Here is a 288,358-nt window from a genome sequence, read left to right as displayed (position 1 = left end):
TTGGTAGGTGTATTTAGCTATCGGGGTCCTTAAATCTCTTCCAACGCTGTGATGTTCTAAGGTTTATCAGCTCTTCGGTCAACTCTGTTCCCTAGTACCTTTGAGTGTCGTATCTTTATAATATTCTATCATTTACATCGTTTCACTTTACCCATCCTTTATATTCCATTTTTTACACCGTTTCGCCTTACCCAACCCCAGAAATCGAGGTCTTTCTCCATGCGCGAGTCCCTGAGTCAGTCGCATATTTGACGGCAGAGTGTCGTGTCTTGGATTCGATCCTCCATCCGGGGCTGGGCAACCATCTTCTATTAACCTTAAAGAGAGAGCAGAGTAGGGTGCACAGAAAAAACTCTCCCGCCGATCCCACATTTTAAATAAAGCATGCAATACCCGCTCATAGTTTCGAAAACCTTTATTTGCACAATCGGTCAGCATGTTGATAGGACAGTGTGATCGGGGTTGGCCAGATACGGCAATGGCTAAAGTGCGTACAGTAGAGGGGGGGGGCTATCTTGTAGGATTAAAAACATGTTAAAAAAAGGTTCATTCATTCATTCGCAGTGAACTAAAAACGTCTATCGAATAGTTGAGGGACCAAGGGGCATTCATTTCATAATTGGAAACACAGTTGGACTAGTTGTAATCAAATTCCTATAGGTATACCATGGGTGTGTGTTATAAGCGAGGTTACATGATAATATCATAATGAATTGTACATTGAAAAAAACAGTTTTCACGGGGCCCTTCTACATGTTCATCGAGTGAACCCTCCCTCTTTTTCGTCAAGTGTACAAAGGATCATATATATTTTTCAGAACATCGAGTCTTTTTAGCTAAAAAAACACCACGAGGTGTTCGTGAGTTCCTATTGATACCGGCGCCATTTTGGGCGGGCCGGGTTAGTCCGGAAGTAGCGTCAGGGAAAAAATGTCTCCTACAACCGGCAGTTGGACCAGAGTCCTTTTCGGCAGTACGAGAATTCATGCTAACAGAAGGAGTGGCTATGTCATGCTTATTTCGTTAGCGGTCAAGGCAGTTGTTCCTCACCGGAAGCCTGCAGGGGCCGAGGGCTCCTGGGACTTTTGTAGAATCTTCAAGGCTGTGGGGGTGCTGTCGGAGGTGGGGGCTCGTGCCCCGGTGGGCAAGCGCCCGAGTTACGTTGCTGTTCACAGTTACTCTAGCGGCCGAGACCCGCCTTCCAGGGGGCCCAGACGCCATTTTGAGGCCTGCAGCAGCCGCCCTTCATCGAGTCTGCAAGAGTGGAGGAGACCTTTTGGAGTGAACCCATGTCCAGTGCTGCGGAAGTATGGCCACCTGCGGTGCATGTTCGGTGCTGTGCGGGTATTGGCGCAGCCATTGCATGTTCGGTGCTGCGCAAGTATCGGCACCGTTGCATGTTCGGTGCTGCGCAAGTATCGGCACCGTTGCATGTTCGGTGCTGCGCAAGTACTGGGGCGCCACCATGGTATGTTCGGTGCTACGCAGGTATTGGCACCACCGCCTGGCTGGAGGAGTTCGGCGCTGGGCCGGGGGCTGGGAAACCTCCTATCCGTGGAGGTGGGAGAGGCTCGTCCGCGTCGCCTCTCCCTCCCAGCCCGACCTGGACTAATTTTAGCGGAGGTATGTACAAGACATCCCCCCTCCAGAGTTGTCGCAGCCATTATTCAAGAAAGAAGTGGCGCCTGGCGTGTTGCTGCCGCCATTACGGAGGAGGAAAGGAAAAAGTGTCCCGTCCTTCTCTGGGCCGGGCTTCCGGTGGATGTCGGCCGGACGCCCCTTGCTCTGGCCCCATGAACGGGTTCCTTGGCTCATCGGCTGCAGCCGGATCCAGTTGGCCCCAGTCCCCGGCCATTGGTGGCCGGACCGGGAAGACATGTGGCGGGACTATCTGCAACTCTCACGTGCCACCGTGGCCGGACTGGGGGAGAGAGAGAGAGGGGGGTCGAGGACATAGACATTCCCCCCCCTACAACTCTCCGGTGTAGTCAAGGTGATCCCCTGGCTGGGTCCCGCTGGCCCTTGTCTCTCCTCCGGCTCCATCCTATGTTACGATTTCCTGGCCGACTGTTGGCAGCAGGACCCGCCTTATATGGGTTGCTGCCGGCTGGGCGTAGCCGTAACCCTGCCCTACTTTGGAAGGTTCCAGAATGGGGGGGGGCGAATGTTCTGCTGACTTTCATTTTCTAGTTTACCATTCTTGTTTCAAACGTTTCCTGTTGTTAGGGCATTGATAGGTGTTATTATTACATACTGTTATTTGTTTCTTGTTCGTTATGTTAAATAAAAGTTCAAGTTCATCAGTGGCCTACGGATTTCGTTTTCCCATTCCTTTCTTTCCAGGTTGTTCCATGGTAAAGCTTCTGTTAACAGAAGTTTAAGTACCACGGTAACACAGGCAGAGGGATGACGCAGATTCATGCATCACGTACACACAAACTCAGACGGGGAGACAGTACAAATATTATATAAAAAGACCCAAGACAAACATAAAACAGTTATTGGCCATAATTATCTTATTTCTATATGCTGCGCATACTTTTTGTTAGAGCAATGGGGCAGGCTTTAGTTATATGCCTATAAGGATGCGGAAGAAAGGAGGTAGTAGGTTTTCAGACATTGGCAATATTCCTAGTCCTCTCGGCGAAGGATACTTGTGTAACCCTTACCTCGAAATACCCTAAACTTTTCCCTACTTGGCTAAACGTAAGGTTGCTTGATCATGTGTGTACGTTATTCTTTCGGGTTTCTTCGGGGTTTGTCGTCTGTCAATTTAGAGCTAGACTGGGTTTTCCCGTCTTATCGTTGTTTTGATCTATGAGGACTCGAACATGTCGCTGAAATCGGCCTGGCGAAATCTGTGCCATCGGGCATAATCGAACGTGGTGGTTCTATCTGGCCTGTCCAAGTCAGTCTGATTCATCTTTGTCTCGCGCCTTTTCCCTTTCTGCCGGCCTGTTATTCCTGTCGGTCCTCTGCTCCTACTCACGTTCAGTAGAGTCGGGCATTGGGCTTTCCAGTGCCTGGCATATCTACAAAAAGCACATTGGTTTTGCCCTAAGTCTGGCCGTCCTGTGCGTAGTGTCGGGGGATTACTTTCGGGACGTTGTGTCCTGGGGTCGTCCTGTCGATATGTTTCTTTACCTGCTCTGTCCTCGTCTCTATTCTTTCGTTGCATTGCTTCTTTGCGCCACATACCGAGGCAGTCGAGCATAATAGGCGTTGTCTTATTATCACGAAGGGCTATTTCTAACGTTTCTATTTTATCAAGATCGAAGGATCCTATCAGTGGCCACTGTTTCTCTTGACTTTCTTTGGTATACCTGTGCCACAGTTTACTATAGGCTATGGTAACTAATCCATAGTTTATGAACATGTCTTTATTAGGGGTGCCTTCCAGCGGAGCTAGATGATCCACCTCTAATAAACGGTCCGGGCTGAACCAGCTATCGACCAGTGGGGAGAAGACAGACATGACAGCTCACAACGAGGGACAAAAAGTCAGCACTGCCTATCTTATCACTGTGTGCAAAGACTAGACAGAATATTTCTATTCTACGTTGTTTGCAGGCAGTGCAATACCTCATGAACCAATATCAAAACAATAAATAAACGACCAGTGGGGAGAATAAGTAGGTCCGCAAAGGTCTGCGTCCTCTACCCTTTCACTATCTGCAAAGGGGAACCTGTTCTTTCCTGTTTGTAGACAGAGAATCTCCAGAAAACAATCTGCGAACAGTAGTTCGAGGTCAAAAAACCATTAATCAGTGTGGGAGGGGGAAATCTCCCGAAAATAATTTGTGAACAAATGAACGATCAGTGGGGGAGAAAGATAGGCACGCTGGCTGCGTTACTTATCCTTCACTGTTTGCAAAGAGAAAGAGCCTACTGTTTCTTCGTGTGCAGACAGTGAATCTCCAAATAGGTCAACAAAGAGTAATACTAGTATTTTCTGAACAATTCAACAATTATTTCGTGTTTCGTCGTGTCTACACGACCTTACCCGGACCGTATGGACAGTTTCTTGTCTTCCGAATCCAGCGCCCGATCGTCCTCTTTTCTTTGTGTTCCTCGCAGCACTCCTGATGGTTCCCAGTCAGGACCGTAGATCACTCGGGAGAGGTCTGTTCGGAACCAGCGAAGTTCGGATGATCGGCTGCCAGACGAGGGTCTATTGGGCAAGAGCTCTCCCGATCGTTGCAGTCGTTCGCTCTGTCGTCAGGACCTCTCCCACTGGATCCACGAGTCGCTGATGGGCCCCACGCTTGGGACGCCAATTGTTAAATCTAATGTCAGGGGACAATCGATATTTGCCCGGCGGTATCGCCTCTTTAACCCACGAAATATTAATCAATGAAGAGGCAGGCGTTGGAGACGGGAAGGCAGGAAACAAGGTTTATTCTCTCCGGAGGAGAACACATCAGTTCAGACAGCAGGTATCGTCATGAGGTGCTCTAACCGCATCTCTGAGGCCTGGCCTCTTATACACAGCTTTATTGCTTTATTACATACAACACATTCTTGACAATGCTTTGATGTACGGAAGGATATCCTCCGAATCTCCCCCTCAGGCCCGTTCCCACACACATTTACAGTTGAAGTCCTCACCCCGGTCACAACAGATGATGATTATCGCGCAGCGGGACATTCCGCCGATTCACGGAATGTGGGGGGTTTGATCGGATCTCATAGGGAGGGGGCTTTGATCAACTCGAGGGTCCTTCAATGAGGGAAGCTTTCTACTGTACGGGGAGGGGCAAGGAACAGTATCGGCAGAGCTAGGTGTCGGCCTGGGAACGAGGAAGACAAACGGGCACACAGGAAAAGGGGATTTGTATCAAAGAGGGCCTGGGACCATGAAAGGAAGGAAGGGAGGTGTCGCGCTGGGGACAGGATGGAGTTCTGAGGCAGAGCTGCGCTGAAGAGGGGTTTATGACCCAAGGCATGTGCGAGCGGGGGTTGTCAGAGTGAGGGCTTTGTGAGGGAGGAGGGCTATGCTGGGGGCCAGTGGCATGCAAAAGGGTTGTTCTGATCGAGGCACCTAAAATGGCGGGTGCGCACGACAAAAAGTGTGGCATCAGGGGAAAAAGGCAAGATGGCGCAGATAATGTTTACCAGACCGTACTAATTTTCCACAGGGTAAGCTTATCTTTTTTGTGCAATGCAAGTAGGTTACTGCCGCAGGGGAAATGATCATAGAAAGAGGACTGTTCATGGTCCGAAGCCTCTCGTCTTGGTTATAAGCTTAGAGAAATGTTTAGGGAAAAGTTCTATGTTGTGTGACAAATGCGTGTGCTTACAAGGCGTAAACATCAGCCCTTGACCTAATTCTTGATTCAATTTTTTATTTATCTACATATGATATAAAATTTCATGTAATGTTGCTCTCCTTTAATTCGCCACTAGCACCTCTAGAGTATCATGTGAAAACACAATGTATTTAAATTGTATATACAACTCTATACCATGATGAATTTCTAGCCACCCCATAAATATTTTCTTTGTTCCAGGTGAAAACAATCACGAACCACAGTGGGTAAGCCTCTTGAACCCGCTCAATACTAACACAAATCGTGCAAGTATTTTTAATACTTTATGTTATATGTTGTCCTGACGAAAGCTCCATAGACCCTTCGGGCCAATAGAGCTGAAACATGTCGACTTTTTTGTGAATAAAAGTGATATGCTTGAGACTCTTTAACTCGGTCCACTGAGCATACCCATCTTACCTTTTAATTAGTTGTCCAACAACTAAATAAAGTACGGATGTTGTCTGGAAACTACTTTTAATTTCGAGAAAAACCTGCCTGTGGGGTTACATTTGGAGATCTCTGGAGACTGCCACGTTACATCAGAGATTGCCTCGGGTGAGGCTGGCATGGTGAACGTTGTTGAACCCTATGATAAATGCCACAACGCTAGTGTGGGGCGGAGAACAGAGATAAACCGCTTTTCGAAGACACAGCGTTTATGAGGGTTTTTCAACAGATCTCCTGGCAAACGTGGTTACAAGTGTCCTATCTACCTCTGATTAACTATAGATGACCTGGGGAACTGATAGGACAATCATTCCTCCTCTCTTCCTTTGATAATTAAGATATAAGCAGCGCACAGCTGCGGGAGTACCGTTTGACTACAGATTTGTAGCCAAGATACTCACGAAATACTCACCATGGAGGATACGAGTGGCTTGAGTTATACAGAGAGCGATATAAATGAAATACTAGCCGCACAACCGCTATTACAGAATCCAGACCTGGTCCAAGCACTGGCACAGACCGATGACTGGGAGAGTCTCACAGAAAAGAAACGGGAACAGATAAGGACAGCCATCCATGGCATTATTATGACGGAATACCTACGATCAAAAACAGCACCGAGAGGCCTTTGGGTCAATAATGCACCGAGAATCTTCCTCCACGATCTAGCCTTTAGAAGAGATTGGTCTGCTATTTCGTGGACATGTACACTCGACTACCTGGTACTGATTGTTAAAACTGCCAGGAGATTGTCTGAAGCCCTCCTGATACAGATACAAGCCTGTGAAGTCGATCTGAAAAAAGGCATACAACCATCAGTATACAAAAAAAGATTGGAGGAGATAAATAAAGAAATAACAGAAGCACAAGATTTTCTAATGCAGAATAAATTACAAAAGCTTGGCAAGGACATAAAAAAGTTTAGCCAGGAGAAAATGCATCCTTACAGCAAAGAAGTATATAAGACATCCAATCCAAGCTCAGACACTGAATCCGATGGATGGAACTCATCAGAAGGGTCAGAGACCGGTTTCGAAAATTCTGGACCAAGAAGAGGCAAAGGTAGTTACCGATCCCGATCACAAAGAAGATGAAATAGATGGCCTAGACAACAATCCATGGGCCATCCAATGCCATTTTTTCAGCCCTACATACAACCTTACCCAGGGTGGATGAATCCCTACAACCAGGGAGCACAACAAATGCATAATATGATGGGCATGCCGATGCAAGGGATGGAGAACCAAAACCAGGATCCTTTTTTATTGAGAGGCCAGCACCAAAGAGGAAGAAGGAGAAACATCATGTGGCAAGACCAACAAATGAATGTCCAAACCCGGTGTATGACAACAGAGAAACCAGGTACGAGCAAGACGAGTCGTTAATAGTGAATCTGAGTGACATTAAATTGTCCGAAGAACAAGAACGGGTACCTTACAAAGGACTGGGCTATGTGCCTACACCTACTCTGGACACTTTCAAATTGAAGTGCGAATTATCTGAATTTTGTCGAACACTCAAATTAAAAGCCCACTTTTCAGGTTCAACACAAGTGGTCAATAAAGGTGACACTAACTTAAAGAAGAAATCGACATTCACTTCTCCACAAAGTATGGTCCCAATTGAAATCCAAGCATTTGAACAGGCCATATTTAAGGGCATTGATGAAATCCAGAGAGATGTTAAAAAACCAGTTCAGAATCTCACAAAGAAAGAACGCGAAGCGTTGGAACAACTTCAGACAAATGATGAAATAATAATCAAGCCCGCGGACAAGGGTGGAGGAGTAGTAATTCTTGGAAAAGAAGGATACAGAGACCAATGCTTGATACTTCTTGCAGACGAAAAATTCTATACCAGAATCATGTCAGATCCGACATCTAGATTACAAACCACAATAGCTATGATGGTTTATGAAGCGGAGGTGAATGCATGGATAACAAAAAAGGAAGCCGAATTTTTAATAACATCTGATCCTAAAATTCCCTTCTTTTACTCCTTGCCAAAAACTCACAAAAACAAACTCCCTCCCCCCGGACGCCCGATCGTATCGGGTATAGGGTCCGTACTGGAACCCCTTTCAAAGTTCGCTGATCAATTTCTACAACCACTAGTCCAAAAGACTCCGGCATATCTAAAAGATACACGAAACTTACTGAACCAAATAAAAGACATGCCTTTTGATCCTACCACAATGATGCTAGTCGGATTGGATGTTGAATCCTTGTATACAAGTCTCCCACAAAAAGAAACATTGGATATGCTGGAAGATGTCCTATTCATGGAGGACTGGCAATTCAATACACCTAGACATTTTGTCCTCGAGTGTTGCCGGTTAGCATTAACAGAAAATTACTTCGAATTTGATGGTCAACTATTCTTACAAAGCCATGGTACATCGATGGGGAGTGCCTTTGCCCCTTCGGTAGCTGGGCTTTACGTGAGCAACTTTGAAACCACGCATGTCCTCACGACAGCAAACCCTTTTGCTTCCAGTATATTATACTGGAAGCGTTATATTGATGACATTTTGTTGATATGGCGGAACGATCAAGATGTCAAACTATTCATCGAGTGGTTGAATACCAGAGATCAGTGGCTCAGATTTACGTACACAGTGGATAATGACAGTATCGATTTCTTGGACCTCACTATCTATATCAAAGACGGGAAAATAGAGACCAAAACTTTCCAAAAACCCACTGCTAAGAACAGCTTGTTATCTTACAAGAGTTACCATCCCCAACCATTGAGAGATAACCTGCCGTATAGTCAGTTTCTTAGACTTTAACGAAACTGTAGTCGTGAGACTGACTACAAAAAACAATCAAAGGAACTCAGTGACAGACTTCTGAAGCAAGAATATAAACCGTCCACGATATCAAAATGCCGAAAAAGGGCGAAACACCAATCCAGAGAATGTCTCCTGGCAACTTACCAAAAAGCTCCAGAAGAAGATCTTATGACATGTGTCACCACATTTGGTCCAGCAACCTATCAAGTGAACAAACTGATCAATAAGAACTGGCATATACTAAATACGGGCAAATACAATTGGCCAAAACCTCGATTTGCCGATTGACGTACAAAAAAACCTCCGAGATCTGCTGGTACACACCCGTCCTCGACAGAAAACTGTATTGAGACAAATCAGAGACCCACATATGACACCCGTAATAGGACATTACCCATGCGGAACGTGCTTGGCCTGTAAATCTACCACCACCACAAAGACTTTGCAATTGACCCCAACCTTCATGTGGTTTCAAAAACAACATACAAACTGCAATTCACCAAATGTGATTTACATGGTAACATGTCCCTGCGAAAAGAAGTACATCGGGATGACCTGCAGGAAGGTCAAATTACGAATTGGAGAACATAAAAGTAACATTCGACTCCAAAAGAACACGACTAAACTCTGTTCCCATTACATAGAGGTGGGGCACAACACCGAGGATTTAGAGTGGACAGTCATTGAAAGATTACCAGAAGGGACTCCCAACGCAGAAAAGATCCTCTATGATAAAGAACAACGTTGGGTAGACCGCTTAAAGACGAACAAATATGGCCTTAATGATGACATATCATGGCACCATTTTGTCCTTTAATTAATTTTGTCAAGAACATTGTTTATATCTAAAGAAGTGGCCTGGACCTTCAATTACCAGTAACTAGTGAATTATCTGAGACAATTTTCCTTTGTTGTTTTTAACTACCTGAATTGTGATCACATTCCTAGTATGTACACATAGAGACAAGCAATAGATTGACGCTAATTCACACCTGTTATCTCTACATATATAGGGAAGGTATAACTCATTCTTTCTGACTCACTACTATGGTTTGCTAAAATCTCCACAGCCGCATGTAAATATAGATTATTATACATGATCTATATCCATGATACAAAATTTGTCACACAACATAGAACTTTTCCCTAAACATTTCTCTAAGCTTATAACCAAGACGAGAGGCTTCGGACCATGAACAGTCCTCTTTCTATGATCATTTCCCCTGCCGCAGTAACCTACTTGCATTGCACAAAAAAAATAAGCTTACCCCACATGTTATCTTTTGAGTAATATTGGGGAGGCACTATACACGCTATCCTTATGAGCAATATGGGGGAGCCGTAACGCAATTTCCTAACCTACTTATATAGGGATTGCCAATTTTTTGACAAATGAATACAAGACTTGGATAATTATACACGAATAGTGTACATGGCATATAATTCGTCCCACTATAGAATATATCCATCCAAGTTGAAAATCATGACAAGAGGCCTCGGACTGCGCTCAGTCCTCTTTCTATGACTACCCCCTCCGCTGCAGAAAACCCCGTAGAAAGCATGGTTTCCGCGTCCAGAGCGCAGAGTCGGCACAAGAGCGGAACCTGCTTCCTACGCGGGTGAGGACGGAGTGAGAAGTTTGTTTCCTGACCTGAGTGCAGATTAACTGTGCGGTAATGTAACCCGGTTCTTCCTTTTCTCTTTGAATCCAGTGGGGACTAAATAGTCCATACCCTCTGAAGGGAATGACCGATACCGCTTTTTAGGTAAGAACCTTTTTTACAAATCTACAAGTGCGGGATCATGAAAACACACCTGATTTGACTTAACGCAGTGCTTGGTAATTTTCCTTAGGTTCACGGAGTATTCACCTACAGTCTCAGGTAATTGATTGAGCTAAATTTAGAAAATAACTTCTCTGACATGTTCGGATAACACTTTAACTTGCAACTCTGCCGCTAGGTGATAGAAGGACATTGTCGACATTAAATGCGTGTGTGAACACGAGTGATACTATCGAAAGATATGACTGATTAGCAATATAAGAGAATGTGCCTAACATACTACTGCGCTCACTGGCTCCCCCATTTTTACATCACAATCCAGGGTTGAGAGCATGATTGCCTTCCTTACACTTGCTATTTTGCTTACAAGGCGTAAACATCAGCCCTTGACATAATTCTTGATTCAATTTTTAATTAATCTACATATGATATAAAATTTCATGTAATGTTGCTCTCCTTTAATTCACCACTAGCACCTCTAGAGTATCATGTGAAAACACAATGTATGTAAATTGTATATACAACTCTATACCATGATGAATTTCTAGCCACCCCATAAATATTTTCTTTGTTCAGGTGAAAACAATCACGAACCACAGTGGGTAAGACTCTTGAACCCGCTCAATACTAACACAAATCGTGCAAGTATTTTTAATACTTTATGTTATATGTTGTCCTGACGAAAGCTCCATAGACCCTTCGGGGCCAAGAGAGCTGAAACATGTCGACTTTTTTGTGAATAAAAGTGATATGCTTGAGACTTTGTAACTCGGTCCACTGAGCATACCCATCTTACCTTTTAATTAGTTGTCCAACAACTAAATAGAGTACGGATGTTGTCTGGAAACTACTTTTAATTTCGAGAAAAATCTGCCTGTGGGGTTACATTTGGAGATCTCTGGAGACTGCCACGTTACATCAGAGATTGCCTCGGGTGAGGCTGGCATGGTGCACGTTGTTGAACCCTATGATAAATGCCACAGCGCTAGTGTGGGGCGGAGAACAGAGATAAACCGCTTTGTAAAGACACAGCGTTTATGAGGGTTTTTCAACAGATCTCCTTGCAAACGTGGTTACAAGTGTCCTATCTACCTCTGATTAACTATAGATGACCTGGGGAACTGATAGGACAATCATTCCTCCTCCCTTCCTTTGATAATTAATAACGTGTTGGTACATAGCCATTCAGATCCTGCTCAGTGTGTTCATGCGCTTGCAGCTGCTGCTGCTGGACAATGTCCCATCTCATACTTAAATGCCCCATACAGGACTATGCTGGCGCTGGGCAGTAGGGTGCAGTGGCATGCAGGTGCTGCCAGCATGGTACATGCACATACCTGTGCCAAGGGGGACACGTGTTTATTGGTGCTGTGTAGGTAGTTATGACTTTACATTTTGACTGCACTGATGGTGGTACCACCTACACAGATATGGAGCATCCAGGTACAAGACTTCATGGTGCAAGAGCATGATGGTGCTGTGCGTTACGGGTATATATGTGCTGGGGGCAGGGGGTCACTTGGCACAATGTGTGCTCACACCCGGAGGGCTCCCAGGCAATTGTGCAAAAAATATATTCACACTGGGAGGGCTCAGGGGCAGTTCTGCAGCACAGGGCTCAGAAACACAGGTCTCCCAGGCTGTTTAGCTGCGCCACCCTCTGGTTCCTCACAGCACCCTCTGGTTCACACCTGCCACCATTTGGTTCTTCACACCGCCCTCTGGTTCACCAGTGCCACCCTCTGGTTCACCAGTGCCACCCTCTGGTTCACCACTGCCACCCTCTGGTTCACCACTGTCACCCTCAAGCTCACCACCCATGCAGATAAATTCCTCAACACTGCCAGACACCTCCACTTCCAGATCCACACCGACCCCAACACCACCCTCAGAGGTACACTCATCTCCAGCCCCCCCGGACCACATTGTCAATTCAGCAAATCCCTCGCCTTCCTCGCCTGCAACCATGCACTCACCTCCACAGACTACATCCTCCTCGTGGAGCTGACATTCCAGCTCAGGAACAAGAACAACACCAACTCCAGAACACTGTCTGCCACACTGGCCAACCTCAGCCTTAGCCAACTCGTCAATCCACTCACGCCGCTGGTCACACACTGGACACCACCTTCTACACAGGCACCCACGTTGCTTTAGTACACACCACCTGTTTCCACAGGACTGTACCCTGCTGCATCCATTTCCCCTTTAATGTACAGTCCACAGACCACCGCACACAACGGGTAACTCACCACTGCTGGAGGAGAGTGACTGTAGACCAGCTAAACACCACCCATACCCACAGGCCACACAACAACTCCACTAACTCCAACGCTGCAGGCCGCCACCTCAGGCAGTGTATGTCCAACTGTGACAACACACTTGTGCCACTCAAGGAACCCTGTAAAACCCACACCAGAAGGCCAGCCACCACGTTCACCAATGTGCTGGTGCGCATCCAGAGTTGGATGCCCGAAACTGGAGTGGATATTGCTCACCATATGCACTCCAGACAACCACGCAGACCACAAGGATGCCATACACATACATCACCACCTCTTGTGATTGGCCAAGGGGTGCTCCTTCAAAGCCCAACTGGATGACAACGCACACGGGAGCAAGGGGCTCTTCTGCCTTGTAAGGGAACTCTCCAACTCCAGCGCCAACATCAACAACATGACTCCCTCAGTAGAACTGTGCAACTCACTAGCCATCTTCTTCCACTGCTAGCTCGCTGATATCCATGACAGCTTCAACATGACACCCACACAAACTATGCCAGGGCCCACCTTCCCTGTGTACACCAGCAGCGCATGCCATCTGACCTCCTGGTCCAATGTCAACAACAACGAAATACACAAGGTTATGTACTCCATCCACTCACGTATATAACATGGCAGATGCTGCTATCTGAACCGACTACAGAACAGCAACATTTCCATGGAGCTTGGAACACAACAAAATCTACACCCTCCTCAAGTAGCCAAAGCCAGGCCACAAGGACCTCAAGTGCTTCCAGCATATCTCCCTGCTCCTGTTTCCAGGGCGGATCACTGGGAATTGCTCAACATGCAACTGGCCCACCACCTGGTAGACAACAACATCCTGTACCCATCCCAGGCCTGAATCATACAAGTCCACAGCACCCTGCCAGAAATCATTTCCGCCACTGACGACATCATGAGCCAACTGTGTAACAGCAAAACTTCTGCCCTCATCCTCCTGGTGATGTGTCCCTATGCCAGCATGCCCATGTCTCTCCAGGAGGACTTGGTGTACAGCACATGAGGGTATGCAATGTAATGACTTGCATGGTACATGAGTGCCACTGTGCCCATCCACCCACTTCTACCTGTCTTTGTTTGCCACTCACCCTGGTGTTGTTGTGTGACTTCCAGCAGTATCCTGGCCTGCGACTCCTACAACAGTCTCCTCACTGATTACGTTGGCCACCTGCTCCTCCAGCTCATCCAGCTCCTTCTGTGGAGCTGGTCCACCGCCTCCCGTTGCACTTGCGGCCTTTCGGTTCGCTTCCGGTTTCTTTTTAGTTTTGCTCTTCGTATCGTGCCACCGCTTCTTGCACTTGTCCACTGTCCTCTTTCGCTCCCCCATGGCATTGACCTTAGTCATGATGTCCTGCCATATTTCCCTTTTCCTCGCCATGGTGACGGTGGAACTCACAAAGAGTTCCTGCTGGTGTCGCGTCACCTCTTCAACCAGTACCTGGTTCTCCTCTGGAGTGAACTTTGGGTTCCTCTTCCGCTTGGCCTTTCCCTGGGTCTCAGCCTGGCCTTCCTGGGTGTTGTTTCTGCCCTCTGCACTAGTCCCTGGCTGCTCACCATAATTTTCAGTATTGTCCATAGTTAGCTACAATTTTCGGTTTAGCGGGCATTTTTTCGTCCCGCTAATGCGTTATATGGTAGCCTTGGGCCTATTGGTTTAGCAATAATCATCGCTGATAGGCCCAACGTGCTTTTTTTCACGTTAGGGTGCGACGGGTTAGCGTCGTCACGCTACTTGTATCGCATGCTTTTATCGCATTTCTGGAGAAATATCGCCGCCTAGCGGAGTATTGGTAATACCTTGCTATGACGGCGATATTTCCAGGCGATGTTAGGCGATAAAATTTATCCCGCTAAAAATCGATTGCGATATTTTTCGCATGTTATTGGTAATATGCCCCAAAATATCACCAAATATTAGCGAATTGCCTTCTACCGCTCCTGCCTGCCATTGTTTGGCTGTATCAATCTGGATATTCATGCCCGGTCGATCGACTGGGCTCAACATTCGCACACTGTTTGCATTCATGCACACCTTAGATCCTCAGTTAGAGGCAATTGCAGGGCTTTTAGATGTCACCAAGGTGTTTGATTAGCTGAAATGGTTGTTCCTCTTTTGCCTCCTTCGTCTTCAGCATGTGTCCTGCGACTGATCAAATTGCTATATTCCTCACCTATGGCATGCCTGCACATTAATGTAGAAACCTCTGCCTTGTTCCGTATCACCAGAGGCACCAGGCAAGGGCATCCCCTCTCATCTATTCTATTTGCAATAACTATGGAACCTCTGACCTTGTGGCTATGCCAACATCATGCTGATTGAGGCCTCTACATTACGACCAGGGGAATTTGGGTATCTATGTACAAAAGCTACATCACCTTTTACGTCCTAGTCTTCCAATCCAATCTTTCTTCTATTATTCGGGATTCAATTCACTTTGGTGGCTTCTCCAAAATTGGTCAAGTTCACCCTCCTCTTTCCCCTCACTTCAGCCACATGTCCTTTTGGCCTTGATTTCCCAATCTAATGGGCATACGGCTTGGAAGGGATGTTGACGAGCTGTGGCAGGTGAACTATGGAAGAGCCATGGCATGGCTCGTTGAACGCAGTACCGCAAGGACGAGATTGCCCCTGTCTATGGGGTGCAGGTTAGCTATTATCAATATGGTTGTTCTCCCTAAGTTCCTCTACCTCTTTCTAAACATCCCAATCCTGCTCACTTCACATTTTTAAATGCCTTTGCTCGAGCTTAGTATCCCTGACCTGGACTGGCAAGCAGCACTGAGTGGTTTATGAAACTCTCATGTTGCCATTTCAGCAGGGTGGCCTTCACGCCCCAGATATGCACCTATACGCCTACTGCATGCAGGCCCAATAAATCCATTTTTGGCTTATCCTACCCCACTTTAGCCACACACTGCTGTGGCCATGCCCCTTGAACATAGCACTCTACCAAACATGCAGGCCTATTGTCATTGTCTCCTGTGCTGGATGTGCCTGGGATGGACTGTGGAGATGAGCCCACATATCCTGCCTATATGCCCCTAGCATGCTATTAGCTAAAAATCCTATCCTTCCCATGCTGACTGATGAGGGGGCCTGTTGGCATGCTCGCTGATTGGGACACCTCATGGTTGGTGATCTTTAACCAGCCAATAATTTTCAGGTGCCAACTCAAGCGTCTGGTCGCCTGCACTTGAAATGCTATTATATCACCAGTTGCGCTCTACATGCCGGGCTCCACCCAATGCCTTCCTGATGGCCCCTCCTGCACTCCATGCTCTGGACCATTTGATCATCAGCCATTCCTTCGCAACCTCATAACCCGTCTCTACACCGCGATGCAGGAAAAAGCACCTGTATGCAGCCCTGGGGCCGGTACTGCCTGGGAGGAGGATACAGACCCCCGATCACTAATGTCCAGTTACTCTGGATTGGACTCACAGAGGATGCACAATGCTAGCAATGCATTGCCCCACAGTCTTCATTCTTACACCATACATTGGACTGCCTTGAGGTGGCATTCTTCTGGTCCAAAGTGTACACTGAAACTGCCCAGATCACCGGACATGTCCCACAGTAGATGCTATCGGTGGCCGTCCTAGGGTACGTTGAAGTGGTTCTGCTGGAGTCTCGATGCCTCACTGCGATGCTGCTTCTACTGTCTAAGAGACAGGAGGCCATTCACTGGGGACAGCAGCCTGGGCCTAAGATAGCGGACTGGCTGCGGGATGCCATGTACTGTCATGAACAGTTGTCTAATTACTTGGACCTTATGCCGAGACGCTGTCAGCCTAAATACATCTGAGCCCCGCTTGCTTTGTATCTGCGGATGCGTGATTCGTGTGGGGAGGCAGAGGTGTGGGGGACCCCACCGACTCTAGGTGGAGGACTTCACTTGTGAAGACAATCTCCCAACATCGGCTGTGTATTTGGGAGGCCCCCTTTCTGCATGTTTTACGATTTTGATTTTTTTATATGCCCTGCTCTGGTTGTCTTGTGTACTATGGGCTTCATTGTAAATGCTGTATTGCGTCCATCTCATGCTGCTGCACTCTCCGTATGGTATGCTTACCTCCCCAGTACCCATCTCCATTTCCCCCTCTCCTTTTGTTTGTAGTTTTAAATCATCTAAATAAAAGTTTAAAAAAATGGTATTCCTCATGGAACATTATTTTAATTCCCTACCTCCATTTATTTCCATGTGAGGGTGCTGCAGTTCCTGTGAGTAGCCATGTGTGGTGCTTGACCTACCTCAAGGCTGGGCTGGAATACACTTACACCTGTTTTGAACTTTTTGGGCTGCTCACTGCAGCACAATGTCGCTATTGCTGCACTCAATCTAAGGCCTTATCTATCAATCAATCAATCAATCAGAGGTTTGTAAAGCTCGCTACTCACCCGTGAGGGTCTCAAGGCACGGGGGGAAGCAGGTTCGGGTCAGTCGAAGAGCCAGGTCTTGAGGTCCTTCCTGAACTTGTGGAGCATTTGGGAGCGTCTGATGTTGGCCGGTAGCTCGTTCCAGGTCTTGGCAGCGATGTAGGAGAAAGTTCTCCTGCCGGTTCTGTTTCTACGGATGCGGGGTACCTCTGCCAGGGTGAGGTCGGTGGAGCGGAGGTTCCTCTTGGGTACATAGAAGCATACTCTGTCATTGAGGTATTTGGGGCCGATGTTGTTGAGGGATTTTTAGGCATGGGTGAGGAGTTTAAAGGTGACCCTCTTCTCGACGGGAGACAGTGGAGGCTTCGCAGGTGTTTGGTCATATGCTCGTGGCGCGGAGTTCCTAGGACGAGTCTGGTAGCTGCGTTCTGGATGGTTTGGAGTTTGCGTGGAAGAGTTTTGTTTATTCCGGCATAGAGGGCATTGCCGTAGTCTATTCTGCTGGTTATTAGTGCGTGGGTGACGGTCTTTCTGCAGTCGGGGTATCCATTTGAAGGTCGTACGGAGGATTTGGAGGCAGTTGAAACTGGTGGATGTGACAGCGTTGATATGGCGGTTCATGGATAGGGAGAAGTCAAGGATTATGCCGAGGTTCCGGGCATGGTCTGTCGGGGCGGGTGGGCTCCCGAGGGCAGGAGGCCACCAGGTGTTGTCCATGCTGAGGTGCAGGGTCCAAGGATGAGGACCTCGGTCTTCTCAGAGTTGAGCTTTAGGCAGCTATCCTTCATCCAGGGTGCTACGTTTCTCATTCCTTCCTAGAGGCAGAGTCTGGTATCTTCTGGGTTCTTGGTGAGGGAGAGTATGAGCTGGGTGTAGTCGGCGTAGGATACGATGCTGAGCCCATGCTGTCTGTACAAACTATAGATGATGCCTCATCCATTTCAAATTCTTCTACACTAATGTCCAGTTACTCTGAATTGGACTCACAGAGGATGTACAATGCTTGCAATGCACTGCCCCATAGTCTTCATTCTTACACTATGCATTGGACTGCCTTGAGGTGGCACTCTTCTGTTCCAATGTGTACGCTGAAACTGCCCAGATCACCAGACATGTCCCACAGTGGATGCTATTGGTGGCCCTCCTAGGGTACGTTGAAGGGGTTCCGCCGGAGTCTCGATGCCTCACTGCGACGCTGCTTCTACTGGCTAAGAGACAGGAGGCCATTCATTCACTGGGGAAAGTGGTCTGGGCTTAAGATAGCGGACTGGTTGTGGGATGCAATGTACTGTCATGAACAGTTGTCTAATTACTTGGACCTTATGCCGAGACGATGTCAGCCTAAATACATCTGAGACCCGCTTGCTTTGTATCTGCGGATGCGGGATTCGAGTGGGGAGTCAGAGGTGTGGGGGACCCCACTGACTCTAGGTGGAGGACCTCACTTTTGAAGACCTTCTCCCAACATCGGCTGTGTATTTGGGGGGCCCCCTTTCTGCATGTTTTACGATTTAGATTTTTTGATATGCCCTGCTGTGGTTGTCTTGTGTACTATGGGCTTCATTGTAAATGCTGTATTGTGCCCATCTCATGCTGCTGCACTCTCCATATGGTATGCTTCCCTCCCCAGTACCCATCTCCATTTCCCCCTCTCCTTTTGTTTGTAGTTTTAATATATCTAAATAAAAGTTTAAAAAAATGGTATTCCTCATGGAACATTATTTTAATTCCCTACCTCCATTTATTTCCATGTGAGGGTGCTGCAGTTCCTGTGAGTAGCCATGTGTGGTGCTTGACCTACTTCAAGGCTGGGCTGGAATACACTTACACCTGTTTTGACACGTTTTGGGCTGCAGTCACTTCGAAAAGTAGTTTGCAAATTGCAATGCTCGTACTCTTTTTGGATCTGTTATTGTATTAGCTGACCCCCACTAAACCCTTTCTTGAGTTTTCCTAACACCCACCCCCATTTAGTTGTAATATTCTGCATATTCCCCAAAAAAACCCATTGTCCCTCACAAAATTTCTACAAACCCACCTGGGGGCAGGTTTTTTTAAAAAAAAGCAAGCGCAGGAGACCACAGTAGTTAAAGAAAATAATTTGCAGCAGACCCCCCTGGGAATGAAAAAAAACAAAACAGTTTTTGGGGCCTCAGGTGAGACCCCACTACCAAGGCCAGGGGGTGAAGGTATTCATATTCAGCCCTGTGTCTTTTTGTGCTTTTTCAGGACTTGGAATTGAGTCCTGAATCCTAAAATTACTGCCACTGCTTCCTGGTTGAGATGATGGCAACCAAAAAGATCCATGGAGGATTAGAATCCCTAGATATGCATACATCTGTTTTCTTTAATAGCTAGAAAACTAATACAGAGTCACACCAAATTACAAAAAGAGCTCTTTCTGGACCAAGGGCCAGATGTATCAAAGGGTTTTGCCCATTCTGTGTCTATGGGAAAATGTGTTCATACATAAGGCCCCTAGTTCTAGCTTTCTGCCAGTTCTGCTATTTGGGCTGTAGTCGTGTCTAAAGTGCATGAGGAAATCGTGTCTTGAGACCCCTCCATTTTTTAGGCCCTCACTTTATGAATAATCCCAAAACTGATCAGACACCAGCTTCAGTAACTGAAGTAGCAAGTTATTAACAAAGCATAAACGCTGTTCCTATGGCTAGTAGTTCATCAGTGGGTAGTTATAGATAGGTCTGCATTTCCAAATGAAGATAATAGTTTGGTTTGGTAATAACTTTGGAGATAATTGACGAATTTTCGCAAAACTTTTCAAAAATCTGTTCATGCACCTCCATCCTTCCTGCAAAGCTTCAGGGTGGTCCAATCAGCAAGGGCTGAGAAAAAAGGGGGATCCCAAAATCAAAGTTCCCCATGCATTTTCCAAAACTTTCTGAGGATGTAATACCGAAAAAACTGATGAATTGAATTGCACCAAATTTGGCAGTAAGTTAGATTTTGATTCAAAAAGCATGCTTTTGTGAATTGGCGTAATCTGATCAGTAGTTTCTGAGAAATGAAGGTACGAATATATTTGTATATCTGGAACATTGGGTTTAAGGGATGCCCACAAGAGTCCTGTAAGCTCAACTTCAAACAATAGAGCATTCTGATTAGCCTAGGGGCTTTTTTCCCTTGGAGTTAGCTCTCTGATTGGTGGCCACAACATGAAAGAAAATGTTGCTGCAGCCATTACAGGACTCGAGGGCTTGATTTCCTGTCATGGGATTGTTCCTAAATAAACATATAAGGGGAAGGATAAGAATACCTTACCCCTCTAGTCCAGAGGGTCCCCCCCGGGCAAAATAAAATAAAACAGTTTTTGTGCTACAATCTCCATCAAGAGTAACAACCCGGGAAAATCCTCAAAACAGCCCAGCAGGTACACCCAAGAACTCAGAACATTGAAATGAGATGGGGTGAGAGCAAGGACTCCTGACAGGGTAGCCTTCAAGTCCTCCCTCTATGACTACCACAGCGTGCTTGGGGAATCAAAGAAGACAGACTCGCTACACACATCAAAACCAGTGCCAACAACACCAGGGTACTTTTCAACATTGTTAAGGGATTCTCCTACAAGGCAGCCAGCGAAAACATCACACTCTCACAAGAGCTGTGTGACAACCTCGCCGACTTCTTCCATGACAGGATCCCAACCAAATACAGAGACTTTGAACCCCAACGTACACCTACGGACTTCCTCGACAGATGTGCCACCACCACAACAATTGACACGAACCAAAGACTGACCACCTGGAACCTCCTCTCCTCCCAGGACACCACCTCTCCCATGAAATCCACCCAGGAGCTCCCACAGACCCATTTTGGCACCACATCTAAAATTTCAGAAGCCAATGGATCGGCATGAAGTTACCACCCTGTTCAACAACTCTATCACCACTGCAACATTTTCCTGTGCCTGGAAACCTGCCAAAGTCAGACAACTAGTCATAAACCCTCCGCTGACCTAAGTAAACTCAATACCTACTGGCCAATCTCCCTGTTCCCATTCCCAGCGAAGGTACCGGAAAAGAACATCAACAAGCAACTCATGACACACTTGAGTAGAACCAGCTACTTGACGTCTACGAATCCGGCTTCCGCAGAAATCTCAGCACTGAGACTGCCCTGATCGCTGCCACCGATGACATGAGAACCCTGCTTAACTAAGGAGAAATATTAGCTCTGATCCTCCTCTGCAGCTTCAACACCGTATCCCACCACACGCTGTTCAAAAGTTTCCACAACATCAGAATCCAAGGGGAGATGATCCCAAGGGGACGTGATCAGATGGATCACCTCCTTCCTTACCAGAAAAACCCAGGGGATTCACCTCCCACCTTTTACCTGCCCATCCAAGGCTCATCCCTCAGCCCCATACTCTTCAATGCACATATGACTCCACTGACCATCATCATCAGACCCCACAGTCTCAAAATAATTTCCTACGCAGACGACACCCAACTCATCGTCTCACTAATCGATGACCCCACCACCAACGGGACCAACTTCCAAAGATGCATGACAAGCATTGCTTACTGGATGAAGAAAAACTGCCTGCAGCTGAGCACGAACAAGACTAAAGTACTGATATCCGGCAATAACAGCAACACATGGAACAACTCCTAATCGCATTCAGACCTCGGACCCACAACCACTCCCTCCGATAAGGCCACGAACCTTGTAATCATCATTAACAAGCTCACCTTGAAGTCACAGATCAACACCATCTCCTCCATCTGCTTCCTCACTCTGCGCATGCTATGTAAGATCTTCAAGTGGCTACCCCTCCACACAATATGCACCGTGACTCAGACCCTCATCACCGGCTGATTAGACTTTGGCTATGCTCTCTACGTTGGAATGGCAGCACAACTCCTACAGAGACTTTAAACCATAAAGAACGCCACAGCCAGACTCGTCTTCAACCTTCCCTGATGAACCTACATTAAACCCCACCACAGCAACTTCACTGGCTCCTCATACAGGAGAGATGCCAATTCAAGCTGATATCCCACACACACAAGGCTCTACACAACGAAGACCCACCTACATTAACTGCCGCCTAAACTTCCACCAACCAAAAAGAAGACTGTGCTCTGCCTTCCTTTCACTTGCCCACACTTCCCTCATCTACTGAAGCAGAAAAGGAGGACGCTCCTTCTCCCACATTGCAGTAAACACATGGAACAGCCTCCTCAAATATTTCCAGACCCTCACCTCTCATCCGGAATTCCTGGCTGTTCGAATGGGCCTCCTGGACATGCAAGCACCTGGATAACCTATTGCGTGATTAGCTGTGCTTAACAAAACCTGTTTGATTGATTGATTGATTGACAATCTCAGAAGACTCCTGTTGGACTCCTGTGGAATACCAGCAAAAAAAAGATGCTGTTTCTTTTTTATTAGTGTTTTCCCTGGAGTTTGGCGTCATTATTTTTAAATACTTGGGGAGTGGGCAAAAGTGGGTCCCCCTCCCTGAGCCACTCTTTGCCCCTCTCGTCCATTCCAGCTGGTCCTCCCATGCGGCTCCAACCCCTGAAGTGCGGGTGTCTGGGGTGGGCACCAGAGCACCAACTTAATTAAAAATATGCAGGCTCTCTCTGGCTCACATGATGCGTGCCGGGTGGGGAGTCGGCTGAGGTCATGTGGCCCTGGGGCTCCTCCCATGTCCATTAAATAAACAATTTGAAAAAAGTATCAATTAAATATTTAATTTTCAATGAAAATTTAACATCTAAATTAAATGAACTATGATTTAATTAAATTCAGACCCTATTCCTCTACAAACACAATACCCCTGATACTACATTAGAAATTACTGATCACTAATTATTATTTTTTTAAATTACACTTTTAAAACTACAAACTATATTAAAAAATAATAACTTTTACTTACAATAGTAGCAGTTACAATTAATATACTGACTAAAATATATTATTAAAAGATATGTATTACATGTATTTTAAAGTAAACAATAATAAATGCAACAATATTCTTAAAAATAATAGCATATACACACCGAAAAACAATATTCTTACCATAGATTATTGACAGTAAAAATATTTTTGATACAATATTCATGTCACACAATATTTGTATTAAGATATTTTAGTCATTCACCAGTCATCACATGCCCCAGTCTGTCCATTACAGCTGAGGCTGTTTTTTATCAGGTGTTTCAGTCCACACTGACTTTTTGGGGACAACCATGGATACACAGCCCAGAGGAAAATATCAGGTTTGTTACCAGAGGGTAGCGAGACTTTGGCCGTCCCAAAAAATATACCAGTGATCCTCACATATTTCAAGCCTTTTTTTAGCACAAATGTATCCACATTTTTTTCCCGCCCCTATTGCTTTTCAACAGAAAAGACAAAGGTTACTTTTGTACTGCCCTATTTATGAGAGATGCTATGTTATGGGCAATTTCTTTTACATTTTGAACCAGAGTCCCTGCTTAGAAAATTACAATTTATTTCTCCAAACATTTAGAGCTAGTTTAAGTAACTGATAACCTAGTGAGCGACATAGCTCATTTCCAACAATTAGTCCTAAAGCTTCATGGATGGATAAGGTAGTTGCTGATGCTTTTTTAACTAGGGATTTACCAGGGAATAAAAGTAGATATTAAACAAACCATATCATTGGTTAAAAATAGGCCCACAAACCCAACTGTTTTAGTCGATCTTACATTGCAGATCGATGCACAACAGGGAAGCTGCCGAGGGGAAAGGCACAACACAGTTTATAGTCCATCACTTCAGTTTCCAACTGAGAAGGGATCTGTAGAAGATCCTAAAAAAGTATCTATGCCCATCGGGAATTTTTGAGAACTCGTATCAAAGTGTGAGAAGGATGGGAAACAACAGGAAGGTTTCTGCTTGCGCTGTGGCCCACTTGGTAAGTGCACCCAAAACTGCCCGCGCTGCAGGAAGCAAGATGACTTGATCCTGAAAGACAGAACGGTACTGAGCATATCCTCTTTGGAAAGATATGTCACCAGGAACCCACATTTTTCCAGCCCCTGTTTTGGACAATTAAACAAGGTCTGATTGCTTTGTTAGCTCCATTCCTTGGCATCTTGAATCTATAAGGAACAGATATTGCAATGAAAATACTTATTACATTAAAGGCAGCCAAAAACTATTTTGAATGGAACTAAGCTTAGCTCCAGGAAAGTAGAGGATGAAACCAAAATGCACCTGGATTCACTATGATCCTAGTAATAACCCGGCTTTAAATCCATACCATGTTCTAAAATGGTTCTTAGGCACTCTTCTCTGTGGCACGTATACTGCTAATGAGTAGTGCAGGCTTCAAAGTCTCAGCATTTAGTGTGTCTTTCGCTACAGGCAAGCTTACCTTGAATTTGCAAATGTATTAGTTGTTAAAGAAGCAGACACTATTTCTCCACACAGAGATTATGATTGCACCAATGATTTAGTCTCTGGGGAAAATATAGTGCATGGTTGCATTTAGCCATTGACTGACAAGGAGGATGAGGTGTTGAGGAATATCTGAAAGAGAATGTGCTTCATTTTCATTCTACCTTTGCAGCTGGAGCCCCTATCTGTTTTATCCCCAACCATGGAGGTGATTATAGCCCTTGCATATATCATAGAGAGCTCACTTCCATTACTGCCTGAAAATGGTATACATAATAGTTAATCTATGTTCTCTTAGCTCAATTAAGACAGCAAAGCATTTTACCAAAACCTGATGTCAAAGGTACCTGCAACTTGGTATGCATATGAGAAGGAGAGGAATATAAGTCTACCTCTATTATCTGGTATGGACATTTTGAATATTTTGTAATGGCATTGAGGCTAAACAATATCCCTGCAGCATTCCAACACCAATGTAATCTTCAGAGACATGTATGTTATTGTTTATTTAGATGACATCCTGTTTTTTTTCTAACAACAATGAAATACTTTGGATTTACCTTCAGGAAGTCATTTAACATTTCCAGAAATGTTGTCTTTATGCAAAACCTGAACAGTTTGTATTTGAAACATCTGGAGGTAAATGTAAATGTAAATGTGTTTCGATTTATATAGCGCACTAATCACCCAGGGGTCTCAAGGCGCTTGCTTAGGGAACCCGTCCTGGTATTCCCCTGTGAGATACCCCGGCAGGGTATTCAACAAGGTGAAAGCCAGGCATCCCGCCGCGAGGGGCCGTAGTGGAGATTAAGCAAGCTATTGCCCAGAGTCGCAGAGTGTGACCCCGTGAGTTGAGTAGGCACCGGAGCGAGAATTGTCGAGTCCGTGGAATTTTTGAGCCCGAGACCCGCCGAGGCAGGGAATCGAACCCTGGTCCACGGCTGATCTCAGCTTCCGGGTCTGCCGCCTCTAACCACTGAGCCAGGCTTCTCCACAAGAGGTGTTTCTGTGGCTTGTTTTCTCTGAGAAGGGAGTCAGTGTGGACCCCAGCAAAATGAAGACAGTACAAGAATGGCATTATAAAATAATGTAAAAGAAAACCAAACACTTTCAGAATTACTAGAAATTCATATCTAACTTTTCTGATATCACACTTACCCAAAAAGGAATCTCCTATATTTGTGGAAATCCCTATATTTGTGCAGCCTTATATCCTCTTGCCGTTTTCTGCTGATCCTTCAATACTGCTGAACTGGATTATGCCTTCTATGATAGAGAGTTACTTGTTATAAAGGAAGATTTTGCACACTCAAAGCAATACATGGAAGGATAATTACACCCAGTTCTAGCATGAACAGATCATAAAAATCTCTAGTTTCTCAAATCAATGGAATGTGCAAATTCACAGCATGCCAAAAGTCCTTTGTTCTAATCTCAGTTTCAATATAACATTGCATACCGTCTTGGAAATTGACCTGAGAATGCTGATGCACTTTCACAGCAAACGGATGAGACAGAGGTCAAACAAATGCCTTCCTTGATTTTAGCCATAATCAAGTTTCTAGAAGAGAAGAAGAAAAGTGGCTGAGCAATAGCTATTCAACTATGCCTCTCAGAAGAATTGAAGAAGGGTTTGTGTTGCATTTCAAGATAACTTGTGATGCATCAAATTTGTCTGCAGTTACCTATTCAAAAACGTTAATGTCAGAGTGTTCAGTGTTGCCATGACTCACTAATTGCCAGGCACCCTGGGTACAGAAAAAACTTGAGTTGTTGAAATTACTCTTCTTTTGTTCAGCCTGGAGACAATTTACAAGCAGGCGAATATCAAAATCCTCTAGGAACAGTTGCAGTCCCTTTCCACACATTGCACATTGCACATCTGTCCACAGTTACCCTCCTCAAATAAATGGACAACCTCAGCAGTTAAAACAGTCACTTGAACAGTATTTAAGATGTTTGTTAATGCCAAGCCCAAGTGATTGGGTGCAGTGGTTATCTTTAGCTGAATTTGCAAAAGGTAATTTGTATACAGTGCAATGTATGGTTTCCCATTTAATTTTGTCAAGGTCTGTTTCTCAGGCTATGTATCTATCCCTAGTACAGAAATGTATCTATTCTAAGCTAACAATGCACGTGAATACCTGCAAGAAAGCCATGTTAGCAGAAACTGGAATACAGGGTATTATAAAAATGCAGCATGGTGAAATACAGACCTAAACTAAAAAGTCAAGTTAACCATTAAACTTTGTGGTGCACAGTTAATATGCATGTGCACAATTTAACATAAACAAATATAAATTATTTAAAATATTTAGTCATATTGCATAAAACATATTGTAAATAATCAAGGGGCATATTATCGAGAGCTGGCGTTAACATTATCGCCGCTTTTTCGTAGGTTTTCGGCCGATAAGCTGCAAAAATATTATTGCTTTATTAACAAGGAAACGCTTGTGTGTGTTTCCTTGCCTTAGCGCCTGTTGTCAGCATGCATCGCATCGCATCGTTAATGAGATGCCAAGGAGGCGTGCCTGACAAAACTCCATGGGAAAATATCGCCAACCCAGCTTCGCGATATTATCAACGAGGGGTAACGCTAGTTGAAATCGTGTTAACTATGCCTTAACGCAGGAATTTAACGTCTGTTAAATACCTGACTAAGGCATACCTAAGATTTGGGTGGATTATGCTGATACGACCACAGGGTTGTATCAGCAAGGTTATCGCCTTTTTCCATGGAACATCGCTGGAAAACCAGCCTTACTGCATACATTAAATATGGATTTTGGTTATAATTGCAACAGTCTTCTACACATTCAACAATGGTTATTATCGAATTTACAGCAATTATATTTTATACAGTCAATAAAGCACACTTTTAGAAAAGTCGGGTTTCTTCATCAGTGTAAGCACATTATTTATTAAACAAGGATGGCTTTTACATTAATCAGGGCGGTACAAAAGGGGGTGGTGATGGACGGAGCATCTGAACCAATCAAACACTCACACCCAGTCAACAGATCTGGGTTTAGTCCATCACCGTTCTTTAGCCCACTCTACCACCCCAGTTCAGACATGGCCATATGCAATTCAGTCTGACCCTGTGCCTCATGGGAACAGTCCAGCCCGAACTGCCAAGCCATGCCTTCCCTGGACCGGAAACAAGCTTCCTAAGACCGGTTTCTGGCATTTCAGCCGTCTTCAGCCAGGCTTGCTTGAATCCAGTGGCAAAGTGAGCAAGGGACTCATGTCTGAGCATACCCTGCCAACCTATGGCGAACAAAGTGGTACAAAAGGGGGTGGTGATGGACTGAGCATCTAAACCAATCAAACACTCACACCCAGTCTACAGATCTGATCAGCATAGTTAAACATATACTTATGAGTAAATTCTCTAATTCTAAAATAAATGCACTCTAATAGTAATGTTGCACGTAACTTTTTCATCAATCATTAAATCGAGTATGAAACCTGTGCTAGGTGCACGTTCATGTCGCATCTCTGTGGACACTTTCTATCATATTTTTGTGACGTGTAAAGAGTGGGCAGCTTTTCTCTGCACCAATAGCAAAGAAATCACACATAACTAAGTGGTTCCTTCCTGTGAATATCTATTAAGAAGCGATATGTTTGTATTTTTTTAACAACACTATTGTGAACACAATGCTTTCGATATTTTGTACTTACCTTTATAAGGATAGAAAATCGATATTTTTGGAAAAAATATTTTGTGATCATGTTTCTTTTACACAATATTGTTGATTCCGAAATTATGTTAGTGATCCTTCCACCCCCCATATAACCTTGTCACTACTTTACCTTCTTTGTCACTAGATCTGCTGAGTCTTCAGTTCTTCCTTGTTAATGTTGAGTATACACTCCAATAATCCAAAGTGAAATGGTATTTGGGTTCATTTTAATTTCTTAACGACGGTAACTAACTTTAACACTGATAGGCATGAGGATCCCAAAACTGAAAAAAAGAAGCAATCACTGGTAGTTAAAAGACTGATGGTAACTCAGAACTAAGGTTTATGAAGTCAGGACTAAACGTTGTGCGCTCGTCTAACAGAAGGACACAATTACATTATCCCATGAATGTATGGCCTCATTACTAATTAGTCTGTCGTGTGATTGATCGTATAGCTTAGTATCTTGTATACGCCACACAAATAGTCAGATAGAACATCAAGTATTTTTCGGCCTCTGTCAGATTACATTTCAATTAAAGGGACCTTGGGGCATATTACCAACAACTAGCGATAATTATCGCTAGGTTGGCTTAGCTGCAATAATTTTATCGCCGTGTAGCGCCTTGATATTATCAAGGTTTATCTCCTAAGCGATAAAAATCGGCCGAAATGCATGAATATCGCTGAAAAGTCAGCGATATTCATGCATTACTGAGCAAATGCTCTTAGCCATGTTATCCACCACCCATTGGATAACATGGCTAAGAACTGCTCAGGGCAGGAGTTAGCTTTTGGAGATATTCGCGCTTAGCGCGAATATCTCCGAAAGTTAGTAATAGGAGATCGCGATGTTAGCGACTGTTTCCAGTCGCTAACATCTTGGCACGCCCACTTTGCATGTCATTAGTGATAAATTTCTCTGATACGCAAAGCGGGGCCCAAGATGGTTGCTATCTCCTACTAGCTGTCGCTAACTGGTGTTAGCGACAGCTAGGTAATAGGGAGATCATTTTATCTCCGCTTTCTTGGCTTTTAAAGCCAAAGAAGCGGAGATAAATCCCTTAATAATATGCCCCCTTATTCAGAATTCTGTTATCGGTAATTTCATGAGACAAACAATGTATCCCTTTTACATAGACATAATTAACAGTACAAGATCCATAGGATACAGATAAGGATTTCTGCAAGAAAAACATAAAGAAAATACATAAAAAAATAGTTCGAGCACACTGTAATTCATTTTGTTGCTCTCCAGGATTGCATGAAATTGTGAGCAGATGTTCTATTGCTCTGTGCTATATTTAGCCTTTTTGCAAGTGCCTCATTAACGCACGGTGTTTACCCAGTGAATGTTGGAATATATACATCCGTTTCAGCTTCCTAAAATGTTTATCGTCATGTGCTCCCAGCTGTTTAGCCACTGAGGATGAATAGCCCAAACATCAAGCATGTTGGTACGCAACACACAGTGGTGTAAATTCCCTTTCACTTATATGAAGGTTAACCAAACTCCTGGGGCCTCATTTATGAAAAGTGACGCATCGCTGCGTGAAAACAGCGATGCGTCACTTTTCATTGCGCACTCCATGCGTCATGATTGATGCGTCATATTTATAATATGACGCATCATGTCGCAAGGAGTTACAGATACATCAGTATTTCTGACGTATCTGTAGGCGCAAAAGTGACGCATTGCTGGAGTGTATCACAAAAGTGACGCAACTCCAGCAATGTGTCCTTTCACATGGGGCAAGCCCCATTTGAAAGGGCCTGCGTCAGTCTTACGCCTGATGTGAGGCAGGCGTAAGATTTTGGTGCATTTGAGTCCTAGAAGTGGCGCAGTGAAATCTTATAGATTTCACTGCGTCACTTCCATGACCCTTTCTTGCATCAAAACGCAACCCCTGCATACATTATACCTGGCGCAGGTATAATGTAGCGCAGGGGTTTACAAAGTGACGCATCTACCTAGATGCGTCACTTTGTAAATATGGTGCAACAAGGCACATTTTTTACGCTGCTGGTGCGTCACAAAAAGTGACGCACCGGCGGCGTAAAAGTGACGCACGGCCTCATAAATGAGGCCCCAGCGGCGTAAAAATGACGCACAGCCTCATAAATGAGGCCCCTGATTTCCATTTCCGCAACCAATACTGTTTCCTCTTCCTTAAACTATCTTTTTGATATCAGTAAAACAACTAAAATTGATGCTGTGTTCCTGAAGAGTGATCCAGAAATTAAACTCTACACATGCATTGCCGACTTTGTGGTTTTATTAATCAGTTATGCAGCACCAGAGTCGACTCGAACTGCGAACCAAAAGCAGCTCTGGCAAAAATGTTCACACCAGCTCCAACTAAAATGTTCAAACCATCTATGCACTTTGATATTCCTTTCCCACTCTTCCTCACTCCCTTTTTCTGTTTCTCTCTCTCCTCTTTGGCCGGTTGTGCCTTGCCCAAAGCACCGTGGGAGCTGCACATCGAGGCAGCAACCGTTGACCATCATAAACCGGCCTCCAATGTCAACAGCCCCGGCCCCCTGGGGAAATGCCGAACTGAATAAATGGCCAACCCGGCCCTGAACAGTACAGTGTATATTCTGCAGCTCTCAATGTCAAATCAGCTCTAAACTTCAAAGCTCTCTTCCTAGAACCGAGACAAGTGCAAAGCGCTTCTCATACGTATAGCTGAGCCAGAGCACCATCACGTGGCAGCAGTTACAGAACACCCATGCTGTGCTTAACCTACCTAGAGCAGTTGGCGTGCAATGTGCTGTCATTAAGTCATTAAGACAAAGTGTCACAGTTGTTAATTTCCTGCTGTATTTTTGTTGGTACTGTCGGCATTGCTTAGTACCTTCCTTATGAGCACATGCGAATACCACGCTCTCTCATTAAGCCGAAATCCGGCGTATGCCTCCTCCAGCTGCATTTCTGATGAGCATATTCTCCCAGCATGGCTGCGGGAGGCTGCTCGCAACAGATGCTATGATACAGGCAGGGAACGTGAATCACATTGTAGGTAACGGTCTCTGTTTATAGGACGGGGTTTCTAGACCTTCATCTGCTTCGCAAAGTTTTCAGCTCATTTTCTGTAGTTTTCGTTTTCCAGACATTTTCATTTTTAGTCATGTGTTTGAATTCAGTGTCAAGCTATTCTCATGCTCTTCTTTGTACGTTGCTCGTAGAAATAGTTCATACTATGGCTTGCAATTGCATGAAGGACCATGTGTAGTCCTGATGCAGTCTCATATGGAACTATCCGATGTAGGTAGCCCTTTACCGGTCGGTAACAGGCCAAAATCGGTAAAATCGGCCGTTACCGACCGGTATTGAGAAAAAGAGATGTAGGTGCCAAAAATATACCGAATCGGTAAATATGAATCGGGAAAATACCGAATCTGTATTTACCAAATACATATTTACCGAATCGGTATTTACCGATACCTTATTTACCGACTCCTTATTCACAGAATCAGTAAATAAGAAATCGGAAAAAAAGCCCATCGAGATGTAGGAAAGGCCAAAAATACCGAATTCAATGAAATTCGGTATTTAAGCGTCGGTATTTACCATGGACTGAAAGCAGGTGGTAACCATGTGCAGCCTATAAAAATGGGCCCAAAATGCAACAGTGTCGCAAAAATGGCGGCACTTTATGTGATTGCGAGGAGGCAAAGGCTACAGGCTGCAGGTCTGAGGGTATGGCAAAGGGAGGAGCAGGTATACAGGCAGAGGATCGCACTGTTCCAATTGACTGAGCCTGAGATACTCCAGAGGTACAGGTTGCACCCCAGGACCATCATGGACCTCATAAGGGACCTCCAGCCATACCTGGATCACCCAACACCCAGGGCCCACGCCATCCCACCCCATGTCCAGGTGCTGTGTAGCTTACACCTGCGGCCTCTGGGAGCTACCAGAGTGTGATAGCCGCAGTAGGAGGTGTATCCCAGAGCTGTCTGTCCCGTTTTTTCAGGAAGTTCCTGGATGCCATGACGCAGAGAATGGGACATTACATCCGGTTCCCTGACACACCTGCGGAACTTTCAAAAACAAGAACAGATTTATATGGACTGGCACACTTCCCGCATGTGATAGGCTGCATAGATGGCACCCACATTCCCCTATGCCCACCTGCAGCCACCGAACACATATACAGAAACCGTAAGTCTACGCACTCCATCAATGTGCAGGTGATATGCAATGCAGGCAACATCATCACCGACATAGTGGCCAAATTTCCTGGGAGCACGCACGACTCCTACATATTCCAGAACAGCGGAATATACACACGGCTAGTTGCTGGAGATTTTGGAGATGGATATCTGCTAGGTAAATACGTGTAACACACCCTGTAATGAATGGCAGCTGAATGTGCAATGTGATTGTAACTCATGTACCTCTCATTCCCTCCCAGGTGATAGTGCATATGCCCTGCATTCCTTTGTGCTCACACCGTACCTCAACCCAACCAACAGAGCCTAAAGGCGATACAATGTGGCACACAGGTCTACTCGCAACGTAGTGGAGCGAACATTTGGACTCCTCAAGAGCAGGTTCCGCTGCCTCCACAAGAGTGGAAGTGCTCGACAGTACACCCCCATCCTGTGTTGCAAGATAATTGTGACCTGTGCCATTTTGCACAATCTTGCTACTAAGGAAGGCACAGAGGTGGAGTTGACACATCACAAGGACATCGATGAGGACCAAGAACATGCAGAGCCCCAGGCAACAGGACCAGCAGCACTAGATGGTAGATTGAGACGGACAGAAATTACACGTCGATATTTCTAGGTAATGTATGACACATAGACAGGTGTAGTGTTTGACAAGTGTAGTTTAATCTTCACTACATCATCATTGTAACACGGAAAAGGCTTTGTTACTCAAAGTCAATGGCTGCTCCTGCTCAGTTGCCGTCACTGTGCGCAGTTCAGTAAATCAGCACCATAGGTCAGTGCTTTCGTCCACGCACCACATTGCGCGATAGTTGTTCCTGGCTTTCAGATCCCCTGCTGGGGCCTGCCTCTGCATGGCTGCGCCTGCCACTCCTGCGCACCTCCGGGACTGGTGTGCTAGAGCCACTCCTGCTGCTTGACCCCTCTGTCTCCTCCACACCCGTGTCACCAGCATTGCCAGTGTTGGTGTTGAGCATCTGCTCCATCGCAGACGACACTCTCCCCATGCCCCATGTCAAGTCTGTGCAGCAGTGCACTACTGCATCCTGCATGGAAATAGAGCGTCTGCAGAGTAGTGAGGTACTTGTTGCAAATCTATTCATTGCCTTAGTTTGTTGGCGCATGTACTGTCGATCCCTGGCATGCTGCAGATGATCCCTGTCCAGCTTATCTGACAGTACTCCCATGTATGTGGAGATGTCTGTAATCCCCTTTGCAATTTGATCCAGACTTGATGCAATGTGGCCTATGCCCTTGTCCATGTTGGACATTTTACTGTTCATGCAGCGGACCTGCCTATGCATGGCTAACAGTGCTTTGGCCTGCTGGCGCTGTACCTTCACCATTGTGCCCTCCAGGCCACAGAAGATGCTCTCCCCTTTCTGCCCCTCCCCACCCTCACGTGCCCTCCTGCTAAGCACACTGGTGCGCGCAGCGCCTGCTGCTATCGGTGGTCTTGCCCTGTCAGCCACAGGTGCATTCTTGTGGGGGATGTCATCCTCATCCTCTGATTCAGAGGTTTGCAGGATCCTCTGAGGGTGCTCCTCATGCCTACTTTCCCATCCCGGCATGGACACCCTGGACATTGCAATGGGTGTGTTTGTCAGTGGAAAGTGGGACAGGTGTGTGGGTCGGTCTGGTGATGAGGCTGCCTGGGTGTTGTCGTTGCCTCCTTCTACCGCGCTGTGACCAGATTGTCTCTTCTCTTTCTCCCCTCTCTTATGTGCTGGTGCCCTCTCCTCCCTTGGTGGTGCTGAACTGAGTGAGGACTCTCCTGTGGAATGAAATTGACATAGGGTCAATGTTGTTGTTCATCTGTGTGTAGTTCCTAAATAAATAGTCTACACATCTTTGCCCAGTGCACATAGTGTGTTTGGTGATGTGTGTGGCATGCCTTGCAGAGTCATGTGGTGGATGCTTTGCATCTATGTATTCATGACTACGTCTCCCATGATGCATTGCTAACACCGAGTATGAGTTGTAATGCAGTATGATGAATCTACACAGTGGGGTACGGGGTCAGGTTGATGGGTGTGGATAAGGGTACATGCCTCTTACCTTGTTTTTTTGTAGCTTTTGCTGTGCTGTCCATGTCTCCTATCCCATGGATGCATTCTGGCTGCGTGGTGGTTTCCACTAGCTACTCAATCGGTGTCAGCTTAGGGGCTTTGCTCCTGCCACCTCCAGTCTCACCAGCATCCTTTTTCTGGGCCGCAATCTTCTTTTTTGTCACGATGCGCAGGTCATACCACCGCTTTTTTATGTCCTCAATATCCCAGTGGGTCACACCAATGGCATTCACTTTGCCCTGTATGGTAATCCAAATGTTCCTCTTCACACTCTCTGCAACATGCACAGACTGCCTCCCGAAAATTTGGCTGTAGTGGCTTACAATTTCCTCTACAGCCACCTGTAGTTCCTCTGGGCTGAACTTGATCTTCCTTTTTCTCTCCCCACCATCCTTTTGGCCTTCAGTTGACTCCATCCTGTAGCACTGCCTGTCTGCTCCTCTCACCTCTGCTGAAATGTTTGTTCTGTTGGCTTTGCACCTGCATGGGTGTGGCCACTCCCAGGTACTGGGGTGGGGTGCTTCAATCTGATTGGTTGGATTCTCAGGGCCTTGGATGTGGGGTGTGGAGGGGGTCCCTGATTGGTTGGCAGGCTCACATGGCTGTTTTCAAACTCCCGATTCGGTAAATACCGATTCGGTAATTACCGAATCGGTAAATTCCGATTCGGATTTTTCCGATTCTGTAAATCCCATTCATTCCTATGGGCCAGGAGGCCCATAGGAATGCTTGGGTTTCACCGACTCGGAATTTACCGACTCCGATTTTTCCGATTCGGTAATTACCGAATTGGGTTACCGAGTCATTCCGAATCGGTAACTTTTACCGAATTTTTACCTACATTCCATTTACTGATTCTGAAATACCGATTCGGTATGAGTCGGTATTTATGAATCAGTAAATGGAATTTACCTACATCTGGCCCTAAATGTCTTAGACTAAGAATCCAAGAGAAGATGAAAGGAGCCCTGCGAGGAATGAAGGTGCGTAAATTCTGCCAAAAGTAGTGGTGGAATTATATGAGGCTTGAAGATCCATCACCAACTGATCAAAGGCCTAGTGTTGCATAATGGCGGCCAATCAGTAATTAAGAATATTTTATAATCCATAACTATTTTAAGTAAAGATATTTCTTGACAATAGTCATGTACAAAATCAATTTTCAGAATACCTTCAATGTAAAGGCTGATTGCGCACTTTCTTTCATATCCATATCACACCTCAACTTTCTGGTCATTCCCCCGTTTCAGAAGAAGAGGCGAGGGGTGCTACGTTCTCTATACTAGCCCCTCGATTCTGGAACTCCCTTCCATTTGATATCAGATCAATGGCCAATTACTCCATGTTTAAACAACTCCTGACTTATGGTTTTTTACTCAAGCATATAAATTAGTTTATGAGCTGCAAGTTATATTCTTCAATCAGCGCAAAGAAACCCGTTGGTGAATGTGCACTTTATTTATATTTTTAACATAACATCCAAGTATGGAATGGTCACCACACCACTGTTTTAAGAAGAAACACTCAATTTAAACCGAATTTCACAGCTTTATTCTTCTTCTTGGAACACCTCAAGGGTTGCAAAGATTTTCTTCCAAAAAGGAGTTTTCCCAAGCATTGTTGATATGCGCTTTTTTGGACCATTCAGAATACTTCAGTAATCCATGAGATCTCAGATGCCTATGAAACGAGTTACATGTGCAATAATCTGGAGCTATTCTGCATAATGCACATTGTTGGACTTAAGGAACATGCAGATATTGTACAATCAGGAGACTGTGTTGCTGAGGTGTGTAGATGAAGGGCTTTGGTGCTCCATTTTCTATTAAAGTGTAATATTAACCTGTGTACATTAGCTAAAATGTAAAACGAAAAATGTGCAGATGGCTCACATCAGCACCAGAAAAAACGTCACTCAGACCTTCATCACCATCCATCTGGTCTAGAGCAATGCACTCTACTCTAGAATCACTACCAAATCCTGAACAGACTCCAGAGGATTCAGAACTCAGTTGCCATATTCATCCTCGACCTCCCCAAACGGACCGACATACTTCCCTCTTCAGAAACCTCCACTGGCTCACCATCCAGAAAAGATGGCAATTTCAAAATGCTGACATACGCCTACAAGGCCCTCCTGGACCAAGGATCAGCACACATCAACCACCTTCTGCACTTTCACCAACCCCCAGACACCTACACTCCACCTCCCTCGCCTTGGCACAGACTCCCTGCATCTGCCAAAGTCACAGTGGAGGACAATCCTTCTCTTACCTGTCTGCCAAGTCCTGGAACAACCTTCCCCTCCACCTCCGCACGTCATTCTATCTCCCAGAATTAAGAAAGAGACCCAAAACCTGGCTTTTCAACTGATCCCAGCAAGAACCTAATGTCTGGAAACCCTTTCAGGGGATTCAAAACACTACACAAATCCGAGTTGGTTGATTACAAGAGTTAAAATAACTGGCTTTGCTACATGAGCTTTTCTCCTGAGAGGATGGACCCCATTTGAGATGTACAAAAATCATCGGCGCCGATTCACAGAACTAATCTGAGACAAAATCCTAAATTTACAACTTTTGGTACTCACAGAAGACACTTACTTCTTTTGGTATTCACAGAATGCACTTACGACTAGTAACTTTACGTCCACAATCAGGCCGGAATTTGCGCACTAGCTGGAATTTACGCATCTGGAGTGGGAATTCCACATTTGTGCCGGGATTTCCGCTTCTGGGACGGAATTTACGATTTTGAGCCAGAATTTCTGAATCTGGGCCAGAATACTCATTTGGACCTGATTATCATTTCAAGTGCCTTCCATCCCCCACCATGCTCCAGCTGATGTCAATCAAAACTAACTGGAAGACCAGCACCACAAACCATAAAAAAGCAGCACACATGCAAGGGACACGTTTGGCCACAGAGAGTTTCTGGTGTCATTCGCTGTTCATCTCTACAGGAAAATGTTACAAATGAGGAGGAGGAAGAACTTTACTACTGAGGAGACCACCATGATTGTGGTGTTCATTATGAGGCACCACAAACGCCTATATGGTCTCCCACCTTACTGCACCAGTGGCACACAGAAGGAAGCTCTATGGCAGCAATTAGCCACTGCTGTCACAGAATTGGGGGAGGAGAGGCGCACAGTCCAGGACATCAAGAAGAAGTGGAAGGATGAAAACAGGAGGGTGAAGGAGAAGTACTCCAGGATCAAGTTGAACAGGATTCTCCCTGCCTCACACTCTAGACCCCGCCTCTGTCTCACCCCACTAGAGGAGGATATCCTTACTACAATCCACCCCCACATGCTCTATGGGCTGCCTTTGAGTGATGTCCGCAACGGGGTATCAGGCAAATGGGATAACAAGAATAAGTTATATGAAAAGATTGTCTGTGTTGCACTGCCATAGTGAGTAAGGAAGCTGTCCAAAGTTTATATAAAAATATAGTCAGTCAGAGGCTCATGTGTTTCCCTCTGTATGTTGCACCACAAGTCCCAGAATCCTTTGTATTAGAAATGGCAAATCCCTTTCCTACTATTTAAAACATGGGCCCAGTACTGCTGCCGAATATACCTAACACTCTTAAGTAGCAATTGACAAAGTGCCCCTTCCACTTATCCAAACCAATCTGGTTCAGTCAACAACGTAATGGGCCGGGGGGTTGCAGTGCAGAAATCAACTGACAACATAATAGGGAAAATAAATACAAATTAGCCAGAAAGTCACTCACCTTGTACCTGCCAAAATCAAAAAGCAGAAGGTGAGATAATTTTTATTTTAAATCATTTCATTTCCATATTCCGTTGTCTATTTCCCACCCTGCCACGCCATTACATCCCTAAAGCCTCACTGCTGCTACGTGCACCGGCCTTGGCAGTACTTCACAATACTGTTAGCATGCAGAAGATATGAGGAAATGTCTGACAAGTTCCACATGTACATTTTCGATTTGGTGACTTTTCTTTCTTCTCACCTATTGACACATTCAGCCAGAGTCCAGACAACCACAATAGCAGAGGTCCCTGCATCTTCTGGGAGGAAACAACACCACCCAGAGCAAGGCATACCATGCTCACAACTGGTAAGTCAAACTGGTCAGGAGATGGTCAAAATGCATACATAGTAAGCAGACAACAGAGGGACATATAGGGCCTGAATCTCAAAGGTAACTGGAGAGGAAAAACTAGCTTTACAACTATTGGAATTCTGAAAGGACATTTACCTTCAGCAAATGACATTTGTGAATAGCGAAAGACAAAATATAATATATCTAGGCTCATCATACCTTTGTGATTTGTGAACATTACATGTATTCCACCAACAGTTCCAGAACTGTGAACTCAATTCTGGAATGGAGTGCCACCACAAGTCAAAAAGGAGTTCCCACTATATTGTAATTAATTGTGTAGATTAAATCAAGAAATCCAATGCTAACAAATATGACAATGATGAACAAGAAGTGAGATACAATTGTCAGGAGTATTGAGAATGCATTCACTGTCCAACTTAGAATGTTTTTTCTATACATCGAATTGTCCAATATACCAAGCTGGTCATATATGTTATCATTGGATGCAGGGTTTTTGGCCTGTAACAAAACACAATAGTGGACCTTACTTCAGGATTTGCAGTCGTGTCAATTTGATAGACGTTGCTTCTAGGCAGTGGGGCCATTATAAGTTAAATGTGGGATCACTCATGATAATTAGTGCTACACACTTCTGCAACGGTAGTGCCCACAACTGCTTGTGCTTATCCTTTGTGCCTGAAATTGAGTGAATCACGTGGCAGCAGAAATGTAAAGTTGCAAACACACTTATCATTGTAGGTCCAATTATGTCCTCCCAGATTCCAACACCCACATTTACTTCTGCTACAAGGTTGGCTGTGACATCTGGTCAGGGACCACACACCGGGCAGGTGCGGGACCCTGGTAAGTAAACAGTAGAATAATTAGCTGAATGCTCATAAAATGTACCTTTAATCTCTCCACTGTATGTTGTATGTATTGTACAACACTGTTGTCCTGCATCACAATATTCTCACATATGGCATTTAACGACATACTAGATCAGACCATGGTGGCTACTGAAAGGATGACACAAAATGTATGCCAAGTGAGTGCAGAATGGACATAAAATAGTACATTGTGTCATATGAAGTGTCCTACACACTACTGGATTGCAATTCAATGATATGAAAACATTCTTGCAAAATATCAATAGTAGAAACATATTGAAATTAGTGTGAATGAGGCTCGCACTGATGCCAGTTGTTTTTTTTAGATGGGTGTATGGGCTGCTAAGGTACATCTTCCGCACGCAATAGACACGAGTGAATTTCGTATTGGATGAACCTTTGAAAAATATGGAGTGCATACCACCCTTATTCATGTTCACATCTTCAGGAAGGGCAATTTTCAAATCATTTGCCTGAACAGCACAATGCAAATCCAGTGCAGGCGGCAACCATCAAAGCTTCTCAACTTACCCACAATGTGGGATCCTAGTCAAATGTTGCATTATGCTTGCCTCCTCTTCTACTGTATTCACATATATATAAGTGAGTGCTTGACATATGAGGTTAGGATGTCTGCTGTACAAGACACCATCCATTGTCAGCTAAGCACTACCATGTGGTTGGAAATGGAGTATGCAAACATAGGATAAAAGTCAAAGTATGGACATGACAAATGTGTGATCTCTCATTCCAAAATGAGCTTTCTGACTTCATGGGTAGAGAAGCACAAATGAGCCACATTCTGTACCTGACTATTGCACACCTCACACATGAACTCTGCAATGCAATGTTTGAACTGTTGTTCAAATGTGAAACTGGTCAGCCTGGTCATGTACAATCCTTTTGATTTGTGCACAGACATTATACTCATGAAACATGTTAGTCTGAATGGTGAAGGTGTAATCAATGTACTACAGAGAAGTCCTGATCATTTATCCCCTTCCTTGAAATATCAGTAACCTTCTCATGCAAGTTTGTCCTTTGATGTGTCATCTCATTGATGTCAGTGCTGTGTGGGGTCAACAGCTGGCAAATGCTGCATGTGAGCAGGGGCCCACATGTAAAGTCCATGAGGTAAACATGCTGCACATTGGCCATGAATATCCGGTCAATGGTAATAGAAAATGACATGCACTTGTTAGCTCATAGCTACCATCTGGTGTACTGAAATATGGACATGTATGTCTCATCACAGCTGCAGACAAGATGACACCAGTGCAGCATACAACACCATCCCGGGGAGTGCATGACATCCTGGCTGCAGCAGTGATACCCTCTTGTACCTGTCCATCAGGTAATTGTGGCGTGAAGTGTGTCCCTATCCTAGATTACTAAACCATGACAAACATCAAAATCCCCTTCTGCATAGAATCTGCAGTCTTTGTTTACAAAGTTACATACATATTATAGGTGTCACATGTGCCTGTTTGTAAATTAGTAATGCAAACCATTGAGAAAGGTGTCACTTCCCTCTCCAGCTGCTGGATCGGGAACCGCTTCATCAACTACATTTAGGAGGAACCAGGTTCAGCAGTTGACATCAGGGGGATAGCAAAGGGACAGAAAGCTGTGGCTGGTGAGTTTGCTTGTGCAATGTACATCTCCGTCTAACACCTAAGTGCTATGGTGTGAGCTGTCATTTCTAGGGGTACTCAAACCAGGTCACATGTACGTCATGTGTTGATGCAAAGTACAATTAAACCAACCCGTGTGTTGCACTTCAACTAATGCTAGATCATTTACTAATATGGTTGCAACCTCTATGGTCCAAGGGATGATGACGATGAGGAGGACAGACCTTCCACCAGTGTTGGGCAATCAGAGGGGAAAATCCAATGCTCCTCCAGACAGTTATGTCGGCTTCCAGGACTACGCAAGAGGAGGAGGAGAGGGAAGTACCTGCGGATGAAGGATTGGAAGATGATGGTGACTATATGTCCATCCTCTCCGGGGATGACGATTCATGGACAGAAATCTTACCACATTGCTTAATTCTTGCAAGGCACCACACCCTCCGTCCAGCAAAGTGCCTCAGCCAACTCCAAAATGTAAGATTGCCTGTCCCCAGCATAGAGCTAACCAGCCACTGCTCACACGCACCCCAACACAGACATCCCTCCCTCATAGCCCTCACATCCAGGACAGTCATGGTGGTTACCCTACATGCTCCTCCCTACACAGTGTATCCCAGGCATCCTCTCCATCATCTGGGGGAAGTACAAACCCTGTTGTGGTGCCGGTATCCACTGGGCACCATTCCCCTGTCCATAGGCTTCTACCTGCCACCCCCCTGCTGTTGGACCTCCTGGTCTCATCCGTGGCCGACCCCTGCAGAGAGGGCCTGCACCTGGCTATGGTGGCCAGTGGGAGCAGGACTTCATCCAATAGCAGTCAGATGTGAGGCAGGACATTCCTGCTATTGGGGCTACCCTGTCAGACATGTTTGAGTCCCTACAGGACATGCTCCAATTCCCTCAGGTGATGGACAGACTGACCAATGTTTTGGATAGGATGGATAGACCTTGGCAAGACATGTCCAAGAATATCAGAGACATGATATCCATCCAAAGGGAAGAGAGTGCAAGACACCATGCCTTGGCCATGAAGATGATGGAGTGCATGCCTAAAGTGATCCAAAGTCTCCCTTCATGGTCAACGCAGGGAGGATAGCCATCAAATCTGCCTGCAGCACATTATACCCACACACCTGTACCTCCAACTGCACAGGACCACAGCAAGGGTACACACCCACAACTGTGCCCTAAACAGGCACTCCCACAACACGCACAACCACCACCACCCCCTGAAAAGGTAGTCCCACCACATGTACAACTACCACCAACCCCATAACAGGCACTTTCTCCACAATCACAACCACCACCACCCCCTGAACAGGTACTCCCACCACGTTCACAGCCACCACCAGCTCCAGAACAGGCAATCCCACCACGTGCACAACCACCACCACCCATGCACAGGCACTCCCACAACGTGCACAACCATCCCCCCCCGAACAAGCCCTCCCACAACATGCACAACCACCACCACCCCCTGAACAGGCACTCCCACTACGTCCTCAACCACCACCTCCCCCTCAACAGGCACTCTCACCACCTGCACAAATAGCCCTTTTTTCACGCACAAACACCAACTATACATATACCATCTGCCCCTGCACATGAACTTCACCTGCACAAGCACATGCACATGCACAACACCCACCTACACACAGGAGACAAGTCAGACATGATCCCTCACAGCAATCATCAACTCCGAAATTGCGAAGTCCCAAGCACGATCACCATTGACAATATGCCAAAAACGAATTGACCACTATGAATATGTGTAAATAAAAGTAATTATCTTCACAAGTCAAGATTCCGTTGCATATCATGTCCTGATAGGCAAATGTATACCAATTTTTGTAACCTAGAGATGGTCGGATGTATGTGTGTGTGTGACACATTTTTCAAGTGTAGCCCCAACATTGCAGCAAGCCATAATGTGCAAAGCAGATAACTCACAAAATACATGTCCATATTTTGTACAAGCCATTCACAATGAAGTCAAACACGTTAAGGAAAGTTGGATTCAAAAATATATTTTAAGTAAATAGAAGGGTTTGTTTTGAAAAACAACAACAGTCCGTTTGTAAGGGAGAAAGGAAAACAAATGATGATCTTAATACAGAAGGAGAAGGGAACTTGGATTGGGGTGAGGCAAAAAAAATATAACACATCAGGGAACGTCAGGGGGGCCAGTGTATTTACAAGGGGAAAAGTGAATAATTTTCCACAAAGAAAAGTATGTCCAACAGGTCAAGTGTCCTTCTGGTCATCCTCTAATACCACAATGTCCAGATCCTCTGAGTCCGATGAGGGCACATGGCTGGCCGGTGCAGGAACAGACACCACGCGGGGTACGGCGGAAACAGTGTGGGACAATGGACAGGGGGAGACATTGACGGTGGTATGGGAAGGAGGTTGGGAAACAAAAGACGACATGGTTGCTGCCAGGGAATTGACACTGGCAGTGATGGTGGACAGAGCTCCGACAATTTCCTATCACATCATGCGTATCTCTAGACACCTATGCAGCATGATGCAAGAGGACATGCCTGGCTGACCCTCACATACCCACATCAATTGCTCTGGGACAGCCACAGACAGAACAACACATGGAGGAGTTTGGGTGGAACATGAGTGGTGGGGTGCCTCAGGTTCAGAGCTAATGTTGGGGTTGACCTGGCAGCTATGACAAGGGGGACAGGTTGCCGGGGATGTAGCTGGAAGCCCCGATGGAATGGGTGCCTCTAGACGTAGGGAGGGGGTGATGGCAATAGTGGCCAGCCCCGGAGACACTGCAACAGTACTTACATGTGAATTGTCCAGGGGAGAGTAGCTCTCCTCCCCCCCTGGCCAGAGATGGCCAGTTCTTCCCCCCACCACTTCAATGTCCACAGCCTCCACCCAGTACGTGGCACCAGGGTTGTCTTCCTGATCAGTCCGGGTGGGCGCAATCCCCGTGCCTCCCGATGTTGAGGGTCCCACCTCATCATCCTCTTTCTCACTGCTGGAAAGAGGTCGTAGCCGCCGTTCCACCGAAAATCTCCTGCTCTGACCCTGGTCCTGCTATTGTTCCATTTGGCCTGCTGTGTCCACTGAAATGTATCAATCAATAAATCAATCAATCAGTTAATTTGTAAAGCGCGCTACTTATCTGCAAGGGTTTCAAGGTGCTGGGGGGGGGGGTAATGATGCTACTGGTCGAAAAGCCAGGTCTTGAGTTGTCTCCTGAATATCAGTAGGTCTTTGATTTGTCGTAGGTAGAGGGGGAGGGTGTTCCATGTCTTGGCGGCACGGTGGGAGAAGGATCTGCCTCTGGAGGTGGTTCTACGGATGCGAGGGGCCGTTGCCAGGGCGTGGTCAGCGGAGCGGAGTATCCTGTTGGGTACGTAGAAGGAGAGTCGGCTGTTGAGGTAGGCTGGGCCGGTTTTGTGGAGTGCCTTGTGTGCGTGGATCAGGAGTTTGAAGGAGATCCTTCTGTCGACGGGAAGCCAGTGTAGGTTCCTCAGGTGGGGAGTGATGTGGTCATGGTGCAGGACGTCGAGGATTAGGCGTGCAGAGGCATTCTGGATTCTTTGTAGTCTGCTGATGAGCTTGGACGAGGCTCCGGCGTAGAGGGCGTTTCCGTAGTCGAGTCTGCTACTGACTAGGGCCTGGGTGTATTGTTTGTACACATCAGGACAAGACACATACCTAGATGAGCCAAGGTCAGACTTTCTTTTTCTTTGATCACACTATACAGATGTCAGTGTTTATGAGCTTACATCACGTGTATGCTCACTGTCATCTCCTGATTTGAGTCTGACATGGACATCTCACAAGATTATTCGTGGCTTAAACAACTGTATTGGCCAACCCTCAACTTTGGCATTCTTGTGACATTTGGGGCCATATGTATCATACAAATTCGCATTCACAAAGGCCGGCCTTTGCGAATGCGAATTTGCTAAGTGGGATGTATGAATGAAAATCCGGTGCACAGTAAGGAATCGCAAAATTTGCGATTCCTTATTTTGCAATTGCATTTAAGGAATCACAAATTTTGCAATTCCTTAAATGCAATGTATGAAGCTAAAAAAATTGCAAATTGTCCCTAAGGAATTCGCAAATTACCACCAACTTCAAGTTGGTGGTAATTTGCGAATTTCTTGAAAAATGCCAATTTTTGCATTTTTCAAAGTGCCATGTGACGCACATACATGCCCTCAGGGCATGTATGTGCACCACATGTTCACCCATGCTTATTTCAGGGTTGCAACAGGGTGTCCAAGGACACCCCTGCACCCTTGAAATTATTCTCAATTTGCGATTAGCAAATTGCGAAACGCAAATTGATAATACATTCCCATTCCTTCCTATGGGCCTCCTGGCCCATAGAAAGGAATGGGAAAGTATTCCTTAATTGCGAATTCGCAATTTGCGAATTCGCAATTAAGGAATATCAAGAAATTGCTAAAAAAATTGCGATTTTCTTGATACATACAAATTTGTGATTCTGAAATAGCGATTTCTTAAAAATCGCTATTACAGAATCGCAAATTGGTACCTTGATACATATGGCCCTTGGTTCTGTCACTGCTACATGGGCAGGTTCCAAATCCAGTCTACAAAAGGAGATCATAAAGAGTTCAGATGTTATTGAAAAGGGCCTGTGATATGGAGTCTCAGCACATTTATGTCTGCACAAATGTTATCAGCTGTGTAGCATTGTAAGGGACAAAACACATGCCAATTGTGGGTCACACATCCACATAGGGTCTGGGCTACTTGGTTTGCTACGTTGTGAGTCTAGCCTTTTGATATTCCCTCACAAAAGCTGACAATCCAGTGCTACATATTGGCTTCAGTCACTGATAAGGTTGTTCTGTGCACCAGTGAACAGTAATTGGTTATTGTTACAGCTACCTGTACAGGAAAAATGGCATACAAGCCACTGAGGGTAAGAAGTGTGTCAGTGGATACACTTGGCAAAATTGGACATACTTAAGAGTGAGGCAAGGATCTCATAGTCTGTCTTGACTCCATGGCACATGATGATCCGTCTCAATCAGAACCCAAACTCAACAAATGTAATGCAAGTCACAGCATCCAATACCCAATGGCCTCTCATACACACACTGGACTGTGGCTGTACCATTTCTCATCCAATGCACACATCAGTTATGATTCCCTTGTTTCACTGTTAGTGGTGCTGGCAGTGCAAATTTCAGAACAAATGCACGTGTGGCTCAATTTCCCAGTTGAAATTAAGAAACTACAACTCCCAGAATGCACTCTGCCCTGTACAGTCCATATGCCAGAGTGGGCCTTTTGCTTCATGATGACTGCAGCATAGACACAGAATAGGTGAATGGAGGCTTGGGACACACAATGGTATAGCTCTGTATTCACTCACATCATACTTCAGACACATATTGCATATAATGCACTTCCCAGGTCTCTGCTGCTCAAGCTCCTACAACTGAGCATGGAGGGTCGGCCAAGCTGCACGCAGGACCCTCCTGTACAGTGGGGAGAGGCGAGGATGCTGCATATGGTGCTGGGAAGATTGGCTCACTAACTCCTCAGCCTAGTGCCGGGCACAGCGTTTTAGGTCCTCCTATCACTTGCGGCAACCCCTCACATTGCTGGTGTGAACAGCCATTGCACTGCACCGCTCACCAATGTCGGCCCATAGCCTGGCCTGGGCTGCAATGCTCGGCTGGTACTCTGGCCCCCCATATAGCTGAGGAAATTTGGACAGCTTCCCCTCAGCCAAGATGTCTAATTCACTTTCAGTGAAAGGGGGTGCTTTCTCCTCATAACCCTCAGCCATTTTTGGGGAAATAAATTTGAAAAGAGCAGCAGGATGGCAGAGGATCTGATCTGTGAGAGAGGATGACTCAGAATGAACAGAAAATGGCTGTCAACAACTTCCTGTGGTGTATTTCCTGTCTCCCACTTCCTGTATAAAATGTTGTGTTCCGGTTCATTTCGGGAGATAATGGCCTGAAAATGTAATTTTCAGTTCCGAAGCGTCAGGTCCGCATGCGCGGCGCACGCTTCGGAACCGGGAACTAAGTTTTTGGGCCATAACCCCCGAAATTGAACCGGAATTCATTATTTCATACAGGAAGTAGGAGACAGGAAATACATCACAAGAAGTAGTTGACAAACATTTTGTATTCATTCTGATCCATCCAAAATCACAAAATCAAATCTACTGCCAACATGCTGTTCTGTAGCGGAAAAACCTGAAATGACAGTGCAAGAAAGAATCATAGACATGTAACAAAAGAGGGAACAGACCATTTAATGACATTTTGGTTCAGACAAGTGGTGGGCTGACACAACATCAAACCTCAGTTAAGTTTTCTCCTACTTTACATTATGGGTCATGTAGTCCATATTTAGTGCTCAACACATGAGTTGTTTGTTGTATTACAGAAATGTGGGGGGTAGCAGGGCTGTGTAACACAGACATATTGTGCCAGATTCACCCATAACATCGTCACTCATGTTGTGGGCCCATCATCTGTGGAGGAGTCAAATCTATTGAGGGCAAAGGCTCTGAGAATGCACTGGTTATGCCCTTACAAAGTAGTCTCAGGATGGAAATTTTGGACAGAGCCGTAATTATCCAACTTTTATCATTGACAACAGACTGCAAACCACATTTTGTCCATGAGACAACAGGTTGCTCATGTGAAAAACGTATCAACCAACTTATCACGAACTTGCATACCCTGACCTTGGTTATGTGCAATGGCCTGGTTTCCCAGATTCAGAGCTAGCCGAGGTACAAGAGGTATGTGTAAGCCATGCGTTAAAGCTATGTTGTGCAAAACGCAACAGGCTAATATGATCATGCACACGACTTCAGGAGAGTACATCAGCCCACCCCCTGTACGGTCACGACATCTGAATAGCGACTTTAACAGCCCAAAAGTGCTCTCTATGATGGCCCGAGTCCGTATGTGTGCCCTATTGTACCTATGCTGAGGTACAGTGTTTGCACGTCTGTAAGGGGTGAGGAGTTGTGGGGAGAGTGCATACCCAGTGTCGCCTGAGATGGGAAGAAAGGGCAATTGGTTACATTTCCATCTTTGATTTACACAGGACATGATCTATACTTTGGTACATGCAGTGTCTGTTGAGACCCTGTATGTTGCGTCATAATTCTTATTGTACAATAGTTGGTAATGTAAGGTGGCATTCAGACATTTGAATTGCACTGATCCCTAATTTTTAGTGCTTGGTACTTACCCAGTAGCCACATTTTGCCAAATTCTCCCACAGCCATCCACCGGGCAAGAGGTGACATGCTGAATATGAAGCTGTCTGGGAACACTGCATGCACATCAATGAATCTCCCACTGGCATCACAGACAGCTTGCACATTGATGGAATGCCATTGGTGTCTGTTGCAGAAGATGTGTCCAATGCAGTGGGGTGGCTGGAGGGCCACATGGGTACAATCAATTGCACTCAGCACACGTGGGAAGAGAGCAATGAGATAGAAATCGCGAGCTGCCCTTTGTCTCACGGCCAATGTATGGGGCATTCGTGTGTGGCGGTGGGCTCGTGCAGTGAAGCATCTCAGTACCTGATGCAAGCACCACGATTCGCTTGCCTGGGAAATGCCCACATGGTCACTGGAGACCTTTTAGAATGACCCAGTGGCAAAGAAATGGAGAGCAGAAAGGATCTTGAGATAGGCTGGAATGGCATGGGAGCTGAAGGTCAAAGAGTCAAGTTCCTGCTCCAAATCGCATACCATCTCCAAGATGACTTCTGGAGGGAAAGGTATCTGGCCCTGACATCTTGGCTGGACATCCCAAGTAGGTTGATCCTTTGTCTAAAGATCCTCTCTACTCTCCTCCTCCTCCTCAAGTCTTCTTGCCACATGGCAAGGGGCAGAGCAACTAACACATTCAGCAACATTTTGAAAGGGTTTGTGTGTTGTCTGCTCTGCATTCATACATGCAGCAGGGCTTGGGATAGGCTGTAGTGTGCCAGCTGATTCATGGTGGGGGATGGTAGGCAATTGGACAGGTGTTTACCCTTGAGCAAAATGATCAACAGCCAGAGTGCGGGTATTCCGGGCCGGAATCGGAAATTCCGGCCAGGAATCAGAAATTCCAGCCTGGAAGCGGAAAACCCAGCATAAATGCAGAATTCCCGCTCCGGGTGCGGAAATTCCGGAGCGATTGCAGACGTAAAGTTAGTAGTCGTAAGTGCATTCTATAAATAACAAAAGTAGTAAGTGCCTTCTGTGAATACCAAAAGTAGTAAGTTTAGGATTTTGTCTCAGATTAGTTCTGTGAATCGGCCCCATAGACTTTAGCCTGATAGCTGGGAGTTGTTGGAGTATGACCCTATTAGAACCCATTATATTAAAAATATATCTGTAGATCATCAGTAAATACCTATAAATGTGTGTAAATTTCCTGGATAGTTTATGTTTAGAAAAAGTAAATGTCATATTTAAATTTATAAAAGTAGACAGTCTATCAGACAGCCATTGTAATGAAATGGGGGACTTTATCCACATTTTATGACGATTAAAAATCCAAGTATGAGAAGAAATGCTCTTGATTAATTGTCGTAAATTCTTTAAAAACACAGCTCACTTCATAGACAGGAATGCTACGTTTCAATAAAAGACTAAAAAAGGCTCATTACAGATGTAAACGGTTCCTTGTCCGTTTGCCAATGTTTATAACAATCTGTAAATGCAGCATCTGAAAATGTACACAATGTTCTTAGGTATATTCACATCTCAGACAAGCTGTACAATCCACGCACTATAGAAGAGAACATTTTCCATGGTAGTACAGCAAATGTAGACACTGAGCAGAACCGGTAGTTCCACATGCACTAAATTATGCAAATACACATATGATATATGTTGAAATGTAGAATTGTACAATTGTCCTTTTACATAGATACAAATTCAAGCAAAAGCCAAAACTCTCCTCAACTGCTGACCTCACCCATCTTTACTCAAAGAAACAAAAGCACGAAGACTGGCTCATCTGTGTGGGCAACAACCCAGCAGACTATGGTACTTACCCAATAGGAGATGGAGCTCCGGCCCACTTATTTAATAGGGGCCATCTCCCTAAGCGGGGTAGCAACGCATGTGTGACAACAGGCAGTATAGATTTCTGAGAAGATTTTAATGATGATATCTATATTTGATGTTGTGCAGAACCAAAACGGGGTAGGAAACAACTGATTAACCATTTGCTAAGAAAACACATTTGAATTCCTTTGATTTTTTGGGCTTAGCAAAGGGTCAAATGCCTCCCTAAACATGAACTTGGACCCAATTTAGGGCCTGATTCTAAAAGGTAAACGTGTACTTTTTTGTAAGTTTACGATTGTTTGCTATTCACAAAGGGATTTACGAGTAGTACCTTTACCAGTGTGGAGTCGCTGCAGACTAGTAAAGATGCTATTCGTAAATCCCTTTGTGAATAGCAAAGAATCGTAAACTTACAGAAAAGTGTAAGTTTACCTTTGTGAATCAGGCCTACAGTTATTTACTGGCTAAAGTGTCTGTGGAATTAAAAAGGGCAGCTAGGGTAAACATACCATAAACAAGGATGGTGAAAAGCAAGAAAAAATAGGTGATGAGATAGAAACTGAAGTAAACACACCAAACTGATTAACTTTAAGAAAGTTAAAATGCTTGCTGCAGGAACCTATCAAAGAAGTCCCAATCTGTGGTAAATAAATAAATAATACCTCTCTTTTTGACTACACATATATCATAACAGATAGCTCAATAAATAAGAGTCAAGATTCGAGGTAGTAGGAGTTTTTGCAGGTTTAATACAGCATAAGGACAGGAACAGGACAACCTGCATAGGAATAGGATGACAGGGCCCAGCAGCTGCTGGGGCTGGATCTGGGATGAGCGCGCTGACTTTTAATAACAATACATGAGCATATATACATAACGCAAACACATAGCATTACATTGCAGTAGGCGTAGCAGTGGGTGGAGCAGAAGGAGTGACGCGTAGCAGTCGCGAAAGATAAGGGCGAAAAGAGGTGTAACGGGGCGTATACATAGACATGTGATGCAAACGTAACAGAATATGTCATGAATGGGGCGGAAACATTGGAGGGGGCTACCTAAGGAGCCGGGACCTCTAACCTGATGGTGCGCGCAAACTAGCAATGACGTATCACTAGGAGAAGCTGGGGGCTACGAACTCTGTGCTAGGAGCAGAGACTGAAGTCTGGAGAGTCAGAGCGACATGTACCTAAACAGTATCTAGTATCTGATGTTTAGAGAACATGTTGATATAAACTAGAAGTTAGGAGAGGAAAGGCTAACTTGATTCTAAGACTGGACCATGCATTATTCTACATGTAGTGCGTGATGAAGAATATTAAATGACCATTGAATGCAGTATTTCTCTAACGTGGAGACGTGAAGGCTAGACAATGACGGAAACTATTGATGCGATTCAGTAGTTTAGGAATGCAGAGGAGGAGGACTGAACTGATAACTGGAACTATAACATACTTTTGGCAGACTCAGAGGCTGAGCCAGGCTGGGCCGGGCACTGCGAGGTAGGAAGTAAGTGAAGGGTCGAGGATACAGGTGGGGGCTGTATCGCTCCTCAGCGAGGCTGCAGGAGACAGGAGCTGAATCTGGTGTCCAGGCCCTTTTGAGGCCTAGAAACGGGGACTTTATAATGAAATAACGTGCACACTGGGAAACGTGGCAACGTAACTTTACATAGGCCTGATTTACGTAGTATTCACGAGAACTGGGAACTGGCATACTAGAGGTGGACACAACTGTAATTGCGTCATTAATCGAACATGGGGAATGCATATGCATATTTAATCATGCACACATAACATATGATGGATGACACGTAGGGACACAGAACATGGCAAAATTTACTTTTCCACATTCCCTCCTTGTCACTACGTTTCCATCAGGAAACATCAATATTCATGATACCATCTATCATTTCATACAGTATCATTTGCTCGTCTCGAATTATCCTGGAACGGGATTTAGAACGGGGCTTGGGACTAGGAATACAAGAGGTAGCACAAATGCCGCAAATCGCAGGGCCACATTGTATACAGAGGCAGCAGCTAAATATGATCGCTACTGCAATACCTAGAAAGGACAATATTTTCCATCCCCATGCGGAAATTATATTCCAGAACCAACCGGACCATGTCCAGGTGCCTGGATCTTGGTGTATCAGATGGGCAATTTTATGGAGTCTGGTTATAGCTGAATAAACAGACGGCGCGTTATTTGGAATGAAAATGCAGCAACTAGATCCGATGACTCTACAGGCCCCGCCCCTATCGGCCAGTATGACGTCAAGGACGAGACGATTCTGCAAAACGACAAATCTCATAGCAGATTGCTCTTCGGTTAAGTTACCTAGAGCAGAGGCAGTCTCATTTACTACAGCTTCAAGGGTTCTGGTTAATCTACGGATTAACTTACTATTCTGGACAGGGCCTATAAAGAAGAAGAAACCTTTATTGAAATCGGTATATTGTTCTAGAGTAGTTTCAGTATAATCGACAATTGGGGACTCCCTTCTATGTCTAACGTGTACTAGATGTGTGTTTCTATGATAATCAGGTGGGGCTAGGAAAACAGGTGGCAGTAGGAAGGCAATGTAACAGGTTCCCTCCCAATCGAGGGGCAGACGAACATATGCAGTTTGACCACAAATAAAATAAGAATGACGTGAAGCTTTGAAGATAGATTTCCCACTGTCACTATACTTGACAATAGTAGTACAATCACTATGTCCTACATGTACAGAACCATGATTACGGACACATAATTCGCCTTTGACTGGTAGTACTGAAATAACAGGTAAGTCTGGAGTGGTATCAGATTGAACATTCAGGACCATGAAATTCGACGAATAATTACCTAAATTATACACTTCATTTTCTAGATCTAAACCTGTTCGGTGGGGAAGACCTTGTTTGTCTGGAAAACATGTACTGTTAAGAAAAGACATATCTGTTGAGGATGACGTTAACGTGGACCATGCTCCACACGAACCATTATGTGAGAATGGATAAGGAAAAAGTGGCAGAACTCCCTTCGGTGTCTGGAAAGGGGGGAGTCGACCACACACCCAACAATTAGTGGCATTGCTGGTCTGGTGTGAGTAATGTAACATGCGGATGAATGAGTTATTTCGCATGGCGAGGCGGTAAGAGAGTTCATGAGGAGGCAGATCACTAAACGTGTGCTCTACTGTAGCATTAGCAGACTTATTTACATGAAGAACTGGGAAATACAAGAAAAATGCATAACTGGTGCAGGAAATCATAATGCTGAGAAATAATATGAAACATAGAAAAACAATACATCGGATTGAGTTTTGACTAACTCTCTCACTATGGGGGTCTATTTTATACATGTCAGAAACAGTCTAACCGTTTCACCTAGGGGAGGACTTAGACAATCAAACTGGCTGACTTATTTTCTAGACCGGAGTTTTAGCTTGTACTCCTGTTGCGGAGTTTTCTCTAACAGGGGAGGGGTTGTAGCAATGTCTTTTGCGGGACAGTCCTTGAGAACAATATGTTGGCAATCCTTCAAATCCTGGGAAATGTTCTTTAAGACGGGTTTCAGTCCATTAAAAAGTTTAATATGAGAAAGGTGCACCCAGCCTTTGCGTCCTTCCAACTTCACGGCTGTACGGGTGGTGAGGAGGACCTGTCGGGGCTCTTTCCAACGAGGCTCCAGCGGACTTGATCTGTCAAAGTTGCGGACCATCACCATGGATCCTGGAACGATTTCATGCGGTGCCACCTCGGTATTGTCTGGAAATGCGGCAGCAACCTGTGAACGACATGAGTTGAGGGCAGACATCAAGGAAGCTAGGTAATCTGTCAGCATATTACTTGAAACATCGGTAATACTTCGGGGTCTAGGAGTACCCCACATATTAGGGGGGCGGCCGAAAATGACCTCATACGGGGACAGACCTGATCTGGAATGTGCGACCATACGCATATAAAATAAAGCAACTGGCAGAGCTATCAGCCAGTCCACACCTTTTTCTTTACACACTTTTGCAATACGGATTTTTAGAGTCTGATTATGTCTCTCTACGAGACCGGCTGCTTCAGGGTGGCGTACACAATGGAACTTCCACTGGTACCCTAACAACAGGGAAACATGCTTCATGAGTTCAGATGAGAATGGCTGGCCGTTATCAGAATATACGACTCTAGGGAGTCCATAACGGGGGAAAAACTCACGAACCAACTGTTTGGCAGTGGTCGCGGCTGTGTAATCTGGGACTGGATATGCTTCTGTCCACCTGGACAGAGCGCATACAACTACAAGGACATACTTGAAACCTCGACATCGCTCCATCTGAATATAATCCATCTGGAGGACTTCGAAAGGGTGGTCAGGGGGCTGGAATCCACCTTGTTCCACCGGGACACTTTTACCTGGATTAAACTGACAACATATCATACAGGTACGGACTTTCTGCTTGGCTGCAGCTCGTAAATGCTTGTTGAACCAAATGTTCTGGATACTGTCTAACATAGCTTTTTCTCCTAAATGTGCTGGACTATGTGCGGTATTAATAATGACTTGAACCATAGAGTCGGGGAGAAACCATGTGGCTCTACCCTTCGTTAACCATCCTTGATCTGTCTGGACCCCTCCTTGTTCGGACCATTTCTTGATTTCTTCAGGAGTAGCATGTAACTGGATATCTATGACATCTTGTGTAGGGTCCTTAACTGTCATACATGTAGTCGGATCTGGAGTATGTGTCTGTGTCGGATTAACTTGAATGTCTGGAGTCTGTGCTGCAAGCTTGGCTGTGCGATCTGCTAGATCATTACCTTGGGAAATAATGTCAGTAACTTTCGTATGTGCTTTGCACTTCATGATAGCGATAGATGTCGGCAAGTGTATGGCATCTAACAGAGCTTGAATGAGGAGACCATGCTGAATCTTGGTTCCATGAGAAGTCATGAAACCTCTCTCCTGCCAGAGCACTCCGAAGTCGTGTACAACTCCAAATGCGTAACGTGAATCTGTGTAAACATTAACTTTCAAGTTCTTGGCGTGTATGCAGGCTTGTGTCAGAGCAACTAGCTCTGCTGCTTGAGCAGACAGGGTGTCAATACGGTGTGTTTCAATAACTTCGGTGTCAGTAGTCACTGCATACGCGGCGACTAGTTCTCCTGTACTTGTTCTCATACATGAACCATCCACATAAAGTGTCAGGTCGGGGTCTGGTAACGGAGTATCTGTCAGATCTTGTCTTGGCTTTGTCGTAATGTTAACTACTTCCACACAGTCATGTGGGTCAGGATTCGAAGTAACTGATGGTAACAAAGTAGCAGGATTTAAAATGTTGCAGCGTCTGATTTCTATGTGTGGCTGGAACAGTGTCAATTCATAACCTGTTAAACGTGCAATTGTCAAGTGCTGAGTTTGTGTTCGGTTCAAAAGAACTTCCACAGAATGTGGAACTTGTACTGTCAAGGTATGTCCTAAGACTATGGAATCACTTTGTCTGATAGCTAGTGCTGTGGCTGCAACTGACTTGAGGCACGCAGGCAGAGCCTGGGCTACAGGATCTAATGTGCTCGAAAAATAAGCACAAGGCTTGTATTGTCCTGCTTGATCTTGTGTGAGAACAGATAATGCTGTACCTTCACGTTCAGTAACGAAAAGTGTAAAAGGCTTACTGTAGTTCGGTGTGGCTAGAACTGGAGCTTGGCATAGGGCTTTCTTTAACTCATTGAAACTAAGTGTATGTTCAGATGTCCAAGGGAGGACAGTCGATACAGCTGCCTCCTGTGTCGTTAACTGTATCAGTGGTTTGGCTAGAAATGCATACTGAGGAATCCATTGTCTGCAATAAGAAGTAAGGCCGATAAAAGCACGTACCTCCTTCTGGGTCTTGGGCTGAGGAAGACTCGCTATTAACTGGATACGGTCTGGTGTCAACTGCCTACCCCTCTTGGACAGCAAGTGTCCTAAGTAGACCACTTGCTGGACACAGAATTGAAGCTTAGAAGGGGACACCTTGTGCCCCATCTCGGCTAGGAAATACAAAACTGTAAGGGATGCTTGCTCGCAAGCACGTTCAGAACGGGCTGTGATCAGTAGATCATCGACATACTGGAGCAGGGCAGTGTCAGTTGGCATGTGAATGTTGTCAAGTTGTCTCTTAAGTGCTTGACTGTAAATACTAGGACTTTCTGTGAAACCTTGAGGAGCTCGTGTAAACATATAGCTCCTTCCATTTAAACAAAATCCGAAAAGGAACTGGCTGTCTGGATGAATAGGAACACTGAAAAATGCGTTCTTGAGGTCTATGACAGTGAAGAACGTGGCTTCGGAATCAATGGCTGTCAATAGGGAAGAGATGTCTGGGACAACTGGGTACTGCGGAATAATACATTTATTAAGCTCTCGTAGGTCAATCACTAATCGATATACTGGGGGTGCATTTGGATCAGTACGTTTCATGACTGGAATGATCGGAGAATTACATACATTGGAGTCAGTTTCTACAACCACTCCTTGAGCAATAAGCTCGTCAATAATTTTGGATAAGGCTGCTACAGCCTCAGGTGGCAATCTGTACTGTCTGATTCGTGGTAACACTACACCTGGCTTGAGAGTCACACGATAGGGTGTGATTTGCATGTAACCTACATCAGTTGGACCTTGCGCCCATAGATGCTGCGGAACTTTAGACAGTCTTGAATCAAAATCTCGTAATACATAGTGACCCTTAAAGTCACGTAGGAACAATCGTATTCCCTCTGGGGAACAGCATATAACTGCACCCAACTCTTTCAGTGTCTTAATGCCTAATAGGTTTTCTGGACATGACTTAGTAAGTAACAGATCAGTAGTGCGGGACAATGGACCTACTTCTAGAGAAACTGGTTTTGAAATCTCATTTACAATAGGTTTTCCTGAAAATCCAAGGGAAACATTTCTTGAGCCTGAGAGCGGAGCCCCTGGAACTTCGGCGTGACTAATTGTGGTCCTACTTGCCCCTGTATCAATCAAAAACTTTCTGTCTTTCCCTAATACTTGACTGTGAACATAGGGACCTTCTTGATCTACAGGTATCTCGATGAGAGGCAAGCCTACCTCCCTCTCTAGGCTGTTTCATGAGTACTGCTGGTACTCTGGATACTCAGACTGTGCATACTGGTACATCTGCTGTGTAACGTGCTGTGTTGCAGCAATAGGCTGCGGTGCGGTAACTGTCTGTGGTGCATTCTGTGGCTGAGGAATCTGTGAAACTTGTTCTTGTCTAGGCGGACGTGGTCTTTCTTTAGTCTTACCAGTAGCTATGTTGTGTTTCAGAACTGCACACTCATTTATAAAATGACCTGGCTGTTTACAATAATTGCAGTTCCCTTTAACGGGAGCTGCAGGATGACTGGCTTGATTCGGACCCCTCTTCTGACTGTCTTGAGGGACAGATTGTGCAACTAGTACTTTCATTTTCGTGTCTTTCATACGTTTTCTCTCGTGTTCTTGCTCTTCCCTGATTCTATTCTGGTGGTATTGAAGCATCTGCAACATCTGGGACGGGGTATTAGCTTGCCAGGTACTTTCGACTTTCAGAACTCGATTTTTAATTTGTGGGCTTGAATTCTCGACTAATTTAGTAACAAAAAGGTGAGGGTATGACTCACTACTTGTCTTGAGGCCACTGTTGATGCTGAAACATTTTTCAAATCTAGAATAAAAATCACTAATATCTTCGTCTTGTTTCTGTTTACAGGCTGAGATTGCATCCCAGTCTTCTTTTCTAGTTGTCAATAATCTGGGTAAAACTTGTATTAATAATTCTGGTAATTCTTTACATTTATCTCCAAGACCGGTACCTGGTACTCGTGCCTTGTCTTCAGCTTCTAGAACTGCCCAATCGATCTTTTTCTCTCCCACCTCCCATTCTTTTTCCTTTAGCTTCTCATACACCCCTGCGGGCAACAGGACCTTTAACATTTTAATGATATCTGGGTAAGTGTATTCTCCCATACGGAGCATGTCTTTTAATTCTCTATGGAACCCTGCTGGATCTTTGTCATGACAGGGAATTAATTTCTTCATCTCGAGGAGTTCCATCTTTGTAATCGGGGTGTAAACAAACACTCGTTCTAGTTCGCCACCCGTTCCTCTAACTGGGTGGACTTCTCTTAACGGATTCTGTCTTTCCATGTAAAATGGTTTACTTTCTGGGGGTGAGACATGAACAAAATGCGGGTTCAGAAACGTTCTATATTTGTGACGCTGTTCTAGAATGACACTAATTAAGTCGGTACCTAAACCTTTCCATCTATACTGGAGTAACTCGTTCAGGACATCATGTAACGGGCCTGGATCAGAGTGTTGACCCTCATACAAAGTAATGAGGTGCTGAATCATATACATACCCACCAGTCGTTGCTCGGCTGGGGGCATTTTCAGAAACATTTGTGCCACTATTTCGTCTGGAAAAGTGGTAGAATCAGTAATCCATCGGACTGCTGATCGGGCTAGTTCTTGTTCATGCATGGTACTTAACTCACTGTAACCGATTCGTGATTTCAGAATGTGATCGGTAGCTTGAAACACTTGTTCTAGTGAACCTTGTTCTGGTGCTGGAGAATGAAAAATAGACTTGTGTTCTAGGCGTAAATGGCGATCTGGAAATCTAGATTTTCCTACATACGCTATTCTGGCGGAATTCTCGTCCTCTATCTCTTCAGTATCAGAATTACTTTCTTTCTCGCTTACTTGTGCTGCTTTACGTTGTTCGTGTATCTTTATTATTTCTCTACGGATTTTCTTGTACATACTCTCCATAGCACCGACGGTCTTGTGCTTACCCTCGGCTATATTATCACTCCACCTTGTCAGGGTTTTCATTTCAGCCGGATCTTTAGACGGGTAATCTTGTTCTCTTATTAGACAATTGATCAGAAACTTTAATATCATGAGCTGGATCTCGGCTTTCCTTTGAGACATGGCCTCGCTAATACTTTCTGGATCGTCCCCTGTACGGATGAAACGATATATTCTGTCTAGATCTTCTTTCATATTCGGTAAGGTGACTAGATACTCGGCCACCTTTCTTACGCGGAATGAATATAAAACCATATTATCCTCGCCTGGGACTGGATCATAACAGCATTCGGCAAGGGATTTTCTTATTTCTGCTACAGTCTGATGTCTGGGCGTACGCTGTGACGCTTGTGCATGTAATTCGGCTGTCGTTAAACGCTTGTGTGGCGGCGGGGTTTGAGGAGTACCTCCCCCTGCGGCCCCTAAACTAGAGTCGTCTACTGAGGCTCTTCGTCCTGGCAGAGTGGGAAATGGAAATGTAGGCTGGACTTGTATGGCGGGCTGGACCGGGGGTACCGTAACAGGTACTCCGGTGTCTGGAGGAGCGGGAAGTGCCTGATTTACAGGGACTGGCGGAGCGCGAACAGGATTTGCATATTCTGGGACTGTGTCGTCCAAATAGGACGAAATAAAAATATCAGCTGCGGTCTGTTTGTGACGTAGCTTGGTCGGAACTAATGGTGGCGGGAAATTACTGGATGCCTCTGGGGTCGCTTTTGGCAAGCCCTCGGCAAGGAGAGGATACATACCCCTAATAAGGGCATGCCTCTGTCTGTCTGACTGTTCGGCTTTGACTTGTTCACCTATCTCGATTAGTTCTTTTTCTTGGGCTCGTTCCAAGGATTCTCTACTTAATTCTGACTTTCTGATTTCTTTTTCGGTTCTTTTATGAGCTTCTTTGCGCCATAACTCGATGGCATCTTTCTGTGACTGTCTGGCTTTCTTTTTCCATAATGCTTCTTCTACTCGCATGATGCACTCGGCATCCCATGTACCCGATACGGGCCATCTATACTTTTCTTCTAACTGTTTGGTATACTCTACCCATAAATCTAGATACAATATGGCGCTTATGCCATGCTTCTGATACATTAAGTGACCTGGACTGTCCCTCGGCGGAACAGGAACTGCTTCTTCTAACAAACCTTTTCTAGTTTTTAGCTGACGTAATCTCGAAAAGAGAGACATTGTAAACTTGAATCGGAACACAATACAGTACACGAGGAACAATAACAACTGGGAAAACAATTCAGGCATACCACGACATTGGAAATACATTGAACAACATCATAACATAACAGTTCGGACAGAATATTACCTGGAATACTGAGAACAGAAACACAAGAATTTCTCGAGAACGGAACAGACTAGAGTTACTGGATGCACTGCTGAAACAGTACGGAACATACCGGTCCCATAAAGGGACGCATCAAGACCCGTATCCACCTAGGTGAACACTTCGTTTGTGAGTCTGTGTACCACCAACCCACGGACCAGAGTCAATTTAGATTGACCCTGTCTAGATACTACCCCAGTAATGGTACTCACCGGGCAGCAAGAACGGAAAGCCTCGGACTGGACTGGACTGCTACGACGACAGACGACGAACTTCGGACTTCAGTTACGGGTGGACCTCCGGATACCTCGGACCTTGGACTCTCGGCTTGGGCTCTGGTCGGGACTCGCCGCGTTCCTCCACCGTCTCGTTTGGATGCTGGACCGCCTCCTCCGTCTCCTCCGTGGGCCTGAGGGATACTTGAAGCAGAAATATCTGCATGTGCACGGTATGGTTCCGTCACGGCTGCAGAGGGTCAGGGGGTCGGCGTGGCTTCACCGACGCGTGGGGAAAGGGCAAGTCCCTGTTCGGGCGCCATTATGTGGTAAATAAATAAATAATACCTCTCTTTTTGACTAGACATATATCATAACAGATAGCTCAATAAATAAGAGTCAAGATTCGAGGTAGTAGGAGTTTTTGCAGGTTTAATACAGCATAAGGACAGGAACAGGACAACCTGCATAGGAATAGGATGACAGGGCCCAGCAGCTGCTGGGGCTGGATCTGGGATGAGCGCGCTGACTTTTAATAACAATACATGAGCATATATACATAACGCAAACACATAGCATTACATTGCAGTAGGCGTAGCAGTGGGTGGAGCAGAAGGAGTGACGCGTAGCAGTCGCGAAAGATAAGGGCGAAAAGAGGTGTAACGGGGCGTATACATAGACATGTGATGCAAACGTAACAGAATATGTCATGAATGGGGCGGAAACATTGGAGGGGGCTACCTAAGGAGCCGGGACCTCTAACCTGATGGTGCGCGCAAACTAGCAATGACGTATCACTAGGAGAAGCTGGGGGCTACGAACTCTGTGCTAGGAGCAGAGACTGAAGTCTGGAGAGTCAGAGCGACATGTACCTAAACAGTATCTAGTATCTGGGGCCAGATGTAGGTAGGCTTTTACCGGTCGGTAACGGCCGAATTCGGCCGTTACCGACCGGTAAAAGGCATTTGAGATGTAGGGGGCAGAATCGGTAAATTTACCGTTCTGTAAATTTACCGATAGGTAATTTTACAGAATCTGTAAATATACCGGTCGGTAAATTTACTGACCGGTATATTTACAGAATCTGTAAAATCGATATGTAGGTGGGACTCATATGAGTCCCACAAGGCCTTAGAAATCGGTATTTTACCATCAAATTCAATTTGATGGTGAAATACCGATTCAGGTGTGCATGCAAATGTGCGCATGCACACCTGTGCCATATGACAGGCAGACCTGCCCTTAGGGCAGGTATGCCTGCCATATGGCCCCCGAACCTTTTTTGGGGGTGCTAGAGGGTGTCAAAGTGACACCCCCTGCACCCTTGCCAAAAATCTGTATTTACCGATCGGTAAATACCGACCTGTAATGCCCCATTCATTCCTATGGGCTTCAAAGCCCATAGGAATGAATGGAGCATTACAGGTCGGTATTTACCGAATCGGTAAATACCGACTTTTACCGATTCGGTAAATAAACATCTGGATTTCCCTACATCTCCCCCCTTCATATTTACCGACTTTTAAATACCGAATCGGTAAAATTCGGTATTTAAGGGTCGGTAAATATGCTTTACCTACATCTAGCCCCTGATGTTTAGAGAACATGTTGATATAAACTAGAAGTTAGGAGAGGAAAGGCTAACTTGATTCTAAGACTGGACCATGCATTATTCTACATGTAGTGCGTGATGAAGAATATTAAATGACCATTGAATGCAGTATTTCTCTAACGTGGAGACGTGAAGGCTAGACAATGACGGAAACTATTGATGCGATTCAGTAGTTTAGGAATGCAGAGGAGGAGGACTGAACTGATAACTGGAACAATAACATACTTTTGGCAGACTCAGAGGCTGAGCCAGGCTGGGCCGGGCACTGCGAGGTAGGAAGTAAGTGAAGGGTCGAGGATACAGGTGGGGGCTGTATCGCTCCTCAGCGAGGCTGCAGGAGACAGGAGCTGAATCTGGTGTCCAGGCCCTTTTGAGGCCTAGAAACGGGGACTTTATAATGAAATAACGTGCACACTGGGAAACGTGGCAACGTAACTTTACATAGGCCTGATATACGTAGTATTCACGAGAACTGGGAACTGGCATACTAGAGGTGGACACAACTGTAATTGCGTCATTAATCGAACATGGGGAATGCATATGCATATTTAATCATGCACACATAACATATGATGGATGACACGTAGGGACACAGAACATGGCAAAATTTACTTTTCCACAAATCACAGAACAGTGTGGTCGTTATCCTAGATGTTTTCACAAAAAGCGAACATTTGAGGTCGCATGCACAGGGGATACATTTAAAAAGTGCCTCTATCGTAAAGAAAGCATTCTCTTGTTCACAACAGTTCATATTTGAAAGTAGGGGGACATAGTATTAATGAAACCAAATGTAGAAAACTGAATTGTACCACAAGGCGAATCACAAAACTAAACCACATAGCTGCGGCAGCGCTAAGGGGGTGGGGGGGCCGCGCGGCGGGCGCATGCTGGTGACGGAACTGCTCCGTCACCAGCCGCGGTTAAGCTGTGCTCATGACGGAGCGGTTCCGTCATGGCCCCGCCCGCTCAATAGAACGTGCTGCGCAGGCGCGTAATCAGCGCCGCGCAGGCGCGTCAGGCGGGCCATGACGGAACCGCTCCGTCATCAGCACAGGGCCACCGTGGCTGATGACGGAGCGATTCCGTGATCAGCATGGAACCGGTTAAGGGACATCTCTTAGGTATTTAGGAAAACCTCACTTATAGAAGTGAGAGGTGCTCTCTGGAGTAAATCTTCCACACTTTTTGAACAATATAAAAGAGGGTATGTGCTTGGACAGGTGGTTGTTTTGTTTATATACCAGTTTAACCGCTACATACCTATTATATGGAGAGTTCTATGTTTTTCATCAAGCATTGCAATGTGCCCATACTAGAACATCTTTTCAATAAAATGCAAACACTACTGAATTATTTTATTTGAAGGATAGCAACTAATTCTAAGAGAAGGATGCTCGCTTTTAAAGTTAATGAATCTGCAGACAGAAGCAGGATGTGGGGATTTCACTGTGGGGATGCTTGCCCAAGTAGATGGACACCCACACATTAGCAATGTTTTGGTTATTTACAACCTATATAGAATTTCACTGCTTTCTTGCATATGGGCAGGGATTTGCTCCTTCCAAGGACAGGAGTTGAGGCCAATGTACTAAGAGACAAGCGGCAAAATGTTGAAGTGCACCAACAATTAGCGGCCTATTTCTAATTTTGCAATGCAACATATGTACTAATAGGAAGTACCACAAACTCTCCAGGAGCAGTGGTTCACATAACTAACTACCTAATGAATATTAATTAGGGAAGTCACTATTTATGACCCTCTGGGAATGACTATAAACACAGAATTAGTGACCTGCAAGGAAAAGCAAACCACCATCTCTGTGGTTACTTTCCCAAATGGGATTTTATTTCAAGAAGTCTGTGTTCTTTTAAAGGGTGGCCTGCGGCCAAACCTTGCACCCAGCCCCTGCATGCAGCCAACCCTATGCTGTGCAGGACCTTTGGCATTGCACGGCAGGAGAGGAGGGGTTGGACACAGGGCTTGGCCTTTGGCTGGACCCTGCGGCCAATCCGCCCACCTGCAGCCAACTCCACGCCATGGAAAGCTTTTGCCGATGGGCATAGGATTGGCCTTTGCGTCCCAGAGATCCCATCCCTGGGCCAAAGCATATATCTTAGGGAAAGGGGGGCATGCAACCCTCCCTTCAAAAACCTTAATACGGCCATGGGACCCCGTCACAGGAGAGCAAATTAAAAAAATGGTGGAAGGGGGCTACATGGCCTCCCCCTAAGAATGAATAGGCCATGGAACCTATCCATCAGGGCCAAATTGAAAGGGAAGGGAGGAATGCAGTCCTCCTTCCTGACCCTTAGCAGGCCCAGGGACCCCATTCTCTAGAGCCAAAGTCAATACAAAAGGGGACCATGTGGCCCTCGTCGCTGAGCATTATTATGCCCCAGGGACCCCATCCCTGGGGCAAAATACAATTCCCTGCACACATCAGTGCGGGCTGGAAAACAGAGCACAGATCTGCTCCCAGCATTTTAAATCTCCCGCAAGCTGGTAGCAGACTTATGGCTTGCTCCCGTTTGGCGGGAGATTAAAAAATGCTCCTGACAGATGGGAGCACACACATTTCCCTGCCCATGCTGGTGTGAGCAGAGAAACTACTGTGCCCCTGGGTGGGCTCCTCGGGGCACAATAAGTGAGCCGGCCCCAGGGGGTGGGGTCTTTAGGGCCTTTAGAGGCTCAGGGAGTGGGGCCATATGCCCACCACACTTTTATTTTAAGTTTGGCCCTGTGGAATGGGGTCCTCATGCCCTTTTTAATGCTTGGGGAGGAGGGCCGCCCTTTTGTTACATATCAGCATCAAGGAATGGGTCCCAGGGCCCAATTGGGCTCAGGGAGGGAGGCCATTCACCCGCCTCCCATCATGTATCAATGTGACCGCAGTGGATGGGGTTCCTGGGGCATTTACAGGCTCATGGAGGGGGAACACAACCCCTTCCCTTTATCAAAATGCAGCCCTGGGGGATGTGGGTCCCTGGAGCCTTATTAGTCTCGGGGAGGGGGACCATGCCCCCCTCTCCCCTTATGTAATATATGCACCAGCATTTCTCCCACACAGAGGAAGGAGCTGCTTTTAGCACGCTCCCTCTGGGCGGGAGCAATATGTGTTATGTTTGGAAAAAGAACACTATTAATATTTATAAAATTATGTAGATGCACACCGTGATATATGTATATATAACAACGAACTTGCATTGCTGTTGTCAAATCCGCCTGATATGACCTCCCCATGAACCCCGGTCGGGAGTACGTCTTCTGACCTGCCCTGCGGCCTAGGCCTGAAGCAACTGATTGACAGATCACAGGTGAGGTGATACGTAACCCTTACAAAAACACGTGAGAAGGAAATCCCAGATCGATTCCACAGATAGGTAGCAATGTCACAATGCTCTCAGGACATTGGCCACAATTAAACACTTTTGGCCAGAGAGGCACTCATTCCCAAAACACCATAAAACCAGATGCCACACTAAGGACCTGATTATGATGACAGTGGGACTGCCACCGACAGCCCGTCGGTGGCAATCCCAGAGCCATTGCAATGAGGTGAGGCCGACCGCCACAGATCCAATGGGCACAAGGAGCCAGTCAGACCATAGGAGGGAGTTGTATTCCCTACAATGGTGTCAGTGCCAGCCAGGCACAGCTGTAGAGAATACAATGTCAAGTCAAACAAGCTTTATTTGGTGCAAAATATACCACCATAAGAGCATTGTATTCAGAGGAAATGGTTACAATTTTTCAAAATAAAAATATACAACCAAATTTAAAAACAGCAAAACTTCCTGGTCAGTCAATAGATCAAGGTACAGTACATATTTGCAAAATACATAGTGATAATAAGCAAGATGAACTATGTCATGTAGATACAAAACGTGCTAAGTGCTATTGTATATCCCGGTATAATGCACAGTATAAAATAGGTGAGGTGACCTGTAACATATGGATACATAAAGTGCATTGTGCTATTGTATGTCCAAGTAAATGGTACATGAGGTAACTACATACACTTGTCTGCTTTTCATATAACAGTGCATCCAAATGTGAATAAATCTTACTGCCATTCAATTCAATTAAATTCAATACATCTTTATTCGGCTATAAAATATCCATAAAAGCACAGGTCAAAATACCAGCAAAAATACATACATTTATAATCAATGCACAGTATAAAATGCAGTAGGCAAATGGGAGCTTGAAGTATATAACAAAAAACAACAATAAAATACATATATTAAAAAGAGGACATGATATGCAGATCAGCAACTTCATAACAAGCATTAGCAAAGTGGCCCTTAGCAGGTAGCAGTATAATATAATAAAGTGCAATGAGTTGTTTAACAAATAGCAGCATGATATAATAAGGTGCAATCAGATGTGAACAAATAGCAGCATAGTATAATAAAGTGCAATCAAATATAAGCTATAAAAATAGGAACATGGTATGCAGAGGAGCAATTTCTTACAGAACACCATCCAAGATAAGAGTTTATAACTCATGTCAAATAGCAGCTTGATGTAAGTAAGAGCAATCAGATATGTTATGGGGTGCTCATTGATGCACGTGAGCGAGATGCCACTTTCAAAAAAGAACTTACACAGAAGATCAAATCATCCCTCTTCAGCTTAAGAATTTCCATATAGGCTATTCTATAATCAGTGATGCCAGTTGCCTTGAAGAAAGGGATCAGAAATTGTTTGGTGTATTTTTGATAAAAATGTAGCATTTATTGATTGCTGCGGTTGCCACAAGGGCAGGGCCTTTGCTCAAAATTAATATTAAAGCCTATAGGGAAGCAAAGTAAATATTTTAAAGTGCTAGCCCTAAGGCAGAAGAACAAACCTCTGTCCCAGCGACCTATATTCTTTAAAAGATAGCTGGATGGCAAGTGTGATGGGGGCAATTAGCGTCCACCAAAGGCATATACCTTGCAACTGACAATTTCGAGAGTTCTGTTGCATATCTTGTATTATTGTATTGTTTTTATAGAGCCTCCTGCAAGGTCTTTTTATTTATACCCTCCAAATCACTTGGATTTAAGAAGATATCTTTGTGATTCACTCTATTCAAACTTTTTCTAACAGCGGCAAGCCATGGTATGTCCCAGCCCTTATCACATTTATGGCAGTCAGCTATTATATTTCTTGTTAAGGTCGCTGCCGGGTTTTGCTAAACTTTTAGCCATAATATGGTGGGTCGAGCCCTAATATCGGGGTCGATTACGATGGCGGACGGAAGGACGACCGCAGGCCTGGAGTAGGCGGAAAATGTCTTTTTCCAGTCCGCCTGCCGCGGACACTCAGTCCGCCATATTAGGATGGGAAACACTGTCAAATGTCTGTACGTGGCGGAAGAGCACGCACCGCCGCTGAACTACACCCGACCCCGCGGCGGATGTAACCAATCCAGAGACACCGCCGTACGAAATGACGTCTCCGACCGTCTTCTAAATCACGATGGCGGAAAACACACATCAAATCGTTGCGGAAAAACAACCTGCCTGAACACGGCGGATTCACCACAGTGGAGATACAACACATTGCACAGATACCCACCACAAGCACATCGCCGTCATGGACCCAGCACTGCACGCATTTCCGATACTGTTCGTGCTCCACCACCAGCAAGTCATGGCCCATCGCCGACGACGACGCAGGTACGCCAACACACCAATTGCTGTCGGAAGGGGAGAACCTTCCGGGGCCGTGGCGTTGGGAGGGGGGGTGTCATGTTGGAGAAACTGCATTTACAATAGCACCAATATATCAACAATTCAAGTAGACAACCAGGAATGAAAACGACAAACCACCACACATGATTGACTTGCTTTATTAAACATAATAGGGGTATAATCCTAGAGTACCCAAGAGCATGGGCACTGGGTAGAACAGAGCAGGTACATCTGACGCAGCACATGAGAGGGCACAATGCAGTATCATAACAGCAACAGGGCAGTGTTCACAACAGAGCAGGTACATCTGAGGCAGCACATGAGAGGGGCTAAGTGCATCAGCAGTCCATGGCAGAGAACAGGTACATCTGAGGCCGCACATGAGAGGGGCTAAGTGCATTAACAATCCATGGAAGAGAACAGAGCAGGTACATCTGAGGCAGCACATGAGAGGGGCTAAGTGCATCAACAGTCCATGGCAGAGAACAGAGCAAGTACATCTGAGGCAGCACATGAGAGGGCACAATGCAGTAGCAGAACAGCAACAGGGCAGTGTTCACAACAGAGCAGGTACATCTGAGGCTGCAAATGAGAGGTGCTAAGTGCATCAACAGTCCATGGCAAGGCACAGGTACATCTGAGGCAGCACATGAGAGGGGCAGAGTGCATCAACAGTCCATGGCACAGAACAGGTACATCTGATGCAGCACATGAGAGGGACTAAGTGCATCAACAGTCCATGGCAGAGAACAGAGCAGGTACATCTGAGGAGCACATGAGAGGGGCTAAGTGCATCAACAGTCCATGGCAGAGAACAGAGCAAGTACATCTGAGGCAGCACATGAGAGGGCACAATGCAGTAGCAGAACAGCAACAGGGCAGTGTTCACAACAGAGCAGGTACATCTGAGGCTGCAAATGAGAGGTGCTAAGTGCATCAACAGCCCATGGCAAGGCACAGGTACATCTGAGGCAGCACATGAGAGGGGCAGAGTGCATCAACAGTCCATGGCACAGAACAGGTACATCTGATGCAGCACATGAGAGGGACTAAGTGCATCAACAGTCCATGGCAGAGAACAGAGCAGGTACATCTGAGGAGCACATGAGAGGGGCTAAGTGCATCAACAGTCCATGGCAGAGAACAGAGCAGGTACATCTGAGGCAGCACATGAGAGGGGCTAAGAGCATCAACAGTCCATGGCACAGAACAGGTACATCTGAGGCAGCACATGAGAGGGGCTAAGTGTATCAACAGTCCATGGCAGAGAACAGGTACATCTGAGGCAGCACATGAGAGGGGCTAAGTGCATCAACAGTCCATGGCACAGAACAGGTACATCTGAGGCAGCACATGTGAGGGGCTAAGTGCATCAACAGTCCATGGCAGAGAACAGAGCAAGTACATCTGAGGCAGCACATGAGAGGGCACAATGCAGTAGCAGAACAGCAACAGGGCAGTGTTCACAACAGAGCAGGTACATCTGAGGCAGCACATGAGAGGGCACAATGCAGTATCAGAACAGCAACAGGGCAATGTTCACAACAGAGCAGGTACATCTGAGGCAACAGAAGTACGTGGGTCAATCGCCCCATCTCAAGGACATAAATAATGCAAGGGTGGTTACAATGGACAATCTATACACCAAGTCAAATGACATTTGAGTGATGGGAGCTACACCTCACAGCACAGAATCTGGTGGACTGCTTGACCTAGATGCCTCGGACACACTGCCAGCACCAGAAACAGGAGTGTGGGACACAGCCACAGCTCTAGTGACTGACACATGAGCCATAGACCCAAACACACTCTCAGCACCAGAAACAGGAGTGTGAGACACAGCCACAGATGTAGTGACTGACACATGAGCCATAGACCCAGACACACTGCCAGCACCAGAAACAGGAGTGTGATACACAGCAACAGCTCTAGTGACTGACACATGAGCCATAGACCCAGATACACTGCCAGCACCAGAAATAGGAGTGTGAGACACAGCCACAGCTCTAGTGACTGACACATGAGCCATAGACCCAGACACACTGCCAGCACCAGAAACAGGAGTGTGAGACACAGCCACAGCTCTAGTGACTGACACATGAGCCATAGACCTAGACACACTGCCAGAACATGTCCCTGTACAGTGACCAACAAATACCATGCCAGCATCTGAGACATGAGAGTGGCGGACACACACAGTGCCAGTACCTGAAACAGGAGAAGGCACAACTGACACAGTGCTACTACATGAGGCATGACAGCGAATAACTGACACAGTGGCACTATCTGACACATGAGAGTGAACTGCAGGCGACCCACTAGGACCACTGAAATGATGAGCCACAGGGCTGTACGGGCCAGGAGGCAGGGTGGCTCTGGGAGCTGGGGACAGCTCTACTGGAGTGACATTGGGGTGGTCAGGTGTTACTGGTGTGTGTCTCCGTTTCTTTTGGATATGTAGGGGCACCCTGGACACGACTGGACTGGTAAGTGGTGTGGCCTCATCAGACATCAAAGGTGGATCATGTGCTGGTGGTGGTCTGCTCTCTGGGGACGTGCTAGACCCTGCTTGACGTTTGCTGTGGGCCTGCCTTCTGTCCTCTGCATCATGTGTAATGGGGGATGCAACATCAGTGTACTCCTTCCTCTGCTTCTGCGGGGTGTGGATGGGAGTAGAGGTATGTGGGGACTCCACCGCTGACACTTGTGTTTTACGTTCCTTGAACAACATCAGCCTCAGGGCAGCCAGGGGTGATGTATGCCTGTCATTGATGGAGCTCGTGTCCATGGGAGAACCCTTGGCCCTTGGATATGCCTTGGATGTAGGAGGTGTCCTGTCTCTAGAATGTCCCTGATCCCTGGGCGGTGCCCTGTCCCTGTGACCAGACCTGTCCTTTGAAGTGTCCCTGGACTTGGGAGTTGCCCTTTTCTTTGTAGTGTCCTTGTCCTTGGGAGTGTCCCTGCCCTTGGGAGGTGCCCTTTCCTTTGTAGTGTACTTGTCCTTGGGAGTATCCCTGCCCTTGGGAGGTGCCCTTTCCTTTGTAGTGTCCTTGTCCTTGGGAGTGTCCCTGCCCTTGGGAGGTGCCCTTTCCTTTGTAGTGTCCTTGACCTTGGGAGTGTCCCTGGACTTGGGAGGTGCCCTTTCCTTTGTAGTGTCCTTGTCCTTGGGAGTGTCCCTGCCCTTGGGAGGTGCCCTTTCCTTTGTAGTGGTACAGAAGGGGGTGGTGATGGATGGAGCATCTGAACCAATCAAACACTCACACCCAGTCAAAAGATCTGGGTTTGATCCATCACCGTTCTTTAGCCCACTCTGCCACCCCAGTTCAGACATGGCTATATGCAAATCAGTCTGATCCTGTGCCTCATGGGAACAGTCCAGCCCGAACTGCCAAGCCATGCCTTCCCTGGACCGGAAACAAGCTTCCGAGGACCGGTTTCTGGCATTACAGCCGTCTTCAGCCCGGCTTGCTTGAATCCAGTGGCAAAGTGAGCAAGGGACTCACGTCTGAGCATACCCTGCCACACTTATGGCGGCCAAAGCGGTACAAAAGGGGGTGGTGATGGACAGAGCATCTGAACCAATCAAACACTCACAACCAGTCAAAAGATCTGGGTTTGATCCATCTCCGTTCTTTAGCCCACTCTGCCACCCAAGTTCGGACATGGCTATATGCAAATCAGGCTGACCCTGTGCCTCATGGGAGCAGTTCAGCCCGAACTGCCAAGCCATGCCTTCCCTGGACCGGAAACAAGGTTCCGAGGACCGGTTTCTGGCATTACAGCCGTCTTCAGCCCGGCTCGCTTGAATCCAGTGGCAAAGTGAGCAAGGGACTCACGTCTGAGCATACCCTGCCACACTTATGGCGGCCAAAGCGGTACAAAAGGGGGTGGTGATGGACGGAGCATCTGAACCAATCATACACTCACACCCAGTCAAAAGATCTGGGTTTGATCCATCACCGTTCTTTAGCCCACTCTGCCACACAGTTCAGACATGGCTATATGCAAATCAGTCTGACCCTGTGCCTCATGGGAACAGTCCGGCCCGAACTACCAAGCCATGCCTTCCCTGGACCGGAAACAAGCTTCCGAGGACAGGTTTCTGGCATTACAGCCGTCTTCAGCCCGGCTTGCTTGAATCCAGTGGCAAAGTGAGCAAGGGACTCACGTCTGAGCATACCCTGCCACACTTATGGCAGCCAAAGCGGTACAAAAGGGGGTGGTGATGGACGTAGCATCTGAACCAATCAAACACTCACACCCAGTCAAAACATCTGGGTTTGATCCATCACCGTACTTTAGCCCACTCTGCCACCCCAGTTCAGACATGGCTATATGCAAATCAGTCTGACCCTGTGCCTCATGGTAACAGTCCAGCCCGAACTGCCAAGCCATGCCTTCCCTGGACCGGAAACAAGCTTCCGAGGACCGGTTTCTGGCATTACAGCCGTCTTCAGCCCGGCTTGCTTGAATCCAGTGGCAAAGTGAGCAAGGGACTCACGTCTGAGCATACCCTGCCACACTTATGGCGGCCAAAGCGGTACAAAAGGGGGTGGTGATGGACGGAGCATCTGAACCAATCAAACACTCACACCCAGTCAAAAGATCGGGGTTTGATCCATCACCGTTCTTTAGCCCACTCTGCCACCCCAGTTCAGACATGGCTATATGCAAATCAGTCTGACCCTGTGCCTCATGGGAACAGTCAAGCCCGAACTGCCAAGCCATGCTTTTCCCTGGACCGGAAACAGGCTTCCAAGGACCGGTTTCTGGCATTACAGCTGTCTTCAGCCCGGCTTGCTTGAATCCAGTGGCAAAGTGAGCAAGGGACTCACGTCTGAGCATACCCTCCCACACTTATGGCGGCCAAAGAGGTATAAAAGTGGGTGGTGATGGACGGAGCATCTGAACCAATCAAACACTCACACCCAGTCAAAAGATCTGGGTTTGATCCATCACCGTTCTTTAGCCCACTCTGTCACCCCAGTTCAGACATGGCTATATGCAAATCAGTCTGACCCTGTGCCTCATGGGAACAGTCCAGCCCGAACTGCCAAGCCATTCCTTCCCTGGACCAGAAACAAGCTTCTGAGGACCGGTTTCTGGCACTACAGCCGTCTTCAGCCCGGCTTGCTTGAATCCAGTGTCAAAGTGAGCAAGGGACTCACGCCTGAGCATACCCTGCCACACTTATGGCGGCTAAAGCGGTACAAAAGGGGGTGGTGATGGACGGAGCATCTGAACCAATCAAACACTCACACCCAGTCAAAAGACATGGGCTTGATCCATCACCGTTCTTTAGCCCACTCTGCCACCCCAGTTCAGACATGGCTATATGCAAATCAGTCTGACCCTGTGCCTCATGGGAACAGTCCAGCCCGAACTGCCAAGCCATGCCTTCCCTGGACCGGAAACAAGCTTCCGAGGACCGGTTTCTGGCATTACAGCCGTCTTCAGCCCGGCTTGCTTGAATCCAGTGGCAAAGTGAGCAAGGGACTCACGTCTGAGCATACCCTGCCACACTTATGGCAGCCAAAGCGGTACAAAAGGGGGTGGTGATGGACGGAGCATCTGAATCAATCAAACACTCACACCCAGTCAAAAGATCTGGGTTTGATCCATCACCGTTCTTTAGCCCACTCTGCCACCCCAGTTCAGACATGGCAATATTCAAATCAGTCTGACCCTGTGCCTCATGGGAATAGTCCAGCCCGAACTGCCAAGCCATGCCTTCCCTGGACCCTGAAACAAGCTTCCGAGGACCGATTTCTGGTATTACAGCCGTCTTCAGCCCGGCTTGCTTGAATCTAGTAGCAAAGTGAGGAAGGGACTCACGTCTGAGCATACCCTGCCACATTAATGGCGGCCAAAGCAGTACAAAAGGGGGTGGTAATGGACGGAGCATCTTGAACCAATCAAACACTCACAATCAGTCAAAAGATCTGGGTTTGATCCATCACCGTTCTTTAGCCCACCCTGCCACCCAAGTTCAGACATGGCTATATGGAAATCAGTCTGACCCTGTGCCTCATGGTAACAGTCCAGCCCGAACTGCCAAGCCATGCCTTCCCTGGACCGGAAACAAGCTTCCGAGGACCGGTTTCTGGCATTACAGCCGTCTTCAGCCCGGCTTGCTTGAATCCAGTGGCAAAGTGAGCAAGGGACTCACGTCTGAGCATACCCTGCCACACTTATGGCGGCCAAAGCGGTACAAAAGGGGGTGGTGATGGACGGAGCATCTGAACCAATCAAACACTCACACCCAGTCAAAAGATCGGGGTTTGATCCATCACCGTTCTTTAGCCCACTCTGCCACCCCAGTTCAGACATGGCTATATGCAAATCAGTCTGACCCTGTGCCTCATGGGAACAGTCAAGCCCGAACTGCCAAGCCATGCTTTTCCCTGGACCGGAAACAGGCTTCCAAGGACCGGTTTCTGGCATTACAGCTGTCTTCAGCCCGGCTTGCTTGAATCCAGTGGCAAAGTGAGCAAGGGACTCACGTCTGAGCATACCCTCCCACACTTATGGCGGCCAAAGAGGTATAAAAGTGGGTGGTGATGGACGGAGCATCTGAACCAATCAAACACTCACACCCAGTCAAAAGATCTGGGTTTGATCCATCACCGTTCTTTAGCCCACTCTGTCACCCCAGTTCAGACATTGCTATATGCAAATCAGTCTGACCCTGTGCCTCATGGGAACAGTCCAGCCCGAACTGCCAAGCCATTCCTTCCCTGGACCAGAAACAAGCTTCTGAGGACCGGTTTCTGGCACTACAGCCGTCTTCAGCCCGGCTTGCTTGAATCCAGTGGCAAAGTGAGCAAGGGACTCACGCCTGAGCATACCCTGCCACACTTATGGCGGCTAAAGCGGTACAAAAGGGGGTGGTGATGGACGGAGCATCTGAACCAATCAAACACTCACACCCAGTCAAAAGACATGGGCTTGATCCATCACCGTTCTTTAGCCCACTCTGCCACCCCAGTTCAGACATGGCTATATGCAAATCAGTCTGACCCTGTGCCTCATGGGAACAGTCCAGCCCGAACTGCCAAGCCATGCCTTCCCTGGACCGGAAACAAGCTTCCGAGGACCGGTTTCTGGCATTACAGCCGTCTTCAGCCCGGCTTGCTTGAATCCAGTGGCAAAGTGAGCAAGGGACTCACGTCTGAGCATACCCTGCCACACTTATGGCAGCCAAAGCGGTACAAAAGGGGGTGGTGATGGACGGAGCATCTGAATCAATCAAACACTCACACCCAGTCAAAAGATCTGGGTTTGATCCATCACCGTTCTTTAGCCCACTCTGCCACCCCAGTTCAGACATGGCAATATTCAAATCAGTCTGACCCTGTGCCTCATGGGAATAGTCCAGCCCGAACTGCCAAGCCATGCCTTCCCTGGACCCTGAAACAAGCTTCCGAGGACCGATTTCTGGTATTACAGCCGTCTTCAGCCCGGCTTGCTTGAATCTAGTAGCAAAGTGAGGAAGGGACTCACGTCTGAGCATACCCTGCCACATTAATGGCGGCCAAAGCAGTACAAAAGGGGGTGGTAATGGACGGAGCATCTTGAACCAATCAAACACTCACAATCAGTCAAAAGATCTGGGTTTGATCCATCACCGTTCTTTAGCCCACCCTGCCACCCAAGTTCAGACATGGCTATATGGAAATCAGTCTGACCCTGTGCCTCATGGGAACAGTCCAGCCCGAACTGCCAAACCATGCCTTCCCTGGACCGGAAACAAGCTTCCGAGGACCGGTTTCTGGCATTACAGCCGTCTTCAGCCCGGCTTGCTTGAATCCAGTGGTAAAGTGAGCAAGGGACTCACGTCTGAGCATACCCTGCCACACTTATGGCGGCCAAAGCGGTACAAAAGGGGGTGGTGATGGACGGAGCATCTGAACCAATCAAACACTCACACCCAGTCAAAAGATCGGGGTTTGATCCATCACCGTTCTTTAGCCCACTCTGCCACCCCAGTTCAGACATGGCTATATGCAAATCAGTCTGACCCTGTGCCTCATGGGAACAGTCAAGCCCGAACTGCCAAGCCATGCTTTTCCCTGGACCGGAAACAGGCTTCCAAGGACCGGTTTCTGGCATTACAGCTGTCTTCAGCCCGGCTTGCTTGAATCCAGTGGCAAAGTGAGCAAGGGACTCACGTCTGAGCATACCCTCCCACACTTATGGTGGCCAAAGAGGTATAAAAGTGGGTGGTGATGGACGGAGCATCTGAACCAATCAAACACTCACACCCAGTCAAAAGATCTGGGTTTGATCCATCACCGTTCTTTAGCCCACTCTGTCACCCCAGTTCAGACATGGCTATATGCAAATCAGTCTGACCCTGTGCCTCATGGGAACAGTCCAGCCCGAACTGCCAAGCCATGCCTTCCCTGGACCGGAAACAAGCTTCCGAGGACCGGTTTCTGGCATTACAGCCGTCTTCAGCCCGGCTTGCTTGAATCCAGTGGCAAAGTGAGCAAGGGACTCACGTCTGAGCATACCCTGCCACACTTATGGCGGCTAAAGCGGTACAAAAGGGGGTGGTGATGGACGGAGCATCTGAACCAATCAAACACTCACACCCAGTCAAAAGACATGGGCTTGATCCATCACCGTTCTTTAGCCCACTCTGCCACCCCAGTTCAGACATGGCTATATGCAAATCAGTCTGACCCTGTGCCTCATGGGAACAGTCCAGCCCGAACTGCCAAGCCATGCCTTCCCTGGACCGGAAACAAGCTTCCGAGGACCGGTTTCTGGCATTACAGCCGTCTTCAGCCCGGCTTGCTTGAATCCAGTGGCAAAGTGAGCAAGGGACTCACGTCTGAGCATATCCCGCCACACTTATGGCGGCCAAAGCGGTACAAAAGGGGGTGGTGATGGACGGAGCATCTGAACCAATCAACACTCACACCCAGTCAAAAGATCTGGGTTTGATACATCACCGTTCTTTAGCCCACTCTGTCACCCCAGTTCAGACATGGCTATTTGCAAATCAGTCTGACCCTGTGCCTCATGGGAACAGTCCAGCCCGAACTGCCAAGCCATGCCTTCCCTGGACCGGAAACAAGCTTCCGAGGACCGGTTTCTGGCATTACAGCCGTCTTCAGCCCGGCTTGCTTGAATCCAATGGCAAAGTGAGCATGGGACTCACGTCTGAGCATAGCCTGCCACACTTATGGCGGCTAAAGCGGTACAAAAGGGGGTGATGATGGACGTAGCATCTGAACCAATCAAACACTCACACCCAGTCAAAATATCTGGGCTTGATCCATCACCGTTCTTTAGCCCACTCTGCCACCCCAGTTCAGACATGGCTATATGCAAATCAGTCTGACCCTGTGCCTCATGGGAACAGTCCAGCCCGAACTGCCAAGCCATGCCTTCCCTGGACCCTGAAACAAGCTTCCGAGGACCGGTTTCTGGCATTACAGCCGTCTTCAGCCCGGTTTGCTTGAATCTAGTAGCAAAGTGAGGAAGGGACTCACGTCTGAGCATACCCTGCCACATTAATGGCGGCCAAAGCAGTACAAAAGGGGGTGGTAATGGACGGAGCATATTGAACCAATCAAACACTCACAATCAGTCAAAAGATCTGGGTTTGATCCATCACCGTTCTTTAGCCCACTCTGCCACCCAAGTTCAAATATGGCTATATGGAAATCAGTCTGACCCTGTGCCTCATGGGAACAGTCCAGCCCGAACTGCCAAGCCATGCCTTCCCTGGACCAGAAACAAACTTCCGAGGACCGGTTTCTGGCATTACAGCCATCTTCAGCCCGACTTGCTTGAATCCAGTGGCAAAGTGAGCAAGGGACTCACGTCTGAGCATACCCTGCCACACTTATGGCAGCTAAAGCGGTACAAAAGGGGGTGGTGATGGACGTAGCATCTGACCCAATCAAACACTCACACCCAGTCAAAATATCTGGGCTTGATCCATCACCGTTCTTTAGCCCACTCTGCCACCCCAGTTCAGACATGGCTATATGCAAATCAGTCTGACCCTGTGCCTCATGGGAACAGTCCAGCCCGAACTGCCAAGCCATGCCTTCCCTGGACCGGAAACAAGCTTCCGAGGACCGGTTTCTGGCATTACAGCCATCTTCAGCCCGGCTTGCTTGAATCCAGTGGCAACATGAGCAAGGGACTCACGTCTGAGCATACACTGCCACACTTATGGCGGCCAAAGCGGTCAAAAGGGGTGGTGATGGACGGAGCATCTGAACCAATCAAACACTCACACCCAGTCAAAAGATCTGGGTTTAATCCATCACCGTTCTTTAGCCCACTCTGCCACCCCAGTTCAGACATGGCTATATGCAAAACAGTCTGACCCTGTGCCTCATGGGAACAGTCCAGCCCGAGCTGCCAAGCCATGCCTTCCCTGGACCGGAAACAAGCTTCCGAGGACAGGTTTCTGGCATTACAGCCGTCTTCAGCCCGGCTTGCTTGAATCCAGTGGCAAAGTGAGCAAGGGACTCACGTCTGAGCATACCCTGCCACACTTATGGCAGCCAAAGCGGTACAAAAGGGGGTGGTGATGGACGTAGCATCTGAACCAATCAAACACTCACACCCAGTCAAAACATCTGGGTTTGATCCATCACCGTACTTTAGCCCACTCTGCCACCCCAGTTCAGACATGGCTATATGCAAATCAGTCTGACCCTGTGCCTCATGGTAACAGTCCAGCCCGAACTGCCAAGCCATGCCTTCCCTGGACCGGAAACAAGCTTCCGAGGACCGGTTTCTGGCATTACAGCCGTCTTCAGCCCGGCTTGCTTGAATCCAGTGGCAAAGTGAGCAAGGGACTCACGTCTGAGCATACCCTGCCACACTTATGGCGGCCAAAGCGGTACAAAAGGGGGTGGTGATGGACGGAGCATCTGAACCAATCAAACACTCACACCCAGTCAAAAGATTGGGGTTTGATCCATCACCGTTCTTTAGCCCACTCTGCCACCCCAGTTCAGACATGGCTATATGCAAATCAGTCTGACCCTGTGCCTCATGGGAACAGTCAAGCCCGAACTGCCAAGCCATGCTTTTCCCTGGACCGGAAACAGGCTTCCAAGGACCGGTTTCTGGCATTACAGCTGTCTTCAGCCCGGCTTGCTTGAATACAGTGGCAAAGTGAGCAAGGGACTCACGTCTGAGCATACCCTCCCACACTTATGGCGGCCAAAGAGGTATAAAAGTGGGTGGTGATGGACGGAGCATCTGAACCAATCAAACACTCACACCCAGTCAAAAGATCTGGGTTTGATCCATCACCGTTCTCTAGCCCACTCTGTCACCCCAGTTCAGACATGGCTATATGCAAATCAGTCTGACCCTGTGCCTCATGGGAACAGTCCAGCCCGAACTGCCAAGCCATTCCTTCCCTGGACCAGAAACAAGCTTCTGAGGACCGGTTTCTGGCACTACAGCCGTCTTCAGCCCGGCTTGCTTGAATCCAGTGGCAAAGTGAGCAAGGGACTCACGCCTGAGCATACCCTGCCACACTTATGGCGGCTAAAGCGGTACAAAAGGGGGTGGTGATGGACGGAGCATCTGAACCAATCAAACACTCACACCCAGTCAAAAGACATGGGCTTGATCCATCACCGTTCTTTAGCCCACTCTGCCACCCCAGTTCAGACATGGCTATATGCAAATCAGTCTGACCCTGTGCCTCATGGTAACAGTCCAGCCCGAACTGCCAAGCCATGCCTTCCCTGGACCGGAAACAAGCTTCCGAGGACCGGTTTCTGGCATTACAGCCGTCTTCAGCCCGGCTTGCTTGAATCCAGTGGCAAAGTGAGCAAGGGACTCACGTCTGAGCATACCCTGCCACACTTATGGCGGCCAAAGCGGTACAAAAGGGGGTGGTGATGGACGGAGCATCTGAACCAATCAAACACTCACACCCAGTCAAAAGATCGGGGTTTGATCCATCACCGTTCTTTAGCCCACTCTGCCACCCCAGTTCAGACATGGCTATATGCAAATCAGTCTGACCCTGTGCCTCATGGGAACAGTCAAGCCCGAACTGCCAAGCCATGCTTTTCCCTGGACCGGAAACAGGCTTCCAAGGACCGGTTTCTGGCATTACAGCTGTCTTCAGCCCGGCTTGCTTGAATCCAGTGGCAAAGTGAGCAAGGGACTCACGTCTGAGCATACCCTCCCACACTTATGGCGGCCAAAGAGGTATAAAAGTGGGTGGTGATGGACGGAGCATCTGAACCAATCAAACACTCACACCCAGTCAAAAGATCTGGGTTTGATCCATCACCGTTCTTTAGCCCACTCTGTCACCCCAGTTCAGACATTGCTATATGCAAATCAGTCTGACCCTGTGCCTCATGGGAACAGTCCAGCCCGAACTGCCAAGCCATTCCTTCCCTGGACCAGAAACAAGCTTCTGAGGACCGGTTTCTGGCACTACAGCCGTCTTCAGCCCGGCTTGCTTGAATCCAGTGGCAAAGTGAGCAAGGGACTCACGCCTGAGCATACCCTGCCACACTTATGGCGGCTAAAGCGGTACAAAAGGGGGTGGTGATGGACGGAGCATCTGAACCAATCAAACACTCACACCCAGTCAAAAGACATGGGCTTGATCCATCACCGTTCTTTAGCCCACTCTGCCACCCCAGTTCAGACATGGCTATATGCAAATCAGTCTGACCCTGTGCCTCATGGGAACAGTCCAGCCCGAACTGCCAAGCCATGCCTTCCCTGGACCGGAAACAAGCTTCCGAGGACCGGTTTCTGGCATTACAGCCGTCTTCAGCCCGGCTTGCTTGAATCCAGTGGCAAAGTGAGCAAGGGACTCACGTCTGAGCATACCCTGCCACACTTATGGCAGCCAAAGCGGTACAAAAGGGGGTGGTGATGGACGGAGCATCTGAATCAATCAAACACTCACACCCAGTCAAAAGATCTGGGTTTGATCCATCACCGTTCTTTAGCCCACTCTGCCACCCCAGTTCAGACATGGCAATATTCAAATCAGTCTGACCCTGTGCCTCATGGGAATAGTCCAGCCCGAACTGCCAAGCCATGCCTTCCCTGGACCCTGAAACAAGCTTCCGAGGACCGATTTCTGGTATTACAGCCGTCTTCAGCCCGGCTTGCTTGAATCTAGTAGCAAAGTGAGGAAGGGACTCACGTCTGAGCATACCCTGCCACATTAATGGCGGCCAAAGCAGTACAAAAGGGGTGGTAATGGACGGAGCATCTTGAACCAATCAAACACTCACACCCAGTCAAAAGATCGGGGTTTGATCCATCACCGTTCTTTAGCCCACTCTGCCACCCCAGTTCAGACATGGCTATATGGAAATCAGTCTGACCCTGTGCCTCATGGGAACAGTCCAGCCCGAACTGCCAAGCCATTCCTTCCCTGGACCAGAAACAAGCTTCTGAGGACCGGTTTCTGGCACTACAGCCGTCTTCAGCCCGGCTTGCTTGAATCCAGTGGCAAAGTGAGCAAGGGACTCACGCCTGAGCATACCCTGCCACACTTATGGCGGCTAAAGCGGTACAAAAGGGGGTGGTGATGGACGGAGCATCTGAACCAATCAAACACTCACACCCAGTCAAAAGACATGGGCTTGATCCATCACCGTTCTTTAGCCCACTCTGCCACCCCAGTTCAGACATGGCTATATGCAAATCAGTCTGACCCTGTGCCTCATGGGAACAGTCCAGCCCGAACTGCCAAGCCATGCCTTCCCTGGACCGGAAACAAGCTTCCGAGGACCGGTTTCTGGCATTACAGCCGTCTTCAGCCCGGCTTGCTTGAATCCAGTGGCAAAGTGAGCAAGGGACTCACGTCTGAGCATACCCTGCCACACTTATGGCAGCCAAAGCGGTACAAAAGGGGGTGGTGATGGACGGAGCATCTGAATCAATCAAACACTCACACCCAGTCAAAAGATCTGGGTTTGATCCATCACCGTTCTTTAGCCCACTCTGCCACCCCAGTTCAGACATGGCAATATTCAAATCAGTCTGACCCTGTGCCTCATGGGAATAGTCCAGCCCGAACTGCCAAGCCATGCCTTCCCTGGACCCTGAAACAAGCTTCCGAGGACCGATTTCTGGTATTACAGCCGTCTTCAGCCCGGCTTGCTTGAATCTAGTAGCAAAGTGAGGAAGGGACTCACGTCTGAGCATACCCTGCCACATTAATGGCGGCCAAAGCAGTACAAAAGGGGGTGGTAATGGACGGAGCATCTTGAACCAATCAAACACTCACAATCAGTCAAAAGATCTGGGTTTGATCCATCACCGTTCTTTAGCCCACCCTGCCACCCAAGTTCAGACATGGCTATATGGAAATCAGTCTGACCCTGTGCCTCATGGTAACAGTCCAGCCCGAACTGCCAAGCCATGCCTTCCCTGGACCGGAAACAAGCTTCCGAGGACCGGTTTCTGGCATTACAGCCGTCTTCAGCCCGGCTTGCTTGAATCCAGTGGCAAAGTGAGCAAGGGACTCACGTCTGAGCATACCCTGCCACACTTATGGCGGCCAAAGCGGTACAAAAGGGGGTGGTGATGGACGGAGCATCTGAACCAATCAAACACTCACACCCAGTCAAAAGATCGGGGTTTGATCCATCACCGTTCTTTAGCCCACTCTGCCACCCCAGTTCAGACATGGCTATATGCAAATCAGTCTGACCCTGTGCCTCATGGGAACAGTCAAGCCCGAACTGCCAAGCCATGCTTTTCCCTGGACCGGAAACAGGCTTCCAAGGACCGGTTTCTGGCATTACAGCTGTCTTCAGCCCGGCTTGCTTGAATCCAGTGGCAAAGTGAGCAAGGGACTCACGTCTGAGCATACCCTCCCACACTTATGGCGGCCAAAGAGGTATAAAAGTGGGTGGTGATGGACGGAGCATCTGAACCAATCAAACACTCACACCCAGTCAAAAGATCTGGGTTTGATCCATCACCGTTCTTTAGCCCACTCTGTCACCCCAGTTCAGACATTGCTATATGCAAATCAGTCTGACCCTGTGCCTCATGGGAACAGTCCAGCCCGAACTGCCAAGCCATTCCTTCCCTGGACCAGAAACAAGCTTCTGAGGACCGGTTTCTGGCACTACAGCCGTCTTCAGCCCGGCTTGCTTGAATCCAGTGGCAAAGTGAGCAAGGGACTCACGCCTGAGCATACCCTGCCACACTTATGGCGGCTAAAGCGGTACAAAAGGGGGTGGTGATGGACGGAGCATCTGAACCAATCAAACACTCACACCCAGTCAAAAGACATGGGCTTGATCCATCACCGTTCTTTAGCCCACTCTGCCACCCCAGTTCAGACATGGCTATATGCAAATCAGTCTGACCCTGTGCCTCATGGGAACAGTCCAGCCCGAACTGCCAAGCCATGCCTTCCCTGGACCGGAAACAAGCTTCCGAGGACCGGTTTCTGGCATTACAGCCGTCTTCAGCCCGGCTTGCTTGAATCCAGTGGCAAAGTGAGCAAGGGACTCACGTCTGAGCATACCCTGCCACACTTATGGCAGCCAAAGCGGTACAAAAGGGGGTGGTGATGGACGGAGCATCTGAATCAATCAAACACTCACACCCAGTCAAAAGATCTGGGTTTGATCCATCACCGTTCTTTAGCCCACTCTGCCACCCCAGTTCAGACATGGCAATATTCAAATCAGTCTGACCCTGTGCCTCATGGGAATAGTCCAGCCCGAACTGCCAAGCCATGCCTTCCCTGGACCCTGAAACAAGCTTCCGAGGACCGATTTCTGGTATTACAGCCGTCTTCAGCCCGGCTTGCTTGAATCTAGTAGCAAAGTGAGGAAGGGACTCACGTCTGAGCATACCCTGCCACATTAATGGCGGCCAAAGCAGTACAAAAGGGGGTGGTAATGGACGGAGCATCTTGAACCAATCAAACACTCACACCCAGTCAAAAGATCGGGGTTTGATCCATCACCGTTCTTTAGCCCACTCTGCCACCCCAGTTCAGACATGGCTATATGGAAATCAGTCTGACCCTGTGCCTCATGGGAACAGTCCAGCCCGAACTGCCAAGCCATGCCTTCCCTGGACCGGAAACAAGCTTCCGAGGACCGGTTTCTGGCATTACAGCCGTCTTCAGCCCGGCTTGCTTGAATCCAGTGGCAAAGTGAGCAAGGGACTCACGTCTGAGCATACCCTGCCACACTTATGGCAGCCAAAGCGGTACAAAAGGGGGTGGTGATGGACGGAGCATCTGAATCAATCAAACACTCACACCCAGTCAAAAGATCTGGGTTTGATCCATCACCGTTCTTTAGCCCACTCTGCCACCCCAGTTCAGACATGGCAATATTCAAATCAGTCTGACCCTGTGCCTCATGGGAATAGTCCAGCCCGAACTGCCAAGCCATGCCTTCCCTGGACCCTGAAACAAGCTTCCGAGGACCGATTTCTGGTATTACAGCCGTCTTCAGCCCGGCTTGCTTGAATCTAGTAGCAAAGTGAGGAAGGGACTCACGTCTGAGCATACCCTGCCACATTAATGGCGGCCAAAGCAGTACAAAAGGGGGTGGTAATGGACGGAGCATCTTGAACCAATCAAACACTCACAATCAGTCAAAAGATCTGGGTTTGATCCATCACCGTTCTTTAGCCCACCCTGCCACCCAAGTTCAGACATGGCTATATGGAAATCAGTCTGACCCTGTGCCTCATGGGAACAGTCCAGCCCGAACTGCCAAACCATGCCTTCCCTGGACCGGAAACAAGCTTCCGAGGACCGGTTTCTGGCATTACAGCCGTCTTCAGCCCGGCTTGCTTGAATCCAGTGGCAAAGTGAGCAAGGGACTCACGTCTGAGCATACCCTGCCACACTTATGGCGGCCAAAGCGGTACAAAAGGGGGTGGTGATGGACGGAGCATCTGAACCAATCAAACACTCACACCCAGTCAAAAGATCGGGGTTTGATCCATCACCGTTCTTTAGCCCACTCTGCCACCCCAGTTCAGACATGGCTATATGCAAATCAGTCTGACCCTGTGCCTCATGGGAACAGTCAAGCCCGAACTGCCAAGCCATGCTTTTCCCTGGACCGGAAACAGGCTTCCAAGGACCGGTTTCTGGCATTACAGCTGTCTTCAGCCCGGCTTGCTTGAATCCAGTGGCAAAGTGAGCAAGGGACTCACGTCTGAGCATACCCTCCCACACTTATGGTGGCCAAAGAGGTATAAAAGTGGGTGGTGATGGACGGAGCATCTGAACCAATCAAACACTCACACCCAGTCAAAAGATCTGGGTTTGATCCATCACCGTTCTTTAGCCCACTCTGTCACCCCAGTTCAGACATGGCTATATGCAAATCAGTCTGACCCTGTGCCTCATGGGAACAGTCCAGCCCGAACTGCCAAGCCATGCCTTCCCTGGACCGGAAACAAGCTTCCGAGGACCGGTTTCTGGCATTACAGCCGTCTTCAGCCCGGCTTGCTTGAATCCAGTGGCAAAGTGAGCAAGGGACTCACGTCTGAGCATACCCTGCCACACTTATGGCGGCTAAAGCGGTACAAAAGGGGGTGGTGATGGACGGAGCATCTGAACCAATCAAACACTCACACCCAGTCAAAAGACATGGGCTTGATCCATCACCGTTCTTTAGCCCACTCTGCCACCCCAGTTCAGACATGGCTATATGCAAATCAGTCTGACCCTGTGCCTCATGGGAACAGTCCAGCCCGAACTGCCAAGCCATGCCTTCCCTGGACCGGAAACAAGCTTCCGAGGACCGGTTTCTGGCATTACAGCCGTCTTCAGCCCGGCTTGCTTGAATCCAGTGGCAAAGTGAGCAAGGGACTCACGTCTGAGCATATCCCGCCACACTTATGGCGGCCAAAGCGGTACAAAAGGGGGTGGTGATGGACGGAGCATCTGAACCAATCAACACTCACACCCAGTCAAAAGATCTGGGTTTGATACATCACCGTTCTTTAGCCCACTCTGTCACCCCAGTTCAGACATGGCTATTTGCAAATCAGTCTGACCCTGTGCCTCATGGGAACAGTCCAGCCCGAACTGCCAAGCCATGCCTTCCCTGGACCGGAAACAAGCTTCCGAGGACCGGTTTCTGGCATTACAGCCGTCTTCAGCCTGGCTTGCTTGAATCCAATGGCAAAGTGAGCATGGGACTCACGTCTGAGCATAGCCTGCCACACTTATGGCGGCTAAAGCGGTACAAAAGGGGGTGATGATGGACGTAGCATCTGAACCAATCAAACACTCACACCCAGTCAAAATATCTGGGCTTGATCCATCACCGTTCTTTAGCCCACTCTGCCACCCCAGTTCAGACATGGCTATATGCAAATCAGTCTGACCCTGTGCCTCATGGGAACAGTCCAGCCCGAACTGCCAAGCCATGCCTTCCCTGGACCCTGAAACAAGCTTCCGAGGACCGGTTTCTGGCATTACAGCCGTCTTCAGCCCGGCTTGCTTGAATCTAGTAGCAAAGTGAGGAAGGGACTCACGTCTGAGCATACCCTGCCACATTAATGGCGGCCAAAGCAGTACAAAAGGGGGTGGTAATGGACGGAGCATATTGAACCAATCAAACACTCACAATCAGTCAAAAGATCTGGGTTTGATCCATCACCGTTCTTTAGCCCACTCTGCCACCCAAGTTCAAATATGGCTATATGGAAATCAGTCTGACCCTGTGCCTCATGGGAACAGTCCAGCCCGAACTGCCAAGCCATGCCTTCCCTGGACCAGAAACAAACTTCCGAGGACCGGTTTCTGGCATTACAGCCATCTTCAGCCCGACTTGCTTGAATCCAGTGGCAAAGTGAGCAAGGGACTCACGTCTGAGCATACCCTGCCACACTTATGGCAGCTAAAGCGGTACAAAAGGGGGTGGTGATGGACGTAGCATCTGACCCAATCAAACACTCACACCCAGTCAAAATATCTGGGCTTGATCCATCACCGTTCTTTAGCCCACTCTGCCACCCCAGTTCAGACATGGCTATATGCAAATCAGTCTGACCCTGTGCCTCATGGGAACAGTCCAGCCCGAACTGCCAAGCCATGCCTTCCCTGGACCGGAAACAAGCTTCCGAGGACCGGTTTCTGGCATTACAGCCATCTTCAGCCCGGCTTGCTTGAATCCAGTGGCAACATGAGCAAGGGACTCGCGTCTGAGCATACACTGCCACACTTATGGCGGCCAAAGCGGTCAAAAGGGGTGGTGATGGACGGAGCATCTGAACCAATCAAACACTCACACCCAGTCAAAAGATCTGGGTTTAATCCATCACCGTTCTTTAGCCCACTCTGCCACCCCAGTTCAGACATGGCTATATGCAAAACAGTCTGACCCTGTGCCTCATGGGAACAGTCCAGCCCGAGCTGCCAAGCCATGCCTTCCCTGGACCGGAAACAAGCTTCCGAGGACAGGTTTCTGGCATTACAGCCGTCTTCAGCCCGGCTTGCTTGAATCCAGTGGCAAAGTGAGCAAGGGACTCACGTCTGAGCATACCCTGCCACACTTATGGCAGCCAAAGCGGTACAAAAGGGGGTGGTGATGGACGTAGCATCTGAACCAATCAAACACTCACACCCAGTCAAAACATCTGGGTTTGATCCATCACCGTACTTTAGCCCACTCTGCCACCCCAGTTCAGACATGGCTATATGCAAATCAGTCTGACCCTGTGCCTCATGGTAACAGTCCAGCCCGAACTGCCAAGCCATGCCTTCCCTGGACCGGAAACAAGCTTCCGAGGACCGGTTTCTGGCATTACAGCCGTCTTCAGCCCGGCTTGCTTGAATCCAGTGGCAAAGTGAGCAAGGGACTCACGTCTGAGCATACCCTGCCACACTTATGGCGGCCAAAGCGGTACAAAAGGGGGTGGTGATGGACGGAGCATCTGAACCAATCAAACACTCACACCCAGTCAAAAGATTGGGGTTTGATCCATCACCGTTCTTTAGCCCACTCTGCCACCCCAGTTCAGACATGGCTATATGCAAATCAGTCTGACCCTGTGCCTCATGGGAACAGTCAAGCCCGAACTGCCAAGCCATGCTTTTCCCTGGACCGGAAACAGGCTTCCAAGGACCGGTTTCTGGCATTACAGCTGTCTTCAGCCCGGCTTGCTTGAATACAGTGGCAAAGTGAGCAAGGGACTCACGTCTGAGCATACCCTCCCACACTTATGGCGGCCAAAGAGGTATAAAAGTGGGTGGTGATGGACGGAGCATCTGAACCAATCAAACACTCACACCCAGTCAAAAGATCTGGGTTTGATCCATCACCGTTCTCTAGCCCACTCTGTCACCCCAGTTCAGACATGGCTATATGCAAATCAGTCTGACCCTGTGCCTCATGGGAACAGTCCAGCCCGAACTGCCAAGCCATTCCTTCCCTGGACCAGAAACAAGCTTCTGAGGACCGGTTTCTGGCACTACAGCCGTCTTCAGCCCGGCTTGCTTGAATCCAGTGGCAAAGTGAGCAAGGGACTCACGCCTGAGCATACCCTGCCACACTTATGGCGGCTAAAGCGGTACAAAAGGGGGTGGTGATGGACGGAGCATCTGAACCAATCAAACACTCACACCCAGTCAAAAGACATGGGCTTGATCCATCACCGTTCTTTAGCCCACTCTGCCACCCCAGTTCAGACATGGCTATATGCAAATCAGTCTGACCCTGTGCCTCATGGGAACAGTCCAGCCCGAACTGCCAAGCCATGCCTTCCCTGGACCGGAAACAAGCTTCCGAGGACCGGTTTCTGGCATTACAGCCGTCTTCAGCCCGGCTTGCTTGAATCCAGTGGCAAAGTGAGCAAGGGACTCACGTCTGAGCATACCCTGCCACACTTATGGCAGCCAAAGCGGTACAAAAGGGGGTGGTGATGGACGGAGCATCTGAATCAATCAAACACTCACACCCAGTCAAAAGATCTGGGTTTGATCCATCACCGTTCTTTAGCCCACTCTGCCACCCCAGTTCAGACATGGCAATATTCAAATCAGTCTGACCCTGTGCCTCATGGGAATAGTCCAGCCCGAACTGCCAAGCCATGCCTTCCCTGGACCCTGAAACAAGCTTCCGAGGACCGATTTCTGGTATTACAGCCGTCTTCAGCCCGGCTTGCTTGAATCTAGTAGCAAAGTGAGGAAGGGACTCACGTCTGAGCATACCCTGCCACATTAATGGCGGCCAAAGCAGTAGAAAAGGGGGTGGTAATGGACGGAGCATCTTGAACCAATCAAACACTCACAATCAGTCAAAAGATCTGGGTTTGATCCATCACCGTTCTTTAGCCCACCCTGCCACCCAAGTTCAGACATGGCTATATGGAAATCAGTCTGACCCTGTGCCTCATGGGAACAGTCCAGCCCGAACTGCCAAACCATGCCTTCCCTGGACCGGAAACAAGCTTCCGAGGACCGGTTTCTGGCATTACAGCCGTCTTCAGCCCGGCTTGCTTGAATCCAGTGGCAAAGTGAGCAAGGGACTCACGTCTGAGCATACCCTGCCACACTTATGGCGGCCAAAGCGGTACAAAAGGGGGTGGTGATGGACGGAGCATCTGAACCAATCAAACACTCACACCCAGTCAAAAGATCGGGGTTTGATCCATCACCGTTCTTTAGCCCACTCTGCCACCCCAGTTCAGACATGGCTATATGCAAATCAGTCTGACCCTGTGCCTCATGGGAACAGTCAAGCCCGAACTGCCAAGCCATGCTTTTCCCTGGACCGGAAACAGGCTTCCAAGGACCGGTTTCTGGCATTACAGCTGTCTTCAGCCCGGCTTGCTTGAATCCAGTGGCAAAGTGAGCAAGGGACTCACGTCTGAGCATACCCTCCCACACTTATGGTGGCCAAAGAGGTATAAAAGTGGGTGGTGATGGACGGAGCATCTGAACCAATCAAACACTCACACCCAGTCAAAAGATCTGGGTTTGATCCATCACCGTTCTTTAGCCCACTCTGTCACCCCAGTTCAGACATGGCTATATGCAAATCAGTCTGACCCTGTGCCTCATGGGAACAGTCCAGCCCCAACTGCCAAGCCATGCCTTCCCTGGACCGGAAACAAGCTTCCGAGGACCGGTTTCTGGCATTACAGCCGTCTTCAGCCCGGCTTGTTTGAATCCAGTGGCAAAGTGAGCAAGGGACTCACGTCTGAGCATACCCTGCCACACTTATGGCGGCTAAAGCGGTACAAAAGGGGGTGGTGATGGACGGAGCATCTGAACCAATCAAACACTCACACCCAGTCAAAAGACATGGGCTTGATCCATCACCGTTCTTTAGCCCACTCTGCCACCCCAGTTCAGACATGGCTATATGCAAATCAGTCTGACCCTGTGCCTCATGGGAACAGTCCAGCCCGAACTGCCAAGCCATGCCTTCCCTGGACCGGAAACAAGCTTCCGAGGACCGGTTTCTGGCATTACAGCCGTCTTCAGCCCGGCTTGCTTGAATCCAGTGGCAAAGTGAGCAAGGGACTCACGTCTGAGCATACCCCGCCACACTTATGGCGGCCAAAGCGGTACAAAAGGGGGTGGTGATGGACGGAGCATCTGAACCAATCAACACTCACACCCAGTCAAAAGATCTGGGTTTGATACATCACCGTTCTTTAGCCCACTCTGTCACCCCAGTTCAGACATGGCTATTTGCAAATCAGTCTGACCCTGTGCCTCATGGGAACAGTCCAGCCCGAACTGCCAAGCCATGCCTTCCCTGGACCGGAAACAAGCTTCCGAGGACCGGTTTCTGGCATTACAGCCGTCTTCAGCCCGGCTTGCTTGAATCCAATGGCAAAGTGAGCATGGGACTCACGTCTGAGCATAGCCTGCCACACTTATGGCGGCTAAAGCGGTACAAAAGGGGGTGATGATGGACGTAGCATCTGAACCAATCAAACACTCACACCCAGTCAAAATATCTGGGCTTGATCCATCACCGTTCTTTAGCCCACTCTGCCACCCCAGTTCAGACATGGCTATATGCAAATCAGTCTGACCCTGTGCCTCATGGGAACAGTCCAGCCCGAACTGCCAAGCCATGCCTTCCCTGGACCCTGAAACAAGCTTCCGAGGACCGGTTTCTGGCATTACAGCCGTCTTCAGCCCGGCTTGCTTGAATCTAGTAGCAAAGTGAGGAAGGGACTCACGTCTGAGCATACCCTGCCACATTAATGGCGGCCAAAGCAGTACAAAAGGGGGTGGTAATGGACGGAGCATATTGAACCAATCAAACACTCACAATCAGTCAAAAGATCTGGGTTTGATCCATCACCGTTCTTTAGCCCACTCTGCCACCCAAGTTCAAATATGGCTATATGGAAATCAGTCTGACCCTGTGCCTCATGGGAACAGTCCAGCCCGAACTGCCAAGCCATGCCTTCCCTGGACCAGAAACAAACTTCCGAGGACCGGTTTCTGGCATTACAGCCATCTTCAGCCCGACTTGCTTGAATCCAGTGGCAAAGTGAGCAAGGGACTCACGTCTGAGCATACCCTGCCACACTTATGGCAGCTAAAGCGGTACAAAAGGGGGTGATGATGGACGTAGCATCTGACCCAATCAAACACTCACACCCAGTCAAAATATCTGGGCTTGATCCATCACCGTTCTTTAGCCCACTCTGCCACCCCAGTTCAGACATGGCTATATGCAAATCAGTCTGACCCTGTGCCTCATGGGAACAGTCCAGCCCGAACTGCCAAGCCATGCCTTCCCTGGACCGGAAACAAGCTTCCGAGGACCGGTTTCTGGCATTACAGCCATCTTCAGCCCGGCTTGCTTGAATCCAGTGGCAACATGAGCAAGGGACTCACGTCTGAGCATACACTGCCACACTTATGGCGGCCAAAGCGGTCAAAAGGGGTGGTGATGGACGGAGCATCTGAACCAATCAAACACTCACACCCAGTCAAAAGATCTGGGTTTAATCCATCACCGTTCTTTAGCCCACTCTGCCACCCCAGTTCAGACATGGCTATATGCAAAACAGTCTGACCCTGTGCCTCATGGGAACAGTCCAGCCCGAGCTGCCATGCCATGTCTTCCCTGGACCGGAAACAAGCTTCCGAGGACCGGTTTCTGGCATTACAGCCGTCTTCAGCTTGGCTTGCTTGAATCCAGTGGCAAAGTGAGCAAGGGGCTCACATCTAAGCATACCCTGCCACACTTATGGCGGCCAAAGCGGTACAAAAGGGGATGGTGATGGACGGAGCATCTGAACCAATCAAACACTCACACCCAGTCAAAAGATCTGGGTTTGATCCATCACTGTTCTTTAGCCCACTCTGCCACCCCAGTTCAGACATGGCTATATGCAAATCAGTCTGACCCTGTGCCTCATGGGAACAGTCCAGCCCGAACTGCCAAGCCATGCCTTCCCTGGACCGGAAACAAGCTTCTGAGGACCGGTTTCTGGCATTACAGCCGCCTTCAGCCTGGCTTGCTTGAATCCAGTGGCAAAGTGAGCAAGGGACTCACGTCTGAGCATACCCTGGCACACTTATGGCGGCCAAAGCGGTACAAAAGGGGGTGGTGATGGACAGAGCATCTGAACCAATCAAACACTCACACCCAGTCAAAAGATCTGGGTTTGATCCATCACCGTTCTTTAGCCCAATCTGCCACCCCAGTACAGACATGGCTATATGCAAATCAGTCTGACCCTGTGCCTCATGGGAACAGTCCAGCCCGAACTGCCAAACCATGCCTTCCCTGGATCGGAAACAAGCTTCCGAGGACCGGTTTCTGGCATTACAGCCGTCTTCAGCCCGGCTTGCTTGAATCCAGTGGTAAAGTGAGCAAGGGACTCACGTCTGAGCATACCCTGGCACACTTATGGCGGCCAAAGCGGTACAAAAGGGGGTGGTGATTGACGGAGCATCTGAACCAATCAAACACTCACACCCAGTCAAAAGATCTGGGTTTGATCCATCACCGTTCTTTAGCCCACTCTGCCACCCCAGTTCAGACATGGCTATATGCAAATCAGTCTGACCCTGTGCCTCATGGGAACAGTCCAGCCTGAACTGCCAAGCCATGCCTACCCTGGACAGGAAACAAGCTTCTGAGGACCGGTTTCTGGCATCACAGCTATCTTCAGCCCGGCTTACTTGAATCCAGTGGCAAAGTGAGCAAGGGACTCACGTCTGAGCATACCCTGCCACACAGATGGCAGCCAAAGCGGTACAAAAGGGGGTGGTGATGGACTGAGCATCTGAACCAATCAAACACTCACACCCAGTCAAAAGATCTGGGTTTGATCCTTCACCGTTCTTTAGCCCACTCTGCCACCCCAGTTCAGACATGGCTACATGCAAATCAGTCTGACCCTGTGCCTCATGGTAACAGTCCAGCCCGAACTGCCAAGCCATGCCTTCCCTGGACCGGAAACGAGCTTCCGAGGACCGGTTTCTGGCATTACAGCCGTCTTCAGCCCGGCTTGCTTGAATCCAGTGGCAAAGTGAGCAAGGGACTCACATCTGAGCATACCCTGCCACATTTATGGCGGCCAAAGCGGTACAAAAGGGGGTGGTGATGGACGGAGCATCTGAACCAATCAAACACTCACACCCAGTCAAAAGATCTGGGTTTGATCCATCACCGTTCTTTAGCCCACTCTGCCACCCCAGTTCAGACATGGCTATATGCAAATCAGTCTGACCCTGTGCCTCATGGGAACAGTCCGGCCCGAACTGCCAAGCCATGCCTTCCCCGGACCGGAAACAAGCTTCCGAGGACCGGTTTCTGGCATTACAGCCGTCTTCAGCCCGGCTTGCTTGAATCCAGCGGCAAAGTGAGCAAGGGACTCACGTCTGAGCATACCCTGCCACACTTATGGCAGCTAAAGCGGTACAAAAGGGGGTGATGATGGACGTAGCATCTGACCCAATCAAACACTCACACCCAGTCAAAATATCTGGGCTTGATCCATCACCGTTCTTTAGCCCACTCTGCCACCCCAGTTCAGACATGGCTATATGCAAATCAGTCTGACCCTGTGCCTCATGGGAACAGTCCAGCCCGAACTGCCAAGCCATGCCTTCCCTGGACCGGAAACAAGCTTCCGAGGACCGGTTTCTGGCATTACAGCCATCTTCAGCCCGGCTTGCTTGAATCCAGTGGCAACATGAGCAAGGGACTCACGTCTGAGCATACACTGCCACACTTATGGCGGCCAAAGCGGTCAAAAGGGGTGGTGATGGACGGAGCATCTGAACCAATCAAACACTCACACCCAGTCAAAAGATCTGGGTTTGATCCATCACCGTTCTTTAGCCCACTCTGCCACCCCAGTTCAGACATGGCTATATGCAAAACAGTCTGACCCTGTGCCTCATGGGAACAGTCCAGCCCGAACTGCCAAGCCATGGCTTCCCTGGACCAGAAACAAACTTCCGAGGACCGGTTTCTGGCATTACAGCCATCTTCAGCCCGACTTGCTTGAATCCAGTGGCAAAGTGAGCAAGGGACTCACGTCTGAGCATACCCTGCCACACTTATGGCAGCTAAAGCGGTACAAAAGGGGGTGATGATGGACGTAGCATCTGACCCAATCAAACACTCACACCCAGTCAAAATATCTGGGCTTGATCCATCACCGTTCTTTAGCCCACTCTGCCACCCCAGTTCAGACATGGCTATATGCAAATCAGTCTGACCCTGTGCCTCATGGGAACAGTCCAGCCCGAACTGCCAAGCCATGCCTTCCCTGGACCGGAAACAAGCTTCCGAGGACCGGTTTCTGGCATTACAGCCGTCTTCAGCTTGGCTTGCTTGAATCCAGTGGCAAAGTGAGCAAGGGGCTCACATCTAAGCATACCCTGCCACACTTATGGCGGCCAAAGCGGTACAAAAGGGGATGGTGATGGACGGAGCATCTGAACCAATCAAACACTCACACCCAGTCAAAAGATCTGGGTTTAATCCATCACCGTTCTTTAGCCCACTCTGCCACCCCAGTTCAGACATGGCTATATGCAAAACAGTCTGACCCTGTGCCTCATAGGAACAGTCCAGCCCGAGCTGCCATGCCATGTCTTCCCTGGACCGGAAACAAGCTTCCGAGGACCGGTTTCTGGCATTACAGCCGTCTTCAGCTTGGCTTGCTTGAATCCAGTGGCAAAGTGAGCAAGGGGCTCACATCTAAGCATACCCTGCCACACTTATGGCGGCCAAAGCGGTACAAAAGGGGATGGTGATGGACGGAGCATCTGAACCAATCAAACACTCACACCCAGTCAAAAGATCTGGGTTTGATCCATCACCGTTCTTTAGCCCACTCTGCCACCCCAGTTCAGACATGGCTATATGCAAATCAGTCTGACCCTGTGCCTCATGGGAACAGTCCAGCCCGAACTGCCAAGCCATGCCTTCCCTGGACCGGAAACAAGCTTCTGAGGACCGGTTTCTGGCATTACAGCCGCCTTCAGCCCGGCTTGCTTGAATCCAGTGGCAAAGTGAGCAAGGGACTCACGTCTGAGCATACCCTGGCACACTTATGGCGGCCAAAGCGGTACAAAAGGGGGTGGTGATGGACAGAGCATCTGAACCAATCAAACACTCACACCCAGTCAAAAGATCTGGGTTTGATCCATCACCGTTCTTTAGCCCAATCTGCCACCCCAGTACAGACATGGCTATATGCAAATCAGTCTGACCCTGTGCCTCATGGGAACAGTCCAGCCCGAACTGCCAAACCATGCCTTCCCTGGATCGGAAACAAGCTTCCGAGGACCGGTTTCTGGCATTACAGCCGTCTTCAGCCCGGCTTGCTTGAATCCAGTGGCAAAGTGAGCAAGGGACTCACGTCTGAGCATACCCTGGCACACTTATGGCGGCCAAAGCGGTACAAAAGGGGGTGGTGATTGACGGAGCATCTGAACCAATCAAACACTCACACCCAGTCAAAAGATCTGGGTTTGATCCATCACCGTTCTTTAGCCCACTCTGCCACCCCAGTTCAGACATGGCTATATGCAAATCAGTCTGACCCTGTGCCTCATGGGAACAGTCCAGCCTGAACTGCCAAGCCATGCCTACCCTGGACAGGAAACAAGCTTCTGAGGACCGGTTTCTGGCATCACAGCTATCTTCAGCCCGGCTTACTTGAATCCAGTGGCAAAGTGAGCAAGGGACTCACGTCTGAGCATACCCTGCCACACAGATGGCAGCCAAAGCGGTACAAAAGGGGGTGGTGATGGACTGAGCATCTGAACCAATCAAACACTCACACCCAGTCAAAAGATCTGGGTTTGATCCTTCACCGTTCTTTAGCCCACTCTGCCACCCCAGTTCAGACATGGCTACATGCAAATCAGTCTGACCCTGTGCCTCATGGTAACAGTCCAGCCCGAACTGCCAAGCCATGCCTTCCCTGGACCGGAAACGAGCTTCCGAGGACCGGTTTCTGGCATTACAGCCGTCTTCAGCCCGGCTTGCTTGAATCCAGTGGCAAAGTGAGCAAGGGACTCACATCTGAGCATACCCTGCCACATTTATGGCGGCCAAAGCGGTACAAAAGGGGGTGGTGATGGACGGAGCATCTGAACCAATCAAACACTCACACCCAGTCAAAAGATCTGGGTTTGATCCATCACCGTTCTTTAGCCCACTCTGCCACCCCAGTTCAGACATGGCTATATGCAAATCAGTCTGACCCTGTGCCTCATGGGAACAGTCCGGCCCGAACTGCCAAGCCATGCCTTCCCCGGACCGGAAACAAGCTTCCGAGGACCGGTTTCTGGCATTACAGCCGTCTTCAGCCCGGCTTGCTTGAATCCAGCGGCAAAGTGAGCAAGGGACTCACGTCTGAGCATACCCTGCCACACTTATGGCAGCTAAAGCGGTACAAAAGGGGGTGATGATGGACGTAGCATCTGACCCAATCAAACACTCACACCCAGTCAAAATATCTGGGCTTGATCCATCACCGTTCTTTAGCCCACTCTGCCACCCCAGTTCAGACATGGCTATATGCAAATCAGTCTGACCCTGTGCCTCATGGGAACAGTCCAGCCCGTACTGCCAAGCCATGCCTTCCCTGGACCGGAAACAAGCTTCCGAGGACCGGTTTCTGGCATTACAGCCATCTTCAGCCCGGCTTGCTTGAATCCAGTGGCAACATGAGCAAGGGACTCACGTCTGAGCATACACTGCCACACTTATGGCGGCCAAAGCGGTCAAAAGGGGTGGTGATGGACGGAGCATCTGAACCAATCAAACACTCACACCCAGTCAAAAGATCTGGGTTTGATCCATCACCGTTCTTTAGCCCACTCTGCCACCCCAGTTCAGACATGGCTATATGCAAAACAGTCTGACCCTGTGCCTCATGGGAACAGTCCAGCCCGAGCTGCCATGCCATGTCTTCCCTGGACCGGAAACAAGCTTCCGAGGACCGGTTTCTGGCATTACAGCCGTCTTCAGCTTGGCTTGCTTGAATCCAGTGGCAAAGTGAGCAAGGGGCTCACATCTAAGCATACCCTGCCACACTTATGGCGGCCAAAGCGGTACAAAAGGGGATGGTGATGGACGGAGCATCTGAACCAATCAAACACTCACACCCAGTCAAAAGATCTGGGTTTGATCCATCACCGTTCTTTAGCCCACTCTGCCACCCCAGTTCAGACATGGCTATATGCAAATCAGTCTGACCCTGTGCCTCATGGGAACAGTCCAGCCCGAACTGCCAAGCCATGCCTTCCCTGGACCGGAAACAAGCTTCTGAGGACCGGTTTCTGGCATTACAGCCGCCTTCAGCCCGGCTTGCTTGAATCCAGTGGCAAAGTGAGCAAGGGACTCGCGTCTGAGCATACCCTGCCACACTTATGGTGGCCAAAGCGGTACAAAAGGGGGTGGTGATGGACAGAGCATCTGAACCAATCAAACACTCACACCCAGTCAAAAGATCTGGGTTTGATCCATCACCGTTCTTTAGCCCAATCTGCCACCCCAGTACAGACATGGCTATATGCAAATCAGTCTGACCCTGTGCCTCATGGGAACAGTCCAGCCCGAACTGCCAAACCATGCCTTCCCTGGATCGGAAACAAGCTTCCGAGGACCGGTTTCTGGCATTACAGCCGTCTTCAGCCCGGCTTGCTTGAATCCAGTGGCAAAGTGAGCAAGGGACTCACGTCTGAGCATACCCTGGCACACTTATGGCGGCCAAAGCGGTACAAAAGGGGGTGGTGATTGACGGAGCATCTGAACCAATCAAACACTCACACCCAGTCAAAAGATCTGGGTTTGATCCATCACCGTTCTTTAGCCCACTCTGCCACCCCAGTTCAGACATGGCTATATGCAAATCAGTCTGACCCTGTGCCTCATGGGAACAGTCCAGCCCGAACTGCCAAGCCATGCCTTCCCTGGACAGGAAACAAGCTTCTGAGGACCGGTTTCTGGCATCACAGCTATCTTCAGCCCGGCTTACTTGAATCCAGTGGCAAAGTGAGCAAGGGACTCACGTCTGAGCATACCCTGCCACACAGATGGCAGCCAAAGCGGTACAAAAGGGGGTGGTGATGGACGGAACATCTGAACCAATCAAACACTCACACCCAGTCAAAAGATCTGGGTTTGATCCTTCACCGTTCTTTAGCCCACTCTGCCACCCCAGTTCAGACATGGCTACATGCAAATCACTCTGACCCTGTGCTTCATGGGAACAGTCCAGCCCGAACTTTCCTTTGTAGTGTCCTTGTCCTTGGGAGTGTCCCTGCCCTTAGGAGTTGCCCTTTCCTTTTTAGTGTCCTTGTCCTTGGGAGTGTCTCTGCCCTTGGGAGGTGCCCTTTCCTTTGTAGTGTCCTTGTCCTTGGGAGTGTCCCTGCCCTTGGGAGGTGCCCTTTCCTTTGTAGTGTCCTTGTCCTTGGCAGTGTCCCTGCCCTTGGTAGTACCTTTTGTGGGGGATGCCTGTGTTAGATGTGAATCCCTTTCCCCCAACACCCCTTGATGATCCTGTGTGTCAACTCCAGGGTAGCTCATGTCGTGTTCGGTGAACAATTTACTTGTTCTAGGGGATGGTGTCTGTGTCCTCCGTGCCCTGCCTTGCTGCCTGTGGCTGCTTCTATTTCACTCTCCCCTGAGACATCAAGTGGTGTGGATGGGGGAACTGAAGTAGCACCCTGTCCATGTAGAATGGCTGCAGACACTGTGTTTGCTAATGACTGAACTGTTCTGTGGAGAACACCAACATCACCATGCATCCCCTCCATGAATGCTACCACCTGCCCCAACTTCCTATCGTGGTCTTGGAATGCATTGATCATGTTGGTCTGCCCTCCACACATCTGTCGCAAAAGATCAACAGCCTCAGCACAAAGTGCACTTTGTGTCACAGGGGCACGGGCAGCGGTGCCTGCACCGAAGGCAACTCTGCTCCCCCGACTCTGGCGAGCACGAGCAGTACTTGTTGCAGTTGGTGGCAGTGTGGGCCCTGTGTGCTGTGTACTGATTGAAGGTGTTGATTGCCCACTCCCTGTGTGTGACAACAGTGCTGACTCACCAACACTGTCTGGAGATGAGGACGATGGTGTCTCCACATGTGAGTTCTCAGGGTTGGTTCTGTCCCCCTCTCCGGGGCTGCCCTCTTCAGTGTCAGTCTGCGTGTGTGTGATCTCGGATCCGGATGCATTGCCACCACTCATCTGCGTCGTCTATGGGTCCGTGCCCTCGGCCAAAGCTGAAAGAGAGAGAAAAGATGTTAACCCAAGTGCCACACTCACGTACTGAAGGTTACAAAATCTCAACTTTCCTCACAGTCGACTAAAATGTATCACCCATCCTGCACACAAACCACCCCTACCAGACATCCTCATGTCAGAGAACCGGGGGTGCCTGTGAAACATGTACATCATACAAACAGGGCAAGTGCATGCAGACCACCACATGTGTCATGCCATCGGACCACAGAGCTCAACGGCATGTCCTGGAACCCTCAACTACAAAGCAACTGGTATGTCCACCTGACGGACATGGATGCTAACGCTCACTCCGGTAATGGTACCAACATGCAATTGCAGCAAAACATTCGCACCACGGATGTCACAACTGTGTCTGAGCACCAATACATGCGTGCACTCACAAGTCACAGACACATACAGTCTGTTTACCGCTAGTTTGCTATTGATCCCCTCTCAGCCAGGCGAACAGGCCAGGATGCGTCACAGCAATGATACGGTGCATTAGAGGGGTCATGGTGCGTCGTGCAATCCGGATTGATCTTGGAATCATCCCCAGTGTCATCTCCGCAACATTCTTGATGAGCCTGGATATGTCGTCCCAGCGCTTTTGGCAGTGTGTGTGTCGTCTATTGCACACCCCCACTGCCCGTACATCACATGCTATGTTCCTCCACACGGCCTTGCGAAGGTGCATCTTGACCTACCATGATGGGAGACAAGAGGGGAACGTCAGTGGACAGTTGGACATTCACAAACATCGTAGAAACAGGTATCTTACAACAGACATGCTCAGTACAACACATGTGAAGGTCCCACAGCACAACGCCAAGCTTGCAGGAGCCAGGAGTCAGTGACCACCTCATGCCCACCAACATGTTCCCCACTGCACTGACCACCTGTCCGGGTACACCGTAGAGCCGTTCATAGTGGCTGAGCACACCGTCCACAAGGACATCCAGCTCCACTGCGGTCAAGGGACTGTGGCACTACGGCAGCAGTTGTTGGATAGCTCAGCAGCAGCAGGTCCAGTTGATGGTCGCAGGCAGCAGTTGTTGGATAGCTCAGCAGCAGCAGTTTGAGGTGATGGTCGCAGGCAGCAGTTGTTGGATAGCTCAGCAGCAGCAGGTCGAGGTGATGGTCGCAGGCAGCAGTTGTTGGATAGCTCAGCAGCAGCAGGTCAAGGTGATGGTCGCAGGCAGCAGTTGCTGGAAGCAGTGAATGTGTGCTGCAGAAATTCACTCATATATAGGGCCCTGAGCTCATATCAGTGGCACACGCCTGCAGCAATTGGTTTTCCCTGGATGCCTCATTCAAAATGAGCCAATGACTGGCCCTGGTGTGGCGGTGCACGGCTTCCGCTATTTTTGAAAGCGCTTACGCGCCCCGCGTTACCTGTTTCCATTGGCTACATGTGCATGGACCGTCACGGTCACACACCGGCAACCGGCGGTCGGTGACCGGCCAGGGCCGGCGGTCTGCGGTGGGTGCTGCAATGTGACTGTAAGGGGGGTATCAACTGCCATTTCGAATTGCATATGCAAATGTATGTGTTAGCCTGCACCGCCCCCGTGGAATGCGTGCCCCGCCATAGCGACGCCAGTGAGTGATTATTTTCAAATGATGCACCGTAGCGGTAGTGCGCACATGCGTCTTGCGGGGTGTGACCGTGATGGTCCTTGACCATACAGCATATGTCTGGCACAATTGCAGTATCAACGATCATCTTCTGTGTAGGCGGAAGGCGTACCAGGATGGCGTATGTACACACACTGCATGTCTCCGCACACATGTAATGTTCATAGTTGTACATGTGTGTTAGGACATGTCCGGAATGCTGCAAGAATCATTATGTCAAGCCAATGGCCTGTGTCCACGTGTGTCATTCATGTCCATTTGTTGCATGTGTGGTCATACTATTGACCTTGCCAGTGGTTAACAAAGGCTAGTGATGTGCACCCAAGTTGCGTCAGATGTGCATGGCGACGTGTTGACGTCTTGGTTTGGCGGACACACGTTTCCATTTGTACACATCTACACAGAACATCAAGGGTGTGTACCCACATTCAGAAGCTGCTGTGAGTGTGGGGTTTGTGTGTGCAAGTAACAATGATGGGGGTATACATGCATTCTGTGTATGCGTATGTGTGTCGCCTGTTGTGTGCCCATGCATGTCATGTGAGGATGCCTAGCATTGTAGGTGGGATAATGGGTGCATGAAGACAAGGAGGGTGTGTTCCATGTTCGTGTTGTGTGTGCACGTCCATGTGTGTCTGTGGGGACGCTTGTCCACATTTGGGCCCTCAGTTATGTGTTGTTGGCAGTTCTTTCAACATGTGTGCATGTTACATCGGACATGTTTGCACACAGGATGTTGTTTGGGGGTGAACATTGTGTGTGTAGTTAACTGTAGTGCCTTATATATCGGTCACGTCACACATATAATCAGTGTCTGCAACATGTTTTATTTGTATTGTGTTGGACAAGATGTGATAGTGTGGCACAGCTATGCGTTGTTGGTCAATTGACATCTGCTCCCATCTACTCCCACAGGGGAGGGCTCCAAATGTGCATCGGCCATACACTGTGCTGGAGGACATGGTTAACGAGGAGGTGATCCACAAATTCCGCCTTGACCGACGTAGATTGCAGGAGCTAGTAGCACAATTGTCACGTCATCTGCAGCCACGCAGGACATATCCAGGAGCTATTACACCCACAGCAAAGGTGATGGCGGCACTTCACTTCTTCGCAACTGGCACTTTCCAGTACACAGTTGGTCATGCCGGGGGGATGTCACAATCCATGTTCAGCATGGTACTGCAGGATGTTCTGAATGCCATGATGCATTACAAGGATGATTACATCCATTTCCCACGTGCGGCAGAGCTGGCTGCAGTGAAAGGTGACTTCTATGCCCTGGCCCAGATACCACACGTAGTGGGTTCCATTGATGGCACACATATTGGTATCATTCCACCCAAGGCACGTGAACCTGTATATCGCAATCGGAAGCACTACCATTCGATCAACGTGCAAGTGGTGTGCCTGGCTGACAACATCATCTCCCATGTGTGTGCCAGATATCCCGGGTCCGCACATGACTCACACATCCTGCGGAGCAGCATTGTCCCCCAACTGATGGCTAATCTGCGTCCAGAACGTGCGTGGCTTGTAGGTGAGTGTGCTGTGAGGACAATTGTGTTGTATGTGTGGCATGGTGTTCCCACCAATCCTGGTAATGATATTTGTGTCTGTCATCCCCCCACCTAGGCGACTCTGCGTACCCAAACCAGCCATGGGTGCTGAGCCCCATTCGGAATCCTACTACCCCTGGTGAAATGCGTTATAATGATGCCCTAGGGAGGACACGTCGAGTGGTGGAACGTACTTTTGGACTGCTGAAGTCTAGGTTTCGCTGCCTGGATAAAACCGGAGGGTCCTTGCCATACTCACCAGGCAAAGTATGCCAAATCGTGATTGCCTGCTGCATGCTCCACAACCTGGCCTTGCGCAATAACATTGAACTGATCATGGACCCTGAAGACCAACAGGTTGCTCCGCCTTCCATCCCACCCATGTCCACTGAGAGGATAGTGGGGAGGAAGAAGGTGTGGACCAGAGGCGTCAGCTCATTGATCGCTACTTTCCTTGAATGTGAGTAACTACCTCTTGTGCAGCTGGACAATGCGTGATGTATGTTTGCTGGTGATGTGTGGATGTGGTGTGTCAATGCTGCCTGTTCTGGTATGTTCTGTTCCCAAATGGGTGTGGGAGATGGTGTACATGCAAAGCTCCCTGATGTGTGTCCTGTGATCCACTTAATTGGTGATGAGTGTGGTTTGTGGGATGTTGCAGTACAGTGTGTTGTGATGGGTGTGAATCACTTTCCGGACCTGTGCTTGTTGTTCTGTCATTTTCCCTAGGTCACTCCCACAGAGGCATGATTCTCAAGAACATTGATCCCTGCACCTGGTAATGACAACTTATTAGACAAACATGTGATTAAAACATGGAGGTCACACAGCATTGAGTGTTTACGTGGTGTTTAATTACAGGTTGTGGATTGATGTTAGTGCATATTTACAAGTAGGTGTTGGGAGGCAGTGAGAGTTGAAGGTCATGGCAGATGAAAACACCGTGGGGACACCACATTGTGTGATGTCCACCTAGTCCAACCGACGTGTGCCAATGCTTGGCATTGTGGAGCAAGATAGTTCGCAGGGTGAATGGCTGGCTCAAGGTAGGGTGAAGTCAGTGGCGGCCCCTCTTAGAGCGTGTGGATGGAGCAGTGCCACTGCTCTCAGCTGGATCCATCCTCGGACGGCCCCTCCGTCTTGGAGCCGGAGCGGAGACAGCTGTGGGGGCAGGTTGGTCAGGGGCCACCTCCCTGTCAGTGGCCTCAGGTGATGGTGGCAGTGGTGTTGGTGACCTGTCCCACTGGGCACTTGGGTGAGGGGGAGATGGTGTGGCATGGGATAACCACTCCCTCCACAGAGCAGTTTGCTGGCCCATGAGGTCCACAATTTGGCCAATGCGAGTGTCCATGGACCGCAACAGCTGGCTGCTCTCTAGCGAGTCTTGGTGGGCCCGATCGGGCTGTGCCTGCGACCGCTCATAGGATGCATGGACTCTGGAGATGGCATCCAGGGTCTCGCCCCAGGATGGGGTGGGTCTCGTTCTCGACCTCGCCTAGCACCTGCACTCCTGTATGTGAGCTGTGGCCTCACCAGTGTCCTCTCCCATCCACTCTCCCTGCTGGCCTGAGATGGTGATGGCCCATCATCGGGCGATGGGTCAGGCAGGGTGGCACAGGCAGGAGTGGCGGTGGTGGTGGTGGTGGTGGTGGTAGCTGCACAGCTCACAATGGCAGGTGTTGGTGTTGTGACACAGGCCAAGGTGGTGGAGGCAGGGATGTCCTGGGAGCCTGATGGCCCTGGGAATGTGCTTGGGCCAGCATCGTCCTCTGCACCCGAGCTGTCAATGGGATCACCAGAGAGTCCGGGCTGTGAGGGGGGCGACTGGTGCTGGCGGTTGCTGCTTTCGCCGGTCAAGTTGCGATCACCAGAGGGACAAGAATTTCAGAATCAATGCTGTGGACATGACAGGTTTTTGATAGCAACATTACAAATCACTATGGAATCAGGACATGGTTGTTGTTGTCATCATGTTGTTGTGGTTGACAGTACAGGGCAATATGGTGGCGTGGAGGTGGGAAGGCAATACTTGGATATGTGTGGTCCTGTCCTGCTATTGGATGGTCCCCCTGTGAAGTTATCTATCTACCTGTTAGTTTTCAGGAGGAGATGCACTGGTCAGCTAATGGTGGGCGGACTCCATCTTGCTCTGGAATGAGACATGGGGGCCTGTGGGGCGTTGTAGTGCTGGTCTCTCACCCCCCCACCCCCACCACCCTCCCTGTATACATGGGGGCCTGTGGGGAGATGTAGTGCTGGTCTCTCACATACCCCACCCACCTCTCTCACACCCCCAACCCCCCACCACCCTCCCTGTAGACATGGGGGCCTGTTGGGAGTTGTAGTGCTGGTCTCTCACACCCCTCCACCCTCCCTGTAGACATGGGGGCCTGTTGGGAGTTGTAGTGCTGGCTGCTTTGACAACATGCAAGCCTGGGAACGTAGGAGGCAACATTTGTGTTTGGTCATGGTGGGTGCATTTGAGCCCAGGACTTCACATTTGGGTGACTAAGTGGCCCACATGCATGGATTGGAGCCTGGGAGATGTGTCTTGGCAGTTGTGCAAGGCAGACGATGGCAGTGTGATTGTGGTCATTGGTTTGTACTTACCAGCCTCTAGTCCCTCTTCGATTCCTTCCAGGCTCTCAGGGTGCAGTATGCCCAGCACCTTCTCCTCCCATTCTGCAAATGGTAATGCCTCCGGGGGAGTACCGCCGCCAGTGTGGTGTGCCCGCAGGTGGTTCTTGGCCCTGATGCCTTTCACCCTTGCCTTGAGGTCGTGCCACCGCCTCTGGATCTCGTGTTTGGTGCGTGGCACGGTCCCTGACGCATTCACTCTGGTCATTATCCTGTCCCACATGTTGGTTTTGGTTGCCAAGGTGGTCTGCTGGACTAGGGTACCGAACAGATGTGGTTCCACACGGATGATTTCATCCACCATGACCTTCAACTCACTGTCTGTGAACTTGGGGTTTTTCTTGGGTGCCCTGGTGTGTGATGTGCAAGGTGTTGGTTGGGTGGGGTGGGGTGTGCAGGTGTGTGGTGTGTAGGGATGGTGTTGTGGGGGTTTGTGTGGTGGGTGTGTATGTGTGCAGGTTGTATGTGTGTTTGTGTGTGTCTGCTGTTAGTGGTATTCTGCCTCTTGCTTGCAACTATGCTGTGATTCAAAGGATTGTGGTAATGGGAGGGATTCATTTTATACTCTGTGTGGTGGTTGTGTCCCAATGGTAGTTGCCAGTCAGGTGTTCTGTGGGTGTGGTGACTTGGGTGCATATTTAGGTGCTGGGGGGTGTCATTGGGGCGTGTAGTTGTTGGGGGTGGGTGTTTCAGGTGGGTGGGTGTCCTGTTGAGTGTGTTTTCTATTTACTTCCGTTCGCCATTTTGTGATCGGTTTGACGGCAGGGATGTTGTTTGTTTGGTCCTTCCGCAGTCATGCTCCGTTTGTCGATGCATTGTTTCCGCTGCGGTCGAGGAAGGTGGTGAGTTCCGTTGGACTGGCGGCGTTATCCTAATCGTGCGGCCGGACCCTCCGCAGGTATTGTGGCGTTTGGGCCTGTTCCTACGGTCATGTTCGACCGCAGCGGAGGGTGTTTCTTTGGTACCGTCCGCTTACGGCGGTCTTTGGTGTGATCCGTCCACCACGGACGGAGTTTGATGTGTTCCGTCCGCCGCGGACGGTGTTTAATGTGATCCGTCCGCCGCGGTCGGTGTTTCTTGACATAAATATCCTAATCGCAACCGCGGATTATCCGTGGTGCGGTCGGGAGTGTTTTTGCCGCGACCATGGCGGACGGTACACATTTCCGTCCGCCATCCTAATAGGCCCCATAGTCTTCAATATAAAACAGTTTTAATTCCTTGCGCCAATCAAAACGTAAGGAGGAAATTGGGGCCCCCAAAAGTTTTCAAAATAATCTATTTTCCTCTCCCTGAATACTACTACATTTGGTAAAGCTCCAAACTTCAGCACCGTATGTTGCGATGGGGATGCACTGTGTTTTATAAATTTTATTTATAGATTGCGCTAACTCAGTTCTTTTAGGTTGCGGGAGACACAAAATTGAGTTGCTGGCCTTTAAATATTTACTCCTGCTATGGGCCACATGGGCTGACCAGGAGCCTTTGCCTGAAAGTACCAGCCCCAAATATGGAAAGAACAAATGTGTAATAGGCGTTCAGATCCTGAGGTAATTGAATTAATACGGTGCGTTTTGGGGCCACAGGCCATTATACAATTTTTTTTTTAATTAATGGAGAGATCTAAGCCAGCCATAAAATCTACAAAGCCCCTATCTAAAGTGTGTAGTGCTTTCGGTGTGCGGCCCATTACGACTGCATCATCCGCATACAGTAGGGCGGGGAGTATGTAACCATTGATTCTCTGGACATCGTTACTAAGTTCGGACAGTACATTATGTAAATCATTGATGTATAAAATAAATTGTAGAGGGGCCAGTGCGCACCCCTGCCTGACCCCTCTACCAATATTAATGTCCCCTGAATCCTCCCCGTCATTACTGATCCTCACCCGTGCCTTCAAGTTCCTGTGCAAATAAGCTAAAAAGTGAACTAATACCTCATCCAACCCATATTTTAAAAGTACCGACCACATGCGTGACCTGTTGACAAAGTCAAAGGCTGAGGTAAGGTCCATAAAAGCCAAGAAAATGGGAGTTTTCCGAGCTATAGTGTATTTGCCGACAATCAAATTAGGATTTAGGCACTGTTCCACAGTTCCCAATTTACTTCTAAAACCTAGCTGGCACTTATTTAAAATGTGTCCCTCCTCCGCCAAAGACCTGACTTTGTTAAAAAGGATCCTCCCAAGAATCTTAAGTGTATTATCAATCAGGGAGATCGGTCTGTAACAGCTATGGTTGGATCGGTCTCCTTTTTTAAAAATTGGAACAATAATGCTGGTAAACCATGTGCTAGGAATAAAAGTATTTGTTAAATTATTAAAAACCTTAAGTAAAAGGGGTGCCCAGAACTCCAATTTATGCTTGATAAGGTAAATGGAAAGCCTGTCAGGGCCGGGTGCCTTCTTACCTAAGCTTTGGCGAATGGCATCCTCGACTTCTGACACATATATTTGAATCCGCAAAGCAGCCTGAAGGTCGAAGGGGTCCTCACTCTGTGGTGGGGCTGTATACAGCTTAGAAAAATGTGCTTCCCAAGTTTCACTTGTTATATTACAGCTTAAGAGGGTGAGTGTATGACCCCATTGATCTCATATCTTTGACTCCTACCCAAAAACCATTTCCATTGTTAAGTCTAGAAGCATAAGCAAGGTTGTCCCAGTGTTCTTTTAGGATCTCATTTTTTCGTTGCCTGGCCACTTGTTTGTAATGTCGCCTCAGAGACTTATCAAGAGTTGCATCCTTTGGTATCGCTGCAAGTGCTGCACGGAGCTCTCTGTTTGCTCGTGAGCAAGCATAGTTAAACCAACTAGGGCTATGGTTAGAGTCCAATGCAGGCGTAGAAATCAATCATTTAATGCCGGCACATAGAAATTGGGTTATGGTCACCCTGCACAGTAGATATGACCTCAGCTTTTAATAAAAAGTCTTCTAGTGAGGCAGATATAAAAAATGTAATCTATAGTTGAAGCACAACATCTATATGTTGGTATTCAACAGGTGTCATTATAATGTACCGCCGCAATTTCCATCACTTTTAGTAAATTGTGGTTAGATAAGTGATCCAGCAGTTCTGTCCCCCTTTTACAAGGGTGTACGTAAACCGGAAGAACTTTCACTAATTCATTTTCCCTGAGGATCCTAGCATTGAAATCGCCACCTAGGCAGATTCCAGCTAAATTGTGGGATGCGTTTGACTTTGTAAATTGAAAATAAAGTTAAACAAATTAATAAAATTCATGTGTGGTGAGGTCAAAAAGTCGTTGATATAGAAATTAATGAAGCAGATTGGGGCCCCGCGTAAGTAGATCAGGGCTTGAAAGTTATTGTTGTTTGTGGCAAGAGTTTTAGCACTACCATGTGAGGAAATATTGACCCAAATTAAAAGTCCGCAAGATGGGCGGCCTGCTTTGGGGATGGGTGCAGTGATGTTAAAACATACAAACCTTTCTAAATATTAACCCCTTGTAGCCAAAGTTTCTTGAAACATGAGGATTCCTATTTTTTGGACTATGTTTACCCAATCTTCAGAGCTTGTTTTAGAACCTAAGCTAGCAACATTCCAGCTTAGCACATGTAGGTTTGGATTAAGTGGTTCTCAGATGTCACATCCTAAAGAATTGAGCATGGGTCTATTGGGAATGGGCTCAACTGATGTTGGAATAGGCAACAGTCAATCCAGGCTGTCTAAACCAGACAGAGCGGAAAACCTGTTAGTCACCGTATGAGGGGGAATGACAAAGGTGTTTGGTCCCGGGGTAGTTTTGTAGAAAAAACCCAGGGGCAGTGACCAGATAAGAGTTGTGATAGTACTGTTGAGTTCCTGTGTCATTAATATCGATCTTACCAGTAACGGTCATCGAAAGTTGATGACAACACAGTCTCCCTCTTGTTCTTTGGTGAAGATCCAACCCACCCTACCCAGCGTACCATTATGATGTCGCTAATGTTTGTCACCCTAAACCCTTTATATTTACCAAGCCAATCAGCACTTTTATTTCGCAATTGGTCCCAAATCTCAGTCTGATTTTTTCTTAGAGGGGGGCGCCTGCTAAGACTAAGACATAGGGACATGCTGTCGGTGGTGGGCTAAGAACTTCTTTACTGGCCTTAGCAAACGTCCCGCTAGCATGATTTTTGATAGTGGTAGTCGCGCTATGTGTGTTACACCCTAGAGTGGCTTTATTTGTGGGATTTGTGGTGGCGGCATGATCAGCTGGGTGAGTTGGTGGGTGTTGCCTATTAGTACATCCTATAGTCAGTGATTTTTCCTGGGCAGGTAGGGTTTTAGATAAAAAAACATTCCTTGACTTTGCTACAGGTGTCACTGGTGCTGATAGAGGGAAGGGGCATATGTGTCGGAGATTGCTGTTGTTGGTTTGAGCACATTGCACTAGCGGACTGCGATTTGGAGACTTCCCCCTTGTTGGACGGTCCATTTACGAATATTGGTGTGTGTACTTAGTTTGTTTGTCAACGACTCCAAACGATCTAAGCGTTTCTAAAGTGCAGTGAAATTCTTATCTACCGGGTCTCTGGCACGTTCATATACAGTATCCACTATAATGTCAATTGATGTATCACCAAGTCTAAAACGAGTTGGAGGGGCTACTATGGACTCAGTCTGAGTGTGGATGGAGTGATTTAATGTTTCAAATGAAGTTAAATCAACAGTAACATCGGCAGTCTCTATGTTCACAGGGGTCACCGTGCTTTGGATCCATGAGCTCAGGGTTGGTGCAAGGTTGTTTTAAACGGGGGGTTGTTTCCTCTTGGAGCTGGTGGGCTTAGTAAGTTTTCTTTGCCTTTTTGCCCCTGTGTTTACTGAGTTTGGGGAGACATCCATATTTGGTACGATATCCTTGTTGCAGAGCACTGCTGGGAAATCCTCAATAGCCCCATTACCCTCATTGGCCTGATTGCTTTCCTTGTTACAGCCACTTCCCAAGATTGGTGAATGTCTAGTGGTGCTGTACAATACATTTGTTGTATTTATGACTATTACAGATGTGTATCTACATGCTATGCAAAATGTGCGGTCCTTGGAATGCTATGAAAATTGTTTTAAAAAAATTTAAAAAATTGGTGTCGAGGGGGAAAATACAATCATCTTGACCCTCCCCTGCTAAAAGAATAGTCTGTGGAGCTGCCAGTCCCAAGGGCACTCGCCTCTCGGTTAAATCGATCTCAGTGGCAACAGTATTAACTGCTCTTTCCAGCATGTTGTCTATGGAGGTAGAGGGGCGAGAGCTTGATATTATGGTACATTTTCCCATAATGTGATATTTCAGCACTCACAGTTACTAAATATGAGAAACAGAGCTTGTAGATAGAGCCTGTCAGAGGTGTGGCGCCTCCTCTGGTCACTGACTGGTGCAGACAGGCCCGCCCTTGGCCTGGGATTTGCCCGGGTGTGGCTCGGGCACGCCAGCGTGCGTCCCACGCTGCAGGAGCAGCGGTATGCTTATGTAGGCGCCTCCTGGTGCTTGAGGTGCTGGCAGCGTTAGCGTGGCTCGTGGGGCCGCAAGGGGAGATGGGAGGTGTAGTCCGCTTCCTATTAGTCACCCGGTGTCAGCTTTCCTCCACCCCCAGCAAGGGGGAAACAGCAGCGGTGTTGACGGCGGTGATAATTGACTCCCGCGCTGCGGGAGCACAGGTGTGCTTATGGAGGTGCCTCCTGGCGCTTCAGGTGCTGGGAGCATTAGCGGGGCTTGCTGGGCCGCAAGGGGTGCTGGGAGGTGTAGTCCGCTTCCTCTCAGCCACTGGGTGTCAGCTTTCCTCCATCCCCAGCAAGGGGGAAACAGCAGTGCTGTTGATGGTGGTGAAAATTAGCTCCTGCGCTATGGGAGCACCGGTGTGCTTATGTAGGTGATTCCTGGTGCTTCAGGTGCTGGCAGCATTAGCGGGGCTCGCAGGGCCACAATGGGTGCTGGGAGGTGTAGTCAGCTTCCTCCCAGTCACCCGGTGTCAGCTTTCCTCCACTCCTAGCAAGGGGGAAACAGCAGCGGTGTTGACGGCAGTGAAAATTATCTCCTGTGCTGCAGGAGCACCGGTGTGCTTATGTAAGCGCCTCCTGGCGCTTCAGGTGCTGGCAGTGTTAGTGGGGCTCAGGGGGCCACAAGGGGTGCCAGGAGGTGTAGTTTGCTTCCTCCCAGTCACCGGGTGTCAGCTTTCCTCCACCCCCAGCAAGAGGGAAACAGCAGAGGTGTTGACGGCGGTGAAAATGTGCTCCCCTTATTGTCATTAATATAAACAAAATGAGAGTGTTCATAATTTTCTCATTTTCCAGACCACATACCAAAATAAAAGAATGTTTAAAATGAAAAAGCATATTAGATAAAAATAGAGGTTTTAAAACTGATTTTTGGATAGCCCTATAAAAGCTACAAAAGAGTATAACATGCAGCATAGATTGGGGGACTTTCCATCACACAGGTAATTTGGGAGTTTGTGACGCCACTTTTACATTTTAGGGAATTCTATATTATAGTGAAGTGTGCAAAACCTGAGCATTGTTAAATAAAATCTGTGTTGAATATTTCTTACCTGCGTTAAGTATATTTGTATGCCCCTTACGGATGGGCATTCGCAGTAACAGACAACACTATATTTTTGGCTATATGTACTATGTAATTCGCTGTACTACTAGGGACTGCCAACAGTTTTTCCAGGAATTTATTTTCTTGGATTTGTAGGAAAGCAGTATTGGCTCTCCCCATATGGCAGCCCCATAACAAACACCTGTAACACACCTGCTTTGATATTTGAATTTCCCGTAAGGGTTTGTTTCCTGTTTTTGCAGAAAATCTACAATGTCACTTTCTGCCAGCCATTTCATGGCGGTCAACCTGCCATGAAAGGGCAGACAGAAAGGGACTTTGGGGGCCTGTAGCAGGCTTCCCTTCTCCCCTGGCCCTCAACTGTGGGTTTAGGGAGCATCTATGGTGCCCCCTACATGTCCCTGCACCATGTGGCAGGCGCCACATGGTGCCAGCCACGTAGTGCAGGGATATGTGTAGTGTCCCCTTTTTGTACAGTGACGTGTACTGCATCCAGCAGCACCCACCGCAATGCAAAACAAAGGTATTGTGACCGTCATGATGGCGGTTTCATCTTAATGCCTATTGCGGGACCGCCAACAGACTGTCGGGTGGTCCCATTTACGAAAGGATGGCGGTCTAACTTAAGCCAGACCGCCATCCTAATCAGCCCGTAAGTTAAGAACACTCAGCCAGTCAGAACACAGCATGCACACTACATGCATTGATCACGTGTTCCCCATGCAGGACATCTGCACGTACCCACTGACCCCACATTGTGTCATTGCAAGATCAAAAGCCACTTGCGCTTCCAGATGACTGGCCCCATGACTAGGCCCAGATTTCTGTCTCCAAAAGAATGTACATATTGTTTTAGGATGCTTCATGTAATATATAAAAAGACCGCCAATACCAATGTGCTTGAGACAGGCTTCAGACACCGACTTTGTTGGCTGTTCTACCGGCAGCTGTGTTTAATTAAGCCAACTGTTCCTGTTTTGCCAAATGCCTCTTGTCTTTTATTTTTTCAAGGTAAATTCATATTTGAGGAACATTTTGGAGAGCCAGATAGGAGAGATTGGTTCTTTGAGCCAGACTTCAGCTGAAGGAACAGGACCCTGCTTCCAAACATCCAAATACAAGTCTGGTCATCAGATCATGTCCCTCCAAAATCACGGGAGTAACATGTTCTCCGGCAAGAAATCCCTGACCGCTGCCAAGGGTGGCAGAGCCAAAGCATCCTGGAACCGAGGGAGAAAGAGGCTCTAGAAATGAAATGGGTCTGTAAATGAGCATCGCAGTCCCCACACAAGATGCATGGATATGCTCACCAACCCAACTTCTCGAATCAAAAAACACAGGACCTTACGAACATCGTCCAAGGGAGCAATAGGCCCAATCCCAGTCATTGCCACATCCAAATCACACGTGGGCCACAGAGCAGCTTCACAGCCCCCACTGGTATACCACAGTAAAACTTACACTACAAGAGAGCTTAGGAAGGCGGCCATTGAATTGATTAAAAGTAGTCCAAAAATAAACCTTCCAGAAAAAGGTAATATTCACAACAGCCAACTCAATTAGAGAAAACCTTGTTACAATGCCACATGCAGCGACCAGAGGGGCATACATGTATCCTCAGGACACATTGCAATTACCCACAACCCCAAATTGTGACAAACCCCCTTCCTTTCACAGCGCACCATGCATGTGTAGGTCAAATGGTACCAGAGCATAAAGAAAACTACACACACACACACATGCACAGGCACACTAGCCAGTGCCACTCATTCTGCTAAACACTCTTCAACTGTGTAACCACTGAGGAACAAAAGCACATACTGTTTATGACCTGTGAGAAAACATGAGGTGGAAGATCTGCTCACACTTGAATCCAGAACTAAGGGCCTTGTTACGAGTTCAGCGGTACTGACGGTGGCCAGGCAGGAGGTGGCGAGCTCCCCTTCATATTATGAGTTTGGCAGATTTGCTTTGGGACGACCCTAGCTGGACCGCCGGCACGTCCAGCACCTTGGCGACCACTACGGGAGGTGTAAGGCTGCCTCTATTGGGCGGTACAGAAGTGCAACACCACCCTCCGAATTACGAGTTAACTTCCTGAGGAGCCGACCGCAGCAGTCAGACCGCCGCCTAAAGGTCAGCAGAAATGAAGGATCTGGGGTGCATAATCACCGTTTTCCAGTTCTTTCCAGCAGATTTTGACGTTTATCCCTTTCTCTAGCTCCCCCTACACAGTATCATTTTCACCTCAAGGAATCTGACTCCGTCTTCATCAAAATACAGGTGAGTGAATTGGTACCATGTACCCATTACCAGTACTGCCCACATATGGGTCGGACTCCGGCAATGGGTAGGTGGTATTTTTCCACATATATCATGCACATGTGTGTATTTGACAGATGCAGTCAGAATGTACACACAGGCATTGACATATATGGAAATACCTTACCCCCCTCCGCAAGACCACCACGGCGGGTGGAAGGCCACAGGTGCAGTTGTCTCCTAGCAGTCACAGATGCAGTCCTCTGGCAGTAGGACTGCAGAACTCCTAGAAAAAGGCCCGAAGGTGTGCATTTCAAGGCTCAGTTAGGTTACCTCCTGTGTAGGCTACAGGCCAACAACAACATAGAATTGTCAATGTTCTATAAGTGACCAGCTGACCACTACTAACATGAGCTCATCTGGACCCTGCTGATTGACTTTCCTGGAGTTTCAATACCCAACTGTTGTTTTACAGTTTGTGGAACCCTTCGCTGTGTGTTTATTATCCTATTACTGATTAAAATCTACAATTTGCAAAAGCTTTAATCTCAGACACCTTTATAGGAGCATGAGACAGGTGGAAAAGCAACACTGTGGAGCCAATAAGAAAGATGTTCACTATGCTAAGAGTTTCCCACTAGCCCTACATCTGTGTCAATCTGTTTCAATATGAAATCTGCAAGAATGATCCATCACTTTGTGTGCTTTCTGGACACAGGCTTCATCCTTGTGTGGCTGCAAGAATTTACCTGAGGGATTCATCCTGGTTTTTAATTTAAACTGGGTATCAGCTGGTGGATGGATGCTACCCGTGCTGCATTTTAGGTTTTATTGAATGTTGGCCACCTCATGTAGCAGCCTTAGATAGTTTGCTTTCAGTGTTGTTCTCCTCTTTCTGATGCAAATTAAATATAAATATAAAAAGCAGTCTATCTTTGTTTTACCTTTTTTGTATTTTGTTTGTTGTTTTTCAGGAACATAGGGCCTGATTACGATAACGGTGGGACCCCCACCAACAGCATGTTGGTGGAGGTTCCACCACCATCGTAATTGGGTTTTCTGCCCGCCACATTAGGAAGGCGGGCAAATGGGTGGTGATCGGAGAGACTGCCCGCCATGGATCCGACACGTTCAAGGAGCACGTCGGTCCGTCGGAGGAGCAGCAATACCTACAATGGTGGTGGTGCCTGCAAGGCACCGCCGTATGTATTTCAATGTTCCCTTACACTTATCCATTCATGGTGGTGAACCCACCATGAAAAGGCAGGCAGAAAGGGACATTGGGGGCCCGTAGTGGGCTCCCCTTCCCGCAAGGGCCTCACATTTGGGTTTTGAGAGGCACCATAGTATCCCTGCACCATGTGGCCTTGTAGTGCAGGAATATGTGTTATGTCCATATTTTGCACTGCAGCATGTGCTACAGCACGCAACACCCGCCGCAGTACATAATATGGACATTGCAACCCTAATGCACCCGGCAGGACCTCCAACTTGAAGTCGGGCAGTCCCATTTACATGGCTGTCAGACAAATGACTGACCGCCATTTGAATTGGCCCCAGGGTTATTCCAAATTATCAAAATCAAATCAAAAATCCAAATTTTATTGTTTTTTTGTTGATTTATCACCAGTAAATGTAGTATCCAATTCTTTACAGTTTTTTCAAATGTAAGGTTGTATGATATGTCCCTTATGTAACAATCAACCAGCCAAGGTATTCATCTAAAAATGTTTACATTGGAAGTACCATTATATTGAATGTTTTTAGATGGTCAAGTAGCCTCAAACACAAAATTACCTAAAGTTTCACAATAATACCAATTGTTAAGCAAACTATTTAGTTAAAACATATATGCTGAAAGAACATTATTTGCCATAGATGATTATCCTAAACACTCTAAGGGCCCTATTACGAGTGTGGCTTTCCGAGGACCTGCCAGACTCATGCTGGTTTGGCAGATCCAGCCACTGCGGGATTGGCGGTCCGACCGCCCACTTACGACCTGGGTAGTTTAACCACCCTAGGACTGCCGACTCCGCCAGGGAACAACAGTTGGAGGCCACAATCTGCTTGGCTGGACTGCCATAGTCCCACCAAGCATATTACGAGTTTCTTCTCTGCCAGGGTTTTCATGGCAGTTCTACCACTATGAAAACCTTGGTGGAGAGGAAAAAAAGGGGGCCCTACATGGCGCTCTGTGCCTCCACTGCATGTGGATACACACAGGGAAGGAGCATAACATGCTCCCCCTGTGGGCATTCACATAGGTTCCTGCATGGCACACGGCCCACCGGATCACTGACTAAATATCGACGGACACAATATAGACTACCCAAAATATCGAGGCCAAAATATCGACGGACAAAATATCGAATTCCTATCTACAAACAGGTAAGTACCAAAATATCGAGTCCAAAATATCGTTTATATATATATACATTGTAAAAATATCGAATTTGTCAAAAATAATGTTAAAATAATAATTAATAATTACCTTAAAATTATTAAATAATTAATTTAACTTATAAAAAAAAATACAATCATATCTGTTAAAACATATATATATATATACACATAATATTAATAAAAAATACACAATATTATTACCGTAGGATAGCTTAGGGGTAAAAATTACTATTCCCACTCCTGGAAGTGCAACAGTAGGGAAAGCGTTGGATAGCGTAGGGGCTAAAATTACTATTCCAACTCCACAGAGTGCAACAGTAGGAAAAGCGTTGGATAGCGTAGGGGTAAAAATTACTATTCCCACTCCAGTGAGTACAACAGTAGGGAAAACGTTGGATAGCGTAGGGGTAAAAATTACTATTCCCACTCCAGAGAGTGCAACAGTAGGGAAGGCGTTGGATAGCGTAGGGGTGAAAATTACTATTCCCACTCCAGAGATTGCAACAGTAGGGAAAGCGTTGGATAGCGTAGGGGTAAAAATTACTATTCCCACTCCAGAGAGTGCAACAGTAGGGAAAGCGTTGAATAGCGTAGGGTTAAAAATTTCTATTCCCACTCCAGCGAGTGCAACAGTAGGGAAAGCGTTGGATAGCGTAGGGGTAAAAATGACTATTCCAACTCCAGAGAGTGCAACAGTAGGGAAGGCGTTGGATAGCGTAGGGGTAAAAATTACTATTCCCACTCTAGCGAGTGCAACAGTAGGGAAAGCGTTGGATAGCGTAGGGGTAAAAATTACTATTCCCACTCCAGTGACTGCAACAGTAGGGAAAGCGTTGCATAGCGAAGGGGTAAAAATTACTATTCCCACTCCAGCGAGTGCAACAGTAGGGAACGCGTTGGATAGCGTAGGGGTACAAATTACTATTCCAACTCCAGTGAGTGCAACAGTAGGGAAAGCGTTGGATAGCGTAGGGGTAAAAATTACTATTCCCACTCCAGTGAGTGCAACAGTAGGGAAAACGTTGGATAGCGTAGGGGTAAAAATTACTATTCCCACTCCACAGAGTGCAACAGTAGGGAAGGCGTTGGATAGCGTAGGGGTAAAAATTACTATTCCCACTCCAGAGAGTGCAACAGTAGGGCAAGCGTTGGATAGCATAGGGGTAAATTTTAATATCCCCACTCTAGTTAAAATAAATTAATATAAATCACATAATTATAAATTAATCAATTAATAAATTTTAATTACCAATTAAGAATTATTTAATTACCAATTAAAAATTAATTAACAATTTGTTTTAAATAAATACCAATTAATTAATTAACATGTTTAATTAATTATATTAAACTACTTCCCACCCTATTCCTCTATAAACCCACAACCCGCTACTAAAAATAAAATAATATTATTCACATAATTATCATTTAATCAATTAATAAAAATTAATTATCAATTAACAAGTAATTAATTACCAATTAAAAATTAATTGACAATGTATTCAAAATAAATACCAATTAATTAATTAGCATTTTTAATTAATTATAATTAAATTAATTCCCACCCTATTCCCGTACAAACCCACAACCCGCTACTAAAAATAAAATATTATTCACATAATTATCAAACAATCAATTAATAAAAAATTATTAACAATTAACAATTAATTAATTTCTAATTATAAATTAATTGACAATATATTAAAAATAAATACCAATTAATTAATTAATTAACATATTTAATTAATTATAATTAATTTACTTCCCACCCTATTCCCCTATAAACCCACAACCCGCTACCGAAAATATAATAATATATTTCACATAATTGTCAATTAAACAATTAATAAAAATTAATTATTAATTAACAAATAATTAATTATCAATTAAACATTAATTAACAATTAATTCAAAATAAATGCCAATTAATTAATTAACATATTTAATTAATTATAATTAAATTACTTCCCACCCTATTCCCCTATAAACCCACAACCCGCTACAGAATTAAATTATGCAAAAATTAAATAACATAAAATTAATTACTTACAATAAATTATAAATAAATATACACTTTTCACACATAAACTAACATATGAAACACTTAAAAAAATTAGATATTATTAAAAAGTCGATATTTTTAATTAACTATATTATGTACTTCGATATTTTGACTGCCTATATTTTTTAATTCAATATTAAAGTACTTACCTTCAAAACAATATTTTGGATGTCTATATTCTGTCCAGTCGATATTTTGTCCATTCTATATTTTGGACTCGATATTTAGGTGACTCGATATTTTGGATTCGATATTTAGACCGTTTACCGGCCCACCTGCTGGACTACTTGTAAGTTGTAATCTGGCAGGAGGGCTGGTAACCTTCGTTGGAGCAGTGGAGTGGTGGTTTGCCCCGCAGCGCCAACGGGCTGCCGAAAATCAGAATTGGCCCCTAAGTGTAAGTTGGTCACAAATAAAGGCAACTATGTTAGAAAAATATTCGGTGGGGACCTAGAGCCATTTTTTGATAATTTGCAATGGAGTGGTGTTATGATAGAAAGGTTTGTTGTGTCTGGTTCGCCTTTTAAATTTTTAAACTTTGTATATCGTTCAAAGAAATACTTCCTTGCACATGAGAAGGCAGCAGGTTGTAGGGGATGAGGGTTACAGGTTTTCCAAAATTCTGCAGATTCAAAGTTGATGCTCGGGGAAGGTCATAGTTGGTGAATGGATATTGTTAGGCCCTGTAAGGTTGCAGCTTGTGTGGATTGTTGTTTAGACTTGCCAAGGTCATCCAGTGGTCTGGAGGCCAAAATTCAACAATTAGCTTCACATATCTAGTAGGCGATTCCCAAACAGGAACATTGAGAGTAAACAGGACACCACAATTAACACTTGTGGGTAGGGACTCACCCCAAAAGAGTACACCATAGGGTAAACATTATGGTGACTTGCTAATGGTCATGTGGTGCTCAAGGTAAAAGTGCAGCTTCTATTGTGGATTTAGACACACAGCACATCACACAACTGACCCTTCACATCACTTCTTTTGCCTGCCTAAAACACTTCTAAAATTGATTCATTCACATGCCCTCTGTATTCAAGGAGAACATATCCTGAGTTGTATGTTTCATCCTCCAGTACAGCAAGCGCTATGAGGAAGTCTGTTGTGGATAAAACATTTACGTCTGCCACTACTGATTATGTGTGTCTGTGTCTCCTGAGATAAATGTAAACTTGCTGCAGGCTCTATGTGTCATAACGAAAACAATCACACAGTGACCTCACTCTTACAATCTAACAGGGCAAATGCATTTCCATTTATGGAAAGCCTGGGTGGCCATACATATGTACATAGTGGAAAATAAACATCACCTCCTCTGAGTTCAGTAGAAAGAAGGTCTGGCCCAGGCATTCTGACATACAAAAAAGAGCCATGTTCAACTATCATCTGACATGCTTGTGACAGAGGTGGTCCCTTTTTAAGTTTAGAATGTTCCAGAGCTAATCTAAAATTATCTTCATGCCACAGATAACAAATCACCTCTACAAACCCAGCCCTGTCTTGTTGCTGTTGAAGGAGTGTTTGGAAGTCATTTAAGTTATTCCCTTTGCAAGTATAGTGGATGAATAGTTATGCAAATCAATTAACTTATTCATGTTGTGGTCTCCAAAGCTCACATTATGTGGGTTGATGATGCTAAAGTGTCAGTGCTCATGCAAATATCACAATTAAAGAGATGTTCTGGAATTATTATCTCTAACTCATAATTATCAATGTTTCTATTGGACTGAATTGAGCAATATTGCTTCAATTTGGAGTATATGACATAGAAACACAATGAAGCGCAATGGAGTTATTATTGTGAGTTTACTTCAAGGGCCCATTACATGGAGCCCGATTATGATGTTGTCCGGAAAGCAGTCCAACCGAATCGGTTACAGAATTCTTTCCGAATGACTCGGATTCGGGGAGTCCAAACAACCAATTTCGGTGGGCCTGAACACCATTCGGTGAGACTCCCATTGACTTCGATGGGAGCATGTGTCCCAAACTAGAGCACAGGTTCCCATTGAGAAAAGGGGCGGTTGGCAAAAACCTGGCTCTCTGTAGGAGACACCCCATGGTGCCTGCAACACTGTGAATGCAGGGATAAGGGGGACCCAAGGGTATACCCATGGACCTGATTCTGAAGGCCCAGGGTCAAGGGGGGGCGGATACGTGCCCCTAAAGTCAGATTCTAGCAGCCAATCCATGTTGAAACAACCCACTCGGAAAGGCTGTCCGAATCCAGCATCCTACTATCTTGTCGCTTGGAAACGTGGCCCAAAGACCTGTACGAGTCGGCTCCCAATGACACCGTTACTCCGAAAGCCGTTCGGAACTGAGTCGGACAGTCCGAATGTTTTCAGGACATTATGATTGGTTGTCTGGAAATGGACCTGAGTCGGTCGGTAATAAGGCTTCCAAATGGGATTCGACAGAGCCTTTCCGGGCGGCATCGTAATCGACCCCTTGGCGGTGGATGACCCTTTACATCCTACTAAACATTGGGTTACAGAAATAGTCCTATATACTTACATGTTTACAGCAGATTGTGATGGAAACACTTCTGGCTCCAGGAGCCACTCAAAAGGCATATATAGTTTCCAGTTCTTGTTCAAAGTTTGCAGGTGTAAATCATCCAGCAGTACACAAAAAAGGGGGAAAAACATAATGCTTATATTTTGTAATATGGGAACAATTTACAGGACAAGAGCTCTGCTTTATCTTACCCGCAAAGCATTCTACGGTACAAGGCTATTTTTTTAGGCATGTGACTGACAAAAGTATGGAAGCAATGGGTGAGATGAAGAATGTCCCATATCTTAATAATCGATATGCATTTTAAAGTTAACACTTTTATACAAGACAGCACTGCAACTTGCCTTGCCGAAATATTTTTGAAAGTGTACCCAAAAACATCAAAATCATGACAGTAAACATTTTCAGCCTCCAAAATATAAGAACGATTACATTAATTCTTAGTGTATGTGGTACTTTATAGAGTAAAAACTAAGATTACAGTGATTTCCTAAGCTATACATAGATTGTTTCAAGTGGAATTGGCAGGGAACAGCTGTTAAAAGCAAAGCAGGAACTTTCAGCATTGCTGGAGCAACTGTGCTGCCTCAATTACATGGCCTCTATTCCACGGCCCATGCATTCAGAATCTGACATGGCAGGTAAACAGCTGCCGTGTCTTATCTGCCATGAGCGGCCTAGGTGCCCCATACTAGCCATACGGCAGGCCTCGGGCAACTACGTGCACTCGCAGTGGACAATACACAAGGCTTTCATGCAATACTATATATCCCAATATCAATCCAGATTTGCGTCTGCACCTGAGGACATCCAAGCTTTCTTGGAGCATGTATTGCTTCCCAGTGCTACATTCGATCAGCACAAGCACCTCAATGAGAAAATCACCCTTCGCGAGATTCATGAGGCTATTAGGCGACTAGCCACTGGGAAAACTCTGGGTCCTGGTGGAATATCGCTTGATTTATATAAAACATACACCACGTTATTGATCCAAAACTGAAAACATTATACTATGTCTCCATGGCTGCCTCCCTCCTCCCGTCCTTACTGAGCAAGGTTTTCCTCATTTTGCTGCCCAAACCATGCAGAGACCCTGAGGAAGCCACCTCCTACAGGCCATTAGTGCTATTCAACACAGACTACAAGATTTTAGCTGGTTCCACAGCTGGTAAACCCAGACCAGAATGGATAATTTCAAGTCAAAAACACCTCCCTGCATACAAGGACGTTCTTTCGGATCCTTGAATGTGTCCACACTGATTGGCCATACTCTGGATGTCTGGTGCTAGACCTGGAGAAGACCTCTGTTCCTTGGAATGGGCCTATCTCTTCTAGGAGTTCCCCCGCTATCAGCTGGGGACACTGTTTACCCGGCTAGTCCAACTGCTAAACACAAACCTAACTGCTAGGGTCAGGATGGGGCAACTCATATCTGGCCCCATACAGATCCATAGGGGCACCCACCCGGGTTGCCCATTGGCCCTGCTGCTGTTCTCCCTAGCAGTGGACCACTGGCACACATCCTAAGGGATGGGGGCCTACAATGAGGGATTTACTTAAACAATGGACAACATTTAGTGTCCCTCTATGCAGACAATATGCTTGTATATCTCCAGGAGCTTCGGAGCATACCTGCTCATATAGCCCATGCACTAGACAGGCTTGCAGTGGTTTCTGGAATTAGGGTTAACTGGAGCAAGTCTTGCCTTTTTCCCTTTTTTCCAATACACCTGATTTCAGACATATGACCAATGTGTTCTCTTACCATGGCAACCCAATACCTTTCGATACCTGGGAGGCTGTATGTATCATACCCCATTAGATCTACTGAATGGTCTTTTGGACTGAGCAGTTACAAACCTGATGTCACAAATGATGTTCTGGCAGTCTCTGCCGCTATCTGTGGCGGGACACATTGCCTTGTCAAAATGGTCATGCTACTGCGACTCCCGTATTACTACGGTAACTTCCCCTTATATATCACAAAACAATGTTTTTGCACATTGGAACAATCCCGGGGTGCCTTTATCTGGCATGCCTCTCACCGTGGAGTGGCCATAGCAAAACTAAACCTCCCTCCTGTTTGAGGTGTCCTAGCGGTACCAAATTTGGACAATACTATTTGGCCTCTTTGCTGCAATGGGTGTCCTGATGGATGGACGGTTGACAACTGGAGGAAACGGCATCGGATTCACCCCTATGGGACATGCTCCAAGTATTGCATTCATTTCACCTGCACACTTGGATACATGTGCCAGAGCCGTCCTTGATATGTGTGGCGTACTGCTGCTTCAGATGAAGTCTCTTTCTCAAACACTCGACGAGGCCTTATGCACAAGTACTCCTTATCCAGGGCATGCCATGTGGCACGGCACTCACCTCACAGCAGAAACTTAGGGCCTGATTATGGGTTTGGTGGGAGGACTGTCAGCCACCGCGGCAGAGGTCATGAGCATGCTGCAAAGCAGAAAGGCATCTTGACCACGGCATTACAACATCACCGTGGGGCTGACGGTGTGTCAGAGGAGCAGCCACAGTGGTGGCATCCTTCGGCTCTAGGAGAGAGCTTGAAGTCAATGCCCACTGCATTGCTGTGCCTCTTCCAAGTCGGGTGCACTATTTCCGTGCACCATGTCATGCATGGCAAACAGTGCACACCAACAGTGCTGGCATTGGGGGGGTACAACATGGGTCCCGGCCACAGTCCACATGGGTTTATTATCCCTGGGGTCCTTTTTGTGGCCCTTTACGGTTCTTCCTGCAAACCTATTCATGGTGGTGTCCCCGTCATTAGAAGGTCGGCAGAAAGATAAGTCATCATAATTTCCACAGTGGTGCCCATACCAGTCCACCAACTTTGATCAAGGTTGTCCCCACGGCTGCCATCAAGGGAGCTCAGATCTTGGCAGTGGTGGCTGTCTCTCCACCCGCCTTATAATCCAGCAGTTGGACCGCAAGGTATGTGGGCGGTTAGACAGCAAAAAAACGATGGTAGTTCCTGAACTTCTAGGGTCATAATCAGGCCCTAAGTCATTGGCATGGTGCAGGAATACACATGCTCGGTGACTTGGACCTTGATTGGGCCCTCCTGCATGTGGAGGAACTAATTGCAGACATCGGGCTACCCCCAGGACAATTCCTCCCATACAAATCTATCACTCAGTCACTGACAACACACTGGAGTGACATGCAACAGGAGCCGCACATACACTTAACACCACAGTACATGCACATGATTGGAACCGGCCATCACCTAGTGCATTGGCTAGCCAGCTTCATGCACTCCCACACCGCTACCTCCCCTGCTGCATTGCGCCAGCACTAGGACACAGACCTAAGCGCCGAGATACCGACCGGGAGTGGTAGCGCATTGTAGAATATCCTACTCTGGTGCCTCACAATGCTCACTTCCGCCTTTTACAGTGTTATGTGTTACATAGGGCACACCTCACTTCTAAAAAAATTAAGCTATACTTCCAATGCACTGACCCAGCCTGTCCAAGCTGCCACACAGTAGATGTGGACTTTCTCCACATGTTCTGCCCAACGCTTTCTCAGTATTGACATGAGATTATGGCCCAACTAGCTAGATGCATGGGACACAGCGACCTACATAGCTGGAGAACCTGCTTATTGGACCATATGCACTCTACCAGGAGAAAAAGGACTAATGCTTGGTTCATAGATCTAGCAACTCTTCTTGACAAGCGTCAAATTACACTTAGATGGTAGTCTGCCACTACCGTTGCTTTTCATAAGTACATGGACAGAGACTGAGAGCAGCTGCACAAGAATCCCATAGTGGCTATGTGGGAGACCCCCAAGCATCACACGACACAGCGATCAACCCTCTACAACTGCACCAGAGGTGCACACAAGTGCTCATTTATAGATGTTCAGAACCCAAGGCGAAGTGTGTGTCATATAGGCTTGTTCCCACATTCAGGTTAAGCAGTATTGGGGTACTACAGATTTACCCTGACTTTTGAAGAGAGCTGCAGGTTCATGTAAACTAATGTAGTTGTTTAAAACAAAGGAGATTTTTATCTTGTAACGTGTGTGCAAGGATCCACAAATGCCCAATAATATCAGAATATTAGTCAGCTGCTTCTGAGGCATAATAGGGAACTGAACTAAAGTTGATCCATGCTTATTAGTTCCTGACTGTTGTTATCAATCCACATTGTTTCTGATTCATGGGAAATGTTGTACAATGTATTGTATACAAAAAAACACGTAATAAAAGATTTGATAAAAAATTGATACAGATGGAGTTAAGAATGCTAACATATCATGCACATATAAGATAAGTGTAATTTATTGGAACCTAAAACAAAAATAAATTAACTGTTATGAATGCTATTTAGAAAACGTTTTAACACATTTCTAAATGTACAGATTGAACTGTATTCTTGTTTTAATTGCTCAATAAAAGAAAGAGTATACCATATAAAAATATGCTGCCAAGAAACACATTTAAAATGTACTTCAAAACTAGTCTACTAAATTTCCCTCCTATATTTAACAATTGGCAACATTTCCAGTTGATTAAACAGGAAACGATGTAGCCTACCCAAGTTTACATTATGTTCTTCTAATCAATATTGTTGTTAAAGTATTAGTCAAGCACCAGAATCTCACGTGTCTCACTAGAGCGTGTCAAGATCAATTTTAACAACATTGGTCTGTCACATGTGGAATCTTGAGGTATGTACAAGGTTATGGAGTTGTTGCAATGAACTGGTAATTATATTTCATTATGTTTTAACTCCAGGGACTTAGACATACCTGTTGTTCAATAAGAATATATGTAACATTGAAAATTAAATGTAAAATATCTTTTTCAGGAACCAGCAATGGAGGTGATCAAAATAATTATTCACAGTTATTCATTGTGCATTATAGTCTTGGTGATTCTTTACCGACATATTCTGGACTGTGGGATCTACAATACTTGAAACAGTAAATAGAGAAAATAAGCAACCAAGGTTGAGGCCATATAGCCGGAATTAAATGTGCTCATAGCCCACAATGAGCAGGAATCAATCATTTGATGAGACAAATATTAAAACCATTTCTGACACAAGCAACAGTGCTGTAGATGGAAAATGACCATTCACAAATACATAATCATGGATGAATTAGGAATAATACATTTTATGATTTAAAATGTTCATTTGAATGGAATGTATTGATCATAAGCAACCATGCTTTTGTTGTTACAATAAACACTTTGCAAAACATTGGCTTTACATTATAGGAACACTTGAGACAACAATGTGGGGGGATTTTGATTGACAACATATTAAATAAGAGAACAAATAAAGTGTACTAAACAACTACTCACATTAAAAACATATTTTGAGTACTTGGAAAAATGACATTACAATCAATTGGCATGCAACCTAAATATGGAAGTTACAATATTGATGATGCTAACATATCAAAGACAGAATATCAAGAGTATAATTATAGCAAGGTAAGTAATATCCGGAGTACGGTATACCATTTTTTAAATAAATATATTAATGAAAATGAATAAAATATCGTAGTTTAAAATATTGTTGGTTTTAACATCATTGTTTATATATCTTTTATGTTTGGAATGTTTATTATGTTTATCTTTATAGTATTTTTGAATTCATATTTGTAGTTTTTTTTATTTGCAGTTTTGTATAATATTTTATAAAATTTATTTTTGGGTGATTGCTTCTACATTTCTTTTATTTTTTAAAGGGTTATTAGGAATATTTTGAGCTTGCGTGGGTAGTATTTAAAGATGATTGTGCTTACAGTTTTAAAAATATAACATTTACATATAGAATATTTTTTAAATTATGTATATAACCTATTTTTTGAGGTTGTTGGATAATATAGAGGCTTAGGTTAGGATGTATTTTAAATGCAAGCCATACAAGTTAAAAAGTTTTTGTTAATTAAAAAAGTATGAATTATAATTTCTTTTATTAGCATTGTTTTTATTATTTTGGGTTGTTGGCAAATATGGGGAATTTGGGTGGGTAGTAATTTTTTTAATGTGCATGTGTTACAACAAAATATACTTTTGATGTAAGTGAATTCATTTTATTTGTAATATAAGTTATCAAACAAGAATTATATAAAAAAAGTATTTGATTTTTTTGCGTGTGTAGATTGTTATTTTTAGTGTTATTTTTGGATACTTTTTAAAAATTGTTTTTTGCTTTTCAAAAATACATTCAGTATATTATACTATAGCGTGATTTTAAAAAGAAATTGCAAATAATGCTTAAAATATATTTTTTACCATACAATAAAACATCTATAATTCTTTAAATTTGATTTATTTTTAAAAATGTGTTTTTTTATCTTTAGGAAATCTGATTTGAATAATATAATATATGTTTGCTTTTAAATAATTTAAATTAAAACCTCAGTTTTCACCAATGTAGATTATATTGAAGTGGGGATAGTAAATCAAAACCTTTTAATGTCCCCCAATGTAGCTAAAGTTGTTCTTAGACATCTTTCAATAGTAATATATTGAATAAATAAACTGTACAATTTTTATTTTGGTATATACTTTTTGTTTTATTTATCATAAAACAAAAAAAATAATTTATTGCAATTTTTAATTATTTTTCAAGTATAGTTCAATTTCATACACATTTGTATTTTTTTTACATAAAGATGTGTTTTTTATGTCAAGAAACATATAGGTATGTGTTTTAAAGATTTTAAAAATATTTACATTTTATTAATGATTCTCATAGCACTTAAACATTATTTACACATTTCTATTTTTAATAAATATATAATTTTTAGATGGATCACATTCAAAACATGTGGTTAGATTTTAGACAATGTATTCCTTATTATATATAATTTGTTTTTCAATTTTAGACAAACGTTTTACTTTTCAATTATTAATGTACACTTACTATTTAAAAATGTTATTCAAAGAATGCACAGAACGTTTGTATTTAATGCTGAAATATAATACAACATCCTTTCGAAAATAATACTTTTATCTTTTCTATTATTACCATTGATCTCTATCAATTAGTCTATTTTTAATTTCTATTATTACACCGTTACTTCATTGTATCTATAGGGTTTTAATCTTTATTTTCATTAGCTTGAGTTTGGTGCCATCATAGTAGGAGGGGGTTCACAGTGTTGTTGCTTAAGTTATTGTAAGACTTTTCTAAATTTTACTCGTCCATGTAAAATGTAGTGGCAGTATTTACGGTTAATAACTATTTTCTAGTGCATTTAGTTGTGCTCTTGTTGTAGGTAGCCACGCAAATACAAAGAGATGATGGACGGAACGCTGAAACTTTTCAGACACACACCCCCAGTCACAGATCTGGGTTGAATCCATCATTGTTATTTAGCTCACTTTGCCACCTAAGACCCAGCCATATACAAATCAGTCTTGACCCTGTTTCTCATGGGAACAGTCCAACCTAAACTGCCAAGCCAGGTTTCAATGGTTCATATACAGCATGCATCTTGCCTTGTATTTTCTCAGAAACTTCTTAAGTTTTCATTATTATAAGAACACTAGCAGCCAGATTCATCAAGCCGAAATCGGGTCGCAAAGGGCCAGATTCTGAGAATCTGGCCCTTTGCGAGCGCTATTTTTGCATTTGGGATTCATCATCCCAAATGTAAAAATCGCAATTTTAGAAATCGCAAAATTGCGAATAATTGCATTTAAGGAATCTCAATTTGAGATTCCTTAAATGCAATTCATGAACCATTTTAAAATTGCGAATTCGCAATCTGGGGCCGCTATTTACCATGAAGTCTAACTACGTGGTAAACAGCGAAAACTTTAAAAAGTTGTATGTTACACACACACATGTCCTTTGGACATGTGTGTGCGCAACACCAGTGTACCTTACCATTTCAGGGGTGCTACAGGGTGTCCTTTGGACACCCTGGCACCCTTGAAATCGCTTCCTTATTTGCGATTCGCTAATTGCTAATCGCAAATAAGGAATGACTCCCCATTCATTCCCATGGGCCTTTAGGCCCATGGGAATGAATGGGAAAGCCATTCCTTATTTGCGATTAGCAATTACCGAATGGCAAATAAGGAAGCAGTAGAAATTGCAAAAAATATTGCGATTTCTACATGCATCCCGTTTTGCGAGTCTTTAATAGCGATTCCTTAAAAATTGCTATTAAGGACTCGCAAAACGGGACTTTGATGAATCTGGGGGTAGGATTATTGTGAGACTAAGGAGGTGATTACGATGGCGGACGGACATCGTCCCTGGGATTGGTACAGCCCGCCTATATGGCGGCGGTTCCGCACATCAAATTACAATGCAGCAGCCACTATGGTGGCCGCAAAAGACAGATTTAACATTGCGGCGGGTGCTGCTGGCTGCAGCACCCGCTGCAATGTTAAAAATGCAGTTTTTGCTTTTCCCTGCACTACGTGGCAGGCACCCCGTGATGGCTGCCACATGGTGCAGGGAAATGTAGTGGGGGACCATAGGCAAAACGAAGGTGCCCCTGCACAAGTGGCCCACAACGGGCCACAAGGTCAATGCCTGCCAGCCTTTCCAAGGCAGTTCCCCCACCAAGGAAAGGTTGGCGGGGATGCAGCATCCTAATGTGGTGGCTGGTGCCTGCTAGGCACCGCCACCATTCTAGGGATGCGGGCAGGTCCGACAGGCAATCGTAACAATTGCCTCTGTCGGGCATGTGGCGGACGGGCTTTCTGCCCACCAGCACCCCCCCCGCCATCCTTATCTGGTAGACGTGGAATGGCCTTACAATGGTAGTGAACCCACCACCGGCACCCTATATGGTGGCAGTTCCGCACATCAAATTACAATGCGGCCGCAACTATGGCGGCCGCAAAATGCAGTTTTGACATTGTGGCGGGTGCCCACTGCAATGTTAAAAATGCAGGTTTTGCTTTTCCCTACACTACAAGGAAGGCACCATGCGGTGCCTGCCACATGGTGCAGGGAAATGTAGGCAAGTGCAAAACAAAAGTGCCCTTGCACAGGGGGGGCACCACAACGGGCCCCCAAAGTCAATCCCTGCCAGCCTTTTCCCTGCACTACGTGGCAGGCACCACGCGGTGGCTGCTACATGGTGCAGGGAAATGTAGGGGGGCACCATAAGTAACACAAAAGTGCCCCTGCACATGGGGGCCTGCAAAGGGCCCACAAAGTCAATGCCTGCCAGCCTTTCCATGGCGGTTCCCTCACCAAGGAAAGGCTGGCAGGGATGCAGCATCCTAATGTGGCGGATGGTACTTGCTAGGCGCCGCCACCATTCTAGGGATGCAGTCGGGTCCGACAAGCAATTATAACAATTGCCTCTGTCTGACCCATGGCGTATGGCCTTACAATGGCAGTGAACCCATCACCGGCAGCCTGCCGGTGGCGGGTTCACCGCCATCGTAATCACCCAATAAGTTACAGGCTACTTATTCATCAGCTTTATGTGTTATGGTCGATGTTGAATGTATATATGGGCATATCTTCAATTTTATGTCTGTTTGAATTGTATTGATTATTCGCATTGCTACCCAATAATTTCTGAAAATATGCCCAGCATTTTACCAAAAAGTGAACGTTACTAAGATCTAGAAACTATTTTTTCCAACCATAAATGTCTTATTTTATGCAAGTCCTGTTTCAGGATCTAGCTGCTACCCTGGTGTTTCTCTATTGAACTAAATCTATAAAAACAAGCATCATAATATGTCAGGAAAAAGATTTTTTTTTTATCTCAAACTGTTTTTGAATCCAGAATTAACTATTTGAAAATGTCAGCAACAAATAATGTCAATAATGTGCATATTCAATATGAGACAGGTGAAGTGCTCAAATATTGCTTAAACATATTGAACCTCATTTATGAGGCCTTGCATCAGTTTTGCGCTTCCAATCGGCGGCGTAAAACATGTCTGCTGTTGCGCACTATTTACAAAGTGACGCATCTAAGCAGATGCGTCACTTTGTAAACCCCTGCACTACATTATACCTGCGTCAGGTATAATGTATGCAGAGGGGGCATTCCCCCGCAAAAAGCCTCATAATAGTGACGCAGTGAAATCTATGAGATATCACTGCGTCACTTTTAGGATGCTGTTGCGTCAAAATCTTGCGCCTGCCTCACAGCAGGCGTAAGACTGACGCAAGCCCTTTCACATGGGGCTTTTCCCATGTGAAAGGACGCATTGCTGGAGTTGCGTCACTTTTGTGACACACCCCAGCAATGCGTGACTTTTGCGCTTACAGATACGTCAGAAATACTGACGTATCTGTAACTCCTTGCGACATGATGCGTCATACTGTAAATATGACGCATCAATCATGTCGCAAGGCATGCGCACTGAGAAGTGACGCATCGCTGCTTTCACGCAGCGATGCGTCATTTCTCATAAATGAGGCCCATTATATTGCTTCAGTTGTGTTTTGGTAATGAATAATTGCATTGTGTGACAATGGAGGATGGTCTTGTATCTCTGGTTTATCAGACATCATCTGTCAACACTTCCCTCTTTCTCCACTGCCTCATGCCACAGGCGGATGAGAGAATATCAATGAGCTGGGAGAGAGATTGCCTGGGCGAATTACCTTACTCTCCTAGTAGATTCTCATTATTGCCTACCTACATTTCCCCTAGAAGTAATTAATCCAGCTAAGTAGGTCTCTCAATAGGTTACCATTACACAGTTTATAATCCCCAGGACATATTCATTATTTCCCTGTTCATCTTTTCCCACGACGTAGCAGAGGAAGGCATTGCAGGCCAGTCAACAGACAAAAAGTATTGGGACACTTGTTTGATAAATCCACCCATTTCTTTCACAGCTTATCCTCATTCTTAACTTGCATTCCTTCAGCTTACAAGTAGCTGAGGGGTGATAAAGGGCCATGAATGGGCTGAGCAGACAAGGGGTGGCTGGCTTTAGCCATCAGGAATGCTAATTTCAAGTTTCCTTGCCTCTAAAATGTTCCATTTTGTTCTTGATACAGCTTTTCTTTGATTTAGGCGTTCTTCATCTAATGAGCAAGAGTATAGGGGCCTGCTTTCTCTGCCCTCAGTAGGTGCCTTGGCTCAGGCACCCCTTGCAGCATCACCCCATGACTGTTAAGGCAGACACACTGCCTGCCTCCAATCCCTGGACCCCCTTAGCCTGCTGGCTCTTTGCAGTTGCCTGGAATACCCCTTGACAAGGGCACCTCCAGCCAGAACTGGTATACAGAATATATAGGAGAATCCTCTCCTCCAGAGTCACCAGCATGTGTGCGTCCACTGTCCACAGAGGTTCTTAGGAGGACACAAGAGTCCAACAGCATCTAAAGCTGTCACTCCAGAGAGGGGTTTGTCCACATGAGGTCTCCTTCCTCATCTTCTGTAGTTCCATTTTCTTCTAAACGTTTCTCCCATGTGCAATGGTTTTACCGTGAAGGTGATAGTTCTAAAAGGTGGGAATCGCTTCCCAATCCAAAGGTGCCCCATACCCCCTCTACCCTGATAGACACTTTATAAGAGAAACCAATTGGCTACTACACCTCTTTGCACTGAAAGAATCAACCTTTTGTTTGTAACAGCTCTCTTTTGGGCTTAGTTTTACACCTAAATGCTACTGCAAACTGGTTCCTTCCCGTCAAAACGTCAGATGGGAGTCCCTGGTGTGAGTTTTGCCTGAGTTCTGATGCTCCCTTTGTCTCTGTGAGAAAGGCTTGGCCAGGCCTGCCAGAAAGGTAACGGTTAACCAGCCTATGCAGTTTTTCCCTCCCTTTTCTTCTACCAGGCGAAGGCTTAATACTCCTCCAAATGGCTCTGCTGTGTGAGGGTGACTTAACTCTCCTTGCTGGCAGTAGACTCATTAATTTGGCCGAACAGGGTAGTTGAAAGTCCGAATCTGATTCAGGGCTGCAATTTACTGCAAACCCCAAAGTGTATGCAGGAGTGCAAACATGGCAAAATCAATATTACATTTCCACTCTGGACCGTTTTCAGCCTATAGGAATGGACTTTCTTATTTTATCTATTTTGAACCAATGTAAAGTGAATCTTGGCACTCAGTTTTCACCTAGAACTGGGATACTCATTGTATGGCTCAAGGGCTGCTTGGGCCCCTACTGACCTTTACATGCAGTCACATGATGAATTTCAGCACTGGGCAGCTGTTTACTTTAGGAACGATGTTAAACTAATGGGCAAGCTTTTATTTACAGTGGGGTGAGAGGGCCTGTGCAGCACAAATGAGTAGTTCTGAATCCAGGCCCACTTACAAACTACATGTGGTGTCAACGTAGAGGGTAATGGGTGTTTTAACTGTATGTTGAGCTTGCAACAACAATAGAAAGTCACGCTGCACCAGTCTCTCAATGGTTAAGCCAACAAGGGCAGCAAGCCATGGAAAAACATGCATGACGCTATGCACACAAGAGAAATCACAAGACCCAAAGCTTTATATGTACATGTGCACTGCATTGAGCAGCACACAGGGAAACAAGCAAAATGTATGCAAAATATTGCATATCCCCTTGGTTTGACACCCTAAGAACAGTTTATACATGGTCTTCATTTTTTGCACGGCCTCCTATGTACGCCACCATTGTACATAGGGGGCAGCGTAAAAATGAATTAGTGTTGTGGTGGAACGGCCACCGCAAACCCCACTGCCCCTCCTTCATGCTAAGCATACTGTGAAAGGGGGCCTTATGTACAAGACAAAATTAAGACATGATAACTGGCTTAACGCTAACTTGTACATAGGATGCAGCCCCAATTTCCACCACAGCGACAACATAGGTGATGTTGTTGTGGCAATAGGGCCTTGCACATATGCACCTATGAATGTACATTGTCATGCTATCTGCTTGTACACCAATACAATGCATGATCATACTATAAACACACATACAAATGCATCTCCCCTTTATGTTGCAAAGGGAGAAACATCACCTCCTGTACAGCAGCCCGTCCCACTCTTCAATGATAAAGAGGAAGACCTAGCAACCATCGACCAGGACACACTCAAACAGCTGCTCAACTCAATTAGCGCCCCATCTCCGGAAGCATGGCCATCTAGCAGTGTTGTGGAAACTATAGCCCCTGCACAAACAACCCAGCAGCAAGCACCGACCACCATAGCTGTCTCCCATGACCTTGAGTACCCACTTTTGGCATTTCAACGTTATGCTGTAGAGGTCCAGCAGGAGATGGCTGGTCAGGTGCAGATGGGGTTTGACAGCCTGGGTGCAAATTAGATGGTTTACGTGGGTGTCTCAGTCCCATTCAGGACCACCTACAGACCATCACAGACACCCACAGTCCACTCCATGCTCTCCAAAATTCCATGACTGACATTGCTGGAGCACTGACTCAGAGACAAGAACAACTGTCCAGTTTGAGCGGCTCTAGCGATGTCAGCAGGGAGTTGCATCACATGCAAATGAGCATGGGGAACATGGAGCAGATGCAAGCCACGCTAATGGCAGCCATGGTTGAGCACCACAGACACATTGCTGGAATCTTTCATGCCCTACAGCTGCTCGTTACAGCACTGCTGCATCAAGGTTTAGCACAGATGAATGCTGCTGCCACTTCAACATACACATCTCCTCCCCTTTTTGGGTCAGTGCCTCACAGTGCCTCTGACAGTCTACCACCACGCACACAGGAGGCACATGACATATCATAGGACGAAGATGTTGATGATTCTGCAATATTGCTAAGAAGAAAGTAGTAGAATTCATCAATGCTAAATGGTAAATTTTGCCTTGGATCTGTGCTTAGAATCATGCCAAGGAACATCATCTTTAAATGTCCTCTGCTACACACTGTAACACTCACCTTGGAACTCAATATGGACTGCCATAATTTGTGTTGTACCCAAAGACACTGCTATAAACCTGCTGACTGAAGTCTGCCTCTTCTTCTGGACATGTTCCACACAAAGGACTCGAGCCCTCCACTGGGCATCTATGAAATGTGGGGGTTGTTTGACCAAGTACTGTGGCAGCCAATGCACATGCTAATTAACACCTAAAATGTACACAGATGTGTGTTTATCATGACCATTCAGGTATAGAAGTCTGCAAAAATGTTGGAGCAGTGAATCCATACCAATGTATACTGAGTGACACATGATAAATGTTCATGTTAAACTGTGTCACAGATAGGTAGTGAGATGACTGGGCATGTGACATCCAGCAGTGCCCTCATTGAGCGACTATGACCTACTAGCAATATCTCAACGTTGCCCACCGTACATGATGGCAATAGGCATGTGTGGAAATCGGTCCAACTCAGTCGCATGTCACAAGTAGTGTCTCCATTTAGCACTGATAAAAAGTCTCACTTGGCAGATCTATTCACACTCTATGGGGAGGACAGAGCTTGTTGTGATGGGGGTCATTGCATGTTACATTCCAAGATAGAGCACACCACATGCACATAGATGACGATTTGTTATGGCATATATTGCCCACCTGCTCTTGGAATCAAAACGTCTGTTTCAGTGAAGCTGTATTGGCAATAGGGACTTAGCCTCAAGTGCAGATCTACTGTCAGACACCTACCGTGGCTTAACAATGCCTTGGGAACAAGGAACCCTCTCATGCTGTGTAGTGGACACTGTGAGCGTGATTTTTGGGAATAGGCCAGAACCGAACAAAGCGAGGAGATATAGCAAATTCAAAAAATTAATGTTCAGGTTTCCCATGCATAGCACTTGTGCTGTGCTTGCGAAATCTCTTGTAACAAAATACAAATCTTAAAAGGGCTTACCTTTGGTTGGCTCCCATGTCACTCTCGTTTTCTTCTCATTGGACAGCGTCTCCTCCTGTCCTCCGGCTTCCTCCCTTGGCTCGTGCTTGCCCATGAGATGGAGCTTTGACCAAGTACTGCTTCCTGTAGTGCCTGTGCGTCGTAATCGACCCCTTGGCGGTGGATGACCCTTTACATCCTACTAAACATTGGGTTACAGAAATAGTCCTATATACTTACATGTTTACAGCAGATTGTGATGGAAACACTTCTGGCTCCAGGAGCCACACAAAACGCATATATAGTTTCCAGTTCTTATTCAAAGTTTGCAGGTGTAAATCATCCAGCGGTACACAAAAAAGGGGGAAAAACATAATGCTTATATTTTGTAATATGGGAACAATTTACAGGACAAGAGCTCTGCTTTATCTTACCCGCAAAGCATTACTCTATGGTACAAGGCTATTTTTTTAGGCAGGTGACTGACAAAAGTATGGAAGCAATGGATGAGATGAAGAATGTCCCATATCTTAATAATCAATATGCATTTTAAAGTTAACACTTTTATACAAGACAGCACTGCAACTTGCCTTGCCGAAAGTGTACCCAAAAACATCAAAATCATGACAGTAAACATTTTCAGCCTCCAAAATATAAGAAAGATTACATTAATTCTTAGTGTATGTGGTACTTTATCGAATAAAAACTAAGATTACAGTGATTTCCTAAGCTATACATAGATTGTTTCAAGTGGAATTGGCAGGGAACAGCTGTTAAAAGCAAAGCAGGAACATTCAGCACTGCTGGAGCGACTGTGCTGCCTCAATTACATGGCCTCTATTCCACGGCCCATGCATTCAGAATCTGACATGGCAGGTAAACTGCTACCGTGTCTTATCTGCCATGAGCGACCTAGGTGCCCCATACTAGCCATACGGCAGGCCTCGGGCAACTACGTGCACTCGCAGTGGACAATACACAAGGCTTTCATGCAATACTATATATCCCAATATCAATCCAGATTTGCGTCTGCACCTGAGGACATCCAAGCTTTCTTGGAGCAGGTATTGCTTCCCAGTGCTCCATTCGATCAGCACAAGCACCTCAATGAGAAAATCACCCTTCGCGAGATTCATGAGGCCATTAGACGACTAGCCACTGGGAAAACTCTGGGTCCTGATGGAATATCGCTTGATTTATATAAAACATACACCACGTTATTGATCCAAAACTGAAAACATTATACAATGACTCCATGGCTGCCTCCCTCCTCCCTTCCTTACTGAGTAAGGTTCTCCTCATTTTGCTGCCCAAACCATGCAGACATCCTGAGGAAGCCGCCTCCTACAGGCCATTAGTTCTATTCAACACAGACTACAAGATTTTAGCTAAAATCCTGGCTGACAGCTAGGCCTCTCTGGTTCCACAGCTGGTAAACCCAGACCTGAATGGATACTTTCAAGTCAAAACAGAAAATCAGACCCTGTGATCTTATCAGAATTGATTCAGACTGCTGACTTTAAAGGAATGTGTGGGGGAAAGGACCTAAAGAGGGTCCCTGAAATCAGCTAGTCTATCTAGACAGGATAATATTGTGGAGTTATGTCACTATATATCAAACATTAAGTAGTAGGCATTAGCAACAAAGAATTTAAAAAAACTTTTTCAAAATGTATTAAATACCTCCCTTCAGGGTTACACTCTAAAATTTATAAAAATCATCATTGTTATGATGTACATAATCAATATTAAAAACAGTAAAAAAAAACAGTCGACGCGGCATTTCGGTGTTATTAAATGGTGTCACCTTCATCAGGACATTGACATTATTGACTTGCAATCTAAAAATTAGAAAACAATATTTTAGATACCTATTCTTTATACAGTGACACATACATAGCATTATTTTTTACATTTTACTCCTAGACATACAATTTTATTTTTAAGACTTATTCCCCCGTCACATTCCTATCTTTAGAGAAAAACTAGACATCCTAACAAATAGGATGTTCAAGCACTGGTTATTCAATAGTTCAGAGGCCTAAATATTGCCCAGTCTGTATAGGTAAATACCTTCAACAGAAGATTTATTTTGGCGGACTTATGATTCAATTTTTAAGATACCGCTCAAGATTCACTGTTGTATTTCATCTCGTGATATGACAAGCCTTATGTGTAAAGAGAGAAAAACGAATTTAATACATGTAGTGTGACCTCTTTGCTAAATTTCCTTTCTTTTTATGCTGTCTCATATTTATATTACCTTAATAGGGATATCGGTGCTTTTAAATTGGCACGGAGGAGCCACCATAATATATTGTCAGGTGCCTTCTTAAAGAATAGCAAATTCCTTCTTCAATTTGGAATCACTGTAAAGAGTAAAGGGCATTGGAGGGTTGGTATTTGTCTTTATACAGTTCTACCTAAGATTTAATCAAGATTTTAAGCTTACTCACCAATTTTAAAAAACTCGTTTGTACTCGAATGATGATTATAAGTATTGTACATCCAATCCAAAAGGGGTAATTCTGCTCCGTTTGTCGTGAGCCTGTAGATGTAATCAATTTGTACAATTAGCGTGCTAATTCCGTTGAGCATGTCATTTCATACCATGTCAGACTTACTATCTACCTAATTGTCTTTGATTCTGGTAAAGACTATTAGTATCCCCTTCTATTTTTATTTAGCGCTTATATTCAAAGGGGGATTCGTGGTACCTATTGCTAGCGGTTTACATTTAATTACTCAGCTCTTGTCTCCGCCCACCATTACTAAGGTGCGTTTAATCCACTAAAGAGTTTCCACGTGGTATGTTAACCCCTTCATAGTATCTAGTTGATGGGAACCCGTGGTGCCTGTGTGTTCATATTTATCGGCACTAGATGTTTACACTCACTCACCGATAGGGAGTTTCTGATGCTGGAGTTGGAGATTTGTTTAGTCCTCCAGCAGGTCCCCCGATTTTTAACAACACCTCACCGATAGTGAGTTTGTATTGCTGGAGTTGGAGATTAGTTTAGCCCTCAAACGAGTCCCCCATTATTTAAGGTTAAAGTAAAAGGGAAACACAGACGAGGAAACAAAAACCCCATCTGACATTATCTAGGGCCCGACTAAAATGAAAGCTCCTTTATCTGAAGAACTAGTTAACTGAAATGCGACATTAACTCACGTACCTGTCTCAATAGACTCGGCCTCCCTGCTTCTCATAGGTAGTTTTTGACACGGCATGGGTGGTTGTTTTTATACTGGTTCTGGCCGTCATGACCCGGAAGTGGATTCTTACTGATTCCGATTTTACATCGGAATAATTTTATACTCTCTTTGCAGTTTTCTTGTATTTAATCTCCCATAGTGGTGCTTCTAGTTTCATTACTTATTAGTATTTCGCCTCTCCATTTAAAACAATCTGTTGTGATTATGCCATTTACTTCGTGTGACCCGGAAGTACTCAGGTCTGTTTATCGGCGATACACGGTGAACAAAAAGTTCTATTAAAGCATTACTACTGCATATTAAGAGGATATTGTTCCCGCCACGGATCATTTTGATCGCGCTTTTCATCTATTCTCAATTTCTGGACATCAGTATTAAAGATAAAAATGGTAAGCTAGGGGTGGATTTATACACCAAACCTACAGACAGAAACACATTACTTCACTATAGAAGCAATCATCCAAGGAGCCAAAAGGATAACATCCCCTTTGGCCAGTACTTAAGAATTAGACGCAATTGTACAGACATCAGGGATTTTAATAGACATGCAGACGAATTATCCATGAAACTTAAAGAGAGAGGCAACCCAAAAAACTTAATTAGGAAAGCTTATAAACGAGCGAAATATTAAAATAGAGACACCCTGTTCTCAACTGAAACTAAAAAGGCAGAAAAAACAAATGATAGATTAATTTTTGTTACAAATTGCAATACAGCAAGCAATAAAGTAAAAAATAAAGTAAAATATAATTGTTTTAAATGGAGAGGCGAAATACTAATAAGTAATGAAACTAGAAGCACCACTATGGGAGATTAAATACAAGAAAACTGCAAAGGGAGATTAAAATTATTCCGATGTAAAATCGGAATCAGCAAGAATCCACTTCCGGGTCATGACGGCCAGAGCCAGCATAAAAACAACCACCCATGCCGTGTCAAAAACTACCTACGAGGATACGGGCACGGAGAAGCAGGGAGGCCGAGTCTATCGAGACAGGTACGTGAATTAATGTCGCGTTTCAGTTAACTAGTTCTTCAGATAAAGGAGCTTTAATTTTAGTCGGGCCCTAGATAATGCCAGATGGGGTTTTTGTTTCCTCGTTTGTGTTTTCCTTTTATTTTAACTTTAAATAATGGGGGACTCGTTTGAGGGCTAAACTAATCTCCAACTCCAGCAATACAAACTCACTATCAGTGAGGTGTTGTTAAACATCGGGGGACCTGCTGGAGGACTAAACAAATCTCCAACTCCAGCATCAGAAACTCCCTATCGGTGAGTGAGTGTAAACATCTAGTGCCGATAAATATGAACACACAGGCACCACGGGTTCCCATCAACTAGATACTATGAAGGGGGTTAACATACTACGTGGAAACTCTTTAGTGGATTAAACGCACCTTAGTAACGGTGGGCGGAGACAAGAGCTGAGTAATTAAATGTAAACCGCTAGCAACAGGTACCACGAATCCCCCTTTGAATATAAGCGCTAAATAAAAATAGAAGGGGATACTAATAGTCTTTACCAGAACCAAAGACAATTAGGTAGATAGTAAGTCTGACATGGTATGAAATGACATGCTCAACGGAATTAGCAGGCTCATTGTACAAATTGATTACAGGCTCACAACAAAAGGAGCAGAATTACCCCTTTTGGATTGGATGTACAATACTTATAATCATCATTCCAGTACAAACAAGTTTTTTTAAATTGGTGAGTAAGCTTAAAATCTTGATTAAATCTTAGGTAGAACTGTATAAAGACAAATACCGACCCTCCAATGCCCTTTACTCTTTTCAGTGATTCCGAATTGAAGAAGGAATTTGCTATTCTTTAAGAAGGCACCTGACAATATATTACGGTGGCTCCTCCGTGCCAATTTAAAAGCACCGATATCCCTATTAAGGTAATATAAATATGAGACAGCATCAAAAGAAAGGAAATTTAGCCAAGAGGTCATACTACATGTATTAAATTCATTTTTCTCTCTTTACACATAAGGCTCGTCATATCACGAGATGAAATACAACAGTGAATCTTGAGTGGTATTTTAAAAATTGAATCATAAGTCCCTGAAATAAATCTTCTGTTGAAGGTATTTACCTATACAGACTGGGCAATATTTAGGCCTCTGAACTATTGAATAACCAGTGTTTGAACATCTTATTTGTTAGGATGTCTAGTTTTTCTCTAAAGATAGGAATGTGACGGGGGAATAAGTCTTAAAAATAAAATTGTATGTCTAGGAGTAAAATGTAAAAAATAATGCTATGTATGTGTAACTGTATAAAGACTAGGTATCTAAAATATTGTTTTCTAATTTTTAGATTGCAAGTCAATAATGTCAATGTCCTGATGAAGGCGACACCTTTTAATAACACCGAAACGCCGCGTCGACTGTTTTTTTTACTGTTTTTAATATTGATTATGTACATCATAACATCATGATTTTTATCAATTTTAGAGTGTAACCCTGAAGGGAGGTATTTAATACATTTTGAAATATTTTTTTTTAATTCTTTGTTGCATATGCCTACTACTTAATTTTTGATATATAGTGACATAACTCCACAATATTATCCTGTCTAGATAGACTAGCTGATTTCAGGGACCCTCTTTAGGTCCTTACCGCCACACATTCCTTTAAAGTCAGCAGTCTGAATCAATTCTGATAAGATCACAGGGTCTGATTTTCTGTACTGTCTACTCCCCTCCCTGTGAAAGTTACCAGGGGAACCTTCCATAAAACTTTTGTGTACTTTCAAGTCAAAAACACCTCCCTGCATACAAGGACTAATCCGTTCCGCTCGCGGATTTTGCGGATTTTCGGTAAATTCGCAATCCGCGAACTCTCGCGAACGTGCCGAAAATTCGTAAAATCCGTGCGAAGCGGATTTTTTGCTTGGTCGCACTTGCCAACTAGAATACTATACAATTTCACGGGAGTAAACACTAGCGAACACGTAGATGCGGCGGGCAGCGACAATCTTGCAATTGCGAGATTGCAAAATTTGCAATTTCGCACAAGAAATCCACCAGCAGGCAGCATAAACGTTGAAAATTATGATTTTTATCAGAATAACTCCTCAGGTTGATATTTGCCTGCACTTTTTCTTTGCAAGGAGTCCATTTTGGGGGGGGGGGAAGGAAGTGCCCCACAGTCTCCAACTTCCTGTTCCTGTCCAGCAGGCTCCTCCCAGTGCTTTCTTCATGTGCTGGTCACTTTGATTTGGATCTTGACCTGGAAGGGTTACTTTTTGTGGATGCTGCTGGATATTTGGATTTTTGCAAAACTGAAAGCACTCAGCAGGTGCAAAAGTTCAATCTTATCATTAGTAACCTTTCCCTGTAGTGCTTCCTGAGGGGCCCCTTCAGAGTTCATTTGCCGACTTGCAACTATTCTATGACCCTGCTCTGACCCTCACAGCAGGCTCAGAGAATAGCTACAAGTATACAACAAAGGTCCTGTTAAAAAAATTACACTGCAACAGAAAGCAATTACAGACAAAACTGAAAGCACTCAGCAGGTGCAAAAGTTCAATCTTATCATTAGTAACCATTCCCTGTAGTGCTTCCTGAGGGGCCCCTTCGGAGTTCAGTTGCCTACTTGCAACTATTCTATGACCCTGCTCTGACCCTCACAGCAGGCTCAGAGAATAGCTACAAGTAGGCCACAAAGGTCCTGTGAAAAAAATGGCACTGCAACAGAAAGCAAATTACAGATAAGGAAGCAGGTGCCAGCCAGACTGGAAGTTTAAATTCAATGACACATTAATCAACCCCAAATTAATTCATGTCAGTTGAAGCATGGCAGGTGTGCTTGCTTTTTTTCACCCCCATAATCTACAGTGATAAACCAACCAGAGGGTGGCAGTGATGTACCAGAGGGTGGCATGGGTGTACCAGAGGGTGGCAGTGGTGAAACAGAGGGTGCTGTGAATCTGTGATGATGAACCAGACGTAGAAACAACATAGTCGCTGCCGTTGCGAGCCGACAAGTAAGTTCGCAATTGCGAACTGGTACACAACCCTCACGAACTGGCAGAAACCCTTGCGAACACCAAAAAAAAAAAATCCGCAAATTCGCGAGAGTTCGCGGATTTTGAGGATTGCGAATCCGTAAATATGCAAGTACGCGGATTGCCAATTCGCAAAATCTGCCCATGCTTAACAAGGACGTTCTTTTGGATCCTTGAATGTGTCCACACTGATTGGCCATACTCTGGATGTCCGGTGCTAGACCTGGAGAAGACCTCTGTTCCCTGGAATGGGCCCATCTCTTCTAGGAGTTCCCCCGCTATCGGCTGGGGACACTGTTTACCCGGCTAGTCCAACTGCTAAACACAAACCTAACTGCTAGGGTCAGGATGGGGCAACTCATATCTGACCCCATACAGATCCATAGGGGCACCCACCCGGGTTGCCCATTGGCCCCGCTGCTGTTCTCCCTAGCAGTGGACCACTGGCACACATCCTAAGGGATGGGGGCCTACAATGGGGGATTTCCTTAAACAAAGGACAACATTTAGTGTCCCTCCATGCAGACAATATGCTTGTATATCTCCAGGAGGTTTGGAGCATACCTGCCCATATAGCCCATGCACTAGACAGGCTTGCAGTGGTTTCTGAAATTAGGGTTAACTGGAGCAAGTCTTGCCTTTTCCCCTTTATGGCCAATACACCTGATTTCAGACATATGACCAATGTGTTCTCTTACCATGGCAACCCAATACCTTTCGATACCTGGGAGGCTTTATGTATCATACCCCATTAGATCTACTGGATGGTCATTTGGACTGAACAGTTACAAACCTGGTGTCACAAATGATGTTCTGGCAGTCTCTGCCGCTATCTGTGGCGGGACACATTGCCTTGTCAAAATGATCATGCTACTGCGACTCCCGTATTACTGCGCCAACATCCCATTATATATCACAAAACAATGTTTTTGCACATTGGAACAATCCCGGGGTGCCTTTATCTGGCATGCCTCTCCCCGTGGAGTGGCCATAGCAAAACTATGCCTCCCTCCTGTTTGAGGTGCCCTAGCTTTACCAAATTTTGGACAATACTATTTGGCCTTTTTGCTGCAATGGGTGTCCTGATGGATGAAGGGTTGACAACTGGAGGAAACGGCATCAGATTCACCCCTATGGGACTTGCTCCAAGTATTGCATCAATTTCACCTGCACACTTGGATACATGTGCCAGAACCGTCCTTGATATGTGTGGCGTACTGCTGCTTCAGATGAAGTCTCTTTCTCAAACACTCGACGAGGCCTTATGCACCAGTACTCCTTATCCAGGGCATGCCATGTGGCACAGCACTCACCTCACAGCAGGAACTTAGGGCCTGGTTATGGGTTTGGTGGGAGGACTGTCAGCCACCGCGGCAGAGGTCATGAGCATGCTGCAAAGCAGAAAGGCATCCTGACCACGGCAAAACGACATCACCGTGGGGCTGACGGTGTGTCAGAGGAGCAGCCACAGTGGTGGCATTCTTCGGCTCTAGGAGAGAGCTTGAAGTCAATGCCCACTGCATTGCTGTGCCTCTTCCAAGTCGGGTGCACTATTTCCGTGCACCATGTCATGCATGGCAAACAGTGCACACCAGCTGATATGGTATATCAAGCCCAAGATGCAGCCACCATTGGGATGATAAAAATCATCGTAATTCAAAAAGTAATCAATCTTACTCCATTTTCATCTTCGTTCAAAGTTTTTATATTATCCATTTAGTTCAAGTAGATAAAACGCGGTAACTCCGATGTACAAATGCGTGTATGATGTAGAAGCCTTTGATACAGCATGTCGGATTCCCTTGTTTCATAATGCTGTGTTTAACCTAATGAATTTCGGCCATTCGGCCTTCGTCAGGGGTGTCTCTGAGATAAAGAATAAACATTGTATCAGGAATTGTTTTCAATTAAACGTATTCAATTAATAAACTTGACTGTGTAAACATTAAGTGCCCTCTCTAAATAAAATAATTCCTAATTACATTTAAAGCACCAAACTTAACTACAAATTTAAACTCAACCCGTTAAAACCATTTTGGAATGAAAAAATCAACATTGTTGTTAAACCCTCGTTAGACACAACGCATATGCTACATAGTATTCTGTTCCTACCTTCCACTTTCAACCTTAAATATAATTTGTGTTGCGCTCCTGTTAGACGAGTTCTTACATGAATTTCACCCGGCTACAGCTTATATCCCCAATTTCACACCCGTTATTGTCACGTGTTAGTCTACTATACATGTTTGCTTTTAAATAATTTAAATTAAAACCTCAGTTTCCACCAATGTAGATTATATTGAAGTGGGGATAGTAAATCGAAACCTTTTAATGTCCCCCAATGTAGCTAAAGTTGTTCTTAGACATCTTTCAATAGTAATATATTGAATAAATAAACTGTACAATTTTTATTGTGGTATATACTTTTTGTTTTATTTATCATAAAACAAAAATCATTTATTGTAATTTTTAATTATTTTTCAAGTATAGTTCAATTTCATACACATTTGTACTTTTTTTACATAAAGATGTGTTTTTATGTCAAGAAACATATAGGTATGTGTTTTAAAGCTGTTAAAAATATTTACATGTTATTAATGATTCTCATAGCACTTAACCATTATTTACACATTTCTATTTTTAATAAATATATCATTTTTAGAGGGATCACATTCATAACATGTGGTTAGATTTTAGACAATGTATTCCTTATTATACATAATTGGTTTTCAATTTTAGACAAACGTTTTACTTTTGAATTATTAATGTACACTTACTATTTAAAAATTTTATTCAAAGAATGCACAGAACGTTTGTATTTAATGCTGAAATATAATACAACATCCTTTTGAAAATAATACTTTTATCTTTTCTATTATTACCATTGATCTCTATCAATTAGTCTATTTTTTATTTCTATTATTACACCGTTACTTCATTGTATCTATAGGGTTTTCATCTTTATTTTCATTAGCTTGAGTTTGGTGCCATCATAGTAGGAGGGGGTTCACAGTGTTGTTGCTTAAGGTATTGTAAGACTTTTCTAAATTTTACTCGTCTATGTAAAATTTAGTGGCAGTATTTACTGTTAATAACTATTTTCTAGTGCATTTAGTTGTGCTCTTGTTGTAGGTAGCCAAGCAAATACAAAAAGATGATGGACGGAACGCTGAAACTTATCAGACACACACCCCCAGTCACAGATCTGGGTTGAATCTATCATTGTTATTTAGCTCACTTTGCCACCTAAGACCCAGCCATATACAAATCAGTCTTGACCCTGTTTCTCATGGGAGCAGTCCTACCTGAACTGCCAAGACAGCTTTTCAATGGTTCATATACAGCATGCATCTTGCCTTGTATTTTCTCAGAAACTTCTTAAGCTTTCATTATTATAAGAACACTAGCAGCCAGATTCATCAAGCCGAAATCGGGTCGCAAAGGGCCAGATTCTGAGAATCTGGCCCTTTGCGAGCGCTATTTTTGCATTTGGAATTCATCATCCCAAATGCAAAAATCGAAATTTTAGAAATCGCTAAATTGCGAATAATTGCATTTAAGGAATCTCAATTTGAGATTCCTTTAATGCAATTCATGAACCATTTTAAAATTGCGAATTCGCAATCTGGGGCCGCTATTTACCATGAAGTCTAACTAAGTGGTAAACAGCGAAAACTTTTAAAAGTTGTATGTTACACACACACATGTCCTTTGGACATGTGTGTGCGCAACACCAGTGTACCTTACCATTTCAGGGGTGCTACAGGGTGTCCTTTAGACACCCTGGCAACCTTGAAATCGCTTCCTTATTTGCGATTCGCTAATTGCTAATCTCAAATAAGGAATGACTCCCCATTCATTCCTATGGGCCTTTAGGCCCATGGGAATGAATTGGAAAGCCATTCCTTATTTGCGATTAGCAATTACCGAATCGCAAATAAGGAAGCAGTAGAAATTGCAAAAAATATTGCGATTTCTACATGCATCCCGTTTTGCGAGTCTTGAATAGCGATTCCTTAAAAATCGCTATTAAGGACTCGCAAAACGGGACTTTGATGAATCTGGGGGTAGGATTAATATGAGACTAAGGAGGTGATTACGATGGTGGACGGACATCGTCCCTGGGATTGGGACAGCCCGCCTATATGGCGGCAGTTCCGCACATCAAATTACAATGCAGCAGCCACTATGGTGGCCGCAAAAGGCAGATTTAACATTGCGGCGGGTGCTGCTGGCTGTAGCACCCGCTGCAATATTAAAAATGCAGTTTTAGCTTTTCCCTGTACTACGTGGCAGGCACCCCGTGATGGCTGCCACATGGTGCAGGGAAATGTAGTGGGGCACCATAGGCAAAACGAAGGTGCCCCTACACAAGGTGGGCCTGCAACGGGCCCGCAAGGTCAATGCCTGCCAGCCTTTCCATGGCGGTTCCCCCACCAAGGAAAGGTTGGCGGGGATGCAGCATCCTAATGTGGTGGCTGATGCCTGCTAGGCACGGCCACCATTCTAGGGATGCGGGCAGGTCTGACAGGCAATCGTAACAATTGCCTCTGTCAGGCCTGTGGCAGACGGGCTTTCTGCCAACCAGCACACCTCCCGCCATTCTTATCTGGCAGACGCGGAATGGCCTTACAATGGTAGTGAACCCACCACCGGCACCCTATATGGTGGCAGTTCCGCACATCAAATTACAATGCGGCCGCCACTATGCGGCGGGTGCCCACTGCAATGTTAAAAATGCAGGTTTTGCTTTTCCCTGCAATACGAGGAAGGCACCATGCGGTGCCTGCCACATGGTGCAGGGAAATGTAGGCAAGTGCAAAACAAAAGTGCCCTTGCACAGGGGGGGGCCACAACGGGCCCCCAAAGTCAATCCCTGCCAGCCTTTTCCCTGCACTACGTGGCAGGCACCACGCGGTGGCTGCTACAAGGTGCAGGGAAATGTAGGGGGGCACCATAAGTAACACAAACGTGCCTCCTGCACAGGGGGGCCTGCAAAGTGCCCATAAATCAATGCCTGCCAGCCTTTCCATGGCGGTTCCCTCACCAAGGAAAGGCTGGCAGGGATGCAGCATCCTAATGTGGCGGATGGTACTTGCTAGGCGCCGCCACCATTCTAGGGATGCAGGGGGGTCCGACAAGCAATTATAACAATTGCTTTTGTCGGACCCATGGCGTATGGCCTTACAATGGCAGTGAACCCACCACCGGCAGCCTGCCGGTGGCGGGTTCACCGCCATCGTAATCACCCCCTAAGTTACAGGCTACTTATTTATCAGCTTTATGTATTATGGCCGATGTTGAATGTATATATGGGCATATCTTAAATGTTATGTCTGTTTGAATTGTTTTGATTATTCGCATTGCTACCCAATAATTTCTGAAAATATGCCCAGCATTTTACCAAAAAGTGAACGTTACTAAGATCTAGAAACTATTTTTTCCAACCATAAATGTCTTATTTTATGCAAGTCCTGTTTCAGGATCTAGCTGCTACCCTGGTGTTTCTCTATTGAACTAAATCTATAAAAACAAGCATCACAATATGTCAGGAAAAAGCTTTTTTTTATCTCAAACTGTTTTTGAATCCAGAATGAACTATTTGAAAATGTCAGCAACAAATAGTGCTGTCAATAATGTGCATATTCAATATGAGATAGGTGAAGTGCTCAAATATTGCTTAAACATATTGAACCTCATTTATGAGGCCTTGCGTCAGTTTTGCGCTTCCAATGCGTCACTTTTTGTGACGCATCAGCGGCATAAAACATGCCTCCTGTTGCGCACTATTTACAAAGTGATGCATATAAGCAGATGCGTCACTTTGTAAACCCCTGCACTACATTATACCTGCGTCAGGTATAATGTATGCAGAGGGGGAATTCCCCCGCAAAAAGCCTCGTAATAGTGACGCAGTGAAATCTATGAGATTTCACTGCGTTACTTTTAGGATGCTGTTGCGTCAAAATCTTGCGCCTGCCTCACAGCAGACGTAAGACTGACGTAAGCCCTTTCACAAGGACGCATTGCTGGAGTTGCGTCACTTTTGTGACACACCCCAGCAATGGGTGACTTTTGCGCTTACAGATACGTCAGAAATACTGACGTATCTGTAACTCCTTGCAACATGATGCGTCATACTGTAAATATGATGCATCAATCATGTTGCAAGGAGTGCGCACTGAGAAGTGACGCATCGCTGCTTTCACGCAGCGATGCGTCATTTCTCATAAAGGAGGCCCATTATATTGCTTCAGTTGTGTTTTGGTAATGAATAATTGCATTGTGTGACAATGGAGGATGGTCTTGTATCTCTGGTTTATCAGACATCATCTGTCAACACTTCCCTCTTTCTCCACTGCCTCATGCCACAGGCGGATGAGAGAATATCAATGAGCTGGGAGAGAGATTGCCTGGGCGAATGACCTTACTCTCCTAGTAGATTCTCATTATTGCCTACCTACATTTCCCCTAGAAGTAATTAATCCAGCTAAGTAGGTCTCTCAATAGGTTACCATTACACAGTTTATAATCCCCAGGTCATATTCATTATTTCCCTGTTCATCTTTTCCCACGACGTAGCAGAGGAAGGCATTGCAGGCCAGTCAACAGACCAAAAGTATTGGGACACTTGTTTGATAAATCCACCCATTTCTTTCACAACTTATCCTCATTCTTAACTTGCATTCCTTCAGCTTACAAGTAGCTAAGGGGTGATAAAGGGCCATGGATGGGCTGAGCAGACAAGGGGTGACTGGCTTTAGCCATCAGGAATGCTAATTTCAAGTTTCCTTGCCTCTAAAATGTTCCATTTTGTTCTTGATACAGCTTTTCTTTGATTTAGGCGTTCTTCATCTAATGAGCAAGAGTATAGGGGCCTGCTCTCTCTGCCCTCAGCAGGTGCCTTGGCACAGGCACCCCTTGCAGCATCACCCCATGACGGTTAAGGCAGACACACTGCCTGCCTCTAATCCCTGGACCCCCATAGCCTCCTGGCTCTTTGCAGCTGCCTGGAATACCCCTTGACAAGGGCACCTCCAGCCAGAACTGGTATACAGAATATATAGGAGAATCCTCTCCTCCAGAGTCACCAGCATGTTGTCCACAGAGGTTCTTAGGAGGACACAAGAGTCCAACAGCATCTATAAGCTGTCACTCCAGAGAGGGGTTTGTCCACATGAGGTCTCCTTCCTCATCTTCTGTAGATCCATTTTCTTCTAAACGTTTCTCCCATGTGCAATGGTTTTACTGTGAAGGTGATAGTTCTAAAAGGTGGGAATCGCTTCCCAATCCAAAGGTGCCCCATACCCCCTCTACCCTGATAGACACTTTATAAGAGAAACCAATTGGCTACTACACCTCTTTGCACTGAAAGAATCAACCTTTTGTTTGTAACAGCTCTCTTTTGGGCTTTGTTCTACACCTAAATGCTACTGCAAACTGGTTCCTTCCCTCCAAAACTTCAGATGGGAGTCCCTGGTGTGAGTTTTGCCAGAGTTCTGATGCTCCCTTTGTCTCTGTGAGAAAGGCTTGGCCAGGCCTGCCAGAAAGGTAACGGTTAACCAGCCTATGCAGTTTTTCCCTTCCTCTTTTTCTACCAGGCGAAGGCTTAATACTCCTCCAAATGGCTCTGCTGTGTGAGGGTGACTTAACTCTCCTTGCTGGCAGTAGACTAATTAATTTGGCCGAAAAGGGTAGTTGAAAATCCGAATCTGATTTAGGGCTGCAATTTACTGCAAACCCCAAAGTGTATGCAGGAGTGCAAACATGGCAAAATCAATATTACATTTCCACTCTGGACCGTTTTCAGCCTATAGGAATGGACTTTCTAATTGTATCTATTTTGAACCAATGTAAAGTGAATCTTGGCACTCAGTTTTCACCTAGAACTGGGATAATCATTGTATGGCTCAAGGGCTGCTTGGGCCCCTACTGACCTTTACATGCAGTCACATGATGAATTTCAGCACTGGGCAACTGTTTAATTTAGGAATGATGCTAAACTAATGGGCAAGCTTTTATTTACAGTGGGGTGATAGGGCCTGTGCAGCACAAATGAGTAGTTCTGAATCCAGGCCCACTTACAAACTACATGTGGTGTCAACGTAGAGGGTAATGGGTGTTTTAACTGTATGTTGAGCTTGCAACAACACTAGAAAGTCACGCTGCACCAGTGTCATAATGGTTAAGCCAACAAGGGCAGCAAGCAATGCATGCATGGAAAAACATGCATGACGCCATGCACACAAGAGAAATCACAAGAGCCAAAGTTTTATATGTACATGTGCACTGCATTGAACAGCACACAGGGAAACAAGCAAAATGTATGCAAAATATTGCATATCCCCTTGGTTTGACACCCTAAGAACAGTTTATACATGGTCTTCATTTTTTGCACGGCCTCCTATGTACGCCACCATTGTACATAGGGGGCAGCGTAAAAATGAATTAGTGTTGTGGTGGAACGGCCACCGCAAACCCCACTGCCCCCCCTTCATGCTAAGCATACTGTGAAAGGGGGCCTTATGTACAAGACAAAGTTAAGACATGATAACTGGCTTAACGCTAACCTGTACATAGGATGCAGCCCCAATTTCCACCACAGCGACAACATAGGTGATGTTGTTGTGGCAATAGGGCCTTGCACATATGCACCTATGAATGTACATTGTCATGCTATCTGCTTGTACACCAATACAATGCATGATCATACTATAAACACACATACAAATGCATCTCCCCTTTATGTTGCAAAGGGAGAAACATCACCTCCTGTACAGCAGCCCGTCCCACTCTTCAATGATAAAGAGGAAGACCTAGCAACCATCGACCAGGACACACTCAACCAGCTGCTCAACTCAATTAGCGCCCCATCTCTGGAAGCATGGCCATCTAGCAGTGTTGTGGAAACTATAGCCCCTGCACAAACAACCCAGCAGCAAGCACCGACCACGATAGCTGTCTCCCATGACCTTGAGTACCCACTTTTGGCATTTTAACGTTATGCTGTAGAGGTCCAGCAGGAGATGGCCGGTCAGGTGCAGATAGGGTTTGACAGCCTGGGTGCAAATTAGATGGTTTACGTGGGTGTCTCAGTCTCATTCGGGACCACCTACAGACCATCACAGACACCCACAGTCCACTCCATGCTCTCCAACATTCCATGACTGACATTGCTGGAGCACTGACTCAGAGACAAGAACAACTGTCCAGTTTGAGTGGCTTCAGTGTTGTCAGCAGGGAGTTGCATCACATGCAAATGAGCATGGGGAACATGGAGCAGATGCAAGCCACGCTAATGGCAGCCATGGTTGAACACCACAGACACATTGCTGGAATCTTTCATGCCCTACAGCTGCTCGTTACAGCACTGCTGCATCAAGATTTAGCACAGATGAATGCTGCTGCCACTTCAACATCCACATCTCCTCCCCCTTTTGTGTCAGTGCCTCACAGTGCCTCTGACAGTCTACCACCACGCACACCGGAGGCACATGACATATCAGAGGACGAAGATGTTGATGATTCTGCAATATTGCTAAGAAGAAAGTAGTAGAATTCATCAATGCTAAATGGTAAATTTTGCCTTGGATCTGTGCTTAGAATCATGCCAAGGAACATCATCTTTAAATGTCCTCTGCTACACACTGTAACACTCACCTTGGAACTCAATATGGACTGCCATAATTTGTGTTGTACCCAAAGACACTGCTATCAGCCTGCTGACTGAACTCTGCCTCTTCTTCTGGACATGTTCCACACAAAGGACTCGAGCCCTCCACTGGGCATCTATGAAATGTGGGGTTTGTTTGACCAAGTACTGTGGCAGCCAATGCACATGCTAATTAATACCTAAAATGTACACAGATGTGTGTTTATCATGACCATTCAGGTATAGAAGTCTGCAAAAATGTTGGAGCAGTGAATCCATACCAATGTACACTGAGTGACACATTATAAATGTTCATGTTAAACTGTGTCACAGATAGGTAGTGAGATGACTGGGCATGTGACATCCAGCCGTGCCCTCATTGAGCGACTATGACCTACTAGCAATATCTCAACATTGCCCACCGTACATGATAGACAAAATATGAAGGTGAGCAACCCAATATACCCTTGCGGGCTCGGGCAATACTTGTTATAAGAAAAAAGGCCAGCAAGGGATTTTGTTCTATTATTGTTTATCAGCGTAGTTGGGGCCTGTTATGAAAATCAGGATTCCTAAAACTGTTCTTAATCAGTAGCTGTAGTGAATCGTTAACTTTAGGCAAAGAGTCACATAAGATCTATAAATACAGTGTTACCACACTAACACAGTAAATAAATGCGAAGACCAGGATTTTATATTGTCTGAAGATTATTATTTGTTTTCAAGACAAAGAATCTTTCTATAAAAAAGAAGAAAACATTTTTATAAAATAGGGTACATACAAAAGTATTAATTAGATATTCAAGGTATAGGTTATTTCCTCCTTTGATATATCTAAGAAAGAGTCCAGACTGCTAAGCACAAGATAACACAATGATTTCAACTAAAAATCAGAAGAAAATCAAAGATGATGCAATGGGTCACATGCAGACTTGGACTGGATAGTCGACGTTTCGGTCTTTTAAGGAATTTTTCATAAGACCATCATCAGGACAAAGAAATTCTACATACAGTAGATGACCCTTTTCACTCTAATGGAGATAACTCCTTTCTCTATTCAAAGAGAGACAACAGCAATTCCAATGATTTTGACAATGAGGAACAAGGAAGTTAATCCTTTTGTGCCAGGATTACTCGTATTATAGGCTGAAGTTATTTCAAATGTTCAACAAGGTACCCGATACTTGCTGATGGATGAAGGGACAACCATTCGGTTTTCACAAAAATGAAAGGAAGAATCTCAATCAAATACGCGTCGGACCACAAACAAATTGGGTTCTGGCTTGCTTGACTGTCCCTTCATCCATCAGCAAGTATCGGGTACCTTATTGAACATTTGAAATAACTTCAGCCTATAATACGAGTAATCCTGGCACAAAAGGATTAACTTCTTTGTTCCTCATCGTCAAAATCATTGGAATTGCAGTTGTCTCTCTTTGAATAGAGAAAGGAGTTATCTCCATTAGAGTGAAAAGGGTCATCTACTGTATGTAGAATTTCTTTGTCCTGATGATGGTCTTATGAAAAATTCCTTAAAAGACCGAAACGTCGACTATCCAGTCCAAGTCTGCATGTGACCCATTGTATCATCTTTGATTTTCTTCTGATTTTTAGTTGAAATCATTGTGTTATCTTGTGCTTAGCAGTCTGGACTCTTTCTTAGATATATCAAAGGAGGAAATAACCTATACCTTGAATATCTAATTAATACTTTTGTATGTACCCTATTTTATAAAAATGTTTTCTTCTTTTTTATAGAAAGATTCTTTGTCTTGAAAACAAATAATAATCTTCAGACAATATAAAATCCTGGTCTTCGCATTTATTTACTGGGTTAGTGTGGTAACACTGTATTTATAGATCTTATGTGACTCTTTGCCTAAAGTTAACGATTCACTACAGCTACTGATTAAGAACAGTTTTAGGAATCCTGATTTTCATAACAGGCCCCAACTACGCTGATAAACAATAATAGAACAAAATCCCTTGCTGGCCTTTTTTCTTATAACACCGTACATGATGGCAATAGGCATGTGTGGAAATCGGTCCAACTCAGTCGCATGCCACAAGTAGTGTCTCCATTTAGCACTGATAACAAGTCTCACTTGGCAGATCTATTCACACTCTATGGGGAGGACAGAGCTTGTTGTGATGGGGGTCATTGCATGTTACATTCCAAGATAGAGCACACCACATGCACATAGATGACGATTTGCTATGGCACATATTGCCCACCTGCTATTGGAATCAAAATGTCTGTTTCAGTGAAGCTGTATTGGCAATAGGGACTTAGCCTCAAGTGCAGATCTACTGTCAGACACCTACCGTGGCTTAACAATGCCTTGGGAACCAGGAACCCTCTCATGCTGTGTAGTGGACACTGTGAGCGTGATTTTTGGGAATAGGCCAGAACCGAACAAAGCGAGGAGATATAGCAAATTCAAAAAATTAATGTTCAGGTTTCCCCCACCTCCTCCCTCCCAACCCTGCTCAAGCCCAAATTGATGTACATGTGACCTTTTGATGAACCGTCAGCTCTGTCCATGGTATCCCTTGACACTTCACTTCTTTCTCCATGACCATGACTGACTGATTGACTGATAAACTTGTAAAGCGTGCAATTGTCCAGGTGTCTTGGCACTGAGGTGAGTAGATACCGATGCACAGTCTTGCCAATCTAAGAGCTTAACCGTTAATGACCGAATAATTTTATTTGAACTGTCTCTAAATGGGAAGGATGGCATGCAAATAGAAAGAGTCAGCACACTAAGAGATAATGAGTTAACTAATTCCTACCATCATGGAGCACCCCCTAGCCCAATATTCACAGTAACTAAGCAACTACCCATGGTTTTTGACATAAAACCCATTCTAGTAACAACAGTACACATAGTTTTGCACCTCCCTAGACAACAGGTGTTAAAATGGAGAAATGCTATAATTTCTCCTAACTTTTCCCACTTTGCATGTGTGCTGCACCGCACAGCACACATCCAAAGTGGGAAACGTTTAGTATTTTGAACTGAAAGTGCACCTTTTCAGTACAAAACCTATTCTAGACTCACACAGACACTATTGCACCTTGGCACAGAGGTCCGTTTGTGGGCCTCAACAGCCTAATTGTGTACTAGCACTAGGGAGAACGCACAATACTACCATATCTTCATACATATGCCACTTCCCTGGTCTCTCCCTCTCACACAACACAGTGCAGCAACTTTGGGGGCTGCACTGCGTGGTGTGGAAATTTTGATAATGTGGGCCTGACAATCCAAAAACCATAGTGCTTTATTTGGGTAACATATTAATCACATTTAATGCTATTTTTTAAAACATATTTTATTGCATTTGAAAGTTAACCAGACAACTCGGCCGACACATCTGTTCTGGGAAAATAAGAATACAAACAAGAATCCAATATTAAAAGAACATGCCTGCCCTCAGATTCCTCCCCCACCCACAAACCCGGCATTAATTGTCATTTACACTAATGTCCTGGAAGCCAAATAGGTAATCAAAACCAGGCGCCCGGCTGCTCCCTAACCCCGGAAAGCTCAGATTTAATCTTCAAATATGCCGTGTATGAGACGAGCTGGCACCAGGTCTATCTTCCCATAGTCTGCACACTTCTTCTATATTTTTGGGTATTTTTGAGGGCATCCTATTGGGTGGCAGACTGCTATTTCTAGACCCATATAGTGGTCCATACCTCGCTTCCACGCAGCCAGTGACGGTGGCATCTCAGCCTTCCTCTCTTTGGCTATTTACGATTAGCAAGAGTCAACCCCAGGCACAGAATGGACAATATATATCTGTTCCGTGAGGTGTAAGAGGGCTAGCGTCTGGTTTCTTGGGATCAGCCAAGATAGAATCTCGCTCCCCACCAGAATCTATGCAATTCAGAGCAGTTCCACACTGTGTGGAGTAATGTGCCCACTTCAGCACCACACCGGAGACAGGCCAGGGAGGTAATCACACCCTTACACCACAGACAATGGCAGGTAAAGTATATTCTATGTAGATATCTAAATTGGATTAATTGGATCAATTGGATCAATGGGAGCGTGGTTGTGATGGCCACCTGCCACGGCATGCCCAGGACCTCTGTCCATTCATCATACTCCAACGTCTGCATCCCGTGCCGCACGAAGGATGCCAAATGGGTCTGGTTGTTTGAAAATGAGTTTTTGATACATTTTTGCTACTTTATGGTCTCCCAGAAGAAGTTTCTCATCTAGGGCCAGATGTAGGTAATTCTATTTTACCGATTCATAAATACCGAATTTTACTGATTCGGTATTTATGAATCGGTAAAATAGAAGGAGGGAGATTTAGGTAAAATCGGTAATTGAATTACCGATTCTGTAAAAATCGGTATTTGCCGAATCGGTAAATACCGATTCGGTATTGCCCATTGATTCCTATGGGTCTTGAAGCCCATAGGAATCAATGGGCAATACCGAATCGGTATTTACCGATTCGGTAAATACCGAATCCAGCAAGGGTGCAGGGGGTGTCACTTTGACACCCTCTAGCACCCCGAATACAGGCATGTGTGCTATGTGGCACACAGACATGCCCTAAGGGCATGTCTGTCTGTCACATGGCATAGGTGTGCATGCACACATGTGCATGCACACCTGGATTCGGTATTTTACCACCCAATTGGATTGGGTGGTAAAATACCGAATCTGAAAGGCCTTTGGGACTCAGAAGAGTCCCACCTACATCTGGAAGTTACCGAATCGGTAAAAATACCGATTCGGTATTTTACCGATTCGGTAAATTTACCGATTCGGTAAAATTGGCCCCCTACATGCCAATTCCTAAATACCGGTCGGTAACGGACGAAATCGGCCGTTACCGACCGGTATTTGGGCTCCTACATCTGGCCCCTAGTGTATTAAACTCGGGGAGTGTCTTCAGTGTGGCAATGGACAGGGACAATGTGTGGCAGAGCTGGCGGCATCTGTGGAATTGGCTGCAATGGAGCTGATACTCTGCCTATAGGGTTTTGTATGATTTGAGGACAGTACCCTTCAGAACATCTCTCAGGGTAGATATCCTGATGAGGTCTCATTTCCGAAAGCTCACTAGGGCAGTCACTTGTGGAAGCATGCTCTCCTGCCATAATAGTATGTGCTCTGTCAGCTTGCCCCACCATTTTAATTGTTGAAGAGAAGAACACCATAAGTTCAAAACTAACCATGTTGCCAAGGGAAGGCCATGCTCCCAACCCCCACCATACAGATTCTCGGTCAGTGAGTAGTCCCCTATAGCCCACTTATCTAGGCCATATGCCGGGTCGCCCTATGTGTCATACCACCAATCGTATATGATAAGGAGTTTCGATGACATGTAATAGAATTTGATGTCTGCAGTGGCGATACCACCAAAGTAGGAGGACTGAAAGTACTTATGAAGTGCAACACATGTTGGGTGCCTCTTGTTCATAGGAACGAGTAGAGAATGGAATTTCATTTACAGAATCATCGTCACAGGATGGGGTCTGTGAAATTCTGCAGCTGGTAGAGGAATCTGGGTAGAGATACCATCTTAAAGATGGCTGACCGCCTGGTCTAGGACGGGGGGAGCACCGGCCAAATATTTATGTTTTCTTCAAGGCAGGCCTGCAGCAGCTCTACTTTAAGTGCCCATGCCACTTTCTCATTTGGGGATACAAAGACACCCTGTATTTTAATCCGCTGGTGCTGATTTTCAAGCCCACTCAAGTGTCTGGGTGTCAGTGCCTAGTACAAACACCATGGATTTTGAGGTATTGATGTAAATGCCAGAGATCTCTCTGAATATCTGGGTTACTGTGGAGTACAGGGCTGTGAGGAAATAAAGGACATCATCTCAGAATATCTGGGTTACTGTGGAGTACAGGGCTGTGAGGAAATAAAGGACATCATCGATGTATAATGCTATTCTGTCTCACAGCCCCTCGTCTCATTCAAAACTCAGCATCTGGGTATCCAACCTCACTCAGACATGGCCACTCCATGGCCCGGGCAAACAGCAGCCCTGCAGTGACCCCTGCTGTACAAGGAATGATTCTGAGCTGGGTTCAGCCTCCCGCACCGATGCCCAATAAATCCATATATAACAACCTGAGACAATGCATCCAAGGCCCAAGTTGAGGAGCTGGAGGAGCAGGAATAAAGATTTCAAATCTACGTAATCAAATGCTTTGTCGATATCCACCAGAAGGAATGTCGCTGGTTTTGCCAGCCTTTCTGTTGTGGAAAAGTAAATTTTGCCATGTTGTATGTGCCTACGTGTTCCCCCTGTTATGTCATATGTGCATGATCGATATGCATGTATTCCCCTTCTGATCGATTAAAGACGCAATTACAGTTGTGTCCATCTCTAGTATGCCAGTTTCCAGTCTTCGTGAATACAACGAATATCAGGCCTATGTAAAGCTACGTTGCCACGTTTCACAGTGTGCACGTTAATTCACTGAAAAGTCCCCGTTTCTAGGCCTCAAAAGGGCCCGGACTCAGATTCAGCTCCTGTTTCCTGAACCCTCTCCGAGGAGCAATACAGCCCCCAACTGTATCCCTGACCCTTAGCTTACTTCATGCCTCGCAGTGCCCGGCTCGGCCTGGCTCTGCCTCTCAGTCTGCCAAGAGTATGTTATGATTCTAGTTATCAGTCCAGCCCTCCTTCTCTGCATTCCTAAGCTACTGAATCGCATCAATAGTTTCCGTCATGGTCTAGCCTTTATGTCTCCATGTAAGAGAAATACTGTATTAATATTCATAGAATATTCCTCGCACACACACTACATATAGGATTATGCATGCACCAGTCTTAATGTCTGTTAGCCTTTGCCCTGATAACTTTTGGATTCTATCAACATGTTCCCTAAACACTAGATACTAGATAGGCTTTAGGTACATGTCGCCCTGACACTCCAGACTTTTCGTCTCCTCTTCTAGCACAGAAGTCATAGCCCCCAGTCCTCCTGGTAACACGTCATTGCCAGTTTGTGCGCACCACTAGGTTAGAGGTCCCAGCTGCTCAGGTAGCCCCCTCCATGTTTCCGCCCCTTTTTATGACATATTCTGTTACGTTTACATCACATGTCTATGTATACGCCCTGTACACGCCTTCTTGTTACATCATTTCTGCCCTTATCTTTCGCGACTGCTACAAACTCCGCCTACTGCTACGCCTATTGTATTGAATGCCATTAAAATGTTTTAACTATATATACTTGTGCACTGTTATTAAAAGCCACCATTCCTTTGTCCCTGCCCCAGGCAGCTGCCATCCCATCCCCGTACAGGCTGTCCTGTTCCAGTCCTTTATGCTTAATTAAAGCCTGTCAACTCTAGCTACCTCGTATCTTGACTCTTATTTATTGAGCTATCTATTTGTATGAGTATCCTGAAAAATAGTACCGGTAATTAATTATGTATTTACCACATAATGGCGCCCGAACAGGGACTTGCCCTTTCCCCACGCGCCGGAGAAGCCACGCAAGCCCCCTGACCCTCTGCAGCCGTGACGGAACCATCCTGCGCACCGGCAGATATTTCTGCTTTAAGTATCCCTCAGGTCCACGGAGGAGACGGAGGTTGCGGTCCAGCATCCAGACGAGGCGGTGGAGGAACACGGCGAGTCCCGACCAGAGCCCAAGCCGAGAGTCCAAGGTCCGAGGTATCCGGAGGCCCACCTGTAACTGAAGTCCGAAGTTCGTCCGTCCGTCGTCGTAGCAGTCCAGTCCAGTCCGAGGCCTTCCGTTCTTGCTGCCCGGTGAGTACCGTTGCTGGGGTAGTATCTAGACAGGGTCAATTAATTTGTCTCTGGTCCGTGGGTTTGGGTACACAGATCCAACACGAAGTGTCCACTTAGGTGGATGCGGGTCCTGACGTGTCTCTTTATGGGACCGGTAAGTTTCGTACTGTTTCAGCAGTGCATCTAGTCTGTTCTAGTAAGTTCTGTTCTCGAGAAATTCATGTGTTCTGTTCTCAGTATTTCAGGTAGTATCTTGTCCGAACTGTTATTCTAAATGTTATTTCATGTGTTTTCAACGTCGTGGTATGAATGATTCGTATTGCAGTTATTATTGTGTTCATTGTGTATTGTATTGTGTCCAGACTCCAGTCTAGTCATGCCTCTGTTCTCAAAATTACGTCAGCTAAGAACTAGAAAAGGTCTGCTCGAAGAAGCAGTTCCTGTCCCGCCTAGGGACAGTCCAGGCCATGTATCATAAGCATGGCATAAGTGCCATATTATATCTAGACTTATGGGTGGAGTACACCAAGGAATTAGAGGAAAAGTATAGATGGCCCGTATCAGGTACGTGGGATGCCGAGTGCATCATGCGAATAGAAGAAGCATTATGGTAAAAGAAAGCCAGACAGTCCCAGAAAGATGCCATCGAGTTATGGCGCAAAGAATCTCATAGAAGAACAGAGAAAGAAATCAGAAAGTCAGAATTAAGTAGAGAATCCTCTGAAAGAGCCCAAGAAAGGGAATTGATCGAAGTAGGTGAACGAGTTAAAGCCGAACAGTCAGACAGACAGAGAAATGCCCTCATTAAGGGTATGTATCCTCTTCTTGCCGAGGGCTTGCCAAAAGCAACCCCGGAAGTACCATGTAATTTTCCGCCGCCATTAGTTCCGATTAAGCTACGTCACAAACCGACCGCAGCTGATATTTTTCTCTCGTCCTATTTGGACGACACAGTCCCAGAATATGCGAATCCTGCTCCGCCAGCTCCAGTAAATAATGTAATTCCTGTTCTTCCAGCCACCGGGGCACCTGTTACAGCACCTGTTACGGTACCCCCGGTCCAGCCCATAGTACAAGTTCCCGCTACATCGGTCACTCTGCCAGCACGAAGAGTATCAGTCGACGATTCCAGTTTAGGGGCCGCGGGGGGAGGTCCTCCGGGTACCCCGCCGCCACACAAACGTGTAACGTTAGTCGAGTTACATGAACGTGCGTTACAGCGTAGCCCAAATATCAGTCCGTTGCAGATATCAGACGAGCTCTTACCGAATGCTGTTATGATCCAGTCCCAGGCGATGATAATATGGTTATATATTCATTGCGTGTAAGACGGGTGACCGAGTATTTGGACACCCTACCGAATATGAAAGAAGATCTAGACAGAATGTATCGTTTCATCCGTACAGGGGATGATCCAGAAAGTATTGGCGAAATCATGTCTCTAAGGAAAGCTGAGACCCAGCTCATGCTACTAAAGTTTCTAATTAATTGTTTAATAAGGGAACAAGATTGTCCGACTAAAGATCCGACCGAAATGAAAGTTCTGACAAGGTGGAGTGATAATATAGCCGAGGGTAGACACAAGACCCTCAGTAGTATAGAGAGTATGTACAAGAAAATTCGCAAGGAAATAATAAGGTTACACGTGCAACGTAAAACAGCACAAGTAAGCGAGAAAGAAAACGACTCTTCTACCGAAGAAGTAGAAGACGAGAATACCGCCAGAGTTGCGTATGTAGGTAAATCTAGATTTCCAGACCGACATTTACGCCTAGAACACAAGAAAGTCATTCATCATCCAGCACCAGAACAAGGTTCTCTGGAACAAGTATTTCAAGCTACCGAGCACATTTTGAAATCATGTATCGGTTATAGTGAACTTAGTACCATGCATGAACAAGAACTAGCCCGATCAGCAGTCCGATGGATTACTGATTCTACCACTTTTCCAGACGAAATAGTGGCACAAATGTTTCTGAAACTGCCCCCAGCCGAGCAGCGACTGGTGGGTATGTATATGATCCAGCACCTCATTACACTGTATGAGGGTCAACATTCCGATCCAGGTCCGTTACATGATGTCCTGAACGAGTTACTCCAGTATAAATGGAAAGGTTTAGGTACCGAGTTAATTAGTGTCATTTTAGAACAGCGCCACAAATATAGAACGTTTCTGAACCCGCACTTTGTTCACGTCTCACCTCCAGAAAGTAAACCATTTTACATAGATAGACAGCATCCGTTACGAGAAGTACACCCAGTTCGGACACCGGATGGTGAAATGCAACGAGTATTTGTTTACACCCCTATCACAAAGATGGAACTCTTAGAGATGAAGAAATTAATTCCCTGTCACGACAAAGATCCAGCAGGGTTCCATCGAGAATTAAAAGACATGCTCCGAATGGGAGAATACACTTATCCAGATATTATTAAAATGCTAAAGGTCCTGTTGCCCGCAGGGGTATACGAGAAACTCAAGGAAAAAGAATGGGAGGTGGGAGAGAAAAAGATAGATTGGACAGCTCTAGAAGCTGAAGATAAAATACGAGTACCAGGTACCGGTCTTGGGGAGAAATGTAAAGAATTGCCAGAGTTATTGATTCAGGTTTTGCCAAGGTTATTAGCCACGAAAAAGGAAGATTGGGATGCAATCTCAGCATGCAAACAGAAACAGGATGAAGACACTAGTGATTTTTATTCTAGATTCGAGAAATGTTTTAGTATCAACAGTGGTCTCAGGACGAGTAGCGAGTCATACCCTCATCTTTTTGTTACTAAACTAGTCGAGAATTCAAGTCCACAAGTTAAAAATCGAGTTTTGAAAGTCGAAAGTACTTGGCAAGCTAGTACCCCGTCCCAGATGTTACAGATGCTCCAGTATCACCAGAACAGAATCAGGGAAGAGCAAGAACACGAAAGGAGACGTATGAAAGACACGAAAATGAAAGTACTAGTTGCACAATCTGTTCCACAAGATAGTCAGAAGAGGGGTCGGAATCAAGCCAGTCAATCTGCAGCTCCCGTTAAAGGGACATGCAACTATTGTAAACAGCCAGGTCATTTCATAAACGAATGTGCAGTTCTGAAACACAACATAGCCACTGGTAAAACTAAAGAAAGACCACGTCCGCCTAGACAAGAGCAAGTTTCACAGACTTCTCAGTCACCACAGAATGCACAACAGACAGTTCCAGCACCGCAGCCTATCGCTGCAACACAGCATGTTACACAGCAAATGTACCAGTATGCCCAGTCAGAGTATCCAGATTATCAACCGTATTCATGAAACAGCCTAGAGAGGGAGGTAGGCTTGCCTCTCATCGAGATACCTGTAGATCAAGAGGGTCCCTATGTTCATAGTCAAGTATTAGGGAAAGACAGAAAGTTTTTGATTGATACAGGGGCAAGTAGGACTACTATCAGTCATGACGAGGTTCCAGGGGCTCCGCTCTCAGGCTCTAGAAATGTTTCCCTTGGATTTTCAGGAAAGCCTATTGTAAACGAGATATCAAAGCCAGTTACTCTAGAAGTTGGTCCATTGTCCCGAACTACTGATTTGTTACTTACGAAGTCATGTCCAGAAAATTTGTTAGGTATTAGGACATTGAAAGAATTAGGTGCAGTTATTTGCTGTTCCCCAGAAGGAATACGTATGTTTTTGCGTGACTTTAAAGGTCACTATGTATTACGAGATTTTGATCCAAGATTGTCAAATGTACCGCAGCATTTATGGGCGCAAGGTCCAACTGATGTAGGTTTTATGCGAATCACACCCCATCGTGTGACTCTCAAGCAAGGTATAGTCTTGCCACGAATCAGACAGTACAGATTGCCACCTGAGGCTGTAGCAGCCTTATCCAAAATTATTGATGAGCTTATTGCTCAAGGAGTGGTTGTAGAAACTGACTCCAATGTATGTAATTCTCCTATCATTCCAGTCATGAAACGCACTGATCCAAATGCACCTCCAGTATATCGATTAGTGATTGACCTTCGAGAACTCAATAAATGTATCATACCCCGGTATCCAGTAGTCCCAGATATTTCATCTCTATTGACAGCTATTGATTCTGAAGCTATATTTTTTACAGTAATAGACCTCAAGAATGCATTTTTCAGTGTTCCAATTCATCCAGACAGCCAGTACCTTTTCGGTTTTTGTTTAAATGGAAGGAGCTATAAATTCACACGAGCTCCTCAAGGTTTCACAGAAAGTCCTAGCATTTACAGTCAAGCACTTAAACGACAACTAGACAACATTCACATGCCAGCTGACACTGCCTTGCTCCAGTATGTCGATGATCTACTGATCACAGCCCGTTCTGAGCGAGCTTGCGAGCGAGCGTCACTTACAGTTCTGTATTTCCTAGCCGAGATGGGGCACAAGGTGTCCCCTTCGAAGCTCCAGTTCTGTGTCCAGCAAGTGATCTACTTAGGCCACTTACTGTCCAAGTGGGGTAGGCAGTTGACACCAGACCGTATCCAGTTAATAGCGAGTCTTCCACAGCCCAAGACACAGAAGGAGGTACGTGCTTTTATCGGCCTTACTTCTTACTGCAGACAATGGATTCCTCAGTATGCATTTCTAGCTAAGCCACTGATACAGTTAACGACACAGGAGGCAGCCGTATCGACTGTTCTCCCTTGGACATCTGAACATACACTTAGTTTTAATGAGTTAAAGAAAGCCTTATGCCAAGCACCTGTTCTAGCTACACCGAACTACAGTAAGCCTTTTACACTTTTTGTCACAGAACGTGATGGTACTGCATTATCTGTTCTCACACAAGATCAAGCAGGACAGTACAAGCCCTGTGCTTATTTTTCAAGCACGTTAGATCCAGTAGCCCAGGCTCTGCCTGCGTGCCTCAAGTCAGTTGCAGCCACAGCACTAGCTATCAGACAAAGTGATTCCATAGTATTAGGACATTCCCTGACAGTACAAGTTCCACACTCCATGGAAGTTCTTTTAAACCGAACACAGACTCAGCACTTGACCATTGCACGATTAACAGGTTATGAACTGACACTGTTCCAGCCACACATAGAAATCAGACGCTGCAACGTTTTAAATCCTGCTACACTGTTACCGTCAGTTACTTCAAATCCTGCCACACATGACTGTGTGGAAGTCATTAACACTATGACTAAGCCAAGACAAGACCTGACAGACATTGCTTTACCTAATCCCGACCTGACACTTTATGTGGATGGTTCATGTATGAGAACTAGTACAGGAGAACTAGTAGCCGTGTATGCAGTGACTACTGACACTGAAGTTATTGAAACACACCGTATTGACACCCTGTCTGCTCAAGCAGCAGAGATAGTTGCTCTGACCCAAGCCTGCATACGTGCCAAGAACCTGAAAGTAAACATATATACAGATTCACGTTACGCATTCGGAGTTGTACACGACTTCGGAGTGCTCTGGCAGGAGAGAGGTTTCATGACTTCTCATGGAACCAAGATTCAGCATGGTCTCCTCATTCAAGCTCTGTTAGATGCAATACATTTACCGACAACTATCGCTATCATGAAGTGCAAAGCACATACGAAAGTTACTGACATCATTTCCCAAGGTAATGATCTAGCAGATCGAACAGCCAAGCTTACAGCTCAGACACCAGACATTCCAGTTAACAAGACACAGACATCCACTCCAGAACAGACTACTTGTATGACAGTTAAGGACCCTACACAAGATGTCATAGACATACAGTTACATGCTACTCCTGAAGAAATTAAGAAATGGTCCGAACAAGGAGGGGTCCAGACAGATCAGGGATGGGTGACGAAGGGAAAAGCCACATGGTTTCTCCCCGACTCTATGGTTCAAGTCATTATCAATACCGCACATAGTCCAGCACATCTGGGAGAAAAAGCTATGTTAGACAGTATCCAGAACCTTTGGTTTAACAAGCACTTACGAGCTGCAGCCAAGCAGAAAGTCCGTACTTGTATGATATGTTGTCAATTCAATCCAGGTAAAAGTGTCCCGGTGGAACAAGGTGGATTCCAGCCTCCTGACCACCCTTTTGAAGTCCTCCAGATGGATTATATTCAGATGGAGCGATGTCGAGGTTTCAAGTATGTCCTCGTAGTTGTATGCGCTTTGTCCAGGTGGACAGAAGCATATCCAGTTCCAGATTACACAGCAGCGACCACTGCCAGGCAGTTGGTTCGTGAATTCTTCCCCCGTTATGGACTCCCTAGGGTCGTGTATTCTGATAACGGCCAGCCATTCTCATCTGAGCTAATGAAGCATGTTTCCCTTTTGTTAGGGTACCAGTGGAAGTTCCATTGTGTGCGCCATCCTGAAGCAGCCGGTCTCGTAGAGAGACATAATCAGACCCTGAAAATCCGTATTGCTAAGACATGTAAAGAGAAAGGTGTAGACTGGCTAGTAGCCCTGCCAGTTGCTTTATTCTTCATGCGCATGGTCGCACATTCCAGATCAGGTCTGTCCCCTTATGAGGTCGTATTCGGCCGCCCCCCAAATATGTGGGGTACACCTAGACCCCGCAGTATTACAGATGTTTCCAGTAATATGTTGACAGATTACCTAGCTTCCTTGATGTCTGCCCTACACTCTTGTCGTTCACAGGTTGCCGCTGCATTTCCAGACAATACTGAAGTAAAACCGCATGAGGTCCTTCCTGGGGATTTGGTTTTAATACGGAACTTTGATCGTTCAAGTCCGCTGGAGCCTCGCTGGAAAGAACCGAAACTAGTCCTTCTGACCACCCGTACGGCCGTGAAGTTGGAGGGCCGTAAGGGTTGGGTCCATCTGTCTCTTGTCAAGAAATTTCACGGACTCAGAAACAAGACTTTTAATGACATTTCTACAGACATTTCCATTTCAAAGGACTACCTGAAACCAGACTCTAAATCAGACATTCATTCAAATCCAGAACTAAAAATTCCTCTGTTAGAGAGAACTCCGCAGCAGGAGTATAAATTAAAACTCCGGTCTAGTAAAATAAGTCAGCCAGTTTAATTGTCTAAGTCCCCCTCGGGTGAAACGGTTAGACAGGTATCTGACATGTATGAGATAGACCCCCATAGTAAGAGAGTTAGTCAAAACTCTATCCGATGTATCGTTTTTCTAAGTTTTCTATTGTTTCTAAGTTTGATGGTTACCTGCACAAGTTATGCATTTCATTTATGTTTTCCAATTCCGCATGTAAATAAGTTTTCTAATACTACAGTAGAGCACACATTTAGTGATCTGCCTCCTCACGAGTTATCCTATCGTCTTGCTATGAGAAATAATACATTCATCAGAATGTTACACTATTCACACCAGACCAGCAATGCCACTAATTGTTGGGTGTGTGGTCGACTCCCCCCTTTCCAGACACCGAAGGGAGTTCTGCCACTCTTTCCTTATCCATTTTCACATAATGGTTCGTGTGGAGCATGGTCCACGTTAACGTCATCCTCAAATGATATGTCCCTTCTGAATAGAACATGTTTTCCAGACAAGCAAGGTCTCCCCCATAGAACTGGGTTAGATCTAGAAAATGAAGTTTATAATTTAGGTAATTATTCTTCGAATTTTATGGTCCTGAATGTTCAGTCTGATACTACTCCAGACTTACCTGCTATTTCAGTACTACCAGTCAAAGGCGAATTATGTGTCAGAAATAATGGTTCCGCACATGTAGGACATAGTGATTGTATTACTACTGTCGAGTATAGTGACAGTGGGAAATCTATTTTCAAAGCTTCACGTCATTCTTATTTTGTTTGTGGTCAGACCGCATATGTTCGTCTGCCCCTCGATTGGGATGGAACATGTTACATTGCCTTCCTACTGCCACCAGTTTTTCTAGCCCCATCTGATTATCACAGAAACACACATCTAGTACACGTCAGACATAGAAGGGAGATTGAGTCCCCAATTGTCGATCAAACTGAAACTGCTCTAGAACAGTATACAGATTTCAATAAAGGTTTTTTCTTCTTTATAGGCCCTATCCAGAATAGTAAGTTAATACGTAGATTAACCAGAACCCTTGAAGCAGTAGTGAATGAGACTACTTCTGCTCTAGGTAACTTAACCGAAGAGCAATCTGCTATGAGATTTGTCGTGCTCCAAAATCGTCTCGTTCTTGACGTCATACTGGCCGATAGAGGAGGAGCATGTAGAGTCATCGGATCTAGTTGCTGCATTTTCATTCCTAATAACGCGCCGTCTGTTTATTCAGCTATAACCCGACTTCATAAAATTGCCCATCAGTTACACCAGAATCCAGGCACCTGGACATGGTCCGGTTGGCTATGGAGTATCATATCTGCCTGGGGATGGAAGTATTGTCATTTCTAGGTATTGCAGTAATGATCATATTCAGTTGCTGCCTCTGTATACAATGTGGCCCTGCGATTTGCGGCATTTGTGCTACCTCTTGTATTCCTAGTCCTAAGTCCCGTTCCAAGACAATTCGAGACGAGCAAATGATGCTGTATGAAATGATAGATGGTATCATGAATATAGATGTTTCCTGATGGAAACGTAGGGCACAAGGAGGGAATGTGGAAAAGTAAATTTTGCCATGTTGTATGTGCCTACGTGTTCCCCCTGTTATGTCATATGTGCATGATCGATATGCATGTATTCCCCTTCTGATCGATTAAAGACGCAATTACAGTTGTGTCCATCTCTAGTATGCCAGTTTCCAGTCTTCGTGAATACAACGAATATCAGGCCTATGTAAAGCTACGTTGCCACGTTTCACAGTGTGCACGTTAATTCACTGAAAAGTCCCCGTTTCTAGGCCTCAAAAGGGCCCGGACTCAGATTCAGCTCCTGTTTCCTGAACCCTCTCCGAGGAGCAATACAGCCCCCACCTGTATCCCTGACCCTTAGCTTACTTCATGCCTCGCAGTGCCCGGCTCGGCCTGGCTCTGCCTCTCAGTCTGCCAAGAGTATGTTATGATTCTAGTTATCAGTCCAGCCCTCCTTCTCTGCATTCCTAAGCTACTGAATCGCATCAATAGTTTCCGTCATGGTCTAGCCTTTATGTCTCCATGTAAGAGAAATACTGTATTAATATTCATAGAATATTCCTCGCACACACACTACATATAGGATTATGCATGCACCAGTCTTAATGTCTGTTAGCCTTTGCCCTGATAACTTTTGGATTCTATCAACATGTTCCCTAAACACTAGATACTAGATAGGCTTTAGGTACATGTCGCCCTGACACTCCAGACTTTTCGTCTCCTCTTCTAGCACAGAAGTCATAGCCCCCAGTCCTCCTGGTAACACGTCATTGCCAGTTTGTGCGCACCACTAGGTTAGAGGTCCCAGCTGCTCAGGTAGCCCCCTCCATGTTTCCGCCCCTTTTTATGACATATTCTGTTACGTTTACATCACATGTCTATGTATACGCCCTGTACACGCCTTCTTGTTACATCATTTCTGCCCTTATCTTTCGCGACTGCTACAAACTCCGCCTACTGCTACGCCTATTGTATTGAATGCCATGAAAATGTTTTAACTATATATACTTGTGCACTGTTATTAAAAGCCACCATTCCTTTGTCCCTGCCCCAGGCAGCTGCCATCCCATCCCCGTACAGGCTGTCCTGTTCCAGTCCTTTATGCTTAATTAAAGCCTGTCAACTCTAGCTACCTCGTATCTTGACTCTTATTTATTGAGCTATCTATTTGTATGAGTATCCTGAAAAATAGTACTGGTAATTAATTATTTATTTACCACACTGCCAATGTCATTACATTCTATATGCACTGTATGTTGTAGGAGGTCTCTCTGTGGGGCATGAATCTCACCTAATCTGGATGGACCAGTTCTGGGATGTGCTGTATCAACTATCAACCAATTTGCTAGCGCTTTGGCTAATATTTTGACCTCTGAGTTGAGTAGCAAGATTGGGCAGCAGGACGAAGGGTCATCTCTCGGCTAGCCCTGCTAAGGAAAAAACATGATTCCTGCACGATGTCCGTCCAGTGGCATTATGGACTTGCTATTGCAGATGCAATTGCCCCAAGCATGAGATTTCTGAGTTTAGCATGTATGCGTTAAAGAACTTACAAGGGAACTCGTTTGACCCAAGGGCATTGCCAGTGTTCATGTCTGGCACTGTGAGCAAGAGCTCTCCCCAGTGAGTTTGGGCTCCAACTGGCCATGGGCTGCATGGAAGAAGACCCTGAGTAGCAGGGTGTGTACAAAGTCTTCTATCTGTATCTTGGTCAGTACTTCCCTGACAGCATAGACTTTTCCAAGATGGGATGCAAAATAACTGGCAATCTCTATAGGGTCAGTGAGTAGTGTCCCGGACCCATCTCTGATCAGGGGGACTGGAGGAGATCGAGGATGCCCTGACACAATCTATAGAACATTTAACTCAATTTGTCATCCCATTGGTAGATACTACTTTGAGAGGCCTCCAACGCCAGCCAATGCCTGGCTGATCAGCGGTTGGTGGTATTGTTGCTGTGTCAATGTGAGCTGTCTGCGAGTGACTTGTTCATCTTGTTGGCTGTCTAATGTGTCTAATTCTGTGATCGTACTCTTGAGGTCTGCCAGCTCCTGTCACCTACACCGTCGCTCCGTAGTACAGTAGCTAATGCCTTCCCCCCATAGCGTGGGTTTTAGGTCCGCCCATAAGGTCTTTGGGAATGCCACGGAGCCTATATTATGTGTAAAGTAATTGTCAATAGAGCGCTCTATAAGATGGGGATAATCGGGGCTCTGGAGGTGCAAAGGTGAGAGGTGCCAGTGGAATACTGGGCGCTGATGGCCCACTGGGAGCTCCAAGATCAATGGGGAGTGATCGAATAAGCCTCTGGGAAGAACTGTAATATGTGATACTCTATGAAAGTATGAGATTGTGAACAGGAAGTAATCGAGTCAAGAGTACGAGCCATGGGTAGCAGAGAGGAATGTGTAACCACCTGCTGAGTCATTATGTGATCCCTAAACATCGGTCAAGCCCAGAGCCGATATGAAGAAGGATAGGTGTGTCGGACCCGTCTCCTGAGGCTGGCCCTGGGGCACCAGCTATCCATGGCCTGGGCCACTACTTTGCTTCAGTCATCCTCCCAGTACAGTGAGTCCGTCAGGCAGTTGAGTTAACACCATAGCTCTGTCATAAATTCTATGAAGGAATGTCTGGGTAGGGGTTATATACTTATCAGTGTGAGAGGTTCTCAGTATAACGCACTTGTAACAGCCATAGAGGCTATGACTATCTGACCATGTCTTAATGTGTTGAAAGAAGTTTGTCTTTTTGTTCAGCACCCTCATGCCCTTGGGAACCATCGCAAACCAAACCCTGAGTTGTATACCTGGGTGTATCTCCATCTGACTAGACAAGGGACTTTATTTCCGATTAGGTGGGTTTCTTCTATCCCTCACCCACTTTGCCCGATAAAGGACTGCTCCCCTCTTAATCTTATCGAGTAAGCCATTGCCATTCCGGAACACAACACAGAGGTGGTCAACCTGGCCAGACCGTCTAGGGGCACTCATGTCCGGGGCTTGTGGCGATGTATGTCGCTGGGAAGGGTGGAGGATAAGTCTTCAAACAGGCATAAAAACATGATACCAAAGAAAATTAACATAATAAACACAGTGTCTATGCTAATGCTTCTGCAGTTATTGTCAAAAACTGATTTCCTGATTCTCCCCCTGTATTTTGAGAACAGGAAGAATCTGTCACAGGGTAGACCACAGCTGGAACCTAATGGAAAACCCCACTAGGTCCACCCCAATGGATTCCCATACCCAACATTCACTCTCACATGCATGGTTGCGCGGTCACATGTATTAACACATCCCATTGGGTGCATGGGAAGCATCACCAGTACGTGACTGTCACCCTTCATTACTTCGGGGAATCAGAGCCTAGTGTCCGAGGGGCTGAGGGTCCGCCCAACACAATGGGGTCAACAGTTGCTCGCCTGGAGTCTCTCCACATCGAGTGGGACCTAGTGCAGCATTTCGCCAGTATACTACGGGTCCCTATTCACTGACTGTTCAGGGAGGAGTCCGAGTTAAGGCACAGAGGGGTATGAGGTTTAACGTGAACCCTTTGATTGGTCCCCTGGAAAACCTCTTCCTGTGTATCAAAAAACAATGTCTGTAATTGGTACAGTACCCTACGTTTCACGGGCTATAGCAGAGTATAGTAGAGGTGTGGCACAGCGGCCAGGGTGCCTGACTCTGAGCCAGGGTGCCTGACTCCGGACCACGGGGTTCACGGTTCGATCCCCAGTGCCGGCGGCAGGGTAGCCCAGCACCTTGTGACTCTGGGCAATAGCTTGCTTAATCTTCCTGCGGGCCCCCAGTGCCGGGACACCTCTCTAGAGGTAGCTGCGTGCTTTACAGATGCTGGCATTTCATTTCATATATTGAGAGTTTAGATCACAGAGGCGTGTTTTAGTGGCCTGGTAAGACTAGCGTTGCTATTGAACCAGCCCAGTGTAATCCAGGAAAATCATTATGGAACGTGATTGGTACAGAAGTTTGTCTTGGGTCTGGACATATTTGAGGATATTGTCTCTGTTCATGTAATTTAAAAATGTTGCGATGACTGGTGTAGATCTGGCTCCCGCGGGGGGGGGAGGGGGACATTGCACCAGGGCCTGATGAGCTCTCTCAATAACAAAGGAGATGGAAAGGGTCCCAGATGGTAGTAAGTCACAGAGCCACTAGTCTAGGAAGCACTCCATTGAGGATCCCTCATACCCATTCAGGACCCCGACAAAGTGCAGATTGTTGGGGCGTGCCCTCTGCATGTTCTACTCGCGCTGCTAATTCCCTGGCCACGGAGGTAAGTTTATATGCAGTGTCAAGCGCACACAACCTGAGTTTATTCAATGGTTTGTGATGTGTTCTTTGATGGAAGGATAAGACCAGACTTTTTTTCTTTTTTTGTTTGTTCCTTTCCTTGTTTATTGTATCACAAAAATGGTATTCATATAAATGCAAACCAGCCGACACGTGTTTCGTCAAAAACGGGGTTGACCCGTGACTCTTCAGGGCTGGGGAAAACAATGCGAAGTCAGAAACAATTTAATTTTTAATGTATAGTGATTAAGGAGTGAGGAAAAATAGGGGTTTGTGTAGTAAAGTAAGAGAAGGAGGCCAAGGTGGAATGGCATGTGATGGGAAGGAGAGAGACCGCTATGAGCGAAGTGTAGCCCGTAAGTAGTGCAGAGAACTTTGAACCTATAAAAATCAGAAAGGCAGCCACAGTGGTTCTAGCCAATCGCAAGCATTACAATCTCAAGATGGATAGAGACAAGATCGCTTCTGAGCTATTTGAGAATCTGGCCAGCAACATTCCACAGACTGTACCAAGCACCAGTAGAAACAATCCGCAAAAATTGGGATTAAAGGAGAAATTCTACAAACTTGAAAGACTTAAGAAAACTGAGAGCTCAAGATGGTGGGACAGTGCCACGCTGAAGCAATATCTAAGAGTAAATAGAGTACCAAGAGGATTACGTTCTCAAACTTTTCCCACCTTTGAGGATCTTGATGACGACCTCCTCAACAAATGGGAGGAAACGCTTACATCTGGCTCCAAAACTCTAATAACCATCCTAATCGAAAGTGCAGAACGCAAGGTAACAAAACTACAAGCAGAAATCACCATAGTAGAAAAAGAAATCGCAGATATGAATCTGACAGATGCCACGGAAAAAAACTACAAAGTACTTGAAGATGTCATGACGAGACACCAGAATGAAATTAAAGACCGCAAAACCAGACAATTTAAACGGGATGAAGCAGATTACCGAGAAGGGCGCGTCTTTACATTCGCCAGGAAGTATGATCAACTGCTGAATAAAACCACACGGAACGTCCCAAGCTCTGCTATGAACAAATCCTCCATATCTACCAGTTCGACCTCACTTAACAGCCTACCACCAAGTGACAGTGAACCGGATGACCAACCCTCAAACACCAATACCCCTGAAGCTGGAGCAACAGCTACAACCTCTTCTTTAAACAACTTCTTTCGGGAAATACAAACCATCAGACGAGAAAATCGCTCCCGGCCGAATACAATGGAAAGAAAACAAGGAGAGGCAACAGAGCCGGCCAAAGATGTATACAAAGAAAAACTTCGATCCGGAAACAAGAAGTAGAAGGACCAGACCATAAGGAGGTACAAGTCATCAATCTATCAAGCAAGGAACTCAACTCAAACATGGTTTCACTCTTAAGTAAGGGCTTAAGTTTCAATCCTCATGAAAGAGGGGACACCTGTAGAGCTAGAATAGATCTTTTCAAATTTATCCGTACTCTAAAATTAAAACGGCATTTCTCCAACAGTGGAGATCCTCTCAATATTCAATCACATGAACACGATGAAATGACACTTAACAGCTTGACCATCAAAGACGTACAGGCTACACATCTTTTGTTATCCCTCACCGACTTTGATGACCCTCCAAACTCCTTCGACAATCTCCTAAACGACTTGGAACTTGACACGCATGAAAGTATAGATAGTGGCTTAAAAAACAAGTCAAAATGGACGCCGACTCTTCCAGGGGGCAATCCAGTGGATATCTTCTATAACCTCGTTTTGGCAGACATCGAGAAAGAAGAGAGGAAATCTTCCAACAAGAAAAGAAGACACAACGATAATCTCACTAGAGATGAGAGACTTGCACTAAAGACACTCAGCGAGGACTACGATCTGACAATAAAAGAAGCGGACAAAGGGGGCAATGTGGTCATTATGAATAAATCGGACTATCACAATGAAATCACCAAACAACTAAATGACACCTCTTGTTACATACCATTAGACTACAACCCCATAGGACCAGTAACAATTCTAATTAACCGACACCTGTCCGACTGGAAGGAACAGGGCCTCATCAATGAGGAAGAGGCTTTGTATATGAGAGTGACCAGACCAACCTACCCATACCTCTACACCCTACCGAAGGTTCACAAAACAGGGGCCTTCCCTCCGGGCCGACCGATTGTATCTGGAATTGGTGGTCCAACAGAGAAACTAGCTCAATATGTGGACACTTTTCTGAATCCAATTGTGAAAAACCTTCCTTCTTATATCCAGGATACAAAACACATCTTAAGTATCTTGACAGACATTGAATGGCAGACAGATCTAATTATGGCAACATTGGATGTAGTTTCGCTTTATACATCCATCAACCCAGAAATGGGTTTACCGGCAGTTAATACTTTCCTGAACAACAGATCCATTAGTCTCTTAGAACACACCAAAATGCTGTCAACTATGATGTATATCATTCTAAACAACAACTGTTTTCTCTACAACAAATCGTGGTACAGACAAATAAGGGGAGTGGCCATGGGGTCCAGATTCTCCCCTTCTTTTGCTAACCTATACATGGGCGCCCTAGAAGCCGAATACATCTGGGGTATCAAAGGCAAGCCATGGATTGACAATATAATATATTGGGGGCGATATATTGATGATTGCTTACTAATTTGGTCAGGCTCACATGCCTCTCTTCTGGAATTCTGTGCTCATCTCAACAACAACCACATGGATATGAGATTCACAACAAACATCAGCTACACCAATGTAAACTTCCTTGATGTAGAGATATACATTAAGAACAATGTCATGCACAGCCGCCTATTTCGTAAAGAGACAGCCTGCAACGCTACATTGCATGCTACCAGTGCACATCCAGCACACCAAATTAACACCATCCCTTATGGAGAATTCATACGTGCAAGAAGAAATTGCAGCGAAAACTCTGAATTTGAACGCTGCATTGAAGACATGACCGGACGTTTCTCGAAACGAGGTTACAAAAAGACAGTCTTGGAGGGAGCCAAGAGAAGAATCCAAAATATCAATAGGGCTACAACTCTGTTGCATAAAACCAAGCAGAATGAACTCAAACAACCGGCGAGATTAATCTTGGACTACAATGACATCAGTTTATCAATACGGAAGAGTTTAAACAAACATTGGGGGATCCTGCTTGCCGATAGAGCATTGAAGGACACGATCACCAACAGACCCCAAATCACCTACCGCAGAGGAAGAAACCTCAGAACAAGATTATGCCCTACCATGCCACGTACAGCTAAACCAAACGACTGGCTAACAAAGAAATCGAAAGGTTTTTTCAAATGTGGATGCTGCAGCATGTGTCGCTGGGCCAAACACAACACTATGTTTTTCAAAGGATACTACAAACAAAGCTTCAAGATCAACTCAAACATAACATGCGACACTAAGTACACAGTATACATTATTGAATGTCTCTGTGATAGCCAATATATAGGAAGTTCCATTCGACCTTTGAAGGAACGAATCAGGGAACATGCACGAGCTATTCTAACTCAGGACGCACGATATCCGATGGCGATTCACATGGCCACCTGCCCCTCACAAGGCCCTAACAAAAAGTTCAGATTCTACGGTATTGACACAATCGAACCACATGCCAGAGGTGGCAATCGAGAACTGAAATTGAGACGACAGGAAGCAATCTGGATAATGCGAACCCAAAGTCTTAAACACGGTCAGAATACGGATGATGAGCTGCATTTTTTTCTGTAAGAAGAATTTGAGCAAGACAAAAGACCCTTTAGAAGTTTTGACAACAACTTCCAGAACATCGCACAATTGTGGCAATTTACTAGTGACTTTTAAAGTATAGAAACATGCCCAGACAAAACATTTGAGACTAATTACCCATATTTTTTGCAGAGCTCCACCAAGAATTTGTGTATTTGTGATCAATTGACACTGTTTTTTCTGTTTATGCGTATACCTGTAAATACTTCATTTAAGATTTTCCTTCTCCTTCCAACTCCTGTCTATCACAGTGATGTCGTTAGCACACTATACAGTCCAAATAGCAGAGTACTTGACCGCATGGTCTTTTACATGTAGGGAATGTCACGCTAACTTATCTGACAGGGAAGACACAAAGACGTGTTGACATTTTTTATTACCACCTGCACTTCGCCCTACCCTGCCAAGATAGTCGTACAGACACCCTTCTCGGAGGTTTTCTTGTGATGGTATCCCTCCTAAAGAATATATATCCCTCACTTAGTGCATTCTTTAATATTCAAGTTACTCCATGACACAATTCTTTGATTGTTAATTACATTTCTCGATCTTTTTTTGGACCCTTTTTTGCTTATAACCGGGAGGATCCTTGCATGAAGACGCACGGTCTTTCTTCTAAAAAGCCCAGCCATTATTAAAGGTTGCCCTTCTAGTCTATGCTTTGCATAGCCAGTCGCACTTTGATGACGCTACCCGCGCACTTCATAATACCTGCTACGTTTAGCGCCCCACTCCACCATACTTTCGAGAACTGACAGACCTCACCGCAACCGGCTTACTGACAAGGTAAATTAGGCGTTTACTCCATTATAGAGAAACGCCTACTGTCTAGATACTGCTAGCTCCTTTTTAAACACATTTTTCTGCGGGGCTGTGACTCACCGAGTGTGACGTTTTTTCATTTTTAGCCTCAACGATGGGTCAAGCGGATTTGCTTGCCCGTCTGTGACCGACCGTATACTGAACGGCGGCACAAGTAACATTCCTGGGTATAAGGAGCACCATCTCCATGCGCACACGGGGACATTACTCACCGACGCCCGATTAGGACCGGGTTGGAATTATCACCGGTCCGACGGTGAGTCTTGTCTCTTCCCCAGTCTGAATATTTCTTTAAATCTTGTTCCACATGTAATACAAACTCGCAATCGGCCCTCTTTCTCACTCATGCCCCCCATTTGCCCTTTTTTTCTTGTGATACTATAGATACTGATCTCAGCCTAACTTCAACAGGTATGCGTTTTTACTCATTCAAAATCTCTTGTTTTTTATAATTGGTTTATAGATGCTATTGGTGCCTTAGTTCACCTGTCAACCAGTACCTCGGCACCAGGCTATTCATACCGGATCTTACGAGGCTTAAAAACAGACCATAACGAATAAAATGCATACAGGGTACTTACCTGACATCACCCGACAACAAATCGGCTAGTTACCGTTTATATAGACATAATATCTAGGATTCATAGTACAGATCTGTGCATGTACTGTGTAAACCACCACTTGTTAACACACCACCACTACTATGAATAATGATGTATACTTTAGAAAAACTGCATATCTGGTGCTTACTCATAATATAGAAAAAAAGTGAGAAATAAGCAATGGGGTTGATATTACAGAACTGTGCATGAACCGAGTAAATCACCACTACTATGAATAATGATGTATACTTTACAAAAACTGCATATCTGGTGCTTACTCATAATATAGAAAAAAAGTGAGAAATAAGAAATGGGGTTGATATTATAGAACTGTGCATGAACCGAGTAAATCACCACCTTGCCACGCACCACCACCATTATAATGTTATATATAATCAGAATGAGACATTCTGTGCCCAGGTTTTTTTCCGTAGGTCAGACTGTTTGTGTGGATATTTAAAATGTGATATGGTGAGATAAAAAACTGCCACTTTGTCCCCACATGACACACACCATGTGGTTCCGTTGCGTTCCGCGTCGCTGCATTACAACTATGATGATAAACAAGTACAGCAGCTCACCACGACACAGATCTCTCTGATCTCACTCACCTTGTATTATTTGTCACATTTGGGTGATTTACAATAATACCTATGCACCTCCTGCCCCTTTTTCTCTGCACTACTTACGGGCTACACTTCGCTCATAGCGGTCTCTCTCCTTCCCATCACATGCCATTCCACCTTGGCCTCCTTCTCTTACTTTACTACACAAACCCCTATTTTTCCTCACTCCTTAATCACTATACATTAAAAATTAAATTGTTTCTGACTTCGCATTGTTTTCCCCAGCCCTGAAGAGTCACGGGTCAACCCCGTTTTTGACGAAACACGTGTCGGCTGGTTTGCATTTATATGAATACCATTTTTGTGATACAATAAACAAGGAAAGGAACAAACAAAAAAAGAAAAAAAGTCTGGTCTTATCCTTCCATCAAAGAACACATCACAAACCATTGAATAAACTCAGGTTGTGTGCGCTTGACACTGCATATAGACTTATAGAAGGCAGAGCTCCTCTCTCCCTTCTCTCTCAGAGAATAGGGTCATCTCTGATCAAGCTGCACCAACGATTTACAATCATATACAACTACCTCGAACCTACCAACTGGTGAGCGCCGTGCTATTTCTGAACAAAAACCCTACGCCGAACTTTGAACGGAGGTAAGTTTAGCCACAGTTTGTTGTAGGGAGGTGACTGAATCTTCCACTCCTGAGATCCTGGCCTTCATTTCTGTAATCCACTCCACTGCATTTTTAAGGTTCTGGGAGAGCAGTGTAACCTCCAAGCCCACTGCTCCCATCCTGCATATAGGGCATCCCAGTACTGTGTGATGGCCGCCCAGAGAGCAGGGTTATCTGGAATCATGGGTTTGTGGCCATCAGCTCAAACTGTGTTGAATGTCCCCCAGGTTGAGGGTATTTATCTAAGGTACTCTGCTTGGCATCGGGCAGCGCTTTGTCTTTTGCCATGTTGTTCGGCTGGGGTTAGTGCATCTGGTGTTCTCATTGACCAACCAGGCCCCCGCATCAAGCCCGTGGGGCGGCACGTGCAGTCAGGAAATCAGCCTTCTATACAGAAAAAATGGTATGGAGGAAAATATACAACACAGCATAAGTGTAGAGCACATTTAATTACCCTCTGTGAAATGTTGTTATTCGTATTGAATGTATCACTCTATATATTCACAACACACATAAACAATGGCACCCAATCAAAGAAGAAGACAAAAAATTAAGCTACACCATAACATTATATACATCAACATAAACAAAATTATACATTACAACAAACACTAAAGAATAATTCTCACTAGTGTCCACCCATAAATTCTGGGTGAAACTCTCAGAGGTAGTCCAGGTGAGACACCTAAGGCTTAGGGGCTTCTTCGCCTAGGTCTAGTGTTTCACTACACAATTCCAAGAATGACTATAATTCCAAGGACTCCTCCTAAGAAATGTCGACGCATTATAGTCATTCTTGGAATTGTGTAGTGAAACACTAGAGCTAGAGCCAGAGCCAGAATTTATGGGTGGACACTAGTGAGCAGTATTCTTTAGGGTTTGTTCTAATGTATAATTGTGCTTATGTTGATGTATATAATGTTATGCTGTAGCTTAATGTTTTGTCTTCTACTTTGATTGGGTGTCATTGTTTATGTGTGTTGTAAATATATACAGTGATACATTCAATACTAACAACAAAATTTCACAGAGGGTAACTAAATGTGCTCTACTCTTATACTGTGTTGTATCTTTTCCTCCATACCATTTTTTCCGTATACAAGTACGTCCTATACCCAGGTATAGGAGGGTAATTTGGGTTTACCCCTTTTGCTTGCGTAGGAAATCAGCCTTCAGCAAGAGTGGACAAGGGGATGATGATAATAGGGGCCTCACTCTGCCACACACCGCACCAAATCCTGGTGTGGCTGTCTCCGTATCAGGCGTAGTCACCCCTCTACATTGACTCTAAAAGGATTCCATGCTGCCGGAGTCAAGTCACCCCAGGAGAAGCACCCACCGCACCCCAGTTGCGGCCCTCGAAAGTGTCACTGTCCACCCACCTGGGTAATTGACTGCCAGCATTTGTCCCCTGAGGAGGATGGGGGCACCGTGTGGCTGGCACTTCGCTGCGCCTGCCGAGGCCACCCGGTGGCCATCAGGAGGGCGGGCCCTTAGTCGCGGATGGCCGCCCCGCCCCTAGCCAGCTAGGGTCAGCCACCCCCCCTCAGGGCAGTCTTGCCTGGTGGAGGTGGGCGGACCGGTGACGCACGTCCGGGGGCGGCAGGCAGGAAGAGGGTATATCTCTCCCTGGGGCCATCTTGGTGGCCTCTTTGCCGCCCCGGACGTCGCGTGGACACTTCGGGACACTCTTTCGGGACACTCCGCATCGGTGAGTGGCCTATGAGTGGGGCCTACGGGTATCACCCCCCCCTCCGCCTACTCCTTCCCTGTGGAGGTTCCTGAGTTTTGGCCAGGCGGCCCGCTTAGCGTCGGGCCGCTGTGGAGGGGGGGTTATAGGCTGGTGGTGCGTTGCTGCTATGCTCCGCATCTCCGTGGTCCGGGCGGCTCCGAGCGGCGGCAGCCTCGTTGCCCGCAGACTTGGGCTGGGGCCATGTACATCGGGGACAGGGTCCTAGCCTCGGCCTGAGGTACGGGAGGCGCCGGCCCGCCTAGCAATTCCTCTTTCTTCCCGGGGGAGTCGGAGAATTGCGGAGGAGGATTGGAGGGCCGTGCCCAACATGCCGTGGCTGGGGTGCGTTGCTGTTTGCTCCGCACCTCCGTGGTCCGGGCGGCTCCGAGCGGCGGCAGCCTCGTTGCCCGCAGACTTGGGCTGTGGCCACGTGGCAAGGCGATGGGTCCCTTTGTCTTTGGTGGGTGCGGAAGGGGATCGTTGACCTGCCCTCCCAGTCCCCATGTGGTTTTGTGTGCCTGTAGCTGGGACCCGCCGAGAGGTAGGCGGTCAGGTATGTCGGGGAATGTGTCGCGGCCTGCACCGTCCCTGGGCGTTAGGCGGGGTGCGTGAGGCCGTGCAGTTACCTCCTTCCATGTCTTGGCGAGGGGCGTTGTTCCATGTTTTGCTTTGGCGTCGCAAATGCAATGTATTTAGACGCAGCTGGTTCAGGCGCGCTAAGGTTGTTGGTGATTATGTTTCATGAGGAATGCTATGTTTATATGTGCTGAAATCCTTTTATTCTTGCATTGTTCTATGTCGTGCACATGTGCCGAGGCCTCCGTGTCTCACCGGGGTCTTTAGATGAGGAAATGTGTCGAGCGCATTTTTGCGGGCGTATCATTAATGTCCTCTTGCACAGATGCGGGATCTAATGTCAAGAATACGCTTGCAATGTATTTCACGTGCAATATGTGGGGGTGCCTAGAGCGCATATTGGCGGGCGTCTCATTAATGTCCTCTTGCACAGATGCGGGAGCTATGTCATGAATAAGCTTGCAATGTATTTCACGTGCAATATGTATGGGTGCTCTTGTCCGTATAGGCCCGCAATATTCGAGGTGGTGCACACGCGTTTGTTTTAGGCCCCCTTGTCCCCTTCCTTCTTGGGTAGGTAGCATGCGGTGCACGCAGAAAATGTAAAGCAGCTACATTGGATGTCTATCTATTTGTATGACTTTTGGGGACATTTAGCCGATCACAGGCACTATGTTGGGATCATGTGTGTACATGGCAATGTTTGTCAGGTTGGCACGTGAGTGGTTTGTTTCCAAGAGCGAGCGCAAGCAAGCCTTGTTCCTTGGGGTTCAGCACTCGCTATCCTAGGTTTTCCTGCCAGTCCTCGCTTGCCTTTCTGTTCAGACCAGTTAGAAATTAAGGCGTATTGTGCCTTGACAGCCATTTTCCACGTAATGCGTTGGGGCTGGCAGAGTGTGATATGCAATTGCGGGGTAGTACCGATGTTAGGGGCATGCGTGCGCATATCATGATGCTTTTGCTCCTGCCAATTGTGCGTTCCTGTGCGTTTCAGGCCCTCCCTCTTGACGCGATCCTCCAAGTCGTCGCATCCTTCGGCATCGGCAAGTGACGGAGGTAGGTAGATGCGCAGTTACGCCTTGTAACGCGAATGATGTACCTGGGGGGTTGCTGGTTTCAGTGTCGGCTGGAGACGATGGTCCCCATTGCCCGATACACCAAGTACTCGGTAGTGCACTGGTGTGTAACAGCTTCCATTACAGACCCGTGTAGCCCTTCGAGGCAGACGTTTCTTTATTACTTGCGGTGTTGGGCTCAGTCTCATATGTTTTTCTTTCATGCAGAATATCGCTAGGAGTTGTCCCTCTCGCTGCACACCCCCCATCTACGGCACACCCGGACCAAAGCAATTCTTGTGTGGTAAGTGCTGGTGGGAAAGCCCTGGGAAGGGACACTATTAGATTTCAGCGGTCTGCTGCTATGATGGAATAGTCTGGTTTTGGAGTGTTGTGGAGCTACATTTTACGTTATTCCGCTACGTTACCGTCTGTAATTTTCGCAATTTAGATTTTGGCGCTCACAGTAATTTTACTTTTAGAGGAAGAGCCATAGATAGGCATGGAGAGCCAAGGGTCCCCCCCACTCTTTTCACAGACGTCTCAGGTCGACGACTCAGGGTTAGGTCCCTCGCAGGATGCGCAGCTGAAGGCGCTGTTGGATTTGATCAAAGCGAATGGAGTTGCGTGGGCTAGAGAAGTTTTGACGGCCAACCCTCCCAGAGCCACAGGGCCTCCCGCCCCTGTGCAAGACATTGTGGAAGAGACTCTTACCAGGTCCAAACGGGCTAGGAAGCCAACAGTAAAAGACTTTCCAGCGGAGCCTCCCCAGAAAACAAGGGCCGTAGAGCTTGTCAGGAATGTGATTGTGCATGCAGCCGCCTCCCCCTGGCGGCGATCGTGAATAGCACACCCATACTCCCTCGCCCAGGGGGTTCCGCTGCAGACTTTGCCACCAAAGAGGACCTGGGTAAGCTCACGGATTCTCTCTCCGTTTTCATGTCAGAGGTCAGAGCAAGCTTGCTGTCCGCTTCATCTCAGCTTTGCGCACCGGCAGGTCCTTCTGAAGTGGTGCCACAAGTCCTAGTCCCTACGCCCTCAGCTTCAGCGGACGCTCTGTTAGCTCAAGTGTGGGGCGGTTCTCTGGTCTTAGGGGGGGAATGCAACGCAGCGCCTGAGAGTTCCCCTGCCAGTTCTGTTGTAGCGCTTTCGCCTGCCCCGGCGCTGCTGCCTGTTTCTCATGCGCCCTCAGTGCTAGCCGCGCTCCCCGCTGCCCCAGCGCTTCCACTAGTGCCCGTTGCCACGTCAGCCGTCCCCGCACCAGCAGTTAAGATGACCATGGCCCCCTTGTTATCGGGCAAGTGTTCCCTGGCTTGGCAGGTCCCGCTGGCAGCAAAAGAATGCATATGGCGTAGGGAATTTGTGGATATCTTCTCCTTCCTTATGTTGGGCGTCCACGGGTTTGATATCAGGAAAGTGAGTGCCAAGGACGAGGAAAAGAAAGTGCGTTTCCAGGCTTGGCCTGAAAAGAATATCAAGAATTGGAGGCAAGCGTTCTCCATCTTAGCAGCAGTAATAACGGAGCGTTTCCCTGAGCAGGCGCAGGGGCTTTTTCAGTATGTGAGTGTGATCATTGACGAAGCTGAGTCTACCACGGGCATGGGGTGGTACAGGTATGACTGTGAATTTCGCATGAAGATGGCGGTCTGCCCTGAATTGGAGTGGGACCAGATCGAGGTGAGACTGTGGGTGCAATATATGGGTAAGGGCAAATTAGAAGGTGGTGCTAAAGTGGGCACACAGGATAAGAAAACCGAAACAAATAAGGTACAGCACTCAGAGAACAAAGGCAACTTCAAGCAGTCCTTTCGGGGGGGGCGCGGCGGGGGGGGACACAGACAGGCTAGCAGGAAAGGGTTCTCAGCCACATGTAGGTTGTTCAACGCAGGTAATTGTACCTGGGGTAAGGCATGCAGGTTTGCACACAATTGCAGTAAGTGCAGTGGGCCACACCCCGGGTCAGCATGCGACAAGCGAGATTCTGCAAGCACAACCAGCAAAGACAAGTAATAACTGTTTGCAGTCACTGCCCCCCTGCTCATCCCTTGCGGCACCCCCTCCAACAACCACCTCCCTGCACAGCGTATTTGATGCTAATATTTGTCCTGTTCATAGTGGGGTTTCTCCAGGCCATGCCAAAGGCCCTTCCCCCGTGGTCCTTACAAACCTTCTGCCCTTACTGAGATCCTATCCTAATGATAAAGACAGGGCTATTCTGGCGGGCGGTTTTCTTGAAGGCTTCACCATCCCTTACCAGGGCCCGATGGTCTCTAGGGAGGCCGAGAATCAGAAGTCAGTCAGGGACCTCCCTCAGGTGGTAGGTAAGAAAATAAGCAAGGAAGTGTCCTTGGGGAGGGTGGCAGGCCCTTTCCCTTCTCCTCCCCTCCAGAATTTCGTGGTGTCCCCGCTGGGGGTGGTACCAAAAAAGGAGCCGGGGGCTTTCAGGCTAATCCACAATCTTTCCTTCCCAGAGGGCAATTCTGTGAACTCTTGGCTTGCTGAGGGCGTTTGCTCAGTTTCATACTGTTCCCTGGACATGGCGATAGACATAGTCAGGAGAGCGGGGAAAGGGGCCTGGCTGGCAAAGGCAGATATTGAAGCGGCATTTCGACTCCTACCCGTGCACCCAGATAGTCAGCACCTCTTGGGCTTCAAGTGGAAAGGGGATTACTACTTTGATAAGTGCATGCCCATGGGCTGCGCAGTGTCGTGCGCCTTCTTTGAGGCATTTAGTACTTTCTTGCAATGGGATCTCTCCTGGAAGTATGGAGTCACGGCTGTGACCCGTTACCTTGACGATTTCCTTTTCATTGGTAGTGAGGGCACTCAGGAATGTAGGGAGGGCCTGGATGCTTTCATTGACTTGGCAGGACACCTGGGCGTGCCTTTGGCGCCTGGCAAGACCGAGGGCCCTGCTCAGATTTTAACTTTCCTTGGCATAGAATTAGATACGGTTTTGGGAGTGTCAAAACTTCCTCCTGAGAAAGTGCAGGATCTGAAACGGGACATTCAAGAATTGCTAGGGAAGGACAAGGCACCGCTGGGGGTCATCCAGAGTCTCCTGGGCAAACTCAACTTTGCTGCCAGAGTCATTCCTGTGGGACGAGTGTTTGCTCGGAGATTAGCCAGGGCCACAGCTAAGGTCGTCAAGCGTCATCATTTTGTAAAGCTTTCTGCGGGCTTGAAGAAAGATCTGCTAATGTGGGCAGAGTTCTTGTCGGACTTCAACGGGACTGTCATCTGGAGGTCTCCGTGGGTTGACAGCCCCGAACTCAGCATGTTCAATGATGCCTCTGGCAGAGAGGGTTTTGGTGCAATCCTAGGTGATTTGTGGTGCGCGCAGGAGTGGCCGAATGCTTGGCGTAAGCGGGGGATTACTTCCAACATAACTGTCCTGGAGCTCTTCCCCATTGTGGTAGCTTTGCATCTGTGGCCGGCCCCGTTGTCCAACAGGAAGGTCCTTTTCTGGTCTGATAACATGGCAGTTGTGCAAGCGATCAATGGTTTAACTGCAAGTTGCCCGTTGGTTCTTTGCTTACTAAGGGAATTAGCGAACAGGAGCCTGCGCTGCAATTTGGAATTTAGGGCAAGGCACATAGCGGGGATCAGTAATGTCGTGGCTGACGCTCTTTCTCGTTTTCAGTGGGACCGTTTCCGGGCGGCGTGCCCTCAAGCGAGAACAGAGATGACCCCCTTCGCACCAGGACTTTGGCGCATCTTGAAGTGGAGCGAGAACTGAGGGATTTAGGGGAGAGGTCTAGAAGGCGCTATGCTAGTCATTTGGCCAATTTTCTGAAAGCTACTGACGATTTGAGTTTGTCCCTCTTGCCGCTGGAAGACAGGGTACAAGCATTTGTGGTGTGGGCCAAGAAGCAGGGTAAAGCCCACTCCTGGGTTTGTGGACACTTGGCTGCTATCAGTCACGATGCCAGGTTGAGAGGGGTAGGCGATCCGACAAAGTCTTTTGTAATTAAGGCAGCTTTGAAGGGGTGGGCTCGGGAAGAACTCAGGACCCCCGACACCAGGTCTCCTATCGAGTTCCCCACCATGCAGGCAATGGTGGCGGTACTGCAGTCGGTGGTGCACTCGCATTTGAGGCTGCCCTCTTTTCAGCGGCCTTCGGCCTAGCGTTCTTCGGGGCGTTCCGGAGCAGCGAGCTGGTAGCACGCTCCAAGGCAGATATGTCCGGGGATGCTTTAGGGGTGGCCGACATAATTGTGGAGGTAGGCCTGTCCATCACCCTTAGACGGTCCAAAACTGATCAGGCAGGCAAAGGGTCTGTTATCCTTCTGGCCCCTCTGGGTGACCCCTGTTTCTGCCCAGTTGAGGCCCTCAAGTCCTATCTCTCGTTACGTCCTGCGGTCCCGGGCTACCTTCTTATCCACGCTGACCTGAGTCCTTTGACAAAATACCAAATGGATAAAATAATGTTGGCATGCCTTGATAGAGCGGGCTTGTTGAAGGAGGGGAAAAGGTTCTCCAGTCACTCATTCCGTATTGGGGCTGCCACCTCTGCATTTAAGGCTGGGTTGCAGCCAGAGAAAGTTCAGAAAGTGGGGCGTTGGGAGTCCTCCTGCTATAAGCGTTATATTCGCCCATGAACATGTTATCCCGACCTGGTCAGGCCATTGTACATATGTTTGCTGTGTTCTGAGTTGTAGATGTGATGTTCCATTGCAGTTGTGTGCACTCTTGCGAAATAAACATTGGAAATAAATTGCGTTTGTTTCTTGACAGGGTCGAGAGTGTGGGTCTTGGGGCATGCCATGGTCGCCAGATTGGGTCGGTGGGCCGCGATCAGGCATTGGACGCAGGGCTTCGCAGACATGGAATGTATTTGGATGGGTTTCCCTGGCATGCGCTGGAATAGTCTGTTGTACAGATTACAGGTAGCGCTAGCTACTGCGGGACCGCCACCTCAACACTTGGTTATTCACCTGGGTGGTAATGACCTCACTAACTGGGGGAGGTCAAGCTTACTCCAGAGAATCAAGGAAGATATGGGGGTTATCTGCGGACTCATGCGTGAGTGCGAGATATGGTGGTCTGAAATTGTGCCACGTAGAGTATGGGTGGGCGCTAAGTCGTGCCAGGCGATTGAAAGGTCCAGGAAGAAAATAAACTGCGCCATGAAGAAATTTACACAGCAGAGGGGTCTTGGTTTCATCAGACATGATATGATTCAGGACAAAGTCAAAGGTTATTACGAGGACGATGGGATTCATCTGACGCCTGTTGGCTTAGATCTATTCCTCCTTGATTTAAAAGAGGCTCTGCAGAGCAAAGGTTGCAGGTAAAGTAGTAGCGTTGGTGGGGGGCCCATGCGGCGGCGGGGACCATCGCATGGGCTGTGGCGGAGTTACAGGGCAATCCGGAACCAGAGAGGTGCAACACTGTACTTCAGCGGGCACATAGGGGTGCCAGAGCCAACCTAGAACCTCAGGGGAGGTCTAGGAATCCGAGTCGGCGCCCCAGTAGTCCTTCGGGCGGATGTGGGCCTGTGCAACCGGGGGTTTGCCTAGATACGCCCCGCAAGGGGCGTGAGTAGTATTACCATATTGGTCAGCAGCTGGGTGGTTCGCCACGGTGCTGATTGGCTCAGCAGGCGGGCAGGTGGCAAGAATGCGGCCTGCCCTTGGATTGCCCGTAAGATAACCCACCGTGATTACATAATGTTGTATGTAACAATAAACCTGCAGCAAATTTTCCCAATCTTAACAAACGTGTCTGTGTGTTATTTGCGGGATGATGGTTATGTTGGTGGCGGGGGGTTCCTGTGGCCCTGAAGCGACTATGCGCCTGCCCGAGGCCACCCGGTGGCCATCAGGACGGCGGGCCCTTAGTCGCGGAGGGCCGCCCCGCCCCTAGCCAGCTAGGGTCAGCCACCCCCCCTCAGGGCAGTCTTGCCTGGTGGAGGTGGGCGGACCGGTGTTGCACGTCCGGGGGCGGCAGGCAGGAAGAGGGTATATCTCTCCCTCAAGCCATCTTGGTGGCCTCTTTGCCGCCCCGGACATCGCGTGGACACTTCGGGACACTCTTCCCCTCCCTACCTCTAACCCAGAGTGTCAGCTAGGGGGGGGCTCCTGAGGGAGTTTTAATGTGTTTCCTTTTTCGTTGCAGGCGGAGTTACAGGGCAATCCGGAACCAGAGAGGTGCAACACTGTACTTAAGCGGGCACATAGGGGTGCCAGAGCCAACCTAGAACCTCAGGGGAGGTCTAGGAATCCGAGTCGGCGCCCCAGTAGTCCTTCGGGCGGTTGTGGGCCTGTGCAACCGGGGGTTTGCCTAGATACGCCCCGCAAGGGGCGTGAGTAGTATTACCATATTGGTCAGCAGCTGGGTGGTTCGCCACGGTGCTGATTGGCTCAGCAGGCGGGCAGGTGGCGAGAATGCGGCCTGCCCTTGGATTGCCCGTAAGATAACCCACCGTGATTACATAATGTTGTATGTAACAATAAACCTGCAGCAAATTTTCCCAATCTTAACAAACGTGTCTGTGTGTTATTTGCGGGATGATGGTTATGTTGGGGGCGGGGGGTTCCTGTGGCCCTGAAGCGACTATGGGCCACACTCCTATAGAGCCCGGATTGCACCGGCCACCAGCAATGGTGTCTACCCTCCCCCCAGAGGCTGGCACACTCCTCCGAGTCAGCCCTCCTCCACAGCTCTCGCTCTCAGCTGCGCATCACCTCCCCGAAACAACGCAGGCCAATCACGTGTCTCTGGTGCTCTTGTTTCACCCTAGGGGCCCGTCGTGGTTGAGCGGTTTCTGCAAGCCACCTGGTGCTTAAATGCCTGCAGGCCTTTATCCTCACCCATGGTTGCAGGGCAATCGGGGCCCCAGGAAGAAGCCCCCCAGCATCCCCACCACCTTAGTGCAACTTTTGATTGCTACCCCCCTCCCCTCCCCCACCTCCCCGACGGGGAGTGTATGCCAGATTCTCGTCTGATGATAGAGGGATGTGCGGAGCTGTTCTAGAGTGAGGCTGCTAGCTATGTTCGTCGGTCAAGCCATGCCTTTAACATATAAAACGCTTGATGATCCCAATGACGTGCATGCTCTTCATATTACTTCAAGCTCCAATTTACTATTTGTATATATAGTTATGTATAACTCTAACCACTGGTATATGTAGTAGACCTTTGTACTTACTACCATTCCTATGAGTTTAGAGTTTATCCGTTTGTATCTCTTCCTTGAGTGACTTTACAACTTGTACATTTGCAATTTTTTTTTCTGCGCGTATCTCTTCGTTGTGTGACTTTACAACTTGTACATTTGCACATTTTCCTGTTTGTATCTCTTATGCAACTCGTGTAATCCAAAGTCCTTATGTAACGCAAATGGTTCTTTTGTAAAGCGCTCTGACACCTTCGGGTAATATTCGCGCTATAAAAAAACGCATTAAATAAAACAAATATATACTCAATATATTCAATATCTTAGCTTCTGAAAGACCTTTAACCTTTTTTCTGAAAATTCTTTTCAGCCTCAGTTCAACCAAGGAGGGGTCCCGAGCAGCGCTTGTGGTGGTGTAGCGGTTGCCAATATATGATTTATACCTGTGCCAGTGTGCAGTGATGAGTATGCTTGCTTCAAACAAACATATTCAGAAATTACGTTCAACATGGCTGCTCCACGTGGGCGCTCAACGCTTCTCTTTCATGACCTCTGCTGAAAAGTGATTACTTTCACCTTACAAAGGTGAGAGAGAATACATTCTGTTTGTGAATGTATGTGTTGAATATTATCCCCTTGAGCAACAGAGACAAGAACTGTTGTTTGCTGCCACATTTCGGACTGTGATCTGTACAGTAATCCACATGATATGAAACATTAACCTTCATTAACACAATAGTTTTTATTTAATACCTATCCCTTAAATGGGAAAAAAAAACATTCCAAACCTACTTTTTTCAAAATTATCTCTGTCATGTATTGGTTAGATCTTGCAGTCTTAGCCGAGTTGCTGACATTTTGAAAACATCGAGAAATACTTAACAGAGTTTATTTATATAATTTAAAGTTTTTCTAGGATGTGAGTTTCAATTTTTGATGAAATGAAAGGGATAAAAAGTATGCAAGACCGAACATTTGTAGATCAAAGCAGTAAACAGTCTTGAGAGAGAAAATCCAAAGCTTTTATCTACCAGCATGAGTTGCACTGAAGCTTTTTACGGGGTCGATTTATCATGGTAAACAGACACGTGGATATGATTTTCCGTGTGTACAACACAGGCCCCAAATTTGTGATTGATCCTTTTTCCACTTCGCCTTGAAGAGGGTGTTTCATTTTTCATTTACAAGTGTTTCCGTGGCTTTTCTCCAGCACTTAAACTGTTGATGTGGCATTAAAGTGTGCAGCTGGCATGGTTACTCTCTAGACGCCAGAATCAAAATTGCTCTAGCTCTAGGCAAGTAGGGGAACCACACAACTGATAAATAATCTTTATATTGTGTGGGTGTGCGAGATGACGCATTATTTCAAGATCCTTTCATCTAATGTGAAGTAATTTTGTGTGTCACAAATGAGTGTAATTTCTTTTATAAACAGGGCTTGATTCACTTAGGAATTTGCGCTTTTAAGTTTCATTTTGATGCACAAGTAGTTAGATTTGCGACTTCAAGGATTCACAAAAGTTAACCCAGGTCTCAGTAATCCTGTTATTCCGTGTACGATTATCCAATGGAGGAGTGTGTTTTAGGTAACAGTAACAGGCAGCGGAACATTCAAGAGACAGAGAAAGACAGAGAGAGAGGGAGAAGGCAGAGATAGAGATGAGAGAGAGGAGAGAAGAGAGGAAGAATAGATTAGATGGATGGAAAGAGAAGACTGAAGGAGGAGACGAAGCGAGTGGGGCTGGTTTGCATTTTTGCCAGGGCTGCTCTTGATTAGCCAGTTTTGTCCTGACGCAATGCTGGTATATCTTGTCAGTCGAGGTCCCAGTGAAGCCACTGACTTTTGGCAGAAAAGCTCAAAGGGGGGGGGGAAATAAAAAATTCACGTATAAAGAAGGTTCTTTGCTGGCTGGATATTTTCTGTGTTTTACCCAGTGAAGATTTCTACGTAGGGACTTAGGGCTCATTTTAGATGTTGGCCGATCAGGTCCCGCTGTTGCTTTTCAATGGTCTTCCGGCCCGCCAAGTCGGCGGTCCACTCGTCTGATTTAGATGTTGGCGGGTTCATGTGGGAAGGACCGCAACAGTCCCACCGCTTCTGCTAGGAATCTTTGTCCACGTTGATAGCACCTAAGGCAGAAGTGGCTGCCGGCAGTAAGCTGGCCAAGATTCCTGCCGAGCTGATTACAATGTGCCTTTCTGTCTAGACAATTGTGGCAGGGATACCTCCTTTTTTGAGCTGGCAGATCAAAGGAAATGAGATAAAAACTTACATTTTCCCCTGCTTCCTGCTTCCATCTTGTATCCCATCATCCAGGTCCCCCCTTTGCTTCTCCAACTCTAGCACAACGCCAAACATCTAAATTGTCACCGAGATTTTAGGTAAGCTACTTGTACAATTGTCCTACTATGTTTCGTGTGTTGACAATTGCAATAGCCTCATCTATTTCTGCATTGCTCTTACATGCAATATTGTTCTTAGGTGTGATGTAGTAGTGTTCATTTTCCTACTTATTGAGGGAAATTGAACACACCTGCAAAGTGGGCGTGCCAAGATGTTAGCGACTGGAAACAGTCGCTAACATCGCTATCTCCTATTACCAACATATGGAGATATTCGCGCTAAGCGCGAATATCTCCAAAAGCTAACACCTGCCCTGAGCAGTTCTTAGCCATGTTATCCAATGGGAGGCGGATAACATGGCTAAGAGCATTAGCTCAGTAATGCATGAATATCGCTGACTTTTCAGCGATATTCATGCATTGCGGCCGATTTTTATCGCATTTGCGATAAACCTTGGTAATACCAAGGTTTATTTGCGATAAAAATCGTCGCAGCTCAGCTGTAAATTTTGGCTCTAACCAAGCAAAAGCGATAATTATCGCTATTGCTTGGTAATATGCCCCTTAGTTCATTGTCGAACGCAATTGCTTTATGCTGGAATGGCATGCTAAATCTGTTTGTGCGCCTCGATCGCTCTGAGACACCACGAAAAAAAGAGAAAGAAATTCATGTCATCATGTGGATAGATCAGAATCCTGGTGATGCTCTTTGCGTGTTGCATAGTAATAATAACTTGTTTTATACATAATCTCTGCAATTTCAAAGCACTGTAGACCACATATTTCACCATGCAATGTAATAGTACTCGATTTAACAGCCTCAAAAGAATTGAAGCCTGAATTTGCATTCCCATGAATTAAACATGTGATCTACAGATCTTTGCAGATCACCACGGTAAACTCACTGAGCCATCCTTCCAGCCTGCCAGCTCAACTCTCTCACGTACACAAAAACACACCAAATCTTTCTCAAGGAACGGATCGATTTGCCACTTATTTTATTGTATCGTATCTTAGCCTTCTCTGAGGCACTTCCGGTTGAGCTGAGCAGAGCTGTGCTGTAGCGCTGCGGCGTTGTCTGCTGTCTGTCCAGAGCGGAGCAGCGGGACTGCTGCAGTTTCCTTGTTGGGGGGTCCAGCCGGAGCCTGTGACCGTGTCCGAGCCCCCCTTCACCCACAGGACAGGGAGCTGCCGGCGGTGAGCGGTGAGCGGTGTGCGGCGGTGTGCGGCACGGGCTGCGTGGCGGCATGGGGGTGATTCTCCAGTCTCCAGCCTCCAGGTGAGCTTTGGAGCGGAGCGGAGCTTAGAGCTTGGAGCCGCGGAGCCTAGAGGCGGCTCGGCTCTCCTTCGTCAAGGCGGTCCGTAGTTACTGCCTTGCTGCTCGGCTGCTTTCAGTGGAATCTGCAGCCAGCAGCCTGTAGCCTAGAAGAGCCTAGAGGAGCCGCTCGGGTGAGCCGTTTCCACCCGACCTCACCCGCATAACATTCCCCGCTCCCGCCCCCACCGAAAATCCACCGCGTGAGCCACCTCGAGGAGCAGAATTGAGTGCGTGAATTGAGGGAGCAGAGAGCAGAGGGCCGAGAGCCGAGAGAGCCAACGGTCGGAGGACGCACCGAGAGGAGCCTTCGCACATTCAAGACGAGAAAGACGAGAAAGACCGAGGGGGACCAAGTGGGGTCAGCGGACCAAGAGGACCTGGCTTCCTAGGCGCCAAGGAGGCAGGAGGCGGGAGACCACTAGCTTTGCCCATCTCAATGCTTGGGAAGGCGGAGAGCGAGGAACGGACCGTGCTCACCTGCTCACCCGCCCAATTGCCACCCTTGCCGCCTGCTGCCTTTCGGCCATCGGTCCAGGCCGGGCCGGAGGGTGCAGGCGCGGGTTCAGGTTCGGGTTCAGGTTCGGGTTCAGTCCCCTGACTTCCCGGTCCGTTGGTCTAGTTGGTCTCACCGCACAGCCCGTGGGGGAGCACATCGGTACGGTCTGATCGGCGGCACCCCGCCCCGCTCAGTGCCCGGCTTGGGCAAGCGGAAGGTGATGGGCCCCAATCTGACCCCAACTGACAAACCAGCGGCCATTTAAATTTGACCAGCCGAGAACCAATTTAACCGCGTTCACAGGGAAAAACGTCACCATCGATATTAACACTGACCGCGACTCAACTCATTCAACTCATTGTTGGCAATCTAACACATCTCAACAGAGGGAGAACTGGTCTGTGAGCCAGTGGCTAGTGGCCAGTGGCAGCAGGTAGTGTGAGCGCTGGGAACTTAAGGGATAGCGCTGTGACAACAACCCTCCTGAATACGCCACTTAGCGTTGTTCTGTCGGCGGCAGCAGGTAGTGTGAGCGCTGGGAGCAAAGGGATAGCGCTGAGATAACAACACTCCTGAACATGCCCCAAACGCCGCTTCTGTCATTACAAATCCACCTTACAACGGCACAAAAACACAGTAGAAACAAGTTCAGAATTCTCGCAAAATAGAAGAGATAAAAACGCGTAGCAGCAAGGAGGAGGCTTGCATTCAACCTGAATCGCACCCCGCCTGAGACTAGGCTAGCAGGACAGGTTGGAACCCCCCAAGGGTTGCAGCGCCGACTAAGGCGCAAGGTGCAAGGCTGCCGCAGATCCTTGCAATTACCCCTGCTAGCACTCCTGCCAGGACCTGACCTAGTAGCAACAAATAAAAAAAAAATACACAACAAGTAAATCACAAATAAATAATTAAAAAAAACAATCAAACCTTTTGGACCAACTGAGGGGAAGGATGAGATCTGGAAGGCTGAGAGAAAATCCACCAAGAACCACCAAGAAGAAGTCTAAGGCTAAGGCTAAGACCAAATCGCCTGCTCATACCTTGCAAGCTGACCAACCGCCCAGCCTAATATCCCCTACTTATTCAATCTTTGGAACAGTGAAACCCTCCGGGAAGTTCACATTCATGAAAGATCCGATGTCAGTAATCTACTCAATGCCGACTATCCTAAACGGCCTACATAAGCCAATGACCCCGAAAATATGCAGCACTAAGACGGAGTAGAAGGACACATCCGCGATCCAATCAGTCCAGTCATCTACAGCCACAACGTTGAACGGTATTGAGCCGGATTACAACTGTGCGGAACAAGTTCACGACCCAACTAAACATACAATGCAATGTTTAGTCCAAGTCCACAGGGACAACTACACGCACGCACCAGCAGCAGGCGCCGACGCAGAGGAAAAAACAGTAACAACGCGAGACTTAAACCCAGCCTTGGGTACCCTGTCCGAAGGTTACACAAGTAATGTAACACCAATTAACAGCGAATTGAACCTTGACACGCCTAGTAATCAGCGATCTGTAAGTAAAAGGGCAAGTTCTCTTAAAAATTATTTGAGTGATCCAACAGACAAGGTCCACCCAAATAATCATTCAACGCCTAGACCGGCCCTATGCTCAAACAACAAAAATCTAAAACTGAGGTTAGCGAAAACCAAAGACCTACATCTGGCTTTGAAACCCGAAACATCAACTACAACTGATAATGACAAGACCACAAGGCACAGGGATTGCCCGCCCAACAATACAACTGGAAGTGACACGGAGCAACCCAATACAAGCGATAAATTACTGCTTGCCGCGCTGGACGATTTAGCAATAACGATTCACGACTCACAGTCAGAACTTTTACCCATCTCACCAATCATAGGCCCACCGAGCAAAATTCAGGCTAGGAGCCCTAGTGGAACTAAACCGGTGCTAGTAGATGAATCACCTACACATGCAAATAACCGTGGCAAGGACAACCCAAAGAAAGTCTCTGTTGGACCCGGCCTCGTGGCGTGGTCCTACCCCTCCCGCGTGGCGGGCCCCGGACGACATCGGCCCTCCACAGAGCCCCGGGCGGCCCTCTTCTGCCCGATCCTGCACGCACCAACACTATCGGTCCGGTTACCACCACGGGCCACCACACCGGCCTGACTCCATCATGGGCCCATCACATCCTGAGCACGAGGCCTCGCCCGACTCCATCTTGGGACCACCACGTCACGAACACGTGGCCTCGGCCCCGGCCCAGGCACCAGCGAGGCCCCGACATCGAGGCGCCAAGATCTACCCAGGTGGTCGAGTGGCCACTCAACAGATCCCAGAGGAGGGAAGTTTCGATGGGCCTCCAGCCCTCCCCGGACGCCTGGTATCGATCGCCCCCGGCATCCCTGGGTGCTGGCTCCACCCCCTGCTGGGTGTCTGGACACCATCTTCCCGGCCCCTCTGGCCCCCAGGCGCGAGGGTCCGGACATCAAAGGACTCCAGTCCTATATCTGGGCCAGCCCCGGAGTAGGACGGCAGTTGTATCCTGGACTGGAAAGCCCTACTGACCCTGTCACGGCTGACACCAGAAGAACTCATCGTCCCTGTAACCAGAGGATACCCTGAGATCCTGCTGGCGCTGCCGCGGCCCACCTTTGCCAAACCATCTTGAGAGCCTGCTGGCGCTGCCGCGGCCCACCTTTGCCGAACCATCTTGAGAGCCTGCTGGCTCTGCCGCGGCCCACCTTTGCCGAACCATCTTGAGAGCCTGCTGGCGCTGCCGCGGCCCACCTTTGCCGAACCATTTTGAGAGCCTGCTGGCGCTGCCGCGGCCCACCTTTGCCGAACCATCTTGAGAGCCTGCTGGCGCTGCCGCGGCCCACCTTTGCCGAACTATCTGGAGAGCCTGCTGGCGCTGCCACGGCCCACCCTTGCCGAACCATCTTGAGAGCCTGCTGGCGCTGCCGCGGCCCACCGTTGCCGAACCATCTGGAGAGCCTGCTGGCACTGCCGCGGCTAGACCTCTCGGAACCCCCGGCTCGAGGATTGAGAGCTGTGCGCAGGGTATCCCTTCATACCCCCCCACCGAGACTGTACCGCTACCCTGATCCCCTCTTACGAGACTTTACAGACCCCTCGGTCTACTTGTACATATCGCTGAGAACCAGCAGCCTTTACTTCCTGATAAAGCTTACGAACTCGACCTCTGGTGTGGTGTCCATTTGTAGTGTGTGGTTACTCTGCTGTACGATCTTAGGAGAGGGCCCTCACCCAGGAGGCCTCTCAGCAGCGCTCGGCTACTTCTTGACGGAGAGGTGGACCTAGGGGTGGTCAGTCAGACATCTTCTGCCTCCCCCGGGGTCGCCTTTCTAACATTGGTGGCAGGCGACGGGATCCGAGCCGACGCAGATCCTACAGAGAGTAATTCACTCACTACCGAGAAAAACACACCGCGACCATGACTACTCAGGAAACCAGACCAACTACGGAATTCCAGAAAGAAAAGATGGAAGATTACAGCCACAAGGAATTAAAACAATTCTGCAAGGATCTAGGCATCAACACCAAAGAGGACTTTAAATCAGCCCTGCAAGCCTGGGCGGACGCCGATAACGCGCCACCTCAGAATGAAGACAACCCGGGCCCGAATGGACGCCCGGAGACCGACGCGAACCCAGCGGGGGAAAGACCCGCAAACCTAGACACGGGCCTCCCCCACGGAGACGCCCGAGAACGAGAGAGGAACCGGCTCCACGAGTTGGAGCTCGCCAGACTCCGACAAGAAGGGGAGATACAGCTGGCAGAAAGGAAATTAGCCCTCGAGCAACTACGGCTGGAAGGAGACCTAGAGGAAAGGCGAAGACAACGAGACCTCGAAGAAAAGAAACTCGTGCTCGAGCATGAGCGCTGCCTCAAAGAACTGGAAATCAAGGCCAAGACAAACAAAACCGGCACCGCCGGGGGCAAGACCTCACCCCCGCCGGTGGACACGAAGGTGCACATACCCAAGGATGTCGTCAAGGAATACTATAAGAACAACGACATCCAACAGTGGTTCAAAGCCTACGAGGTCGCCATGACCGCCCATCGAGTACCCCTCAAAGACTGGGGCGCCGGCTTATGGGGAAAGTTCATCAACGAGGGGAGAGACGCCCTGCTAGAGCTCCCCGACGCCGAGATGACCTCGTACGAACACATGAAGACCGCCCTCCTCACTCGCTACGGACTCACCCCCGAAATGTACCGGCAGCGATTCCGAGACTGTAAAAAAATCCCCGGTACCACTTGGGTGGAGTACGTGAACTTTTACAGCAGAGCCTTCGAAGGGTGGATCAGAGGCTGCCAGGTCACCACCTACCAGCAGTTGGTCGACCTCATCCTATGGGAACATCTTTCCAATAACTGCTTCATCGAACTCCGGCAGCACCTCCTCGACAGCAAATTGACAGAGCCACGAAAACTCGCTGTCGAGGCGGATAGATGGGTGAGCACCCGAGTTCCCCGGAATCCGATGGGAGACTATGGCCAGGGATCCCCGGGGAACCACCGACCACGAGGCGGCGGAGGAGGCCAGAGCAGGGGCCGAGACACCCCCACAGGGTCATCCCCAACCTCCCCGTCGCCATCCCTGGGTTGGAGGGGGGGCCCCCAGCAAGACCCGGGCCCCGCCCGAATGTTACGTGCCACAGATGCCAGCGGCAGGGCCATTATGCGAACGACCCTCTCTGCCCGATGAACCAGCGACCCGGCACCACCGGCCCCCCGAGCCGCCAGATCGCGGCCGCCGCCCTGAGTGCAGAGGGGGGTGAAGAAGAAGGCGACGACACCGACCAGGCCGAGTGGGAGCCCGCCGCCATGATATTAGCATGTCTGGGTGATCGAGACATGATCCCCCGGGACCCGATCCCAGGTAACACCCAGAAATACCGCCAATGGGTCACCATCAATGGACGCCGGGCCGTAGCCCTCCGGGACACTGGAGCCAGCGTGACGGCGGTCCGCTGCCACTTGGCGACCTCCGAACAAATTCTTCCCAATGTCTTGTGCCCAGTACGGTCGGCGGACAACTCTGAGAGTTTGTGCCAGATGGCCCGCATCCCCTTCGAGTGGGGAGGGGTGTTGGGCATGCTGAAAGTGACTGTCCGAGGCGATTCCCCCGTGGACTGCCTCCTCGGGAACGATCTGGAAAGTTCCCTCTGGGCCGGCGTAGAGCGGAGAGAGCATCTGGGGATACTAGGCCTTCCCGAGTGGGTCTGTGCGACCACCCGCTCCATGTCCGCCCGGGCCTCCACCCCAACGGAGGAAGACCTGATCGAGGAGCCGGAGTGGCCCGCACCTCCACCGCCCGCCGTCCCCGAGGACGCCGACCCTGAACCCGGCCCCCAGGGGCCCAGCCATGAAGAAATCACCGAGCTCGGCCACCTTCCAGAACTAGCTCAGTGGCGCCAAGAAGGTGGCCCCACCCGCGAACAATTCCGACAAGAACAGAGCACCTGTCCCTCCCTCGAGGGAATTCGACGACAAGCCGCCACTCAAGCCGCTGGAGACCCGGTGGGGTCCCACTGGGTCTATTGGGACAACGACCTTCTCTACAGTGAGCAGAAGATTGCCGAACTAGGGGCCAGCCGGGTGCTGGTCGTTCCCCTCCGATTTAGAGACTTCCTCTTGAACTTAGCACATGATGTGCCCCTCGCCGGGCATCTGGGGCAGGACAAAACTTACAGCCGCCTAGTGACTCATTTCTACTGGCCGAAAATGCGCAACGATGTGCATAATCACTGCAGAACCTGCCCGACCTGTCAAGCCAGCGGGAAGAGCGGGGGGAAAGTCAAAGCCCCGCTCCAGCCTTTTCCCGTGGTCACCACCCCCTTCGAGCGAGTGGGGATAGACATCGTGGGGCCCCTGGACCCCCGCACCTCTCAAGGGCACCGCTTCATCCTCGTTCTGGTAGACCATGCCACCCGCGATCCGGAAGCCATCCCCCTCCGAACCATCACGGCCCCAGTAGTAGGTCGAGCCCTAATGGGGATCTTCTCCAGAGTCGGCTTCCCCCGAGAAGTCCTGAGTGATCGGGGCACAAACTTTATCTCCAAGTATATGCGGTCCCTGTGGCAACAGTGCGGGGTCACATATAAGTTCACCACCCCGTATCACCCCCAAGGGAATGGACTTGTGGAGCGGTTTAACCGAACACTGAAGGGAATGATCAAGGGCCTAGATGAGCCACTACGACGCAAATGGGATGTCCTGCGGCCTTGCCTCCTGTTTGCGTATCGCGAAGTACCCCAGAAGTCCCTGGGGTTCAGCCTCTTCGAATTATTGTATGGGCACCCGGTCCGAGGCCCCCTCAGCCTGGTTAAAGAAGGCTGGGAGACGGCTGTCCGAGGTGCTCCACCGGATGTCTACCAGTACCTCATGACCCTCCGCAACCAGACTCGGAAGTTCCGGGAACTGGCCGAAGCCAACCTGGAGGCTAGTCAGGAGGAGATGAAACGCTGGTATGACCGGAACGCCTCGTCCATCGAATTCGAGCCGGGCCAGCAGGTCTGGGTCATGTCCCCGGTTGAACCTTGCGCCCTCCAGGACCAATGGACGGGGCCCTTCAAGGTGGTGGAGCGCAAGAGGCCCGTCACTTACTTGGTGGACATGGAGTCCCCCCGGAACCCCCTCCGGGTTCTACACGCTAACCGGCTCAAGCCGCACTTTGCCCGCACTGAACTAAGTCTGCTATTAGCGACCGATGACGGAGCTGAAGACGACTCCGAACCTTTGCCAGATCTCATGAGCACCACTGAGAAGGACGGCTCCATCGAAGGGGTCATGCTCTCCGCCACCCTGACCCCCGAACAGCACCATGACTGCCGGCAGCTGCTGGGGCAGTTTGCAGATCTGTTTTCCCTCACCCCTGGAGTCACCCGGTGGTGTGTCCACGATGTAGACACCGGAGACAACCCGCCCGTAAGACACAGAGCTTTCCGAGTGCCCGACCGAGTGCGGGCCTGCATCCAGTCCGAGGTGGCCAAGATGCTAGCGCTGGGGGTAGTCGAACCCTCCGACAGTCCGTGGGCCAGCCCAGTTGTCCTGGTCCCTAAAGCCGCCGCACCCGGCATGCCCCCGGAGCTCCGGTTCTGTGTTGACTACCGGGGGCTGAATGCCGTCACCAGGACCGACGCCCATCCCATCCCCCGGGCGGATGAACTGATCGATCGCCTGGGGGCTGCAAAGTATCTCAGCACCTTCGATCTCACGGCCAAGTATTGGCAGATCGGCCTCACACCTGGAGCGCAGGAGCGATCTGCCTTCTCGACCCCTGATGGCCACTACCATTTCAAGGTGATGCCCTTCGGCATGAAAAATGCCCCGGCCACCTTCCAGAGACTCGTGAATAGAGTGCTTGCCGGGCTAGAAGAGTTCAGCACCGCCTACCTAGACGACATTGCGGTGTACAGCCTCCACTGGGATGCGCACCTGACCCACCTCCGGGAGGTCCTGACGGCCCTCCGTCGGGCCGGACTGACCATAAAGGCCAGCAAGTGCCAGATAGGACAAGGGTCCGTGACGTATCTGGGACACCAAGTAGGGAGCGGCCAGGTGGCTCCCCTCCAGCCAAAGATTGACGCTATCCAGGCCTGGGAGCCCCCGGTCACCCAGACCGCCGTCCGAGCCTTCCTGGGGCTCACGGGATACTATCGGCGATTCATCAAAAACTATGGGAGCATTGTGGGTCCCCTCACAGAACTGACCTCCAAGAGGCTACCCCAGAAGGTGCACTGGACCCCAGAGTGCCAAGCAGCCTTCGAGACTCTAAAGACTGCCATGTGCACCGCCCCTGTGCTCCAGGCCCCCGACTACAGCCAAGAGTTTGTGGTCCAAACCGACGCCTCGGAGCACGGCATCGGGGCGGTCCTCTCCCAAGTAAACCCCGAAGGGGCCGACCTCCCCGTTGCCTTCATCAGCCGGCGGCTGCTGGCCAGAGAACAGCGATGGAGCACTATCGAGAGGGAAGCCTTCGCCGTCGTGTGGGCCCTAAAGAAGCTCCGGCCTTACCTCTTCGGCACCCACTTCCGGGTCCAGACCGACCACTGGCCTCTACGGTGGTTGATGCAGATGCGGGGAGAAAACCCGAAACTGTTGCGATGGTCAATCTCCCTCCAAGGGATGGACTTCACTGTGGAGCATCGCCCCGGCAACGACCACGCCAATGCTGACGGCCTGTCCCGATTCTTCCGCCTCGGCGAGGAGAATCCCCAAGAAGATGGGTGACTCTCCCCTGCCTTCAGCTGGGGGGGACGCGTGTTGGACCCGGCCTCGTGGCGTGGTCCTACCCCTCCCGCGTGGTGGGCCCCGGACGACATCGGCCCTCCACAGAGCCCCGGGCGGCCCCCTTCCGCCCGATCCTGCACGCACCAACACTATCGGTCCGGTTACCACCACGGGCCACCACACTGGCCTGACTCCATCATGGGCCCATCACATCCTGAGCACGAGGCCTCGCCCGACTCCATCTTGGGACCACCACGTCACGAACACGTGGCCTCGGCCCCGGCCCAGGCCCCAGCGAGGCCCCGACATCGAGGCGCCAAGATCTACCCAGGTGGTCGAGTGGCCGCTCAACAGATCCCAGAGGAGGGAAGTTTCGATGGGCCTCCAGCCCTCCCCGGACGCCTGGTATCGATCGCCCCCGGCATCCCTGGGTGCTGGCTCCACCCCCCTGCTGGGTGTCTGGACACCATCTTCCCGGCCCCTCTGGCCCCCAGGCGCGAGGGTCCGGACATCAAAGGACTCCAGTCCTATATCTGGGCCAGCCCCGGAGTAGGACGGCAGTTGTATCCTGGACTGGAAAGCCCTACTGACGCTGTCACGGCCGACACCAGAAGAACTCATCGTCCCTGTAACTCGAGGATACCCTGAGAGCCTGCTGGCGCTGCCGCGGCCCACCTTTCCCGAACCATCTTGAGAGCCTGCTGGCGCTGCCGCGGCCCACCTTTGCCGAACCATCTTGAGAGCCTGCTGGCGCTGCCGCGGCCCACCTTTGCCGAACCATCTTGAGAGCCTGCTGGCGCTGCCGCGGCCCACCTTTGCCAAACCATCTTGAGAGCCTGCTGGCGCTGCCGCGGCCCACCTCTGCCGAACCATCTTGAGAGCCTGCTGGCGCTGCCGCGGCCCACCTTTGCCGAACCATCTGGAGAGCCTGCTGGCGCTGCCGCGGCCCACCCTTGCCGAACCATCTTCAGAGCCTGCTGGCGCTGCCGCGGCCCACTGTTGCCGAACCATCTGGAGAGCCTGCTGGCACTGCCGCGGCTAGACCTCTCGGAACCCCCGGCTCGAGGATTGAGAGCTGTGCGCAGGGTATCCTTTCATACCCCCCACCGAGACTGTCCCGCTACCCTGATCCCCTCTTACGAGACTTTACAGACCCCTCGGTCTACTTGTACATATCGCTGAGAACCAGCAGCCTTTACTTCCTGATAAAGCTTACGAACTCGACCTCTGGTGTGGTGTCCATTTGTAGTGTGTGGTTACTCTGCTGTACGATCTTAGGAGAGGGCCCTCACCCAGGAGGCCTCTCAGCAGCGCTCGACTACTTCTTGACGGAGAGGTGGACCTAGGGGTGGTCAGTCAGACATCTTCTGCCTCCCCCGGGGTCGCCTTTCTAACAGTCTCTATATTAGAAATCTCAAGTTCCTTGACTCTAGACATCGCACCTACTGTAAGAAACTCCAACATTAAACAAAATCCAACCCAAGAATTGAAATATACAAAACTGCCAAGCGGTCAGACTGACCCGGACCCGGACACCACCAATAACAAAGACCATAGTGCACAACCAGAGGCTGAATTGGATGTAAAAAGCAACCTACAGTCCATATTCACCCTACATAAGGCACTGGGACGCATATTGGAAACATTGACAAAAACCCTAAATATGCAGTCGGACAAACTTGACGTACAAATATACCTAATGGGCTCAATAGCCGAACATATAGCTGGCATAAACAACAAACTTGACGTAATGGCTGGTACATTTAACATCTTAACAGATCAAGTCTGCTCAAGTAAGGCAACTCACCCCTGCACTTGTCACCCAATACTTGAAAAACTCCAGGACCTGCCATTTATATTGAAGGACATCTTGCAGGAATGTAAGCTGACTAACCTAACCACCACCAGTACTCAACTGAGTGAGGACTTGATCTCTTTTGACCACATAGGGCTCGATTCCGATTCGGGAAAAAGCGCTCCGAATTGCGGTTCGGAGCGTTTTTCCCCGTACGAGTCGTACCCGTAGGCGTCCCCGTACGAATCAGCAAGTACGATCACAATCTAAAGCGTCACTCCGTACGGCTCATAAAAAACACCGTGCGAATCGAAAGTCCATACGAATTGCAGTTGGCTGACGCTCGACGCAACGTCTGAACGTAAAAAGAGCGCGTCTCCCGAACCAGGAAGTACGATCCGTGTAGAACACACTCTGTACGGCTCTTTGTCTACGAGAGCTCAAAACTACCGTAAAACCACACTCCGGCACGAACCGCACTCCGGTACGCGACAAGCAGGACATGAACGCCATCGTCCGTCTCATCCCTATCCTGTACGGCCACCACCTCGTACTTAGAAACCGACGACGGCGCAGAAGGTGAGTACAACGAAGTCCAACATACCTGTACGTGTTGCCACACGCGCACATCTCCATTGCACGACTGTCATCTCTGGGTACGTTGGTCCACACACTCCCGCACTTCACCAGTGTAATACGTGCTGCATGTACGCCATCCAGCTGGGGTACGGTACGTCAACGACCTCGGGGTACGGTACGTCACGGCACAACACCAGTGCAATACGGAGACGTGCCACACCTACGTCATCGAAGTACGTCACCGCACTTCACCAGTGTAATACGTGCAGCATGTACGCCATCCAGCTGGGGTATGGTACATCAACGACCTCGGGGTACGGTACGTCACCGCACAACACCAGTGCAGTACGGAGACGTGCCGCACCTACGTCATCGAAGTACGTCACCGCACTTCACCAGTGTAATACGTGCAGCATGTACGCCATCCAGCTGGGGTACGGTACGTCAACGACCTCGGGGTACGGTACGTCACTGCACAACCTCAGTGCAATACGGAGACGTGCCGCACCTACTTCATCGAAGTACGTCACCGCACTTCACCAGTGTAATACGTGCAGCATGTACGCCATCCAGCTGGGGTACGGTACGTCAACGACCTTGGGGTACGGTACGTCACTGCACAACACCAGTGCAATACGGAGACGTGCTGCACCTACGTCATCGAAGTACGTCACCGCACTTCACCAGTGTAATACGTGCAGCATGTACGCCATCCAGCTGGGGTACGATACGTCAACGACCTCGGGTTACGGTACGTCACCGCACAACACCAGTGCCCTGCATCAGAGTGTGTGTGTGGCTAAGACCCCCACCACTGCCCACCAGTGACCAGCATCAGAGTGTGTGTGTGGCTAAGACCCCCACCACTGCCCACCAGTGCCCAGCATCAGAGTGTGTGTGTGGCTAAGACCCCCACCACTGCCCACCAGTGCCCAGCATCAGAGTGTGTGTGTGGCTAAGACCCCCACCACTGCCCGCCAGTGCCCACCAGTGCCCAGCATCAGAGTGTGTGTGTGGCTAAGACCCCCACCACTGCCCACCAATGCCCAGCATCAGAGTGTGTGTGTGGCTGAGACCCCCACCAGTGCCCACCACTGCCCAGCATCAGAGTGTGTGTGTGGCTAAGACCCCCACCAGTGCCCACCACTGCCCAGCATCAGAGTGTGTGTGTGGCTAAGACCCCCACCACTGCCCACCACTGCCCACCAGTGCCCAGCATCAGAGTGTGTGTGTGACTGAGACCCCCACCAGTGCCCACCAGTGCCCAGCATCAGAGTGTGTGGCTAAGACCCCCACCAGTGCCCACCAGTGCCCAGCATCAGAGTGTGTGTGTGACTGAGACCCCCACCAGTGCCCACCAGTGCCCAGCATCAGAGTGTGTGTGTGGCTAAGACCCCCACCACTGCCCACCAGTGCCCAGCATCAGAGTGTGTGTGTGGCTAAGACCCCCACCACTGCCCACCAGTGCCCAGCATCAGAGTGTGTGTGTGGCTAAGACCCCCACCACTGCCCACCACTGCCCACCGGTGCCCAGCATCAGAGTGTGTGTGTGGCTGAGACCCCCACCAGTGCCCACCAGTGCCCAGCATCAGAGTGTGTGTGTGGCTAAGACCCCCACCAGTGCCCACCAGTGCCCACCAGTGCCCAGCATCAGAGTGTGTGTGTGGCTGAGACCCCCACCAGTGCCCACCGGTGCCCAGCATCAGAGTGTGTGTGTGGCTAAGACCCCCACCACTGCCCACCAGTGCCCACCAGTGCCCAGCATCAGAGTGTGTGTGTGGCTGAGACCCCCACCAGTGCCCACCACTGCCCAGCATCAGAGTGTGTGTGTGGCTAAGACCCCCACCACTGCCCACCACTGCCCACCAGTGCCCAGCAGCAGAGTGTGTGTGTGGCTGAGACCCCCACCAGTGCCCACCACTGCCCAGCATCAGAGTGTGTGTGTGGCTAAGACCCCCACCAGTGCCCACCAGTGCCCAGCATCAGAGTGTGTGTGTGGCTGAGACCCCCACCAGTGCCCACCAGTGCCCAGCATCAGAGTGTGTGTGTGGCTAAGACCCCCACCACTGCCCACCAGTGCCCAGCATCAGAGTGTGTGTGTGGCTAAGACCCCCACCACTGCCCACCAATGCCCAGCATCAGAGTGTGTGTGTGGCTGAGACCCCCACCAGTGCCCACCACTGCCCAGCATCAGAGTGTGTGTGTGGCTAAAACCCCCACCAGTGCCCACCACTGCCCAGCATCAGAGTGTGTGTGTGGCTAAGACCCCCACCACTGCCCACCAGTGCCCAGCATCAGAGTGTGTGTATGACTGAGACCCCCACCAGTGCCCACCAGTGCCCAGCATCAGAGTGTGTGTGTGGCTAAGACCCCCACCAGTGCCCACCAGTGCCCACCAGTGCCCAGCATCAGAGTGTGTGTGTGACTGAGACCCCCACCAGTGCCCACCAGTGCCCAGCATCAGAGTGTGTGTGTGGCTAGGACCCCCACCACTGCCCACCAGTGCCCAGCATCAGATTGTGTGTGTGGCTAAGACCCCCACCACTGCCCACCAGTGCCCAGCATCAGAGTGTGTGTGTGGCTAAGACCCCCACCACTGCCCACCAGTGCCCAGCATCAGAGTGTGTGTGTGGCTGAGACCCCCACCAGTGCCCACCAGTGCCCAGCATCAGAGTGTGTGTGTGGCTAAGACCCCCACCAGTGCCCACCAGTGCCCAGCATCAGAGTGTGTGTGTGGCTGAGACCCCCACCAGTGCCCACCAGTGCCCAGCATCAGAGTGTGTGTGTGGCTAAGACCCCCACCACTGCCCACCAGTGCCCACCAGTGCCCAGCATCAGAGTGTGTGTGTGGCTGAGACCCCCACCAGTGCCCACCACTGCCCAGCATCAGAGTGTGTGTGTGGCTAAGACCCCCACCACTGCCCACCAGTGCCCAGCATCAGAGTGTGTGTGTGGCTGAGACCCCCACCAGTGCCCACCACTGCCCAGCATCAGAGTGTGTGTGTGGCTAAGACCCCCACCAGTGCCCACCAGTGCCCAGCATCAGAGTGTGTGTGTGGCTGAGACCCCCACCAGTGCCCACCAGTGCCCAGCATCAGAGTGTGTGTGTGGCTAAGACCCCCACCACTGCCCACCACTGCCCACCAGTGCCCAGCATCAGAGTGTGTGTGTATAACACCCCCCCACTGCCCAACAGTGGCCAGCCATTACAACAAAAACCTACCATTCTTAACCACATTACCACCAGGAGATTGACACATGTCAACATATCTATATTTTAACATCACACCACCTCCCAGGCACACAGCAGTCACAGACATTTTCACACAAACTAAAGTTCAGAAAAGGAAAATAATAGCTTTATTCAGCTGGCTCAAAATATAAAAGCAAATAAGAGTCCTCGCTCATTAAAGGCCAATGGCCAGTCCAAAGATGTCTCTGCAAAAGTCTGTGCCCCCATGGCTGTGCACACACCCAAACTTGCCTGCACATGGCGTTTAATCTGCTGTGGTAACTACGGGGGCACCATCTGTGGAATCCTCCGGCACCGCATGGACAGGAGAGGGAAGGACAGGTGGAGTGGGTGCAGGTGTAGTGGATTCATCCACACTGGTTGGGGCATCACCAAAAGTAGCTTAAAAAACCTGGCAGCAAACCGCAGCCAGTGCCGAAAAACTACTACCTGAACCCGGGGACACATTGGGGGTGGAGGTACAGGGCTGTGAGTCAGTTCTACTGGGTGTGTGGATGCGTGTGTGAGGTGTCTCCCCTGTCCCTGGGGGTGTGCCTACTTCCCCTTGAGAATGGGTGTGTGGAGCTTTGAGCTTCTTATGCTGTGTGTGCGCTGGGTGTGTCTGACCTGTGGCGTGTGCGTGTATGCTGTGTAGGTATGTGAGAGGCAGAGGTGGATGGGTCTGAAGGATGGGGGGGACAGATGCTGCTGGGTGTACAGAGCTGCCATCAGTTTTGACTCCATGGCAGCCATACTCCGACGTAGATCAGACATGGCCGATGACATGCCCTCCATGAACGACACCACCTGTGTAAGCAGTTGTGTATGTCCATGGAGGACAGTCAGCATGGATGTCTGACCTACTGCAATCTGCCGGAGTAGGTCCACAGTCTCAGCACTGAGGGCAGCAGGGGACACAGGGGCAGGGGCTGCGGTGCCGGGAACAAAGGAGACACGGGGTCTAGCACGGACCCTAGGGACACTAACGACTGGGAGGGTGGAGATGGTACTGGAGGAGGGGAGGGCAGCCAAAGAAGAAGATGTGACCATTGCTGCATGTTCCCCCTCCTCCTGAGAGTCTGACTCGGAGTTGTCGGCATGGTAAGATGTGTCAGTCACATGTCGTCCGGCCTGCAGACTCTCCTCACCCTCCGTACCACTGCCTCCCTCTGACTCCTCATAGCATGTGGCACTGTCGCTGGGTCCCTCTGCCTGGTCCGCACCTGTGTCTCCTCCAGATTCAGATGCTGCTGCTGTGGGCAAGGAGAACAACAAAAACATATCAGTCACCTGTACACATCAGACATATAAGCTACAATACATTTTGCCTCATTTCTAAACATGGCATGCATCATGAGTCACATGACACAGAACTCTGCACAATGCAAAGTCTAGTTGTGGCCAATTGTGAGAGACACAACGCTCAATGTATAGTAGGATACAAGCAACAGGCAAGGAAAACACTAGTATGAGAGACACAATGATGATCCACTGCCTGAAACAGGATAGCTGATTATGCATCCCAGCTAATTTTCACACCCTGCCACCCAAACCCAGACCTGGACATGTTTGAATTGCTTACACCTTGTGCCACATGGGAAAAGTCCTGCCTGAACTGAAATGTGATGCCATCCTGGGATATGAATCAAGTGTAACATCACCTCACACTGGCATCACAGCTGTTGACACCCAAAGCCACATTGTGTGGCTGACCATCATTATTAGTTAGAAACAACAATCTAAGTATTTGGCGAATATTCACACACGCACTGCCCAGTGTGAGTATGCATAAGCCCAAAATATTGCACATGTACATTGTGCACCTGTATCCAACACATGACAATTCGAAAGAGTACCATGGACAAAGGCCACTGAGGCTGACTCGTGCAGAAAACACATGTTGACACTCAGGATCCGTGCCAAAGTGTTAAGAATGGCAGACACAGTGCACATGTGGTGCTACATGTAATGTACCAACAGGTGTCACAGACCCACCTCCAACATGATGATGTGCAAAGGAAGATGCATACTGAGACATTGCACCATAGGAGTACATGTGAAAAACAAACATCAGCCAAAGCGCCGGGCAAATGTGGAGTACGGCAAAAAGTTTAAAGAAGCAGCTGCAGAAACTGGGACATTCTAATGCCAATGCATGGAGAGCCTGTCTGACCACACCACTCAAACTATGGGAGTGTTACCATGCCTTGGAGCACTGCAGGGAGCATGTGACACACATGACAACAAACAGACATGCACCTACCCCCTACTTGCTGCTGTCCCTCCTGCAACTGCCTATGGAGGTCTGGGAACACCACTTCCAGGACCCGGAGCATGTGGGGGGTGAGGTGGCGGGTGTCGCCATGTCGGCGTGGAGCTTCCAGATGCAGCTGGACTCTGGCGATGCGGCGGGTCCAGCACCAGATGTCCTGCCAACTCTTCTTGATGTTTCTGAGCATCCTGCGAGCCCCCCCCTCACTCCTGACAGCCCTGGCGATGTCCAGCCAGATTTCACCCTTCTCATAGGTAGATACCTGTCACAAATGTAAAGTAAAAGAGCATCAGTACACCTGGTCCATGTTCAAAAGACACACATATGTGCACAAAATACTTGATGACAACAGGGCATCGTAGGCTCCACACATTTGCATCATTGTCCAGGAGTATGTGGCCTGTGAGCAAACACTGCTGCAGTACATGCCATTGAAAGGCTACAGATGACATGACGTGCGCTAAACACTCTTAGAGCATGGCACTCACAGAGCAATGTATGCTACATCTGGATGCACTTAGGTCAAGCAAAAAATCCCTTTGGGGCACCTTCTTAAAGTAACAGACGTTTGACAAACCATTCAAGGCAACAACACATAATCAAAAGACATACTATACTTATGAGGCAAAACACAAATGAAATTATGAAAAAGTCCTGGACAATTTATTATACAATGCAATGTTTAAAAAAACAATAATTCAACAATAGTTAAAAAAAGGATTAAAAAAAGGATTAAAAAGAGGGGAAGAACATTAAAAGTAAGGAAACAATTAATTCCTATTAGTAAAAAGGAGGTAGTGACAGAAAATTGAATTCAGCAAACAATGTCGGAATTATTTTCTAATCAGTTAGTACACAATCCTCCTTATTATTTATGCGCGACGCGTTTCCGTGGAGTATATGGTCAAACCACCTTCATCAGGCTTACATGAAATGTCTTCCCAACACTTTCTGAAAATTTAAGAAAAATTATCTTTAAAAACAAGCAAATTTGTGTTTCTAACATTTTATAACTCAAGTTACTCCAAACATAGAGAATATTGTACACAACATCTCGCAATGACCTTTGTAATATTACCTCAAATACTGTATGACTTTAGTAAAAAAGAAGACATTTATAAAACACATAAATTTACATACAATTCATGACCAATAATTACATAACACATACGCATATATTACAGACATTAAATAAATTACATAGCAATAAGCCCATCTCCATCAAATTTTTAAGGAAGGGCCATGTGTTAAGAACAGAACATTTAGAACTAAACATTTGGCAAAAATATTAATAATAAATCTATCTCTGCAACACATCTTACTACGCAAGAGTGAATTTGGGAAAAGTTATAAAATTATTACAGTATTTCACCCCATTTTGTTCTACTCTTTTTTCATAATTACACAGTTTATATAGACAATTGCCAGCTAGTAAGAATTGTCAGTCATAAATACCGGCCTAACTCCAAATGGAGTGACACATCAATAAATAAAATACATCCTGGAAAGGGATTTGATAAGAGAGGCAACAAAACGATTGCGAAAAAATATAGGTATTGTGAGAGAACAACATGTAAACATACCTTCAAACTATGGATTAAAGCAAAGCTGCTTCGGGTAGATACCTCGTATTTTTTGCAGTCACCAGTAATCCAGTGAGTTAACCAACTTCTCAGGATCTATTTTCTATCTATAAAAAACATAAGGGTTGCAAAGTATCTATGCTAATCAACTACATTTGCGCCTCATTAGTATCCCTATACATGATAGACTGAGTGGAAAAACCCACCTTGCTTGATGTTAAAGAGATGCAACAACGCGGGGTCGACAAGCGCAGTCACAGCAGTACGGCTGCTGGGCACTCGCGAAGGTATATGATTAAACTGAGTATAATAGAAACAGACACAGAATCCAATAACTATTAGGTTAACCGTGTGTAGGACACACACAGATAAAAAGTATATAGTGACGTCTAGACCCCTACTTACATTGATTAAAAAAGGATGTCCAAAAACACACGGTAGGCAAAATGCGCATGTATAGTGCAACTGGATCGAGGCCGGGATACACCTCTAAATCAACATGGTTCCGCAATCATTTAATTCAGGATACCACCTGCAGACAGACGAAAAATAAATAAAGCACAAAGCTTGATGTATGCTGTGCTAGAATTCGCCCACTAACACTTAACGGGATATCCTATACCTCGTCCGACATGGTTTATATGCAAACCATGCGTAAGACTTCCCTTAATCATATGGAAAGCGGCTCCAAAATCTCTCAACGAGATGTAAGCGTATCTTTGTTAAAGAAAGTCCAAGTCGCGACTCACCATATAATTCATTCAATCATTAATTCCAATGGCAATTTAACAGTGGAAATATTCACTAAACCCATGGCAAAAAAAAATCTCCCTCACTATTCAAGTTTTCATCCAAGGTCCCAGAAGGAGAGTATTCCCTTCAGCCAGTTTCTTCGCTTGCGAAGAAACTGTTCTGATATTACTGATTTTTATAGACATGCGGAAGCGCTTAAGAGCAAGTTCAAAGACCGTGGATACCCGAAAAAATTGTTATCTCACTCATTAAAAAGGGCGAGATTCTACGATCGGGAAGCATTGATCCATACCACAAAAAAAGACAAGGGTCCCATGAGCAAGATTGTGTTCGTGAGCAAATTTTCTGATCTTAGCAACCAGATTAAAAATGTAGTTAATAAAAACGGGCACATCCTGAACCATGATGAGGAAGTTACCCTCGAAAGACCTTTATATGCCTTAAAAAAAAACAAGAACTTACGTGATTTGTTAGTCCATGCGTGTAGGGACAATACAATGGACACACAAAGAACATTAGACAACACCAAAGTGGTAGGGAATTCCAGATGTGGCTCCTGTAATGTGTGCCCCCAATGCATAGTTGCCTCAGAATTCTCTAAAAATGGAGTCACCATGAAATGTAGAACACATAATAATTGCAGAAGTAAAAACATTATCTATCTTCTTCTGTGTCCCTGTGGGCTGTGTTACATTGGAGAAACAGGGGGAGAAGCGCACACTCGCTTCCAGGAACACAGATCTGCCATTAAAACTAAAAAAATCACAGCCCCTATTGTGACACATTTCTTAGAGAAAAATCATGGAGAAAATGACTTTAGGTGGTTCATTCTGGAGAGAGTCAAAATTGGTAAGAGGGGAGGCAACATTACCACCGTGCGGAAACAGAGAGAACAATGGTACATCTCCTTCTTTAACATCGTAAGAGAAGGTCTGAACTCTAGGGAGGAGTGGGATAGGATTATTGGCGCTGTCTAGACATACTGTACTATTAGCACTCCCTCCCTTCTGTATTATTTGGCTCTGTCTGTATCTGGACATGTGATCCACCTTTCCTGATATAGCTGTAGATTATATCTATCAATGTGTTACATCTTTTCAGTGACATATTACTGAGAATTAGTGTAAGATTGCACCCATTATATAATTAGTTTTTCTAGTGTCAGCTTGGGACTTTTTATATATTGGGCTATTGGCCACTCATCCCATCGCTATCTGTAAACCTTATGATGGCCCATTAACCATCTGTTTTGCCGATTTTTGGAATTTATTAGAATAAGGTATTTACAATTGGTTGCCCTTGAGGTGTGAGGGTGGTCAAAGATCCAATTACAACAATGATAAGTTTGACCGTCTTTGATCTAGGACATGTGTAGGCCGTATGGGCTAGATTGAGCGGTACTAGTGGGCCGTGATGGCAGACACGCTTTGACTATGAGTAGTGATATCTGAACTTGGCTCTATATCTATCTTGATCTATTTCGGCCATCTTGTAGGTAAATGGCTTTTAGAATATTGATACAAATATACACACACTGATATCCGAGGGGTATGAATGATGATACACGTATCCCGATGTCCTTATTTAATAAAGATATCGTTTGTGTGTTTGCACTTCGTAATTTTCACAAACACATTTTTTAACCTAGAATGACTTTATTATTTATGAAGGGTAGATTTTTACAACGGCAGTCTCTCTCCATAAATACGGATATCTTGGCCGCCAATTTAGACTATATTTTTATATGACGGTTCGGCCATCTTAGGTTGGATTAGTGATCAGCAAACCTATACATATTTGAGGCGTTAATAGTCCGCTCTCGCTCTCCATAGTTCGACAGGAGCTTCCAATTAGCGGATTCCCGCGCTCCTTTAAGTGTTTAAATCACCATTGTAACAGTCTCTGCGTTTCAAGCTTTAAGGCTCGGGTTCGACACACGGGATGCTGTTTTTATGAATTATCTGGTGAGTCGCGACTTGGACTTTCTTTAACAAAGATACGCTTACATCTCTTTGAGAGATTATGGAGCCGCTTTCCATATGATTAAGGGAAGTCTTACGCATGGTTTGCATATAACCCATGTCGGACGAGGTATAGGATATCCCGTTAAGTGTTAGTGGGCGAATTCTAGCACAGCATACATCAAACTTTGTGCTTTATTTATTTTTCGTCTGTCTGCAGGTGGTATCCTGAATTAAATGATTGCGGAACCATGTTGATTTAGAGGTGTATCCCGGCCTCGATCCAGTTGCACTATACATGCGCATTTTGCCTACCGTGTGTTTTTGGACATCCTTTTTTAATCAATGTAAGTAGGGGTCTAGATGTCGCTATATACTTTTTATCTGTGTGTGTCCTACACACGGTTAACCTAATAGTTATTGGATTCTGTGTCTGTTTCTATTATACTCAGTTTAATCATATACCTTCGCGAGTGCCCAGCAGCCGTACTGCGGTGACTGCGCTTGTCGACCCCGCGTTGTTGCATCTCTTTAACATCAAGCAAGGTGGGTTTTTCCACTCAGTCTATCATGTATAGGGATACCAATGAGGCGCAAATGTAGTTGATTAGCATAGATACTTTGCAACCCTTATGTTTTTTATAGATAGAAAATAGATCCTGAGAAGTTGGTTAACTCACTGGATTACTGGTGACTGCCAAAAATACGAGGTATCTACCCGAAGCAGCTTTGCTTTAATCCATAGTTTGAAGGTATGTTTACATGTTGTTCTCTCACAATACCTATATTTTCTCGCGATCGTTTTGTTGCCTCTCTTATCAAATCCCTTTCCAGGATGTATTTTATTTATTGATGTGTCACTCCATTTGGAGTTAGGCCGATATTTATGACTGACAATTCTTACTAGCTGTCAATTGTCTATATAAACTGTGTAATTATGAAATAAGAGTAGAACAAAATGGGGTGGAATACTGTAATAATTTTATAACTTTTCCCAAATTCACTCTTGCGTAGTAAGATGTGTTGCAGAGATAGATTTATTAATAATATTTTTGCCAAATGTTTAGTTCTAAATGTTCTGTTCTTAACACATGGCCCATACTTAAAAATTTGATGGAGATGGGCTTATTGCCATGTAATTTATTTAATGTCTGTTATATATGCGTATGTGTTATGTAATTATTGGTCATGAATTGTATGTAAATTTATGTGTTTTATAAATGTCTTCTTTTTTACTAAAGTCATACAGTATTTGAGGTAATATTACAAAGGTCATTGCGAGATGTTGTGTACAATATTCTCTATGTTTGGAGTAACTTGAGTTATAAAATGTTAGAAACACAAATTTGCTTGTTTTTAAAGATAACTTTTCTTAAATTTTCAGAAAGTGTTGGGAAGACATTTCATGTAAGCCTGATGAAGGTGGTTTGACCATATACTCCACCGAATCGCGTCGCGCATAAATAATAAGGAGGATTGTGTACTAACTGATTAGAAAATAATTCCGACATTGTTTGCTGAATTTAATTTTCTGTCTCTACCTCCTTTTTACTAATAGGAATTAATTGTTTCCTTACTTTTAATGTTCTTCCCCTCTTTTTAATCCTTTTTTTAATCCTTTTTTTAACTATTGTTGAATTATTGATTTTTTTAAACATTGCATTGTATAATAAATTGTCCAGGACTTTTTCATAATTTCATTTGTGTTTTGCCTCATAAGTATAGTATGTCTTTTGATTATGTGTTGTTGCCTTGAATGGTTTGTCAAACATCTGTTACTTTAAGAAGGTGCCCCAAAGGGATTTTTTGCTTGACCTAAGAGTCTACTTGGTACCCCATCCCTTTGGTTGTGGGGTCCCTCTCTCTTTTATTAGAACATCTGGATGCACTGCAGCCCGTGACACATGTCACACACCCCACTACAAGAAATAACCCTCTTGACACAACACTGTACACCCTGGCATTCACTCCCAACAACATTGCATCTAAACACCATACATACACAGTGGCCATTATGTTACACACACAACAGGTGCACACTCCAAGGTATTGCACACATCACTCACCTGATCCCCTGGTCTCCCATACAGCTTGCTGTAGTTTGGCAGGAGGGCATCCAGCAGGGCCTTGTTCTCAGCATCAGTGAATGCAGGTGCCCTCTCCATGCTCAGCAAATCAGGGTCCAGAGGATTCAGAGACAGCAGCTGTGGTTTCCACACCAATGTTGTGCAGGCAAGTGCCCTCCCACAGCCACATGCTGCCTTATATCTGTGCTGCAGAGGGTCTTTGAGTCCAAGGAGTAGTGTGTGATAGGCCACCATAGTTAGCATCCTATGTTCCATCCAATCACATCACACATAAGGCCATGACACACATATGCATGGTTTGAAAACTGAGCCTGAGCTGAACAACAACATTTGCAACATTGTATACTTTTGCCCAACTGAATTTCCTAGAACACCTGTAGGAGGCTCAAAAAACTCTGTATCCATGACAACGTGGTTGCATTTTGATCAGTACACTGTTCCCCTAGATGTTGGCTATGTATTTATTCAAATACCCACACAAGTACGGTGACATTGCCGTTGCGTATGCAACCCATCCAATGGTGTTATGAGGCGTACACACGCACGTACCATTGGGGTACGCTTGGCTCGCGTATGGCTGAAATGCAATAGGGAAACGAGGCGTACACACGCACGTACCATTGGGGTACGCTTGCTCGCGTATGGCTGAAATGCAATAGGGAAACGAGGTGTACACACGCACGTACCATTGGGGTACGCTTGGCTCACGTATGGCTGAAATGCAATAGGGAAACGAGGCGTACACACGCACGTACCATTGGGGTACGCTTGGCTCGCGTATGGCTGAAATGCAATAGGGTAACGAGGCCTACACACGCACTTACCATTGGGGTACGCTTGGCTCCCGTATGGCTGAAATGCAATAGGGTAACGCGGCATACACTCGCACGTACCATTGGGGTACGCTTGGCTCACGTATGGCTGAAATGCAATAGGGAAACGAGGCGTACACACGCACGTACCATTGGGTACTCTTGGCTCGCGTATGGCTGAAATGCAATAGGGAAACGAGGCATACACACGCACGTACCATTGGGGTACGCTTGGCTCGCGTATGGCTGAAATGCAATAGGGAAACGAGGCGTACACACGCACGTACCATTGGGGTACGCTTGGCTCGCGTATGGCTGAAATGCAATAGGGTAACGAGGCCTACACACGCACGTACCATTGGGATACAGTGCGTCAGACATGCTCAAGTGTACGATTGTGTAGGCTGCGTCCCTGTCCTACCCCATGTCACCATTGAGAGAGTGACTCCAGGAAATCACATAGCAGGGATGTAGTCTACACTCATGTCTAGGATGTGGATGCATACATCAGCATGGCATCCATACATCAGCATGCCCAAGGTGTGGCAGACATAGAAGAAGCACAGGGACTGTGACCTTGTGACTCAGTTGATGTGTGAAGAGCTCGCGAGACATGTCATCAACCATATCTCACATGTGCATCACATGCATTCAACACTTCACACCGGAGTAAAGTCTGCAACATATTGTGATGCACATCAACACTGGAATGCCAGACCATTCAGTACAGGGAACTGGCACATGATGACAGCAACATGCCCACTGTCACAGAGGTGTAATAGCCGCACAGCATGACCCTGTGTGACCACGTCATGTGTGTGCCATGTGCGACATTGTGCATGATGTTAGCATATGACATTTATAGGTCAGCATCATATTACTCACCTTTGAATATCCCCAAGTGTCATCCTGGATTTGGCAATTACCACTCAGCACTACACTTGTGTGTCGGTAGGCATGGCCTGCGGCTCAGCATGTGTTGTTGGCGTTGTGTGTGCCGTGATGACGTTGTCTGAGTACTCAGACGTCACCTTTGCGTGCACACGTCATGAACTTTATTTCACAACACAAGCGCTGGTCCTGTATGAGTGTAAGCTTAGTCATTTTTCAAGCAAAATCATAGTACGTTCACTTCTGACCATTTCACTTGGATTGTCTGACTCCGGACGGTGCCAATATGGATGTCCGTTTCTAAGCCTGTTAGGAATGCCAACGACTCATGTTGGTGACTGACCCTCACCGTTGGTGTCTCCACTGTTTTCACGTCAAGCACAACAACAAGAGCTACTCCGACTGCTGGGAACACACCTATGAATCCAGGTGTGATTGGACCCACAAGCCGCTCAGACTCCAGCAGTTGGCCCTGCACCACTATAGCTCATGGTCTGGACATAGGACGAGTGCCTGGGCGTGGGTGTTGAGACATCAGATCCCCTGAATTACACATCAGTCCTCCAGGGCTGAGTCGTCACGTATCCCAAATGAGTCAAAGATATGTCATCGCACTTCCAAATCCCCACAATGCACGTGCAATGCTGCATGTGATCCGGGTGACACCGGCCATGCGGCTCTGTCAGATTAGCCGCCGTCGTAGCCTGCACCACGACCTCCGGGCCCTGCCCTGCATGTGAAGCAGAAGGAGTCAGTGGACTTCCTCATGTCCATGATGTCCCTCAACCCAACAACGGCCTCCGCGTCGGCTCCTGGCCCAGCGGACCCGTCTGGGGGCACGAGCGCGTCTGGTGAATTGCCCCTGACGCCATCACTCGCTTTGTCCCTGACGCAGGCGGCGCATACGTCCCGGAACCACTGGGACAGACAGGATGTGAATGGTCACCCTGGTCCTCGCTGGTTCACCTCACAACCTCACTGGCAACAGTCCCCCCAGGTGTCAGCCTTGGTGCCGTTCTGGGTGGTGCTGTCCCCAATACCACACACTGTACGGCTCCAGTGTGGAGACTGTGCGGCTGAACATCGCTATTAATGCTGCATGGGGAGTAAAACTTCAATGAGCCTGCCACAGCTCATTACAATGGGTGTTAATGGGTATTTGTAGGGTCATGAAGACTCAGTGGCACGTGAGTGTCAGTCCCAAGACGACAGGACAGGTGGACTGGGGGATGCGAGTGGTCTGGACACCTAGCCTGACACTGGTGATGTCTCTACTCCAAACGTGTTTCTGGATGAGCGGGCAACGTACAGTGTAGTGTTTACGTGGGTGGCCGGAGACTTGCCCCTTCATCTCCCCGTTGCCGCCGTGAGGACCAACCTCCTCACTTAGGTCTTTCAACTCCACTCACGCTCTGCTGTGCCTCTGCAGGCCTATCTTCAGGAATGTACTGTATCTATATTGGCCAGCATGTACAGGCACGCTGCATGTTTGGCTGTAGATAGGCACGTTGTCAGACGCCCACTCCCCTCCCCAGACTGACCTTGTTCCCTGTCCTCCCACCCCACCCCAGAGAGCATGGGCATCCAGGCCCCCAAATCACAGACCACATTCCCGTTAGCTCCGATGTAGAGGGCATCCAAGAGGTATGAGCACTACGGAAACATGTCTTCATCCTCCCTGAGTCTGGGAGTGGGCTCTTCCTACATCACATGCCTCTTTGTCTGGTACCCACTCTCTCTGTGGGACATGGCTGTGTAACTGCTGGCAGAGTGTGCGTTGTAGGTACGGGCAATACTTGGCCACGCCCTTGTAGGATGCCAATCACCCACACTGTCTTTTTTTCGGTGTGGCCTGGATAGCCCCGACTCACTGGGCAGATCGATGGCATCCGGGGAGGCAAATTTGTCAAAAGCTTGTCATGTATTCAAAGTTGGGATTATGCGACTAACTACTGTTCCTTACTGATATCTTGTTACAAAACGTAAGTAACTAGTCCATACAGTTCAGTACATGTGCTGTAGGAGCATCTATGTTGTGTCCTTGGCGTGATGACCTGGTTTCTAATGTACACACACCATGCCCGGTGTGTTAATTACCCACTCATATGTGTGATGGCAGCACAGACCATTTGTCAAAAATCAAAGATTTATGATGTATGATGATGGTCATGTATTAGTTAAGGAATGTAAACACCGCAACATTACTAAGTCAGAACTCTGCAAATGATGGCACATGTGGTGTGTGTGTGTGTATTGCTGTCAGCTGTCTGGTTGTGCAGAAAAGCTGCTACTGACATTCACATGACGTGTGTCACTGACATGATACATTGTCATGCTCACTAAGACCTTTCCATCAGATCATTTGTATGCATGTCATATCCATTCCACACACCACAGGTCTTTTACTTTTCACGGAGGAATGGCTGGGAGCTGGCACATGTTACATCAGTGTGTATCCCACGTCACACTCCAAATTGTCTAGATTATTTGAAGCAGTGTTGCTTGTGCCATGTACATTGTTATTGTCTTAGTCAGACAGTTGAAGACATTTTCTATAAATTGTGTATTGGAGGGCACCCCCTCTGGAAAGGCCGTTGCCTGACTTGGAAGCCATGAGGGAGCGCAATTGCATCCGTCGTTATCGCTTCAACAGACAGATGATCAAGGATCTGACAGACAGGCTGGAGGCTCACCTACAACCACGCCACAGGTATCCAACTGCGCTGACACCCAAGGTAAAGGTGATGGCAGCCCTCCATTTCTTTGCCAGAGGTACGTTCCAATTCACCATAGCTGATGTGGGAGGGATGTCTCAGACTATGTTAAGCCGGGTATTGGGTGATGTATTGGCAGCTATGTTGCTGCACCTGGATGAATTCATTACATTCCCTACTCCAGAAGAGTTGACTGTTGTCAAGGGGAATTCTATGCCCTGGGCCGCATGCCACATGTAATTGGTGCAATTGATGGTACACATGTTACTCTAGTGCCACCACAGGCTCAGGAGCAAGCGTATTGCAACAGGAAACACTACCACTCAATAAATGCCCTGGTGTTGTGTCTTGCCAACATGATTATCTCACATGTTTGTGCTCGTTTTCCAGGATCGTGCCACGATGCTTTCATCATGAGGCGTATCAGGGTACCACAGATGATGCTGCAGCTGCACAACCACCGGGCATGTCTTGTTGGTGAGTATACCCTGTCAGCTATGTATGTCAGTATGTCACTACTTCATGATCTGCATCATATTACACACTCATTTCCATGATGTCAATTTGCAGGAGACGCTGGATATCCAAACATGCCGTGGTTAATGACTCCACTACGCAACCCCAGGACAGCTGCAGACCAGCGGTACAACAATGCTCATGGGAAGACCAGGCGGGTGATCAAGCGAACTTTTGGACTCCTGAAGAGCCGGTTCAGGTGCCTGGACAAGACAGGCGGAGCCCTCCAATACAGCCCACGCAAGGTGTGTGACATCTTCACCGTGTGCTGCATGCTACAAAACATGGCAGTGGAGAAGGCCGTGCCACTCTACCTTGATCCTGATGAGCTGGAACATCCGCCCGTTGAGGATGAAGGCCTTGCCCAGGATGCCAGCGACGAGGAGGGTGAAGATGATATCCGGAATCACTTCATCCGCAACTTCTTTTCATGATGGTGAGTCATAGCAGCTGTAATCTGAAACATCTACAATAGAGTTGCATGGGTAGCATGCTGTGTATGCAACAGACTGTATGCAAGCTCACTTGGATGTTTGTTGTGCAGTGTCACACAGGTGCAGATGTAATACAACACACATACGTGCTATGTGTGCATTTTGAATGTACAGGTGTACTACAACATCTGGATAATAAACAGGACAATGTCAAAATGACATGAAACAGAACTTGACCCCTTGTGTGCCACTCTCATCCACAGCTCGCCCTGCCTGTTGTCCATTGGGGTCATCGTGGTCATCCTGCTATTGCTCATCATGATTGCAACGTCTGCCAAATCAACGGAGCATGCATGGACATGTGGAGAAGTCAATTTGGGTAAGGACTCATATGAGGCTGTTTAGCGTTGGTATGTTTTGAAACGTGTGGTACATGTTCATGTGCATGTAGTGAGACCATGCATACATGCAACTGCAAAATGTTACTTATTACATGTATGCCCACTCCCATGACAGGATAGTCACCCCATCTGACTGTCATCTGTTGTAGTTAAAGACTCTGGTGAAATCATCTATGTGTGTAGACATTGACACTGCTACATTGCATATACCTTGGCTTTACATTGTGTCAGAGGTCACAACCACGGACTCTGTGGGGGATTGCAGCCTCACTGTGTACATGAGAATGTGACTGGATCCTCTCCTCCAGCTTGTGGGCCAGTTCCGTTTGATTACCATCAAATCATGTGGTGTAGGTGTGGCACAGTCTATGTTCCACATGTTGAGATAACTGTCCGGTCATAATGTTGACATGGATGCATTGCCCCTTGTTGCAGTATATCATGTCACTGTCATGTCGTTACCGCAGTGCAGCTCGAAAAAACAGCTACACCAGCCTTCACAGTGAGTAGCAGTTCTGTTTTGATTCACATGATGCCATGAATGTTTAGCATGAGAAATGACAATGTTTGGGTGATGCATATGTGATTTATTGTGCAGCACCAGTGGAGTGCGGTCATTCCCATGAATCTCTAGTCCCGTGCAGCATTACTGGGCAATGCTAGGGTCTCATTATGTGGCTTGGATCAACATCACTTGCACTTTATATCTTTTAAACCTGCATATCATGTTTAGCATAGTAATGCAAACTTGACATATCAAAAGACTGGCTACTGAGTGCCTTCATTGCATGTAGATCATTTGCCTTGTCATCATATGTGATACTTACAGCTGTACATGGCCCTAATGGGTACCCATAATCACATGCAGACATTACAGTTAGCGTAAGTAGCATTGCCATATGTTTCCATTTGTTTGTAAGGTCAACCTCATCTGAGCCAGTGAATGATTTGTAACAACATAGATCTCATTGCATGGTAGCTTACTTGAGAGCGTTACACATGACTCGAATGGATGACAGACTGTCCTAGGTTTTATGTGTCTGTGTCATAGCATCCGATCTCATGTGATACCATGATTACTGTTAGACCTGGCACCTTGGCGTGAGTTTCCCTTCCACTTTTTGCTGTTGTGCCTCAGATGTTTTTGATGGTGTCCGCTACTCAGGGCACTGCGCCACGGCCAACCCGTGCCGCAGTGCAAGTGCTCCCTACTGTAAAGTGTATCTGTGATTGATGTCCATGATTGGTTCATTGGGTTTACTGTCAGTCCCTAGTAAAGTGCACCAGGAGTGCCAGGGCTTGTGAATGCCAATACTGCTAGTGGGCCTGCAGCGCTGGTTGCGCCACCCACAGAAGCAGCCTTAAAATGTGTCTAGGGTCTGCCATTGCAGAACCTGTGTGCAGTCTGGGACTGTCTTGCTGGCTGGGCAAGTGCACCCACTTGCCAGCCCCTAAACCTTCCCTTACCTTCATATTAGTCACCCCTATGGTAGGCCTGAGGGCAGGGTGCATTGTAAGTATAAGGTAGGACATGCTCTGATGTGTGTGGCATGTCCTAATAGTGAATTACTGCCAAATTCGTTTTTCACTATTGTAAGGCTACCTGTTCCCTTTAGGCCAGATGGGCTGCTGGAATTATTACACTCTATAATCCCAGCAGGCTCAGGGAACATGGTAGAAATTAATGTTTAGTATGCCTGAACTCAGAATAATAAAATACTTCTTTTAGTAAAGTTTATTTTAATATCCTGTGTTTGCAAATGCTACTTTTAGAAAGCTAGCATTTGCTTGCCTAACCATCTCAGCCCGCCTCTGCTTTTGTGTGTATCTGACTGTCTGAGTTGTGTGAGTGACAGGGCTGGTAGGTGACAGGTGGTGAATGGCAGGATGGCCCCTTAGTGGGAGGTTCCCTGAGCTATGCATCAGGCTGAGCTCTGCCACCACAATGCTGGCTCCGCCCCCCTGGGGAGCGACTGATGACTCAGCCTGCACCTGGCCCAGGAAGGACCGAAGCTTGTCAACAAAGTGCTCCTGGCTGCCCCTGTCCACACAATGCTGGCTCCGCCCCCCTGGGGAGCGGCTGATGTGCCTGTCCTCACACTGAATGCAGAAGCCAGAAGTACCCACTACAAGTGCTCAGAGGCTGAGAGCAGTTATGCAAAGGCCCCCCCTGGCCTGTAAGAACAAAAGAAACTGGGTATAAAAGTAGGAGCCCTGCTCCTTGTAAATTAGAATCCTGTTTTACCACGAAGGACCTCTGCCCGACTAGAAGGAGAAGAGACGCTGGGAGGACCGGCCTGCAGCTTGCCTTGCTGAGAAAGGAGAGGAAAAGACTTGATGAGAAAAGACTTTGCTGCTTTGTGCCTAAACATTCTCCAAGGGCTTGATTGAGCTTGCCCCCTGACCTGAGCCACAGGACCATCTGGCTCAACCTGCCCTCTGCTCGTCTGCCGGTATTTATCAGGGATTTCTATAACTGCCGGAGCTGTGACCCTGGTGCCCCCCAGCCCCTTCCTGAGGCCGTGACCGACCGTGTCTCCCCGCTGAGGAGATCGCTGTGTCACCCCACCTTGGAGGGCTCGCTGTCGTGGTGCCCCCCAGCCCCTTCTCGAGGCCGTGATCGCCAGGTTTCCCCATCCCTGCCGAGGGAGAGCCCCGCTCTGCTGAGCCGCTCCCCCTCCGCCGAGGGAAACCACTGAACCCACCGCCCACGGAGGCTCGCTGTTGTGCCCCACGCTCCCGCCAGAAATCCCCACCGGACGTTCACAGACCCAGAGGACAGACCTCCGCTGTCCGGACGCCTCGGGTGCCAGCCTCGCTCTGCCTGAGAGCCGCTGGGCACCTCGCATCTGCCGACGGAGGAAAGCCGCCACCGAGACCTTCATCGGGCTCGGGGCCCGCAACGTTTGTTTCCCCCCTTTGTTTGCTGCCAGCCGCCCTGCCTACAAGTGCCCCCGGTCGAAGAATCAGCTGTGGTGCGAGCCGCCTTCTCCAGCTGACTCGCACCGCTCTGTGTGCCTCAGCTTGCAGCGCCGCTCCGCTCTGCGAGAGCGCTCCAGCCCCTCCCATCGGAATTTGACGAGGAGACGGGAAGGGGAAGCCGCAGGCTGCACTCCGCGCCCAGGCCAGAGTGACGGGGGCTGCTCCAGGTTCTTTGGCCCTTGCCCTCCGTGGGCCGCTCTGAGGTCAGCGCTAACCCCCAGCTGAGTCCCGCAGACCAGTGGGGGCCGTGCGCACCACTAGACTCGGCGGGCCGAACGCGTCCCACGCGGGAAGCGTGAGCTTTGGCCGGTCGGGCCCAGATCTCGGCCCGGAACGGGCAAAAAGCGTCCAGGAGCCCCTGGGCCGGCTGTGGCAAGATAAAGAGGAGCAGTGTGATCCAAATACTCCCCAGGAACTGAGAGAACTGTTCTGAAGGGTACACTGCAGGAGAAAACTATTTTTACAAAAACTAAGAGAACATTTGAACTGAAACTAAGCAAAGTGCCTATTTCCAACCTGTGGTGCAACAAAAGCGTTATTTGATCTTGTGATAAGTCTGATCTGAGAGATATATATAATTTTTACATAAAGAAGCGTATTTTTATATATTCACAGCCTGGTGTCCATTTTTGGGGGGATTGGTATATTTTACTGTGTGTGTGATTACAAATGCTTAACTGAATAACGCCTGAAGAATAGCCTTCGCTGCTCACGCCACGCACCTAGAGGCTGAGCAAGGGTAATTCTGAGGGGTCATCCTTTGCCCTGACTTAGAGGAGAGGGTCCCTGCTTGTCACAAGTGCATACTTGCACCAACCAGAGACCCCCAATTCTAACATTGGACGCAGCGGTGAGGGTTTGCGAATTTGCATTTGTGATTTACATACAGTGAATTACTGATCACCACATAGTGAGAGCAGACCTAGAACGCAGCCACAGGTTTCCATTTTTTTAAATTTTGTTGAGACATCTGCCATTACTGAAGCCATGCCTGGCTCACTCCCTGCTGGAAGAGCGCTCTCTACCTTCTCTGGAGAAGATGACATAGATTGGAGGGAAGAAGCCTTGAGGAGTGCAGAATTGCCAAAAGTGGATTGAACAACAAGACCCAACTCGTGACGGCGCTGAGAGCCTGGAAGGAGTCAAGGGATCCCCAGACCCCGGGGGGTATCATTCCACCAGATGGCGCTGTAGAGCCCAACAGAGGCCTGTCACCAGAGGAGCTGGCAGACAGGGCAGCAGACAGGGCACATGCAATGGAGATGGCAAGATTAGCTGGGCAACTGGAAATGGAAAAGCAAAAAATGGAAATGGACAAACAAAGATTGGCCATGGAGGCACAGCAACGCCAGCTGGACCATGACCTAAGAATGAAGGAGTTGGAGCAGAGAGGTTTGGGAACAACTCCTTCTGGTGGCAGCACAACGCCGGTGCAGGTAGAGTCCAGGGTGTACATCCCCAAAGATGTAGTTAAGGAGTTCTTTAGGGGGGATGACATAGGACAGTGGTTTAGGGCATATGAGGTAGCCATGTCCTCCCACCGGGTCCCTGAAAAAGATTGGGGAGCGGGGTTGTGGGGGAGGTTCCTTAGCGAAGGGCGGGACACCCTGCTAGATTTGCCCACTGAAGAACAGATTTCCTACCCCCACATGAAAGAGGCCTTAATGACCAGGTATGGGCTTACCCCTGAAATGTATAGACAGAGGTTCAGGGGGTGTGCAAAGCGTCCTGGGACTACATATGTGGAGTATGTGACTTTTTTTGCAGAGCCCTGGATGGTTGGGTGAAGGGTAACAAAGTGAATGATTTTCAAAGTCTCTTTGATTTAATTGCATGGGAGCACTTGTCTGATAACTGTTTTCCTGAGTTACGCCAGCACCTGATTGATAGCAAGCTGTCCAACCCGAGGAAGCTTGCTGAGAAGGCGGACCGCTGGCTCAGCACCAGGGTCCACAAGGGTCCACAAGGGTTCAGTGGGAGACTCCGCCAAGGGTGGGCAGGGTCCCCAGCAGAAGAGTGGGGGGGACAGGGGTAAACAGAAAGGGTTCCCTAAAGGCCCCCAAAGTAATCCCCAAGGGAACCAGCAGAAAGGTTCTCAGCCTCCCCCACCCCCAAAGCAGAATGGGGCCCGACAGGTAGGCCTGTTCCAAAGGGGCCCTTCAATTGTTTCAGATGTGGTGACCCGGGGCACATAGCCAGTGACCCCAAGTGTCGCCTGTTTGGAAAACCAGCACCCACTGGTGCTCTACCCCGGCAAGTGACTAGTGTTCACTTAGGAGAAGAAGTGATGGTCCCAGAGGGTGGAGATCCTGTTCAGATGACCCTAGTCTCATTAGGAGACAGTGAAATGGTCCCTACAAACTACCTGCCCTCTAACACTAGGAAATATGGGCAGGTGGTGACCATCAATGGTAGGAAAGCTGAGGCTCTTAGAGATACAGGAGCCAGTGTGACTGCAGTGAGGCAGCACCTGGTGTCTCAAGAGCAGGTTGTACCCCATGCCTACTGTAGGGTTGTCAACGCTGACAATTCTGAGAGCCAGTGTCCGATGGCTCAAGTTCCCTTCGAGTGGGGAGGGTCTCTGGTACTCTGCAGGTCTGTGTGAGGAAAACCATGCCTGTAGACTGTTTGCTAGGGAATGACTTGGAGGACTCCCCTTGGGAAAAGGTGGAGAAGATGACTCACCTGAAGATGGTGGGTCTGCCTGACTGGGCGTGCGTGACCACCCGGTCAATGGCAGCCAGTAGGGGTGATCAAGAGGTCCTGGGGCCTGAAGGAGAGGCCCAGGAACCGGCCTTAGAGAGAAGGCGCAGGGGGCGCGGGAAACCGGCCCCTGTTGTTCCCACGGTCCAGGAGGAAGCAGACCTTGAGGGGGATGCCCTGGAGCCTACTGGGGAACAAATTGCTGAACTGGGGGACCTGCCTGAGCTGACCCATTGGCAGCAAGAAGGAGGCCCCTCCAGGGAGGAATTCTGCAGGGAGCAGAAAGAATGCCCTTCTCTCGCGGGTATGCGGCAGCAGGCTGCAGACCAGGCCAATGGTGTTCAGGCCAAAACACATTATGTGTACTGGGAGAACGACCTCCTGTATTCAGAGCCTAAGGCTGCTGAACCTGGGTCAGCCCGTGTGCTGGTGGTACCCCAGAAGTTCAGAGCCTTCCTACTGGGACTGGCTCACGATGTGCCGTTAGCAGGGCATTTGGGGATGGACAAGACCTATGACAGGCTTGTCACCCACCTTTACTGGCCCCAAATGCACAAGAGCTCAGATGCTCATTGTAGGACCTGTCAAACTTGCCAGGCAAGTGGGAAGTGCGGAGGGAAGAACAAGGCTCCCCTCCAACCATTCCCTGTGGTCAGTCCATTCCAACGAGTGGGTATTGACATTGTTGGGCCTCTGGACCCCAAGACAGCCATGGGCAACAGGTTCATCCTGGTCTTGGTGGACCATGCCACCCGGTACCCTGAAGCCATCCCTCTAAGGACAGTGACCTTAGTTACCCTATGCATATCACATAAAATAATGCATGGGAAAGGTCCGCCTATCCTGAGCTCCCTGATCAAACCCCATCAGTCGAACAGGCAGCTCAGATCGGACTCCCTCTCATTGGCCAGCGTACCCAGAATACAAAAGGCCCGCTCGGGCGGGCGCTTGTTCTCCTACAATGCCCCAAAGTTGTGGAACTCCCTCCCCATTTCCATCCGAAGAGAACATAACCTCCTGGCCTTTTGAAAACAATTAAAAACTTGGCTCTTCCCATAGTATCCTTCCCCTCTGGAAATACAGGTCTTCTGTTTAGCGCTGGGACGCCCTAGGGTAGCTACGCGCTCTATAAATCCAATCCAAATCCAAATCCAAAAATCCAGTGACGGCCCCCGTGGTGGGGCGTGCACTGATGGGAATTTTCTCACGAGTGGGATTCCCTCTAGAGGTGGTGAGCGACAGGGGGACCAACTTCATATCCAAATATATGAAGTCCCTTTGGCAAGAGTGTGGTGTAACCTACAAGTTCACCACCCCTTACCATCCACAAGGAAAAACCCTGAAGGGCATGATCATGGGCCTGGAAGGCCCAATGAGGCGTAAGTGGGACGTCCTCTTGCCATGCCTGCTCTTTGCATACCGGGAGGTGCCACAGAAGTCCCTAGGGTTCAGCCCCTTTGAACTACTGTATGGCCACCCCGTGAGAGGACCTCTGAGTTTGGTAAAGGAAGGCTGGGAGCAATCTCCCAGGAAACCTCCCCAGAATGTATACAGTTACATGCTGGCCTTCAGAAACCAGACCAGGCGCTTCAGACAACTTGCTGAGGCAAATCTGGAAGCCAGCCAAGAAGAAATGAAGCGGTGGTACGACCAGAATGCCACTCTGGTAGAGCTTCAGCCTGGACAAGAGGTATGGGTCTTGGCCCCAGTGGAGCCTTGTGCACTTCAGGATAAGTGGACAGGTCCATTTAAGGTGGTGGAGCGCAAGAGTCCGGTAACCTACTTGGTGGACATGCAGTCTCCCAGGAACCCTTTGAGGGTCCTACATGTTAACCGCCTGAAGCCCCACTTGCGAAGGTCCGAAGTGGGCATGTTGTTGGCAACTGATGATGGAATGGAGGAGGAGTCTGAGCCTCTACCGGACCTCTTAGTGGCCTCTGAGAAAGATGGGTCAGTGGATGGAGTTAACCTCTCACCCACCCTGACGCCTGAACAACAGGATGACTGCCGCCAATTGCTGGGGCAGTTCCCAGATCTGTTCTCCCTGGTTCCTGGTGTCACAGATTGGTGCGTCCATGATGAGGACACAGGAGACAGCTTACCTGTGAAGCATAAGGCTTACAGAGTGACTGACAGGGTCAGGGCCTGCATCAAGGAGGAGGTCTCCAAGATGCTTGCCCTTAGGGTGGTTGAGTCCTCCAGCAGTCCTTGGTCCAGCCCCGTGGTCTTGGTCCCAAAGGCTGCTGCGCCGGGAGCCACACCTGAACTCCGGTTCTGTGTGGACTACAGAGGACTCAATTCAGTCACCAAGACTGACGCGCACCCTATCCCCAGAGCTGATGAGCTCATTGATCGGCTAGGGGCTGCCCGGTTCCTCAGCACGTTTGATTTAACGTCTGGGTACTGGCAGATCGCCTTGACCGATGGGGCAAAAGAGAGGTCCGCATTCTCTACACCAGATGGGCATTTCCAGTTCAGGGTGATGCCGTTTGGAATGAAGAATGCCCCTGCCACCTTTCAGAGGTTGGTCAACCAGGTGTTGGCTGGGCTGGATGAGTTCAGTGCCGCCTACCTGGATGACATCGCAGTGTTCAGTGGCACCTGGCCAGAACACCTGCGACACCTCTGGGAAGTGTTGACGGTCCTGCGCAAAGCAGGCCTCACAATCAAGGCAAGCAAGTGCCAGATTGGGCAGGGGTCAGTGGTGTACTTGGGACACCAAGTGGGGAGTGGCAAGGTGGCACCCTTGCAACCCAAAATTGAGACCATCCTGGCTTGGGAACCCCCCAAGACCCAGACTGCAGTGAGAGCCTTCCTGGGGCTCACTGGGTATTACAGGAGGGTTGTCAAGGGCTATGGCACTATTGTGACCCCCTTGATAGAGCTGACTTCTAAGAAGCAGCCCAGGAATGTGATTTGGACTGACACCTGTCAGAAGGCTTTTGACACCCTGAAGACTGCCATGTGCACGGCGCCCGTGCTCCTGGCTCCTGATTTCTCCAAGGAATTCATAGTGCAAACAGACGCTTCAGAGCATGGTGTAGGGGCTGTTCTCTCACAGATGACTGAGGAGGGCTGGGACCAACCTGTAGCCTTCATCAGTAGGAGGTTACTTACACGGGAAAGTAGGTGGAGTGCAATAGAGCGAGAAGCATTTGCTGTGGTCTGGGCTCTGAAGAAGCTAAGACCCTACTTGTTTGGGTCTCACTTCCGGGTTCAGACAGACCACAGGCCCCTCAGATGGTTGATGCAAATGAGGGGTGAGAACCCAAAACTGTTGAGGTGGTCCATCTCCCTACAGGGTATGGACTTCACGGTGGAACATCGCCCTGGCACAGATCACGCCAACGCTGACGGTCTGTCCAGGTTTTTCCGCCTTAGTGATGGGGAACTCCCTGGGGAAGGGTAGTTCCCCCCACATTTCAGCTGGAGGGGACACGTGTTAGACCTGGCACCTTGGCGTGAGTTTCCCTTCCACTTTTTGCTGTTGTGCCTCAGATGTTTTTGCTGGTGTCCGCTACTCAGGGCACTGCGCCACGGCCAACCCGTGCCGTAGTGCAAGTGCTCCCTACTGTAAAGTGTATCTGTGATTGATGTCCATGATTGGTTCATTGGGTTTACTGTCAGTCCCTAGTAAAGTGCACCAGGAGTGCCAGGGCTTGTGAATGCCAATACTGCTAGTGGGCCTGCAGCGCTGGTTGTGCCACCCACAGAAGCAGCCTTAAAATGTGTCTAGGGTCTGCCATTGCAGAACCTGCGTGCAGTCTGGGACTGTCATGCTGGCTGGGCAAGTGCACCCACTTGCCAGCCCCTAAACCTTCCCTTACCTTCATATTAGTCACCCCTATGGTAGGCCTGAGGGCAGGGTGCATTGTAAGTATAAGGTAGGACATGCTCTGATGTGTGTGGCATGTCCTAATAGTGAATTACTGCCAAATTCGTTTTTCACTATTGTAAGGCTACCTGTTCCCTTTAGGCCAGATGGGCTGCTGGAATTATTACACTCTATAATCCCAGCAGGCTCAGGGAACATGGTAGAAATTAATGTTTAGTATGCCTGAACGCAGAATAATAAAATACTTCTTTTAGTAAAGTTTATTTTAATATCCTGTGTTTGCAAATGCTACTTTTAGAAAGCTAGCATTTGCTTGCCTAACCATCTCAGCCCGCCTCTGCTTTTGTGTGTATCTGACTGTCTGAGTTGTGTGAGTGACAGGGCTGGGAGGTGACAGGTGGTGAATGGCAGGATGGCCCCTTAGTGGGAGGTTGGAGGTTCCCTGAGCTATGCATCAGGCTGTGCTCTGCCACCACAATGCTGGCTCCGCCCCCCTGGGGAACGACTGATGACTCAGCCTGCACCTGGCCCAGGAAGGACCGAAGCTTGTCAACAAAGTGCTCCTGGCTGCCCCTGTCCACACAATGCTGGCTCCGCCCCCCTGGGGAGCGGCTGATGTGCCTGTCCTCACACTGAATGCAGTAGCCAGAAGTACCCACCACAAGTGCTCAGAGGCTGAGAGCAGTTATGCAAAGGCCCCCTGGCCTGTAAGAACAAAAGAAACTGGGTATAAAAGTAGGAGCCCTGCTCCTTGTAAATTAGAATCCTGTTTTACCACGAAGGACCTCTGCCCGACTAGAAGGAGAAGAGACGCTGGGAGGACTGGCCTGCTGCTTGCCTTGCTGAGAAAGGAGAGGAAAAGACTTGATGAGAAAAGACTTTGCTGCTTTGTGCCTAAACATTCTCCAAGGGCTTGATTGAGCTTGCCCCCTGACCTGAGCCACAGGACCATCTGGCTCAACCTGCCCTCTGCTCGTCTGCCGGTATTTATCAGGGATTTCTACAACTGCCGGATCTGTGACCCTGGTGCCCCCAGCCCCTTCCTGAGGCCGTGACCGACCGTGTCTCCCCGCTGAGGAGATCGCTGTGTCACCCCACCTTGGAGGGCTCGCTGTCGTGGTGCCCCCCAGCCCCTCCTCGAGGCCGTGATCACCAGGTTTCCTCATCCCTGCCGAGGGAGAGCCCCGCTCTGCTGAGCCGCTCCCCCTCCGCCGAGGGAAACCACTGAACCCCCCGCCCACGGAGGCTCGCTGTTGTGCCCCACGCTCCCGCCAGAAATCCCCACCGGACGTTCACAGACCCAGAGGACAGACCTCCGCTGTCCGGACGCCTCGGGTGCCAGCCTCGCTCTGCCTGAGTGCCGCTGGGCACCTCGCATCTGCCGACGGAGGAAAGCCGCCACCGAGACCTTCATCGGGCTCGGGGCCCGCAACGTTTGTTTCCCCCCTTTGTTTGCTGCCAGCCGCCCTGCCTACAAGTGCCCCCGGTCGAAGAATCAGCTGTGGTGCGAGCCGCCTTCTCCAGCTGACTCGCACCGCTCTGTGTGCCTCTGCTTGCAGCGCCGCTCCGCTCTGCGAGAGCGCTCCAGCCCCTCCCGTCGGAATTTGACGAGGAGACGGGAAGGGGAAGCCGCAGGCTGCACTCCGCGCCCAGGCCAGAGTGACAGGGGCTGCTCCAGGTTCTTGGCCCTTGCCCTCCGTGGGCCGCTCTGAGGTCGGCGCTAACCCCCGCCTGAGTCCCGCAGACCAGTGGGGGCCGTGCGCACCACTAGACTCGGCGGGGCCGAACGCGTCCCACACGGGAAGCGTGAGCTTTGGCCGGTCGGGCCCAGATCTCGGCCCGGAACGGGCAAAAAGCGTCCAGGAGCCCCTGGGCCGGCTGTGGCAAGATAAAGAGGAGCAGTGTGATCCAAATACTCCCCAGGAACTGAGAGAACTGTTCTGAAGGGTACACTGCAGGAGAAAACTATTTTTACAAAGACTAAGAGAACATTTGAACTGAAACTAAGCAAAGTGCCTATTTCCAACCTGTGGTGCAACAAAAGCGTTATTTGATCTTGTGATAAGTCTGATCTGAGAGATATATATAATTTTTACATAAAGAAGCGTATTTTTATATATTCACAGCCTGGTGTCCATTTGTGGGGGGATTGGTATATTTTACTGTGTGTGTGATTACAAATGCTTAACTGAATAACGCCTGAAGAATAGCCTTGGCTGCTCACGCCACGCACCTAGAGGGTGAGCAAGGGTAATTCTGAGGGGTCATCCTTTGCCCTGACTTAGAGGAGAGGGTCCCTGCTTGTCACAAGTGCATACTTGCGCCAACCAGAGACCCCCAATTCTAACAATTACTCATCTAAAATTGTATACAGTCAGTAAACTTCACAGGTGTGACTGGTACAGTGTAGCTAATGATGTTTTTGAAGTGTCAGTGACATGATAATGTACTCCTAATGGTTATTTACCTCTGTTTCAGGTCTCCCTCCCAGCAGTTCCCATCCTCTCCTTCCCTCGCCTGATCACCCTTTTGTGTCTGTCGTTTGTACTCAGACCAAGGGGCTATTTGGAGGTGGAACCCTTTGAGCATCACACCACTCTGATGAAGTAAGGTACGGCCAGTCCTTGGCAGGCTTGTAGCCAATAGTACTGCTTCATTACAGGTGACATCATTAATAGTGTTATTTGGAGTTCTTGCCAATGCTCATGTATGTTTGATAATGCTCTATGGGCTCACAATGTAAATAATCATGTTGTGCATGACGCCTGACTTCTACAGATAATTGTGCCACCTTGATGTCAACGCACATGTCCTTCTAATGTGCATGTATACTATTTAGCATGAAGTTAGCTTATGCTTGTTATGTGTTTACCTGTAAAGTGACCACACGCATGGTGTGGGAGAGGCTAGAATACTATGTTGTGTGTGAGGTAGATGGCTTTGTATTTGCTGTTTGGCTTTGAACACACTAGCTGTAGTGTACACCTGCTGACGCTGTGTGTCTTGTGCCCCACTTGTCCGTAAGGGCCCTGATCCAGTGGCTGTGATCTTTGGTGATTACTGTGCCATTTTATTTGCTGTGACCCTGAGTGAGGCTGACACTCCTGCCTTCACATACACATGTCACTTTGTGGCTTGCAAATGCCCTTGTGGTATGTGCTTGTTTTGCAAGTTGTCACACCCCTCCTGCCAGCATGACTTCACTCATTGCTGCTGCTGCATATACAGCCACCATGCCGCGCACATTATTCAGGGACACAGAGACCTACAGGATGACCCTCCTTCCATCCATTTATAGACCATGCTCCTGCCACCCTACACACAGACTACCCCAGACATTCACCCTCCTGCTATCACAATGCTTCTAACTCAGCCTTTGCAGCTGCTATGCCTGTGTGTGCAACACATACTGGCACGACTATGGCAGATTCACATGACATTGGGTCTATGTACCACCAGGTCATGTGCCGTGTACAGCACACACACACCTTCCATAGGCACAGTATTGTACAGTGTTACCTTGTCAACGCCACAGCAGCAAAAACATAGCTGTCACTGTCAGTCAAGTAGCCACAGGGGACACAAACCATGACCACGTCTCTTGGGTATGGTGTGATTTCCCCGTTCTGGTGTAGGTATTTGTCAGATGTGGGTAGTTGTTCTGTATGCGTTGCTCCCATTACAGTAGTATAGTACTTGTAGCTACATAGGGGTAGGTCACCTATTCAGGTGTGCTTGTGTAGAGTGCTACAGCCCATTGCCCACAGTCTGTCCTGCCAACCTTGTCTTGTGCGCCATTCATCACATCCACAGTACTGCATCATGCAGAAGATAGTTCACATACCTGAGGACACATTTGTAGGTACTCCCTACGTGGGCAACTACTTTTGTCACACTGATCTGTACACCTCAAAGTGACTCTCCTGGGCCTGCCTGTGATAGCAGTTTTGGGCTCCAAACCCCCCTCCAGCATTTACTATCCCACACAGGTGTGTCTTTCAATCCATGTATCTAGGTTTTTAGGATTGTTTCCCCAATGTGTGCCCACACTCAGATTCTGATCCAAGTGTGTGGTTGGCTGCTGTTTGTCGGATACCCTTGCATTTCATACCTTTGCACACACATATCAATTTATGCTGTGGTTCAAAGATAACTCACCACATGCGTATGAGGATTAGTATATTTATTGGGAGATCTTGTGCAGGAAACGTGAATAAGTGCTGTACAGAAAGGGGTGGAATCCAAAGTTCACTGCCGGAGATGAGATGCCTTACAGTTTCAGTAAACAGAGTCCAGGCCACAGTGCTTGGCATCATTGGGCAGACTGTGACTAGCATGTCCATGTGGGAGAGTCTCATAGGGGATGCTGTTTCACCCAGGGGCAATATGCCAGGTCCAGTGTCCTGGGAGATGTGCATGGCCCACTGCCCCTCAACGTCTTAGCCGTGGACGACCCACCTTCCTTGGGGGACCCTCAGGTGCAGGCCTGGACGATGCATGGAATGCTAAATCAGAGAGTACCTCCTCCTCCTCCTCCTCCCTCCCTGTGGCTGGTGTCACACTTTGCCGTGATGTTGCTGGCCTTGTGACACAGGGAGGGTGCTGCATGTTGGCAGCTATCTGACATAGCGATTGGCTCATTTCCCGATGCACCGTCAAGAGCTGAGCCAGACTTGCCTCCACCCGTCCATAATGTAGGTCTTGCCTGGCTATTTGCTCTGCCTGCTGTTCTTTCACCTGGTTGAGGGCCTCCGCAAGCTGGCCTATCTCCCTGGTGTCCCGCCGGTATGCCTCCTGGATGTTAGCGAGTTCAGGCATACCGGGTGCTGCAGCTGACTGGCCAGAATCTCGCCTCCGCCTTCCGCCACTCCCACCACCCTGACCCACACGAACACGGCCTGCCCTTGTGGGCACATCCAATCGATGGGCCCCCCGAGTGCTGCCAGGGTGGAGGTCGTCTGCAACCTCAGGGGCGCCCGACAAAGGGTGTCCCTCATTTTCAGACAGGCTCTCTTGTGGATCATGGGCAGGGCTGTGACCTGTCTGCTGGGATGTGGTGGGAATGGGTCCGGTGGTTGGCTGAGATGTAGCTGGTACAGTTGCTGCAGGCGTTTGGGATCCAGAGGAGCCAGGTTCGTTGGGGTCATCCACAGTGCGTTGAGTGGCGTCGCTGTCGGTGGGGTCTGGGTCCTGCTGAGCCTGGGACTGGGATCCTTCTCCCCCCTGGTTGGGGGGGGCACACGTTCCCCTGTGAGTGGGAGAGACAGACACTGTTAAGGCACTATCAAGTGACATCTTGTTTAGTTATTCATTATGAGCATCACAGTGCCACAAGCTTTACATTCTTGACATAGTTCTGTTGTGTATGTAGTGGTAGTAAATTGACATGTACTCTGGGGTATTTTCATTCTTCCATTCTCTTGACAATGACTGACACAGCCATTGCTGTGTCTTGTATTGGCGGCACAACACATGTAAGGCATTGGTCATGTTCAGGCAACATCCAGAATACGGTGTAAATCCTTATGTCTGCGTCAAGCATGCACAGAGTTTATATACAGCATGTTGATGTAAGAGACTGAGCATCATTAATTTGCATGACATCTACTACTTTGGATGTCTTTTGCTGTACCGTGATGGCCAAACAATGCCAACACCCCTGGACCTGTACACACACTTATAGATCATGGCTTTTGAACTTGGCACTTCTGTAAGACGCATTACCTTGTCAATACCCATGTCCATGTTGGTACTTCAGTGCATCCACAACGTTAATGAGATGGGGCACGTGCATTGTTTGAGCGGCACAATGGACTTGAGCATCTGAAATGTGCATGTATGAGTAGTATGAGTTATCATATGAGTGAGTGTTTTGTTATGGTACATGACAATTGGGACAGTGTTGCACTCCAAAGCCTGTCCCCAGGGGATGAGTTTCTGTAAGACGGGTGTAGGATAGGCCATGGTAGTAGTTTGTGTGTGATTTGCAAGCGTTCATCGTTCATGATTTGGATGCCCCATGATGTTGCATGCTGGCATAATTGTGGTTTTGTGTTCATGCACAGGGTGTGTGACCTTGTCCTGGTGTTTGTGTATGCTGTGATCACAGGAGGGACTTGTGCTGCCTACATGTGTGGCCATTGTGTAATACAGAGGTTTCCGATATGTGTGTCCTGACAGTGTTGGCTGGAAATGGTGTGTGTGTTGTAGGCACTTAGTGGATGACTGCTGGTAAATAGGAGACATCCCTAAACATTCTGCTCTATGGTGTTTGTAAGGCCTGTGCAGTGCTTGGGTGCAACTGTGTGTGTGCCCAGGGAGATGCGGTGAGGTGACAGTGGGAGGGAGGGCGACAGAGGGAGAAGGCGACAGAGGGAGAGGGTGACAGAGGGAGAGGGTGACAGAGGGGGAGGGCGACAGAGGGAGAGGGCGACAGAGGGAGGGGCGACAGAGGGAGAGGGCGACAGAGGGAGAGGGCGACAGAGGGGGAGGGCGACAGAGGGGGAGGGCAACAGAGGGAGAGGGCGACAGAGGGAGAGGGCGACAGAGGGAGAGGGTGACAGAGGGAGAGGGCGACAGAGGGGGAGGGCGACAGAGGGAGAGGGCGACAGAGGGAGAGGGCGACAGAGGGAGAGGGCGACAGAGGGAGAGGGCGACAGAGGGGGAGGGCGACAGAGGGAGAGGATGACAGAGGGAGAGGGCGACAGAGGGAGAGGATGACAGAGGGAGAGGGCGACAGAGGGAGGGAGGGCGACAGAGGGAGGGGCGACAGAGGGGGAGGGCGATAGAGGGAGAGGGTGACAGAGGGGGAGGGCGACAGAGGGAGAGGGCGACAGAGGGAGAGGGCAACAGAGGGAGAGGGTGACAGAGGGAGAGGGCGATAGAGGGGGAGGGCGATAGAGGGAGAGGGCGACAGAGGGAGAGGGCGACAGAGGGAGAGGGCGACAGAGGCAGAGGGCGACAGAGGGAGAGGGCGACAGAGGGAGAGGGCAACAGAGGGGGAGGGCGACTGAGGGAGAGGGCGACAGAGGGAGAGGGTGACAGAGGGAGAGGGCGACAGAGGGGGTGGGCGACAGAAGGAGGGGGCGACAGAGGGAGAGGGCGACAGAGGGAGAGGGCGACAGAGTGAGAGGGTGACAGAGGGAGAGGGTGACAGAGGGAGAGGGCGACAGAGGGGGAGGGCGACAGAGGGAGAGGGCGACAGAGGGAGAGGGTGACAGAGGGAGAGGGCGACAGAGGGGGAGGTTGACAGATGGAGAGGGCAACAGAGGGAGAGGGCGACAGAGGGAGAGGGTGACAGAGGGAGAGGGCGTCAGAGGGAGGGGGAGACAGGGTTGGAGGCAGGTTGTTTGTGCTTGCTCACTTGCTACACTGCCTTACTGTGTCACTAAATATTGTATCTCTGGAAGGTGTGTCCACAACATGATATTGTTTACGAGCTGTGGTCTACTTTCTTGTGTGATATTTCCCTATCCCTGTACATTGGGCATGGTGCCTGGGTGAGGCCCTGGGGCATATGGGATGAGAGCAGCCTCCTACCCTCCACCTTCCACCCTTTGTGGGTCGCACTTGCAACAAACCACTTTTAGTTGTGTTGTGCTAGGACTCATGGCCACCCACCCCATGCTGCTGGGCACTGTTGTAAGTCCACCCATGTAACATGTATTTTTTTGTACACTCACCAGACTCAACGGCTCCTTCTATTCCATGCACTCCCACCGGTGGCAGCAGGGCCATGACTTTCTCCTCCCAGGGCTGGTATACAGGAGGTCTGCGGGGACCACCACCTCCAGGTGCAGGTCCATTTTCTTCTTGACCATCTTCCGCAGATCATACCACCTGGACTGGCATTCCCCCCTGGTGCGCCGGATGGGTGCAACAGCATTGACCCGGTCTACGATCCTCTCCCACAGGCGTGTTTTTTCTGCCATGCTGGTCTGTCTGACCAATGCGCCAAACAGCTGTGGCTCGACTCTGATGACTTCATCTGTAAGTATCTCCATCTCCGAGTTAGTGAACTTTGGATTCTTGGATGTGGTCATGGTGTGGGGTTGTGGGGTGTATGTGATTGAGGGGGTGATGGTGTGTATGGATGAGGGTGTGTGGTTGTGATTGTGAAGGGGGTGGTGTGGGTGTAGATGTGATAGGGTGTATGTGTGAAGGTATGTGGCAGCAATAGTTGGTGTGCTCTCTGTTTCTTTGCAAGAATGGGTATGTTGCAAAGGATGATGGGTTGTATGTGTGGACCCTTTTATTGGTCAAATAGTGGGTGTGGCTTAATTTGAATTGGTTGTGTGTGTGTTATATGGGGTGGGTGTTAGTGTTGACCTCTGTTTGGCTGTGACCAGGACATTGATTCTGTATGGTGTGTACACAGGAGACATGTTCAGTGTTGTTGTGCCACTTGTTTGCAAAGTCCTTGTGCTGGTTTGGGTGTTGGCGTTATGTGTGCGTGTCGTACTTGTGCGTGCGATTGACTGGTATGGGCCGTTGGCGGGTGGGGGTGTTCGCGTAGGCTTGTTGGGGGGGTGTGCGTGTCGTACTTGGGCGTGCGATTGACTGGTACGGGCCGTTGGCGCGTAGGCTTGTTGGGGGGGTGTGCGTGTCGTACTTGGGCATGCGATTGACTGGTACGGGCCGTTGGCGCGTAGGCTTGTTGGGGGGGTGTGCGTGTCGTACTTGGGTGTGCGATTGACTGGTACGGGCCGTTGGCGGGTGGGGGTGTTCGCGTAGGGGGTGTGCGTGTCGTACTTGGGCGTGCGATTGACTGGTACGGGCCGTTGGCGGGTGGGGGTGTTCGTGTAGGGGGGTGTGCGTGTCGTACTTGTGCGTGCAATTGACTGGTACGGGCCGTTGGCGGGTGGGGGTGTTCGCGTAGGGGGGTGTGCGTGTCGTACTTGTGCGTGAGATTGACTGGTACAGGCCGTTTGCGGGTGGGGGTGTTCGCGTAGGCTTGTTGGGGGGGTGTGCGTGTCGTACTTGGGCGTGCGATTGACTGGTACGGGCCGTTGGCGGGTGGGGGTGTTCGGGTAGGGGGGTGCGTGTCGTACTTGGGCGTGCGATTGACTGGTACGGGCCGTTGGCGGGTGGGGGTGTTCGCGTAGGGGGGTGTGCGTGTCGTACTTGTGCGTGCGATTGACTGGTACGGGCCGTTGGCGGGTGGGGGTGTTCGCGTAGGGGGGGTGCGCGTGTCGTACTTGTGCGTGAGATTGACTGGTACGGGCCGTTGGCGGGTGGGGGTGTTCGCGTAGACTTGTTGGGGGGGTGTGCGTGTCATACTTGTGCGTGCGATTGACTGGTACGGGCCGTTGGCGGGTGGGTTTGTTCGCATAGGGGGGTGTGCATGTCGTACTTGTGCTTGCGATTGACTGGTACGGGCCATTGGCGGGTGGGGGTGTTCGCGTAGGCTTGTTGGGGGGGTGTGCGTGTCGTACTTGGGCGTGCGATTGACTGGTACGGGCCATTGGCGGGTGGGGGTGTTCGCGTAGGGGGGTGTGCATGTCGTACTTGTGCGTGTGATTGACTGGTACGGGCCGTTGGCGGGTGGGGTTGTTCGCGTAGGGGGGTGTGCGTGTCGTACTTGTGTGTGAGATTGACTGGTACGGGCCGTTGGCGGGTGGGGGTGTTCGCGTAGGCTTGTTGGGGGGTGTGCGAGCCGTACTTGTGCGTGCGATTGACTGGTACGGGCCGTTGGCGGGTGGGGGTGTTCGCGTAGGGGGGTGTGCGTGTCGTACTTGTGCGTGCGATTGACTGGTACGGGCCATTGGCGGGTGGAGGTGTTCGCGTAGGCTTGTTGGGGGGTGTGCGTGTCGTACTTGGGCGTGCGATTGACTGGTACGGGCCGTTGGCGGGTGGGGGTTTTCGCGTAGGGGGGTGTGCGTGTCGTACTTGTGCGTGAGATTGACTGGTACGGGCCGTTGGCGGGTGGGGGTGTTCGCGTAGGCTTGTTGGGGGGGTGTGCGTGTCGTACTTGGGCGTGCGATTGACTGGTACGGGCCGTTGGCGGGTGGGGGTGTTCGCGTAGGGGGGTGTGCGTGTCGTACTTGTGCGTGAGATTGAGTGGTACGGGCCGTTGGCGGGTGGGGGTGTTCGCGTAGGCTTGTTGGGGGGTGTGCGTGTCGTACTTGTGCGTGCTATTGACTGGTACGGGCCGTTGGCGGGTGGGGGTGTTCGCGTAGGGGGGTGTGCATGTCATACTTGTGCGTGCGATTGACTGGTACGGGCCATTGGCGGGTGGGGGTGTTCGCGTAGGCTTGTTGGGGGGTGTGCGTGTCGTACTTGGGCGTGCGATTGACTGGTACGGGCCGTTGGCGGGTGGGGGTTTTCGCGTAGGGGGGTGTGCGTGTCGTACTTGTGCGTGCGATGGACTGGTACGGGCCGTTGGCGGTTGGGGGTGTTTGCGTAGGGGGGTGTGCGTGTCCTACTTGTGCGTGCGATGGACTGGTACGGGCCGTTGGCGGGTGGGGGTGTTCGCGTAGGGGGGTGTGCGTGTCGTACTTGGGCGTGCGATTGTCTGGTACGGGCCGTTGGCGGGTGGGGGTGTTCGCGTAGGGAGGTGTGCGTGTCGTACTTGTGCGTGCGATGGACTGGTACGGCCCGTTGGCGGGTAGGGGTGTTCGCGTAGGGGGGTGTGCGTGTCGTACTTGTGCGTGCGATGGACTGGTACGGGCCGTTGGCGGGTGGGGGTGTTCGCGTAGGGGGGTGTGCGTGTCGTACTTGTGCGTGCGATGGACTGGTACAGGCCGTTGGCGGGTGGGGGTGTTCGGGTAGGGGGGTGTGCGTGTCGTACTTGGGCGTGCGATTGACTGGTACGGGCCGTTGGCGGGTGGGGGTGTTCGCGTAGGGGGTGTGCGTGTCGTACTTGTGCGTGCGATGGACTGGTACGGGCCGTTGGCGGGTGGGTGTGTTCGCGTAGGGGGGTGTGCGTGTCATACTTGTGCGTGCGATGGACTGGTACGGGCCGTTGGCGGGTGGGGGTGTTCGCGTAGGGGGGTGTGCATGTCGTACTTGGGCGTGCAATTGTCTGGTACGGGCCGTTGGCGGGTGGGGGTGTTCGCGTAGGGAGGTGTGCGTGTCGTACTTGTGCGTGCGATGGACTGGTATGGCCCGTTGGCGGGTGGGGGTGTTCGCGTAGGGGGGTGTGCATGTCGTACTTGGGCATGCGATTGACTGGTACGGGCCGTTGGCGGGTGGGGGTGTTCGCTTAGGCTTGTTGGGGGGGTGTGCGTGTCGTACTTGTGCGTGCGATTGACTGGTACGGGCCATTGGCAGGTGGGCGTGTTCGTGTAGGCTTGTTTGGGGGGTGTGCGTGTCGTACTTGTGCGTGAGCGAGGGGTACGCGTGTGGTATGTGTTGACGCTGCTTGATGCGAGCCGCATATTGCCGTACGAATCATTATTCAAGTGCGATAACTTTGTTCCGTATGATTCGCTGTCAGGCTTCTCGTACAGGATCGTACTTGTGTGTTTGTACGGGCTGGTTACGAATCGTACGGTAGGATTCCAGATGCATGTTCGTACGGATCATCGACTGTGATTCGGACGGTTCGGTGATATTCGGACGGAAATCGACGGGAACGGATCGGAATTCGCAGGCCGAACGTAACGTTCCCATTCGTACGGATTCAGATACGGTTGCGAGTCGTACGGCGGAATATTTTACCGGATCGGAATCGACCCCATAGTGTCTCAAGCAAAAAACGCAAATAAGTCTAAGAACCTAGAGGCAGTCAGTACGGTGGCTCTGCACCAACAGTCGGCAGAAGGAAACGATAAACATGACAATCCGAGAACTAACACTGCCAACAGATCAGAAAAGCTAAACTTAAAACCTGACATAGCCCCGACGAATTTGCAGAGCAGCATTAAACCCTTCACCACTGACTATCCCTCCAAAGCTGTCTGCGGGATAAGACTCACCAACTTCAGAAAAAAAGGGCTAGAAAAAATAGAAGTCAACGTCCTAGGAGCGAACCTGAACGCAAGCGGCCACCTTTAAACTTTCCCATTTTTGAACAAGCTAAACCAAAAAGCAAGAGTGTCGTAACCAACGACTCACCACAGGCAACAATAGCCAATGACACAAAAATCAAGGGTCAGACGATGTCCGTAATAAATGAGGCACATGTCACGAGTACCGAACCTCCGAACAAGCGACAACAGGAAAACTCGTCTAACAAATTACTTTATACAGCAGGAGCTATTCCCCCAAAAGCTCTGGGTACAGTGATCTCTCTGGGCGTAGAACTCTGTGACACATTGGGATCATATGTCACCACCGATCAAGAAGAAACTATCATCCGTCAGTCAAACAAGCCACTGTCAGTTAACCATCTCGCAACAGGTACATCCGTACCACCACCCAAACAGACTTCAACTTCGCTGAACTCTAACAAGCAGATCATACCAACTGAGAAAGAACAAAACAACGATAAGTCTTGTAAAGATAGGCCCAACAGTCAGGTTGCTGTAAAGGCAGCTACTAACGACATAGCAGCTCCTTTTTTAATTACTACTTCAACCATGGCCTCAGAACCCGGCAGACAACCAGTAACAAATATGAGCAGGGATAATCTTGACCTTATTAAAGTCACCTTCTCAACCGACAGAAAGGACGTTAATCCTGAAACAACTAGGGAAATAAGGGGAAGACGTCGCTGGGAGAATCTAGCATACGCAAATGAGTACCTAGTAGCAACAAGGCACATGACAACTGCAGAACATGAAGAGAAGCCATCAAGCATCCCATATGAGCGACCTCTGAATGGGGTTCATCTCCCCCTCGGAAGCAGTCACATTGTTAGCGTGAAAGATTTTGGGAGCTATAACCACATGAACCAACGCCAAACTATCAAAATTTGTGACAACCCACCAACAACAAAATAGGAAGTCCCCAACACGGGGAAGCTACTTTTCATCCCTGAATACGAACAGCAAGGCCCGCAGCACTACCTAAACCGTGGGAACATACTTCGTCTAACTTCAGCTATACCTAGTCTTGGCTACCTTACTTCAGCAGACCTCCTGTCAGTCGAGTTTACAATAACGAACGACGAACCAAAAAAAGAATGCACAGTCATGATATGGAGGGAGGCAGGAATAGTGACCCACATTCTCTCTGAAATGGCCAAATTTAAGGAATGGGGAATTCTTTTGAAGGAAATGGTCAAGGCTGCATATCCATACCCGCACCTAAGAAGGTACTCCAAGAGTACAAACCAAGCATTGAAGAATCGACCAACGCGCTCAGTCCTCCAAGGAGCCAGGGGAGCCGAAACAGCAAGTTGCGACCACCACCAACTGCAATTGCCACTTCCTAATTGAACGCTTGGTAGGTCAACTAACACTGTAAGCCACGTTATAAAAATCCTCTCCTGGAGACATTGTGAACAAAAACGGCAAAGGTGCCACCTGGGACCCGTATGCGATAATAGCCTTACAGGAAACGTGGCTAACCGACCCAATCGACATACCTGGCCGTTTGTGTTTCCATGTAAGTGCGACTCGCCTACAGCGCTTTGGGCGAGCCCGCGGGGGCCTTTCCGTCTACATTTCAACAGCCCTAAAGATTAGAACAACACAATTGCCCGAATCGACGGCGGACATGCAAATCTTAAAACTAGATAGTACACTAATGGCCACAACCTGCACCTTAATCTTAATAAACACATACGCAAACCCCAAAAAATCTCTCAAAAAACACTTTTCCAACGCATAATCTCAGTGGTCTCAAACATGCGTTTGGAACATTCTGGCTGGGAGATAATTCTCACGGGCGACTTCAACTCAAACCTCCTACCCCAACCGGAGGACGAAGTTAACATCAACGCTGCAAATGAAACTTGGAATGTCCTGCCGCAGGTGGCCCCTCAGGCAAGGAAGATCGACAAGGAGGGTAAACAACTCATGTGGGACCTTGAAAATCTTGGTCTAAGAGCGCTAAACGGAAGATCTAATCAAGACATCCCTCCCTCCTGGACCTTCTTAGGCCACAATTCCTGCTCCATACTGGACTACACTTTTGTCACACTACCACTGCTTAGTCAAGTACAAGACTTCCACATCATCTGTACTCTGGACAGCGACCATTCTAAACAGCATATTGAGATCACGATGGACATACCTAAATGCTCACCAGCTCCGACGCTACCAGGAACTGTCACGACCACCAATCTGAAACGGCTCAAGTGGACAAGTGAATCCCTTCCACGAATAGCCATCGACGCCAAAAATCTGCTAGAAGAGTTCCTGACAAAGAATGCCTTGAGCCCAGACACCTGGAACAATTATCTGAAGCAACTCCCAAGGTCTAATTTAAGCAACAATTCAAGAACCTTTTACAATTTAACATCAAATTTAACAGATCTATACTATTATTAAAGAGGCAGTTGAAAAAACTATTGCATCGAGCATGTGGGCAAACCCAAAGCGCCAGCATCTGGGCAGCGGTACGCAAGGCCAGGACTCAATATAAGAAACTAATATGGACTGAAAAACACAACCTCCAAAACGAGTTCTGGTCCAAACTACTGCACAACATAAAGAAAGCCGATTCACGTGCCTTTTGGTTACAAGTCAACTCCGTAAATCGGACAGCCCAACCCATCAGCATGGCCTGTATAACTGAGTCAGAATGGTCCCAACACTTAACGGACACATTCTCAATCAACAACTTGAGCACAGCCACAACCCTGGTCACCGAAGCAAAAGTCAACCCTGAGTGGGTAGACCCCCCCACCTAGTGTTCAAAGGGAATCGCGCAAAACTTCATGGAACCACGGCACTATGCCATAGGCAAGATGTAGAACAAAGCATCCTAAAAATAATTGGAAAAAGCAGGCAAGACAGCGCCCCAGGTCCAAATGGCATTCCGCAAGCCATCTATAAGGAGGACCCACAGTATTGGGCTACTAAATTTAACCTACTGTTTTGAACGGTAAATAAAACAGGCAGCTTTCCCGAGAGCTGGAGGGGGGCGATCATAACTCCAATCTACAAGAGCGGAGACCGCAAGGATCCGAACAACAACCGTCTGATCGCCCTCCTCGACGCTGAAGCAAAATATTACGAGTCAACGATACTAGCCGACCTGGCTGAATGGTCTGAAACGAACAGTAAAATACCACTGAACCAGACCGGATTTCGCCACGGTATGGGAGCCATGACGAACCCAATGGCCCTAAGTCTGATCGCTGAGAAAAGCCTACAGAATTCCAAGGACCTTTATACCTGTTTTGTGGACTTCAAGGCGGCATTTGATCGCGTCAACAGGCAAATGTTGTTGGCAAAACTAAAACACCTCGGCCTACCGGACTCAATCCTCTTGCCTATTATTAATCTTCATACTGAAACCTGGAAGCAGGTAAAAATTGATAATGGGCGCCGCCTGACCAGGAAAATTTACACCACTGATGGATTAAAGCAAGGCTGTGTTTTGGCTCCACACCTATTTAACTTGTTTATGAGCGATTTGGCAGAAAGCCTAGACAAGGTCAACGCGCATCCTCCCAGGCTAGGCACCCTCCATCTAACGCACTTATCATACGCAGACGATGTGATGCTGTTGAGCCAGACAAGAATTGGCCTTCAACGCCTGCTAGACGACCTGTCTAGCTACGCAAAAAGGAACCTGCTAACAATAAACATCCGGAAAACAAAGACAATGCTCATAACGCGTCGACGCAAAAATCCGCCAATCTTCCGAATAAATAATGACCAGCTGGATGCCGTTAACAGCTATAAATACATGGGGATACACTTAGACAAGCGCTTAAACTTCCTAGTGCACTTCAAAGACATAGAACGAAAAGGGGCCACCTCATTGCATGCCTTCGCCAGCTTGGCAGCCGAGCTAAAAGGTCCTCTTGTCTCCCCTCTGCTAGTCGCGATGAAATCAAAACTATTGCCCACAATAGCATATGGGAGCGTTTTGCACCATGGGAAAAGAGCCACCCTCCTGGACAAAATCCAAACCAAAGTCTATAAACGGGTTGTCTTGCTATCGAACAGTTCCTCTCCAGCGCAAGTCAGACTTGAATTTGGATTACAATCTCAAGTTTTACTGAAAAAATACGAGGCCATTAAATTCTGGCACAACGTCTGGAGGAAACAGGACAACCTGAACAAAATGAACGGCGCACTTTGGAAAGCGATCCAGACAAGCCCGAACTCCGAGTACTCAAAGTACTTAAAGCTCTCAACGGCAACCGAGTTGGGACCATTGTGGGAAGCAAAACTGCCAGTTCCTTCGTTTAACCAGGTGGTTAAACGGACTGCTAAGAAACACTCATTCCTTAACGATAAAACAAGCTTTAGCACCCAAACCCACGCCTGGATGACTGTCAAATCATATACAAGGCCCGCCCCAGCACCCTACTTAGATATTCCATTCTCGTTGACACTTAAACGAAAATACCTCCATTTAAGGATGGGCACTCTGCCCTCAAGACTAGACCAACCGAAATGGAGACCGCTAGACACAACAGAATGCGACTTTTGTGGTGCAGGCAAACAAGACATGATACACATAGTCTGCATCTGTCCAGCCATGTATCAGGGTCGGCGGCACTGGCTTAAGGACAAACTTAACGAGCAAGGAGTCCGCACCTGCCGATCTGCAATAGTTGCGATCCTATGCTCAGGGGACCCTCAACTGATCTGTAGATCAGTAAAATTTCTGGACAGTTTTGGGAAAAAACGAGGCCCGCTGTCATAGGCTCGGTCCTCATTGAGACTTAAGAACACTGCTGTAAGACTGACTTGTGCTTGGGAATAGTTTAATGAACTTGGTGACAGACCCTTTGCTACATAGTTTTATGCTTTAATATATTCTCTTATTTATTATTCCTTTATCACAGCTCTAAAAGCTTTGTACTATACGTCGCAGAATGCTCACATTGTATTGGTTTTAATTAACTGAACAATAAAGATTCATTTATCACTTATTTTATTCAAATTATTAGTCTAAACAAGCATGGAAAAGCAAATCTTTGACCTGCACAAATAGGCAAACGATATACAGTCACACACTCACAGACATCAGTCTTAATGAAGTTCAATGGAACTGTACAAAAAGAAGCAGTGCACATGGACAAACAATCAAACATGCCTCAATGCACGTAGAACACAAGTCATAAATAACCTTGTGACTTGGGGGAACAGAATGGTGCATCTTGGGTACTCACAAACTTTCTCTCGGGGTTCAAATTTACAGTGCGGTTTGTGGCCGAGGGCCGCACAGGTGGGGGCGGGTCAGGGGGGGGAGGCCGTAGCACAAAAAAAAAAAACTGTGACCATGAGGTTGAACACAGACCCCTGCAGTGGACACATTAGTTCACTGAGCCACTAGACCCGGCATACACACATCTATCTCTCTCTATCTCTCTCTATATCTCTCTATCTCTCTCTATCTATCTGGATCTGTCTGTCTCTGTCTCGATCTCTCTGTCTCTATCTCTTTCCTTATCTGTCTATATCTGTCTGTGTCTCCATCTCTCTGTCTCTATCGCTTTCCTTATCTGTCTCTGTCTGTCTCCGTCTGTCTTTATCTGGATTTGCCTCTATCTGTATTTGTCTCTGTCTGTCCCTGTCTCAATCTCTGTCTCTTTATCTATCTCTGCCTCTATCTGTCTCTGTATCTATCTCCGCCTCGATCTGTCTCTGTCTGTTGTCTCTGTCTGTTGTCTCTATCTGTCTATCTCTACCTGTCCGTGCCTCTATCTGTCCCTATCTCTATCTGTCTCTGTCTCAATCTGTCTCTGTCTCTATCTGTTGTCTGTCTCCATCTCTCTTTCTCTCTCTGTCTCTGTCTCTCTGTCTCTATCTGTCTGTCTATCTCTATTGGTCTCTGTCGGTCTGTTTCTGTCTCTATCTTTCTCTGTCTCTATCTTTCTCTGTCTCTATCCTTCTTGGTCTCTCTCTGTGTCATTCTCTATCTGTCTCTATCTCTTTCTGTCTATCTCTATATATATTTGTCTCTGTCTGTCTCTGTCTCTATCTGTATTTGCCTTTATCTATATTTGTCTCTCTCTGTATTTGTCTCTGTCTGTTCCCGTTTCTATCTCTGTCTCTGTATCTAACTCTGCCTCTGTCTGTTGTCTCTGTCAGTTGTCTTTATCTGCATATCTCTCTATCTCTATCTGTCCCTGTCTCTGTCTGTCTCTATCTGTACTTGCCTCTATCTGTATTTGTCTCTGCCTGTCCCTTTCTCTAGCTCTGTCTCTGTATCTATCTCTGCCTATGTCTGTTGTCTTTCCGTCTATCTCTCTATCTCTATATGTCCCTGTCTCTATCTGTCCCTGTCTCTATCTGTCCTTGACTCTATCTGTTGTCTGTCTCCCTCTCCTTGTCTCTGTCTCTCTCTGTCTCTGTCTCTCTCTCTATCTGTCTCTATATGTTGCCTCTGTATCTCTGTCTCTATCTCTGTCTGTCTCTGTCTGTTTCTGTCTCTATCCTTCTCTGTCTTTTTCTCTGTCTCTATCTGTCTCTGTCTCTATCTATCTCTATCTGTCTGTCTCTATCTGTATTTGTCTCTGTCTGTCTCTGTCTCTATCTGCATTTGCCTCTATCTCTATTTGTCTTTGTCTGTATTTGTCTCTGTATGTCTCTGTGTCTATCTCTGCCTCTGTCTGTTGTCTCTATCTGTCTATCTCTCTATCTCTACCTGTCCCTGTCTCTGTCCCTGTGTTTATCTGTCTCCGTCTCTATCTGTCTCTATCTGTTGTCTCTATCTGTTGTCTGTCTCTACCTCTATCTCTCTCTGGCTGTCTCTGTCTCAATCTGTCTCTGTCTGTCTCTATATTTTGCCTCTGTCTCTCAGTCTCTAACTCTCTCTGTCTGTTTGTCTATCTCTATCGGTCTCTGTCTATTTCTGTCTCTATCTTTCTCTGTCTCTATCTTTCTCTGTCTCTATCTGTCCATATCTGTTTCTGTCTTTATCTGTCTCTATCTGTTTCTGTCTGTCTCTGTCTCTATCTGTATGTCTCTCTGTCTGTAGCTGTATTTTTCAGTCTCTATCTGTATTTGACTCTGTCTGTCCCTGTCTCTATCTCTGTATCTATCTCTGCCTCTGTCTTTATCTGTCTCTGTATCTATCTCTGCCTCTGTCCCTATCTGTCTCTGTTTGTTGTCTCTATCTTCATCTGTCCCTTTCTCTATCTGTCCCCGTCTCTATCTGTCCCCGTCTCTATCTGTCCCTGGCTCTATCTGTCCCTGTCTCTCTCTCTCTGTCTCTATCTGTCTCTGTCTGTCTGCCTAACTCCATCGGTCTCTGTCTGTTATTATATGTCTGTCTCTGTCTCTATATTTCTCTGACACTATCTTTCTCTGTCTCTGTTCCTGTCCAAACAGGAAGCTTCCTGAAAAGCCCTTTAAAAGTCAGCTATGAAAGGCTTTTGGCTGACTTTTAAAGGGCCTTTTGGGAAGCTTTCCAATGATACCCGGACGTCACAGAGGCAGGCAGTAAACACAGAATATGGCCGCAGGAGCATACGTAGTGAATACCTATTTAATACGCATTCACCACTTATGCTCCTGCTGTCATCTTCTGTGTTTACTGCTGGCCTCACTGGAAACGTAGAGAGGTCAAGGCAAGGTCCATAGGCCGCCAATAAAGGCCTGCCTGGCTGGTGGTGGCCCGTGGGCCATACTATGATTATCACGACTGTATATAGTGTCATATACCAGTAACCAATGGGTGTTGTGCATCTCAGAAAAAAAGGTTGATATCATTGGGCCACCGGGATGGGATGATGCACACTAAATGATCATAACAGGTTGTGCACTGTGGAAGCACTCACGATATGATCTGATTGTGGATGAGAATAACACCTTTTCCATCGGGGAGCACTGAACTATTGGCATTTCAGGGGCTCAGTACTCTATACATTGATGGGACAGATGGTGATGTGCACCAGAGAGCACAGATTTGCATACAATGGGATGCATTCGCTAAAGCGAAAAAGGGAAAACCAGCAATGTGCCCTAGGAGTCAGTCTAGGTTTTACCAAGCAGCGCTCACATTGCCTACTTCAACATTAAAACGTTCACTTTTAATGGTAAAAGAAAAACTACATGTCTCAGAATGCAAAGTTTTGCTGGGTTGTGCTGCTGTGTTATTTTAACTGCTTTTTAACTGTATTTTGGAACCTTAAATAATCGAAAAATCAGCGTTTTTTAAACTTTGCTGCTACAACTCCCCATCAGCTTCATTTAATAAGCTCTTTCTGCTGACCCCATTCCCCCTCTTCCTTATTGCCCTGGGCCACTCCCATCCGAGTATCGATGCTGTGGAGTTGGTCCCAGGTTTAGACAAGCGGCGGCCATATTGGGTGTGTGTCCAATCCCCAGCGCTCTAGTCGCGCATAAAAGGGGACGGTCATGCAGCCGCGCAGCGGACGCGGGCAGCGGACGCGCCAGACCTGCGCCGGAGTTGCGCCAGAGTCCTGCCCGTCTGCGCCCATCCGCGCTAAGGAGGCGCTGGAGGCCACCTCCCCCTGTGTTTACCCTTCTCATGTACTTAGGGATCTGGAGTGTGTATCTGTCGCATTACCCCCACGGACATCGGACACTATCTCGGCCCTTGGTATTGCACGGTATGTACCCCCTCCCCTCCTTGCACTGAACAGCCATCTGATCCCAGTGTAATCGAAACACGTATCCGGGCTCTATACCTAAATACACGCTCACTGGTCAAGCATCAGATTGATCTCTTTCTCCTCCTTACCAATGAAAGACCTGATATTCTTCTACTTACCGAGACCTGGCTGAATGATGATTCTCTCCCCGACATCTTAGCTGCTCTGCCCACCGATTACTACCTGCTCAATACGAATCGACCTTCTGGGCGTGCCGGTGGCCGGGTGGCAGCTGTCATCCGCAAGGAGCTTAAATTTACTTCCACGTCTTCTTTCACTTTCACTGACGTGGACAATCTCCTCATCAAGCTAGAGACTGGAGAGGGCGTTTTTACCATTATCATCCTCTATCGTCCTCCCTACCCTATGCCTCTGTTCCCTGCTGCCCTCAGTGAACAGCTAGCCAACCTACTTACGTCATCTGCTCGAGTCGCCATTTTCGGCGACTTCAACTATTGGTATAACGATAAGGAAGCTGGCCCTCATGCGGCCAAACTATTTGAAGTCCTCACCAGTTTCAATATGAACCAACACGTCACCTCCCCCACTCACACCGGCAGTCATATCTTAGATCACATTTGGACTCATAACCTCATTCTCTCCTATCCTGTGATCACCCCTTGTATCTGGTCCAACAGTATCTGATCGACACAGCGATCACAGTCAGAGGTTGTAGTAAGGTCCCTCCTATGGCCGGCGGGACTGCCCGGAAATGGAGCACTCTTGACTCTCAGGCATTCCTCTCATTCTTGGCTGAGACTCGTCCTTCGATATCTAAAACTGCGACTGTCCACTCTCTGGAGGAAGATCTCACTGGCTGGATCATCAAAGCTAGTGATCGCTTTGCCCCTCCCTCCAGTTTTCTCCGTTCTCGGCACAGTAAGTCCCACAAGTGGTTCAACTCCACCCTAAAAGCTCAGCAACTCGAACTGCACCAAACGGAGCGTGGGTGGAGACGCAATTATCTGTCCATCGACAGAGAGCTATATATCGCTGCGAGGAAACAATATAAAGATGCTATCATTGCAGCTAAAGCTCTCCACATTTCGGAAAGGATCCTCACCGCTCATAGCAAATCCCAGGAAATCTTTTCAATCATGAGGGAGCTTACGTCTGATGCAAGGACTCTTCCGTCTCAGACCCCGACGCAGGAATCTTGTAATGCATTAAATAATTTCTTTATCGAAAAAATTGCCAAGATCAAGAATACGATTCCTTCAGTCCTCCCTGATGACACGCCAGCTTCCCCCCCTGAAAACCCGCTCTCCTTGCTTTCCTTCCCTGCCCTTGACCCCAGCACTCTGGCCAAACTTGCTGCTCGAGTCAAATCTGGCTCACCCAACGACTGTTGTCCTCCCTCTGTCCTCCGCGACATCTGCCTGTCCATACCGAACTGCATCTTGCCCTTATTAAATGCCTCACTGGAGACAGAAGTAGTACCTAATTCCTTCAAGGAGGCTGTCCTTGTGCCCCTACTGAAGAAGCCGGGAGCTGACCCGGACGACCTCGCCAACTATCGGCCTATTTCTCTCTTGCCCTACCTATCCAAACTCCTGGAGGCACATGTCACTAGCTGCTTATCTGAATTCATCGAGCGCTCTAACTTCCTCGAACCTAACCAGGCTGGGTTCAGACCAGCCCATTCTACCGAGGCTGTGATCCTGGCAGTTATGGATATGCTTAGGGCTAATGCCGATAAAGGGACATCACAGGCGCTTGTCCTGTTGGACCTGTCGGCTGCGTTCGACACGGTGGACCATAACATCCTTATCCACCGTGCCGAGCAAGCCGGCATCCGAGGCCTGGCCTCTGCCTGGCTCAAATCCTTCCTGTCGGGCAGAATGCAGGCGGTCCGGCTGGGCCCCTTCACAGCCGCACAGGTTCCATCTATCTGTGGAGTGCCTCAGGGATCTTCCCTGTCCCCTTTGCTTTTTAATCTTTATCTTCAGCCGCTTATCTTTTCCTTGAAGAGGTGGAATATCACCGTTTTCAACTATGCAGACGATCTGCAAATCATCTTCCCGCTTAACACCCCCAATGCAGCCCTCGATTGTCAAGCAGTGATGCTACACATCCAACACTGGATGAACTCCCACCAGCTTAAATTGAACCCGGGGAAGACCGAGTTAATCCTTCCAGGAAACAGTCTTACTCACTGGGGCCCACAGTTCTGGCCAACTGAGCTCGGCTCCCCGCCCGCCCCGACTAAGTCAGCAAAGAGCCTTGGGGTTATAATTGACTCGGATCTTTCTCTTAAGCCTCAGATTGGTGCGGTTGTGTCCTCATGCATGTTCCAGCTCAGAAAGATCAGGAAAGTTTCCCATCTCTTGACACCAGAGGCCCTGATAGAAGTCCTGATTGCCCTGGTGCTCTCCCGCTTGGATTTTTCAAACTCCCTGTACTACGGCCTACCTAAATTCCTCCTTAGTAGGCTCCAGATTGTACTGAACCAAGCGGCAAGACTGGCCTATAAAACCCCGAAGTGGCAATCTGCGAGACCTCTACTTCACAGACTCCACTGGCTGCCGGTGGAGCAGAGGACTGCATTCAAGATCGGCTGCTCGACCTTCAAAGCTGTGTTCGGGACCTCCCCTGCCTTTCTCAAATCACTGGTCATCCCCTACCGTTGTAGAAAAATAGACTACAACATGTGAATGTAAGTCTGAGCATAGGTACGCCTCTGTTGTAGATGCAACGTCATCGCTGCGATAGCAGTACAGTACTGATGTTTTATCGTTTATATTGTTTGTAAATATACCAGAATTATCATGTTTGATCAGTATTTCATTTTGGATCTATTTTTGTGTTCATCTTGAACCATTAGAAAAAAACTAGTACTTTATACAGAAAAGAAGAAATGTATGTTTCCAACTGTTTTATCATTTTTTGAAAAATAGTAAACGTCTGGCTAAAGAAAATTCATGTCTTTGAAAATTGATATCAATATATGACCGTCTATGGTAATGGTATGAGCAAAGATGTAATATACTGTAAATTGGATGACTAATTAAAATGGTATTCTGTTTTATCTAGAATAATGGCTGGATAATCACCTGTCCTGAGGAAGACATATTAGATTGTCGAAACGCGTAGACACAGCCAAACTCACCTGTATCAGGATCATATGTGAAATTATTTTTACTATAAATTTTGATGAAACTTTGTGTTTTCTCTTTAAACAAAAGAAGGGATTAAACCAATGGTTTTTATATTTTAATCCTTTTTACTAAATATACGTTGTGTATTCAATTATCTAAATGGATTTATACAATTTTATATCATAATTAAAGATTATTTTTGATATCATTATTACTCTTTGCTCAGTTTATATGTTGTTTGTGTGTGAATTCTGAAAAGTCTATTACATGTCCTAGAGATAAGCCAGATTGTTTCTTGTAAGTCTGCCTGGGTGTTTATATTGCACAAAAAATTGTTTCCCTGACCCAGGAGTCATATCCCAATCAGGGGGTCCTTGATACAATACACAGTATTACCCATGGTGCATCCGTGTGGGACTTGTCTTTGTAACCTATTATAGTTGGTTGAGTGTTGGAAAATCATCAAATTCTTTTCTTTCTCCAAAGAATAATATGTAAGAACTGTAACCATATCTTTCTTGTCATTTTTCAAAAGAAACATTGAATTTTTGTATTGTTAAATCCTTGAATTGTCCTAGCTTTGACGTGACATTTACAACAGATATTTGGATAAAATGGCAAATCTACAAACATTCGGTTTTTCGGATGAGGATTTTGCCACGCTAGTAGGTACAAATATAGACTTTGGCAGAAATCAAGCCAGTAACCCTACTAATAATAGCGACCAAAATACACTACTTAATCTCCAAAAAAAACTCATCAGAATAGAGGCCCATGGAGAGTTTATGCTGAATTACTTAAAGAATGGCATAATCCCAATGGGTCTTAGAGTTCGCAACATCCCTGGCCTTTTTGTAGACGTTAAAAGCTTTTTAATAAAGTGGAGTATGATTGCGAGTCGTTGTTCCAGGGATCTTATGATCTTGATTATATCAACATCCAAAGAAATAGCCACAGAAATAAAAAAAGAAATACAGGAACTAGAAGAAAAAATCAAAAAATCAACAACAGTGGAAGAAGCAGACAAACAATAAGAGAACATAAAAAAGGACATTTTATCTTTTGCTGGTTATCTGAGGAAAAGAAAGGAAGAAACATTTACAAAGGATAAAAGGTTTTATTCTGTAGAAAGAACATATCCATATATAGTGGATGGCTTTTTCAAAACAGACCCGCATACAGGAACATATAATACTCCCTTTCAACACAGAATGAACAATTTTTCGAATTCCTCAGCATCAGAATCAGAGGAAGAAGGTACTATGGGATACCAGGATGATAGTCCTTTTGAACCACGAAATGGCCAGAGGAATAGTCGTCAGCCTTTTTTAGGCCAGCGGGGGGGGAGGAGAGGCCGCCAGAGAGTCCGGTTTCAGAACCATACAAGGGGCAATTACCAAACGAACCAATATGACCAGGAACCTCAGCAATACTTAGAAACGAGGAACAAACAGTATTGGAGGAACGGGATGTAATCCCCATTTTCAACCTATCCTCACAAACTCTTAACCCTTCAGACCTATCTCTCCTCACCAAGGGCTTATCCTTTGTTCCGCATGCCTATGTGAATACTTTTGAACTCTACCAGGATATCCACTCCTTTTTGAGAAAAATTAGATTACATTTTTTTTTCCAACAAACTGAATCGATAGAATTAGAAAATATTAATAACAACATTGTAGCTTTACCCTCAACATTTACACCCTCTTTACAACAGGTAGGCCCAGAGATGGCTATTTTTGAAAAAGTTGTACTCAAACGGTTGGACCAGGCTCTTAAATTTATTCCCAAGCCTAGGTACAACATTTCAAAAGAGGAACATGAGTCATTAGAAAAATTAAAAAATGACAATACACTGGTAATTAAAAGCAGTGACAAAGGTGGTGGCATTGTCCTGCTAGACTGTAAAACGTATGAAAACAATATGACCAGAATGTTAAGTGATCCTAACTTTTATAAGAAAATTAAGTCTAATCCAACAGAAAAGATAGTCAAGACTATAAGTAAGATAACATCAAAAGCTCTGAACGAAGGGATAATAAACAAAAAAGAATTTGAATTTTTAAACACATCGACTAAGAAGGTATCTTGTATATATGGATTACCCAAGATACACAAAGACCAAAACAATCCTCCTTATCGGCCAATTGTTTCAACAATAGGAACACCCCTAGAGGCTCTTTCAAAATATCTAGACAATATTCTACGTCCGTATATATCTCTATCGCCATCCTATGTTAAAGACACAGGCGAAATGATAGTAAAGATAGAAAACTTGGCATATAATGAACACAATGATATCCTGGTGACTCTTGACATCGAGTCGCTTTATAGCAATATACCTCAGGTAGGAGCAATAGAGGCCACTATGTGGTTCATTGACCTTCATAAGATTCCCTGTTCAAAACCGTTTATTAATGAGTGCCTGACACTGATACTGAAAGAAAATTTCTTTGAATTCGGTGAAGATCTATATTTGCAAGTCAAGGGAGTAAGCATGGGAGCCTCTATGGCCCCCTCGATAGCAAATATTTATATGACCCGCTTTGAAAGCAATTGCATTTTCAATGAAATGGCCCCTTTCTTTGAGTCTGTTTCCCATTGGTGCCGTTACATAGATGACATCTTTTTTGTATGGACCGATGGGGAACAGACTCTAAGAGAGTTCCTCCTATGGATAAATCTAGCGGATGAAAATCTGCGATTTACTTCACATATCAACAGAAATAAAGTGGAGTTTTTGGATATATACATAAGAAACAATGAAGGTTTGCTAGAAGTGGATTTATACACTAAACCAACTGCTCGTAACACTCTGTTACACTTCCAGAGTTACCATCCGAACTGCCAGAAAAACAGCATTCCCTTCTCTCAATTTTTGAGAGTAAGGCGAAATTGCACGAATTTAAAAGATTTTGATATCCAAGCTGAAACAATGAAACAGAAGTTTATCCAAAGAGGATACCCTCATCGTTTGATCAGAGAAGCCTATAAGAGGGCCCGCTTTTATGATCGAGATGCCCTCCTTAAATCTCAAAAGCAGAAATCTGATCCTCAATTGGTGTGCATTACCAAGCACTCTACCATGGATTCAACAATAAGGCAAATAATCAATTCCAACTGGCATTTGTTGAATATAGCTGAGAATGAACAAAAGATACCAAAACCAATGTTCGCCCACAGGCGAAACAAAAATTTAAAAGATCAGATTGTCCATTCTCGGCATAAAAGCAATACAAGAAAGGATCCCTTCATTCAAAAATCAATTGAAGGAACCAACGCAGTCAGAGGCACTTGACGCTGTGGATCCTGCCAGTCCTGTGATACCATCATCACTGGTGAAAATATGATGTTTAACAACGTAAACATTAATGCTAAGGAGCTATGGACCTGCAATACCAAAAATGTAATTTATTTGATTACATGCCCCTGCGGTTTAGGGTATGTCGGAGAGACATCCCGCATGATAAAGACAAGGCTGACAGAGCATAGATCGGCAATCAAAACTCGGAAACTATCAGCACCGCTTGTGAACCATTTTTTGGAATACAAGCATGGACCAGAAGACCTTAAGTGGCGTATTTTGGAAAGAATCCATCTCCAAAAAACACAAGGAAGTGACGTAATACGCAAGAAAAGGGAAGTCTATTGGATTTTCACCTTGGCCACTTTTAACCATGGATTAAATCAAGATTTACCATGGGAAAACGCAATTACATAAAGAGAAGAAAATAAAAAATAGAATAAAATAAAAAAGAGTCAAGTGGGACCACACACGTGCAATATCCCTTTCTTTGCTGCTTTTGAAAATAATCATAGCTGTAAATACTTCTAATAAAATATGTAGCTAAGGGGAAGGGCTCGTTTAAAGTGTTGAAAACGTTTAAAGTGTTGAAAACCCACACACTATAAAGGTATGCTTAGAATGGAAAGTACTACTGCCTTGCAGTTTTTCCATATATAATCTCGAGTACATCTATCTAAGTTAGTACCGCTTTAAAGAGGGGCAGAACCTTTTTGAAATATCCGGCCAATCCCATAGTATAAATAGCGGGAGTAAAGAGACTAAGGGTAATCCTTCGTATCTGTCGGAATCACAAGCGGGACCACACGCGTGCAACCATCGGAACAGCGTACGGGTAAGAATTAGGGATTAGTCACTTGCTAAGCCAACCTTGTTTGTACCATACAGCGAAACTTTAATGACTGACACTAACAATGTCAATGTGTCTTGGCATACATTAGCTAACGTATGCTCGCTGTGTTTTTCCATAGCCGACGGGAACGCTTGCAATCTCAAGCGCCCGACCCCGCCCTATACAAGCCGTTCAGCGGGATGAAATCGAGAGAAGAGTAACACGGGGAACTCATTTTAAACCTTGGGTCGTTGCCAAAGATTCTGACAAGGTAACGAGGGTTTGGCTAATTTAGACATCTTTTGTGGGGCCCTCAGTGTATATAACGCACAGATTTAACTAAAACTGGTCCTTCTACTTTTCTTGTCGTTTACACTCAGGAAAACAGATCATTTTAAAACAAGCAACCCGTTTATTCAACTTGACATCAACCGTGGCTCGCTTTTTGTGAGGAGTGTTTAGAGCCCGCAAAAAGAACAAACAGATTCTGACAGACGTACTCGACATCAGTTTCGAGAAGTAGATCACCTTTTGAAAGGTAATGATTACAAATTTAAAATAAGGTTACAACTAGGGATAACAATGAAATGTTTATTAATGGAAATATATGGATACTGAAATGAGTAAGGAGAGTTAAGTAACCCTTTCTGCTAATTAGAAATAGGACAGATAACGTTGATATAAAAAGGAAATATTCGTGGCAAATGAATATAAACGACATTTTAGAAGCAAGGAGCCAGAATATAGGTTCAGTGCTGAACATTTCAAAGAAAACGGACTTGTGGCTATCAAGTCAGAAAAGAAAACATCACTCTTTGCCAAAACATAAAGGCTCAATACCGCTAAAAGCTAATATTTGACATCCCCTCCTTTTCCAGGTTTTTTAAAAAGAAATATATCGGGAGAACGATTGGAATAATGAAGGTAGAAATGAGATGGGAGCAGTGATTCACACAGAAACAGGTGAAATAAATGAGTTTAGAGAAACCAGGAAAAGACATATGAGAAAAACAAAATTATAAACTTCTATATGTGAATATAACACTCTCTCTCCATACAGACTTCACATGCCTGCCCTATAAATTACAGAAAGGTGCCTCATTCCCTTCAAAAAGAGCCCCAATCGAGCTGCATAATGTGGATAACATTAAGATTGTTAGTTAAGATTCTTTTGATACTATCTACTTAAATAAAAACTATGAACAATAAGGGTTTCTGGTTACGAGTCATTTAGTGAACCTATAACCCAGGTTAATGAGCCCAGGTAAATGAATCCAGGAGGTCCATAATTAATAAGTAGAGCTGGGTTGGCACTATTTTAGAAAAATAGACTACAACATGTGAATGTAAGTCTGAGCATAGGTACGCCTCTGTTGTAGATGCAACGTCTTCGCTGCGATAGCAGTACAGTACTGATGTTTTATCGTTTATATTGTTTGTAAATATACCAGAATTATCATGTTTGATCAGTATTTCATTTTGAATCTATTTTTGTGTTCATCTTGAACCATTAGAAAAAAACTAGTACTTTATACAGAAAAGAAGAAATGTATGTTTCCAACTGTTTTATCTTTTTTTGAAAAATAGTAAACGTCTGGCTAAAGAAAATTCATGTCTTTGAAAATTGATATCAATATATGACCGTCTATGGTAATGGTATGAGCAAAGATGTAATATACTGTAAATTGGATGACTAATTAAAATGGTATTCTGTTTTATCTAGAATAATGGCTGGATAATCACCTGTCCTGAGGAAGACATATTAGATTGTCGAAACGCGTAGACACAGCCAAACTCACCTGTATCAGGATCATATGTGAAATTATTTTTACTATAAATTTTGATGAAACTTTGTGTTTTCTCTTTAAACAAAAGAAGGGATTAAACCAATGGTTTTTATATTTTAATCCTTTTTACTAAATATACGTTGTGTATTCAATTATCTAAATGGATTTATACAATTTTATATCATAATTAAAGATTATTTTTGATATCATTATTACTCTTTGCTCAGTTTATATGTTGTTTGTGTGTGAATTCTGAAAAGTCTATTACATGTCCTAGAGATAAGCCAGATTGTTTCTTGTAAGTCTGCCTGGGTGTTTATATTGCACAAAAAATTGTTTCCCTGACCCAGGAGTCATATCCCAATCAGGGGGTCCTTGATACAATACACAGTATTACCCACGGTGCATCCGTGTGGGACTTGTCTTTGTAACCTATTATAGTTGGTTGAGTGTTGGAAAATCATCGAATTCTTTTCTTTCTCCAAAGAATAATATGTAAGAACTGTAACCATATCTTTCTTGTCATTTTTCAAAAGAAACATTGAATTTTTGTATTGTTAAATCCTTGAATTGTCCTAGCTTTGACGTGACATTTACAACAGATATTTGGATAAAATGGCAAATCTACAAACATTCGGTTTTTCGGATGAGGATTTTGCCACGCTAGTAGGTACAAATATAGACTTTGGCAGAAATCAAGCCAGTAACCCTACTAATAATAGCGACCAAAATACACTACTTAATCTCCAAAAAAAACTCATCAGAATAGAGGCCCATGGAGAGTTTATGCTGAATTACTTAAAGAATGGCATAATCCCAATGGGTCTTAGAGTTCGCAACATCCCTGGCCTTTTTGTAGACGTTAAAAGCTTTTTAATAAAGTGGAGTATGATTGCGAGTCGTTGTTCCAGGGATCTTATGATCTTGATTATATCAACATCCAAAGAAATAGCCACAGAAATAAAAAAAGAAATACAGGAACTAGAAGAAAAAATCAAAAAATCAACAACAGTGGAAGAAGCAGACAAACAATTAGAGAACATAAAAAAGGACATTTTATCTTTTGCTGATTATCTGAGGAAAAGAAAGGAAGAAAAATTTACAAAGGATAAAAGGTTTTATTCTGTAGAAAGAACATATCCATATATAGTGGATGGCTTTTTCAAAACAGACCCGCATACAGGAACATATAATACTCCCTTTCAACACAGAATTAACAATTTTTCGAATTCCTCAGCATCAGAATCAGAGGAAGAAGGTACTATGGGATACCAGGATGATAGACCTTTTGAACCACGAAATGGCCAGAGGAATAGTCGTCAGCCTTTTTTAGGCCAGCGGGGGGGGAGGAGAGGCCGCCAGAGAGTCCGGTTTCAGAACCATACAAGGGGCAATTACCAAACGAACCAATATGCCCAGGAACCTCAGCAATACTTAGAAACGAGGAACAAACAGTATTGGAGGAACGGGATGTAATCCCCATTTTCAACCTATCCTCACAAACTCTTAACTCTTCAGACCTATCTCTCCTCACCAAGGGCTTATCCTTTGTTCCGCATGCCTATGTGAATACTTTTGAACTCTACCAGGATATCCACTCCTTTTTGAGAAAAATTAGATTACATTTTTTTTTCCAACAAACTGAATCGATAGAATTAGAAAATATTAATAACAACATTGTAGCTTTACCCTCAACATTTACACCCTCTTTACAACAGGTAGGCCCAGAGATGGCTATTTTTGAAAAAGTTGTACTCAAACGGTTGGACCAGGCTCTTAAATTTATTCCCAAGCCTAGGTATAACATTTCAAAAGAGGAACATGAGTCATTAGAAAAATTAAAAAATGACAATACACTGGTAATTAAAAGCAGTGACAAAGGTGGTGGCATTGTCCTGCTAGACTGTAAAACGTATGAAAACAATATGACCAGAATGTTAAGTGATCCTAACTTTTATAAGAAAATTAAGTCTAATCCAACAGAAAAGATAGTCAAGACTATAAGTAAGATAACATTAAAAGCTCTGAACGAAGGGATAATAAACAAAAAAGAATTTGAATTTTTAAACACATCGACTAAGAAGGTATCTTGTATATATGGATTACCCAAGATACACAAAGACCAAAACAATCCTCCTTATCGGCCAATTGTTTCAACAATAGGAACACCCCTAGAGGCTCTTTCAAAATATCTAGACAATATTCTACGTCCGTATATATCTCTATCGCCATCCTATGTTAAAGACACAGGCGAAATGATAGTAAAGATAGAAAACTTGGCATATAATGAACACAATGATATCCTGGTGACTCTTGACATCGAGTCGCTTTATAGCAATATACCTCAGGTAGGAGCAATAGAGGCCACTATGTGGTTCATTGACCTTCATAAGATTCCCTGTTCAAAACCGTTTATTAATGAGTGCCTGACACTGATACTGAAAGAAAATTTCTTTGAATTCGGTGAAGATCTATATTTGCAAGTCAAGGGAGTAAGCATGGGAGCCTCTATGGCCCCCTCAATAGCAAATATTTATATGACCCGCTTTGAAAGCAATTGCATTTTCAATGAAATGGCCCCTTTCTTTGAGTCTGTTTCCCATTGGTGCCGTTACATAGATGACATCTTTTTTGTATGGACCGATGGGGAACAGACTCTAAGAGAGTTCCTCCTATGGATAAATCTAGCGGATGAAAATCTGCGATTTACTTCACATATCAACAGAAATAAAGTGGAGTTTTTGGATATATACATAAGAAACAATGAAGGTTTGCTAGAAGTGGATTTATACACTAAACCAACTGCTCGTAACACTCTGTTACACTTCCAGAGTTACCATCCGAACTGCCAGAAAAACAGCATTCCCTTCTCTCAATTTTTGAGAGTAAGGCGAAATTGCACGAATTTAAAAGATTTTGATATCCAAGCTGAAACAATGAAACAGAAGTTTATCCAAAGAGGATACCCTCATCGTTTGATCAGAGAAGCCTATAAGAGGGCCCGCTTTTATGATCGAGATGCCCTCCTTAAATCTCAAAAGCAGAAATCTGATCCTCAATTGGTGTGCATTACCAAGCACTCTACCATTGATTCAACAATAAGGCAAATAATCAATTCCAACTGGCATTTGTTGAATATAGCTGAGAATGAACAAAAGATACCAAAACCAATGTTCGCCCACAGGCGAAACAAAAATTTAAAAGATCAGATTGTCCATTCTCGGCATAAAAGCAATACAAGAAAGGATCCCTTCATTCAAAAATCAATTGAAGGAACCAACGCAGTCAGAGGCACTTCACGCTGTGGATCCTGCCAGTCCTGTGATACCATCATCACTGGTGAAAATATGATGTTTAACAACGTAAACATTAATGCTAAGGAGCTATGGACCTGCAACACCAAAAATGTAATTTATTTGATTACATGCCCCTGCGGTTTAGGGTATGTCGGAGAGACATCCCGCATGATAAAGACAAGGCTGACAGAGCATAGATCGGCAATCAAAACTCGGAAACTATCAGCACCGCTTGTGAACCATTTTTTGGAATACAAGCATGGACCAGAAGACCTTAAGTGGCGTATTTTGGAAAGAATCCATCTCCAAAAAACACAAGGAAGTGACGTAATACGCAAGAAAAGGGAAGTCTATTGGATTTTCACCTTGGCCACTTTTAACCATGGATTAAATCAAGATTTACCATGGGAAAACGCAATTACATAAAGAGAAGAAAATAAAAAATAGAATAAAATAAAAAAGAGTCAAGTGGGACCACACACGTGCAATATCCCTTTCTTTGCTGCTTTTGAAAATAATCATAGCTGTAAATACTTCTAATAAAATATGTAGCTAAGGGGAAGGGCTCGTTTAAAGTGTTGAAAACGTTTAAAGTGTTGAAAACCCACACACTATAAAGGTATGCTTAGAATGGAAAGTACTACTGCCTTGCAGTTTTTCCATATATAATCTCGAGTACATCTATCTAAGTTAGTACCGCTTTAAAGAGGGGCAGAACCTTTTTGAAATATCCGGCCAATCCCATAGTATAAATAGCGGGAGTAAAGAGACTAAGGGTAATCCTTCGTATCTGTCGGAATCACAAGCGGGACCACACGCGTGCAACCATCGGAACAGCGTACGGGTAAGAATTAGGGATTAGTCACTTGCTAAGCCAACCCTGTTTGTACCATACAGCGAAACTTTAATGACTGACACTAACAATGTCAATGTGTCTTGGCATACATTAGCTAACGTATGCTCGCTGTGTTTTTCCATAGCCGACGGGAACGCTTGCAATCTCAAGCACCCGCCCCCACCCTATACAAGCCGTTCAGCGGGATGAAATCGAGAGAAGAGTAACACGGGGAACTCATTTTAAACCTTGGGTCGTTGCCAAAGATTCTGACAAGGTAACGAGGGTTTGGCTAATTTAGACATCTTTTGTGGGGCCCTCGGTGTATATAACGCACAGATTTAACTAAAACTGGTCCTTCTACTTTTCTTGTCGTTTACACTCAGGAAAACAGATCATTTTAAAACAAGCAACCCGTTTATTCAACTTGACATCAACCGTGGCTCGCTTTTTGTGAGGAGTGTTTAGAGCCCGCAAAAAGAACAAACAGATTCTGACAGACGTACTCGACATCAGTTTCGAGAAGTAGATCACCTTTTGAAAGGTAATGATTACAAATGTAAAATAAGGTTACAACTAGGGATAACAATGAAATGTTTATTAATGGAAATATATGGATACTGAAATGAGTAAGGAGAGTTATGTAACCCTTTCTGCTAATTAGAAATAGGACAGATAATGTTGATATAAAAAGGAAATATTCGTGGCAAATGAATATAAACGACATTTTAGAAGCAAGGAGCCAGAATATAGGTTCAGTGCTGAACATTTCAAAGAAAACGGACTTGTGGCTATCAAGTCAGAAAAGAAAACATCACTCTTTGCCAAAACATAAAGGCTCAATACCGCTAAAAGCTAATATTTGACATCCCCTCCTTTTCCAGGTTTTTTTAAAAGAAATATATCGGGAGAACGATTGGAATAATGAAGGTAGAAATGAGATGGGAGCAGTGATTCACACAGAAACAGGTGAAATAAATGAGTTTTTAGAGAAACCAGGAAAAGACATATGAGAAAAACAAAATTATAAACTTCTATATGTGAATATAACACTCTCTCTCCATACAGACTTCACATGCCTGCCCTATAAATTACAGAAAGGTGCCTCATTCCCTTCAAAAAGAGCCCCAATCGAGCTGCATAATGTGGATAACATTAAGATTGTTAGGTAAGATTCTTTTGATACTATCTACTTAAATAAAAACTATGAACAATAAGGGTTTCTGGTTACGAGTCATTTAGTGAACCTATAACCCAGGTTAATGAGCCCAGGTAAATGAATCCAGGAGGTCCATAATTAATAAGTAGAGCTGGGTTGGCACTATTTTAGAAAAATAGACTACAACATGTGAATGTAAGTCTGAGCATAGGTACGCCTCTGTTGTAGATGCAACGTCATCGCTGCGATAGCAGTACAGTACTGATGTTTTATCGTTTATATTGTTTGTAAATATACCAGAATTATCATGTTTGATCAGTATTTCATTTTGAATCTATTTTTGTGTTCATCTTGAACCATTAGAAAAAAACTAGTACTTTATACAGAAAAGAAGAAATGTATGTTTCCAACTGTTTTATCATTTTTTGAAAAATAGTAAACGTCTGGCTAAAGAAAATTCATGTCTTTGAAAATTGATATCAATATATGACCGTCTATGGTAATGGTATGAGCAAAGATGTAATATACTGTAAATTGGATGACTAATTAAAATGGTATTCTGTTTTATCTAGAATAATGGCTGGATAATCACCTGTCCTGAGGAAGACATATTAGATTGTCGAAACGCGTAGACACAGCCAAACTCACCTGTATCAGGATCATATGTGAAATTATTTTTACTATAAATTTTGATGAAACTTTGTGTTTTCTCTTTAAACAAAAGAAGGGATTAAACCAATGGTTTTTATATTTTAATCCTTTTTACTAAATATACGTTGTGTATTCAATTATCTAAATGGATTTATACAATTTTATATCATAATTAAAGATTATTTTTGATATCATTATTACTCTTTGCTCAGTTTATATGTTGTTTGTGTGTGAATTCTGAAAAGTCTATACATGTCCTAGAGATAAGCCAGATTGTTTCTTGTAAGTCTGCCTGGGTGTTTATATTGCACAAAAAAAAAAAAAAAACATCCCCTACCGTCCGGCACGTAATCTTCGTTCCTCCCATCGCCTCTTGCTAGCTGTCCCTGCTACCAAATTAAAAAAAAAACGGCGGTCGGAGATTCGCCTACCTAGCCCCCGTCCTCTGGAACCAGTTACCTCTCCCTCTTAAATCTGCCAATTCCCTTCTGGCTTTTAGAAAACTTTTGAAAACTCACCTCTTCACACAGACTGGCTAGACCCTCGTCTCTCCATCTCACCGGCACTCAGCCAGCGCCAGGAAACCTTTCGGTGTCAGTGCGCTATACAAGTCTCCCCTAAGATAAGATAAGATTAGATAAACATACTGATGGAGCAAGGTTTTGAACGTAAAGAAACTTGCTTGGATTCAATCCTCTCGTATAACATGTAATAATGTAACCAATATATTTTGTGGTAAACTAATAAAAGCATTACACTACATTTACTTAATCTAGGGGAAGCTTTGAAATGTGCTTTACTAACAAGTAATCCGAGTGACTTAATATGGCTGCCGAAAAAGCGGTAATCTTCTGCGAATGCGTCTATTGCATCTACGTAGTATTACGTCTTTCGCTTTGGTGGGAATTCTTTGCAGCTGCTCAGTAATACTTAAAATGGCCTCTTTACTCTCACATGCTAATGCACATGCTGTGCTAAAACTAAATCTTGTACGTCCTGCTAAGCTGCTAATGCTATAATCAAAATAAATTAAAGGGAATAGAGTAGGAATAAGTGGTTTACAGTGCATTCATTTATTTTCGTATTTTAACATGTTTTTCTTTGCCTTTAATATTAGTTTGTATTTGGGCCTGGAAGGTGTCTGAAATCTCCATCTTGGATAGATGTGCGCAAGTGAGTTGGACATTGTCAAACTTCAAGACGTGCCATTGAAATTCTGCCAAATACGGTCTGAAGCAGAAGACGCACCTTGGAACATCACCTCTTGACCCGGAGAGGGGAAGGAGAATGAATCAAAAGTTATCTAAAATGTAGACGGAATTATACGAAATACGGGTGGAATAAAGCATGGGAAAGTGAAATTAATGGGAGGGAACAGAACCATAAAACCTTAGAAAATGACATTACATTAGCATGGTGTGATGACCTCTCCTCATCCCATTGTCCAACCAGAAGTCGGGAATACACAAATATTGAAACACTGGGGGGTGGTACATACACTGAGAATAGTATAACAAAGGTAGGCTTATTCAGTTAGATTGTCACTGTCACAGAGACACAGACAGACAGACTGTCAGACTTGTCACCGACCTGTCACTGACCCATCACTGTAGCAGAAGACGGCAGATGCCACGGAGGTCAGAGACACTGCTCGAGCACTCTGACAAAAGAATCAAGAAGGGAGACAAAGAGAGAGAGAGAAGAGTTGGAGAGATCGCTGAAGGAGAAGAATCTGTCCATCCAGAAGGGGAGGAATCGAGGGGAAATAGTACCAGAGAGGGGTGCGACACAGGCGTTGCTTTTAGAAGAGGTCACCTGTCCTGTCCTGAACCTGTCCTGAACTGTTTGCTCCTGACTACTCGGGAGTCCCTTTTTCCAGCCCTTGGCCGGGGGTTGGTCTTCACACCATTCTAGGTAAATATAAATCTGTGTGGTATGTCCTTGTACCGTTTTCCTTTTCCAATGACATGAGATTTTACTAAGTTTTCTATATAAGTTACTTTGATCAATATTCTACATGAAGTTGGTGTTTGACATGTATTGGTATTGACTCACAAAATGTTTGCATAGATAAAGTTTTTAAAACTCTCCTAGTCTGTGATTATTCAAATAAAAGTTAATGTCATTTCTACCTATTCTGCTAACAACCTGATCCAATTGACCAGAGGAAATTGAGAACTAAGGTGATAAGGTTTGGTAAGGAATGGTGTAAAGTACATTTTATTATAAGGTAAAAATAATACCTGATTGCCAGAAGTGATTATCAGCTTATGTATGAGTGTTTTATGGGCCCAGGTGAGTATGGTAGTTATTGAGTAACCCAAGCTGGTAATAGACGCTGCATCAGTATTTATTGGTAGCTGAGCTATGGATAGGTTTAGTTAAGTTAGGTAGAAAATTGTGTATTGAGATATTGATTCATGTATTAACCAACACCCGTATGTATTGTTTCATGTTGTCCAGAAGTCCCCGGGGATAGTAAATAGCGGGTGGTAAACGGAACCCACACTGCAGTGAGTTTAATGGTCTTGATGAAGAACGTGCGAACAGTTAGGTAACACTTGAAGCACTGGTTAGGGTTATTTTCAGGTATAAAAGTGAGAGTGATTGGTAGCAATGGAGTTCGCTGGTGAAACTTTGGTCTTATATCACCTAGAAAGGGTAATACTGAAGGAGCAGCAGGTTCTTTGGTGCTTGAGTGAAGAGTAAGCAGAAGAGGTTTTACTCATAGTGTGTGATGAGTAAGTGGAAAAGTTTTACTCGCAGTGGAAGAAATTGACTTTTCTTTGGAATTTAGTAAATCAGGCAGCAAATGTTTTTACAATGTTAATTAATGAAATACGTAAGTAAAATTGAAAGAAATTAAGTTTCTCATTACCTTGCAGAGCAGGGGTCAGTTGCGGGTGCTGCACTGACGTCACTGAGAGCCACGCTGGGATTGGTTGAAAAAGCGGGCGTGTAGCTGAGGTAAAGTTGTAAAGGAGGGGTGAGTATAGAGGATTGAAACTAACGTCACAGAAAAACCGCTCAAAAATTGCTTAAGCAAAAAGGTCAAATAGAAGTTGATTTGTCACCAAAATAAAAGCCACACTGGTATTAGAGAAGTATTGGAGTAGAAGAAAACAATTGATAAATTGTCAAAAAAGATGTTTCGGTGTTAATAGACAGTGGGGATTGTATGTGGAACCCCAATCCAACTAAAAATTGGAACTCGTACAGGTGGAAGATTTATAGGTTTTGCCCACAAACAATATATTAGAGGAAAACCAAGCCCAATGTACGAGAGAAAAGAAAAATGTCATGTATGCAGAAATTCAAAAATTATTTTAAAGAGGATAAACCCATTAAAGTTATTATTCCTCCTCTGAAAACACATGCGTCCTTCATGATGATAGAAAGAGGCTACCACCCTTGTGTATGGTTAGAAAATTGGATAGAATACACAAAAGATGATGGAATATTAGCATTCCCAGAGTATGAAACATTTAATGGTAGGATTTTACACAATTTGCCAACTTGCATGAATGAGTTAGCACCAAGAAACAGATTAACTCAATATGAAGCTTTAGAAGAGTGGGAAACTGAGGCTTTTGAGCAAGACAGATCACAACGTAGTGGTAACATAAGCAAATGTTATCCTAAATTTCCTCGAGGGCCTCAAGATAATCAGGTGAAGCTATGGAGACCGGCTATGGTAGTAGAGGATTATATCCTGAGCTGACCACCGAAGAAACGACAGGAAGTTAAAGTACAGAGAAAACAAAATATTTAGTGACTGGTAGTGGAGATACAGAAGAGGATTATTTTGAATATATTTTAATGAAAACTCCTCCAACTTACCAAGAAGAATTAAATAGAATTACAACTAGTGCCCACTTCTGAAAACACCTTTTTTTCCGCAGAGAGTACATGCGACCACACTAGAAAGAGTTCTCCAAGAAAATGAAAGAGAAGCAATAAATAAAAATAGAAGTGACTTCATTCAGAAAATAACCCAGTTGAATAGAAATCCTGAAGCACTAACGATACCAGTGGCTATAGGTCCTGCTGTTCCCTTATATGGGGATAAGCAAAATTGTCCTAAAACTCCTGTCCTGACTACAAAGATCACACAACCCAGGAAAGAAAATAATAGTTGATGATCAGCCAATTGAGTGTAAGTCGATAATTTCCTTAATGGATTTGCTAATAAGAGAGCCATTAAACGATTTATTTAGAAAAGTCACACCGGGAAGTACAGATTGAAACACCCACTGGAACAAAAAGTTCCACTGTAGTAACTCCAGAAGAAATAGAAAGATGGACACGAGAAATAGACAAGCCAAAAGCACAGCCAAAGGTTCCGGATATATTTAAATTAAAAGTAGAATTGGAAGAATTGATAGCTGGAAATGTAGGGGTAAAAAGATTAAATACTTTCAGTGAGGAAGAGTTGTTATTCATATGCAGAAGCATCACTCGAAATACGAAAATATTTAATGCGAAATTAATGAATTTGGCTTCAGAATGGGCATCGACATAGGGAAATCCAAAGTATTACAGAAACCCTATAGAGCAGAGTATACTGACATAGATTTAGAAAACATATATGAGTCAGGAAGGAAATTACAGATAAAAGAATTGTTGACATCGTTGCAAAAATGGGGAGATTTGGATAGATGGAAAACTAGGTGGACAAAGAAAAAGGAAGAAGCACAGGCAAATCGAACAACATCTGAGTATTTAATGAAAGCAACAAAAAAAGTTGAAAGGTTGTGCCCAATGAGAGAAGTTCCAAGAGGAGGTTATGCACATGTCCCATGTACCCAACAGGATATTTGATCACTTACAAATGATTTTTCTAAACTTGGAGAAAAACCAGTAGAATGGTGCAGGCAAGTTGAAAGGTTTGTGAAAGTCTCGAAAGTTTTGTTGAAGGATATAGATAGTTTATTTGACATAGTTGTTCCTGCTGATTTATGGGCAGAATGTAAAATTACGATAGATTGGCCAAATTAGGAGTACCCAAAAGATAAAAAGACAGGAGCCCCATCAGATGAAGTAACGAAGAAATATAAGCTGGTAATTACATTCCTGAAAGGAAAGATTCCCCCAAAGGAAACTGATTGGATGAAAATAGATAGAACGACCCAAAATAAGGATGAGTCAGTACATGCATATTATGAACGTCTTTTACAGGCATTCAAGCAGTACAGCGGGTTTGAGAATATTGAAAACAAGGACATGATACATTTTGTGTACCGGTCTGTGTTTGCACTAAGGTTAGACATATCGCAAATGTTTAAACAACATATGTTATGTTGGAAAGCAAAGCTTATAGATGAAATCCTCAAGTACGCAAAATATTGTGGGGAAGAGATTGACAATATACAAAAGAAAGTAGAAGAAAAATTAATGTGGTCCCACGTTAAATTAGCAGAGCAGCAAGAGCTTCAGTTAAGTAATCAGGCAGACAATCAAAGTAAAAGTCAACGCCATGGTGACAATAGTGGGGACAAACCTAAAGGCGTATCAGCAGAGAAGAAGCAAATAAAAAGTTTCCCTGTCACAGGTGCGGAAAATTGGGCCATTGGAAAAACAAGTGTAAGCTTATACAGAATAATAATGTCCAAAATCTAAATTTAAATCCACAGATGCAGAATGAGGTGTTATTCAATCAACCACAGCAGGTTGTAAATCTACAGAATCAATTGCCATCTGCCCCTATGCCAAACTTTGTGAGTCAATCCAAGTACAGTATGGACGCCGGAATCCAGAAGGGAAGTAATAAGAAAAAATCAGTATCTCCACAGTTTCTTTTACAGGATACATTCTTTGAAAATTATGAACAATGATGGTGCCTGAGAGTGGAGGAAGAGGAATGTGTACTTGGCACATCCTTGCCTGTAGATCAGTCAGGTCCATATATAGATGGTGAGGTTGAAGCAAATGACATCACCTTCTTATAGGATACTGGTGCTACCCATTCTACAGTGAGAACAGCAGACATCCCAAACCTATCCCTCTCGAGAGAATTGATCCAAGTAGTGGGCGTTTAAAAAAAAAGAAATTAGGACACCAATCACAAAACCAATGGAGGTACGTATTGGCAGTTTTAAAGAGATGCGAAAGTTTGTGGTGTGCGACTCAAGCCCCGTAAACTTGTTAGGAAGGGATTTATTGTGCTAAACGAACTGCAAAATATTTTGCACACCGAATGGTGTTGTAATTCAGACTCCAGATGAAGATGGTGTATACAGGATCATGTTAGCCAAACAGGGAACAGAAGTTAATGACCAGGTTTCTATGATGACCCCAAACAATTTACCAGAAGAGGTTCAATATACTGTAAATCCTGATGTGTGGGATTTTACCGGAAAAGAAGTAAGATTAAAAGCAAATGTAGATCCAGTAACTGTAAAGGAAGGGGCAGTTTATCCAAATACTCGACAAAACAAAATTAGCCCAGAAATTAAAGCAGGAGTTGCAGCCGAAATTGATCGATTGATTGAGCAAGGCATCCTAAAAGAGATAATGAGTAGCCCTTGTAATTCATCGAAAATTGGAATAAAGAAACATAATGGAAAATATAGGGTAGTCCAAGATTTTAGGAAAATTACCAGAATTGTCATACCATGTTGTCCAGTAGTGCCAAATCCAGCAGTGATTTTATATCAGATACCGTGGAGTGCAGGACGGTTCACTGTAATTGATTTATGCCATGCTTTTATCTTGATTCCATTGCATCCTGATAGCTAATTTTTATTTTCATTTAAATTTGATGAGCATGTTTACGTTTGGAATCGTGTTCCACAAGTGTACCCTGAAAGCCCTTTGATTTTTACCAAATTTTGAAAACATGTCGTGAATCTCTGGCGTTGTCCAGACAATCAGTTGTAGTGCAATCCATTGACGACTTATAAGTCACATTAAAAACTCGAGATGATTGTATTACTGATTCGAATACATTATTAAATCACTTGGTTGAAGGTGGACATGAAGTGTCCCCAGAAAAATTACAATTTTGCACAACTTCAGTTAAATATTTGGGACACCAAATAGAAAGAGGAGTCAGAAGAGTGACCTCAGAAAGAGTAAAAATAATAAAACATATGCAGTTACCACAGACCCAAAAGGATATAAGGATGTTTCTTGGAGTCGTAGGTTATTGCAGGCAGTGAATTGTGGGATTTTTAGTACTAGCTTAACCATTGATTCAAATGACCAAGAAACGAGCAAAGGATCCAGTAGATTGGAATGATGAGAGCATTACAGCTTTTGTGAAACTACGAACCTGTCTATGTGAAGCACCTGCTCTTGGTCTGCTAGATTACTCAAAATAATTGCATTGTTCTGAACAAAGAGAGATAATTGTGCACTTTCAGTCCTGACACAGAGACATGGCTTAATGTGACGTCCTATGGCATATTTTTCTGCTACTTTGGACCCAGTGGCATCTGCATTGTCAGAGTGTCTAAAAGCTGTAGATGCAACGTGTGTGAGTCTGGCACAAAGTGAATCCATTGTAATGGGACATCCTGTAAAGGTGTACGCTCCACATTCAGTTGTAATTTTATTGACAAGAACACAAACTCAGTATCTTACCCCTAGTTGACTGACTAAATATGAGTGAATTATATTATGGGCTGAGAATGTAACGATAGACAGATGTACAGTGCTGAACCCAGCAACCTTGTTGCCAGATCCACACTGTGAAGAGGTAAAAGATGAAGTTGAACATGAATGTCTCGATGTTACTGAACTGAGTACCAAACCTCGACCAGATATACAGGACGAACCCTTAAAGACTGCAGAACATTAACTTTTTGTAGATGGCTCATGCATGTGACATGAGGAAGGAGGATTGAGTGCTGCTTATGTTGTGTGCACATTGGCTGGAATAGTCGAAGCATCCTATTTACCAGGAGTCAAGTCAGCACAAGTAGCCAAATTGATAGCTTTAATTAAAGCTTGAAAAATTGGGAAACATTGGAGAGTAACCATTTACACTGATAGTCAGTATGGTCACCGAGTTGAGCATGACTTTGGCCAGCTCTGGGTGCAGAGGGATTTCATGACTTCTTCAGGAACCGCTATTAAAAATAGACATTTTGTAAAAGAATTAATTGAAGCAATTCAATTACCAAAAGAAGTGGCTGTGGTCAAGGGTGCTGCTCACCAGTCAGGAAACGATAAGATGACAGCTGGTAATCGTTATGCTGACCAAGTTGCCCAACATGTGCTAAATACAAAATAGCAGTAAACAAGAAATTTGAAGCATGTGGAATCAGCTGCCAACTTATGCTACTTGGGGGTGTAGGGACATAGGAAAAAGTGAGAGACTTACAGAATGAAGCACACATAAAGGAAAAGGAGGAGTGGGAGAAAATAGGTTGTCAGAGAAGGGCTGATGAAGGTGTGTGGATTTACCTAGATGGAAGACCAGTGTTGCTAGACTGTTCGCTTGCACCCATGGCTAGAATGTACCACGGAAAAACTCACATATGTAGAGGTGTAATGATTAGACTTTTCAGACAAGGTTGGTTCAATGCAAGGTTCAGGAATGTCACAGAGAGTCTTTGACAGAGATGCTTAACTTGTCAACAAATGAACCCAGGCAGGAAAACTGTAGTTTGCACAGGGAAAACCGGGAAAGCAGAGGGTCTATTAATAAGACTTCAAATAGACTTCATTCAGTTACCTGTCTGTCGAGGACTAAAATATGTACTTGTCATACTCTGTTAATTTTCAAAGTGGGCGGAAGCCTACCCAACCAGAATGAATGACAGTTTGACATGAACTCATTCCCCGATGTGGTTTTCCAGTAACGATTGAATGGCACAGAGAGTCTCATTTAAATAATGAAATATTTAGATTAATTTGTGAAGCATTTAAAATTGAACAACATCTGCACTGTGCATACAGCCCAGAGCCTGCTGGAGTGGTAGACAATTGAATGGCACAATAAAGTCAAGACTGGGAAAAGTGTGTAAATACACCCCACTGGAGTGGTCTGATGCTTTACCTCTTTTATTGATGGGACTCAAAAGTATCCCAGACAAAAATACTGGCTTAAGTCCCCATGAAATACTTATGGGAAGGGCAGTGAGGCAAGCATGTATTTCAGGACACAAGTTGTTGAATATATCTGATGATTTGGTATTAGAGTATTGCAAAGAGTTGGCTGACCAAGTGCTTTCTATCTCTTACCAGGTTGGAGAAGACGCTGTTGCTAGGCAGCCGAACCAAGCGCATGGTCTGAATCCTGGTGACTGGGTAGTAGTGAAAAATCACACTCGAGAATCGTGCCTAGTACCAAGATGGGAAAAGCCATATCAGGTTATATTGGTTACAACAACTGTAAAATGTGCAGGCTTGCCTAATTGGATCCATGCAAGCCATACCAAGAGAGTGCCAGCACCTGACAAAGTAGATCCACAACAAGCTCAAACAGTTGAGGTGGCTGATGGTTGTACAGCTGAAGGATCACCAGTAACAGATCCTGAAGTAGCTGAACAAGAACAACCTAGCACTAGTCAGGATGACCGGATCCCAATAGTGGACATACCTGAAATTATTGTGAGAACAAGAAGTCAAACTGATTAGAAAGACAGAACAATAGTGAGGATGAGACAGGATTAGAAGAACGTACTCAGATTAAAGAAAATAAAGCAAACACCGAATCTGAGGAGGACCAGATAGGGAAAGAGCAATGTACTCAGACAAAAGAAAATAATAGCAACATCCACAAGTCTGAGGAGGGACATATTGGCCTTCGAGACAACGCCTAGACAGAAGACAAACAAGAAATGAAATGACCTGAGCAGGACCAGTAAGGAAAAGAAAAACAAGTTCAGTAAGAAGAAGAACAAAACCAAATCAAACCAGATCCTGAACAGGGTCAGATTAAAAAAGAAGAATACATCTAGGCAGAAACTGCTAAGGTAGTAAGCCCTGGAAAAGGTCAGATAGTGAGGAATTCAGAAGACGGAAATAATCAAGTTGTGCCACAAATAAATGAAAATAAAAGAGCACATGAAGTAGCTGAAAGCATAGTGCCAGCTAAAAGACTCAGAAAAGGTGATACTTGGCCTGGTATTATTAAGAGACTGAAATATCGCCTTAAGAGAATAAGTGAAGAACTTCATCAAGTAAATGAAGTAACCCGTCAATCAGGACCATCAAAAGAAAAACAAACAAGGGAAAGTCCAAGATTGCAAAGGCTGAATAATAAATTCAAGGGTCCTGAATGGACATATGTAATTATTGAAGATTTGGAGAATTTGGAAATAAGTGGAGATAGTGAAGAAGGATTAAATGCTGATCAAATTGATGAGCAGTGAGACCAATTTGGAGAAAGACAAATCCCCAGATGTATAATGTACAAAGTTTAGAAAGAGGGTGGAGTTCTTTATTGGTCTACACTTGCTGATAATAGAGCTGCTGGGAAACCGAAACGAAATTGTGTAAAAAGATGCTGTAGAATGTGTATATGTAGCATATTTTTAGTACTCATAATATGGTTAGCACTGACAATAGCTATTCCCTATCTAAGGACCGTAAACAAACAGAATGATACTAATGCACATGGAAAGGTAGTTAACATCAAACAAGGCAGAGTAGATTTAGAAGCACCATATGAGACGGATTGACATATTGTGAATAAAAATAATACAGATTTGAATGTTTTTGCTAATCTGTTAGTATATTATGTAGATACCATGAAAGTTAGTGATTGTCATATACGTATGAAATTGCCGACATCAGTTGCAGAAGGAATAACATATCATCCTTTCCATATGGTATTTCATGTAGTATTTTAGCTATCCTATTCTATAGAACTGGAAAATTACAATATTATTATTCTAATATAGATGTGATTTTTTCTGAGATTCCTTTGCGGAAAAGCATGAATCCCGTCCTTAGCAGTAGCGATTCACAATTCACGGGTGAATATTTTCTAACAATGAAATGGATATAGCTGAAGCACATAAGCACAATCTAACATGTAAGTTACATGAAGAACAAAATATATTTTTGAATTTAGTATAGAAAAGGAGACAGGATTTCCATAGAAGGGCCTCTGAACCGAAACCTCAGATACCTATATGGGCTGAGAGAGAAGCACTTATTGCAACTGGCATTACTCATGCTGCTATGTCCCTGGGCCTTGAAAAGAAAGGGAAAATCTGTCTCCATGGGTTAAAAACAGAGTATAACAATATATTTATTGGTTCCAGTGAATGTGAGCGCAATTTTCTGATAATAAGGGGATGGGGACTAAAAGGTGGAACAGATCCAGTATTTCCTGGAGTCTATTATGTTTGTGGAAACAAAGCTTACTTTAAGATGCCTGATCATTGATATGGGATTTGCTATTTCGGATTAGTACTCCCAAAGGTATACCATGTAAAACAAATCACTGGAAGCAATGAAGAAAATAATAGACTAACACGCAAGAAAAGGGATAGTTTTTCAGAAATTGTAGGAGATATATTTAGAGCATTAATACCTTCCGTGGCAGTAATAGACAAAGAATTTGTAAATTATCTACAGTGGTGGATCGCTTATCGACTGACACTGCTGGAGGACACTTATTGATCAATACCGAACTAGTTGCGGTAAGATCTATGGTTTTGCTAAATTGACTTGCCTTTGATATATTATTGGCAAAAGAGGGCGGAGTCTGTAAAATGTTGAAAGCGCAAAATTGTTGCACCCACATACCTGAGAGAAGTGTTGAAATTGGGAAATATGTCAAAAATATCACAAATTTGAAAGAAGAATTGAAACCACTGGAAGTTGACAGTGTATGGAAGAAACTAACAAATAGTACTTCTTCTGTAGGTAGTTTGTTTTTTAATGTAGGGAGAAGTATTATAGGTCAAATACTGATGCCAATAATGGGAATAACTCTGTTAGTCTTAACAATAGCGGTTTGGTGCAAATGCTGTAGAAAAAGAAAATGGTATGGAGTCAATGAGAAAGGAAGAAAAAGAAAAAATTATGAAATTCAGCTGGAAGAAATAAAAGGAGATATTTACATGTGAATGAAGGGTTTTCAAGAGAGAAAGAGAAAGGGAAATTCGAAGGTGATAGAAGAAATAGAAATGGGAAATTGCTAAAGCTGGCATCTGGTTTGGTAATTAGTGATGGCATAGCATGCCATTAAAGAGGGGAATGATGGAGCAAAGTTTTGGACGTAAAGAAACTTGCTCGGATTCAATCCTCTTGAATAACATGTAATAATGTAACCATGTTTCGTGGTAAACTAATAATTGCATTATACTACATTTATTTAATCTAGGGGAAGCTTTTAAATGTGCTTTACTAACAAGAAATCTGAGTGACTTAATATGGCTGCCGAAAACAAGGGAATCTTCTGTGCATGCATCTGCTGCATCGCGTAGTATGACGTCTTTTGCTTTAGTGGGAATTCTTTGCAGCTGTGTAGTAGTACTTAAAATGGCAACTTAACTCTCACATGCTAATGCACATGCTGTGCTAAATTTGCACATCCTACTAAACTGCTAATGCTATAGTTAAAATAAATTAAAGGGAATAAAGTAGGAATGAGTGATATACAATGCATTCATTTATTTTCGTATTCTAACACGTTTTTCCTTGACTTTATTATTAGTTTGTATTCTGGCCTGGAGCGTGTCTGAAATCTCCATCTTGGATAGATGTGTGCAAGCGCGTTGGACATTGTCAAACTTCAAGCCGTGACATTAAAACTCTGCCAAGTACAGTCTGAAGCAGAAGACGCGCCTGGGAACATCACCTCTTGACCTGGAGTTGGGAAGGAGAATTAATCAAAAGTTATATACATTGTAGACAAAATTATATGAAATACAGGTGGAATAAATTATGGTAAAGTGAAATTAAGGGGAGGGAACATAGAACAATAAAACCTTAGAAAATGACATTACATTAGTGTGGTGTGATGACCTTGCCTCATCCAATTTCCCAATTAGAAGTCGGGAATACACAAATATTGAAACATTGGGGGGTGGTACATACACTGAGAATAGTATAACTAATGTAGGCTTAGTCAGTTAGATTTTCACCATCACAGAGAAACAAACTGACAGACTGTCAGACTTGTCACTGACCTGTCACCGACCCATCACTGTTGCAGAAGACGGTGGATGCCACGTAGGTCAGAGATACTGCTTGAGCACTCTGACAGAAGAATAAAGAAGGAGAGGCAGAGAGAAATATAGGAGAGTCGGAGAGATTGCTGAAGGAGAAGAATCTGTCCACCCAGAAGGGGGAGGATTCAAGGGGAATAGTACCAGAGAGGGGTGCGAAGCAGGCATTAAATTTAGAAGAGGTCACCTGTCCTGTCCTGAACTGTTGGCTCCTGTCTACTGGGGAATCCCTTTTTCTACCCCTTGGCCAGGGATTGGTCTTCACACCATTCTAGGTAAATATAAATCCGTGTCGTATGTCCTTGTACCATTTTCCTTTTCCACCCTTCCCAGGTACCAATGTTCTTGAGATTTTACTAAGTTTTCTATATAAGTTACTTCGATCATTATTCTAAATGAAGTTGGTGTTTTACATGTATTGTAATTGACTCCCAAAATGTTTGCATAGATAAAGGTTTTAAAACTCTCCCAAGCCTGTGATTATTCAAATAAAAGTAAATGTCATTTCTACCTATTCTGCTAACAACCTGATCCAATAGACCAGAGGAAATTGAGAACTAAGGTGATAAGGTTTGGTAAGAAATGGTGTAAAGTAAATTTTATTATAAGGTAAAATATTATCAGCTTTTGTATGAGTGTTTTATGGGCCCAGGTGAGTATGGTAGTTTATGAGTAACCCAAGCTGGTAATAGACGCTGTATCAATACAGAACTGCTTTAGGGTGATACACATTACATGAGTCACCAAATAGTAATTATGAACATGTGTAACAAAAATGTGTGTCTTAAGTACCAATTCAGTAATTTTCATATATAATTTTAGTAATATAAATCGTCATAAGCAGTTTCAAAAATTGACATGAATAATGTGGTGCACAGTCAAAATATCGACTCCAAAATATCGACTGGACATAATATCGAGTTTTAAATCTCGACTGGACAAAATATCGACTGGACAGAATATAGACAGCAAAAATATCGTTTTTAAGGAAAGTAAAGTAATATCGACTGTTAAAAATATAGACAGTTAAAATATTAAAGTATATAATATAGGTTATTAAAATTATCTAATTTTTAATAATATTGAATTTTTTATAGTGTGTTTTATGTTATTATATGTGTGAAAAGTGGGTATTTATGTTATAAATAATAATAATTAATGAAATTTGTCATTTAAAATTTTTGCGTTATTTAATTCTGTAGCGGGTTGTGGGTTTATAGGGGAATAGGGTGGGAAGTAATTTAATAATAATTAATTAAATATGTAAATTAATGTATTGTTATACATTTTTAATTATTTGTTAATTAATTGTTATTTGGTAATTAATTAAAATTTAATTGGCAATTAATTTAAAATAATTGATTAATTGTTAATTATGTACATTTTTTTTATTTATTTTCTGTAGCGGGTTGTGGGTTTATAGGGGAATTGGGTGGGAAGTATTTTAATAATAATTAATGAAATATGTAAATTTATTTATTGTTATACATTTTTAATTATTTGTTAATTAATATTTATTTGGTAATTAATAACAATTTAATTGGCAATTAATTTAAATTAATTGATTAATTGTTAATTATGTTAATTTTTCTAATTTATTTTCTGTAGTGGGTTGTGGGTTTATAGGGGAATTGGGTGGGAAGTAATTTATTTATAATTAATTAAATATGTCAACATATTTATTGGTATTGTTGTAGAATTAATTGTTAATTATTTATTTTATGGGTAATTAATTAAATTAGAACTGCTAATTAAATTTAATTTGTCATTTTAATTGATTCATTATTATATTATATTAAATTCGTAATTACTTTTAATTAATTTTTTGCCCTACGCTTTCCAACGCTTTCCCTACTGTTGCACCCACTGGAGTGGGAATAGTAATTTTTACCCCAACGCTATTCAACGCTTTCCCTACTGTTGCACCCACTGGAGTGGGAATAGTAATTTTTACCCCTACGCTATCCAACGCTTTCCCTACTGTTGCACCCACTGGAGTGGGAATAGTAATTCTTACCTCTACGCTATCCAATGCTTTCCCTACTGCTGCGCTCTTTGGAGTGGGAATAGTAATTTAAACCCGTACGCTATCCAACGCTTTCTCTACTGTTGCACTCTTTGGAGTGGGAATAGTAATTTTTACCCCTACGCTATCCAACACTTTCCCTACTGTTGCACTCACTGGAGTGGGAATAGTAATTTTAACCCCTACGTTATCCAACGCTTTCCCTACTGTTGCACCCAATGGAGTGGGAATAGTAATTTTTACCCCTTCGCTATCCAACACTTTCCCTACTGTTGCACCCACAGGAGTGGGAATAGTAATTTTTACCCCTACGTTATCCAACTCTTTCTCTACTGTTGCACCCACTGGAGTGGGAATAGTAATTTTTACCTCTACGCTATCCAATGCTTTCCCTACTGCTGCATTCTTTGGAGTCGGAAGAGTAATTTAAACCCCTACGCTATCCAATGCTTTCCCTACTGTTGCACTCTTTGGAGTGGGAATAGTAATTTTTACCCCTATGCTATCCAACACATTCCCTACTGTCGCACTGACTGGAGTGGGAATAGTAATTTTTACCCCTACGCTATCCAACGCTTTCCCTACTGTTGCACCCACTGGAGTGGGAATAGTAATTTGTACCCCTACGCTATCCAACGCTTTCCCTACTGTTGCACCCACTGGAGTGGGAATAGTAATTTAAACCCCTATGCTATCCAACGCTTTCCCTACTGTTGCACCCACTGGAGTGGGAATAGTAATTTTTACCCCTACGCTATCCAACGCTTTCCCTGCTGTTGCACTCTTTGGAGTGGGAATAGTAATTTAATCCCCTATGCTATCTAACGCTTTCCCTACTGTTGCACCCACTGGAGTGGGAATACTAATTTTTACCCCTACGCTATCCAACGCTTTCCCTACTGTTGCACCCACTGGAGTGGGAATAGTATTTTTTACATTTTGCTATTGTATGTAAATAAAATTGGATATTATTTAATTATATTATGTTAATATATATATATATATGTTTTAATAAATATGATTGTTAAAAGAAATGTATAACTTTAATTAAATATTTAATTATTATATTTTAATTTAAGTCTTTGTAAGTATATTTTAGTAATTAATATTAAATTTTTATTTAATTTAACACTGTTTTTAATAAACTCGATATTTTTTACATCCATATTTTTGTAAACGATATTTTGTACTCGATATTTTTGTACTTACCTGTTTGTACATACAAACTCGATATTTTGGCTGTAGATATTTTTTCGTCGATATTTTGGGTAGTCGATATTTTGGCAGTCGATATTATTTCAGTGATCCGAATAATGTGTAGCAAAGAGCTGGTATGTTGTAAGGAGTGTAGATACTGTAGAAGACCAAAGTCAACAAACTGGCTCTTCCCATACTCGTTCTCTGCTGAAAATAATGTTCTAGAGCAAAATTGGGTCTAGACTCCGGACTCATTGTGGAGCAATTCCAGCTTCTCCATGAGCTGCCCTCTCAGGTTTCAGCAGCTTGACCAGGAAGGAGCAGGAAGCAACTGGAGATGCAAGCATGGGCAGGGCTTTTCTTCCTGCTATGGACCTGTGATTCAAGGCATCACTGATCTTTCAATGGGCTGTGCAATGTTGGACTTTCAGGACAGGATGAAGCATCACTGAGTGCAACTACTGCTATGCTTCCTTCTCCACGTCCAGTCAATTTCATATGGCCACGTCACTTGTCAATAATATGCACGTAGCTATTTCCAGATAGCAAATACCTTCCTTCGTTTTGATAACTGTTAAAACATCATTTGCTTTCTGCCAGCTATGACCCAATGGAAACTGCAGATGATGTTTGAAGGCTGTGTTGCAAAAGCAAATCTGGATTCTTCAAACAACATGAAACTTCAACCCATCAAAATTTGAAGCCACTACAGTTTCAGGCAACATCGATTGTCCCTTATTCTTAAACCTGTGAAAGGATTTGACATATAAATACCTAAAATGTAGTTTTTTCCTCGACATTTAAACATATATTCTTTTTTTGCGAGCTTGTGCCTCTTTACAACTATGACATGATGAGAAAAATAACATCCATTATCCAGACCCTTTGTTCCCTGTATGGTCCCATCACTCCATCCTGATGCGGTATGTAGTACTGGTAAGGTGGCTTAGTCAGTAGAACATCCATCCTGCGATGTACAGATTACAGAAATAAATTGCGGCCAGCAGGCTGTGCTTTATTTTTTTCCAAGCGTGCTAAAAAGAGTTCTCTGCAGTTGAGGAAAAAATACACTTAGGGTCTGATTCACTAACTGGATTTTATGTAGTACTATAGTAGTACAACTAACTTACTCCAAAATGCAATTCACAAAGCTACGAGTAAAAATATCATGGCCTCTCCTATCTTATCTATGGAAAGATCCTCACACATGTAAGTTTGCAACTTAGGCCCTCATTACAAGTTTGCCGGAATAGGATGGTATATTTAAAAATACTATTACCCCAGAGTGAGGTATTTATCGCGAGTAGTAAATACATCCTATTCCAAGATTTAAAAGAAAATGGAAAATAACATGCAGAATTAGGGGTATATTTATGAAAAATTCACACAGAGAAACATAGCAAACCACTGCGGATTTAGAGAGGGCTAGGGAGCAGTTTAGCAAGGGACAGACACCCACTGACTGACTGACTGACTGAATTATTTATTGAGCACACTTATGCCGTTGCATCTTGGCGCTATAGAAGGAGGAAAAACTGAGCTGCCTGTTAGACCATTGAGAAAAGCCCTGGGGCATATTATCAAGCCTGGGCGATAAAATTATCGCCGCTTTATCGGCCGAAAATGGCCGATAAAGCGGCGATAATGGGCTTGATAATATGCTCTATGGAATTCCAATCGAAGCCCATGTTAGATGTGAAGACATCTAACATGGGCTTCGATTGGAATTCCATAGAGCATATTATCAAGCCCATTATCGCCGCTTTATCGGCCGATTTCGGCCGATAAAGCTGCGATAATGTTATCGCCCAGGCTTGATAATATGCCCCCAGGTTTTTAAGGCTTTCCTAAAGCTGGTTCGATTTGTGTCAGATTGTAGAGCAAACGGCAAGGAGTTCCATAGCTTTGCTGCCTGGTAAGAGAAAGACTTTCCGCCCCAACGGGCTCTTCTGATTCTAGGCATACAAATCAGATCCAGACTGCTAGACCTTAATGTCCAGGACGGCATGTAGCGAGGAAAGAGATTTGTCATATCCTTTGCACCTCTTTCATTGAGGGACTTGTGGAGTAGACAGAGTGCCTTAAATTGCACTCTGCGCCTAACAGGAAGCCAGTGGAGTTACCGTAAAGCGTGCGAGGTGGGGTGTCGTTTAGGGAGTTCTAACAGGACTCTGGCTACCGCGTTTTGAATCGATTGGAGTTTTGCAATTTGTTTTTCCCCCGTGCCAAGGTATAAGGCATTACAATAGTCTATACGGGACAGCACCAGGGCTCCGACCACTGTTTTCCTCAGTGTGAATGGGATATATTGCAGGATTTTATGGAGCACCTTGATGTAAAGAAACAGGCCGAAGTAACTTGACTGATTTGGGCTGTGCAGGTAAGTTCTTTTATCAACCACGAAGCCCAGGTTTCTCCCACCCACGAAAGAGTAAGCCAATTGCTATTCAGAAACCACACTTCTAAAGTTACTACAGACAAACAGGAGCCTACACTACAGAAAATTTACTCCAGCTTAGACCAGGAATAAGTCACCACTCATGAGCAACCTCTGGTACTGCAATATTCTCCCTACATGGAAAATAATGGAGGCAGTGACTTTAGATAGAATCCGGGCGGGAACAAATGTTAAGATAAATACATTTTTTTTAAATAAATATATTTGATTTAATGTTACAAAAATAATATTTCAAAATATATATATATTATTTTATGGTGAAATTATGATAACTTATTTTGAATCTAAAAATGTAATTTATTTTGCAAATTATATTACATTTTGTAATTTTAATACACAAGTAAGTATACAGATTATACTTTAGGTGTGAATTTCCAAATGGAACCTAAACAATGTTGTTTTTAATTTAATTTAAATAAATAATGAACAAATATTATGTTCTATATTTAAAATAAATACATAAAAAAGAATAATATTAATGTATGTTAATATTTAACATAAATATTTTGAAAGCAACAAGGGCCCCAATTTAGTCAACAAGGGACCTCGGGGAGCAATTCTTTTCAAACAACAGTGGTCCCATGCACAGTCTTAGTACACTATCAATAAATACAGACAGAATCAGTTCTATATTTCAGAATGACATGTCCAGCCGGACAGAGGTCCTTCACGTTTACTCAATAAACAGAATTCCAAAATTTAAACAAGGATACCTTCTGCACACCCTGTGTGGTAACCAAGCCTGTGCCCAACACTTGCGGGGTGTTAACAGTTGGTGATAGAAAGGATAGGTTTGTAAGGCAAACAAGCGTTCTTCTGTTTACATGTTCATTTCACAGAAATTATCAGGTAGCACCATTACAATAATTTAGCAATCAAATATTCGTATAAGGTGCATAAGCAAGTCGACGGCGTTTCGGTCCCCCTACAGGGTCTTGGGGACCATCATCAGGACAAATAAATAATTGCCTTATTAGCTAAACCTCAATTTGCCTGAAAGAAAAGGAACAGGGAGAAAACCATATATACTTATTGAAAACGATGCACCATTTAACTATTAAACAAGTGACTTTTTGTGCAAAGTCTTTGAAAACGTTACCGAGGCATGGTTACCATAAGTGACGAGGTGGCGGCGGCGCGAAGGGACAGGCCAGTCAGTGTTTTGGACTTGTGTCACGGTTGTTGATTGTGTCTAATATACCCGCAGTTGCATGCTTCACACGAATGAGGAAGACGCGGATGGACAGGCTCGTCGACATATTCATGCGTGTGCCGCGAGGGTTGCTAGGTGCCTATTAAAGTAGTGCATATATAACCTTGGTTTTGAAACGGGGGCTCAGTGCAGGTACTTGAACAACTGAAACGGTAGTGCCAAAGGGCTAGGCATACACTCGAAGGTGGAGTTTGTGCATGCTTTTAACGCGGATTGAAGAATACATACCGCTTGCTGAGGCAGCGTTCAATAATTATCAAAAGGAGTTCATGCTCAGAATAGCCCGGATCAGCAGCCCTAAATAAAAGAGCCATTTTAAAAAAAAAGAGAATAACATCCCCGTGGCAGCGCACAATTTGTGCCATGCAAGTAAGCTTACCCAGTCGAGGCGAGGGGTGCCGCGTTACTGAATCGTAACCGGGCGACGCCAGGGTAAGCCTATTGGAACAGGAGGTAATTGTTAGGGCTTTGATCATATCGGAAATACACGGCATGGACCCTATTACTGCGGGCTTGACTCACCGGTATTGACGGTCATGAGGATGTTCCCTGGCGTGCTCGTGCAGTCGAACCAGGAAGTAAAGAGGAGACAGGTGCTCAGTGATTGGTCAGTGCACACGTGGTTTTCGTCATGAACATAGAAGAGGGGTGCCGGGT

Source organism: Lissotriton helveticus, chromosome 6 (assembly GCF_964261635.1).
Source record: "Lissotriton helveticus chromosome 6, aLisHel1.1, whole genome shotgun sequence".
Classification (NCBI taxonomy): domain Eukaryota; kingdom Metazoa; phylum Chordata; class Amphibia; order Caudata; family Salamandridae; genus Lissotriton; species Lissotriton helveticus.
This window is presented reverse-complemented; position numbering follows the sequence as displayed.